This window comes from Aspergillus aculeatinus (assembly GCF_003184765.1).
Source record: "Aspergillus aculeatinus CBS 121060 unplaced genomic scaffold BO66scaffold_43, whole genome shotgun sequence".
Taxonomy (NCBI): domain Eukaryota; kingdom Fungi; phylum Ascomycota; class Eurotiomycetes; order Eurotiales; family Aspergillaceae; genus Aspergillus; species Aspergillus aculeatinus.
This window is the reverse complement of record NW_020291512.1, coordinates 1-264,449: the sequence shown is the minus strand read 5'-3', so window position 1 is coordinate 264,449 and position 264,449 is coordinate 1. Positions and strand designations below refer to the sequence as shown.

General features: G+C 46.6%; 90 protein-coding genes and 4 non-coding genes across 94 annotated transcripts; 42 read left to right on the top strand and 52 right to left on the bottom strand.

Annotated features, from left to right (window-relative positions):
* Nucleotides 1-2,061: 2,061 nt before the first annotated feature.
* On the bottom strand, nucleotides 2,062-3,313 carry BO66DRAFT_404000 (uncharacterized protein; the record flags this gene model as incomplete). Its single annotated transcript, XM_025648906.1, has 7 exons — nucleotides 2,062-2,189; nucleotides 2,275-2,321; nucleotides 2,363-2,439; nucleotides 2,499-2,746; nucleotides 2,986-3,040; nucleotides 3,088-3,163; nucleotides 3,249-3,313. 7 exons carry the CDS (start codon nucleotides 3,311-3,313, stop codon nucleotides 2,062-2,064), a joined length of 696 nt encoding a protein of 231 aa, XP_025501150.1.
* Nucleotides 3,314-4,587: 1,274 nt separating this feature from the next.
* Nucleotides 4,588-6,051, top strand: BO66DRAFT_441286 (putative trichothecene biosynthesis acetyltransferase; the record flags this gene model as incomplete). Its single annotated transcript, XM_025651334.1, has 1 exon — nucleotides 4,588-6,051. The coding sequence occupies one exon, from the start codon at nucleotides 4,588-4,590 to the stop codon at nucleotides 6,049-6,051; it is 1,464 nt and encodes a 487-aa protein (XP_025501149.1).
* Nucleotides 6,052-6,567: 516 nt separating this feature from the next.
* On the bottom strand, nucleotides 6,568-8,142 carry BO66DRAFT_329499 (acyl-CoA dehydrogenase family protein; the record flags this gene model as incomplete). The annotated part of the gene is made up of 5 exons (XM_025644025.1): nucleotides 6,568-7,061; nucleotides 7,127-7,216; nucleotides 7,270-7,497; nucleotides 7,591-7,906; nucleotides 7,963-8,142. 5 exons carry the CDS (start codon nucleotides 8,140-8,142, stop codon nucleotides 6,568-6,570), a joined length of 1,308 nt encoding a protein of 435 aa, XP_025501148.1.
* Nucleotides 8,143-8,532: 390 nt separating this feature from the next.
* On the top strand, nucleotides 8,533-9,515 carry BO66DRAFT_403997 (enoyl-CoA hydratase/isomerase family protein; the record flags this gene model as incomplete). Its single annotated transcript, XM_025648905.1, has 2 exons — nucleotides 8,533-8,549; nucleotides 8,609-9,515. The coding sequence occupies 2 exons, from the start codon at nucleotides 8,533-8,535 to the stop codon at nucleotides 9,513-9,515; spliced, it is 924 nt and encodes a 307-aa protein (XP_025501147.1).
* Nucleotides 9,516-10,480: 965 nt separating this feature from the next.
* On the top strand, nucleotides 10,481-12,273 carry BO66DRAFT_379651 (cytochrome P450; the record flags this gene model as incomplete). Its single annotated transcript, XM_025645866.1, has 4 exons — nucleotides 10,481-11,018; nucleotides 11,075-11,143; nucleotides 11,197-11,799; nucleotides 11,861-12,273. The coding sequence occupies exons 1-4, from the start codon at nucleotides 10,520-10,522 to the stop codon at nucleotides 12,271-12,273; spliced, it is 1,584 nt and encodes a 527-aa protein (XP_025501146.1). The 5' UTR covers nucleotides 10,481-10,519.
* A 1,053-nt stretch (nucleotides 12,274-13,326) lies between these two features.
* On the top strand, nucleotides 13,327-14,166 carry BO66DRAFT_473563 (uncharacterized protein; the record flags this gene model as incomplete). The annotated part of the gene is made up of 3 exons (XM_025653059.1): nucleotides 13,327-13,779; nucleotides 13,835-13,932; nucleotides 13,985-14,166. Exons 1-3 carry the CDS (start codon nucleotides 13,697-13,699, stop codon nucleotides 14,164-14,166), a joined length of 363 nt encoding a protein of 120 aa, XP_025501145.1. The 5' UTR covers nucleotides 13,327-13,696.
* Nucleotides 14,167-15,630: 1,464 nt separating this feature from the next.
* BO66DRAFT_413694 (phosphatidylserine decarboxylase) lies at nucleotides 15,631-16,830 on the top strand (the record flags this gene model as incomplete). Its single annotated transcript, XM_025649431.1, has 1 exon — nucleotides 15,631-16,830. One exon carries the CDS (start codon nucleotides 15,631-15,633, stop codon nucleotides 16,828-16,830), a length of 1,200 nt encoding a protein of 399 aa, XP_025501144.1.
* A 670-nt stretch (nucleotides 16,831-17,500) lies between these two features.
* Nucleotides 17,501-18,409, bottom strand: BO66DRAFT_403993 (uncharacterized protein; the record flags this gene model as incomplete). The annotated part of the gene is made up of 1 exon (XM_025648904.1): nucleotides 17,501-18,409. The coding sequence occupies one exon, from the start codon at nucleotides 18,407-18,409 to the stop codon at nucleotides 17,501-17,503; it is 909 nt and encodes a 302-aa protein (XP_025501143.1).
* A 166-nt stretch (nucleotides 18,410-18,575) lies between these two features.
* BO66DRAFT_355167 (cysteine proteinase) lies at nucleotides 18,576-21,620 on the bottom strand. Its single transcript, XM_025644843.1, has 2 exons — nucleotides 20,012-21,620; nucleotides 18,576-19,940 (listed from the first exon to the last, which is right to left on the bottom strand). Exons 1-2 carry the CDS (start codon nucleotides 21,548-21,550, stop codon nucleotides 18,933-18,935), a joined length of 2,547 nt encoding a protein of 848 aa, XP_025501142.1. The 5' UTR covers nucleotides 21,551-21,620; the 3' UTR covers nucleotides 18,576-18,932.
* A 1,431-nt stretch (nucleotides 21,621-23,051) lies between these two features.
* BO66DRAFT_158673 (uncharacterized protein) lies at nucleotides 23,052-24,516 on the bottom strand. Its single transcript, XM_025642204.1, has one exon. It carries the CDS (start codon nucleotides 24,474-24,476, stop codon nucleotides 23,121-23,123), a length of 1,356 nt encoding a protein of 451 aa, XP_025501141.1. The 5' UTR covers nucleotides 24,477-24,516; the 3' UTR covers nucleotides 23,052-23,120.
* An 847-nt stretch (nucleotides 24,517-25,363) lies between these two features.
* On the bottom strand, nucleotides 25,364-25,966 carry BO66DRAFT_458188 (uncharacterized protein; the record flags this gene model as incomplete). Its single annotated transcript, XM_025652201.1, has 1 exon — nucleotides 25,364-25,966. The coding sequence occupies one exon, from the start codon at nucleotides 25,964-25,966 to the stop codon at nucleotides 25,364-25,366; it is 603 nt and encodes a 200-aa protein (XP_025501140.1).
* Nucleotides 25,967-26,529: 563 nt separating this feature from the next.
* Nucleotides 26,530-27,686, bottom strand: BO66DRAFT_355158 (SDR family oxidoreductase). Its single transcript, XM_025644842.1, has 2 exons — nucleotides 27,411-27,686; nucleotides 26,530-27,327 (listed from the first exon to the last, which is right to left on the bottom strand). Exons 1-2 carry the CDS (start codon nucleotides 27,648-27,650, stop codon nucleotides 26,536-26,538), a joined length of 1,032 nt encoding a protein of 343 aa, XP_025501139.1. The 5' UTR covers nucleotides 27,651-27,686; the 3' UTR covers nucleotides 26,530-26,535.
* A 2,078-nt stretch (nucleotides 27,687-29,764) lies between these two features.
* Nucleotides 29,765-31,064, bottom strand: BO66DRAFT_379636 (uncharacterized protein; the record flags this gene model as incomplete). Its single annotated transcript, XM_025645865.1, has 2 exons — nucleotides 30,700-31,064; nucleotides 29,765-30,628 (listed from the first exon to the last, which is right to left on the bottom strand). Exons 1-2 carry the CDS (start codon nucleotides 31,057-31,059, stop codon nucleotides 29,765-29,767), a joined length of 1,224 nt encoding a protein of 407 aa, XP_025501138.1. The 5' UTR covers nucleotides 31,060-31,064.
* Nucleotides 31,065-31,417: 353 nt separating this feature from the next.
* BO66DRAFT_393926 (glycosyltransferase family 32 protein) lies at nucleotides 31,418-32,817 on the bottom strand. The gene has a single exon (XM_025647866.1). The coding sequence runs from the start codon at nucleotides 32,678-32,680 to the stop codon at nucleotides 31,556-31,558; it is 1,125 nt and encodes a 374-aa protein (XP_025501137.1). The 5' UTR covers nucleotides 32,681-32,817; the 3' UTR covers nucleotides 31,418-31,555.
* A 1,220-nt stretch (nucleotides 32,818-34,037) lies between these two features.
* On the top strand, nucleotides 34,038-36,471 carry BO66DRAFT_473555 (ankyrin repeat domain-containing protein). The gene is made up of 2 exons (XM_025653058.1): nucleotides 34,038-34,194; nucleotides 34,253-36,471. Exons 1-2 carry the CDS (start codon nucleotides 34,053-34,055, stop codon nucleotides 36,274-36,276), a joined length of 2,166 nt encoding a protein of 721 aa, XP_025501136.1. The 5' UTR covers nucleotides 34,038-34,052; the 3' UTR covers nucleotides 36,277-36,471.
* On the bottom strand, nucleotides 36,432-39,495 carry exg2 (putative exo-beta-1,3-glucanase). The gene is made up of 3 exons (XM_025644841.1): nucleotides 38,277-39,495; nucleotides 37,211-38,223; nucleotides 36,432-37,140 (listed from the first exon to the last, which is right to left on the bottom strand). Exons 1-3 carry the CDS (start codon nucleotides 39,141-39,143, stop codon nucleotides 36,729-36,731), a joined length of 2,292 nt encoding a protein of 763 aa, XP_025501135.1. The 5' UTR covers nucleotides 39,144-39,495; the 3' UTR covers nucleotides 36,432-36,728.
* Nucleotides 39,496-40,337: 842 nt separating this feature from the next.
* BO66DRAFT_393922 (peroxiredoxin) lies at nucleotides 40,338-41,546 on the bottom strand. The gene is made up of 3 exons (XM_025647865.1): nucleotides 41,198-41,546; nucleotides 40,960-41,141; nucleotides 40,338-40,885 (listed from the first exon to the last, which is right to left on the bottom strand). The coding sequence occupies exons 1-3, from the start codon at nucleotides 41,379-41,381 to the stop codon at nucleotides 40,448-40,450; spliced, it is 804 nt and encodes a 267-aa protein (XP_025501134.1). The 5' UTR covers nucleotides 41,382-41,546; the 3' UTR covers nucleotides 40,338-40,447.
* A 606-nt stretch (nucleotides 41,547-42,152) lies between these two features.
* Nucleotides 42,153-43,825, top strand: BO66DRAFT_355140 (uncharacterized protein). Its single transcript, XM_025644840.1, has 3 exons — nucleotides 42,153-42,597; nucleotides 42,659-42,770; nucleotides 42,850-43,825. Exons 1-3 carry the CDS (start codon nucleotides 42,306-42,308, stop codon nucleotides 43,406-43,408), a joined length of 963 nt encoding a protein of 320 aa, XP_025501133.1. The 5' UTR covers nucleotides 42,153-42,305; the 3' UTR covers nucleotides 43,409-43,825.
* A 1,723-nt stretch (nucleotides 43,826-45,548) lies between these two features.
* Nucleotides 45,549-46,856, bottom strand: BO66DRAFT_413686 (putative acetylornithine deacetylase; the record flags this gene model as incomplete). Its single annotated transcript, XM_025649430.1, has 1 exon — nucleotides 45,549-46,856. The coding sequence occupies one exon, from the start codon at nucleotides 46,854-46,856 to the stop codon at nucleotides 45,549-45,551; it is 1,308 nt and encodes a 435-aa protein (XP_025501132.1).
* A 213-nt stretch (nucleotides 46,857-47,069) lies between these two features.
* BO66DRAFT_458158 (pantothenate transporter) lies at nucleotides 47,070-49,107 on the bottom strand (the record flags this gene model as incomplete). Its single annotated transcript, XM_025652200.1, has 8 exons — nucleotides 47,070-47,458; nucleotides 47,510-47,734; nucleotides 47,788-48,016; nucleotides 48,068-48,135; nucleotides 48,193-48,455; nucleotides 48,504-48,584; nucleotides 48,637-48,738; nucleotides 48,799-49,107. The coding sequence occupies 8 exons, from the start codon at nucleotides 49,105-49,107 to the stop codon at nucleotides 47,143-47,145; spliced, it is 1,593 nt and encodes a 530-aa protein (XP_025501131.1). The 3' UTR covers nucleotides 47,070-47,142.
* Nucleotides 49,108-79,067: 29,960 nt separating this feature from the next.
* Nucleotides 79,068-81,096, bottom strand: BO66DRAFT_403981 (cytochrome P450; the record flags this gene model as incomplete). Its single annotated transcript, XM_025648903.1, has 9 exons — nucleotides 79,068-79,190; nucleotides 79,270-79,309; nucleotides 79,367-79,523; nucleotides 79,598-79,674; nucleotides 79,726-79,947; nucleotides 80,011-80,156; nucleotides 80,230-80,453; nucleotides 80,516-80,645; nucleotides 80,710-81,096. The coding sequence occupies 9 exons, from the start codon at nucleotides 81,094-81,096 to the stop codon at nucleotides 79,068-79,070; spliced, it is 1,506 nt and encodes a 501-aa protein (XP_025501130.1).
* Nucleotides 81,097-81,476: 380 nt separating this feature from the next.
* On the bottom strand, nucleotides 81,477-82,868 carry fgaMT (4-dimethylallyltryptophan methyltransferase easF; the record flags this gene model as incomplete). The annotated part of the gene is made up of 3 exons (XM_025652199.1): nucleotides 81,477-81,669; nucleotides 81,741-82,471; nucleotides 82,603-82,868. The coding sequence occupies 3 exons, from the start codon at nucleotides 82,866-82,868 to the stop codon at nucleotides 81,635-81,637; spliced, it is 1,032 nt and encodes a 343-aa protein (XP_025501129.1). The 3' UTR covers nucleotides 81,477-81,634.
* Nucleotides 82,869-83,457: 589 nt separating this feature from the next.
* BO66DRAFT_329409 (S-adenosyl-L-methionine-dependent methyltransferase) lies at nucleotides 83,458-84,850 on the bottom strand (the record flags this gene model as incomplete). The annotated part of the gene is made up of 3 exons (XM_025644020.1): nucleotides 83,458-83,943; nucleotides 84,011-84,535; nucleotides 84,614-84,850. The coding sequence occupies 3 exons, from the start codon at nucleotides 84,848-84,850 to the stop codon at nucleotides 83,458-83,460; spliced, it is 1,248 nt and encodes a 415-aa protein (XP_025501128.1).
* Nucleotides 84,851-85,316: 466 nt separating this feature from the next.
* BO66DRAFT_329430 (cytochrome P450) lies at nucleotides 85,317-87,207 on the top strand (the record flags this gene model as incomplete). Its single annotated transcript, XM_025644021.1, has 5 exons — nucleotides 85,317-85,533; nucleotides 85,668-86,521; nucleotides 86,595-86,705; nucleotides 86,776-86,942; nucleotides 87,033-87,207. 5 exons carry the CDS (start codon nucleotides 85,317-85,319, stop codon nucleotides 87,205-87,207), a joined length of 1,524 nt encoding a protein of 507 aa, XP_025501127.1.
* An 8,685-nt stretch (nucleotides 87,208-95,892) lies between these two features.
* On the bottom strand, nucleotides 95,893-108,761 carry BO66DRAFT_473551 (ankyrin repeat and protein kinase domain-containing protein; the record flags this gene model as incomplete). The annotated part of the gene is made up of 3 exons (XM_025653057.1): nucleotides 107,608-108,761; nucleotides 105,635-107,552; nucleotides 95,893-95,901 (listed from the first exon to the last, which is right to left on the bottom strand). Exons 1-3 carry the CDS (start codon nucleotides 108,705-108,707, stop codon nucleotides 95,893-95,895), a joined length of 3,027 nt encoding a protein of 1,008 aa, XP_025501126.1. The 5' UTR covers nucleotides 108,708-108,761.
* Nucleotides 108,762-108,965: 204 nt separating this feature from the next.
* Nucleotides 108,966-111,353, top strand: BO66DRAFT_393919 (uncharacterized protein). Its single transcript, XM_025647864.1, has one exon. The coding sequence runs from the start codon at nucleotides 109,056-109,058 to the stop codon at nucleotides 111,255-111,257; it is 2,202 nt and encodes a 733-aa protein (XP_025501125.1). The 5' UTR covers nucleotides 108,966-109,055; the 3' UTR covers nucleotides 111,258-111,353.
* Nucleotides 111,297-111,592, bottom strand: BO66DRAFT_441260 (uncharacterized protein; the record flags this gene model as incomplete). The annotated part of the gene is made up of 2 exons (XM_025651333.1): nucleotides 111,297-111,476; nucleotides 111,533-111,592. 2 exons carry the CDS (start codon nucleotides 111,590-111,592, stop codon nucleotides 111,297-111,299), a joined length of 240 nt encoding a protein of 79 aa, XP_025501124.1.
* A 404-nt stretch (nucleotides 111,593-111,996) lies between these two features.
* On the top strand, nucleotides 111,997-113,454 carry BO66DRAFT_458154 (uncharacterized protein; the record flags this gene model as incomplete). Its single annotated transcript, XM_025652198.1, has 4 exons — nucleotides 111,997-112,033; nucleotides 112,096-112,356; nucleotides 112,412-112,647; nucleotides 112,833-113,454. The coding sequence occupies 4 exons, from the start codon at nucleotides 111,997-111,999 to the stop codon at nucleotides 113,103-113,105; spliced, it is 807 nt and encodes a 268-aa protein (XP_025501123.1). The 3' UTR covers nucleotides 113,106-113,454.
* A 1,993-nt stretch (nucleotides 113,455-115,447) lies between these two features.
* BO66DRAFT_413680 (major royal jelly protein) lies at nucleotides 115,448-116,539 on the top strand (the record flags this gene model as incomplete). The annotated part of the gene is made up of 1 exon (XM_025649429.1): nucleotides 115,448-116,539. The coding sequence occupies one exon, from the start codon at nucleotides 115,448-115,450 to the stop codon at nucleotides 116,537-116,539; it is 1,092 nt and encodes a 363-aa protein (XP_025501122.1).
* A 477-nt stretch (nucleotides 116,540-117,016) lies between these two features.
* BO66DRAFT_422265 (BTB/POZ domain-containing protein) lies at nucleotides 117,017-118,448 on the top strand. Its single transcript, XM_025650039.1, has 3 exons — nucleotides 117,017-117,234; nucleotides 117,285-117,750; nucleotides 117,815-118,448. Exons 1-3 carry the CDS (start codon nucleotides 117,049-117,051, stop codon nucleotides 118,216-118,218), a joined length of 1,056 nt encoding a protein of 351 aa, XP_025501121.1. The 5' UTR covers nucleotides 117,017-117,048; the 3' UTR covers nucleotides 118,219-118,448.
* Nucleotides 118,449-118,676: 228 nt separating this feature from the next.
* Nucleotides 118,677-121,437, bottom strand: BO66DRAFT_422264 (C2H2-type zinc finger protein). Its single transcript, XM_025650038.1, has 6 exons — nucleotides 121,284-121,437; nucleotides 120,946-121,218; nucleotides 120,637-120,876; nucleotides 119,559-120,474; nucleotides 119,063-119,478; nucleotides 118,677-118,993 (listed from the first exon to the last, which is right to left on the bottom strand). The coding sequence occupies exons 1-6, from the start codon at nucleotides 121,408-121,410 to the stop codon at nucleotides 118,725-118,727; spliced, it is 2,241 nt and encodes a 746-aa protein (XP_025501120.1). The 5' UTR covers nucleotides 121,411-121,437; the 3' UTR covers nucleotides 118,677-118,724.
* Nucleotides 121,438-121,672: 235 nt separating this feature from the next.
* BO66DRAFT_158392 (YjgF-like protein) lies at nucleotides 121,673-122,241 on the bottom strand. The gene is made up of 2 exons (XM_025642203.1): nucleotides 121,777-122,241; nucleotides 121,673-121,727 (listed from the first exon to the last, which is right to left on the bottom strand). Exon 1 carries the CDS (start codon nucleotides 122,214-122,216, stop codon nucleotides 121,806-121,808), a length of 411 nt encoding a protein of 136 aa, XP_025501119.1. The 5' UTR covers nucleotides 122,217-122,241; the 3' UTR covers nucleotides 121,673-121,727; nucleotides 121,777-121,805.
* Nucleotides 122,242-122,983: 742 nt separating this feature from the next.
* BO66DRAFT_441255 (alkene reductase) lies at nucleotides 122,984-124,090 on the top strand (the record flags this gene model as incomplete). Its single annotated transcript, XM_025651332.1, has 1 exon — nucleotides 122,984-124,090. The coding sequence occupies one exon, from the start codon at nucleotides 122,984-122,986 to the stop codon at nucleotides 124,088-124,090; it is 1,107 nt and encodes a 368-aa protein (XP_025501118.1).
* A 501-nt stretch (nucleotides 124,091-124,591) lies between these two features.
* BO66DRAFT_403970 (60S ribosomal export protein NMD3) lies at nucleotides 124,592-126,170 on the top strand (the record flags this gene model as incomplete). Its single annotated transcript, XM_025648902.1, has 2 exons — nucleotides 124,592-124,650; nucleotides 124,712-126,170. 2 exons carry the CDS (start codon nucleotides 124,592-124,594, stop codon nucleotides 126,168-126,170), a joined length of 1,518 nt encoding a protein of 505 aa, XP_025501117.1.
* A 652-nt stretch (nucleotides 126,171-126,822) lies between these two features.
* On the bottom strand, nucleotides 126,823-128,456 carry BO66DRAFT_329486 (fungal specific transcription factor domain-containing protein; the record flags this gene model as incomplete). Its single annotated transcript, XM_025644024.1, has 4 exons — nucleotides 126,823-127,327; nucleotides 127,409-127,644; nucleotides 127,769-128,140; nucleotides 128,211-128,456. The coding sequence occupies 4 exons, from the start codon at nucleotides 128,454-128,456 to the stop codon at nucleotides 126,823-126,825; spliced, it is 1,359 nt and encodes a 452-aa protein (XP_025501116.1).
* A 2,587-nt stretch (nucleotides 128,457-131,043) lies between these two features.
* On the top strand, nucleotides 131,044-132,494 carry BO66DRAFT_458130 (uncharacterized protein; the record flags this gene model as incomplete). Its single annotated transcript, XM_025652197.1, has 5 exons — nucleotides 131,044-131,220; nucleotides 131,278-131,388; nucleotides 131,453-131,671; nucleotides 131,724-132,257; nucleotides 132,348-132,494. 5 exons carry the CDS (start codon nucleotides 131,044-131,046, stop codon nucleotides 132,492-132,494), a joined length of 1,188 nt encoding a protein of 395 aa, XP_025501115.1.
* Nucleotides 132,495-133,078: 584 nt separating this feature from the next.
* BO66DRAFT_281369 (uncharacterized protein) lies at nucleotides 133,079-133,381 on the bottom strand (the record flags this gene model as incomplete). Its single annotated transcript, XM_025643066.1, has 1 exon — nucleotides 133,079-133,381. A coding segment is annotated over one exon (303 nt), but the record flags the coding sequence as incomplete, so codon positions are not given.
* Nucleotides 133,382-134,093: 712 nt separating this feature from the next.
* BO66DRAFT_422263 (uncharacterized protein) lies at nucleotides 134,094-135,611 on the bottom strand (the record flags this gene model as incomplete). Its single annotated transcript, XM_025650037.1, has 5 exons — nucleotides 134,094-134,568; nucleotides 134,652-134,719; nucleotides 134,819-134,936; nucleotides 135,006-135,381; nucleotides 135,441-135,611. The coding sequence occupies 5 exons, from the start codon at nucleotides 135,609-135,611 to the stop codon at nucleotides 134,282-134,284; spliced, it is 1,020 nt and encodes a 339-aa protein (XP_025501113.1). The 3' UTR covers nucleotides 134,094-134,281.
* Nucleotides 135,612-136,586: 975 nt separating this feature from the next.
* Nucleotides 136,587-137,841, bottom strand: BO66DRAFT_379601 (NAD(P)-dependent alcohol dehydrogenase; the record flags this gene model as incomplete). Its single annotated transcript, XM_025645864.1, has 2 exons — nucleotides 136,587-137,542; nucleotides 137,625-137,841. The coding sequence occupies 2 exons, from the start codon at nucleotides 137,839-137,841 to the stop codon at nucleotides 136,587-136,589; spliced, it is 1,173 nt and encodes a 390-aa protein (XP_025501112.1).
* A 958-nt stretch (nucleotides 137,842-138,799) lies between these two features.
* BO66DRAFT_379599 (F-box domain-containing protein) lies at nucleotides 138,800-140,254 on the bottom strand (the record flags this gene model as incomplete). Its single annotated transcript, XM_025645863.1, has 3 exons — nucleotides 138,800-139,486; nucleotides 139,555-139,947; nucleotides 140,000-140,254. 3 exons carry the CDS (start codon nucleotides 140,252-140,254, stop codon nucleotides 138,800-138,802), a joined length of 1,335 nt encoding a protein of 444 aa, XP_025501111.1.
* A 654-nt stretch (nucleotides 140,255-140,908) lies between these two features.
* Nucleotides 140,909-145,341, bottom strand: gliP (nonribosomal peptide synthetase gliP; the record flags this gene model as incomplete). The annotated part of the gene is made up of 4 exons (XM_025643115.1): nucleotides 140,909-142,963; nucleotides 143,020-143,112; nucleotides 143,181-143,455; nucleotides 143,520-145,341. Coding segments are annotated over 4 exons (4,245 nt in total), but the record flags the coding sequence as incomplete, so codon positions are not given.
* Nucleotides 145,342-147,763: 2,422 nt separating this feature from the next.
* BO66DRAFT_458109 (NAD(P)-binding protein) lies at nucleotides 147,764-149,150 on the top strand (the record flags this gene model as incomplete). Its single annotated transcript, XM_025652196.1, has 5 exons — nucleotides 147,764-148,024; nucleotides 148,154-148,334; nucleotides 148,396-148,604; nucleotides 148,661-148,760; nucleotides 148,837-149,150. Coding segments are annotated over 5 exons (1,065 nt in total), but the record flags the coding sequence as incomplete, so codon positions are not given.
* Nucleotides 149,151-149,873: 723 nt separating this feature from the next.
* On the bottom strand, nucleotides 149,874-153,013 carry BO66DRAFT_413669 (putative dimethylallyl tryptophan synthase; the record flags this gene model as incomplete). The annotated part of the gene is made up of 3 exons (XM_025649428.1): nucleotides 149,874-149,973; nucleotides 150,044-151,158; nucleotides 152,951-153,013. 3 exons carry the CDS (start codon nucleotides 153,011-153,013, stop codon nucleotides 149,874-149,876), a joined length of 1,278 nt encoding a protein of 425 aa, XP_025501108.1.
* Nucleotides 153,014-153,498: 485 nt separating this feature from the next.
* BO66DRAFT_379597 (DUF4267 domain-containing protein) lies at nucleotides 153,499-154,495 on the bottom strand. The gene is made up of 2 exons (XM_025645862.1): nucleotides 154,135-154,495; nucleotides 153,499-154,083 (listed from the first exon to the last, which is right to left on the bottom strand). The coding sequence occupies exon 2, from the start codon at nucleotides 154,063-154,065 to the stop codon at nucleotides 153,658-153,660; it is 408 nt and encodes a 135-aa protein (XP_025501107.1). The 5' UTR covers nucleotides 154,066-154,083; nucleotides 154,135-154,495; the 3' UTR covers nucleotides 153,499-153,657.
* Nucleotides 154,496-154,611: 116 nt separating this feature from the next.
* On the bottom strand, nucleotides 154,612-159,226 carry BO66DRAFT_379593 (putative ATP-binding cassette transporter; the record flags this gene model as incomplete). Its single annotated transcript, XM_025645861.1, has 3 exons — nucleotides 154,612-156,108; nucleotides 156,174-156,990; nucleotides 157,051-159,226. 3 exons carry the CDS (start codon nucleotides 159,224-159,226, stop codon nucleotides 154,731-154,733), a joined length of 4,371 nt encoding a protein of 1,456 aa, XP_025501106.1. The 3' UTR covers nucleotides 154,612-154,730.
* An 835-nt stretch (nucleotides 159,227-160,061) lies between these two features.
* BO66DRAFT_158286 (NPP1 family protein) lies at nucleotides 160,062-161,460 on the top strand. The gene is made up of 2 exons (XM_025642202.1): nucleotides 160,062-160,450; nucleotides 160,516-161,460. Exons 1-2 carry the CDS (start codon nucleotides 160,230-160,232, stop codon nucleotides 161,012-161,014), a joined length of 720 nt encoding a protein of 239 aa, XP_025501105.1. The 5' UTR covers nucleotides 160,062-160,229; the 3' UTR covers nucleotides 161,015-161,460.
* On the top strand, nucleotides 161,134-162,944 carry BO66DRAFT_158258 (NAD-dependent epimerase/dehydratase family protein). Its single transcript, XM_025642201.1, has 5 exons — nucleotides 161,134-161,530; nucleotides 161,600-161,790; nucleotides 161,856-161,968; nucleotides 162,047-162,651; nucleotides 162,773-162,944. The coding sequence occupies exons 1-5, from the start codon at nucleotides 161,490-161,492 to the stop codon at nucleotides 162,933-162,935; spliced, it is 1,113 nt and encodes a 370-aa protein (XP_025501104.1). The 5' UTR covers nucleotides 161,134-161,489; the 3' UTR covers nucleotides 162,936-162,944.
* A 2,789-nt stretch (nucleotides 162,945-165,733) lies between these two features.
* Nucleotides 165,734-166,965, top strand: BO66DRAFT_441241 (uncharacterized protein; the record flags this gene model as incomplete). Its single annotated transcript, XM_025651331.1, has 2 exons — nucleotides 165,734-165,918; nucleotides 166,782-166,965. The coding sequence occupies 2 exons, from the start codon at nucleotides 165,734-165,736 to the stop codon at nucleotides 166,963-166,965; spliced, it is 369 nt and encodes a 122-aa protein (XP_025501103.1).
* Nucleotides 166,966-167,889: 924 nt separating this feature from the next.
* BO66DRAFT_413664 (uncharacterized protein) lies at nucleotides 167,890-168,787 on the bottom strand (the record flags this gene model as incomplete). Its single annotated transcript, XM_025649427.1, has 3 exons — nucleotides 167,890-168,166; nucleotides 168,225-168,268; nucleotides 168,326-168,787. 3 exons carry the CDS (start codon nucleotides 168,785-168,787, stop codon nucleotides 167,890-167,892), a joined length of 783 nt encoding a protein of 260 aa, XP_025501102.1.
* A 500-nt stretch (nucleotides 168,788-169,287) lies between these two features.
* BO66DRAFT_413663 (phytanoyl-CoA dioxygenase family protein) lies at nucleotides 169,288-170,375 on the top strand (the record flags this gene model as incomplete). Its single annotated transcript, XM_025649426.1, has 4 exons — nucleotides 169,288-169,607; nucleotides 169,662-169,848; nucleotides 169,943-170,012; nucleotides 170,059-170,375. The coding sequence occupies 4 exons, from the start codon at nucleotides 169,288-169,290 to the stop codon at nucleotides 170,373-170,375; spliced, it is 894 nt and encodes a 297-aa protein (XP_025501101.1).
* Nucleotides 170,376-171,952: 1,577 nt separating this feature from the next.
* Nucleotides 171,953-173,849, bottom strand: BO66DRAFT_329373 (MFS general substrate transporter; the record flags this gene model as incomplete). The annotated part of the gene is made up of 5 exons (XM_025644017.1): nucleotides 171,953-172,736; nucleotides 172,796-172,936; nucleotides 172,988-173,335; nucleotides 173,463-173,566; nucleotides 173,664-173,849. The coding sequence occupies 5 exons, from the start codon at nucleotides 173,847-173,849 to the stop codon at nucleotides 171,953-171,955; spliced, it is 1,563 nt and encodes a 520-aa protein (XP_025501100.1).
* Nucleotides 173,850-173,912: 63 nt separating this feature from the next.
* On the top strand, nucleotides 173,913-175,665 carry BO66DRAFT_403953 (uncharacterized protein; the record flags this gene model as incomplete). The annotated part of the gene is made up of 4 exons (XM_025648901.1): nucleotides 173,913-174,345; nucleotides 174,415-174,571; nucleotides 174,714-174,894; nucleotides 175,000-175,665. The coding sequence occupies 4 exons, from the start codon at nucleotides 173,913-173,915 to the stop codon at nucleotides 175,663-175,665; spliced, it is 1,437 nt and encodes a 478-aa protein (XP_025501099.1).
* Nucleotides 175,666-176,300: 635 nt separating this feature from the next.
* BO66DRAFT_441236 (uncharacterized protein) lies at nucleotides 176,301-177,075 on the top strand (the record flags this gene model as incomplete). The annotated part of the gene is made up of 4 exons (XM_025651330.1): nucleotides 176,301-176,581; nucleotides 176,668-176,733; nucleotides 176,809-176,892; nucleotides 176,958-177,075. 4 exons carry the CDS (start codon nucleotides 176,301-176,303, stop codon nucleotides 177,073-177,075), a joined length of 549 nt encoding a protein of 182 aa, XP_025501098.1.
* A 1,016-nt stretch (nucleotides 177,076-178,091) lies between these two features.
* On the top strand, nucleotides 178,092-179,045 carry BO66DRAFT_158210 (uncharacterized protein). Its single transcript, XM_025642199.1, has one exon. It carries the CDS (start codon nucleotides 178,212-178,214, stop codon nucleotides 178,857-178,859), a length of 648 nt encoding a protein of 215 aa, XP_025501097.1. The 5' UTR covers nucleotides 178,092-178,211; the 3' UTR covers nucleotides 178,860-179,045.
* On the bottom strand, nucleotides 179,046-180,090 carry BO66DRAFT_158214 (uncharacterized protein). The gene has a single exon (XM_025642200.1). It carries the CDS (start codon nucleotides 179,796-179,798, stop codon nucleotides 179,232-179,234), a length of 567 nt encoding a protein of 188 aa, XP_025501096.1. The 5' UTR covers nucleotides 179,799-180,090; the 3' UTR covers nucleotides 179,046-179,231.
* Nucleotides 180,091-180,107: 17 nt separating this feature from the next.
* BO66DRAFT_329571 (uncharacterized protein) lies at nucleotides 180,108-181,435 on the bottom strand (the record flags this gene model as incomplete). The annotated part of the gene is made up of 6 exons (XM_025644030.1): nucleotides 180,108-180,599; nucleotides 180,663-180,894; nucleotides 180,947-181,007; nucleotides 181,069-181,096; nucleotides 181,155-181,191; nucleotides 181,254-181,435. 6 exons carry the CDS (start codon nucleotides 181,433-181,435, stop codon nucleotides 180,108-180,110), a joined length of 1,032 nt encoding a protein of 343 aa, XP_025501095.1.
* A 450-nt stretch (nucleotides 181,436-181,885) lies between these two features.
* BO66DRAFT_t242 lies at nucleotides 181,886-181,958 on the bottom strand. The gene has a single exon. It is a non-coding gene; the product is annotated as a tRNA-Thr (tRNA).
* A 1,083-nt stretch (nucleotides 181,959-183,041) lies between these two features.
* BO66DRAFT_379578 (uncharacterized protein) lies at nucleotides 183,042-184,269 on the top strand. Its single transcript, XM_025645860.1, has 2 exons — nucleotides 183,042-183,525; nucleotides 183,592-184,269. Exons 1-2 carry the CDS (start codon nucleotides 183,401-183,403, stop codon nucleotides 183,932-183,934), a joined length of 468 nt encoding a protein of 155 aa, XP_025501094.1. The 5' UTR covers nucleotides 183,042-183,400; the 3' UTR covers nucleotides 183,935-184,269.
* A 279-nt stretch (nucleotides 184,270-184,548) lies between these two features.
* Nucleotides 184,549-185,733, bottom strand: BO66DRAFT_458083 (PQQ repeat-containing enzyme; the record flags this gene model as incomplete). The annotated part of the gene is made up of 1 exon (XM_025652195.1): nucleotides 184,549-185,733. The coding sequence occupies one exon, from the start codon at nucleotides 185,731-185,733 to the stop codon at nucleotides 184,549-184,551; it is 1,185 nt and encodes a 394-aa protein (XP_025501093.1).
* Nucleotides 185,734-186,130: 397 nt separating this feature from the next.
* Nucleotides 186,131-187,865, top strand: BO66DRAFT_329362 (MFS general substrate transporter; the record flags this gene model as incomplete). Its single annotated transcript, XM_025644016.1, has 4 exons — nucleotides 186,131-186,787; nucleotides 186,834-187,353; nucleotides 187,465-187,629; nucleotides 187,693-187,865. The coding sequence occupies 4 exons, from the start codon at nucleotides 186,131-186,133 to the stop codon at nucleotides 187,863-187,865; spliced, it is 1,515 nt and encodes a 504-aa protein (XP_025501092.1).
* Nucleotides 187,866-188,590: 725 nt separating this feature from the next.
* Nucleotides 188,591-190,363, top strand: BO66DRAFT_329522 (uncharacterized protein; the record flags this gene model as incomplete). Its single annotated transcript, XM_025644027.1, has 4 exons — nucleotides 188,591-188,871; nucleotides 188,932-189,395; nucleotides 189,439-189,651; nucleotides 189,705-190,363. Coding segments are annotated over 4 exons (1,617 nt in total), but the record flags the coding sequence as incomplete, so codon positions are not given.
* Nucleotides 190,364-190,835: 472 nt separating this feature from the next.
* On the top strand, nucleotides 190,836-191,600 carry BO66DRAFT_403947 (uncharacterized protein; the record flags this gene model as incomplete). Its single annotated transcript, XM_025648900.1, has 1 exon — nucleotides 190,836-191,600. The coding sequence occupies one exon, from the start codon at nucleotides 190,836-190,838 to the stop codon at nucleotides 191,598-191,600; it is 765 nt and encodes a 254-aa protein (XP_025501090.1).
* A 553-nt stretch (nucleotides 191,601-192,153) lies between these two features.
* BO66DRAFT_t243 lies at nucleotides 192,154-192,225 on the top strand. Its single transcript has one exon. It is a non-coding gene; the product is annotated as a tRNA-Ala (tRNA).
* A 617-nt stretch (nucleotides 192,226-192,842) lies between these two features.
* On the bottom strand, nucleotides 192,843-193,917 carry BO66DRAFT_473535 (BTB/POZ domain-containing protein; the record flags this gene model as incomplete). The annotated part of the gene is made up of 4 exons (XM_025653056.1): nucleotides 193,676-193,917; nucleotides 193,515-193,620; nucleotides 192,925-193,443; nucleotides 192,843-192,853 (listed from the first exon to the last, which is right to left on the bottom strand). Exons 1-4 carry the CDS (start codon nucleotides 193,862-193,864, stop codon nucleotides 192,843-192,845), a joined length of 825 nt encoding a protein of 274 aa, XP_025501089.1. The 5' UTR covers nucleotides 193,865-193,917.
* A 766-nt stretch (nucleotides 193,918-194,683) lies between these two features.
* BO66DRAFT_158171 (uncharacterized protein) lies at nucleotides 194,684-195,502 on the bottom strand. The gene has a single exon (XM_025642198.1). It carries the CDS (start codon nucleotides 195,450-195,452, stop codon nucleotides 194,850-194,852), a length of 603 nt encoding a protein of 200 aa, XP_025501088.1. The 5' UTR covers nucleotides 195,453-195,502; the 3' UTR covers nucleotides 194,684-194,849.
* Nucleotides 195,503-196,325: 823 nt separating this feature from the next.
* Nucleotides 196,326-197,822, bottom strand: BO66DRAFT_283387 (uncharacterized protein; the record flags this gene model as incomplete). Its single annotated transcript, XM_025643092.1, has 3 exons — nucleotides 196,326-196,919; nucleotides 197,146-197,174; nucleotides 197,234-197,822. Coding segments are annotated over 3 exons (1,212 nt in total), but the record flags the coding sequence as incomplete, so codon positions are not given.
* A 1,004-nt stretch (nucleotides 197,823-198,826) lies between these two features.
* BO66DRAFT_458057 (uncharacterized protein) lies at nucleotides 198,827-199,346 on the bottom strand (the record flags this gene model as incomplete). Its single annotated transcript, XM_025652194.1, has 1 exon — nucleotides 198,827-199,346. A coding segment is annotated over one exon (492 nt), but the record flags the coding sequence as incomplete, so codon positions are not given.
* Nucleotides 199,347-201,340: 1,994 nt separating this feature from the next.
* On the top strand, nucleotides 201,341-202,738 carry BO66DRAFT_413656 (uncharacterized protein; the record flags this gene model as incomplete). Its single annotated transcript, XM_025649425.1, has 4 exons — nucleotides 201,341-201,359; nucleotides 201,403-202,304; nucleotides 202,338-202,403; nucleotides 202,481-202,738. 4 exons carry the CDS (start codon nucleotides 201,341-201,343, stop codon nucleotides 202,736-202,738), a joined length of 1,245 nt encoding a protein of 414 aa, XP_025501085.1.
* A 1,082-nt stretch (nucleotides 202,739-203,820) lies between these two features.
* Nucleotides 203,821-204,466, bottom strand: BO66DRAFT_458043 (uncharacterized protein; the record flags this gene model as incomplete). Its single annotated transcript, XM_025652193.1, has 3 exons — nucleotides 204,195-204,466; nucleotides 204,018-204,124; nucleotides 203,821-203,924 (listed from the first exon to the last, which is right to left on the bottom strand). Exons 1-3 carry the CDS (start codon nucleotides 204,302-204,304, stop codon nucleotides 203,821-203,823), a joined length of 321 nt encoding a protein of 106 aa, XP_025501084.1. The 5' UTR covers nucleotides 204,305-204,466.
* A 3,312-nt stretch (nucleotides 204,467-207,778) lies between these two features.
* On the top strand, nucleotides 207,779-208,590 carry BO66DRAFT_441224 (uncharacterized protein; the record flags this gene model as incomplete). The annotated part of the gene is made up of 2 exons (XM_025651329.1): nucleotides 207,779-207,976; nucleotides 208,090-208,590. The coding sequence occupies 2 exons, from the start codon at nucleotides 207,779-207,781 to the stop codon at nucleotides 208,588-208,590; spliced, it is 699 nt and encodes a 232-aa protein (XP_025501083.1).
* A 931-nt stretch (nucleotides 208,591-209,521) lies between these two features.
* Nucleotides 209,522-210,250, bottom strand: BO66DRAFT_329380 (uncharacterized protein; the record flags this gene model as incomplete). Its single annotated transcript, XM_025644018.1, has 2 exons — nucleotides 209,522-209,847; nucleotides 209,881-210,250. Coding segments are annotated over 2 exons (696 nt in total), but the record flags the coding sequence as incomplete, so codon positions are not given.
* A 2,295-nt stretch (nucleotides 210,251-212,545) lies between these two features.
* On the top strand, nucleotides 212,546-214,291 carry BO66DRAFT_441222 (histidine phosphatase family protein; the record flags this gene model as incomplete). The annotated part of the gene is made up of 3 exons (XM_025651328.1): nucleotides 212,546-212,672; nucleotides 212,736-212,889; nucleotides 212,944-214,291. 3 exons carry the CDS (start codon nucleotides 212,546-212,548, stop codon nucleotides 214,289-214,291), a joined length of 1,629 nt encoding a protein of 542 aa, XP_025501081.1.
* A 1,663-nt stretch (nucleotides 214,292-215,954) lies between these two features.
* On the top strand, nucleotides 215,955-216,926 carry BO66DRAFT_458040 (uncharacterized protein; the record flags this gene model as incomplete). The annotated part of the gene is made up of 2 exons (XM_025652192.1): nucleotides 215,955-216,553; nucleotides 216,602-216,926. The coding sequence occupies 2 exons, from the start codon at nucleotides 215,955-215,957 to the stop codon at nucleotides 216,924-216,926; spliced, it is 924 nt and encodes a 307-aa protein (XP_025501080.1).
* A 545-nt stretch (nucleotides 216,927-217,471) lies between these two features.
* Nucleotides 217,472-219,766, bottom strand: BO66DRAFT_473533 (sodium:calcium antiporter; the record flags this gene model as incomplete). The annotated part of the gene is made up of 3 exons (XM_025653055.1): nucleotides 217,472-218,404; nucleotides 218,460-218,626; nucleotides 219,532-219,766. 3 exons carry the CDS (start codon nucleotides 219,764-219,766, stop codon nucleotides 217,472-217,474), a joined length of 1,335 nt encoding a protein of 444 aa, XP_025501079.1.
* A 143-nt stretch (nucleotides 219,767-219,909) lies between these two features.
* On the top strand, nucleotides 219,910-221,752 carry BO66DRAFT_458035 (tannase and feruloyl esterase; the record flags this gene model as incomplete). Its single annotated transcript, XM_025652191.1, has 3 exons — nucleotides 219,910-220,226; nucleotides 220,275-221,282; nucleotides 221,368-221,752. The coding sequence occupies 3 exons, from the start codon at nucleotides 219,910-219,912 to the stop codon at nucleotides 221,684-221,686; spliced, it is 1,644 nt and encodes a 547-aa protein (XP_025501078.1). The 3' UTR covers nucleotides 221,687-221,752.
* A 596-nt stretch (nucleotides 221,753-222,348) lies between these two features.
* On the top strand, nucleotides 222,349-224,061 carry BO66DRAFT_441218 (tannase and feruloyl esterase; the record flags this gene model as incomplete). The annotated part of the gene is made up of 1 exon (XM_025651327.1): nucleotides 222,349-224,061. The coding sequence occupies one exon, from the start codon at nucleotides 222,349-222,351 to the stop codon at nucleotides 224,059-224,061; it is 1,713 nt and encodes a 570-aa protein (XP_025501077.1).
* A 616-nt stretch (nucleotides 224,062-224,677) lies between these two features.
* Nucleotides 224,678-225,831, top strand: BO66DRAFT_329399 (NAD(P)-binding protein; the record flags this gene model as incomplete). Its single annotated transcript, XM_025644019.1, has 5 exons — nucleotides 224,678-224,722; nucleotides 224,788-225,050; nucleotides 225,147-225,301; nucleotides 225,391-225,527; nucleotides 225,613-225,831. 5 exons carry the CDS (start codon nucleotides 224,678-224,680, stop codon nucleotides 225,829-225,831), a joined length of 819 nt encoding a protein of 272 aa, XP_025501076.1.
* Nucleotides 225,832-226,343: 512 nt separating this feature from the next.
* BO66DRAFT_403933 (putative aldehyde reductase 2) lies at nucleotides 226,344-227,531 on the bottom strand (the record flags this gene model as incomplete). Its single annotated transcript, XM_025648899.1, has 3 exons — nucleotides 226,344-226,657; nucleotides 226,738-227,226; nucleotides 227,282-227,531. 3 exons carry the CDS (start codon nucleotides 227,529-227,531, stop codon nucleotides 226,344-226,346), a joined length of 1,053 nt encoding a protein of 350 aa, XP_025501075.1.
* Nucleotides 227,532-228,439: 908 nt separating this feature from the next.
* On the bottom strand, nucleotides 228,440-229,969 carry BO66DRAFT_422252 (Zn(II)2Cys6 transcription factor domain-containing protein; the record flags this gene model as incomplete). The annotated part of the gene is made up of 4 exons (XM_025650036.1): nucleotides 228,440-228,483; nucleotides 228,541-229,069; nucleotides 229,121-229,839; nucleotides 229,897-229,969. 4 exons carry the CDS (start codon nucleotides 229,967-229,969, stop codon nucleotides 228,440-228,442), a joined length of 1,365 nt encoding a protein of 454 aa, XP_025501074.1.
* Nucleotides 229,970-230,789: 820 nt separating this feature from the next.
* BO66DRAFT_441214 (VOC family protein) lies at nucleotides 230,790-231,364 on the top strand (the record flags this gene model as incomplete). The annotated part of the gene is made up of 3 exons (XM_025651326.1): nucleotides 230,790-231,009; nucleotides 231,095-231,131; nucleotides 231,223-231,364. The coding sequence occupies 3 exons, from the start codon at nucleotides 230,790-230,792 to the stop codon at nucleotides 231,362-231,364; spliced, it is 399 nt and encodes a 132-aa protein (XP_025501073.1).
* A 146-nt stretch (nucleotides 231,365-231,510) lies between these two features.
* BO66DRAFT_441213 (NAD(P)-binding protein) lies at nucleotides 231,511-232,882 on the bottom strand (the record flags this gene model as incomplete). The annotated part of the gene is made up of 6 exons (XM_025651325.1): nucleotides 231,511-231,870; nucleotides 231,943-232,154; nucleotides 232,223-232,282; nucleotides 232,344-232,455; nucleotides 232,525-232,788; nucleotides 232,847-232,882. 6 exons carry the CDS (start codon nucleotides 232,880-232,882, stop codon nucleotides 231,511-231,513), a joined length of 1,044 nt encoding a protein of 347 aa, XP_025501072.1.
* Nucleotides 232,883-233,545: 663 nt separating this feature from the next.
* BO66DRAFT_379565 (uncharacterized protein) lies at nucleotides 233,546-235,013 on the top strand (the record flags this gene model as incomplete). Its single annotated transcript, XM_025645858.1, has 3 exons — nucleotides 233,546-233,720; nucleotides 233,839-234,059; nucleotides 234,153-235,013. 3 exons carry the CDS (start codon nucleotides 233,546-233,548, stop codon nucleotides 235,011-235,013), a joined length of 1,257 nt encoding a protein of 418 aa, XP_025501071.1.
* A 2,129-nt stretch (nucleotides 235,014-237,142) lies between these two features.
* BO66DRAFT_158131 (uncharacterized protein) lies at nucleotides 237,143-238,031 on the bottom strand. Its single transcript, XM_025642196.1, has one exon. The coding sequence runs from the start codon at nucleotides 237,939-237,941 to the stop codon at nucleotides 237,312-237,314; it is 630 nt and encodes a 209-aa protein (XP_025501070.1). The 5' UTR covers nucleotides 237,942-238,031; the 3' UTR covers nucleotides 237,143-237,311.
* BO66DRAFT_158136 (uncharacterized protein) lies at nucleotides 237,922-239,052 on the bottom strand. Its single transcript, XM_025642197.1, has one exon. It carries the CDS (start codon nucleotides 238,557-238,559, stop codon nucleotides 237,942-237,944), a length of 618 nt encoding a protein of 205 aa, XP_025501069.1. The 5' UTR covers nucleotides 238,560-239,052; the 3' UTR covers nucleotides 237,922-237,941.
* Nucleotides 239,053-241,190: 2,138 nt separating this feature from the next.
* Nucleotides 241,191-241,263, top strand: BO66DRAFT_t244. Its single transcript has one exon. It is a non-coding gene; the product is annotated as a tRNA-Lys (tRNA).
* Nucleotides 241,264-243,308: 2,045 nt separating this feature from the next.
* On the top strand, nucleotides 243,309-243,381 carry BO66DRAFT_t245. Its single transcript has one exon. It is a non-coding gene; the product is annotated as a tRNA-Thr (tRNA).
* Nucleotides 243,382-243,517: 136 nt separating this feature from the next.
* BO66DRAFT_158062 (putative zinc metallopeptidase) lies at nucleotides 243,518-245,373 on the top strand. Its single transcript, XM_025642195.1, has 2 exons — nucleotides 243,518-243,929; nucleotides 244,034-245,373. Exons 1-2 carry the CDS (start codon nucleotides 243,917-243,919, stop codon nucleotides 245,296-245,298), a joined length of 1,278 nt encoding a protein of 425 aa, XP_025501068.1. The 5' UTR covers nucleotides 243,518-243,916; the 3' UTR covers nucleotides 245,299-245,373.
* A 75-nt stretch (nucleotides 245,374-245,448) lies between these two features.
* BO66DRAFT_329584 (NAD(P)-dependent alcohol dehydrogenase) lies at nucleotides 245,449-246,459 on the bottom strand (the record flags this gene model as incomplete). The annotated part of the gene is made up of 1 exon (XM_025644031.1): nucleotides 245,449-246,459. The coding sequence occupies one exon, from the start codon at nucleotides 246,457-246,459 to the stop codon at nucleotides 245,449-245,451; it is 1,011 nt and encodes a 336-aa protein (XP_025501067.1).
* Nucleotides 246,460-247,574: 1,115 nt separating this feature from the next.
* Nucleotides 247,575-250,800, top strand: BO66DRAFT_458012 (lipase/esterase family protein; the record flags this gene model as incomplete). Its single annotated transcript, XM_025652190.1, has 4 exons — nucleotides 247,575-247,831; nucleotides 247,947-248,428; nucleotides 248,513-248,689; nucleotides 248,739-250,800. Exons 1-4 carry the CDS (start codon nucleotides 247,763-247,765, stop codon nucleotides 250,798-250,800), a joined length of 2,790 nt encoding a protein of 929 aa, XP_025501066.1. The 5' UTR covers nucleotides 247,575-247,762.
* Nucleotides 250,801-251,128: 328 nt separating this feature from the next.
* BO66DRAFT_379550 (Mrp/NBP35 family ATP-binding protein) lies at nucleotides 251,129-252,360 on the bottom strand (the record flags this gene model as incomplete). Its single annotated transcript, XM_025645857.1, has 4 exons — nucleotides 252,275-252,360; nucleotides 252,074-252,209; nucleotides 251,880-251,999; nucleotides 251,129-251,796 (listed from the first exon to the last, which is right to left on the bottom strand). The coding sequence occupies exons 1-4, from the start codon at nucleotides 252,329-252,331 to the stop codon at nucleotides 251,129-251,131; spliced, it is 981 nt and encodes a 326-aa protein (XP_025501065.1). The 5' UTR covers nucleotides 252,332-252,360.
* A 194-nt stretch (nucleotides 252,361-252,554) lies between these two features.
* BO66DRAFT_422245 (AATF family protein) lies at nucleotides 252,555-254,672 on the top strand. Its single transcript, XM_025650035.1, has 3 exons — nucleotides 252,555-252,670; nucleotides 252,763-252,865; nucleotides 252,963-254,672. The coding sequence occupies exons 1-3, from the start codon at nucleotides 252,613-252,615 to the stop codon at nucleotides 254,599-254,601; spliced, it is 1,800 nt and encodes a 599-aa protein (XP_025501064.1). The 5' UTR covers nucleotides 252,555-252,612; the 3' UTR covers nucleotides 254,602-254,672.
* A 462-nt stretch (nucleotides 254,673-255,134) lies between these two features.
* Nucleotides 255,135-255,557, bottom strand: BO66DRAFT_305861 (uncharacterized protein; the record flags this gene model as incomplete). The annotated part of the gene is made up of 1 exon (XM_025643241.1): nucleotides 255,135-255,557. A coding segment is annotated over one exon (423 nt), but the record flags the coding sequence as incomplete, so codon positions are not given.
* Nucleotides 255,558-256,466: 909 nt separating this feature from the next.
* Nucleotides 256,467-258,258, bottom strand: BO66DRAFT_458000 (uncharacterized protein). Its single transcript, XM_025652189.1, has 6 exons — nucleotides 258,202-258,258; nucleotides 257,875-258,136; nucleotides 257,387-257,821; nucleotides 257,222-257,328; nucleotides 257,056-257,155; nucleotides 256,467-256,994 (listed from the first exon to the last, which is right to left on the bottom strand). Exons 1-6 carry the CDS (start codon nucleotides 258,232-258,234, stop codon nucleotides 256,852-256,854), a joined length of 1,080 nt encoding a protein of 359 aa, XP_025501062.1. The 5' UTR covers nucleotides 258,235-258,258; the 3' UTR covers nucleotides 256,467-256,851.
* A 1,419-nt stretch (nucleotides 258,259-259,677) lies between these two features.
* On the bottom strand, nucleotides 259,678-263,607 carry nrps9 (putative nonribosomal peptide synthase; the record flags this gene model as incomplete). Its single annotated transcript, XM_025653054.1, has 1 exon — nucleotides 259,678-263,607. One exon carries the CDS (start codon nucleotides 263,605-263,607, stop codon nucleotides 259,678-259,680), a length of 3,930 nt encoding a protein of 1,309 aa, XP_025501061.1.
* Between the last annotated feature and the right edge of the window lie 842 nt (nucleotides 263,608-264,449).

Below are 264,449 nucleotides of genomic sequence, written 5' to 3'. Positions count from 1 at the left end.
TGTCACGTTGGAGATAACGTTACCACCTTAGGCAGTAGTAAGCACTTAGGTATCATGCATTCAGTTAGCCTGATTTCCGTGCACTGCTCGTTTCGGGCAGCGATCGACTCGCGTTTTCTGTTTGGTGCAGTGCCACTTCGCATTGAACCGGGAACTGGAAGAACTGCGATCCTTCTGGATCCCACCACCTCACTCCGTCCGGAGTGGATAGTTCTTACTACAGGCTGGATTACGTACGATCTGGATGATCTGAGGTAATCATTAAAGGTGGGTGTCAGAAAGCCACTGCGAAGGTCCGATCGGAGATAACTGATATCGACAGCGGCAGTCTCTCCAATACGACCGACACTATACCAGATCGAAGCAAGCGGTATGCTATAGTCAAGTATTAGTATCGTACCTGTAGATAAAACAACCACTGCACTCCGTATATGAATACGAATCCAGGCCTTCCACCACCGAAATTGCAATTACTGTTTTCAGAAGCCTAGACAAGCCGATCCACCCGGCCGCACGGCCGTTCTCGGCGCGGCAGCGCGCCGCCCACCGCAGGCCATGGCATATGCACCCTTCCAGTTGACATGCAAATTCGTCGAACTAGCATATCAAACAAACAAGTGGTAAGAAACTGCGTTGATCACTTTAGAACACCCATTTACTAACCAATCAGCGTTAAAGGAAGGACGGGTAATGTCACGATCCAGGGAAAACCATCTTAAACCACCAGAGGTGACGGTTCGTATCGGTTTCACCCCCCACCAAGCCCTTCCCGCCCGTTTCTCCGCTCAGGATTCAGTATATTAAGATGTTTAAAGCTGGCGCGGAACCACTGCGACGAGGCGCCACTCGCGGTGGAACTGTAGGATTGCTTTCTGATTCTCGCACTCCAACTACTCGGAATTGCTGTTAAACTAATCATCTAACTCGTTGAGATATTCGATTCAACGAGGTTGGTGGTGTGCTGAGACCGGTTCTGCCGTTTTTACCAGTCTGCCTACATTCCCTTCTATACGGACGTTTCTAATGCACTTCCTATTTGAGTAAGCAGCGCAGCTCGAGGTACCTAGTAGCCCTAACGCCGATCGTATGGGAAGGACTGCCACTGCCGGTGTCCAGATCGATTCTCGCGGTCGGTAATCTCTGTGTAGCAGTTCCATACCTTTAATCGAGGGTTGGAGACCGTGTTCCAGCCCGTGTGAAGCGTCGACCTCTCAGGTGAGCCAGATTGTGGAAGGATTTATTGGGGGCTATTATGGACGCTGATCCTGGTTCACGCATGCAGCGAGCCCAATCGTGTACGGTGATTGACCCCGTGGGACTCGGAGTTATCTTGCCATATAGTACAGTAGTGAGCGAGAGTTTCAAACAGATGCCCGCTTGCTCTGATAGGTCGGTCGGAGTCTCGCTTACGAAGAAGATGATCCCTGTGTAGCGTGTGAATATTAAACGAAGTAGCGAACCATCAGGGTCAACTGCTGTATGTAGGTTCCTTTGGTTAAGTGCATATACGAGGTGTTAGTAAGTGCCTTAGCAGAATCCTGGGACGGGGCTGTGCGAAGGACAAAGGATCTGAAGAAGACACATGCGTGCATGTGTTCAGTTGATAGATATAGCATGATATGCTGCCAAATTACTCCGTATCCACTCAGGAGGTGCAGTCAACCGAGTCTAGGTGGAAGTATTTTGTAGACACATGATGTCCAACAATGGCAGGCTAGCAGCATCCCGCAAGACTACCAGTAGTAGGATGGATCTACTGCGGATCACCTCTCTGGAGTCGTGGGGTTGCAAGCGAGGGGAGGGTGCATTTGGCACGGAGACCTTGCACTTGAGGAAGGTTTGACCCGCCCGAGACTAGACGGGCCACGCGCTTCCCGAACGCCACCCACTATCAAAACGGCTGCTGTTTTGATCTATAATTTGTGCTAGATATATTATATTCTACCGCGGCATCTTTCAGATGGATCGTAATTTATAGATTTGATTTCAGTTCTTGAATCATTGAGAGGAGTGCTTCATAAGGCCTTATTTGCTTGCTGGGAGAGGCTGCTGTGTAAGGTCTTACTCGGTTGTGTGCTTGGAGAGGTACCGTGTGAAGCCTTGCTTATCTGTGTGCTTGGAGAGGGGCTGCGGGGAGGCCTTACTTGCTTGTTTGCTTGGGTGCTTGCTTGTATGGTGCTGCATAAGGCCTTGTTTGGTTGTGTACTTGTAGACGTGCTGCAGGAGGCCTTACTTTTTTCGCTTGTTTGCTCGCTTACTCGCGTGCTTACTTACAGGGGTGCTGCGTGAGGCTATGCTTGTTTGTATGCTTGTATACATGTCTAGAGGTGTGCGTTCTGTACTTATGTACTTGTATACTTACTTGCAGAGATGCTTTTTTAGGTCTCGCTTAGTTGGTATATACATGTGTACGGGTACCATATTAGGGCTTGTGTGATTCTACAAGTACACAGAGAGAATAACCCGCAATATAATCTGATTTGGGTGTTATCGCTTACTGAAGAGATATAATATCGTATCCATTGTTCATGGAATGCTGATGTTTTCATAAAAAATGTTGTATGGGAGTTCTGGTGGTCAACACGGCCATTCCGGAAGTGCATGGCTCCCCCAGAAGTTGAGAGCAACGCTCGAGATTCCCACTTGTGGGGGTATCCCCAGTTCAGTTCTAATTGGAAGGGTTGGGCGTAGTCTAAAGTGAAAGGCGGTCTTTTGCGAACTGGAACTTCGGCAACCCCTCCCAGATCTACATGTAGTTAGTATACCCCACTGCGACTCTCATCATTGGCTTCATGGCAGCTCGACCTCGGCCCGGCCACGTAGGAGGCTATAATGCCAGCAGAATCTTTTATCCGGGGAGGGCCACGCAACTGGGGATTCCAAATCGCTGACAACCTCTATTGATATTGAGGCCATGGTTGGCCGGAAATCTCTCACCTGCCACTCATTGGCTGTCCTTGGCCCACAATTGCCCGCTGTCGTTACTTGACTGAGCTGCAATGGTGTGCCACTGAGACACCTCTTTATCGGCCAATGGCCACTATATTATGTCGAGACAGCGGCAGTCATCGCTACTCACGTACCTACACAGTGCCTAGTGGTGTCCAACTGAGCCACTTTGCTACCGCTCCCATTCGCCAATCGAGGTGGAACATGACTCGTTCTGCTGCCTACTAGGTAAATACCTCAATATCCTATAGGTAGAGACTACCCCGCACGGAGCACGGAGTATAGAGTACAGTACCTACCCTGTAGTGTAGTTGGTATTCTCACCATGGATTGTCCCTGGTTCACACAACTCGCATGGCAACATATTGGCTTCTGTCACGTCATCTAAGCTCGCAATACAGCCACTAGGTGGACGATCGATCATAAGCAATATTAATTAGGCCCCCTATTGCCTCGCGGGGAAAGCGTGAAGCTATTTGATGAGCCGAGAGGCCGCTGATGGGAGGAATGCAGCCATCTCAAACACAACTAATAACATCATCACAATCCCGTGGCCTGGCGCTTTTATGTCATTGGAGATCCAACATTTGCTGGGATATCGCGCAACCTCTGATCCGGCCTCTTTTTAAGCCAGATTCGATTATGCTTTCTCTCTCGGAGTGTCTGAAGCGGGATTCGCGGCAGAGGAATTAACAAAGAGCTACAACATACCTTCCATCCGGCCAGCTCAGCCATAGAGGACCTCGTTCGCTGGCGCTTTGCACCCAGAGACTGGCATTGGCGCGGAAAAACCCGTCCAAGTGTCAAGGCGCCAGGATTGTCGGCCGCGAACACCTCTTGACTGCCTGTGTGTATCTGCCGAAGGAATCTTTCGGCTTCCCGGTATCTCCCTTGCCACATAGGCGTCGAGGCTACATTGCTATAGTTTACTAGCGCCTAGGTTTATCAACTCCGCCCCCTAATGTTTCCCCTGATAACCGAGCATCAGGCATAGTCCACCAATAGTAATTAGTATGTGATGATCAATTCCACTCATCTTCTTCTAATGTACTAGGGCTCTGCAGTACAACATCTCAGCCTCCTCAGACCGTTCCTGGAGCCTCACTATCATGGCCAGCTTATTGGCACTGGCCAAAATACTAGGATGGTCATCTCCTAGATTCTTTACGAATCCCGACAATGCTGCTTGATACAATCCTTAATCCTACCTATTTTTGCTGTCAAAATACCTTCCCTTTGACACTTCCATTCACTTTACCCATCTGAATGCATTTCATAATTATAGCCTGTTTGGGGATTTGACGGATCTATTGTTTGAGATATTCGGCTTGGAGGTGGGAGTCCGATCTTCGGCGTTTCGAAGTGGGGCACCGAACCCTATGCCGATATTGATACCCGCAATTGTAGAGCCCCGAGTATTGTTACGGCCGATGAGTATAATAGTAACTAGCATTGAAGGGTCTTTGCTGCGACGCTACCTATCAACTCCCTTGAGGATGACCCCTTTGCTGATACAAGTTATGCGCCTTAGAAGCGACAACACAAGGGCCCTCAATCTATCGACCCAACTTACAGCCAAGACTCTCAGTATCTTTCCTTCCACCTGAAATATCTGGACGAGCACCATTGGTGAAAAGAATGGCCCGACGATGGGAGAAACACCTCCCCAGTGGAGCGGAAGCATACTGGTGCCAGCCATCCGACGCCAATGCCAGAGGTGCCAAGAACTTCCTTCTCTCTGGCTGTGATCAGGTTATGCCCAAGGTGCACGCGCGAATGTCGATGCATTATCCGCTCCCCAAGTCCACCGGGCAATCCCGCAGAGACATTGTCCAGCTCCTCAAAACCGGACTTGAGAAACTCGCCTCTCAGGTCCCATGCCTAACTGCAACAATAGCCTTCGACGCCGCATCAAAGCGTGGCACCATGAAAACGATCGGCGATCACGATGGAGTTCTTCTTGTCGTCACGGGCGCGGACGCTGTTCGCACCGATCTTCCATCATATGCAGAACTTGAACGCAAACGCTTTGCGCCCTGGAAGCTTCCCAAAGGCAAAGCGTTTCCCGAAGCGTTGATCAATCCGATCGCAGCAGGGAAAAGTCATGATGGCGGCTTACCGGCCTGTATATTCCAGCTCAGCTTCATCGAGGATGGCTTGATCCTCACGGCTGCCTTTCACCACTATCTCGTCGATGGACCGAGTGTTGACCTACTCTTCCGAGCCTGGGCCGCACACTGCCAGGGGAAAGACGAGATCCCGCTCTACACTGACCGCTCCATCCTGTCGAGTCCCAAGACGCCCGATGCGTGTGAGGTTCAGCGGCTCGAACAAGCCATGACTGCGCGTGGCTGCATGGTCAATTCCACCAAGCCAGATCCGGCTAATCCCTGGTCCAATCTCATGGCCCAACCCACCAAGTCCGCTGTGATCAGCTTTTCTCGCGAGGCAACGGCGGCCCTGAAAGCCGAGATCGCAGCCCAGAAGCCATCCACGCCCGTCTCTACAGCTGACTGTGTGCACGCGATCTGCTGGACTGGACTGACCCGCGCGAAGGCCGCTCTTGCCGAGGGCGAGCATGAAATGGACTTCTGGACCGTCTTCCCCGTCACATTCCGTACCCGTTCCTTCCCCGAGTTTCCAAGGAACTTCATCGGCAATACCACCTTCATGAGCGGAGCTGTCCTGCCGGTTGGAAGACTTCAGGCATTGGAAGGACCAATCGAGGCTGCGGTAGCGCTGCGGAAAATCATCGATAGCGTGGACGCGACATTCCTCGAGGATGGTCTTGCTTGGGTTGACAGTATAGATGATTTCTCCAGCCGATCATGGCTGTCCAGCCCACCCCAGAAGATTGATTCAGGTTTCACAAGCTGGGCTTGCCTGCAGTACCAGAATTGGGATTTCGGATTTGGAAGTCCAGCTGCGTTACGTCCGCCAGCGTCCCCGATACCGTATGTCTTTCCGTTGGCTGGGAAGACTGATGCGCACGGCAGGGAGGTGATTGAGGTCGTGATTGCTGCCACGGAGGAGACGCATAGGTTGCTGATGCAAGATGTGGAGCTTCAGCGATATACAACGGATTATCACCTCGAGCCTTAAGTTGGGCAACTACTGAGTTATGCTACTATGTCATTAGGGCATAGTAGCGGGTAGGATTATTTGTCTTACAATATTAGCTTACTGTTATCAAACTTGACCTCTATCCATTACCTAGACTTGTATCCTCAGTATGTGCATGGTATGTGGTACAGATTGCGCCACACGGTTGTTACGCCAAGCGTTCATCAATCACGTCCACCAGAGAAAATAAAGCTCATTGACGGGCAAAAGACTGGAATAAGCAAGACCGGTAATCTGAAAGGCTAGAGCGAATCTAGAGTTTTAAGTGGCTTGCTTATCCATCTGGGAATTAGGAGGCTCGATTCAACTACTAGCTAAACTTTTTCAACCAAGGAGCAGTTTTCCACCGAGAGCCCTGCTTTCACATTAAAGTCCCCCTTCATACGGTATCTTCTTCTATACATCACGCAAAACCTTCTAACACTCAACATGTCTATTTAGTGATATATGCGACATTCAAAGTACTTACAATCTACACTTCGACCAAGTAAACCTTCAAGCAAGACGCAGCTTTTCCAAATCCTTCCTCTCTTGCAAGACTGACATCTCACTCAAAATCTCCTCACTGCCACCGCCAATAATGAGCACGCGAAGATCTCGACTGATTCTTTCTACCCGCGCTCCCGGACCGGCTCGTGTATATCCCAGTGCCCCGAGGATCTGCTGACTTTCCCGCACAGCCAACTCTGTTGCCCGAGCAGCACTGACTTTGGCAAGGGCGCACAGGCCGCCGATATTCGAGCCCAGCTCGTCAATGTTCGTTGCTCTCTTGAACGCGCTCTCTCTGACCTGTACCAGCGACTCGACCAGGGCGTATGCGCTCATGATTTGCATGCCAACATTGGCAAACTTGAGCCGGATGGCTTGACGATCGATGAGCGGCTTTCCGAAAGTGTGGCGTGTGAGCGCGTGTTGATAAGAATCTTCGAGACAGATGCGAGCAAGGCGCAGGCAGTTGCCCGCTATCCAGAGACGTTCATGGTTGAGGCCTGAACAGGTTAGCCCTACTCGGATCAGACGCACTTGATGTGCCAGAGGCCAGTGGTACACTTACTGGACATGATCAACTTGAACCCTTCATTCAAGTTGCCGATGAGATTCTCGGCGGGAACCTCTACGTTATCAAATTTCAGTGTGGCGCATCCTGGGCATATCCATCAGCAGCGTGTTACATTGACTCTAGGGCGCAAGGCATACCGCTTGAAGCGACACCAGAATTGTGTATCTCAGTCCGCGAAACCCCCTTGGAATTCAATGGAATGACCAGTAATGAGATTCCGGCTTTTCCAGAGCCGCCGGTCCGGACGATCGCTGTACAGTAGTCCGCAAACAGGCCATTCGTAACCCACTGTTTTATCCCATTGACGATGAACACATTGTCTTGTTTTTGCGCTGTGGTAGAGATGCTAGCAACGTCCGATCCGGCTATCACATGTGAATCATGTTATTCGGTGAATTTATGCATCTTCAACGCTGGGAAGAACTAAAGAGAAGAAACTGAGAATTCTCGCAACTCACCGTGCGGCTCCGTAATGCCCAGACAAAACCTGATCTCTCCCCGAATGACAGGAGGCAGCCACCTGGACTTCTGCTCTTCGGTCCCAAAATTGATCACCGGAGGGCAGCCAATCGCATTTCCACACCCAAGCGCCCATAAGACCCCAAGCGAGCCGCAACGGGCCATTTCGTCGATGGCTATCAGGTCATGGAAGCTATCCCACTCAGTCGCCGAAACCCTGCCTGGGAGGTTGATGTTGTCTCCAACATATTTCTCAATTGCGGCCGGATTTAACAGAATGGCCGTATAGCCTAGGTCTGAGTGGCGTTTGAGAACCTGGGATACTATCAGCAAGGTAACATATCGGCACATGCACCAAGCCGGAGTCTCACTGTTTTCGGAACTGCACGACTGGCCTCCCACTCGGAACAAAACGGCTCGATTTCAGTGTCAACATACTGGCGGATTTCATCCCGCAACCGCCTGTGCGAATCAGTATAATGCGGATTTCCTGAGCGGGAGTACCACAATGGCTCCGCGAAAGGGGTGCTGGATCCGAAGAATTCTGCCATTGAGGAACATAGGATTCGAAAGCTGACGAGTGACAATCTAGCTCAGCAAGATGTGGTAGCTTTCAAGAAAAAGGCCCCTCGTGGTCTCTTTGTCCAAGCTATGTAGCTATGCTATAAGATACAATTTAAATTGTTGTCGACAGCTGAAAGCAGCAGGATTCAGCAAAGCGAGGGCTATCGCCGAGGCAGCAAATGCCAAACGCCGGCGCAGCTAGGGCGAATCGCCGACGCCGCCAGTGCGGATCACCGATGCAGCTACCCAGACTTCAGCAAAATCATATCTTGAAACCTTGTATACTGGAATAGTAACACTGGTCTTCGGTATAAATGTGACGGTTGCTGGGTGCACATTGCATTTGTATCCCTGATGCATCTGCAAACCTTGCAATGATGCAATATCTCAAACTGTAAGTCTTCACGCAATCCTTCTGCTCGACAAGAGCCTCATTACGACGATACCATCTAGGCCTTTTTGGAACTTCTTCAGCACTCGCGATGACGAGCTCGCCACGAAGCTTTGGGCAAGCACTGGCAGCGATGAGCAGGTCACGAAGGTCTGGGCAACAATGCAGAACCATGAAGGATACCAGGTCTCCCGTAACGGCGGCACAGTGCGGCTGTGCTTGGACCGACCTCATCATGGCAACTCTTTAACATTCCCCATGATCAAGGAAATAACCTCGCTATTCAAGCATCTCTCAAGCGACGACTCTGTGCACCGAATCATTATTACGGGTCGTGGCCGCTACTTTTGCACGGGCATGCACCTGAAGGAAGACCTCTTTGTCTCAGTTGCGGAGCGGTGCAATGCGCTCCAAGAACTCTTTTCCACTCTCGATAGTTGTCCCAAAACCACGATGGCGGTCATCAACGGGCCCGCCTATGGTGGAGGTGTTGGCCTGGCTACCGTCTGCGATGTACGCATAGCCGTGTCCACTGCCTTCTTTTGCTTGAGCGAAGTCAAGCTTGGCTTGTGTCCCGCAACCATATCGAAGTTCCTGGTACGGGAGTGGGGAAGCAGTCTCGCGAGAATGGCGATGCTTACTGGCCGGAGAGTGAAATCGCAGGTGCTGTACGATGCAGGAATCATACATGCTCTTGCGATTGATCTTGATGATCTGGAGAAGGTGGTAGAGGGGTTCTTGAATGACCTGAAGCTTGCGGCTCCTCGAGCTGCTGCACTATGTAAATGGTTGGTTGAGGAGGCCGTGAGTGGCCATGATGCCGCCATAGACCAAATGGCCGGCGAGGTATTTGAAGCCATGTTAGCGCAGGGATCGGAGGCATCGCACGGTATTGCTCAATTCAACATGGGGATCAAGGATATAGTCTGGGAGGACGTTGTTAGAGATGATAAATTAACGGCGTCATGAGGCAATGCATTGTCCACTATAGCTATCAGTATAGATCTTGTTCATTTTCACCACTGGAAAATAGAGCGAAAAGGCAGAAAGGGCAAAGAAATGGAAACGATACCCAGAGAAGCCACTCACCTGGACGGGGATCGGGTATTGTGGAGGCTAGAATGTACCATCTATTGCACTTAATGAGACAAGTTGATAAACGCCCGCACTGAATGGCTGGTTGGGTCGGTCGATGCGACTACGAGCGAATGTTAGTGAGGGTCTGCAGGGCAGTGCATCTTGTCTTTCTGTGTATCTAGCGCATCTCAACACCGTTGGTGGCACCTAATGGTAATCTATACGGGTTGTCGTTTGAAATCAACCTTTTCAGCGATATGTAGGGCATCTCTGTCCTTCACATCCATATACTCATATACCTTGAGATGAGACTACACATAATGAATCACCGCTGTCTGTAAGCCCAAGAGAAAAATGCATCTAAAGCCCTTTGTCATCACCTCCGGAGCATACGCTTGAAAAGGGCCTCGGAGCCAGCATGGTCTCGCAGCCAGCTTCGGCGGGCTCGAATAAATTCACAGTGTTAGTTAAGCACAGGAATAATTCACCTTCATCTTTCTGAGTATGATGGCCGCCAATGTTTTGGCGTGTGTCAGTCAACGGTGGGCATCGGATTCGGTACAGAACTGAAACACCGAACGCTAAACACCGAAATTCCAAGCCGAAGAGTGAATGGCACTCCATTTTGTGAGTGAATCAGATGGTATCTATGAATATGTTATGATAACTCAGCCACCCGTGTAAGATATAACCAAAGAGGAAAAGCCGATGGTAATCAATGCCCGGATCGTTCCACCTTCGGATTACGAACTCACCCGCGAATCTCCCAGGTGTCCGGCTCGGTTGAATGAGCACGAATCGCCCGTTATATAAGATAATCCATGTGGTTAAAGTTTAGAACAAAGGCAGCCCAAAACCGATTTTAACCCCTGGTGTTGTGAATAACAGCAGCCATCATGTTCCGAGAGAACATCGGACTAATCTTCCTAACAGCTTTGCCTGCTGTGTTCCTGTCCTACTTCCTGAGTGTCGCTCTCCCGTCGCTGAGACTCCGATGGAAAACCTCTCAGTTTCCCGTGATAAACAAGAAAAAAGGCGAATGGTCCGATGCCAATGCCGTGAAACGATGCGCCCACAATGCCCAAGCAATTCTTCAAGAGGGATATGAGAAGGTAGGCTCTCAGCTCGTTCAAGGATTGCCAGACCAGATTATTGACCAACAACACCAGTACAATGATCCATTCCAGCTTATCGGCTCCTTTGGAAGGAGGATTGTTCTTCCTCCGGAAATGGGTGAGCATGTCAAAACGGATCCTCGCTTCACTGCCAGTGAGGTGGTAAGGCAAACCATGGCCGGCTCCCTGCCTGGTTTTGAAGGCTTGCTGCCAGTCATGGAAGCCGGCGCGCCCAATGTGTTCATTCAGATGATTCGCTCGAAATTGACCTCAAACCTTGGTATATTGCTATTGAGAGACCACCGGTGGGCATACGACACTGACGTTCTCCTGCAGGCAAGTTCACTCAGAACCTGGCAGAAGAGACCCAAGAGGCTTTCGATGAGAGGTGGGGAACAAGCACTGGTAAGTCACCACATGGCGCAATGCATAGGATGCCTGACTGATAAGGGGGCTAGAATGGCATGAGGTCGACCTGTTGGCCAGTCTCCGCGACATCGTCACACAGGTGTCAACGCGCATCTTCCTGGGAACCGAACTCTGCAAGAACAAAGAATGGCTGGATAATACCCAAGCATACACGGATAATGTCTTCAAAGCCGTGCGATCGATCCGCCGCTTTCCCGCATGGTCTCGCCCCTATGTCCAATGGTTCTTGTCGGACTGCGCCAAAATCCGCCGACAGGTTAAGCGCGCCGAGGAAATCATCGAACCTGTCATCGCCAAGCGGATCGAAGAGATTGCCCTAGCCCAGAAGGGTCTCGCCGAGATGCCTAACGATGCTATCTCATGGATGCACGAAGTCGCCACGGGCAAGGGCAAGGAATACCACGGAGCGCACATTCAACTGTCCCTTAGCATGGCATCGGTACACACAACATCGGATCTCTTTTCCAATATCCTCCTCCAGCTCTGTCGGCATCCGGAGTGGATTGAACCGCTGCTCCAGGAAGCACAATCAGTCCGTACAGACGGTGCGTGGGAGAAGACGTCGCTCTATCGGATGAAGCTCGCCGACAGCGTCATGAAGGAGACACAGCGCATTAAACCCCTGGGTGTCCGTACGTCTTCCCTCTCTCCCCTTCCGAGCGGCCTAGTAGCCGGGGATTAACAGACGTTTAGTTCTATCCCACCGCCATGTCAGTGACGACGTGGTCCTCCCGGATGGCACACTCATTCCGAAAGGCGCCATCGTCGCCACCAACATGTCGCGCATGTGGGACCCGGAATACTACCCGAACCCCGAAGAATGGCAGCCCGACCGATATCTGAAGCTGCGCGAGGAGCCCGGGAAGGAGCACTCGTCGCAGTTCGTCACGACCACGATGGAAAGTCTCGGGTTCGGCATCGGGAGTCACGCCTGCCCCGGAAGGTTTTTCGCCTCAAGCAAAATTAAACTTCTGCTCAACCACGTGCTCCACAACTATGAATTTGAACGGGTGGATACGGAGAAGGACGCGACCCCCTGGTTCGTAGAGTATGTCACGAATCCGAAGGCGAAGCTGCGGGTGCGAAGGAAAAAGGTTGCTGCATAACGTGGGAAGTTATCCAATGGAGATGCCCTGGCGCGGCGCAATGAGCAACGCACCACATTAAACAGAAGACAGAATCAAAATGACACGCATCCTATTCAGCATACCGTGTAGCGAGAACTCGGAAATATGGACCATGGTTTCTCACCGAGGTACTTACTTACACCTTACGCCACCTTTTCTATGAGCTCGAATTTTAGATCTTCAATTGTATGATCACTTTTTAACATAATTATTGCTTCACATAATGAGAGCTTCTGTGTGGTTCAATCATCAAACATTCTGTTGATCCCTGGCCAGCAAACGCTGCTATATTTCGAAACTAGGTGAAATACGAAAAGTCGCCTTTGTTTAGCAGCGTATTGCCCTGTCCACGACATTGGTCCCGCGGATGATCTGTGAAGACAGCTAATGCCAACAGGACTACAGAATAAGATACCTCTTATTGTAAGTCACCCTGTAACTCTCAACTCGTCTTGCTTGTCGTCAATTCCGCAAGCTGGGTCAGGTGGATCGCTTTTTCCCTTGGCAAGCATAGCATGATGATAATTTCTAGCGTGGAGAATTTAGGCTGCCAAGTCCGCCGTTCACTAGTGCTGACGGTGTCGCTTGTGCGATTTGCCTTCATCCCAGCTTTCTCACATCACTGATATCAATTTGGACAATCTTCTCCACTCATGGGTTCATCAGCGAGAATCAAACTGCTGACAAGACTATTATAAGAGGTAGGTGTGATGATTGAGTCGCTACATACTTGAATCTCTGATTGATTCTATCAATACAATGTACAATAACACAGAGATAAATAATTTTCTAGCCGTGGCATACTTCGATTCAAACGATCAATGTGGATAGTCAACTCACCATTACTTAAAGGTCAAAAAAGACCATGAAGAGCATGGAAACAAAAAATGAAAAGAATAAAGTAGGACAAATCAAAAAAGTCACGCGCCTGAAGAAAACGACAAGTGGGGAGATCCGATAGATGAGACCCTTTTTCAAAGTCGTCTTCATCCCCTCGGAAATTCACGAATGAGGCATGGAAGCGAGAGAGACGGGCAATGCGGTGGGGACAAATAGCCGGTACTAAATCCCCCGCTAGACCCTAAACAGCAACTGAGCTGGACCCCGAAATGACAGTCCCGCCGCTATTGTTCGTATCCGGGGCTCTAGTCTCATTATTATCTCCATTCTATGCTTCAAGCTCGTATGTCGAGTCGTCTAATGATGCGCCATGTCGTGAGCGATTGGATATGTTTTGGTCACAATCAGTCATACGAGACTCAAGTCTTCTCGTCTGTCGCCGTCTGACAACTTGACCGGGCAGAAAAATCTATAAAGCGCACTGGGGTTGCTCGTCTCTGCTCGTCTTTCACATCGCACTCTCGATCTCTTCTCAGTCAAGATCATACCTACTTCCCTCACAATGCAGCTCCTGTCCCTCGCCACCATGGCCGTCCTTGCCGGCGTCGCCGCTGCCAAGAGAAACGTGTACATGTGCCCTGGACCGTACGTTGACTGCACCCCATCCACGTTGAACATAACACTGATACCTCTCGCACAGCAACTGGACGGGCCCCTGCACTCTATTCGGCTTCGACAATGGCGAGTGCATGGACATCAGCTTCTGGGATACCCTAGGCTCGATCGGTCCAGATGAGGGTGAGTGATAAGCGTGCCCCGGTCAGCGATGATATAAGCTAATGTTGTTCAGGCCTGGTCTGCTCCATGTTCGTCGAGCCGGGCAACTGCTACATGACGACGGGCAACTTCAATTCGGGCGGTTTCGTGAGCCCCGGCATTGCTGACTTGACGACCTGGCAGATGGGCAGCGGCGAGAAGTGGCCGGGATACTGGTTCAGCAACGCCAAGACCGTCCAGTGCTTGTACCAGTAGCCAGCTGGAGATATCTTCTCATTGTCTTTTACTTAGCGTGCACAAAATTGAAATGCATTACCATTGCTGTTTTGGGAAAATGGATCTCTGCTCGGATGGGGCGGTGGGCCCTCCGGCTTGGCGGGTGTTTGTCTATCTTATCTTCGTATTCAGAATCCACGCGGTCATCGAGCCGGTTCTATTCCACAACTTATGAACAGCCTTGTCTCATTCTAGTCTGGCTCTAGTCGATTGGCAAGCATTTGCACTCTTGCTGTGAGAGCACTCATCTTGTTTAGTGCGTGGCCTTGATGCCGGAGGGAGTGCTTTCGAAGTCCGGACTGGATACAAACAATATATCTTTACATTGATCTCAGCTCACGGGTTCAACGCTTAGATGCCCAAGGCTCTGTGGTTACAAAACGAGGCTAGAACCTCAAAGATAACACCCTAAGACATTCTCCATCAAATCCACAAGTTCTGGAGATAGCTTAGGAAGAGGGCAAACAGAGCTACTAGGTAGTACCGTTAATACCCATGCATCTGGGTCCGGTTGATGTTCCTGCGATCGCCGCAACCACCATTGACATCAAGCTCCATGTTTAGCAGCCTTGACGTCACGTTTAGCAGTGCTTACTTCCCTCGATATACACCCATGCAGTATGATAAATCTGTCTAAAGACATCAGCCATGTTGAAGCTGTTACCAGGAAGAGTCGAGAGTTGCACATACTGCTGTACGACTTGTTCACTAGATCCAAGGTGGCGGCGGGCGCAGAGCAGGCAGCCAGTTGGCGAAACTGGCCCCCTTCCAGTTTCTGGACCCAGAAGGCTCGACTGGCAGGTTTTCCACGCAGCATTCCATGGAAGCAGCTGGCTATAGACGCTGGAGCTGTTGGCTGTTAGGTAAGTCTAAGCCCACACGGGCGTCTCAAACTGTAGATCGTGCAGGATGGGTCGCAAGCCGTGTGACCGCGGCATTTAGCTGCAGATCTAGATCAGCCCACTCCGATGCACGGTGACATAAAGCAACCCGCAAATCCACCGTTCCACGAACTATAACCACCATACCTGGTTTCATGCTGCAGGATTGCAAGTGCGGGGTTCGTGGGCTGAAAGACCAAAAAGCAATGATGGACTGAAACCGGTCTGTGTGACAGGGGTCTATAGATTAACCTGCCCCCAACCAGAGACTTAGTACGCACAGGGTATCCAATATCCACGACCCAATAGACATCACACTAGGGTCGGACCGGCCGGCCCTCTGAGTTTTCCAGCTGTCGATCGGTCTTCCAATGGCTGCAGCATTCCCTAGCTCACAGCGTATGTGCGCGTCATGGTGACAGCAGAGGCATCTGCAGCTGCAGCACCTCCTCCCGGTCGCCTACTACTTAAGCCCAAGGGATTCCCTGAGCTGAGGTCGGACATCATCTTCAGAGATTGCCCTACACAGAGCACCCCCAAGAAGACTACATTCTCTAACAAAATGGATTTCTTGAAGTCTACAGCCACCCTTCCCAAAGTGACCCTGCCCGATCTGGGGCAGTTGACCTCCGGGACCGTCAAAGACTTCCGAACCCTAATCCAGAATGATCCGACCCTGCTCAAGAATGCCACCGCCATGTTCACCCAGGCTGGCTCCGATCCCCTGAACGTGATGCAGAACCTAGCCGGGTTCCTGGCGAACCTAGACAAGATCACGCGGACTGCGCCCACCTACGACGCCTCCGCGGCCAAGAACTCCCTCGGAGGCAGCATGGGAATCCTGACCAACCTGCTGGAGCCCTACCTCAAGACCGCCGCGGGGCAGGAATTCTTCCGGGACGCGCGAGTGGACAAGGTCCTGCAGTCCCTGCTCAAAGAGTGGACGGTCTACCTAAAGTCCCCGGAGTCCGCCAGCGTCCTCACCGACGACGACGGGGGGTGGTTCAGCCGCGCCGCCCTGTCCGACGAGGAACGGGAGGCCTTCTTCCGGGACTACAAGTGCGAGCAGGAAGCCCTGCACTACGGCTTCAAGTCCTGGGACCAGTTCTTCACGCGCGAGTTCCGGGCGGGCGCGCGGCCCGTCGCGGCGCCCGACGACGACAATATCATCACGGCCGCCTGCGAGTCGGTGCAGGTCATCTTCCAGCCGGACGTGCAGCTCTCCGACACCTTCAACATCAAGGATCACAAGTACTCGCTCAGCACGATGTTCGGCGACCAGGAGCTCGCGGGGAAGTTCGGCGGCGGCCGGCTCTACCAGGGCGCCCTGAACCCGACCAACTACCACCGCTGGCACGCGCCCGTCTCCGGCACCATCAGTACCATGCGGGTCATCGCGGGCACGTTCCTCAACTCGGGGACGAACGCCGCCTTCGACGCCAGCCCCGTCACGGCAGTGATCGAGGATGAGGTTCTGGGGGCGCTGCACGAGGCCACCCGGTGCGTCATCGTGATCGACAACGCCAAGCTGGGCCCCGTCGCGTGCGTCTTCGCCGGCATGCGCGAGCGCGGCTCCTGCGAGCCGACGGTGCGGGCCGGCGACGAGGTGAGCAAGGGGGATCAGATTGGGATGTTCCATTTCGGCGGCAGCACGCATTGTCTGGTCTTCAACAGGAACATCAACCTTTCGGTTCTATCGGAGGGGGCGGCTCAGTCCGGTCAGCCGGTTGCGGTGAACTCGCAGCTGTTTACTGTGTCCTAGGATGTCTGCGCGAGCTTCGTGTGCGACAGAGTCGTGTATGCCAGAGGAACTGTCAGTGTGGAGAATGCATTACCATAAGGGCTCTTTGCCATCGGTTTGTTCGGGGTTCATGTCGTGGCCCAAGAAACTATTCTCTCGGTTCAATGTGTTTCTGGCGCGAGGGTCTTTGCTGTATCAGAGTATGTATGGAAATATGACTTCAGTCGATGGCCGATTGGGCTATCGCAAGTCTTCAGGTGGTATTTTCAAAAATAAGCTGAGATTATTAACCGCTCTCTGGGGCTCGAGTCACTCATTGAACGGGAATTGGGTTCTGGGACGTCGCCGCCAACCCAGTAGACTCCATGGTCGAACAACCTATGCCAGGTGGAAACTAGAGCTGCCTGTTCGAGCCGTGGATTGAGTCCAAGCTAGTAAGATAATCAGCTGCGCTAGATACTATTGCTAAGGTTGATGTCGCTGTTCAGCGGCCCAGCCGTCAATGTGGTCCAGGAGAATCGTGTTATGAGAGGAGACGAAACAAGGAACTAGACCAGGACCAGTACGAAGAAGGGCTTTCCCGACGGATTGACAGGTTGTATTGAAGAAGACTGGAGGGCATAGTATGATGGGGAAACTGCTTTTATTGACTGCATAGACTATGTGAGGTCAGGACGGATTCCTAGATCGGTCAAACCGATGAAGGCTCTTCTTTTTTGGCTGGAATGTCGTCGGTGTCTTTCTTGACTGGATCGTTGTCGGTGTCGTACCCACTGCCTAGGAAATCATTGTCGTTGGGGAACGCACAACAAACCAAGGGTGGTTTGAGGGCCGGAAAGCGCTGCTTGAGCTCGTTGAATGTCCACCAGGCCGGGATGGCTTGGATTGTGAAACGATCCGAAAAGTGAACGATGCCGACGACGCTGAGATGCGGCTCCTCGATGACCCACGCTCCCGACTCCGAGAGGAAGCCGTCCGACTTGAAGGCATAGTGATAGCACAGATCCGCCGTGCCCTGACACTGCGCACAGGGTTTCACAATGTCCAACGGCTCATCGCTGGGGGGAAGCTCCCGGTCCGGGATCATCAGCTGCCAGCGCGGCACGGGCTTATCCTTGTCCATGACGGTGGGGAGCAGCACCCAACTCGCGTCCGGACCGGGCACGCAGGTCTCCGCGAGCTCCTGGTTCACCAGCTCCACGAGGGCCCAGTTTCCGATTCGGGAGAAGTATCGCTTCTGGGGCTGCAGGGTCTCGGGATCCGGAGGGATGCGCCCCCAGAGGGCGTGGGGCTCGCGGGCGTCGTAGATCTCGGTCGACTTGATCTCGGCGTCGTAGGGGGTGGTGTGCCAGAAGGGCTGCGTACCGACGCCACAGAAATGGTCTTCCAGGAAGGGGCTGAGCACCGTCAATCCGAACCATTTGCCCTCCAGCTGGAGGATGCCGCCGATAATGCCCGCCCGTGGCTCGTGGTCCTCACAGCGGGAGGTGATGTATCGGAGCCCGCTGATGTTGCCGGTCCTCTCCACGTCGATCTCCCTTGCCTGACTCTGGGCTGGCTTTAGGCCTGGAGAGGATGGTTCTCGTTTCATGTCGGACATCGTGTGAGGGATAGTCTGTCTGTTGCTTCTTATCGATACTGAGGACGAGTGCCGTGGGAAATATAGTGATGGTGACAAAGAACTGCTCTTATATGTAGAAGATAGGCATAATTTATCTGTTTCTGCTACGGCTAGATTGAGAATATCTCCGGGACAATGACAAGAGGCACTGTTAACAAGAAAGAATAATAGTGGCTGCACTGAAAAATCCCGTCATTCATTCACAAAGGAAGCGAAAAGCTCGAAAGTATTGAAAGAAGACATGTCGCCGCAGCTAACTACTGCGGAGAATTAAGCGTGCTCAAGCTGTGTTTGTACGGCTTGATCGACCCGCTCTAGTTTCAAAGGGGACTGCTGTGAATGAGACCTACACGTGAATGTCATATAGTCTCAGACCTGGATGACCTCCACAAAGCCAGTGTTATGCAAATGAGGTGATTGTGGTCTTTCCACCAGGCAGCGGGCAAACTCAAGCGAAAGCGCGAAGTATACGATTTAGTCCTATCTAGAACTTGCGAAAATGCTACCTCACAAGCTCGATGCTAACTTGAGGATCACGGGCATAGACCCGCAAGCCAAGCACGCAGATTGCATTCCATGGCGATGGTGAATTGCCATTTGTATCAACTGACTGCTCATGGGAAGTTGCTTCTTCCTTATCTTGGTCTTGCTTGTCATCGTCTTGTTTGTCGTCCTTCTTGTCAAGATCCTTGTTGTCATGGTGTTTCTTGTCATCATGCTGGTTGTCTTCATCCCGTTTGCCATCATGCTTCTTCTCACGGTCCCTATTGTCTTCGTCCTGCTTGTCGTCATCCTGCTTGTCAAGGTGCTTTGTATCTTCTTGCACATTGTCTTCGTGATGCTTTTCGACGTCTTTGCCCTTCTCCTCATGAACCCTTCTTGATGAACCAGGTGCTTGGAGCACTGCAGGTGGAGGCTCTGCAGCGTGACCTTCTCTCTGGAGATTTTCCTCATTGCTGTGGTGAGGCAGGCCGGTTTCTGTTCTCTCCTCATCTGCCTTCTTTGCAGACCGATCGTGTGCGAGCTCATCGTTCGCGAATTCAGCAGGTCCAGACTTATCCTTGCCGGCTTCATCTTTGCCGATCTCATCCTGGACAGCGTCACCCTTGCCAGCCTCACTCTTGCTAGCTTCTTCCTTTGCAGTCTCACCGGTCGCGTTTGAGGCTTTGATGCTCTGAGCTTCAATCTGCTTTTCAGATTGAACTTTAGCATTCGCCAGGTCATAATTCATGGCAACTTGTTTCAGCTTCTGGGGATTCTTCTCCACCCACTCCTTCACCACATCCTCCACGTTCTTCTGGTCAGAGTCCCTGGTTGCGAGAAGCTTGATAAGAATCTCGTACCTGCCGGGCTCAAGCTTAACCTCCGCACTGATCGAGCGATTGCCCCGGCACTGAACCGGCCGGACAAGCAACAGGTGCTCTCCGGGTTTCGCATTCTCCTCCTGGAGGAGGAAGTGCAACGCAAAGTCGTACTGCCCTTCAAGGCCTCTCATATAGCGCTTATCAGCCTGCGAACAAGTTAACCTTTGCTTACATAGCCATTATGATACCGATGCGAGAAAACGGAGATTCAGCATACCTCAGAGAGAACGAAAACAACAGGACCAGCTGCCCTGATCTCGACCACGAACTTGGTTCGAAGATACCCTTCAATCCAAGGGACGCTGACGCTCGTCCACCGCTGGACCACTGTCCACGTCTCGTCAAAGATGCGCGTCCGGTGCAAAAACACGAACGTCGAGAGCAGATCCTCATAGGCCATCCAGAACATGCCGTCGTCTCCGAATCGATGCTGCAGTTTCTGAAGCCAGTAGGGGGTCCACTCGCGCGAGCCATCGCTCCAGGGGCCATTCCACTCCCCGACGCCGCCGGTATTCCTCTCTCCCCAGGGGTTCCTGACCAGCACCAGCCGCACCTTCTTCCCATCCTCGTCCTCCTCCTCCGTCGCCCGGAGAATGGAGTACGCATGGCCCAGCGCCAGCCCCCCGCGCGTCCAGTCTCTGCCCGACCCCAGCGCCGACGCAGCGAACACAAAATCGCGCTCCGCATTCACCAACTCCCTCCACAGGGTATTCTTGCTGAGCACCTTATTCGTCGCGATCGTCGTCGTCACGCCGCCCGTCATATCCTCGACCGCCTCGCCGGACCAACCGCCGGAGAGCGCCTCGTAGTCGCCATGCACCTTGGCATACGCCTTCTCCAGCAAGGGCAGCCAGGTCTCATTGGCGTCGGAGCACTTGGCGAAATACAGGGCCTCGGAGCCCGTCTGGTGGCGCTTGCGGTACTGCCGGGCCAGCCGGCCGGTGCTGTCGTAGCGATCGCCGTAGAAGTCAAAGTCCTCGTGCGACAGGTACAGGTTATCGTCGACCACGGTCGACACCCACTCGCCGTCGCGGTAGAAGACGAAGCCGTAGACGCCGCACTCCTCGTCGCGCGCCAGGCAGATCCGCTCCATCAGGTCCGGCCGGTTGCAGATCGTCGCCACCGCCGCCAGCCACCAGCAGTCGCCGTTGGCGCCCTGCTTGATGTCCGTGTTGGAGTACCCGTCGATCGTGAACCGGGGGTCCTCGAAGATCCAGTCGACGCGGTGGACGGAGCCGGGCACGCCCTCTTCCTCGTCCGTGTTGTCATCGGAGGAAGAGGAGGAGCTGCTGGAGCACCAGTCGTCATCCGCCTTCGTACCCCACCCCCTTACCCGCTGTCTCCCCACTCTGCCCCTCCCTCGTGCAGCACCCATATCCACACCCCTCCCCTCCCCGCCAAATTTCTCCCCCCGCACCAACCCGCGCAGACAGTTCCACAGCGCCAACTCGCGATCATTCTCAATGTCGAAGTCCGGGTCCGTGAACTTCTCGTTCACGCGGTGGCACTCCCGCACGATGCGCTGCACCTCCGCCCGGCACTGGCGGGCCGCCGCCTCGTAGCTCTCCGCTGCATTGCGCGCGGACGATTGGCCCGGGCTTTCCCGCTGCGACGGGAGGAGATCCGCGTAGAGGCTCTGGGGAAAGATGGTGGTGACTTTGCCTGGGGTTTTGGCGATGAAGGTGTTCCAGAATGCGGTGATGGTTGCTTGGGGGGTGGAGGGGGTGGAGGGGTCTGGCGCTTGCGAGGCGGCCATTGTGCTGGTTACTTTGGTTAGTAGAGATGGAACCTGGGTGTGGGTGTGTAGGGTTTCGAGCAAGGGTCAGAAGAATGTGTTTTATTTCAGGAGATTGTCTGAGGAATGTGGGAAGGTGTTAGGTCTTATAGTGTAGAAGATTCATAATAGCGGATGTGCTGGTACAGGGATGTTTGCGGGTGAGACAAGGCTGAGGCGTGAGTAAGGATGGTGTGTTGTTGTCGGCTGTATTACTTCTGTCAGCCCCGCGCTTAATCTGACGACTGGCTTTGTTTGTTGGGGTTTCTCTGAGAGGTCTCGGTATCTGGATCCTTATTCATCGATCTGGCACTCGTAAGAGAAAGAATGACCAGAATTACACTGAAGCATAACAGGAGTGCATGCATCTCTGCTGGTGATATGTATATGTGAAAAGCCAAGAAAATGAGTTAACAGTAGCGGCCTCGTATTCTGAAGCTGCAGAGGTGCGGCTGACAAGGCCGGATAATATGTGAATGGAGAGGAAATTTCTGGGCGTGTCTGCATGTGCGTGCAACCCAACTGTCATCCCAACACTTTGCAAAACCTTGCAGAGCTACATCTGAACCAATTATTACCAGATTGTGAAGTATAGCAGAAACATCCCGGTAACTGTAAGGTGAGGCTGAATCCCTTGGGTATAACTTTGAGCCATCGTTCTATTTACAAGAAAGCCCAAGTCTTGTGATTGAACATTGCAACATTGCTCCGGGGTAATAGCTTGTTAGATCAGCATTCACTCAAGAGGGTGAGATGTCAGGCCCTGCATTGAAGAAGGTGGGGAAAGACACCTGGCAGGCTAGCCAGGCGGGAATTTCCGCTACACCAGCCCACGGGCGGGCGGTAAAAACCGGCTCTTCCCATCACTTAGCCTGAGGCTTTAATACTTCCTCAGTTGTTCTTTTTAGGTGCCTCATCCGCGCTGCGCGCCTACAATATGGCCACAGTATCAATACCTCAGCAGTCGAGAGATACGGGAGATGGGTCTGACTGGGCTTCATTCAGGCGCGAGACTTGATACTTTGAAGACGATCTATCGATTGAGTCTGTAGTTGGAAGCGCGAAACGGTTGCCCTGTCACTCCTGCGGAGCAGCGGCTGTAAAGGAATCTGTTAGTAAACGAGATCGATCGCCAGGATCACGGGACTCGGATGTCAGGTGTGCTAGTCAAGGAACAAATGAGACTCAGATCAATCTCGAGAGCACCACACATTCGCCGGTCTGATCTGCAGTAGAGATGGCTCTAAGGGCGAAGGCTGCGGGGCAGGGTTCTTTAACACTTCTTGCAGGGCCACGAAGCGAGGAGGTCTCTCCTATGCATACCAAAAGTCGAACCATGACTCCAACAAGTCCATTCATGCTCGTGATAGATACATTAAGACATTACAAGGTTATTCCTGAAACATGGGTATAATAGAAGCAAACGAATGACGGGGTCCATTATCAGGGTACGCGGAGGTCACGTGGTTGGTTTGGGGTTCACCCTCGGTGGTGCTCAACTCGCTTATCCACATTACAACACACCCTCACAGAGGTTAAATTGATGTGCACACTAGCGGGCCTGACCAATCTCTTCATCCTGCGCATTTGAATGCGCAGAAGATGCCGGAGGCTGATGTGCGACCGGGGTCGAGTGCGACGTTTCCGCCATCTCCGGGCCAGCAGTAGCAGCGGGAGCAGCGGCAGCCGGGGCGGCAGCCAACGCGCCACTGGCCTCCGCCGTCGACCCCTGTCTCGACTGCGGCGCCAGACTGGACGCAGGACTGGGCTCGAGGAGACGCGGACCGGGGGTCCTCTCGGGCTGCTTGCTGGTCTTGACGCGCGCCGGGGCCGGGCCCAGCATGGGCGGGTACTTGAAGCGGAAGCCCCAGACGAAGAAGAGCTTGAGCTTCGTCCCGAAGCTCATCGCCTTCCAGCGCTTCTTCAGGACCTCGCCGTCGGCCTGCGAGCGCGCCCGGTAGCCCTTGCGGAACCAGCACAGCAGGAACAACGTCACGGGGAGGATGGTCAGCGACCAGAAGACGGGGATGCCGCGCCGGGTCTGCCAGCCGGTCATCAGGCGGCGGAAGCGCACCCAGGCCTCGATGAAGCCCAGGATCAGGAACAGACCGATCCAGCCGAGGGTCAGAATCAGCGTCAGCGCCAGCGGCGAGATCCCGAAGTAGTCGGGGTCGAGGAACCAGTTGTAGTTCTCGTCGTCCCAGTTGTTGTAGTACCCGTTGTAGTAGCCGTTGCCGTACGAGCTGGAGGAGCTGGTGCTGGTGGGGTAGCAGCCGTCGCCGGTGTAGAGCTCGCTCGGTTGGTTGTACTGACTCAGGGAGCTCAGGGAGTTGCTGGGGACCTGGGTCGGGTCGACGTACACGATGTCGATGGTGTAGGTGGTGGGCTGGAAGGGCTGGCTGTTGTCGACGGACAGGGAGGTGGAGACCGCGGTCAAGGGGAGTAGGCTCTGCACGCGGACCGGCGGGTAGATCTCGGCCGCGGTCGTCGTGGTCCAGTGCGAGGAGCAGCCTGTGGGCGCCGTAAAGGTCAGGTTGACCACGAACATCGTGCTGTCGGCGGCGTCCTCAGTGTCGTAGAGGTAGTCGTAGTAATCAGCCCCCACGCCGGTGGGGTACAGCTCTTGGATGACAGTGATATCGGAGTTGGAGTTGATGACTTCATTGTAAGCGCCATACTCGCGATAGGTGGCGACTGAGGTGATGGTGGACTTGGCTGGTGGCAGGGAGGTGACCGTGGGGGTGATTTGTTCGATCTCGGTGGTGGTATACGTCTCGTAGTAGTCGGACTCGGTATAGACGTTCTCTTGGTAGTAGGCAGTAACGATCCAGGGAGCTGCCGCAACGAATGACGACAGCTGGATCCAAAGGAGTGACAGAAACAACAAAAACGAATGTGAGGACGCCATCGTGGATGGTCGCCGGGGTAGATTGGCTAGAGAAGCATGCAGAAATTGGAGGATGGGTGTGGCGCTCACTGGCCTTATTATACGAAGGGTCGAACAACACACTAGGCTCAACTCTGTAGAGTCACGCCGTACAGAGAGTCTAGTAGGGGAAATTGGCTTTAGCTCCTCCGCCAATTCTACTCGCTATTATTGGCCGGGTTTCATACGCAGGGACGATGTGAAGGGTCTATCTTTTTTAGTCAGGGCGCTAAGACCCTCTTTACAACCTTTGTTTTCAGGGTCAAGCGATTCAAATCACTTCTGCATCAGATCTTGACCATGTGTCTCAGCAGGGTTCACATGTTCGTCTTGCAAACTCACACTCACGTCCTTTATCCTCTGGCAGAGGATATAGTGCCGGAACATAGAGATCTCTCATAGTTTTTTCCCCTGACATCTCTCTTGTCATCTTTCCTGAGAAAAAGCACTCGTTGCTGGTGGGAAATTGCCGGGGGCGAGAACCGACAGGGGAACGAGGTTAGCGGCCTCGCTTTCAGGGTTCGAGTTATAGGGCTATCCGCAATGCAGCCTAGTTTCTTCGACTAGCCTCGTAAAGTTGGACGGTTTGTTCCGGATTTTCTCAATTGAGCCTCTTGGCCACCGGCCTAGTGCCATTTAGTCCTGTCCGCAGCCCTGATTGGGAGAGAAAGCGGCCGAGAAATATATAGTCACAAAGAAAAGTAATTCTTTTTCAATAAAGGAAGAATCAAGTTATTAAGAGACACAACGATAGAAAGAAGAGTCTAAAATCACCAACTGCCAACCGCCCAATCCCACATATCAAACCTTTCCTCCCGTACTAAGCGTGCCCCGTCTGTCGTTCAATCACGGCACGAAAAAGTGACCCCTTAGTATCTCCACGATCCGCTACCACCGGGGCAACCAGGCGTGCCATAGACGCCCCCGACCGTCCACATAATGAAGTCGGCCATCCACCAGAATGGGATGGCTGCAATGAAAACGGCGAGCAAAGCTTGAAGAAGGAAAGAATGCTCGAAGGCTTTAGATGCAGCTCGGCAAATCAAGAGTAGTAGCCACGCCAACATCTCGAAGACCGCAAGCGCCCAATGGTGCGCGTACCATTGGTCCACGCCGAGCCATCCTAGGTACGCCGACAGCAGTATCGCCGTGCGTTCTTGCTGATAGCACTGGTTGTCCATGGGCCGCTCGGCAAACCCGCCCCAGCGCGCGTGCAGATGCTCATGGCCTTGGCCACACTCCTCCCGGAGCCAGGCCTCTCTCTCGCCATAGACCTGCCGCATGATAGAGTAAGTCATGAGGCTACCGAACCCAATCATCACAGATAAAGCACAAATATACGCTACTATAGCTTGCCGCCGGGTAGTCGCTTCCCCTAAAGTCAAGAAAGGCGAGCTCCGCTGACGCTGCCGGATTTCAGGAGCCTGAGCCTCAAGGTCATGGCAAAGACCCTTTTCGAGTTCGTGGTCCATTTTGTATGATGAACACGATAGCATTGGTCACAGATTGCGAGAGCCCGAAAATGTGTTGATGAGCAAGCGGCGAGGCAGGTTGAGCTGTGTTGAAGGTGTTGGCAGTAAGGAAATGGGACTGGTTGTGGGTGGGGGACTTGCTGAATTTATATGGCCGATGCTGTTCCCTCTGTGTGTGGCTCCCCTTACATTCGTTTTTGGCCTTGATCAAGAGATGTTTTGACGACTCTCAAGACAGAGACATATGCTTATGAAAAGCTTCTGCTGTTCTTTGTTCCGCTGTAATCAATCTCATGCCCATGCCTTTGTTTCGACTGCCCTTCTTGGTTCATCGTTCTTTGAACAATCCTTTTGTCGACTGAGCTATTGTCCGCCCACTGTAGCCTACTCCGCGCGCGAAAGAATTTACCGTTGCAACGATTGATTCTGACTCTGCATCAGAGCACAATAGACTGGTCGTCTACTGTTTTTCAAAGTAGTAACAAACCAATGCAGCCAAGGAACAATTATAATCACGTTATCATCATTGTATCATTCTATAGGCATAAGATCCACAGTCGCGGGCGCCATCACTGCCCTAACGTCTTCTCGAGTCTCAACAAAGACTCCGCCGTATCCTTGATACTCGCCTCCAAGGAATAGAACTCGATCCCCAGCCGCGTGCGCACTTTCTCATGCGACACCCCATACACCTGGGGCACCTCCCGCGCCGCCTTGCATTCCGGCACCTTCGCCGTATCAATCCCAGGGACCTTGGTCCTCAGAATCTCACACACCTGCGCGTAATCAAAATTGCCGGCCACCACAAAGAACCGCTCATTAGCCGCCCCGTCGACCTCAAACGCGCGCAGGTGCGCCTCCGCCACGTCCCGCACATCGACCCAGGCCGGGAACCCGGTCGGGGGGATCTCGCTCAGACTCCCGTTTATGAACCGGTACACGTCCGCGGCGCTCTCATTCAACCGATCCATGCTCGCGACGTGGTGCTCGACCGGCCCGTAGATCATCGGGGGACAGATCGTCGACAGGCTAAAATTGGGCTTCTCGCGCTTCACGAACTCCCACGCGGCTTTCTCGGCCAGCGCCTTCGAGGCGCAGTAGGCCGTGGGTCCGTCGGCGGTCTTGGCCTGCTCGTACGTCTCCGGGTTCCAGTCGGCTTCGGTGTAGGTGTGTTCGGGCCAGTAGCCCTTGCGGAGGTTGACGATGGCGGCGAAGGAGGAGGTGAGCACGATGCGCTGCACCTGGGGCGCATGGCGGTGGGCGGCGGAGAGGAGCTGCAGGGTGCCCTGGATGGCGGGTTGGAGGAGGTCGCGTTCTTGGTCTTGCACGCTGAACGCGAAGGGGGAGGCCGTATGGATTATCTTCCATCGCTCAGGGGTTAGCTCATGGACCTTGCTGGGTGTCTGGGTGTATGCAATTGTCTCAGTGCTTTGGAGGAACTCACGCCTTGAACACCCTTGACGGCTTCATCGAACGCCCCTGGTTGGGCGATATCCTTGACAATCGTGAAGGATAGTTTGTCCCCGTACTCCGTAAAGATCTCACGCACTCTCTCGGCGGTCTGCTCCGAGCGGACGGTACCACGCACGCGGTAGCCTCGTTGGAGGAAGACCCAGAGGACGTGCGTTGCGACGAAGCCAGAGGCTCCGGTGATGAGGATGGTTTGGTTTTCGATCTTCGACATGATGTTGGCTTTGGATGGTCTTGTCTGCAGAGAAACTGCCCCTCAGACACTGTTCCAGCTGGAACCAGACTACCTTAAGTACCCTTGAGGACCTTGATGCTCAGGGCGCCTGGCCTTCTCCGGTCCCGCCATACTGCGGCAACATATAGGTGTGGACTGATGTCAACGTAGGTGTCCTGATCTCATTCTCACCTCATGAAGACGCTTGTCCCATTTCGAGACGCGAAACGGGGTGATTGTGGGACCTTCCTCACTCACTGCACCTGTTATGGCAACTTGGGACAATAATGTTTGGTGCTATAGTATCCACCACGGGAACTCGGCACCATCTTCCCCCATCGTGAGGTAGGATCATTAGGAAAAGAGAGTGACGACAAGCCCCACGAACTTTGACAAGCTTCACCTATTCAGGGTGAAGCTTAACGTGCCGGGTAAGACGGATGTGCTTGACATTAACATTTGTCGCGGGCACGTCCCCGTGTATGGAATGCGATGAAGGGTGATAGGGTGGTCCATAGAGAGCCGCGCACCGCGGCCCGGGTTCTCGGGCTTGGCTGCAATCGAAGGACTCCGGAGCATGAGGTTCCGGGTTGTCTTGAAACACCCGCGCGGATCGGGGTGTGGCGGTTGTAGGGTCTCAATGTATTGCTTTGCTAGCTGTCCGCTAGGCGCACAATGAAAGATAATGTATGCCGCCTCCAAGTGGCTCAATCTCTCCCGTTTACTGCCTATTTAGGCAATTTTGGCACTCATTTTAACGGTATCCGCTCCGGCTGTACGAAAAAAGGCCCCATCATGTTCAATCTTAGGTTATAAAATCGTGTAAAGGGGCCCGGCAAGAGGATGCCTGTTCTGACGGAGGTATCCCACACCCAAGCTGATTAAAGCTTCGCTGTTCGCGCGCCTCGTCTCAAGGTTCCGGGCCATCTTATCTCCTTCCGAATTCCGAGGCTTATCTTGCCCGACCGTCTCGTGCAAATGCCCAAGCCAGATCGAGCAGATCGATCCGATACGGGTTGCACCGAGCGACCCGCTCAGTGGTATAGGAGCAATGCTAAGGTATCCTTGCGACCTCGACGTGGTTTGCGTACATGGCAAGTCTCATCGAAGAGTATCAGACCTTTCAAGATCAATTGCCCCATCAGTTGGGGAAGGATCGGATGCGCGGCCAAGCCGGATCCTTATCAATCTTATCGCTCCCAACTCTGGCCAGCCAACGCGGGAAACTCGGCTTAATGATTGTAAGGCATAGCAGAGCAAACATGGCTGCGATAACTAAACAAGTATGAAGAGTACCCGTAGGTTTCCTTTGCTGTGCTTAGAAAGAGGGAAGTACTTGGAGTTTTTTTTAAGTAGCGTCGCTGTGGTAGCAAACTATCTGGCCAACGAGGGAACGACCATAATATTAATGTACTGCGTACCCGAGATCGCATACAATACATGCCGCCAAAACCAAGCATCATAGTGCCCCTCCGTCGCCTCCAGCCTTTCTCCTCTACCCCAAGTCCATTGACCCGACTGGTACACCCTCCCTAACCAAATATAGACATAACAGAACCTCCCCTCATCGACTCCCGCATCCGCACCCCTGCCCACTATTTACGAACCCCACATTCACCGCCGTCTCCAACGTGGTATTCGCCGAGAGCAGCTCATTCAAGAACGTCCCCGTCTCTACGGCATCTATAAGATTCGGCAGATATTTGCTATCAAACTACTTCAGATACAGCAAGCCAACTGAGAGAGATTCAGCCTTGCATTGCTAGCGAGTTCCATTGCTCATTCTCCCAGTGTGAAGTTCCTTCTGAGAGACCACAAGCTTACCAGGTAGCAGCATTTGCCCTGGATGATATATTCACTGTTCCAAATCCTTTAATTTTCCAAGCACACCCCCCTCACTTTCTCATCCATAATCGACATATTGAGTAAGTGTTTGTCAGATGCGTGACCCAACGCTGAATCCTCTACCCTGCCAAACCCGATCCCGCCGGTCGCTGTCCGACTGATCAGCAACATCCTCGCGAAGACCCCCCCCCACCATCCGGTAATATGACAGTCTCTCCGCCATCTCGTTTAACAACCACAACAATCCACCCATCAAAAACCTCAATCTCTCACCCCACCTTCCTCACCGGCTTGACCTCCTGACCCCACCCCCCAAACAAGACTTCATCCCGCACCCAGCTCCCAAGCAAGCATACACTCCCCGGACCCAGCAACAACGACCCTCCCAGCGCGACAGGAATCATCCACTGCCAGCGAAACCCCCACCCCTTCGCCGCCCACGCACTCCGCAGTTCCAGCATCACCACAACCATCACCGTCGAGTACCCGGCTACTTGGTCCCAGAGCAAGAACCCACGCACTCCGTCGCCGGGTGATTTGGCTTGTGGGCCGATGGCCAGTGGTGGGATGAAGATAGCGGTCGGGTGCAGTTCCCTGCGGTAGGTAGGTTGGAACAGAGTCGGGAAGAGAACGGTGGCGATAGAGACAGCTACGGTAGAGATGTGCATTAGTGTGCTGAAGAGGAGGGCGGGGATGGTGGCTGCTCGGATGGCGTGGATGTGTGCTCCGTTCTCTTTGGAGGTTGCTGGGGTCGTTTGGGTGGTGTCTGCAGGGGCGACGAGCTTAAGGAGAGGTCGTAGGGTGTACAGTGATGCTAGCGTCAGCAGGGGATAGATGTTCCACGCGATGATGGCGAGTTGGTGGTAGTTGCTGCTGTTGCTGATTGTTCTGGCCACGGGAAGGGTCATGAGGGCGGCGGGGACAAGATAGCTGAGAACGATGGCGGGAAAGAGGAGGTGTTCCACCAGCGGTGCGAAGGAAGAGATGGTGGAGGTATGCTGGAGGGTGTTGAGATTGATCTGCTTGGGGAGGCGGACGGTGGGAGAGGTAGCGATGTAGCTTAAGGCCCATAGGAAGCCGGTCGAGCCTATGGTGCAGCCTTGGAAGAGTAGTAGCCAGAGGGTCGGCCTCCACTCACAGACCATAGATGTCAGCTTTTGTGAAGGTTACCATCATCAACAGACTTAAGAGCGGGGTGATGCACATACTTCAGAAGACTCGGCTTCTGCCCCCGGAGACCATTTACGTAGGCGATGACAATGCACGGCAACAGCTGTCCGAGGAAGTAGAGACTCACTGCCGAGGCAGCAGGGTGAGAACCATCGACAGCCTCGTACCAGAAAGCAATCAGCACCGAAAGAGTGCAATCAAGTGGGTAGCGAAGGCCAGTGAAGGTTCGGCGCAGAGTAGCCTCGGTTCCGGGAAAGATGTAGGGCTTAGAGCCATCCAGCGCCCGTAACAGAAGCGCAGTGGAGCCGTCGAGCGCGGAACGGCCCCAGGTCCCTAGCATGCCCACCAGGCCCACCACATACAGAACCGACTCGGCTTGGACTTTTACGGACATTTTGTTTCGAAGTAGAAAACTTCAATGGCGATGATAATAAGATGGGAGGAGAGATTACGGGTCTTATATAACCGACTCTTCTTTGTTGACAGCGGATGGAGATACGAGCTGATGTGAGAGTGAGCTGTGCATCATGACGTCACTTTCATCATTCACCCCGCCAGCTGATTTCAGCTGCACACGAGCTGCCTTTTGTCGGTCGAGTGAGTTGGCCTATAACAGGAGTGCTAATGATTCTTCATGGGGTCCGACGGCTGTGGAATAAAATGTTGATATCTTTTCTGAAGCTTTGGCCAAGGTCAAATTCTACGATTCTACAGGCGGATCATCGATACATAACCTTGAGGCCAGCGGGTAGCAATCCACGCATCATAACATTGAGTAGATGGAAGACATCCTCTGAGCGATGTTTCTAGGATTCTTCCCATGTTGGCATTTCATATATCATAAATTTACATATACATAGACCTAATCTCATTATACACATTTAGAGATCCTACCCCTGCTGCTGCTCCTGCTGCTTCTTCCTCTCCTTAGCCTCCGCATCCGCCTGCTTCCACGACCCGGCATAATGATGGCTCACCAACGCAGGACTCTGATCGGTGGGGAACCCATTCTGCGCCGCCGCGAACGCATTCCCCGGCATAATCAACAAATCCCCGACCAGTTTCGGAGATTTGATACCGTGGAAATCCCGATCATCCACCACCCTTCCGAGCAGCCCCTTCAACCCATCCAACAGCGCAATGGTCATGATCTTCGGGCCCGTGACATTCACCACATCGACGGGCAACATCTCCAGCGTCAACTGGTCCACGCCCACCCCGTTCAGGGCGGCGATCTCCTTCAACTTGGCGACGACCGCGTCCACCACCGCCGCCAGATTGCGGGACCCCGGCCGCGCCGCGAACACCCAGTTGCAGAACTGCGACGCCACCTCGGTGCCTGCGCCGCGCCACCCGAAGTCGAACTCCAGCCCCACGATCATGTCGATGTTGGAGGTTTGGTACTCCGGGGGCACCCAGGCGGCGACCTCCGTGTCGCAGGTGACGTCGAGATCGCTCCAGATGCCGCCTTCCGCCAGCACGATCAGGTAGCGGAGGAGGTCGGCGCGGAGGATGGGGATGGGGAGCTTTTCGTACACTTCGACGATGTCCGGGCGGGTGGCGCCGTAGCGGGCGCGGACGAAGGTGAGGGCGGAACCGTCCGTCAGGAGCTCGTGGCGGAAGGCGGGGTTCTTGAGGAGCCAGCTGTTGATCCAGCCGATTTGGTCGCCACTCAGCTCGGGGGTCTTGGAGGAGTGCCAGACTTTGTCGGTTATGCCGGCGATGGCGGTGTTGACGGTGTCGGGGTGAGAGCTGGGAAGGGTGGTGGGGGGAGTGGTAGGAAGAGTGGTCGGTTCTGTTTGGCTGTTGGTGCTCTGGTCGTTGTTGTGGTCGTTCTTACTGTTGTTGGCGCTGCTTTGTGGTGACGTAGCATGCTCAGATAACCCTAACGAAGCATCCGGTTTGCTATGACTGAATGGTTGGGGTAATACATCCCAATTCCGAGACACAAGGAAAATCAAGAAAAGGACAGGGACTGTAAGAAGAACCAAACGCAGATATCGAGAAAAAGTCATGTTGACCAGCAAGAGATGAGTGATAGCGGGAGATAAAAGTGAGTAGGCATTTGGAAGAGAAGAGTAAAGTGGGCGACAGACGGAGCAACGTGGGTATGATGTGATATTTGAGAGAGCGAGAGAGACATGGAAACCAGTCAGTCAGGGTCTGGGCTGGATGCCTACGGGCTTACTTAGCACGTGGGCGCTGCTTTAATTAGCCCAGGCGCCAAGCCGTGACAGCTTTAGCCAATATGAGTTTAACCTTACTAGAACTTGTCTCACAGATCAAAGACACTCCCACTCGCTTACATGGTACCCTGGCAAGACAAGACATGGCACTAAAGTTGCACTAACTCTGAGCGCCAATAATACAAGCCTCTAGTTCAGGGCCACTTTAGCTCCAACTTGATTGACCCAATTTGCAGAAATTACTCCCATCCGCGGCGCTGTGATAAGCAAACAACACCATCGCCCTGGTAGGCGCCCGCGCTAAATCACGTGCTTTTATTGCTGTGGTTGTTCCGCTGGAGAACGAAACCCTTGCCCAACACAAGGCTATGGAGACAACGAACATGTGTCTAGGCAAGGATTCTTATCTTTATCATGAGGTGATGTTGACGTTGACGTTGCCAAGGTACAAGAGCGAGGCTCCGGAGCGTAGAGAGGGGGTCGATTTATGCTTTATGCTGTACCAGCCTCGATCGGAATCAGAATCGTGCTCAGACTGACGAGATCGCTGCCATACTCGAGCTTTTTGGGTTGAGGGTGTCAAGCATAATGTACATATCCTTAACATACGTACAAACGGGAAGGTGACTGTAGACATATGTACCCAACGCCTGTATAGCTGTCACAACCACACAGGCTCTCGCCTAGTAAGCAACCTTTCATCGAGCAAAACAAATCAAGTGGAATACTGGTCGTAGAATCCACGTTGGCCAAAGGGAGGCAAGAACACCTTGCTTACCGACCCCATGGCTGAACAAAACCCGCGACAACAAGCTGTGGATCGGGCTAGATCTGTCTGATCGCTGCGGCAAGTGCCGAATCGCGCAGATAGAAGATTGGGAATCAAGACATTTCAAAAGTAGTATAACAGGTTTTACAGGATGTTGTATAATACCATGCCCCATTTTGTGCAGACGATGATAGATGTAGATGGTTGATAATGAGCCTGGAGTAAGAGAATACCTACCTAGTTCAGAATAGAAAGCAGTGGTTCTGGCTGGCTGCGGGGAGGAGAGCAAAGCGGGAGCTCACTGCCTGAGGCAGCAAACAGTGGATCTCCTCATCAAATTTCAGCGGCTTGGCAGGACGGAGTGCCTGATTAGATTTCAAAGCCCGTGTGTTCATGTTCAACCACCAAACCCACCCACCACCCACACATAAAATGGCTATCCCAACCCTCCCAGCCGAACTCATCCGCCACGTCATATTCCAATCCACCCCGCCCAACCAATGGGGCAAGTACTGGCCCTCCACGCGGGCCGTGGACGAGGTCAAGGACTTTCTGGCGCTGAGGCTCGTGTGCAGTAGGTTATCCCCACTCGGTGTAGACCACACCAACGAGCTGAATACTCATGACGGCAGAGGAATTCAACAACATCATCCTGGATTATTTCCTGGATCCGCGGGTTCTGACCGAGAGCTTTGACTCGGCGTGTCTGCAGCGGAGTGACCCGCCCACGCCGCCGGCGATCCGCTTCTGCCGCAAACTGCTGAGCCGGCATTTGGAGCGGAGTCGGGCGGGGCGTCGGGTGAACGAGGTGTCGAGGAGGTTTGCGCAGCGTGTCAATGGGGTTGTGGATGCGGCGGTCGATGCATTACGGGAGGGGGAGGGGGATGGCGATGAGGTTCAGAGGCTGCGCAAGACGTACACGGAGGGCATGGCGGCCGCGGTGGTCGCGTTCGGGGGTCTTACGAAGGCGATGTTTCAGGGGATAGCTGGGACGAAGCCGGAGAGGGAGAGTGTGGAGAAAGACCAGAATGATGATGATGATGGTGATGATGATGATGAGGACGAGGGAGAAGAGGAGGATGATACGGAGTGGGCGTGGAGCGATCCATTGACCATGGCGCTGACGGCGGCGGGGATCCTGTGTCGAGTCGACGACATGAAGGCTCTGATCGCCAAGGGTGCGAGGCCTGAATTTGAAGAAGATGCAGGATGGATTGGGTTGACCCTCCACGGCGCGGCGATCGGCGGCAACCTCGATGCCCTTGGCCTTCTTTGCGAGCACGTTCGGCGCGAGAGTGTAGGCGAGGACGAAACCATGGACGACTGCTTGCACACCGGGAACACGGCGCTGCATTTCGCCGCACAGTACGGTCACTGTGGTGCCGTGCAGTGGTGCTTGAAGGAGGGATTCAAGCCGGACGACAGGAACACGAACGATCAGACGCCGCTCTTCCTTGCTGCGAGTAGCGGGCATGCCGATGTCGTTAAAATACTGCTAGACCTGGACTTTGAGCGGGAGAAGAAGAAGTGGAGGTTGTCAGAGAAAGATAAAGAAAAGGCTATTGCTGCTGCTGCTGCTGATGATGATGATGGCGACGACGATTGGTTCGCGATGCAGCGCGCTATAGTTGACGTCGAAGCGGACGATTACCGCGGACGAACCCCAGTGCTGATGGCCGTACAACGAGGGCACCTGGACGTCGTCGAGGAGCTGATGTGGAAAGGGGATTTGCTGATCAACCGACGGAACCCTGAGGAATACAGGATGACCTACCTAGCGACGGCAGCCTCGAGGGGCCACGAAGCGATCGTCCTCCGCCTCCTTTCGTACCCGGATATCAAGACAGACGTCATAGACAGCAGCGGCCATGGGATTCTAAAACATGCCGCTGTCGGCGGGAACGAGAATATCGTACGGAAGGTCCTGTCATGGCCCAAGGTTGACGTCAACCGGCGCGGCGAGGACGACTCGACCCCGATCATGTGGGCTGCGATACACGGCCACGAGTCCATCGTCCGGCTGCTGATTGAGAATGGCGCAGCCGTGGATCTGGTGACGCACCAGCTGCATCTCCGGCTCTTGAGGTACTTCGGCATTTTAGGCGACCCGGACACCGGCGCAGTCGACAACCGACTGCTGGGAGCAATGACTGGGCAGGTCGCCGTGCTGGTCGGCGCGTCGGCGCTCGACGCCGCGGCACACAACGGCCACGAAGGCACGTTTCGATTGTTGGCGGCTCAGCCGGGCGTCGAGCTGGATCGGCCGGACTTGGATGGCCGGACACCGTTCGCCAATGCGGCTCTCACAGGGAATGTGGGCATTGTGAAGTTTCTGTTGGAGCAGGGTGATGTGCTCAACCCTGAAGCGGCTGATAGATTCGGCCATACGCCCTTGATGCTTGCGGCGCGGGCTGGCGATGAGGATGTCGTCCGGGTTCTCCTCCGGGACCCTCGCGTGGATAGCAGCCGGAGGGATAAAGAGGGGCATTCTGCTCTGGTCCTTGCGGCGATACAGGGCTCTGCGGATCATCAAAGTGTGGCGAAGCTACTTTTAGGAAAAGTTCGATCGAGACAGGAGGTTGAAGAGGCCCTGGCAGCGACGCAGGACGCATGCATGCGTGCGCTTCTGAGTTCATACCTGCAGACGAAGTCTTGAGAGGGTCAACCAACGAGAGAGTTTAGATTAAGCGTCAGGCTTTCTTGCATTAGGAGTCCCGAGCGAGCTGATAACAGTCGTATAGAGTTCTATGTGACATGTGCTAACCGATTCATTTTCAGTCACGCTGTTCACGTCCACAGATAATCCTTCTGACGGTGGCCCTGAGGTCTTAACCATGTTGCCCCGGACCGCCCACCTCGGTGGTTCTCAGGTGGTTCTGCAGATAAACTCGCGTAGTCATTATTGTACACCTGACGGCCGTGCATTACGTTTGATAATGTGGTCAAAGAAGGAGGTGACTTATCGTCTCCCTAGGCCATGGTCAAAAGCAATCCCTATATGTACATAACACTTGTCGCTATAACATCACGTCCACCACAGATCTATGCATACCCTATCACAGCCACACCATTTCAGAAACCCTCTCCCATCCAGAAGAGCACAGCCCCTCAATAATATTCAGGCAAATTCCCGAAGCTGGGGATCGTATCGCCGCACTTGAACTTCGGACTGTACGCTTTCGCAGGCATGTAGCCGTTCTTCCAGGCGGTGCGGTAACTCCACTGCGCCGCCGACTCGGTAGCCCACGTCCAGTAGAACCAGCCCATGGCCGTCTCGAAGGCGGACATCTGCGCCTCCGCGTACGTCTGCAGGAAGGTCTTGTACCCATCGGAATAGCCCACCGGGGAAGTGTTGGCCAGGGTGCAGGAGCAGGTGCCCTCCGAGGCGGTGGGGCAGTACATCGTGTCGCCGGTGGAGGCGAGGGTGCCCTCCCACCGGTTGCCGTTGCCGACGTTGTTGACGTACTGCGCGCAGTCGGTGTCGGCCTGGGACCATTCGCCGCAGATGGTCGGGCCCCATCTGATTATCCGTCGCAATATTAGTTCTATTTCCATATCTCCAGGAGGGATAAAGGGTGAGGGGAACGTACCCGGTACTCGTAACATTAATCGCCTGGATCATACTATACCAGCTCTCGCAGATCAACTCCACGCGACGGGTATGGTTCAGCACGATCTCCCCCGTATTGAAGACGGTGTACTGATGCGTATCGAGCATCATATTGTCGGGCCGTGTCTTGAGCATGCTGTCCCACTTGGCCAGATTCAAGAACCCGTCGTGGACCGTCACCCACGCCTTGATCCCGTTCTTCTGGACGAGCTCCGTCGCCTGCGTGGTCCAGTTCAGCACATCCGCCACGGGCAGTGACAGCATGAGCGGCTCGTTGACCAGCCCGTAGATGGTGACGACGTTCTTGTACCGGTCCTGGGCGAAGAACTGCGACAGCTGGTCGTGCATGTCGAGCGAGCGCTGGCGGTTGAGGGCGCCGTCCGTCCCGTTCAACCACCCGATCTTGCCCTGATGGCCGCTGTGGTTCCACCCGTTCTGGCTGCCGGGGATCCCATGCGGGTCGAGATTCACGCGCAGTCCGTACTTGCGACAGTACTCGATCGCGCGCAGCAGGTACCGCCAGGCGATCTTGGGGACGTAGGGGTCGCCGTCGTAGGTGCGCACCGCCCAGTAGGAGAACTGCATGCGGACGTGGTCGAGCCCCGCGTCGCGGATGTCGATGAAGTCCTGCTCGGTGATGAAGGTGGCGTAGTGTTTTTCGATCGTGGTGTTGGCGTCACTGCCCAGGCGCTCGCAGAGGGTCCACTCGTCGATGATGCCTTCGCTCGAGGAGTAGGATTGGAAGAGCGAGGGAACGATGAAGGGCTCGATGGAGAGCCAGCCTCCGAGATTGACTCCGCGGATGGGCTGCGAGCCGTAGGGGAATGACTCGTTCAAGGGTGGGACGTTCTCGTTTGCTTGGGCGGAATCATCCCAGGTCGAATTCAATCCCATGATCGACAATCCTCCCACGGTCGCATTCGTGAACGTGACGTTGAAGCCCGTTGTATCGTACCAGGTGAACGGATCAAGGTATGTTCCTCGAGCGTAGGCCTACCACACACAAGTCAGCACCCGAGCCCAGGTCCTCCTTACAAGAAACCTACCGGAATGCTATCACGACTGATCCCGTCGAGGTTAGAATTCGCGGGCTTATCATCGTCCGAACTTGACGAACTCCCGCCATTGTCCGCCCTCCGCGCCATGATAATCCCCACGGGGATAGCAACCGCCGCCAGCACGAGCAGCACCACGAAGAAGATGAACGTGCCTCTCCACTTCTTCCAGAACGGAAGATTGGCCACACTGCCCCGGCCCGTGGACCTGGACCCACGACTCCTCTCATCCCAGTCCCCTTCCTTCCTGAGCATACCGTCTGTCGCCTCCGCCGCCTCGCCGTCTGCTCCATTCCCACCAGAGCCACCCCCGCGGTGCCGCACCTCCGCCATCCCCTGCTCCAACTGTGCTCCGGACGCAACCCTGCTCTGCGCCCCGGCCCTAGGCGTATCCACCGCGATGGGCGCCAGCATAATCGGCTGCTCAGCGATAACAGGACGCTTGCGCAGCCTCTGCCCGTGCCCGTGCTCCGATGCTTCGTCGCGCCCGTCGCGCGACCCTTCACCCAGATGACTCAAACAATCCTCATCCCCGACCGTGGAACCCAACAGCTTCGCCAACGCATCCCCACTGAGCAACTCCTGCGCCGCGCTGTCCCGGTCCGAGTTCCCATGTCTCCCAAACGCAGCGGCCAGCCGCTCCCGCCGTCGCTGGCGCCGAGTCTCCCGGTCCGGGCGCTGGCCGCCCGACGGGGAGGAGTTGCGTTTCCAGAACGCCAGCGACGAGGACGGGGCTCGCTCCCTTGGCTGGGACGGAATGCGCTGAGCACCCACATCCCCACCCGTCGCATCATCGTGCTCATCGCCACCATGATGGGCTATTGCCGCCGCGCGCTCGGACTCCGTGAAGGTCATCATCCCCGACAGGCCGCGGGAGCCGGCCTCGGCCTCGAATTGGTCTGCGGCGGGGACGTGCGGACGCAGCGGGATCCAGTTAGGGTTGGTCCCGTGCCCGGGGAATTGGTGCGGTTCATATGCGTAGGTTGACCCCGACAGGTGGTGGTCTGCATTGTCGGGGTGGTCGTAATCGTGATGGTCGTGGTCGAGGGAATAGGAATGGTCGTCAAATTCATGGGGACTGTAATCGTAACGTTGTGGGGAGTGGCGCGGTGCCTCCGAGTGGACATCGGAGGGAAGGCTGGGACTTAGGCTGGAGACGTAGCTGTCTTCTCCCCGGTAGCCCAGGCGCGGGGGCGGGGATAGGGTGTAGTAGCTCGGGGTGGTGGAGTCGGGAGCCTCCGGCAGCTCGCGGCTGGGGCTGCTGGACCGGCGGGACAGGCGATCCCGGCTGCCCGAGTGGAGAGACATCCGCACTGAGCACGGACTTTTTGTGGTATTGTCGGTCTGTTTCGGGGAATGGACACCTTTGTGGAAAAGCCAAGGGAATGCTGGGGGTGACTGTCGGGTGTGGCGGCGGATCTGGATGGAATGTGGGCTGACCGGTGGGAATGTCCCGACAATTAGGGGGGAGGGGGAGTGGAGTGATAGGTCCGGATCGCCCGGCTGATTGTAGGGGGATTATATTGAACCTGGAAGTGGAATGGGGATTTGTGGAAGAAGGAGTGCCCTGTCAGCCCCAACGTATAGGATATTGTGGATGGATAGTTGCGAGGTACCACGGGTCACAGCTGACACTGTCTCAGTATCGTCGGTGACACAAACAACAACAAAATTCCAACGAGATACAAGGACTACTAGGTAGTACTCAAGGCATGTCAATTGAAGGTAAGCTCCAGCCAGGGACAGGATTGGACGGGATCGCCAGGAACCGCACGGTGATTGTGAGGAAAGAAAGTTGGGGGCGTCCGGCCATCAACACAACAACCAGAAAAACAACACATCGACCAAAACAAACCGGCGCAAGACAAGCCCCGTGATTGGTCCAGCAGCCATCCTTGTGTTTATGCTGCTAGATCGGGTTAGCGCGGAGATAGCGGAATTGACCTTTCTGCATCAGGTTAGTCTGTGCTCACACCTGTGGCTGATCATCTTCCTGAATCACGGGACCCAGTCATCATCGTGGCTTGAGTTCTATGAATTACATCATGTCCGAAACTTGCGCGTGTATAAATCTGGTCTAGATTACAGTGATGTTACATTAACCTCTGAAACCTATGTCTTTATCCCGTTTCAGCCGAGTCCAGCCCCAGTGGGTTTAGCGCTCAGGCCTTGGTGTAGCGCAGGTACGGCTTCAGCTCCCGCACGTTGCCGAACTTCTTCTTGGCGTCCTCCGTCGACACCGAGGGGGGCACAATCACATCGTCGCCCACGTTCCAGTCAATCGGGGTCGCGATACCCTTCTTGTCCGCCGTCTGCAGCGAGTCGATCACGCGCAGCACCTCCGCCGAGTTGCGGCCCGTCGACGCTGGGTACGACATGATCAGCCGGATGGTCTTGGCCGGGTCGATGATGAAGACCGACCGGATCGTGAACGGGATCCCCTTCTCGGCGATGTTGTCCAGGTCGCGCTGGTCGATCATGTCGTACAGGAAGGCCACCTTACGGTCAGCGTCGGCGATCACGGGGAACTGCACCTGGGTGTTGGCCACCTCGTTGATGTCGTCGATCCACTGGTCGTGGGAGCTGAGGTCGTTGGCGCTCTAGAGAGTGAGGTGGATGGTTAGCGTGGTCATTTTAATGGTCATAGTGAGAAAAGACGGGGGTGGTAACGCACCAGGCCAATCATCTTGACATCTCTCTTCTCAAAGTCGTCCTTCATCTTGGCGAAGGCGCCCAGCTCGGTGGTACACACGGGGGTGAAGTCGGCCGGGTGCGAGAACAGGATGGCCCAGCTATTGCCGATGAACTCGTGGAAGTCGAGCTCGCCATGGGTGGTCTGCGCCTTGAAATTGGGGGCTGCGGTGGGTCAGAGTAAGTCAATTGAAACAGCTCATGGCGAGATGGTTATTTACCCTTCGATCCGAGGCGAAGACGGGGTTGCTCCTGGGGAATGGTGGTGAGGAAGCGGCGGGGGAGGGGTTGCACGCGGGGCTGCATGCGAGGGAGCTGGCTAGACAGCGACAGACGAGGGAGAGGGGTGGCCCGGGGAAGAGCCGTGAGAGCACGGAAGCTAGTGCGGGAGATGATGGACGCCATTGTGATGTGGATTGAAGCAATTGGCAATCGTGAGAAGAAGGTGAAGAAGTTTGACTGAGCTCCAGCGATCCTGTTTTCGTCACTCGCCCATTGCATCAGCGCCGGCGGGGATATGCACTAGCCCGTTTTGGATACTCTTGCCTGAGGCATCACGAGACTCGCTGCCTCGGGCACCAACTTGCGTACGTCGCAGCCTTTTCTTGAGTTAATGCAGTCATGAATAGGGTGCTCCCTCTCATCGTACGGATGTCGCCTAAATGATCATAATGGCAGTCACCCAAGTTGATCATCCATCCGATACGCAGTGCCAGTCTTGGCATGAACTTGGTCGTACAGTGCGGATACCCAGAAGCCCAGACTCCTACATTTTTCCCCTGGAGCAATAATGCTATCGTGGATCATCTATGAAATACCTTTCATCGCGGATACTGCCACTTATAATCAGGGCTACTCCACACGTTATTGGTCAATTTTTTGACCTGTCGCCATGTGTTCGTGGACGGAGCGGGGTATTTGATGTGCCAAGAATACCATCGTAATCGATAAGCGCCCTTCTCTCAGGGCTATGCCGCGGCTGAGTGACAGGTTCGAGTATATTTAGTCTGGAAGCTATTTCTGGCCAATAGATGGCTCAATTCGGGGCGATTGCACAATCTGGATCTCATGAATGGTAAGCACTAAGTTGGCCTGCATCCACCAGGGCGTCTATCTGGAATGTCCATCACAATCGCTTTGGCACCATATATAATCACAGCGCTATCACCATGGGATCTGACATCAACCTCCATGATGCCTTCTTCCTCCGATCCTTGCCACATTCTGTCATCTTGCTTGCTTTGTCCTGCACTGTCAGTCGAGCACCGAAACAAACACATTAGAAAGGTTCAGTGACCACCAAGGCGACACACGAGGTGAAAACAGAACATGGAGAGCGCTACAGGCGATGACGGAACCACGGTCGCGACAAGAACATCGACACCCGTCTCCATTCCCGGATACTCGGGGGCATACAATAGGGGGCCTTACACAGACACATTCTCCCCTCCGATAACATGCCGTCAATCAGCGACCATGTATACGGCCGACGACGGCGCAGGAGCAGCAGCGGGAACAATTTATTACGGACACTGGTGGTCAGGGGACATGGCCTGCTATCCCACAGGCACCATTCCAGCCACCTCGTACACACATTTTCAGTTTTGGTACTCATATTACTGTCAGTATGCTCATTATACTTAGAGTTGTGTTGCCTAACCACTGACCGCCATATTGAATAGACAGCCCTGGCTACTACTGTCCGAGTAGTTGGCACACGGCAGCGACCTTAGCCGATGGCTGGGCAGGCGAGATACTCACCGGGAGTCGTAATGGCGTCCTGTGTTGCCCCAGGTAAGCAGAAGCCTGCTCAATGGTTCATCAAATCGTGCGACCTAGTCATTCTAATCTTTCCTCGTCTCCCCCGTCTCAGCGGTCTCACCCTCTACAATAATTGGACGCATGCGTGCGCGACATCCGTCTCTCCAGGAGACGTCATCACCCTGGTGACCAACTTTGTCGCACTTGAAACCACAATATCCTCCTCATCGGTTCTGTTTCAAGATGGAATCCCGCTCATCCGCGACGAAATCATCACAGCCAACAACAACCCGTCGACCACTATCACCCCGGCCCCAACGCTGTCTCCCACGACCCCTCAAGCGACAGGCGGCACGGCCACGCAAGTTCCGACGCAGGCCACAGCACAAGCAACAAAGAATACTTCGGCTGGTCTCTCGACAGTTGCCAAAGTGGGGATCGGAGTGGGCGTAACGCTCGGGGTGGTCATTCTCGCCGTGGCGGGATTATTCTGTTTCATCTGCTCTCGACGGCGCAGAAGACAACCTCTGCGGCACGGTCCATCCTCAAATCAGCCAGCGTTTGTCCAGGAGCTTCCCTCAAAATCATATCAGAGACCTGTCGAGCTGTCTGCGCGTCCGTATGTGAGCGAGCTCGAAACCCGAGCTCATGCGAGTGAGTTGCCAGGGTAGTCTCTGAGTCTGATTCATCTGAGCCAGAATCCTGTGCAGTTTGACGCATCTTTCCAAATAGACCTCCGAGCAAGATGCACATGATACCATTTATGTTGCCTTACATAATATATGACTATTTTGATTGACCTCACGCAAGATAACACCAGACCATAACTCCAAATTTGTAAATGGTAACGGGGTCCTTGAATGGCGCCATGCTCGCACAACTACAATTCAGGTGAGTGTGCCTTCCTAACTTTGCACGATATCGGTGAACTAGGTCTGGCTAGGATAGCATCGGAATTGGTGTGCTCGGGCTATGATATAGCGTTGACAGCAATACCCCGGGCGCTTAACCCAGCCTTAGGCATCTGCGGGAGACAACGTCCGAGCGCACTTCGGATCCGTCTTCCCACAGCACTCTAGAAATTAGCGGTCAACATTTTCCTTTGGTCTATCTTTGGAAGTTTGTGTACTATTTATGGTTTGCCATGTGATTATGTGACCAAAGCTGAGGATATGGATCAGTGCTAAGGTCGCCGTTATACCTCTTGACCTCTCTCGCATCAACACACAATAAACATGTTTTAGACAGCCACGAAGCTCTAGGCGGGGAGACAAATCAAATAACCACTAAGAAGATCTCCTCACTTTCCGGCAGCGAACCCACACTCTGCATACTAGGTTGTGCCTATCTAACTAAGCTCCAGTATATATACTTGGGGCACAAGCCATCGCCAAGCTAGCCTCACCAATTACTTGGATATCTGTTTTGTTGACGCCTTGGGCACCGAGACTGGCAGCCGCTTATCATCACCGGGGGAAGCTTATCAACATTGGGACTCCCCGCCACTATTCCATGAAATTCCTCTCTGGTCTTATTGTACTAGCGAGATGAGAACGATTTGTGCCATCATGTCCCGGTGTTGTCCATCTGTCTCTACATTGAATGCGGTAACCCATAAGTTCATCCGTGAATCGGTAGCTTGGCCTTCTCAACCCCAGTGACCCATCAGCCTAGCCCTAACTCGGTAAAATTATCTGATCTTTCGTACGATTCTTGCCGGACGTTCGTCGCGACAGGATAATATTGGTCACATGCCGAGCTCACTGTAGCAAATAGATCTGAATTACGCAAACCATAAGTTCATAGTCCCAACATGCCAGGAAGGAGAATAACTATCTACCAAGAGCAATCAAACACGAACAGACAAGCAAATTATCACCGGGACGACAACATTGTGTCTGTTCGACAGCTGACACGTACTTTCCACAAGGATGATGGCATGAAACACCGAGAGTAGGAAAGTGAGGCGAGCTGGGCCAGCATAAGTGCAGGATCGTTAGGCTCATAGATAGACAATGCAGTATGCCTCTTCCGTGCTCGGGAACAGCTCCTTTGCAGTACATGATTTTTATATTCGTCAACATAAAGATGCTGATACGTATTCCACAGTATGCAGACAGCCACATACCGTCGGCCCCCAACTCAACTATACCCCGCACCGACACCTACGGCCTCAACACAGGCACCCCTTTCTCCGTCTATCCAGACCACGATGCCGCGACTGTGAAGAGTCTGAAAATCTGGGAGGGCCGCGCGAGCGGCGACTCAGCGGGATTATGGGTTGTCAAGGGTTTGCGGGTCACCTGGTTCAACGACGAGCGCAAACCGCGCTACGACCACCCACAGGACGGGGACCAGCTCAAGATCCTGACATTCGCGACCGACGAAATGATGATGGAATGTAGTATCCGGGCAGCGTGGCGCGTGGCTGAGATTGAGATCGTCACTAGCCGGGGCCAGCACTTGGTGGCGGGCGGGGAGGGAGGCACGCCTTACAGGAACGTGGCGAGAGGGTCGCTGGTGGGCTTTACGGGGAGTGCGGGGTGGGAGGTTGATAGTATTTCTGTCTTGTATCGATAAGGATGGGGTTCTAGGGCTGTTCCGGGTGAACCTATTGTTGAATGCTTGGAACCAGTGATGAAGCTGCTTACGCAGGCAGGGCTACTAGGGATATAGGCGCTTTCGAGTGGACTTACTGTACTTCTGTCTGGACCCCGATAATTGTGCCGCATGATTCATGAGTGATACAATCTCGATTGAACACCCAAAAGTATAGCAGGAAATGCTCACAGCACATTCTTCGCCACAAAATCACAACGAAGCAGCAATCAACCTCTTATACCCCTCGACCGCATCCTCCAACTCCCGCACGGTGATCGCCTCCTTCTCCCCATGCGTGACCTCGAACCTGCCCGGCCCATACAAATACCGCTTCACCTTCCGTGTGGCCCCGTGGTCATGAATCTCCAACGAGAACGCATCCGTCCCATAATTCACCGCAATGACCTCGAACCCCTCGACACCCGTCTCGAAAAACTGCGGTGGTGCCCCGACCGTCCCATTTCCACTCCCACCGCCAAAGTCCAGAAACACGTTTCCATCCCCACCCGTCAACTCATCCACAGCAGTCTGAATAATCCGCCTGGTCTCCTCCGGGCTCCCCGCCGCCAACCGCACCGAGACCGTGGCCTCAGCATGCGCCGGTACAACATTGGCCGCCTCGCCTCCGCTGATAGTCCCGATATTCAAGGTGGAGTTACCCAGCACTTCACCCCACAGTAACCCCCCTTCCTCCGGGGCAATATACTGCAGGGAGTTTATGTGTTCGAGGACAGGCAAGATGGAGAGGATGGCACTCTGCCCGAGCCAGGGATAACTCGAGTGCGCGGGCTTCCCCCGCGCGACGACCTTGAACCCCAGCGTGCCCTTGTGGCCTTTCACGAGATCTCCATTCGTGGGCTCGCCGAAGATGACGGTGTGGAAGCTCGACGGCGTGGGGTTGAGCTCCGAGGCGGAGAAGTGCTTCATCCCCACGCCCGACTTCTCCTCGCCGACATCCAGTAAAATGCCTACGGATGCCGTCGGGTCTGTGGCGAGAGTGTCGAGGACGGCGAAGACTAGGGCTGCGACGCTGGCCTTTGCGTCTACGGTGCCGCGGCCGGCGATGAGGAGGTCCTTTCGGTCGAATTTCCCGGTATGCGGGCTCGGGGCTGGGGGGTGAAGGGAGTAAGGGATGAAGGGGGGCACGGTGTCGATGTGGCTTGTTAACAGGATCTCGGGGAAGCGGTTGTCCCCTGCGTAGGCGTAGATGTTGAAGCGCTCCTTGGTGGCATCCGTCTTTGGGGTTACGACCTGCTTCTCGACGGTGAGGTTGTGGGAGGAAAGGAAGTCGATGATGAAGTCGCCGACTTCTTGCTCGTTTTCAGAGATGGATTCGATGGTCACGATATCGCGGTGAAAGGCGAGGAGAGGCGAGGAGGTGATTATTTGGTCGAGTGCGGACTCGGTGCTGGGACTGACTATTGCATTGTGGGAGAGGGGGTCGGCGAGTGGTTGCTGTATTGAAGCGAGAGCCAGCCTCGCTAGGGCCGCGATGTTGATAATCTCGATTGTCTTCATTGGGGCGTTGATCTTCAATAATGTCACCCCGGGAGGATATCTAATCTTGAGGTGGTAGGGTGTATATCAATTCTCAGGCTTCGGTGAGTCCGTGAGGGGAAACCGATGAATGTAGATTAGGGCATTTCTCCCCGCAATGGCGTGCCTTATCAACATCCGCCACCATGCTTAGTTGGTTCGAGATAGAACCACACCTGTTGCATTCCTTATCTACACAGAACCTCAACCATTTCCACATCATAGGCCGATCCGTTAATCTCGCTAGAGAGATGCCAAGCCATTCCCCTCACCGGAAGTCAATATCCTCCAGCACCGCCTGATTCTCCTTCGCCGCCGCCCGCCGAACCCTCTTCAACCTCCTCGTATCGACATCCACCTTCCACGTACGCCCCCAGGTAATCAGATTCATAATGATCGCCATCCCCACGAATCCCATGGCAATACCGAACGAGGTGGTATAGCGTGGCGCATACCGAGAATTGAACAACTGCGATCCCACTGCGCCTCCGATCTGCCCGTAACTGTTGGCGAAGGCAATCGCAAACGCCGAGCCGGTGGCCCCCTGCGTCGTCTGGACTCGCCATGGCCACATCATCACGTACCTGCAGCTACCATCAGCGACTGGCAAAGAATTTCGGAAGGAGCGTGCTTACCAAGCGGTGGAAAATCCGCCCGCGATGATCGTAGCGGCATAGACACCCCCGCTGTTCGGAAATGCATAGAGCACGCCATAGCACGCCTCGATGACTATCATGAAGGCGAGCGGGATGGCCGGTTGCGGGATCCTTCCGGTGTCGGCGAAGACCCCGAACGCTAGGGTCAGGATCACCGCGAACACGGCAGAGGGGATGTTGAGGAGGAGGGATTCGCCCATCGAGCTTGAAAATTGGTCAGCACTTGGGTTCGAAATCTAACTCTGGGGTTTACTCACGTAAAGCCGAGATTAGCAATCACAGTGGGCTGATAGAATGTGAGACCGGTGGTTCCGACGGTGAAGAATGCCCAACAGAGCAGGAATAGCCAGATTCTCTCGTTTCGCAGCGTGTTAATCAGCTCGCGCAGGTTGAAGTTGGATTCTTGCGCTCGAGGAGAGTTGCGGGGGAGACGAGCTTGGATGAAGGCTTGTTCCGTTTCGGAGAGCCAGGATGATGTAGAGGGAACTGATGGAGTCAGTCGGCGGTGTCAGGGTTGATATGAATGAGAATGCATACAATCTGGCAGGAAGACATATGTGAGAACACCCAGAACGATTGTGATGATCCCTTCTGTCAGAATCAACCTAGCCGCAAGGTTAGCTTCGAGGACATCGATCCAGGCATGGATCTGCAGGACGCACCATTTCCACCCCGACAACCCCCCGGTCGTCACACCGTTGAACGCAAAGGCAAGCACACCACTGATGACCGTGCTGAAATTCCCAAGCAGCGTAACCAGCACAATCCGGGGAGCTATCTCATCAGGTCGATACCAGTAACACAACTGGACCAGCATCCCCGGCCAAAGACCGGCTTCGAATAGACCCAAGAAGAAGCGGACAGCATACAGGCCCTGCCGATTCCTGACTGCTGCGTGGCAACAGAGAACGGTTCCCCATGAGACCTGGTTATATTAGACGTAAGACATATCTGGTGAGCCAATGACGTTTACCTGAATCCGAGCTTGCCAGACGGAGGGCCTGACCCCCTTGATCAGTAGATTGGACGGCGCTTCGGCAATAATGTAGGGAATCTTGACACACATCAGTCTGCATCGCAGCTATCTACGACAAAGGTGAACTCACATAATACATTGCTGTCACCAGATTATACTGATCCTTCGTCATTCCTAGCTCAGTCAAGATGTTGTGAGGGGTTCCTTTGTCCATGGTGAGTGCGTAAGAGACCTAAAACAGCTCTCGTCAGAGAACTATCCTCATAATCGCCCTTAGCATGGAAGGTCTCACGTTTGTGAAGTCGACACTTTTCAGCATATAGATAACAGCCAGAAGCGGGATCAAATGCCAATCCACGCGTCGCAGAAGCTTCTTCTCCTCGTCCGCACTCAGTGCGGCGCGTTCGCGCATTAACTCGGCATCGTAGCCTGGGATAGCCTCCCCGTTGTCAGGAATAGTGGTATCTGCATTGCGGTTGACCTGGTGCACATAGTCTCTCCCAGGGATGGGTTTCTCGTTGATGAAGACTTCTTTAGCGTCTTCACTGCCAGCGGTTCGTGCCGGTTGGACGTGTCCATCGTCAGAAGCATCCGACAACATGGTCGCTGTGTGATGTTTCGAGTTCCTGGGGGTTTGAAATGACTGCTGCTATCACTTGGGCACACGTAGCTCTCTCGATGTATTCACTTATATTTTGTGGCATTCCGATGCGGGGATTGAGGAATGTTACTATTTGCGGCTTTGATGGCGCAAGAGCGACCCCGCCGACTTCGGGCATGGTAGTGTACAGAGCATACCCCTCCTCGGCTACTTGATTGAATTGCCGAGATAACTTTGCATTAGTTTGAAGACTTTCACTTCGAGCTGCATGCACAAGTATAACGGTAGCGAATGGTGTGATTGCGATTTGTGATAACATCAGGAAGTCTCCGGGTGTTCTGGGCCCGCGTTGAAAAGTGCGATAATGACGGGATGCTGAGACAATGCAGCAGGGGGGGATGATTACCATATCTGAGAAAGGCTTTGGGGTGAGAGATAACAACAGGCACTGCTCTAGCTAATTTCTTGTGAGTATATGATGTATTCGCTATGGTGCCCAAAACATTTCTGGGTAACAGCTGAAATAGCAGACTCTCGTCGATATCTTTACTGTGACAATTACCCAATGCTGATCTGACCAACGGGCGCATTCACATACGAAGTGTATACTTCGGGGATCTTTGTCCACAAGAAATAAATGAAGGCTGTAAACGGTTTTGGAAGACACACTCCGAAGGCCAGCTATGTGCTTGCTTTCATAAGATAACTCTGTGCCAATTAGAAATGGCAAGGGGCGTGAGGTATACTGAATGCTAAGGCCCGAACACTTATTACTTTATAGTGCGATGAAAGGAAATCGTATCAAGCACGATGGCTTCGTCGTAAAAAAGACGTGAGAAGGAACTCTTGTTGGAAGGATAGCGGCCGTGGCCGGGGGGATAATCGATATTGTGGGGGAAGAATATGCAGTGTCGCAGCGCACGTCCTGCAAGCATAATCACTCATATAGCAGCGGAATTCGAGATAGCTTCTGGCCATGACAGGATCCTAGGCTAATAAGGATGAGAAGAGCATGAACGATCGACCCACATCACAGGTGCAAATGTGTTGTTGGTGCTTGAGGCATCATTAACGTCCTGTCCGAAAAGTGACGCAGGCATGACTTGGGGGAGAGTCTGGCGCCTATACTAATGCCAGAGACAGGCGCCCGTGTATTTCCCTCGCACATTTGCATTTATTCTGTCCAAAGGAACTATTGGCTAATTCACTTCAAGCGTACAAGAACCGCAAACAAAGGATGATACGCGCTGAAGGAGTGGCGGGGAGAGCCGCTGTCACTACAACTTTACTAGAACTAGTTGCCCTAACTCCAACAGTTCTCTCCACCACCGTCTCGGCCTCGAGACACAAAACAGTCATGAGAGAAAGTCGTCCCCGAGAACCATGAGAGCACTATAGGAAGAAAAGACTTTGAACCTCGGAGTGGTTTTATGAAACTTAGTTTTAAATATTTTTAATTAGGCTTTTTGCTGTTTATTTATAAAATCCTTCAGTTATATTTTAGAAAATTTGTAAAAACCAGCTTATTTCTTTTTGTAATAGAATATAGGTGTCTTATTTTTTCATAACTTATTTGAAATATAATCTAAATAAACTATCAAAATATATGTTTTCTGGTTTTTATTTTAATTATTAGTCTCCGCGGTTAATTTTTATTTAATAATAAATATCTAATAAATGATATAATCCCAGATATTAAAATTTATTTATTGACAGATTAATATATATATTAGTTTTTTTAGATTTTGCGGAGTTAAAATCAGAGTTTTTTAATTTTTATATAGCCATTTTTTGCGGTACTAATTTTTAGCTTATCTTAAAAATTTATAATCTGTTTAAATAATTATAATTATTCGCGGAATTTATGAATAAAAATTTATATTTCTTTTCTACTATATAAAATTCTTTTTCCGCGGTTAATATATAGTTTTCTGCAATTAGATTAAAAAGTTACTTCTGGTTCAGCTTTATATATTATTATTATTATATTTGGTTATTATTTAATAAGTTATTCTGTAGAATATAAATAATCGAGTTATGAAAATTAATATAATCAAATAATATAATAAATCAATAACTCTTGCAAGACTAAAAATACTAATATATTATTTTAAAATATTATTACCAATCTTTTTAATTCGCGAGATATCTGCTTTTAAATACGAAGTCGCGGTCTGCTTGCTTAATTATTATATAACCAATATCTGAGGCCCGATATATATAGATTTCCTTTCGCGGATACCGCGAAGGTGGAAGGGCTGGCTTAGCCCTTACACCGAGGATGAGAATATCCATATCTTCCAGGCTCACCGAACCGATACTCTTTTTACCGACGCACAGGTCCTGGTCTTATTAGCTATTGTAATGCCGATTAGGCTGGTCCTCGCGTCCTTAATTTTCTGCTCGTAATCCAATCCCTTTTTAAACCAGTTGAAAAGAAATAGATTTATAAATCTGTTTAACAGTATAATAAATAAAAAGTATGCTTTTCTTAAAGATATAACTATGTACGTGCTTAATATAAAGATCTTTGGTTCTATAAGAATTGGTTTAATTGCGTACAAGTTATTATAATATAATATAGGATTGTATCTGAAAATATCTATAATCTTAATAAGACTAGCTTTACTATAGGTCTAGTAGGTATTGTCCGAGTAGTCACTAGATCTAAATTTTTATTAGAAAAAAGCCTTCTTATACAGCCAAGGAATCGGAATAGATTACTTCTATTGAGTGTATTAATGCTTCTGGATGGGCTCTTCCCGTTGAGGAGCATGTGGCTGGTTGGGGCGGAGCTTATAGTGGTTAGGCCTCGCCACAGGTCGGGTTTGGGTCCAACATCAGGATCTGTATCTATAGAACGGGTCTAAATCCTAGATTTAAAACCTGAATCTACTAATTTATAAATTAAATATATTAATTTATAGATTATGTACTAAAAATTTATTTCAATATAAAGTTTTTTTTAAAATATACTAAAATATATAAAATTATTAAATAATTTAATTTAATTTTTATTTTTTTATTTTATATTAGTATTAAGATCTTATAATAATAGTTCTTATTTTTAAATTATTATATTTATATAAAATCAATCTAAAATCTAATTTATACTAGTATAGACTACTATTTTTATCTATAAAAATAATTAATAAAAATATTAAAATTAAGATATTAATATTATTAGTAGAATTTTTTTATAAAAAATTATAAATATATATTTTATAAAATAAATAATTTTAGAAAATTATTAAATTAGATAATAATCTTATTTTTATATTGTTTAATTTATATTATTGAATAAAATATATTTATACTATATTCTATATATTTTATTTAATTAATAAAATTTTTTAAATATTATAATATGAAGCTAAAATATTTATTTTCTTAATATTTATTATTGTTTAATTTATTTTTTTAAGTTTATGTAAACAGATTAAAAGAATTTTTAATAGATAAACTATAGGTTTTATAAATTTTTAACAAATAATCTATTCAATTTATAAATTATTTATAGATTATTTATTTATTTTATAATTTAATCAGTTTTAACTTTTTCTTATTTTTAAATAAATTAATTTTCTTATAATACGATTAATATAAATTATTAACTTAAAGATTAAAATATAAAAAATATATTCTATTTTTTTTAATCTAAAAGATTTTTTTTATTATAAATTTATAATTATATTTTTAATAACTTTTTATATAAAATATTCTAGTTTATTGATATGTATTTATTATTGAATTATAATAATTATTTAGATATTCTTCATAGTAGTGTGAGAGCCATACGGAAAGCATCCAGACGGAGTAGTAGATTAAGACTAGTTTGATCTATTTAATCTTTTTATTTTATTTATACTATATTTAGATAATATAATACCACAGGAAATATAACTATTTTTCTTCTTTTTTTTTACTTAAGATTTTATTTAAATAACATTATATTAATAAAATTTAGTTGGTTTAATCGGTTATTTTATAATCTTAAATATTACTTTTTCTACTTTTATTTTTTAAAGCTTTTAGTAACTAAAATATATAAAAATATATATTTTTATTATTATTAAAAAGTTTTTTCTTATTTATGAAAATCAACAGTAATAACAGTTAATCTTAAAAAATATTTATTTAAAAAAATATAAATTTAAAATTATAAATTCTAACTAAATTTCTATTACTGTAGCTATAGGCTGTATAGTAATTAAAAAATAAAAAAAATTTAATTTAAATTCTAATATATAATTAGATTATTATTAAAATTAAAAAAATTTTATTATTATAGTCTATAGATTATATAAAACTAATAAATAAAAATTAGATTCTAAAATAAACTAAATCTTAAATTAACTAGTATAAAAATTAAAATATTAAAAATAATTATAATAGCTTAAAACGCGTCGAAGACTAAGCTATTTAAAAAAAAATATAAAAATTAATTTTATTTATAAATAAGATTGATAAGATTTTTAAAAAAATATTATATTCGAAGACTTTTATAATCTTTATAAAAAAAACTTTATATATATTTTTAAATTAGTATTAAAAATCTATAATAAATTTAAAAAAAAGATTAGTAATCTATTAACTAAAATAAATAAATTAAAAAAAAAGTCTGGCTTAGTTAGAAATTAATTAAAAAGTCTTATTTTATAATATTAATTTATTAAAAGCAGAAAAAGATATTTTAAAAAATAAAATAATTTAAATTAAAATATAGTAAAATACTATATTATTTCTAATAATTAGTATAAACTAAAAAATCTTAATCTTTAGAAAAACTATAGAATTTTTTAATTTTCCGATGTTTAACAACGAAAAGAATATTATTTTTAAAAATTAAAAACTTATAATTAAATAGAAATTTAAAACTAATATTAATTATTATAAAAATCTGGTTATATAAAAAATATATATTATTAGCTGCTGTAAGAGTAATATTTATAAATATTTATTTTTTAAATTATAAATTAAAATTAAATATTTTTTTAAAAATATAATAAATATTTTATTTTATTTAGTTATAATATATATTAATCTAAATTAAAAATAGAATATCTAATTAAAATATATATATTTTAAAAGAATCTTAAAATAAAAATTTTATAATTCTTATATCTAGTTTTATTATTTAGCCGGTAAAATAGATATTTTAGTAGATTTTTAAAAATTTAATTTTTATTAAAAGCTATCTCTAAAATTTAAAAAACTAATTTTTATTAAATTTTATAAGCCTGATATTAATTTTAAATAATATATTATTATATATCCCAAAGTTTTTAAAAATATAAATAAAAATATAAAGTATTACTACTAAATCTTATCCGTAGATTATAAAAATAATCTAAGTAATAGAATTATTTTAATAATTAATAAAAATAAAACTAAAACTTTATTTAAATCTTATATAAATAAGAAAACCTGTGCTATATTATTAACTAAAAAAATACTTTTATTATAAAAAATCTAAATATCTAAGTTATAACTATTTAAAAAAGATACTTTTTATTAAAATAATAAAAAAAATTAAATCTAAAAATATATTAATAAAAAACTTAGTTTAGAAGAAGTTTTTATTTTAGATATAATAAATATAAACTAATAGTATATTAATTTAAGAATATTATTAGAATTTTTTAAATATAGTTTTATAATTAAAATCTTAATTTTAAAAAATATAATAGTTATTTCTATTTAAATTTTAATAGGTAGTAAAATAAATATTTATATTTATATTAATATTAAGTTTATAATTAAAATAGGAATATTTCTTAAAATTAAATTATTTAGACTATAGAATATTTAAAATATAATCAGATTTAATAAAAAAATCTTTATTTTTTTTAATATATATAATCTATTTTAATTTTATAATAAAAAAAGGATTTTTTAAACAGATTCTTTTTCTAGTATTAGACTTAAAATCTTATAATATAATTTTAAGAAAATTATAGTTAATAAAATAGAAAGTCTTATTAAATTATTATATAAACTAATTTATATAATCTAAAAAACTTCTACTTAAAAATAAAATCTAAATTAGATTTTTATAAGTAGTTTCTTTTAGGATTATCAGACACTAAAAAATAAACCAGATATATTAAAAGAATATTAAATAAAGAAATAAATTAATTATTAAATTTAAAAAATAAATAATAAATAACTTTCTTCTGCTAAATTATTAAGATACTTTTATTCAAAATAATTAATAATTATATAATATTGTTTTTTCTAACTATAAAATACTAGAACAGCTGGTAAACAGTAATCTATTTTTAAATAAAAAAATAATTAAAAAATATTATAATAGAAATTTAAGTTCTTTATCTTATATATAAATTATATAAAAATTGAATAAAAGCAGAATCTATAATATAAACTAAGTCTAGATATTATATAAAATAAATAAGATATTATACTTTAATAAAAAAAATATAAAAATAAGTTTATAAATAATTAGACTAAAAATTAAATAAAATTAAAAACAGCTGATTTAAAGATTATATTAATTAAAACAGCCGGCTTCTAATAATATTTAAAAAAGTTAAAATTAGAAGTTTTTATTATATTTCTATAAAAAATTAAAAAAATAATTAATAAAAAAACAAAAACATTTTTTATTAAATAAAAATAATAAAAGATTATTAAGATTCTTTTTTTTAATATTGTAACTTAGCTAAAGTATTTTTTAAATAAGTTTTAAATATTCTATTATTATTTTATATTTATAATTATAAAATCTAGCTTAATAATAAGCCTCTATTAGAATTCTTTCTATTATATAAAATAACAGCGGAAAACTAAAAACTATAAAATATTATATTATTAAAAATCTAAATAAAGATTTTATTATTTTAAGATTAGTTTTTTTTATATTATTTATTTTAATAGCTTAAAAATGCGAAGAAGATCTTTATATATATATAAATTATTAAAAACTTAATATATTAAAAAAAATCTATATTTATTACTACTAATTAATAAAATTATTAACTAATTAAAATAAATTAAAACATTTACTAAACTAAATATTAAATAGGGCTTTTATTATATTTATATAAATTCTAATTTAAAGAACCTAATTATTTTTTGAATAAAATATAATATATTTAAGTATAAAATCCTTTTTTTAAATTAATAAATAGACCAGCAGTATTTTAAAGACTAATAAATAAAATCTTATATAAATATTTAAATAAATTTATAATTATATATATTAATAATATTTTTATTTATAGTAATAATTCTTTTAAATATTAAATTTATATTAAACTAGTTTTTAAAAAACTATATAAAGCCGGTTTATAAGCTGCTATTTATAAATATAAGTTTTATATTATAAAAATCAAATTTTTAGATTTTATTATTTCTATTAATAGGATATAAATAGACCCGGAGAAAGTAATAGTTATTAAAAAATAAAAAGTTTTAAAAATAATTTATAAAATATAATTATTTTTAAAATTCTATAATATTTATTAATATTTTATTAAAAACTATAGTAGATTAGTCTAATTATTAATATTATTTATATATAAAAATACTCTTTTTATATAAAATAAAAAATATTAAATAATTTTTAAATTTCTAAAAAATATTCTTATTTTAATATTAATATTAATCTATTATAATTCTAGTTTTTCTATCAGACTAAAGACTAATACTATAAATAGAACTATTATAAAAATTCTTATTTAGTATATTAATAATTAATAATCTCTAGTTTTATTTTTTTTAACAATTATAATATCTACTAAAAAAATTATAATATTTAGAATAAAAAAATATTTATTATTATAAAATCTATAAAAATTTAAAAAGCAGAACTGAAAGGCCTTTAATAAAAAAAATCTTTTAAAATATTTATAAATTATTAAGTATTAGAATATTTTATAACTTTAAAAAAACTAAATATATAATAAATAAAATAGACCGAATTTTTATGTAAATATTATTTTAAGATCTAATATAGATTTAGAAAAACTAATATTTTAGCTGATATATTTATTTAATAAAAAAAGATTTTTAAACCAACTAACTAAAAGTATAATCAGATTATACTATAATTTAAATAGATAAATTTAAAAATATTATAAATATTATAATTATTTATTTTAGCTCTACTAAATAAAGAACTATTATTAACTAATTAAATTTTTTATATTAACTATAAGTTGATTAAACTTAGCTAAAGAAAAAGTATTATTAATCTAAATAATTTTTACTTTTTTTAAAATAGATTATTATTATATAAAAAATATCTAATAATATCTACTGAAAAAAACCTGTATATAAAACTATTAAATAAAATATTCCGCCAGCTATTTATTATATATTTAGAATAAATAAAAATTCTAAAGTTAATTAAATAATATTATTATTAGAATATCTAAAATAAAAATACTTACTAGTATCTAAATAATTATATAATTTATAAATATAAGAATTACTAAAAAAAACTATTATAAAAACTATTTTAACTTTTTTTTATTATTAATAAATTATAATAGTATATATTTATAAATTTTTATATATTACTAAAAAATATATAAAAATAAAATACTATATATATAATAATAAATTAATTTTTTAAATAAATAGTATTAATTTTATATACTAAGAGTATAACTGTATAAAATATAGTCCAGTTATTTATTAAATTTATTTATATTTAAATAAGATTTTTAGATACTATTATTTTTAATAAAGAATCTTAGTTTATTTTAAAATTTTAATAAAAGTTCTACTATATTCTTTAAATTAAGTTAAAACTTTCTATAGTATACTATTTTTAAATTAATAAATAGATTAAAAATATAAACTAGTACCTAGTTTAAAAACTAATTTTATTTATTAATAACGTTTATAATAATTAGTCGGAACTATTATTAATAATAGACTTTATTATAGTATATTTATTATATATATTTCTTAGAATATTTCTATTCTAAATAGAATATAAATATTAGCTTTAACTATTTTTTAATTAGAAATCTTTAATAAATACTAGATAAAAAAATATAAATATTATTTATATTTATAATATTATAATCTGTTTTAAAAATATTTAAAAATTTAATAAAACTAATATTACTAATTTTTAGAAATAATAAACCATATAGACTAACTACTATTAAAAAAAACTTTAATCTAAGTTGAAAGTAAAATTTATATTAATTACTTTAACTAGAATTAGAAACAGCCGTCTAAAAAGCTAGTTAATAAATAATATAATTTATATAAAATTTTAAAATAAAAAATATATATTCTAAGTATAATTATTTATTAATATTAGAATATATCTAGTATTTTATTTTAAAAAATTCTAATCTATATTAAAAAGCAAACTATTGCTAGAATAAATCTAAGATTAAACAAAGCTAATAAATATAAACAGAAATATAAAATATAAAATAAAAAAAATTCTTAATTCTTATATATATTAAAAATATCTAATATATTATATTAAATAAAAAAACTTAAATAAAGCAAATCTATTATAGTATCTAATAAAAAATCTAAAAAATATTTTTATATTTTTAAAAAAATTTTATAATTCTTATTTAGAAAGTCCCGGCTCTTTAAAATATTTAAAAGCCTAGCTGAAAATAGCTATAAAAAATTTTTTTAATTTTAATTATTCTAATAATAATTTTATTTTAGATCTTATAGAATACCTATAGTTTATAATTATATTATAAAAATAATAATAAAAAAGATTATAAAAATATTTTTTATTTAAGAGTAGTTAAGGCTAATTTAGAAGATAATATAAAAATTATATAAAAAATATTTAAATAGAATAGTAGATTAAGACTAGTTTAATTCATTTAATCTTTTTACTTTATTTATACTATATTTAGATAATATAATACCGCAGAAAATATAGTTATTTTTCTTTTTTTTTCTTTTTCTTATACTTAAGATTTTGTTTAAGTAGCACCATATTAATAAAATTCAGTTGGTTTGATCGGCCATCTCAGTAGTCTAGTTTTTTTTAATAAAGTTATATCTAATCTTTTAATTAGACTATAGAATGTTATTTATAAAATAAAGTTTATAGTTAATTCTAATTTTATTTAACTAATTTTATTATTAAATTTGATATTTTCTTAATTATATTTACTTTAATTATAATAATTAATATATAATTTATTTTAATATAACTACTAGTAACTATATTATTTAGTAGCTATAAATTAATTTTAATAAAAAATGTTAAATATAATAAAATATAAAATATTTTTTTAAAATCTAGAATTATTCTATCTAAGTTATAAAAGCTTTAAATAATATTCTGAAAATAATATATAAATATTATAAAAAAATATTAGATTATTCTAGTTTCAAAAATAAAATTTTAATAATGTTATATACCATATGAAAATACAGTTTTTTGAGATTTTGCCTTCAAAAATTAATAACTCAGTTAATTCTTAATATTTTTGAATAATTTTTAAACTTTTAGAAATCTAACTCTTTCGGGTTTTTTTTTAATACTATTTTGTAGAATTTTAAGTTCTGTTTTGGGTATATGATTTAAAAAAACATACTTTTTTTGCAAGAATTATATATTAGTCTATCTGTTCGTTCTTTTTCTTCCAAAAAATGCTGTATCATAAAAAAGAAATCCTATTATATAAAAAAAATATAGTCCGGCTCTTACGGCTCTTTTCTAAATTCTTTTAAATTATTTAATTATTTTAGGGTTTTTTTTATAAAATAAATAGATCTATATATCTTCCGCAGTTTTCTATATATACTATAAGTATAGTTAGTTCTCGGACTATCTATTTTCCGGCTTTTATTCAAAATCTTTATACAGTTCTTATAGTCTTTACAGTTTTTATAATTCTTACGGTTCTTACAGTTTCTATAGTTTCTATAAATTTTATATCTAAATTTATATTCTCTAATCTACGCTGTAAAACTTTATACAGAACTATTTTTTTAATAATTAAATTTTCAACCTGTTAAATTCTTATATTATATATATAAAAAACTATATTCTTTTATTAAGTTTACTACTACAGTTCCGGACTATTTATATAGCTGTATTATGGTGGATTTTGTACTTGTTGATATTCTGCGGTATATATCTGTCTAAGAGATAATTCTCGGCTGTTTTGATTTTCCGAACTTTCTTTTTTCTTAACTATCTTACTATAATTAATTAATCTTATCTTTATTATATTAAACTATAATATCTAGTAGTATACTCTATTTTTTATAATAATCCAGAGTTTTTCTATCTCTATAGATATATTATTATTATATTTTTATATTATTCTTTTCATTTTTAATCGCTGAATAATCATATTAATTATTCTCACTATTTCTGCGTCTGACAGTTTTCTTCTAGTTATATTTTTTATTATTTTACTATTTATACCTGCGTTCTATTTTATATAAATTATCTGTATTACTATAATTTATATTTTTAATTTCTACATTAATTAATATTTTAATTATTTTTATTAATTTATACTACTTATTTCAGCTTGCTTATTTCAGCTTGCTTATTATATACCTTTTTATTATATATTATAAATAGTATATTTAATAGCTCGGAATTATTACGAATATTTATTTGATAGTTTATTTATATATTTATTTATTTATTAACTTAATTGGTATATAAATATCTTCCAAATTAGTATATTAAATTATTAAATGTTTTAATAATAATATTTATATTTTTTAAAAATATCTTAATAGTAGTATTTTATTTTAAATAAACTATATTTCATTTATTATATCTATTTTTACTTTTGTAAAAAACTGTATTTATTCTTTTTTTTAGAACTTTAACAAGTCGGTTGTATATAAAGATATTTATATTTTTTTGATTTTAAATTGTATATTATCTGGATTTAAGACTCTTATTTTTAGAAACTTTCTAACAGCTTCGTCGAATTATTTTATTTATTAAAATATATATATCTTTTAATCTTTATAAATATTTTTATATTGATATTAGTATCTTAAAATATTATATGTATACCGAATTTTTAATCTATAAATCCTATATTTTTAACTTAAATAAAAGCCCCGATACCGAGTTCTATTATTCTTTTTGGAAATATATTATTTAAAGAATTAATTAAACTCATAAATATCAGCTTTAAAATATCAGAATATTAAAAAGTTAATATATTTATATTGTATAATATTAATATATCTAAAATATCTTAGATACTAAAATGTATTATTTCTAGTATATTTCTAGTTATTAAATATTTAGATAAATTATTTATCTTTTACTTTCCACTTTCTTTTAGATTTTTAAATCTTATATTTACTACCTTACTGTCTAGTATTTTTTTAATTTTAATTATTTCTGCTTTTCTAAATTAATATTTGGCCAGCGGTCGATCCTACACCTTAAAAATATTAACTATTCCAAGATAATTTGATATAATTAATAAATTAAATATGTATATACTAGTAATCTATTTTTTAATTATTCTAATCTTTTATTTTTTAATATTAATATATCTACTTCTTTGAATATTAACTCTAATATTAAGTTTCCTATACCTTATTGTCTATTATTTTTATATTATAAATATTATTTAATCAAAAAAATAATTACTATTTTATCTGCCGGTCTGTCTGGTACCAGTGGTGTCGGTTTATCTTAAAATAGCAGTCAACCAAATCTAAATTTTTCTTTGCTTAAGCTATTAATATAGATATAAAATATATTAATATAATTATTCGATTATATAAATTATTTTAAAGAATGTTTTACTAATAATAATAATTTTCTACTACTGCTGCTTCTGCGTAACCTGTGTTAAAATAATCAAAATAATAACCCTAATTTTAATAATTTTAATAATAATAATCCGAATATATATACTATTTATATTAAAGATCTTAAATCTAAAAAAGTCGGCTTCTTCTATTTTAATATAAAAAATAATAAATCTATTAAATAAATCAGTTATAATATATCTTATAAAAATATTAATATTTTTATGAATTATATTTATAATACTGCTAAAGGTATAATAAAAAACTTATTAAAAATAATTTATAAATATATTTATATAGTATTAATTTAATATAGTTTACAACTGGTAAATTAAAACTTAAAAAATTAATAATTACTAAGATAAATCATAAAAATAGTTAGATTAAAGATTTTTTAAATTAATTCTATTTTACTTTATTAGCTGTTTTACTAAAGCTTAATTATATATATTATAGTTTTAATAACATAAATATTAAGCCGATTAATTAATTTATTTAAGATATTATAGACTATATCTGTATTATTTATATAAATAACTTTTTTAATTAAATATTTTAATTCTAAAACTATATTAATATCTGTTTTTATATTATTTTGGCTAAATTAATAAAGACAATATCTATCGGCTAATTCTTAAAAGATTTTAATAATTAATAATAAGAACAGAAAAGTTCTATCTGAATAACTAATGAATATAATTATAATTATAATACTTATAATAATATATTCTAGAACTAATCCTATAATAATTAAGAATCCTATAATTAAAAATAAGAATAGTTCGATTATTTGAATATTTATAATTATTATAATAGATATAATAATTATAATTTCTGTAATACTAATAATTTTTAAAAATGTTTCGGTCGCCTATTTTAAAACCGGTAGTAGTTAAAATAATAACTAAATAACTTATAATGATTAAACAACTAATAATAATCTTATCAATAATAATATTTATATATTCCGGATAGTTAGATATAATACAGCTTACAGTCATTAAATTAAGATATAAATAATGATTAGTTTTAGAATTAACATATTAGTTATTAGAACTAAAACTAGCAGTATAAAAATTATGAAAATTAAAATACTAATTAGAATTAATAAATACTTGATCTAATAGTAATAACCATACTAATAATTATATTGGTTGAAATAGTAATAATTATAATATATATATTATTATAACTAGATTTATTTCATTTAAGAGTATTAATAATCCTATTTCTAAATAATATACTAGTTCTAATATATATAGTCTTTTTAATACAAAATCTTCCGTGTTAAAAAGCGGGCTGGCGTCTGATTCTTAGTCTAGCTGAATAATAGAAATAATAGTACTAGTTAAAAAAATCTTTATAATAATCTTTCTAAATTTTTTACTAGTTATAAGATTAGATTATTTTTAGATTTATAAATAAAATATAGCTTAAAAAGCTATAAATAAAATTAAAAATAAATAAAAAATTAAAAAATTTTATATATTATATATAAAATAATTAGAAAAAATAATAAAATTATTAAAATTAAAAAAATAAAATAAGTTAGATAAATAAAATAAGTATATTAAATTTATATTATAATAATATATTTTTTTAAAACTAAGTTTTATTAAAATATAGATTATAATTTATTAGAATAATAGTAATAAAAGTTTTTAATTATTTAATAAATATTCTTAAAATATTAAACTAATTTTATATTTAAATCTAAATATTTAATTTATTTTATAATATATATTAGTTAAAAGAAGTTATACTTTTTATAATTTTATATAAAATTAAGAATATTTTTAATTCTTAATTTTTTTAAATTTTAAATTTTATATATAATAATAAAAGTTAATATTAGTTTAAAACTAGTTTTTTATTAATGAAAATAAATAAACTAATATTAAGTATATAATATATTTTTATATTAAAAAGTAAATAAGTTAATAAATATATAAATCAATAATTTTTTTAATTTTATATAATTTTAAAATATTCTAATTAAGTTTTTTCTTAAATCTTAGTATTGTAATATTATAAATATCTAATTATATTTTTAAATTTTTTTAAACTCTTTTACTAGTTTATATTATAAGTTTATTTATTTTATATAATAGATTTAAATAATAAATATTTTTATTTTAGTAAATTTAATAAGAATTTATATTTTTATAATAAACTAATCTATATTTTTAATAAGTAGATTATTTAAAATAATAATAAATATAAAATTTATATAAAAATAAAATCTATAATTTATAAAAAATAATATAATTTTAATAATATTAAAATAGATTATATTTAATATAAATTTAGTTGGAAAAAATTATTAATTTTAATTATTTTATAAATAGTTTATATAAATTTAAAAATATTATTTAAATATTATATTAATTTCTAGTCTAATTATTAGTTTCTAAATAATATATTATAAAAAGTTTACTAGTAATATTAAATTATTAAATCAGATATTTCTAAAATTTTAAAAATAAATTAAAATTTTTTATTTAAAAAAATAAATTAGAATAAATTATTTAATTTTTATATATATTAAATATATATTATTATAATAGTAGTAGTATTAGTAGTTAAATCATAAAGAATTTATTAGAGTTTCGGTTCTTTCAGATAAGGTTCAATTAACTTTTACTTTTCCATATAAATTGTGTGTGAAAGTTAGGTAAAAGTAAAGTCAAAGTAAAGAATTATAAAATCAGAAGAATTGAAGATTTAATAAATAAGAAAATAAACAGAATAGTAAATTTAATATATAATTTTAATTAAGAGAACTAAACTACTTTGATAAAATAATAAGAAATATTAGGCTATTTGAATAAAATTCTTTATTTACTAATTTTCTAAATAAAAAACTAAAAATATTCAATAAATAGAAAAAATATAGAAATAGAATAAATAAAGTAGGCTAAAATGATAGTTTTTATTTAGATAATTAACTTAAGAAAATTAGAACTTAGAATTTTAATATTTAGATAATTTTCCAGTCTGATATACCCCCGCAGTTTTAAAGAAATAATAGTTTTTATTAAAATAAGAGTGAACAAACTAATGAATAAATAAAATAAATAAAATACTAAAATAAATAATAAATAATTAATTAAATTCTTATTATATTAAGATATTAAATAAAACTTTAATATTTCTAACTATTAAATTATTTAATTAAACTATCTATTTTTATTTTATTAGTTAAAATCTAGTAAATATTAATAGTTTTATTTAGAGCTTTCTATTTAAGCTAGTATTTAGTTATATTAATATATTTTAAACTAGTTTAAAAAAAGAAGATAGAAATAATTAATATTTAAATTATTTAAATATTATTATATAATATTAATTAATATTAAAAAATAATATTTAGGATTAAATCCTATTTATATAAAAAATTATTTTTATTAAAAAGGTTATTTAATTAAGACAGTTAGAACTAATAATTCTATTTTAATTATTTAAAAAAACTATATAATATTATTTTTTATTTAGTTAATTAATTAATTTATTAAATAAGTAAATAATATATTTTATTAAGCTAGTTTAATCCGAACTATTACTAAAACTAGTATTACTAACTATGTAAAAAATTATTTATTTAGAACTAAAATTATATTTAATAGCCAGATTCTTTATTTTTTTTAAATAAAAGATTAGATAATCTACTACTCTAAAATATTTAGAGTTTAGATTAATTAGATATTTTATAAATAACTAATATAATTTAGCTATATTAAATCTAGTTTAGACTATAAAATACAAAATTAATTCTATTTTTTATTAAAATTTATAAATTTAATTAGCTGAGGCTTTAAAAAGTAGATTTTTAATTAAAATTTGATTTAAAAGTAGAGACTTAGAACTTTAAAGATATTCTGAATTAAACTAATTAATAATTTTATTAATATAGTTTAATTATCTAATCCAAAGCTTTTTTTAGTAATTATATAATATCTAAATATTTAAAAATTATATATATTTAGTAAGATTTTTTATCTTAAATAATATTATTAATTCTTACTTAAATTTATTAAATTTCTTATGATTTGATTAGTAGAACATACAGATCATATTATTTATAAAAATTAATAAAATTAAAAGTTTATTAATATAAATATATTAATTTTTTTTAATAAGACTAAGCCCTAGGACGTTAAGTTTTATTTTAAATATTTTTTATTATAAAAGTAGAAACTGTCTTTATCTATATAAAGACTTTTATAAAAAATTAACTATTTATTTATTTTTTAATTTAAATAATAAATCTATATAGATTTTTTCTTTAATAAAGCTATTAAAAAAGACGGTAACTATATTTGACTAATATATTTCTAGATTAAATATAATAATTAAAATTAAAATAATTTTTATAAATCTTACTATAAATATACTAGTATGAATTTTTAATTAATTAGATACTTATAGATTATTTTATATATAAATATATATTTTAAAACTATTTAAATAATTTTTTATACAATTGATAAATTTATATCTATTTTAATAGAAGGATTTTATTCTTAATATTATATATTAAATATATAACCTAGGTATCTAAAATATTTAATTAATTAAATTTTATTTTTAAAATTTGAATAAACTAAAATAAATAAAAATAATTTATTAATTCTTTTTAGTTAATAGAAGATAATAAAAGTTAATTTTTATTAATATATAGAATTTCTTTTTTATTAATATAATTAATTATTATTTAGATTATTTATAAGACTAGTTTCTTTGAGAAATATTTATTTAATTAAATAATTTAAAATAATACTATCTTAAATCTTTAATTAGTTTAATATTAAGAAAATTAATTTTTTTAATAGTTTTTTAATTAATAGAAATATTATTAATTAAGATTTTTAGCGGTAAGACAGATAGTAAATAATCTAAAATAAATAATAGATTACTAAAAACTAGATTTTTTAAAAATTTTATAAGATTATATAATAAAGATTACTCTTTTTCTAATTATTTTTTTATATTATGTAATTTATTATATAATTTATCTAGATTATCTAGTCTTAGCTTAATAAATCTTTTAATATCTAAATTATCTAATAAAAATAGTGTCGAATTAATTAGTTTAATATCTAATTATTTAATTTAAATAGAATTAATTATTTAAAGAAGTTGCTGATTAGTTAATAAACTTTCTGATTTAATAATTTATTAATAATTAGATTTCTTATTAAAAATAATATTATATACTAATATTATATATTTTAGAATTAGAATCTAAATTGACTAGATATCTAAAATTTTATATTTAATTAAAAAACTAATTAAAACTCTAAGTCCTAGCTTATTTTTCTTAGAAAGATTATTAATTCTAGTATAAATATATAATCTATATTTTTTTAAATAAAAAAAATCCGATTTTTTAAATAACTAAGAAAACTGGTATAAAAGGTTTTTTTCTATAATTTTATATAATATTTTTTAATTAAGCTGTTTATTTAAAATCCTATTTAAAATATAAATAGCTGTTTCTATTATTTTAGATAAAATAAATAAAAAAAAGTTTAAATTAATTAATAAATATCTTATTTTAAAAATAATTAGAGCTCCAACTCTTCCTGTAAATAGATTTTATTTAATTTAATAAATAAAAAAAATTAATATTAATTTTTCTAATTAGTCTAATTGAGAAATTTACTAAAATTCTAGTCTTAGTTTAAATAGAATTACTTAAATATTATTCTCTAATAATTAATTATATAAATAATCATATTAATAATTAATTATAAAATACTTTTTTTAAAAGTTAAGACTTATTTTAAATAAAATTTTAAATAGGAATAATAAAGATAATTAATATATCTCGTTTTATTTATTCTAAGTATTAAATAAATCAAATTTTAATAAATAGTTTTAAAAAATTTAGTATTTTAATTAATTCTTTATTTTAAAATCTATTACTTTAATTAGCTGACTCGGTAAATAGGATATTTACGAATTAGATCTAGTTTAAAATTAATAATTTAAATTTTTTAAACTTTTTAATAAAAATATTTTAGAGCTTTTTTTCTAAATATTCTAATTTATTGTACTATTTTTTATAGTTTTAGAAGTTATATAGGATCTTTCGAAAAATTTAATTAGCTGTTTGATTATTGAATTAAATATTATTGAAAATTTAAATAATTATTTCTATTAAATAAAATATAATTTATAGATTAGCTTAATTTAGTAGACTAGTATTTTATTTACTATTTTAAAAAGTTAATTTCTTTTATTTAAAAATAGTTTATTTTTTTAGTTTTTTACTCTGATATAATATTATGGTAGGATCTAAAAATAAAAATAATATTTTTTAATTTAAAAATTATATTATTTTTCATTAGATAAATAAAGCTAAATATAACTGTTTTATAGTTTTAAATAATGTTAAAAATATTTCTAATATATATTTAATTATTGTTTTAGTATATTATATTTAATAAATAATTCAAATAAATTATACATATAATTAATAGAATTAGTATTAAATATCTATTATTTTAATAAATTTTTTAAAAAACTATTTAATTTAAAATTATATTAATATATTAATAAAGTAACTTTAAGTAAAGACTGCTTAATTTAGTAATTCTTAGAGATTTTTAGAATAATTAGAATTATTGAATATATTTAATAAATCTTTTAATAAATATATTTAAGTTATAGACTTCTATAGGTTTATAAAATTTGGTTTAGTACAGCTAGATTAAATAATTATATAAATTTTTAAAAATTCTTATTAATATATTTATAATCTTAAAAGTTATAGTTTCTATTATTTTTTTTAATTTATATAAATATATTAAACTGTATGATTTTTTTTAGATTTTTATTTATTAATTTTTTTAAAAAGTTTATTTATTTTAATTATTCTAATTCTAAAAAATAATATAGCTTATTCAAACTAGTTTATTAATAAATTATTTATTTAGAGAATTTAGCCGAATCTAGTTATATATTTTTTATATTAGTTTAAGAAATTTAGAAATTTTTTTCTGATTATTCTTATTTTTAATAAATTTAGATTATTATATTAAAGGAAAAACATGTATTATTTTATAAATTAATTTAAAAAAGTTAAAAAATATTCTAATTAGTTTTTTATTTTATTAATTTAAAGCTTTACTATTTTAGAATATATTAATTTCTATTATCTAATATAGGTTTTAATAGAATTTTTTATTAAAGTTTTTTAATAATAATATTAATTAATAAGATCTTGTTTTTTTAATTAATTAGTAGGTATTAACTAGTTTTATAGAATTTAAAAAATTCAATAGAGCTTTTTTAAATTAAATATAATATATTAGTTTTATCTGCTTAATATAGAATTAATTAATAAGCTTAAAAAAACTAGTTTTAATATAGTTTTAATAAACTTTTTAAAATTTTAATAATAATTCTACTTTATTTTCCGATAAAGAAAGTAGCTTGATTTATTAAAATCAATTATTAAATTTACTGGATATTTAATTTATTTAATATTAATTATACTAGGCTAAATTAAGTAGATAGGCTTAGTTAGTAGTTTTAGATTTTTTAATTTTTATACTTTTTTATTAATTATAAATAATCAAATTTAATTAATTTATAGAATCTAGTTCTTTAATTAATTTAACTATAATATTTTATTAGATTACTAAATAATCTAATTATCTATATTAACTAGATCTAATTATAATTAGTTTAATAGTTTCATTATTTATTTAATAAAGAGATATTGAATAAATTAAAATAAAAAGTCTTTCAGACTTATAACTATTAGAATTTTAGTTTTTTTAGATAAGATTTAATTAACTTTTATTTTTCTATATAAACTATATATAGAAGTAAGATAAAAATAAAATTAAAATACAAAATTATAAAATTAAAAGAATTAAAGATTTAATAAATAAAAAAATAAATAGAATAATGAATTTAATATATGATTCTGATTAATAAAACTAAACTACTTTAATAAAATAATAAGAAATATTAGGCTATTTAAGCAAAATTCTTTGTTTCTTAATTTTTTAAATAGAAAACTAGAAATATTTAATAAATAGAAGAGAAAATGCACAAATAGAATAAATAAAGCAGGCTAGAACAATAGTTCTTATTCAAATAACTGAATTAAGAAGACTAGGGCTTAGGGTTTTAATACCCAGGTGACCTTCCAGTCTGACATTATTTAATTTTAAGAAGTTTAAAAACAACTGCTCCAATCTCTACTAATTTATTTTTTAGATTATTAAAAATTAAAAATAAATATTAATTAAAATATTACTATTCCTATCTAGAAATTATATATATTTTTTAAAGAAAATATTATATATTTAAGTTTAATTTTATATTAAAAATAGAAAATATAATCTAAATAATTTTATTAATATTTTATAATTATTTAAATATTCCTTTAGTAATTCTAATTATATTAAAACTATATATAGTAAACTATACCAGCTAAAATAAGAATCTTATAATTTTATAATATCTTTTACTAAATTGAAATACTTAGTTTAAAAAATATATATATATTTAGATATTTTTTTTATATATTTAAAAATCATATTAGTAAAGATTTTAAAAATATATGTTTAATTAATATTTCTTTTTAAAAAGACTACTATAATCTAGTTTATTTTTTTAAAACTTTTAATAACTATTATTTATAGTATAATACTGAAGTTTATAACTATTTTTAAGCACTTTTTATTAATTTAATATTTTATAATCTAAGAGATCTATTAAGAATCTAAAATAAATACTATTTATAAAAATTTATTATTTTTAAATATAATTTTATAAATCTATTTATTATATATTATTAGTTTTTTTATTAGAGAATTAACTGCTGTAAATACTATGAATACTTTTATTATAAATTAAATTATTATTTTATTAAAACTTATTTTAAATTTAATATTAGAAAACTATAAGTTGTATTTATTTATTTTTTATTATAAAATTTTTATCTTCATTTTTTATATTTATTATTATTTAATTTTTATATCTATTTATTTTTAAAATATTATTTATCTTTCTACCATTTTATAAAAGCAGTTTTTAATAAATAATTTTATTTTTATATTTTTTAAGTTTTATAGTTCTATTATCTAATATAATCTAAATATTTTTATATATTTAATTTAAATAAATAATTAAAAAAAGTAAGTTTATTTTAAGCCGCTGACAGGCTGATCTTTTAGTATAATTATATATTATTTTAAAAACTATATTTAAAGAAATTTGTATTAAAAAAAATTTTAAAAAATTAATTTAATAGTTATTTCTACTATTATAAATCTTAAGAATATAAAAATTCTAATCTATATTATAAATAATATTAAATAATTTATTTTTAGAATAATAAATTAAAGTTGGATTAAAGCCTATTAATTATTATTATATTTTTTAAAACTTTATAAAATAATTATAAAATTTAATAATTAATAAAAAAAATTGGATTATATTATCTATTATATTTATGTAATTCTAAAAATCTATAATTATATTAAAAAAATATATTTTTTTAATTATTTATTTTATTTATTATTTAATTATTTTTAGCTTTTTATAGCTAAGAATTTATAATTTTCATTTTAATTAGTTTGTATATATAGTCTAATTTATTAGTTTATATTATTAGAATTATTATAATATTTCATCAAGATTCTAAAAAATTAGAATATTATATAATATATTAATAAAAATTTATTTTAAGAATATTATATTGTTAAAAATTTTAATAAAAAAAATATTCATTTAATTTATTAGCTATATGAATTATTTATATATATTATAATTATTTGATATTTATAATAATAATAAATAAGATTAATAAAATATTAAAGTCTATTAATAAATTGAAAAAACTAATTTTATTTAAATATTTTAAAAATTGTAAACATATTTTTTTTTCTAAAAAAACTAAAAAACTATTATTATACTAAAAATATAATTATATTATTATTTTAAAAAATAAAAAAGCCTGTTGTTTAGTTTTTATATAGAATATTATAGAATAAATTATAAATCTTAAGAAAAATAGTTTTTAATAAATCTAAAAAAAGATTTTATTTATTTTAGCTTATTACTAATTATTCTTTTAGTATTATTTATAAAAAAGCTTAGAAAAAACCTAAGATTTTATATTAACCATTCTATTTTAAATATTATTTTTATAAAAAATAAAGATCTGCTTCTGTTTATAAAACAAATTTTAAATAATCTAAAAAAATCAAATATTTTATAAAAATTAATATTATTAATATATTTAATAATATTAAAATTAAAAAAACTAAAAATATCTTATTATATTTTAAATTTAATTAAAATTATATAAAATATTTATAATATTACTTAGATTAATTAAAGTCTCTATTATATTTTAATAATATATTGATAAAAATTTTAAAAATTATTTTAATATATTTTATCTTATTTATTTAGATAATATTCTAATTTATAGTTATATTTATAGAGAATATTTTAAATATATTTATTTTATTTTATAAAAATTAAAAAAATAAGACTTTATAATAAATTATTTAAATATAGATTTAATATATTGAGAACTAAGTTTCTAAATCTAATTATAAGCTATAATAGACTTTATATAAATTTTAACAAAATTAAAACTATAGCTGAATAGTCTATTCTAATTTATATAACTAATATATAAACTTTTCTAAATTTTAGTAATTTTTATTATTAATTTATTTATAATTTTTTAAAACTAATTATTCTATTTATATATTTAATAAAAAAAAGTTCTAGTTATATAGATTATAAATTATTAAAAAGTATTCAATAAGCTTAAAAGTATTTTTATTAAAATATTAGTTTTATAACTATTTAATTAAACTTATAATATTATTTTAGAAACTAATATTTTTAATTATATATTAAAAAAAGTCTTACTTTAGTATAATAATAATAACATATTATATTTTATTATATATTGTTTCAAGAAATATATCTTTATTAAATATAATTGTAAAATTTATAATAAAAGACTACTTATTATTATTTAGTATTTTAAAAAATAATGTTTTAAGCTAGAAGAAATATTATTTTTAATTTAAATTATTATTAACTGTTATAATGTAAAATACTTTATATTTTTTAAGTTTTGTAATTATTAATATATTTAATAATCTAAATTTCTGTTATATTTTAATTTTAAGATTATTTATAGATTCAAAAAATATAGAATTAAATTTAATAATTTAATTAAAAGATTAGATATTTTTTTAAAAAAAAGATAAATATCTATTATACTAAAACTAAATAACTTTAAAATAAAAAAATATTAATTCTAGCTGTTTACTAATACTATTTTTAATTTTACTAAAACATAAAAATAATAAAAAAAATAATCCTAAAAAAAGATATAAAAAATATATTAAAAATAAAATTAATATTTATTATATATATTTAAAAATATATAATATTTAAGAATAAATAAAAGTTATAATTTTTATTTAAAATATAAGAATCTTTCTATACTATATATAAAAAAGATAAATAGATTAAAAAGATATTAAAAGTTTTAGCTATTAATAAAAACTATTATTTAAATTAGAGTGGCTAACGGCCAGGTCAGGTTAGGTTAATTAGAATTTTTATATCTGACCGTAGGTTAATAGTCAGATATAAGAAATATATATTCCTAACTGTGTTAACCTGCGGTTAACCGGCGGGTCTAATTTCTCAGCAAGTATACTAATTTAGATAGGCGGTAAAAGAAGATACAATCTTTTTATCTGATTTCTGTCTAATTTTTATTGAATTTAATTAATTTCTATCTGATTTTTAAATTAAGCTAGTCTTTTTAGAACTAGTATAGATATAATAGTTGACCGCGGTTAACTGTTCTACCCAATAGTTAATCTGATTTTATATCTTAATCTGACTGCCAGGTTATGGCCAGGTTAAGGTTAAGGTATAACGGTCAGGTTAAGCCACTCTAATTTAAATATATTATTAATATTATATAAAAAAAAGCTTTTTATTCTATAAAAATTAATTATAAATATCTGATAATAATTAGATTAAAACTAATTGAATTAGATTAATTTATAATAAATCTATTTTTAGATATTTTAAAAAAATTTATATATATAAGTTTTTAGTCTAAGAATACTACTAGCTTAATATTTATTAATGTATAAAATAATAAATAAAAAACTATTATATTTATTAAAAAATAGTTCTATTTAAAAAAATAGAATAGAAAATCTGAAAATTTTTATTAATATTGAAATAAATATAATAAAATATATTTATAAACTTTATTACATATTTATTTAAAAATAAAATTATAATATTATTTTAATAATTATTAATTATTTAATAAAAATAAAACATTTAATTTTTTATAATTTAACTATTAATACTATTATTATTATAATAATATATATTTATTATATATAGAAATTATATAATTTATTCTAATTTATTTTTTTAAATAAAAAATTCTAATTTAATTTAAAGTTTTAGAAATATTTAATCTAATAATTTAATATTATTAATAGGTTTTTATAATATATTATTTAGAAACTAACAGCTAAACTAAAAAAATTGATATAATATTTAAATAATATTTTTATATTTATATAAATTATTTATATAATAACTAAAGCTAATAGCTTTTTTTAGCTAAACTTATACTAAATATAACTTATTTTAATACTATTAAAACTATTCTATTTTTTATAAATTATAAATTTTATTTTTATATAGATTTTAAACTTATTATTATTTTAAATAATCTAACTGTTAAATATATAAATTAGTTTATTATAAAATTATAAATTATTATTAAATTTACTAAAATAAAAATATGTATTATTTAAATGAATTATATAAAATAGATAAATTAATAATATAAGCTAGTAAGATAATTTAAAAAAAACTAAAAAATATAATTAAATATTTATAATCTTAAGATATTAAAATCTAATAAAAAGCTTAACTAGAATATTCTAAAATTATATAAAATTAAAAAAGTTATTAGTTAATATATTTATTAATTAGTTTTATTTTTTAGTATAAAAATAAACTTTATATTTAGTATTAATTTATTTATTTTTATTAGTAAAAAACTAGTTTTAGACTAATATCAATTCTTATTATTATATATAAAAATTAATAGTCTAAAAAAATAAAAAATTAAAAATATTTTTAATTTTATATACAATTATAGAAAATATAGTTATTTTTAACTAATATATATTATAAAATAAATTAGAAATTTAGATCTAAGTATTAAATTTATTTAAAATTTAAAAAATATTTATTAAATAATTAAAAACTCTTATTATTATTATGTTAATAAGTTATAATCTATATTTTAATAAAGCTTAGCTTTAAAAAAATATATTATTATAATATAAATTTAATATATTTATTTTATTTATTTAATTTAATTTATTTTTTTAATTCTAATAATCTTATTATTTTTTTTATTATTTTATATATAATATATAGAACTTTTTAATTTTTTATTTATTTCTAATTCTATTATAGCTTTTTAAACTATATTTTATTTATAAATCTAAAAATAATCTAATTTAGTAGCTAGTAAAAAATTTAAAAAAATTATCATAAAGATTCTTCTAACTAGTACTATTATTTCTATTATCCAGCTAGACTAAGAACTAGACACCAGCCCACTTCTTGATACTAAATAATTTAAATATATTAATATTAAATTTAACATTTTTTTATCATAATCTCGCGGGCAGTAATAATTTTAAATAATAATTTCATTAATATAAAAATTATAAAAAACAGGTTTTTATTGATATTTAAATATATATAATATTAAAAACGCCGGTAAATTTAGTTTTTCTATTTCTAATAATAATCTATTTTTAGAATTATTTTTAAGATTATCTATATTCTTATTCTTATTAATATAAAAGATGATATTTATTTTATTTTTTTCTTTTTTTTAGTATAAAAGTAATTAAATCTAAATTAAAATTATTAAAAATATTCTTATATTTCATACTAATTATAAAATAATTAATATATATTTAAAGTTTAGTTATTTTAATTATATTAGAATAAAAATAGCTTTAATAATAATAGCAGATATTTTAAAATTTATTAAATAAATATTTAAAACTAATATTATTAGTTATAACTAAAATAAAATCTTTAGTTATTAAATAAAAAATCAAAAACTAATCTTAAATCGAACTTTTCATAAGTAAAAATATAAATATATTTATAATATTAAGAATAATATTAATATAAATTAAGATATTTCAATAAACTATATATTTTTAATATTTAAATAGTTTTTTAATTTTTTGAATATTTCTGCTGCAGAAAAAAACTTTTAGTAGATAAAAATATTATAAGAAATTCTATTTTACTCTACTAGAGATTTAAAGATTATTAATAATATATTAATAATTAGATTCTAAGTATAATAAAAATAGAATATTTTTTTAAAAAGAGTTTGGTATTTTTTATACTAGTTAATATTATTATTTAATTATATATTCTTTTTAAACTTTTTAAGCTTTAATATTACATTTAAATAGTTATAATAGTATAAATATAATTTTCTGTTTAATAAATATAATAATAATATTTTCGGAATTTTTAGTATAGATTCTATAAACTTTTAAAAATCTTTTTTTTGGAATATTTACTTCTATATTAATCGGTTAATTAAAGAATTTAAATAATTAAAAGAATTACTATAAATCTTATAAATCTTATAAGCAGTAGGCCTACTATTCTTCGATAAATAGAATATAAAAAAAGTTATTTTAACCCTAACTATATTTTTTAACTGTTACTATTATCCTGATCTGGCTGTTAGCCTCTCTAAAATAGCTAAAGATTCTTTTTCAGTTATAATTAATAATGATGGTAACAAATATTTATTTAATAGTTTTAAAGATATCTATTATTAATACTAAACCTCTTCTTATTGTAATATAATTTAACTAATTTTATTTTAAATATATACTAATTATTTTATAACTAGTAAGAGATCTAAGAATATATTTAACAAATTTAATTTAGAATTTGTAATATTTATACTAAGTAAATAGGAAAAGAATAAGAAAATTCGTATCTTTTCTTTTAATAAGAAAAAGAACATAAATAATAGAGTGGATTTTGTAGAGTGGATTTCGGTTAAAAAACAGATTAAAAACTAAGCTTTTAAAACTTGTATTTAGTCTTAAAAAAATAAGATTTAAATATTTTCTTTTTAAAATTAATTATAGATATTATATTAGTTTATATATTCTAGATATATTATATTCTAATATAATTATTCTATATCTAATATATAACTAATTAGTTTTAGTATAATCTTATATAATAATTTTTAACTATTAAGTAATTTATTATAATATAAGTATATTATATAATAGATATATTTTAATTATAAATATTATAATTTGATTATAGTTTTTATTTAGAAAATTAAGATAAAGAATTTATATATCTTATTAAATATTTTAATTATTAACTATATTTTTTAACTATTATTATTAACCTGACCCGGCCGTTAGCCACTCTAGGACTTTGACTAAAAAATAGATTAAAAACTAAGCTTCTAAAATTTATATTTAGGCTTAAAAAAATAAGACTAAAATATTGTTTTTCTAAAATTAAATATTTGTATTATACTAGTTTATATATTATAGATATATATCATAATCTAATATAAGTATTCTATATTTAATATATAATTAATTAGTTTTAGTATAATTTTATATAATAATTTTTAATCATTAAATAATTTATTATAATATAAATATATTATATAACAAATATACTTTAATTAAGAATAATATAATTAGATTATAATTTTAGATTAAAAGATTAAAATAAAAATTTTATATACTTTATAAAATGTTTTAACTATTAACTAAATCTTTTTAACTGTTAGTATTAACCTGACCTGGCCGGTAGCCACTTTAATAAATAATCTTAAGAATAATTTTAAAAATAGATTATTATTAGAATTCAAAAAACTAGATTCATTGGAATTTTTAAATATTATATATATTAAGATAAAAATAACAGCCCGGTTTTTATAGTTTTTATATTAATATAATTATTATTCTAAATAGTATAAAAATTGTATAGAACTATTAATCTATCGAATTAATATTAGATAGTATTTTTTTATCCTAGATTTCATAAAGATATTTTATAAAATGTAATATATTTTAGAAGAATTAAATAAAATAGATAGAATAGATTAGTTAAATCTGAAAAATATTATTATATCATAATTAAAAACTTATTCTATCTTATATACAATTTTTATAACAGTAATATATATATTATTAATAAATTAATAATTAATAATCTGTTTATTATATTAAATCTTTTTATCAGTAGATATAAATAATTAGAATAATAGTTATGTTTTAATCTAATTTTAACTATATAGTTAAAAAGCTTTTATATCTTAATCTGGCTATATAATTATGGTCAGATTAAGATTAGGATATAAAAGTCAGATTAAGCCACTCTATAAGATGTAATTAATTGTTTTCTATACAAATTGGGTGTAAAAAACAACAAAAAATAAAATTAAAATAAAAGGATTATACATATGAGAATAATCAAACATTCAGAAATAAGAAAGTAGATAGGATGATCAATTTAATATGTAGATGTATATTAGATTAATAAAACTGGTTAAAAACTAATCCTGAATAATAATAGAAATCATCAGACTACTTAAACCACATTTCTTATCTACTGATACTTTCAATAAAAAACTAGAAATATTTAAAAAAGAAATACAGAATTAAGAATGCAGGAACGGAATGAGTAGAGCGGGCTGGAACAATAGCTCTTATTCAGATGTGCCACAATCAGCAATCTGGCAAGTATCTGTGAAACCACCCAGCTTTTCAGATCTAGAAGGTAAAGTCGGGAGCATTTTGCATAATCGCAAAGATTCAGTCATGGCCTTATCTTGTCAAGGCTGTGACTCTCACGCCAGATTCATCAGGACGGAGTCTACCAACAGTCATCTTTTCCCAGGCTGCGTTAAAGAACGAAGTAGATGTGAATCTTTCGGGTCGTCATCAAAGATGACTCTAGGAAATATCATTCCAGCTCCCGGCCGGACCACATCTAAGATATTTCTGTCTATTTCCGGTTCCCATTGCTAGCCCACAGCCCTCATTCAACCTTGTAGTGACACCAAACTACACATTCTTATGCCTCGCAGTCAGAAGAACAGGCATATCATGCACCACGAAAGTCAGAATATTATCCGTAACACACGGGCGCAAAGGGTTCGCTAAATCGATATGGAAATGGCGAAAAAGCTAGTGATGGTATTAGAACACTACGTATACCCATAAATCCCTCGCTCCACCTTTTGCTCGAATGGGTTTCTTCACTCACCTCGAAGAGCACCTTTTGGATCTCACAGAGTGCAATGTGCCTGGTTGGAACGTTAGCAGTGTTTTCGAACAGTCAGCTACACAAAAGATAAACGCACTTTCCCAGGCATGTGGTCAACCCGGCACTGAAGCAAAGGTTCGCCTTGTCGTATAGGTTCACGGTTTCCGCGTCTACCAGCCACCGTTCAGGGCGGAAGAGGTCGACATCGTCTCCGAAGACGGACTTGTTTCTTCCGAGTGCCCACATACTGAAGCCTAGGGACGGAACCGCTTAGTAGCTGATCGTGCCTACGCGCGAAGCATCGAGGGAACCAAGATTGCGAACTCACCCACTTCGGTACCTCCAGGTAGAGCCTGTCCACATATAGTCGCTCCATGTGGAGGAACAACACGAGGAAAGGGCGTGCTGGAAGAACGTGTCAGTCAGAGCATGCTCAGGGTGCTGTGTCAAACATACCCAATTGGTGGATGGATGCGAAAGACTTCCTTGACGATGGCCCCGAGAAACGGAAGTGCTTTAGTCTCACGGTAAGAGATGACTGAACCTGGGACAGCGGCATTGGCCAGTTTCTCAGTGCTTTCAATTTCCTCTATCAGTTTTCGATAGACCCGCGGGGTGCCAACAATATAGACAACTGCGACGCGGAGAATTGTGGCGACAGACTCCGGGCCGGCAATCCTAGGAAACGGTCATACCTTTTTCATGTTGATCAATGAAGGGGTGAAAATTTGGAAGTCATACACTGGAGTGAACGCCTCCACTTCCAACTCGCGCTGTGGAATCCCCTGGCCCTCCTCGTCGCGGTACTGAAGGAATCGATGGAGCAGATCCTTGACCCCAGAAGGATTTCCGTCCCGGACTCTTCGCCGCACTTCGTTAATTGCCATCTTTAAGCAGCAGTGAATGATTAGTGCTGTTGAGAACAGGGCTGCTTAATGTATTGTAGAGACTTATACGTACTCCTCTGATCATGCCAGGTCCCCAATCATCAGTGGGCTTGGTACCGAGAAGCCAGTTAGCCCAAGGGTGATTAATGAGTCTTTGGAGCTCCGGAAAAGTCGTCATGATTCGTGTAACATTGAAAAGCTCCGTAAGAGACTCAATAATTGAATTGACATCTTTCCCTTGCTCAACAAATCCGACACGGTTGCTGAAGGCAAGATCCATAATTGCGTCAAAGGCGACTACAATCCCCAAGAGTCCATGTTAACAACGAGGTAAAGGTCAACACGGGTTGCCTACTTACAAAAGTGAATGTAATCCGAGAGATCGCACACTTTTCCGCTCGAGGCGAAGCGAGTATCCAACGCGGAAATAAACTCTTGAATGGATTTGTCCAGGAATGGTTCAAGCTCATGCATTGCATCTGGATTATACTGAGATACACAGTTCTTAGTTAGACACGATGTGTGAACGGCAGGCCAGCATGAGGAAACAAACCGCCTGTGCAATTCTTCTTCGTTGGGTGTTATGTTGGTGCATCGTCCGTGCAGTCCCAACACTCTGGAAACCAATCTGAGGATCCAAGGTGATAAACCAGTCGGATCGGTTCCATTTGTGGACTTCATGAATAAAGGCCGGATCATTTACCACGACGTATTTCGGTGCTGCACGATATATGGGGCCATATCTTTCGTGCGCCTGGATATCCCTCCAGTGAAGCTCCCGGCTGTACACTTGGCGTAGAAGCCAAAGTCTCGAGACCGAGGCCCAAAACGGTCCAGGGACCCCTCGCAAAGGATCATTCTGCCGGTAATGGATCAGGAGCAGAAAGGCCGCAAGGACTGGACCAGCCACTACTGAGAAAGAGAAGAATAATGTCAACATTGTCAGTTGAATGACCAGAAGGTGTCGCGGTATTGGGCTCTACAAGCGTCTCCTTTTTGTACATGTAGGGTTTTGGAAGGCCACATAGGGGTGGGAGGGGGGCAATATACCTCTCAGCCAGATCGAGATTCTCCCTGTTTTGCAGCCATGCAAGGGGATCAGATGATTGACGCATGAAAATGTTCTCTGCAGTTAAGGACATACCTCCCTAGCTACCCCTCCCCAAATCTCGCTTGGCAGAGGCCTGAGTTGTACAGTTGAGAAGCAAGGTCCTGTGGCCGGCAAGCTCAGTCAATGCCTGTGAACCACGCCAATTCCATTAACCACAATTGCGAGAGTGACTCCGCTCAAGGGATCAATGTGTGCTAATAAGATGTATTCTGCCTTCTGTGAGGCAAATTCTAGAACTAATCAATTTTCAATTTCATCGGCAATAACTAATCTCTGGCGGCAGGACGGAGACAGTCCCAATGCAGTAAGTGCCTGTTGCATACATACTACTCAGAAAAAGAAGATTGAGCCACGAAGGCGGTCAAGTTTAGGCCTTGTGTGCAAGCTTGAGCTGGTAGAAGGCTTTTACAACCAACGCATCAACAAAGGTCAGTTCATGCCAGAATTCGGTGGAGTGGGCGAGGAGGTCTTACCTAGATCACAGGTTGAATCAGCCCAAACTTGAGCTGGAAGGACACCGGCCTTGTCGAAGAGATCCTTGCGCTCGCCGGAATTATACTTGTGACTATATGCGAAGCGGATCTTCTCGCCTTTCTTAACGATGATGTGATCTAATGGGGCGCCTAACTGGATATCACGATCCCGAGGCGTGTACGAGGCTTCGTGCCGCCCCATCACCGGGTTATATTCACTGAGATAGTACCAATCATCCGATTGAAAGACCTCCGTGACATGGCCTTTGGCGTCACTGCTGGCGTCCTGAATAATAGTACTCGCATACTGTAGACCAGCCAGGGCAAAGGGGACCACGCCGTCCGAAGTGTACGCTCGCAAAACCTTGGTGGGAAGCTTGCAGGAGTCGATACTGACCAGGACCGAGCTCTGATCGTCAGGCGTACAGGTGGCTTCCACCATACTGCGGAGGAAGTTGGCCGCGTTCTCGCGCGAGAAGTTACCGATAGTTGAGCCGAGAAAGAGCGCGCAGTGTGGACGACCGGTTTTCTTAGCGTCTTCCTTAATCCAGGCCAGTCCATCCTCAAATGTGCCGTGGAGTGCGGCACACTGGACGTGCTGCCATCGCTCAATCGGCAGCGTGCGCAAGGTCGACTCCAACTCCGCCCGGCTCAGATCGAGGCCATAGTAGGTCACGTTCTTCTTCTTTTCTTCTAGGGCGTCCAAGAGAATATTGATTTTGTCCAAACTTCTGAGAAAAAGAAAAAGGAGATAGGCATACCTCAGGTTAACAGTGATCCTTCCCTCATGTGGGGCAAACCGCAGCAAAACAAGGAAGGAAAAGGTGACAGAGAGATATAAAGAACAAGAGAGCTTTCTTACCCGCTGCCCAAATCAACAATGGCGCTATTGTCCGCAATTGAGTCGGCCATCTTATGGGCCTGTTCTCGAAGGATATGAAGTTCCTCATGACGGGGGTAATATTCGGGAGCATGGGAGTGACGATCCCAATGTTGCAATCCTTCAGTGCCGTAGAGGATGAGGATCGGGAGGGTGCGTGGATCTTTCTGGATTCCATCCATCACCGCCTCATAGATGGAGTCTTCAACCTTGACGGCACGAATGTCAATGATGGTAGGTTGATACATGATGAAGGTGGCACACAGTCAATCAATGATTCAAGAAGGAAGACCTTTTTGGGGGGGACTTTGGTTATCCTAGGCAGGAGAATCGTCGCCATCGTGAGGGATATAAAGGCCATCCCAGCCTTCGCAGACCGCATCAGTAAGGGTCTCATTGCCCTGAGATGCAAGCATCACCGCCCTTACCGCCCTTAGCCACCCTTGGCCACCCTTGCCATTCTCTGAGACATAGCTTGCTTTATCATTCTCCGATCAGCATGCATTTATAGGAGGCGGTGTGCGTGCTGGAAGGCGCTGAGAGTCAGGTCTGAAATACTTGTTGATAAGAACCCGATTTGAGGCTTTTGAGGCAATTGTTCTGGTGACGCCTCATATGCCCGAGGATGTCATGACCAATTTCGTCTTTATGGGTCTGCGCCGGCTCTTCCCTAAAATCCTTGTAGATTCTTCCCCTTGTGACGTGTCTGGCAGCAGACAGACGCAAGGGTCTAGGAAAATTCGCTACTCCAACTAGGAATCCACCAATGTAACGCAATTTTAACGCAGTTTGTCCGTCTGGCCGGCTAGGTCCTCCTTCGACTCGAGTCCAGCCGTCTTAATTCCTCCAAACTAAAATGCTCAAAGCACTACCAACTGGACAATGGGAGCTCTCGAACTGCAGCTCCGGCGCCACCGCCGCCACCAGAGACCGAAACTCCTCCAATGACCGCTCCCTCCCTGCGAGGAGGGCATACATGGCGATGTCCAGCGTCCGAATATACTTGTCCATCAGCCAGGACCGGGTGCCTTTCTCGGGGAGCACCATATCCATGATAATCAACCGCGATCCCCGGGGTAGGCCCGCCACCGCGGCGGACAAGACACGCTTACAGTCTTCGTCGGACCAGTCGTGGAGGATGAAGCGGTACAAGTAAGCATCGGCGGTGACGGTTTGGGGCTTGAAAAAGTCGTGCGCCATGAACCTTACATTCGCGGTCGGGGAGGCGTCGCTGATGGCTGTGGCGAGGTCCTGAACGGTGCACTGCAGATGGGGGTACTGAGCCGTGAGGGCGAAGCAGGTATGCCCGATCGAGCCGCCAACCTATCCATGATATCGGTTATGATTGACCTTTACAGAGATTGCCTTCAGAGCCGGGGTAGGCACATACATCGACAAGGGAATTGATACATTTCCAGTCGAATCCATTAACCACGTGGTGGACCGACTCCATCGGGGAGGCGCAGCTGGCCGCCATGAGTTCATGAAACTGATGGTCCAGCGTCGGGGACTGCGCGTGAACGTCCCACAATGTCTTGAGGCGACCCTTGTCCTCGACATCTCGATATGCGAGACCGACCGCGCAGGCGGCAGGATCGTCGCCCTTGGGATTCAGTTGGAGGGACTCGTACATGTTCGGGGCGACCCGGGAATACATCTCCAGCGTCCAGCTTGCCCCCCCGGCTGCTTGCTGGTCTCGGACAAAGATCGAGGACATAGAATTATGTCTCACGTCACCATTGGCACCAACAGCGAGAAATCCACATGTCGACGCCAGGGCAATCATCCGTGACAGTAACTGCACGGATACGTTCGCCTCGGACGCCAACTCGCGACAAGATTTGGATGTCCCCAACGGGATCATGGAGGGAATTCTGAGCTTGATCAGGGTCCCAATGGTGCCGACTTCCAGGCCCTACGTATCCGGCGGGCCTTAGCATGCATAGCACATGAACTGATTTAGTCATTCATGCGCAGAGGGGGGCTGGCTTACTGTGGTTGCATAGGTTTGTAGATGCCCTAACGGTCCGCGGGCCAGGCGGAGAATCTTCTCCGCCGCCTCAATCACCTCAGCTTTTGCATGGTATCCCTGCGCACTGGACAGAGGTAATTCAAGCGGAGCATCCTCGTCTTCGAATGTATACCTGTCAAGGTTGACCCTCGCCAGCTCCTGCACGAGCACCTCGATGTTGGCCTCAAGAGTTTTCGCCAGAGCTGGTAAGGAGGACATGATGGCCGGAAGTTGGGATTGTATTGATTGCTAACCGGGATCTAAGCTTGTGGCTGCCGTAGGGGCCGAATGATTTAAACCATTTGATTTAGGCTGCGCGCAGACTACGAACCGGTGATCGAGCGAGACGCACTTCACTGAGATGAACACTCCAGTCACCTCTCATTTAAGGACGAAGCGCAAGGAGTGTGGTGGGGCATGCCAGGGTGGGGCAGACACGCAGCGAAGCATGCATTCATTCATTCCATCGGCTCCACATTTCTACACCGTACTGTACAGTATCCCTCACCGGTCTTCACCGTTCCTCACAGGACTCGACCCTTACTTGTAGCTCGCCATGAAGGCAATCCTTGGCAATCCTGATATCACCCAGTCGAAAATCCTTCCAAACAGCAAGACATTATTCCTCTTTCCCTCGTTCATCGTTTCGGTCATCAGCCGTACTACTCAACCCAGGATCCCCAGGATGGCGCTTCTCGTTGACGGAGACCTTCTGTTGATCTTTGTAGGTATCCTGAGCTTGTATCTGGCTGGACTCACGGTGTACCGACTTGTCTTCCATCCGTTGGCCAGATTCCCCGGACCGAAGCTCGCTGCCCTGACCAGTTGGTACGAGTGCTACTATGATCTGGTCCAAGGGGGGAAGTTTCTCTGGGAGATCGAGCGAATGCATGCGGTCTATGGTCTGTCATTCAAATCCCCAAACCATCTCCCCCCCCCCATCCCCCAACCTCAGCCTCCATACGAAACCTCAATTAATCGATCAATTAATGAATCAAGGATGAGGGGGAGAGATTAACTTCAGTTGATCCCTCAGGTCCCATTGTCCGGATAACTCCGCGCGAGCTACACATCGATGACCCCTACTACTATGACGAGATTTATGCCCCGTCCTGGAAGCGTCGGGACAAGGACGAAGAGTATGTGAAGCTCGACGCGGCCCCAGGGTCGGTCTTCTCCACGACACAGCATGAACTGCACCACCGGCGCGCAGCAGCCCTGCTCCCCTTCCTCTCCAAGAGATCCATCCGCGGAATCGAGCCGCTGATCCGGGAGAAAATCGATCGGCTTTGCGCGTATCTGGAAAGCTGCATCGAGCGCAAGAAGATCGTGAACGTCCCCAGTGCGGCCATGGGCTTGACCGTTGAGATCATCTCGTGTTACGCATACGGCGATAGTTACGCCTGTCTCGACGATGATGTCCTGGGAACCGAATGGAAGAACACCATCACTGCTGCCAACGAGGAAGCAGCCTTCCTACGACATTTTCCCTGGGTGCATGACCTGGTCCAGCTCTTCCCCGCCGGCCTGATCACCTTCCTCCGACCCAGCCTGGGACTTTTGATGCGCTGGCAGAGCCGTATCGACCAGCAGACCAAGTTGGTCTGTCAGCAATACCAGGCGGGGATCCTGCCCCCCCGGACCATCTTCGCCGCCATTCTGGAGAGTGACCTCCCCGCGCAGGAGAAAGAGGCCTGGCGACTCAACAGCGAAGCCCAAAACCTTCTCCACGCCGGCAGTGAGACCTCAGCCAAGACGCTGGAACTGTGTCTGTTTCACCTCCTCAATGACAAGGCCAAGTTGCGAAGGCTGCGCGAGGAATTGAAGACCGTGATGCCGGAGCCGACCACCCCCGTCTCGTGGCAAGCACTGGAATCTCTTCCCTACATGGTACGTCCATCATTCCCGGTCTTACCCAGTGCTTTTTGTCCTCATCAACTGATCGAACGGTGTTGTCTGCAAGTCGGCCTGTGTGCAAGAGGGGATTCGCCTTCAGCTTGGCATCACCACTCGAAGCCCAAGAATCGCCCCCCACGAAGACCTCCAGTACCAAGACTGGACAATCCCAGCGGGCGTAAGTCCATAAACCCCCCTTGGTCCAATTTCGCGGAGCCCCTGGAACTGAACCTCCTATCTTTTCCCAGACCCCGGTCAGCATGATCAGCTGGTTCGTGCACACCAACCCCCAGCTGTTTCCTGATGGCCTCGCTTTCCAACCGGACCGCTGGCTCAAAGCGAGCGCAGCCGGCTTCCGGTTGGACAAATACATGACCTCCTTTATGCGAGGCGGGCGGCAATGCTCTGGAATTAAGTATGCTGGCCTATTCCTACTAGTCCCTGTCTCTGGGCTGCGGGGCGAAATATTGGAAACCTTGCTGACCCTGCGATCCCTCTTTGCTAGCCTTGCCTACTGCCAGGTGAACCTCAGCCTGGCGACCTTGATCCGGCGATTCGACTTGGAACTGTTCGAAACCACAGCACGAGATGTGAGCCCAGATTGGGACTGCTTCGTGGCGTATCCCCCAAGGGATAGTCTGGGGACGAGGATTCGGGTGATGGGGATGGTGAGGGAGTAACATAAGTGATCGAAGTAATACCGTGGGGGTGGGGCGGGGCGGGCAGGCATGTCTAGCTCCCAGGCAATGAATCTTGTCTCCTTGATTCCTGATTAGACCATCGCCGATCTTCTCTGGTGGAATGAGGGAAGATTATGAATTGAGAGTAAACTCCACGACTGAATCCGCCGCGCTCCAGGTACCGCGCTTGTCGTCATCTTACAACTCGCTGTTGGGGATGAGGAATTCTCGAAGTATCCAGAGTACTAAAATAATCAGTACTCTTTCAAGCATGGGACTCTATGCCTGCCATATAAGCACTGAGAAACCTTTTATTTGAAATAATACAAGTTACCTAGACTTTTCTTTTTGAATAACAGTTAAGATTAGTGCATGATGTAATTAACAATTACAGCTCCTAATTCTATCTCTCCACCCAGTTGTATTTATAACATACTTCACTTACCAGTAAAACTTTTTACTGAATTATAACAATTACTAGTTACTGTGAATTTTACATTCTTAATAAACTTAAGAAAAAAGGCCGAAAAGCCCAATTGTTTGATATAACACAACTCTTTAATTAAATTCTTAACTGTTATAGATATTTTATTGTCACAATGCAGACCTAGAGAACCTGGTTTACCTCTTCTACCCGTTCTCTCTTCTATACCCCGACAACCTAACTGCCCAGCTTGACCGCCCCGCAGGTGATCTACAACCTTCTTAACTTCTACGGAAGACCATTGCGGCCACTCGGCAAATGGAATTTTCCTATTAAGTATCCTCACCGCAGCGGTTACCGCCTATTATAACTTCTAACTAATTCTTAGCTTTTTTAATATTAAGATACTATCTGTTTTTTATTCTCCCCCCCACCGGTACTTTTAAATCACGTGATAAACTCAGCTTCTTTTTATATTAGAATATTGAGAATTTTTTAGAGGCCAAAGATATTGTTATTAGGATTCTTTATTAAAAAATATCTATTATTATTCTTTTTTATTAGTGTCGAAGGAACGGCTACAGAGGCTGGAAAGTTGAGGCTATTTAAATTAATATTAATTAGTTGTTAGAAGGAATTAAATATAGCTATATAATATTTTAAACTTTTTAACTATTATATAACCCGGCAATACTAGACTACCAACGCTGATATATTTTTTTGAAAAGTTTTATAATACTATTATTTTTTTTAAATAAGTAATTTATAAAGTTTTTTAGTATTATAAACTTAATAAATATATAGAATAAAAGCCTTTAAATTAAAGTTTATACAGCTAATTAATATTTTTATAAACTATTTTAATTTTAATATTTTATATAAATATTTCTAATTTTTTATTAATATATTAAACTTAATACTTTCTATAGGTTTTATAAATAAGTTAGTAAGATTCTCTAAAAACTTAATATATTTTAATTATATATTACTATATTAAATAGCTTTATAAATCTAGTAGAATATAATATTAATATACTTAATTTTTTAGTAAAACTAGTTATTCTAGATTAATATAATTATATTTTTATTATTAATATAAATAATTATTGAAGATATATTTTAAAAACTAATATCTTTAAGTATATAAATAATCCAGTAGGCTTTTTTATTTATAATATAAAAAACTATATATTTAATTTTATATATTAATATAATAATACAGATCTATAAATATAATAACTAAAAGATTAGACTATTTATTTATATAAATATATATTTAATAATTAAATAATATATATTAAAATAGTTAGTATAATTAGTATTAATATAGTTAATTATAATTTTAAGCTTATTAGTTAAACTATTTTTTTAATATATTATATATAAGATTTTATAATTCTTAGTTTAGTATAAATAACAGAATAAAAATAAAAAACTATTTAAATATTATTTTATTAGATTATTCATATAATAAAATAGCTTTTTAACTATAAATATAATATTAGAATAAGTCTGTATTGTTAAATATATAATATTTTTAATATTAATTTAATAGTTCTTAATCTTCTTTTTAGATATCTATTTCTAATTTTTAATAAATTTAATATTTTTATTTAAAAATATCTTATATATCTTTTTACTCACCGGGTCTGCAGTTTTGATAATATATTAAAAAAAGATTTTTTATATTAAATAAATAATATTAATAAAATATTCGACTTTAACTCTAAGATATTATAAAATATTATTAAAATCTATAATAATAAAATATTTTAATAAATCTTAATATATAATATTAATAAGATCTTTAATAAAAGCAGCAATTTAAATATTATTAATATAAAGAATTATAATTTTTTTATATTTTTTTATAAATAAATATTTATTAGTTTAAAATACTATTATTTTAATATTTATAGCAGTAGTAAGAAACTTATAATATTAGTTTTTTATAAATTATTTCAAACTATATATATATATAAAAATAAAAAGTAGATCTTATTAATACTATTATCAATGCCGGTTAATTAAATTATATAAATCTTTTTATTATTATAAAATTTATTATATAAAAATATTTATTTAATATTATTTTATTTATAGATATATTCAAATATTATTATAATAATAAAAAATATTCTTACTATTATTATTTTTATTATTAGAATATATATAAGATTCTAATTAATATTATATTACTATAGAAAGCTATAAATAATATAATAAGTCTTAAATTTATATATTTTATTATTAGTATTAAGTTTAACTTTAAATATCTAATATTCTAAAATTACTTTATATTTTATAAGTAGTTTAATAAAATATTATATACTATATTTAATAAGCAGTTTTATTTCTATTTTTATAGTTTTTTATTATTTATTAGCTTTAAAAAATAATATAGCTTAATTAAATATTACTAATTTAACAACTTTTTTATAATTTTTAATCTAAAATATAGTAAAAATATATACTAATTATAATAAATATAGAATCTAAGATTTCTATTATTCTAAAAAGTTCTTTATAAATAAATTAATTAGATTTTTAAAACTATTAGTATATATTAGTAGTAGTAATATTAGTAATAAAATATCTATAACTAATTATAATATTATCAGCTGATATATATACTATTAAATTAGTTTATTTATATTAGATTTATTATCTATATTAATTTTATATAGATTATAAATTAGTAGAATAACTGGCGCTGGTATATAAAAATAATTATAATTATTATTTAGTAAGCTGTAGATTTCCGGATCTAAGCTTTTATTAAATTTAATATTTCTAATAATAATAATTTTATTCTTTTAATATTTAAAATATAGTACAGTTTACTAAGACTGGTATAGCCAAGTAAATGAATTATAATCATATAAAATAAGATTTTTAAAATATATTTTTTATTTTTTACTTCTAGTATAATTATTATAATTCTATAATATCTAAGAATATAAAAATTTAATATATTTAGTCTTACTTCTTAATATATCTTCTAAATAATAATAATCTTATTTTTAATTAGTAAAAGATTTTTTAGAAATATTATATCTTTTATAACTTTACTTTAAAATTTTTAATTAAGATCTTAATCTTTTAAAACTATATATATATATAAGAATAATTAAAGATATATATTCTATAAAAATATTTTATATTATAAATATATAATATTATAAACTTTTATTATATTTTTTTATTTTACATCTAAGCTAGTAAGTCTTTAGTCTAAAACTTAGATATATTATTAGAATAAATTAACTATATTTTAAATAATATTCTATTTATAATTTTAATAAATAATTTTAAATATTATACTATATTTATATACTACTTCAGCAGATGTATATTAATCTAGTTGTTATATTAATTAATAAAAAATATCTAATAATAGGTTTTATTAAACTTTATTATAAATAGATTAATATATTTATTTCTGATATTAAAAAATATACTACCGGTGTTGTATTATAGATATTAAATATTAGATTTTTTATTTAGCTATTATTTATATAAAATAATAAATAAAGTAGATATATTTTAATATAATAAGATCTTTTGTATTTATACTATTTATTATTTTTAATATATAAATATAGTTCTAGACTAATAAATATATCAGATACTAATACTAAATATAAAAATTAATATAGTTTTTATTTATAGTTAGAATATATTTTTTATAAATATTTTTAAAAATATATAAATAGTAAATTGATAAAGACAGACTATTACTGCTATTTAATACATTAATTATTATAAACAAACTATTACTACTACTTAATCTAATAATTATTTTATTATTTAATTAATAGATAAGATTAATAAAAAATAAGTTTTTTATAAAATCTATAGTAAAAAATATATTATTTATATTTTTAGATATAATATATACAGCATCAGCCTGCTTATATAAGCAGAAAAGAAACTAATTATTAATAATATTATTAAAAATAAGAATCTCTCTATTTTAAACTTTATAAATAATTATTTTATTTAGCAGTAAGTTAATAATTATTCTATATTTTTAAAAATATATAATATCCAGTAAATTAATTTTTAATATTAGAATATATAATATATTAGTAAGTATTACTATATAAAAATATTCTTCTAAATATTATATTTTTAATTTAATATTATTTTTTAATATTAAATATATAAATTCTTTAATTACTATATAAATACTATACTTAAAAGATTTTATAGTTAATAAAATAAAGTTATCTTTATTCTTAATAAGATATTTAGTAGAACCGGAGTTAATAATTTATTTATTTTTAATATAATATTATAAGATATAAAAATTATATAAAATTATATTTATATTATTTTTATATTTTTTATTTATTATTCTTATACAAAAGACTGCAGCTGCTGTAATATTAAGATTTTTAATAATAATACTAATATTTTAATTTTTTTAATATTTTTAGTTAATTTAAATAATCTTTTTTAGAATAAAATTTCTAGTAGTTAGACTTTTTATAACTAATTTTACCGCAGTAATTATACTTCTAATTCTTATAAATTTTTTATAATATTTTTTCTTTAGAATTATTTTTATTTAATTAGTTTAACTTACTCTGTTAGTTCTTTAACTTAAAGCTATTTAACTTCTAGTTTTTAAATATTTTAGTAAGATTAATACTATTTAAGTTAAACTAAATATACATCTTTTTTTATATAAGAATCTAAGTAATCTAATTCTATATTATTGTTTTTTTAATATAATAAGAATTAAGATAGAAAATTAAAAAAATAAACTATTAGTCTTTTAAATTATAAAATAAAAATTCAATCTATATATTATTATTTAGCTTATTATCTGCAGTAAGACTATATTAGAACTTATTTAATATTTTAAATATTTTTATAATATATTTATTAATATTTTAATAGTTATTATACCGGAGAGATATAGTAGTCTAAAGATTTTTAAAAAACTAAATATTTAAAATAATATTATAATATTTTTTAAGTTTATTCTAAATACTATTAGCTAATTCTAAATTAATTATTTTATAATATATTTTAGATAATAATATAGTATATATAATATTATAGGCTTTTTTATTATTCTAATATTATTCTAATTATTTAATTCAATATTTTTTAAATTTTTTAATATATATTTATTCAGCGACTTGGACAGCTGTATTTTTATTAAAATTATTAAAAGATTTTATAAAAGATTTTACAACTTTTATAATACTTAAAATAAAATATTATAATTTTTAATTCTATAAATATATTTTAACTATCTTAGACTAATACTAATAGTTTCTAGTACTCTAAAAAGCTGGCAGCTTATTTATATTAACTATTTAATATCTTATTATATTTCTATATATTCTATATTATTTAATTTTTATATTTAATTTATTAATCTTAATAGTAGCTGGTGCTTGATAAAAACTAGATATAAAAAATACTTTAATAATAGATTTACTTAGTTTATATATATTTTAATAAAAACTTTAATAATAATTAGTAGTATTATAGACTGGTAGAGCAATGTATTTTAGTAATATTTTTTTTATTAAAAAATATGTATTAGTATAAAAATAATTAATTTAATATTTTAGTTCGAGCCGGGCTTATAATTTATTAAAAAAACAGTTATAAAGATTAGAAAGTTAAGACTATTTAAATTAATATTAATTAATTATTAGAAGAAATTAGATATATTTATATAGTATTTTAAACTCTTCGGCCGTCATATAACCCGGTGATGCCAGGCCACCACCAACGCCGACAATTAGAATTATTAGAGATTATATATATATTTAATTCTTCTACTTGTGATTTTGCCGGCAGATTTCTTATTTGCCGAGTGGCCGCAATAGTCTTCCGTAAACTTCCCGCCCGCTCCTGATTCTGTTTGTAGCTCTTAAGCTATATCTTGTCTACTTAGTTGAAAACTACAGCTAATATTACAGTGCTCTCAAAACCTAATATAATATAATCCAAAATACTTTTATTAAAACATAAAAGTCTGCATACAGTATAACAGCAGGGGTTTTTTTAATAAGAAAACATAAATCAAATTCTGTACTTCTTAGTATGATAGTTGGGAGTAAGAGATATATTTTCACTTAGACTATAAGACTATGTACATAGACTAGAGTGGCTAACAACCAGGTCAGGGTAGATTAAGTAGAATTTTTATATCTGACTGCAGATTAATTGTGAATAGTTGCTATATGCGAAGAGTGAATATATGGAGAAGTTGTTTATTTAATAAAGGCCTGGAGTGACCGGCAGCTAAATAATCAGCTACGGTGAACTATAGATACCAACACTAGAGTGGCTAAGAGCCAGGTCAGGTTAATAATAATAGTTAAAAAATATAGTTAATAATTAAAGCATTTTATAAGACATATAAATTCTTTATTTTAGTTTTTTAATTAAAAACTATAATCTAGTTATATTATTTTTAATTAAAGTATACTTATTATTTAATATATTTTTATTATAATAAATTACTTAGTAGTTAAAAATTATTATATAAAATTATACTAAAATTAATTAGTTATATATTAAATATAATCTTATTATATTATATTATAATATATTTATAATGTATAAACTAATATAATATATATATTTAATTTTAAAATAATAAGATTTTAATCTTATTTTATTCAAGCCTAAATATAAGTTTTAAAAGCTCAGTTTTTGATCTGTTTTTTAACTAAAATCCACTCTAACCAACACCGGTATTGATAATATAGAAAGACACGGAGGCCTTAATATACCGAACTATAGAAATAGTAGTTATAGTGGCTTTTATTAAAAAAATATAATATCTCTGATACTATATATATATAAACAAGAATATATAACAATAATATATATAGAAGATAGAATGGGAGTAAACATAGAAAATTGATAAAAAAATTATAGTTTAGAACCGGTAGTCTTAATAAGAGAAAAGATGAAACAAAAGAATATAAACAGTTGTTTTATACTATCTTTGAAAGTACAAATAAGATCTGGTGATATAAGATTATATTTATATATTTATTATTTACATTCCAGACGGTATCCGAGACAATATATAAAATATTTAATGTTGACCGGGAAACAGTTGTCTATGACGAGGAGTCGATATGATCATAAATTCTTGCTTGATTCCTCTATCTATACTATGTATAATATATAAAAGGTCGCCCGAGGCAGAAGATAGGCGGAGCTGAAAGCAGTTGGAGGCGGCAGTATGGTATAATACTAATATTGTTTCCGGTTTATAAACAAGATATATATACATAAAATAAGATAAATAGAGAAAAAAGAGAAATTTAAGATAATAATCTATAGATAAGATATCTAAGCCAGTAATATTTACATAAGATATATAAGATTTTTAGATATAAGAAAACTAGATATACGTATAGAAAAGGATTAAGTAATAAACAACAGAGATAATGAGAATATTTAAAAAAAGATAATAAATATAGACAAGAGAGTAGATACTCAGAAAGTTTACAAGTTAATGGAAAGAATTAATTCAATGAAGAGAAATATAAATAAGAAAGTATTAATTCTATTTAAGCAACAGTAATAATATATAAAAAGTAGCTAGTCTTTAAGCAGTTCATTACTAAAATTAGTTGTCACGGCCGGCAGGTCGGGAATTGTAGAGAACAGCGGAATAACAACTGCTCAGCATAATCTTCTTTAGAAAATAGTTATATATATTTAGTATAACTAGTAATTAGTAGTAATATAACTATTGTTTTTTAATCATAACAACTATTATAATAATAGTATATTTTTTATAGACTAGAAGTCTATTTTTAAAGCTAACTAACAAATCTTAATATATTAAATTCATTAATATATATAATATTCAGATTATTAATATACTTTATATTATTATTTATAATTTATATTATATTATTTTTTTCACTTGAATATTAATTTCTATTTTATATTATATTTAATTCTGTTTTTAATTTATCTACTGTTTCAACTGTATAGAGATATTTTTATTATATCTTTTTTTTCTTATACTAATTTTATTCAATTTTATAAAACTATTTTTTTTCGGATGGTATTTTCAACTACTACTAAATAGTTATTATTAATCTAAATATATTAAAATTCGATTAATATTCTTTAGATTAAATAAATTTACTATATAAAAATATTTTATTCAGTTTATTTATTCAGTTTATTATTTTTATGTCTATTTTTTTTCTTTAAAAAAAATCTTAATAATTATTAAGAAGTGGGCTGGCATCTGGTCCTTAGTCTAACTGGATAATAGAAATAGTAGTACTAGCTAGAAGAATTTTTATAATAGTTTTTCTAAATTTTATATTAGCTATTAGATTGAATTATTTTTAGATTTATAAATAATATATAGTTTAAAGAGCTATAATAAGATTAAAAATAAATAAAAAATTAAAAAATTCTATATATTATATATAGAATAGTTAAAAGGAATAATAAGATTATTAAAATTAAAAAACAAGATTGGATAAATAAAATAAATATATTAGATTTATACTATAATAATATATTTTTTTTCAAAACTAAATTTTATTAAAATATAGAGTATAGCTTATTAACATAATAATAATATAAATTTTTAATTATTTAATAAATATTTTTTAAATATTAAGTAAATTTAGTACTTAGATTTAAATATTTAATTTATTCTATAATATATATAAGTTAAAAACAGCCACATTTTTTATAATTTTATATAAAATTAAAAATATGTTTAATTTTTTATTTTTTTAAACTATTAATTTTTATATATAATAATAGAATTTAATATTAGGTTAAAACTAGTTATTTATTAAAAAAAATAAATAAACTGATATTAAATATAAAATATATTTTTATATTAAAAGATAAAACTATACAATAAATATATAAACTAATAATTTTTTTAATTTTATATAATTTTAGAATATTTTAATTAAGCTTTTTATTAAATTTTAATATTTTAATATTATAAATATTTAATTATATTTTTTAATTTCTTTTAAATTATTTTATTAGTTTATATTATTAGTTTATTTATTTTATATAATAAGTTTAAATAGTAGATATTTTTATTTTAATAAATTTAATAATAATTTATATTTTTATAATAAATTAATTTATATTTTTAGCAGCTAGACTATTTAAAATAATAATAAATTTAAAATTTATATAAAATTAAAATCTATAATTTATAAAAAATAAAATAATCTCAATAATATTAAAATAAATTATATTTAATATAAACTTAATTAAAAAAGACTATTATTTTTATTTATTTTATAAATAATTTATATATATATGAGAATATTATTAAATTATTGTATTAACTTTTTTAATCTAAATGTTAATTTTTAAGTAGTATATTATAAAAAATTTATTAATAATATTAAATTATTAAATTAAATATTTTTAAAATTTAAAAATAAACTAAGATTTTTTAATTTAAAAAAATAGATTAAAGTAAATTATATACTTTTAATATATATTAAATATATATTATCGTAACAGCAGCAGTATTAGTAGTTAAATTATAAAAAATTAAATATTTTATTTTTATTAAATAATTAATAATTATTAGAATAATATTATAGTCTTAGCTTATAAATAAATATATAATAAAATTTATAAACATATTTTAGTATATTTATTCAAATATTAATAAAAATTTTAAACTTTTTTATTTTTTTTAAATAAAATTTTTTTTAATAAATATAATAGTTTTTTACTTATTATTTTATATATTAATAGATATTAGACTAGTAATATTTTTAGATTAGAAGCTTATATATATAAGCTTTTTTATAATATTTTAAAATAGATTTATTATAAACTAGTCTAATTAGATTAATTTTAATCTATTTATTATCAAATATATATAGTTTATTTTTATAAAATAAAAAGCTTTTTTTTATATAGTATTACTAATATATCTAGATAACAGTTTTTATTACTAGCTAGGATTTTTAATATTTTTTTAATTTATTTATTTTTTTTATATATAATATAAAGAGATTTTTATATTTTCAATAAAAGTTATAAGTTTTATTTATTTTTAAATATTATATCTTTCTAAATGTATAGAATAAGTATTAACTTTATTTTTAGTATATTTTATATATTTTTTTTAAAATTATTTTTTAAAATTATTTTTATTTTCTAATAGAATCGGGGGTGGTATTAGTAAACAGTTAGAATTAATATTTTTTTATTTTAAAACTATCTTATATACCATACGAAAATATCAATTTTTTGAATTTTGGCTTTAAAAATTAATAACTCAGTCAATTCTTAATATTTTCAAAAAAATTTTAAAGATTTGAAAATCTAACTCTTTGTTGTATTCTTTAAGTCCATTTTTAGAAAATTTAGATCCGGTTTGGAAAAGTTATACCGAAAAAATATATTTTTTTCTATTAATTTTAATACCCGTCTATTTGTTTATTTTTTTTATTCGGAAAAAAGATATATCAGAATTGAACTATACTTTTATATAAGAAAAGTACAGCCCGGCCATTACAGCCTTTTTCTGAATTATTTTAAATTTTCTTTTTATTTTATAAACTTTTTTTATGGAATAAACAGATCTATATCTCTTCTGCAGTTCTTTATATATATTATAAGTACAGCGGGTTTATAAAGTATTATTTTTCTATTTTTTATTTAAAATTTTTATATAGTTTATATAGTTTATATAGTTTTTATAGTTTCTATAATCTTAATAGTTTCTATATTTTACTTATATTAATATCTTTTATTCTATACTATAGAGCTTCTTGTAGGTTTTTATTTTTTAAATAGTTAAATTCTTATACTGTTAAAATCTTATATTATATATATAAAAAATATGCTTATTTAATATATTTACTATTATTGTTTTAGACTATTTAAATAATTATAAGATCTATAAATCTTATTTTAATTATTAAATATAGTTTTTTTATTTATTATATTTTATTTTTTTTATTACTAATTTCTTAGATTTTTTTGCTGTAATAATTATTATAAAATAAATATAGTTTCGGTTATATCTAGTCTTATAGTCTACTGCTGTAGCAGATTATTAAAAATAATAAGTAAGATCTAGTTAAAATAGATAATAAGTTTTATAATATTTATAGCTAGTTTTATAGTCTGCTGCTGTAATAAACTACTAAAAATAATAAATAAGATCTAATTAGAATAAATAATAAGCTTTATAATATTTATAATCAGTTTTATAGTCTGCTGCTGTAATAGACCACCAAAAATAATAAGTAAGACCTAGTTAAAATAGATAATAAATTCTATAATATTTATAATTAGTTTTATAAACTAGTAGTATGACCGACTATTAAAATAAATAAGTAAAATATAAATAGAATAAATAATAAGTCTTATAATATTTTTAGCTAGTTTTATAATCCGGCAGTATAATATTCTAATAATATATATATAAACAGAGATCTTTTTTAGACTTTTAAATTATTAAAATAAATAATATAAAAAAAACTAAACTTAAAATAATAAAATCTTTACTTAGATTTTTAATAATATAATATCTTATAACTTCTAGTTCTTTAGCTGTTATTTTATATAATAAAAAAAATCCTAATAAAAGCTTATTATTAAGCTAGATTTTATAATTATAAATATAAAATAATAATAAAATATCCGAGACTCGCTTAGAAAATACTTTAGCTAAATTATAATATTAAAAAAAAATTTTAATAATTTTCTATTATTTTTATTTAATAAAAGTTGATTTTATTTTTTTATTAATTATTTTTTTAAATTTTTATAGAAATATAATAAAAATTTTTAATATTAACTTTCTTAGATATTATTAGAAGCCGGCTGTTTTAATTAATATTATTTTTAAATTAACTATTTTTAATCTTATCTGGTTTTTAGTCTATTTATTTATAAACTTATTTTTATATTTTTTTATTAAAATATAGTATCTTATTTATTTTATATAGTATTTAGACTTGGTTTATACTATAAATTTTATTTTTATCTAATTTTTATATAGTTTATATATAAGACGAAGAATTCAAATTTTTATTATAATATTTTTTAATTATTTTTTTATCTAAAAGTAGATTACTGTTCGCCAGCTATTCTAGTATTTTATAATTAGAAAAAATAGTATTATATAATTATTAATTATTTTAACTAAAAATATTTAAATAATTTAATAAAAAAGAATTATTTATTATTTATTCTTTAGATTTAATAATTAATCTATTTTTTTATTTAATATTCTTCTAGTATATTTAATTTATTTTTTAATATCTAATAATTCTAAAAGAAACTATTTATAGAAATCTGATTTAAATCTTATTTTTAAATAAAAGTTCTTTCAATTATATAAATTAATTTATATAATAATCTGATAAGACTTCTTATTTTATTAACTATAATTTTTCTAAGATTATATCATAAAATCTTAGATCTAATATTAGAAAAAAAATCTATTTAAAAAGTTTTTTTTCTATTATAAAATTAAAATAGATTATATATATTGAAAGAATAAAAAATCTTTTATTAAATTTAATTATATTTTAAATATTTTATAATTTAAATAATTTCATTTTAAAAAATATTTCTATTTTAACTATAAACTTAGTATTAATATAGATATAAGTATTTACTTTAATATTTATTAGAATTTAGAGAGAAATAGTTATTATATTTTTTAAAATTAGAATTTCAATTATAAAACTATTTTTAAAAAATTCTAATGATATTTTTAGATTAATATACTACTAGTTTATACTTATTATATTTAAAATAAAAACTTTTTTTAAACCAAGTTTTTTACTAATATATCTTTAGATTTAATTTTTTTTATTATTTTAATAAAAAGTATCTTTTTTAAGTAGTTATAATTTAAATATTTAGATTTTTTATAATAGAAGTATTTTTTTCAGCTATTAATATAGCACGGGTTTTTTTAATTATATAGAATCTAAATAAGATTTTAATTTTATTTTTATTAGTTATTAAAGTAGTTTTACTACTTAAATTATTTTTATAATCTATAAATAAAATTCGGCGGTAGTATTTTATATTTTTATTTATATTTTTAGAAACTCTAATATATATAATATCATACTATTTAAAATTAATATTAAACCTATAAAATTTAATAAAAATTAGTTTTTTAAATTTTAAAAATAGCTTATAATAAAAATTAAATTTTTAAAAATTTATTAAGATGTCTGCTTTACTGGTTAGATAATAAAACTGAATATAAAACTTATAGAATTTCTATTTTAAAATTATTTTAAAATATATATATTTTAATTAAATATTCTACTTTCAGTTCGGATTAATATAAATTATAGTTAAATAAAACAGAATATTTATTATATTTTTTAAAAAAATTTAATTTTAATTTATAATTTAAAAAATAAATATTTATAAAAATTATTTTTATAGCAGCTAGTAATATATATTTTTTATATAATTAGATTTTTATAATCATTAATATTAGTTTTAAGTTTCTGCTTAACTGCGAGCTTTTGATCTTTAAAAATAATATTTTTTTATTATTAAATATTAGAAAATTAAAAAGTTTTATAATTTTTTTAAAAATCAAGATTTTTTAATTTATATTAGTTATTAGAATTAATATAACATCTTACTTTATTTTAATTTAAGTTATTTTATTTTTTAAAATATCTTTTTTTATTTTTAATAGATTAATATTATAAAATAGAACTTTTTAATTAATTTTTACTTAAATCAGACTTTTTTTTAGTTTATTTACTTTAGTTAATACATTACTAATCTTCTTTTTAAATTTATTATAGATTTTTAATATTAATTTAAAAATATATATAGAGTTTTTTTTATAAAGATTATAAAATTGTTCGGATATAATATTCTTTTTAAAAATCTTATTAATCTTATTTATAAATAAAATTAATTTTTATATTTTTTTTAAATAGTTTGGTTTTTAATATATCTTATATAATTATAATCTATCTTAATATTTTAGTTCTAATATTAGTTAATTTAAGATTTAGCTTATTTTAAAGCCTAATTTTTATTTATTAATTTTATATAATTTATAAATTATAATAATAAAATTCTTTTAATTTTAGTAATAATCTACTTATATATTAGAATTTAAATTAAATTTTTTTTATTTTTTAATTATTATACAGCCTACAGCTGTAGTAATAAAAATTTAGTTAAAATTTATATTTTTAAATTTATATTTTTTTAGATAAATATTTTTTAAAATTAACTATTATTATTATTAATTTATATAAATAAAAAAAGACTTTTTATAGTAATAAAAATATATATTTCTATATATTCTAGTTGCTAAAAGCTTTAGAAAATAAAAATAAAAAAATAATATTTAAAATTATATAATAACTAATTAAACTAACTAAATTTTATTAATATAGTATTATTTAAATAAAATATTAAGTGTAAAAAAAAAGAAAAATAGCTATATTTCCTATAGTATTATATTATCTAAGTATAGTATAAATAAAATAAAAAAATTAAATAAATTAAACTAGTCTTAATCTACTACTCTGTCTAAATGTCTTCCGCATGGCTCTCACAGATTTTTTATTTAGAAAAAATAAAAATCTAGTTATTAAATATAGTTCTAGTTCTAAATAAACAGTTTTTTATATAATTAATAATACTAGCTTTAATAATAATTTATGATATACTAGCTTAATAGAATATATTATTTATTCATTTAATAAACTAATTAATTAGTTGAATAAGAAATAATCTTATATAATTCTTTTAATAATTAAAGTAAAATTATTAGTTCTAATTATTTTAGCTAAATAATCTCTTTAATAAAAATAATTCTTTATATAAATAGAATTTAATTTTAAATACTATCTTTTAATATTATATTATAATACTTAAATAATTCAGATATTAACTAGTCCTATTTTTTTAGACTAGTTTAAAATATATTAATATAGCTAATTACTAGTTTAGACAGAAAGTCTTAAATAAAACTATTAATATTTATTAGATTTTAATTAATAAAATAAAAGTAGATAGTCTAACTAAGTAATTTAATAGTTAGAAATACTAAAACTTTATATAATAATTTAATATAATAAGAATTTAATGATTTCTCTATTTTTTATTCTAATATTCTATTTATTTTATTTATTTGTTAGTTTATTTACTTTAATTTTAATAAAAACTATTATTTCTTTAAAACTATAGGGGTATATTACATTAAAAGTTTATCTAAGTATTCAAATTCTAAATTCTAGTTTTTTTAATTTAATTATCTAAATAATTATCTAAATAAAAGTCATTATTTTAGACTACTTTATTTATTTTATTTCTGTATTCTTACCTCTATTTATTAAATATTTATAGTTTTTCATTTAGAAAATTAGTAAATAAAGAATTTGGCTTAAATAGTCTAATATCTTCTATTATTTTATTAAATATAGTTTAGTTTTATTTACTTAGAATTATATATTAAATTTACTATTCTGTTTATTTTCTTATTTATTAAATCTTTGATTTTTTTTAATTTTATGATTTTTTACTTTGACTTTACTTTCACCTCACTTTTATACACAATTTGTATGGAAAAGTGAAAGTTAATTGAACCTTATCTGAAAGAACCAAAACTCCAATAATTTATAATTCTAAAACTATTCTATAAATAATAAATATATAAAACTAGAAATAGAAAGATTTTATAAAAGTATTATTATTTTAATTATAAATATATTTTTATATAAATATAATTTATTATTTTTTTATATACTATTATAAATATCTACAGTATTTTTTAAATCTAACTATTTTATAAGTAAAAAATTATATTTAAAATTTAGAAACATAAAAAATATTCTTTTCATCAATAAAACTTAATTAAATAAAATAAATTAAAATATAAAAAAGCTCTAAAAAAGTTTTTATTAAAATCTATCAAAATTCAATATTTCAGTATTTAATCTTTAATTAGATAGTTTGTAATGAATATAATTATTAATAAAGATTAAATAAATAAAATAAAATAAATTTAACTAAGAATTTAGTTTATAAAATATAATTTAACTTTTATAGATAAAAAGAATAGATTAATATATTATTAAAAATAAAATTAAAAAAATAAAAAATAAATTAAAAACTATATAATTATTTTTAATAATCTTACTCAAAATAAGTATATAATTTTAATAATATAATACATTATAATTAAAATATATAATTTAAATAAAGCTATAATTATATATTTTTTATATTTTATATTATAATAGTAACTAACTTTTAAAAAGCTAAATTCTAGTAAAACTACTAGAACTTTTTTATTATTTTATAAAAATATAAATGATAAGAATACTATTTTTTTAAGTTATTTTTATTTTATTTAAAAGACTTTTTTTATATTTTTTAATAATAGTTTAGATAGCTAGATTAATAACTATTTAATCTGAGTATATTTTACTTATATTAAAACTAAAAAAATATAATAAATATATTTTAATATTAAAAATAATTAAAATAATTAACTATCTGATTTTTAGTTATACTATAGTTAAATATAAAGATTTTCTTAATCTAACTATAATCTGGTGGTCAGATATAAAAATTCTAATTAATCTAATCTAACCTGGCCGTTAGCTACTCTAAATATTAGAAAAATTAAAAATATCTATATTATAATAATAATTTATTTATTTTATATTAGATATATATTATATATAAATAAATCTATATATAATAAGATATCTTTTATATTAGATTATTTTAAATATAAATATAATATTTTAAAAATATACATCTAAAATTATATAATTTATATAATCTATTAATTATATAATATTTATTTAATTTAATAATCTATAAATATCTATTAAAAACCTATATATTAAATATTTAAATTTATATTTAAATTATAGATTAAGTCTATTGATCTAAAACCTGCTAAGAACCGGATTAGGTTTGGATCCGACCTGTGAACCCGCGGGCTTTGGCGAGGCCTAATAGTGGTGCAGCTAGAGAGTAGCCGCATGTAAAACGCCGTGCGGAAGAAGCAGGACGTGGTGAACAAGAAGAGAAGCAGGCACAAAAGCAATAGAGCAAGTCTAACAGAAGACAGAACAGAAACTGCTACTGTATTAAATAATCTAATTTAATTTTCTGTCTAGCGTTATCTGTATTAAGACGGTTGCTTTTAAACTAGAATGATAAATGACTTGGTTAGTCGCCTGTACAAAGAAAGAGCGTCTGTGACATTTCTACTTCTGCTTTCCATTTTTCTATACTTTTAAACTTTTTATTATGGGAGTTTAGATTTCTACTATTGCTTTGAGTTTTATATATTAATTGGATAGTATGAATCTAACTATTAATCTGTGGTACAGTATTTTGTTATTTATTCAGCCCTGCTTAAGAGTATCCTCTTGATCTTCAATATTATTCAATGTAAGAAGCAATCAGGTGGTCGACTGCTGGAAAGAGTGGCGGCTACTGCAATGAGAAGAAGTAAGTTACTTCTTGATTTGAGCTGCTGTTCCATCCCTACGTATTCCATGCTAAACAGCCTGATAGGGTCTATGCACCTGCCATTAGATGAGGATAATGCCTAGTCTCGTCTGCCAAAAAGGTGATCGATATGGGGAATATCATTCATTGGGGGGCACAGAAGCCGCGTAATATCATGGGAACCCAAGCGACGTTATTTGGACAATTGCATATCAGTCGCAGTTATTTCTCACTGAGTGCCATCTTGTAATTTACACTGCGGTCTAGAAGATATTTTCCAATAATCTAGTGATACAGATTATGGTAGGCTAGTGGAAGCCCTCCAGCAGTTCTCAGTATGTGAATAACACGATCCCATCGTTGAATGAGATCTTCATACCCATTCCTGTTGTAATCCTTGGATATTTCCATTCTGTTCCTGTCCGTGCGCCGTCCTTTCAAAGCATAGTCCATTGGAGTTAAGTGCAAAGGCTCTTTCATCCAATTATAATTCTGAACCATTATAGCGTTTACTGGCGCACCATGCGCAATAGCTGCCTGCACACAGATCGGCATGCAATGAAAGACAAAACGGTGTAGTAAAGTATCTCCATTGAAATCACCGTCTTCTATCATCCACCGCAGTCTCCCTTTGTCGGTGTGGTTGAATAGATGACCTGCTAGGATCTGAGCCAAGGCAGCGTCGTTGTCCTGTCGAAAGGGACTGTCTATCCGGGCAAGCTTAGCGAAGATGCTTTGACCGGAGACCGGATGCCTTTGGTCAATATCCTTGCATTTGGAGAGCAAGAGCTCAGTAGTATGAATGAACCCCGTGCTCGCGTAGTGGAATACTGCGGAAAGACCGTCATAACTTCGATGATCCGGATCAGCTCCGTGATGTAGCAGAGCAGAAACGCATGCATACACCTGATCTTGCATCTTTCCGTCCACGAAGGGGACAAAGCTTATCGCTGTACGCCCCTGTTCATTCTGCTTGTGAATATCGGCTCCCGCTGCCAGAAGAGCCTCCACTACGTCCGGTAATCCAGCAGAAACAGCCATCATGAGAGGCGTCATGGATGGACACGAGAAGTCGAATCCCTGCGCGTTGTGCTGGTTCGGAGTAGAGAGTAAATCAATGTCTCCGCCCAGTGCCTTTATAGCTTTCACGGTGCGGCCTAGCTTGGATCTCATGTGCCCTGCGTTCCCTAAAAAGGGCCGAGAAGAGAACGGGAGTCCTCGTCTGGTGTACCATGTCTGGGAGTGACTAAGCCTGTGGAATACATTAAGCCCTTCTTCATCCACTGCATTAATATCGACTCTTCTCTTGACAGAGAGCAATAACTCGAAAATATAAGGGTCATGCTGCATAGCAGCGTAGTCCAGAGGGGATAGGCCTTGAGTTTTAACTTTCGAAAAGGAATATTGCTCGAGATTGGAACCTCCAAATTGATTCAAGCACCGAACTCGTTCATCATGGATATACGGATCGCATCCATCTCGAATCAGAGCATCTGCGGCCCCATCTTGAACAAGAACTTTGATTGCATTGCAGCTGGAGGTAACTACTGCCCAATGTAAAGCAGTTCCCGCCGGAAGGTGAAACGGATAGTAAAATAGCGGGACTGGTTTTGAGGCAACGGAGTTGATATCGCCGCCAGCATCAATTAATCGCTTCACGGCAACCGCTTGATACTGCTCTCCAAGAGCAAATGTCCAATGAATGCAGCTAATGTGGTAAGGTGTGCACCGTGGAGAGGCGCTGGCTCCAAGATTCAGAAGTTCCTCGATGATGTCCCAGGATCCTCGCGCGCAGGCCAGATAGAGTGGTGTCTCCAATCGACTCGTCATTTGCTCGATATCTTGTCGGGGGTGAAGCCTGAAATATTCACGGAGATCATACATTGTCCGATAGGTAGCCAGAAAATGAAGAGCGGAGAATCCCTCGTCCACGTGTGGGCTATAGAGCTCATTGAACCCGCCCTTGTCATGGAAGTACCGCACACACCGATCAAGTGCCTTCGGATCGCGCTTTCCAAGGGCGGCTCTCGCTGAGATGACGCCCTTAGAAACTGCGTTTTTCAGCCATCGGGTAAGAATATGACTCTGTCGCTGCCCAGGATCTCTCTTATAATACTGGTATAAATCCGGGAGGGCAGCTTGGGCCGCGGCGTGTCCTGCAGAGGCAGCGGAAACCGCTAAGCTGAGCCTATCGGAATCCTGAATATCCAGTAGATTTGGAACGGTAAGTGCCAAACAGAGAGGGAAAAGAATTGGCAATGGCACTGATCTCTTGTTCTCCTGGAACCTGTCATAAATGTCCTTGGCGAATTCAACGGAGAGAGGGTGTGGCTCCCAGTCATGAATTTGACCGAGGTTACGATCCATGAATGTACGATCAACAAATAGTCCGTGTGGGTCATCCGGGTCTATTCCACCCGAAGGCTCTTCTCTGCAAGCTTCCTGTCACTACCTGTATGGACGCATTTGATATTGCCTCGACTTACACTTTTCTGGCTCCCTTGTGCCGGTTGAACGAAAATCCTTCGCATAGCAAACGAGGTCGTAGCTTCGGATCTACCTCCAGAAGCTGAGACAAAAACCCCACTGCCGTTGATACCTGGCTAATTTTCGGGATTTCACTGTTTCTGCTGGCATCTTTCACCACCAACGTGGCATGCGACTTCTCAATTGTTGCCCGAGGGGGGATCCTACCGGATAGGAAAAGAATGCTCCATGCTAGCAAGCCAAATGAATAGCTATCAGTAGGCACTAGCTCCTTGATCGTCAAAACACGGCCTTCCTCCACCTCTGGCGCCTGCCAGCCTGGAGTCCCCCCCAGGCAAATCCCGCTCTTTGCAAACTCGACCTCATCAGTAGAGAGTGCAAAGTCAGCAAGCTTCGCGACGGGCCCGTGGCCAGATGGGAAGATCAAGATATTCGCCGGCTTTATGTCCCCATGAACGAGCCCGATCTCATGTAAAGCGTCTAGACCTGCAGCCACATCGCAGCAAATCCGGTAGGCCTCTTCTAGTGTCGGCGGCTGTTCGGTAAGGAACGTATTCAAGTCCCATTCTGCAAGTTCCATTACCAGGAGGGGAGGCCAATGAAATGAGTCCCCTTTCGACCATGCAAGTAGCTTGACGATGTTCGGGTGGACACTCAACGATGACGTGGTCAGTGACATAATTTCCAGATAGAAATCATGCAAATGCTTCCATGTGCCCTTAGTGGCAAGACTTATTTGGGTATTGAAGCCTATATCGAATTTGGGTTGTTTTACAGCGACGGGGATTTGCATGACTGCTCTGGGAGTGGAAGTCTGCATGTACTGCCGCGACACGACAAACTGAGTACCCTGTCCAATATAGGCATAATCAGTCAGAAGGACAGGGCCCGGGACCCCGGATTTATAGATCGCGTCAACGAGGACCTCCACCGCCGTCCATCCGCTACGGGAGGCGTCACGAAGGGACGACAAGCGATCCCTGGTTACTGAAAAAGTATCCCGGCTGAACCCATCTGGCATCCGGGATGATCGCCTACTGCTATGACCAGCCGAGGAGATGTATGAACGGGGGTGTTGCCAGCCGGGGTTGTTGCTCATCTTGTTCACTGCCGTCGGGGGTTGTTTGGTCTTCTGTCCGATCGTCCGGGTCTTTAATCATCTCCGTTGGCGGCAGCTTCTGAGGTGATAAGAGCCATGGTTTATGATCGATTGTGCAAATGACCTTGTTTGCAACAGCCGAAGCTAGCCCCCATTCGGGCAGAATTGGGCACAAAAACCAAGGACTTGAGTCAGCCTCGTCTTCCAGCCCCGCCGGTAGCGCTCGGATTCCACCTAACATTCCACCCAACAGACAAATGGAATTGTCAGAGAAATTTCCCTGCATCTGGAAAGAACATAAAGTTGAAGCAGATTACAACGCACCGAGGAAACCATCGAAGCAGCGAAATGCCTGCAGACTCCGCTGGCTGGAAGGACGACCTCAACCGGCGCCTGAAGGATTCAGCACAGCGCCAAGGATACGCGGCGGTCAAAGCGCTGATAATCTATTGGGAAGATAGCGACCCCGGATTTGAAGAGGAGGGTAGAGCACTGGCACAGCTGTTCCAGTCTTCATTTGAGTATGACGTCGACATATTTCCCATTCCAAGCTCGCACTCGTATCTTCGATTACACAACTTCATTACGCAATCATTGCTGGCAGTGACCTCCGATGCCGAGAGCAGAAAAGGAGCGCCATTGCTCATTATCCACTATGGAGGCCACGGGGATCGCAATGATGATCGACATGGCGGCGAGGAACGACAGTCAGTCTGGGCTGCGCATGCGCACGGGGGTCCGAGCCTGGAATGGTTTCGCATCCAGGACGATATTAAGGCGACCGATACTGACACCCTCCTGCTTCTTGACTGCTGTTTTGCGGCCCAGGCTGCACGCAGTCGCGACACCCGACAGCGTCCCGGGGGACTAGAGATTCTCGCCGCCGCGGCGATGGGGATGGAGACCCTCGGGCCGGGCCGAAGATCGTTCACCGTCGCCCTGATGAAGGGAATGCAAGGTCTGCTCGATGCCACCGGCGCCGTGGCAATCACCGACTTACACGCCCGATTGGCCCACCGGGATGCAAATCTCTTCGCCACGCCGTTTTATGTCAACCTCCGATCTGGGGCCCGAACGATCAGACTCGGCCGACTTGCCCCCGTCCATGGACAGGAGGATATTGACATGGTGGAGGGATCTGTTTTACAGCTACTCATCCAAACAAAGGAGCAACTAGATGTATCGTCCGTCGGTCAAATTGCCGAATGGCTAGAGACGGATATGCCTCGAACGATAGCGAGACTGGAGGTTCTGGACACCTCCACCAGAATTGATCGATTTGTGGAAGGCATTCGACAGGAGAAGCACGCATTTCCCCAAGAACTAACCGATGTCGGCCGACGAGACATCATGGAGGCATGGAATAAGGTCGCTACGCTAGTCAAACTCCATCACACCCAGAGCTCCAACGCTCACCATCGTCGGGAAAATGGGCATGGCATGGGTGATGATCTCGGCAGCACGAGTGCATTCCTTCGGCAGCTCAACGTTCAAAACAGTGCCTTTGTAGATACTGTGGAGCGTACCATCTTGGAGGCCTCAGCGGATCCCGACTCCAATGTCTTGGAAACGGCTATAGAAGATCCTGGCGTGCAGACATTGGGCATCGTGGATCATCTACGTCTCCGTCAAATTGTTCTTCGGGAGACGCCACTCAGTGAGCAGGAAGCTCGAGGGTCGTTGACCTACAACCAAGTTGTCCTCGTGGAGACGAAGCAGTACAGTCAATACGTGGATCCGGCTCAGATTCCCGACCTTACCTCCAGGGTCCGTCGTTTGGCCGAACTGTTAAAGGCCCCAAAGGGAAGACAGTTCCTTTCCCTGAAATGCTGTGCATGGGAACATCAGTCGTGGGATCATCGTTACGTACTTCATTTTGAAGTCCCGGAGGTGTATGCCGATGGATCGAGCAGTGACCATCATACACTGCAGTCAATTATAAAGCAAGTTAAAGGGGCCAGACGACCCTCGCTAGACCAGAGATTGAGGATTGCTTTATTAATTGCCCAGGCTGTGCGAAGCTGGCACCAAGTTGGATGGGTGCACCAAGGAATCAGCGCGATGAATGTGATTTTCTGGAGCTTCAAGGGATCCGATGAGATTGACTACGCCAACCCATTTCTTCACGGCTTCGACTTTGCTCGACCAGATTCAGATCCCTCGATTGGCCGTTCGACAGACGACATCGCGTTTAACGTCTACCGTCATCCCACTCGGCAGGGAGCTGCTCGTAAAGGCCACCGGAAGGTGCATGATCTTTACTCGCTGGGTGTCGTTCTACTTGAAATCGGCCTCTGGCAGTCCGCCCATGATCTTGTTGCCTCGAGGAGGCCCGAAGCCCCGGCCCCCTACGTGTTACAGAAGAAACTGCAGGAGGCTTGTTTAACACGACTTGCGCACTACGCGGGGACTACCTACCAGCAGGCCGTTGCGGCATGCCTCGCTTCGGACTTTGGGGTTGACCTTGATGATGCCCAAGGAACCAAATTGAACGACTCTTTCCGAAGACTGGTAATTGATAGAATAGCCGAGGGCATTACCATTCGTTAGATGATACAGTGGTTTTGGCCGACTCTCGTCCCTTCCTCACTATGCAAATTCGAGATTCGCCTCGATAAAGACCTTTCCATTGTCCACCCTTGTCCCATCTTGTAGGCTGAGAGTATAGATTCCACCAGCTCCGACGCTGGCAATTAGGTAAGGTCCTCGCAATGCACGGCCGCCAGGCTCGCTGAGGTAGACATCGTCACCAACACAGAATTTGGTTTTCTATGGCTTTCGGTGATATATCAGCACTGGGAAGCAGGCTAAGTACATGCACTTACGTTGGCATAAGCCCCGATCCTTGGGCGACGGTCCCAGTCTCCTAATTTCTCACGATCCATGGCAGCTTTGCTTTGTTGGATCAGTATCACAGGCGAATCGCATTTGATGAAGATGAAGACTATAGTAAGGCCAAGGAGATAACATGCTTACCAGTCCTTCTCAACTCGCAAGGAGAAACGGGTGGGGATGACATCAACTACTCTCCTGGCCGGGTGAACCATAAATAAATATCACGTTTTGGGGGCCAAGATGAAGAGCCCCGCTTACCCTCGATTAATACGTGGTTATAGCTGATTGGACACCAACAGGTTGTCCACCGAATATGTTATGCAACTCGGAAACAACGGCGCTACATGGTCATGCCATTTCCAATTTGTTTTCCCTCTTCGTCAAAGTACCGGTCTTAAATTGGCCGCACTACTCCAGAGACCTATCCAGCGCCCACAGCGATAAATCCATCAGAATGAATTCAGCCGACGGCGAACCTCGTGTGTCTTACTGTATGCTGACTCGTGGTTCGTAAATGTTCGTTCACAAAGAGTGCTCTAATACCTGTCCCTAGTGGAGACTTTCCGGCCTGGATATCCCAGATATTCAGCGTTATTGAGCACACACGCATCATTTCAGAAGTTCCGTCGATTCACAGAAGTGCGGATGCGACTTCTGTTGCTAAAACAAGACGAAATATCTGTTCTCGAGCAAGCGCTGAGCCGTGCCGATGCCGATGAACCCCATGGGCTATTTTTAGGTTGCGCTCGTCGTGACCAGAATTCTACTCGCAAAAAAATTCTGGACGAGCTGAGAACGCATCTCGCCGAATATGGTAGGATCTTTCAACCCGCAGTATAGTGGGCAGCTCGAAGCTTATATTATTTTAGATACCATGTTGCAGCAGACCCAATGGGTCCAGTCCCTGTCTGACTCCAGTGCAAGGGATATTCAAAGTCTGCAGAATTGGGTGCAAGGAACCGGCTGTATCGCGCGAGAAGAAAGGAAGTACCTGGATCATGACCAAGACCTGGCGAGTTTGGTGACGCCCCCTGATATTGCCGTCGAGCGTACATTGCCTTTGTTGGAAGACTTTCTATGCTTTCTTCAACGGACAAGTCGAAGAGTGTGTATTGCCCTAGCCCGTGTTTTCATTCTACTCATTATGGAAGATATATTTCCTCCTCCTGTGGTCAATCAAGGCCAGAAAGGAAGAAGAGAGATAGGATGGAAGAAGAACCGTTCATCAACGCCGCATATTAATTTTAAAGGCAATGCTTATACTACTGTCGACTGATATGATCATTCCAGCTCTCATTCTCTCCGGCGACAAGAAAGAATCACTACATTACAGAGGACGAAAATATTTTCATTGTCGGTCCTTGGATACGCCGCGTCAGCCAAGCTATTGCAACATGGATGGCCACACTCGCTCTTCTGACTCCGATTATTATTCTCTTTGTTACAACAAGTCCAGTCGCGCGGCTAGTCACTATCATTGTCGCCGCTGGGGTATCCCTAACAACCATGTCCCTGTTCACCGGAGCAAAAACCATGGAAATATTCATTGCCGGGGCGGGGTAAGCAAGTCCAAGCACAAGGAGACCGTACAAGGAGCTAATGCATATACCATTGCACAGCTATGCAGCGGTTCTCGTTGTGTTTACATCGGCTAGCAACACGTTGTTTTCCACACAGGAGTGTTCTTGTCCCTAAGCTTTTATTGCATGAGATGGTAAAACGAGGCAAAACCGGCCGGACAGAGTGGTAGACCAGCGGCCGACTTGATGTCGAGCTATTTGAAGTTATTATGATCATGGCCCCTCTAGTCCTAGAGGTACTCAATCTTCCGCGGAGATGACGAGAATATGATATGGCACGCCACCTGTGCAGATGAATTCATTTGAACAGCCTCTCATGAGCTCTCTTACATTGTAACAAAAAGAGCCTTCCAGCTTGACTAGGAGGGAATGGGTTCCACACCGCTAGGAGGCCCTGTGCTATGTAGGGGCAAGGGATAGACAGCGTTGAGATGCTCCAAGAGGAACATGACCGTTCCTGTCCTCGGGCAGAAGACCTGGCCGGAAGCTAGGAAACATGGCATGCATGTGAATCACGCTATCATTCCCACTGGGCCTTTGTCATTCACCACATGTTCAAACCGGTTGCATTTGAAAAGAGCATACATCTCAGAAATGAACAGCTAGAGTCCTACCCACGACCCATGAAATCAGAAGGGATAATTGGCTTTCAGCGCTGCCCTGAGACACCTACAACACGAGTAGACGTCGCGGATTGCTGCGTGTGGTGATCTCCTGACTACCCGCAGGAGCGAAGATCGGGAATTCCGGAAGATAACCAAAATTGCGGAAGTTGAAACAGTTCAGATGTATTTCGCAAGTACTGGAGTGGAGACAAAGTGGGGTGCCTAAAATTCATGATTTGTCAAAGCCAGTCAGCAGCACGCAGCAGCACGGAGCTTCACGGATCTTCACGGAACTTCAGCCCTCTAAAACGCAGTCGCACTAAGCGCGAGGGCAGCCGTGCTGAGCACCTTTAGAGGCACCGACCCGACTACTGGCCGCAGAGAAGCCACACGCCGGGAGGTTAGTAGTTGGGTGGGTGACCACCAGCGAATCCCTTCTGTTGTATGTTTTTGTCTTTTTGGTCGCCTCTTTCAAATCATATGTTGACATGGACTTGCGAGGTCCAAGGCGCGATTTACTGCATGTAAGTAGAATTGAATTCATTCATTTATTTTATTACTTCTTGCTGCTTGGTCGTAGTTGTTGAGTGGAAGATTTGTGCTACTGCCCCTGCATCAGTGCAGTTACCCCAGTTATAATCACTGCGTCAACACTACGAGCCGCGAGCCAAAAGGTCGCTTGCTGTAGTAGAATCTCCTGGTTGAGAAGTTTAACAATACTTCAGCAACTGAAAATGAGACTAGTTGTTAGATCTTTCGACATTATACAAGTCATTCGCTCATGGTTTCACAAGTCAGTCCAGTTATTCCTTGCACATACTTGAATCCTTGTGGCTGTGACTGCTGAGGATTTAGGATCTGACGCTCGCTACCAACACTCCTACAGACTCGACGCATCGAATCGGCCTATGAACATCAGACCTCGGCTGGAACAATGCAGTCTGACTATAATCAATTTATTACGATTTAGGCCTTGGATCCTGCTGGTCATGGCTGCAGCATGATATGTTACGCCAAGAACTACGACTGATTGTGAGGGAGCAGGGAGCACGCGTCATGCTACGCCGTGTGTAAGCTAGACTAGTGGCTACCAACTCCTGATGTATAGATTGTGGCGTCTCGTCCATTTTCGCAGCACGGTCTCAGTCCGTAAGCAGATTGTACGAGGAAGATCATTCCAGATCTGGCCAAGGCGGCGTAACGACATTCCCTGTGATTCCACCCGTAACAACATTAGACAAGCTTAATGGGCCGGCAGAGGTTCGGCTGCGGCCAGACCCATGGTCAAGGTCGTCCGACTCGTCATCAGCGATTCTGCACCAACTTTCGCCAAGAACTAAGCTTATTGTCCGCGCCGAAGTCTGACGGCAAGTCTGATGACCCCAAAGTTGGTTAAACTTCTTATCAATCTCAAGCTTCTCCCCAAGTGGAACCCTACTCTGCACGGCACATGCGGAGACTAAACTTCTTGCAGATAAGTGCCTCCATCCGCGCCGTCTTGGCAATTTTCGGAGCGGGGCGGGATCCCTCGGAGCCAACGGGATCTGAACTATGTATTCCGTAGTACCTACCTGCTTGCGATCATGCTTCAGCTGTTTCCTGGCCATCCTTCTTCACCACCAGATAGCTTGGTCAGCCATGCTCCGCAGGAACTGCTCTATATATTCAGCCAAATATCCCACCAAAATCTGACAGACAGACACGCAGAACTTCTCTGATCATGTTTCCCTCTCTTTTCCTCGCCCTCGTGGGCATCTCTGCTCCCTTGGCTGCTGCAAAGACCAACACTCCAGGCTTGGAGCTGGTTTACTCGCTTGAGCGCGCCACCCAGGGCATCAGTATCTCCGCCGATGGCCGCAAATTCCTGACACAGCGTTACTCCACGACCGCCGCGCCCCAGATCGTCGAGCTTCTCGCCAACAACAGCACCACTCTCTATCCGGACGCGGCGTGGAACGCATACAATTCCAGTGACCCGATCTCCGACCCGACGAAAAGCTTTGTCAGTGTCGATGGAGCGCGCATCGGTCCGGATGGCCGCTACTGGGTCGTCGATGGCGGCTCGTCGGGCGTCAATGGCTCCACCAAGCTGGTCGGTGTCAACCTGACCACCAACGCAGTCGACAAGCTGTACTACTTGGACAATGTCAAGGCGGAGGAGAGCGGTGTTGACGACGTCCGCTTCAACGCCGCTGGCGATGTCACCTACCTCAGTGACACCGCGGGCGCGCTCATCATCCTGAACATGACGACCGGCGACGGCGTGCGCGTGCTCTCCGACCACTCTTCCGCCCAGGCCTGGTTCCCCATGATGTACAACCACACCCTGGTGCCTGGCTACGGCGCCGCCGGCAGCACCCTCGCCGTCGGCCTCGACCAGATCGAAGTCTCCCCCGACGGCGTCTGGCTGTACTACCAGCCCTGCAACGGCGGGCTGTACAAGATCGAGACCGCCTATCTCGACGCCGCTCTCACCAACACCACCCTCGCCGCCTCGCTTGGGGACTACGTTCAGGCTGTTGCTCTGACCCCCAGCACGGGCGGCACCACCATCGACGGCAACGGCAACATCTATTTCAGCGATACTAACCTGTTGGCCATCTGGAAGGTGACTCCCGAGGGCGTGGCCTCGATCCTCTTCCAGGATGACCGCCTGATCTGGACCGACCTTATGTGGGTTACCCCGGACAAGAAGCTGTGGCTGCCGGCTTCTCAGATGCGTCCTGGTGGTGATGGCCTGATGGCTGCCGGCCCTAACTACATCTTTACCTACCCTATCGAGGCTGGTCCCTCCCCGATTGACCACGCCTAGTGAATGACCGTACCGGACCTGTATCATAGTATTGGCATATCCCCGGCGTGTATTATGGCATTGTGATCGTGTATATCTAAGAAGAGTTATCTCGGCACGAGAGAGCGACAGAACATAGAACTTTCAGATAAGAATCCACTCAGAGCTTGTTCATGATACCACCTTTGTGCTGTGAGCTCGAATCGGTAACGCAGTGTGTACAGGACTTACCTCTTAGGTGGTTGTAACAATTCACCGTAAAGCAAGATCACGTGACTGTGGCGGCTACCGAGGAGGGTCACGGGTCACGGGTCACGGGTCACGGGTCACGGGTCTTCCCGACAGATCCTGATTAGGTCTAGCTTTCCATACGGTGCGGGAGGGCTTTCCCCAATCTGGAATTAAGTTGATTGTCAGTCCGTAACCAAACGAGCATCATCCACCTGGATTCACACTTGGATTCACACGCGCAACCTGCTAACTGCGCACTTCCCCGTACTGCATCTGAATTGATCCTTACACTAATCTGAATGAGCATGATGAGTGCTACCGACCTGTCAACCCACATTATTGACTCTGACGGCGATGTGGTGATCGTCTTACAGGATCCCAACCGTGCGTTTGCGCCCTGGAATGAGGCCGGATCCCCGGAGATGGCTCGTCCACCTTCGTCATTAGGCACCGATGAGGATGATGAGCATGAGGGGAATCCCAACGTGCAGCCTGTCGACACCACCGGTGACTACAACAAACGCCGACAAAAGAGGTTCACCGTATCTTAGTATCCGGAAAACATCTAGCTCTCGCGTCATCCTACTTCAAGAAGATGCTCCGCGGGACGTGGAAAGAGACCACCTCTCACCTCCCCGCAGGCCGCATGGAGATAGCCGCAGAAGGTTGGGATTTGGAAGCACTCTTGATCGTCCTCAAGGCATTGCACTGCCAAAACTCACAGATCCCGAGGAGACTGAGCCTAGAGATGATCGCCAAGATCGCGGTCGTGGCGGACTACTACCAATGCAAGGAAGCGCTAGAATTCTTCTCGCAGACTTGGCTCGAGTCGTTGGCCCAAGAGCCACCAAACACTTACTGCAGGGACCTCTTTCTGTGGATCTGGATCTCGTGGTTCTTCGGTCGCCAGAGTCAGTTCCGACAAACCACCTCGGCGGCGGCGTCGCGGAGCACCTCGCCTGTCGCCAGCCTCGGCTTACCAATTCCTGGTGCAATCATTGGTAGGGGACAAAATTCCGGGCGATCTTGGGTGATATTCAGCTGATTGAAATTGGTTAAATCCAGGTCTCATCAATGAAAGGCGAACCACGGCCATCGCCGCCATTCTGCAGGGACTACACAGCACGCTGGATCGGCTCCTCGACGCCCGCTATTGTAGCTTCGAGTGCAATGCCATACTGTATGGAGCTCCCAGTAAAAGGATGCATTCGAGCGGTCTGCTATACCCCAGGCCCGTGGCGCCTTTTCTGGGTATAAGTCATCAAGAGCTTGTGCAGCAGGTGTTGTCCTTCGAACCCCCAAAGTGGTGGGCCGGGTCCTCGAGGTACGACGATCGTCCACACAGATGCTCCCAGTCTTCCTTCAAGCATATCCTGGGCAATTTCAACTTTTTTATCTCCGGACTGGATCTTTCTAAGATGGGAAGATTGTGCACCCATGATGAGACGGACACCCTAGTGGGCTCATAGCGCCGCAATGAATCCAAGCCAAAAAGGCCAAGTCGACAGTTCAACCAGAGGGAAGGTTATTCAAGAATCGTCATAGTCTCAAACAGACTCCCCAAGGTGATTGATCGCAAATTATAGTTTTGTAGCTCGTGCAGCCTGGTTCTGGTAAGCCAGTGAGTGGCCCTTGACCGAGGGTGGGGGGGAAAGCCTGCAACCTACGGAGGCAATCTACACTCCACTGGCCTTTTTTGACTCTATCGTTGAACACGATGCCTCAGAGAAAAAACGTCCAATCGAGCATCTCATGTCATCAGTAATACATAGGGAAATGAGCTTTTCTTCTATGTTGACTTATTGTCCAATATTTTAGATAGTTTGAATCGTAAAACATAACGGGCTTGCGATCCGATGCCTATTTAAAGTAGAATATGTAATGAATAATTCGTACACAAAGCAGCAGACCTTGTTTTTCGCCTATGGTTATATAATCTGTCAAGGCTCGAGGAATGATGCCAAATAAAGGTTTATCATCGTGCAGCCGCAGACGACCCTGTCTGAGAGCGAACAGAGTCTCGGTCGCATGTATCGGCATAGATATCCAGCCCATCGCCAATGATCTTCAGGAGAAGCCACTGCCCATTGCCTCGAATCAACCGCGCCCAGAGCTTCGCGACAGCAAAACCCAGGTAGACACAGTCCGAGGGGATCGCCGGCCTGGCCCACAGGTCCTCGTCTCCGGAGGTTCGTCCCTCTTCAACGATGTCGGTGATCCAGCTTACCAACCGTGTCTCGTGCTCTGTGCGTTTGGCATGTCAGTACTAGGGTTTTGATGATCTCCCATGGCACAATGCGGAAGAATACATACCGTCCAGCGGCCGCCTCGTCTGACAGTCCGCGATACAGAACAGCCACTTGCTGAGGAAGATGGCGAACTCCAGCCCGCAAAGCGAGTGTTGGATGCTCCAGACGAAGGCATGGCTCTGCGCTACGAAGTTCACGCCCAGCTTGACGGGGATGCTGAGGGCGTGGGTGGCATGCAGGATAGCGGGAAGGAGATGTGGCCCGGCGGGAAGCCGTGGCATGTGTAGCAGCCGGCTGGCTATCTCGTTCGCGTCTTGCGATCGAAGGATTCTGTAGGACCCGATATCGAGGCCGAGGCGAACATATGCCACCCCGAGGAACGCGGTCGAGGTGAAGGTCACGGGGCCGTTGGGGTTGCGGGGATCCAAGCTCGATTCCGGGGCGCGCTGCCATAGAGAGGTCCACGCGTGAAGGGCGTGTCTAAGAGCATGAGCACGCTTTCAATTAGGGCCAATGAAAATTGGAAGGAAGACTCGGTCCTCATAAACTACTCCACTTACCGCATGATCTCCTTCTGCCCATTGATCAAGGATTTGTTCGCGTCGTTGTATGGCCCGAGAGCACGGTATGCGAGGAGGATCTGCTGGATGAGCGCATGCAGCAGGATATAGTTCGCTTGGGGCGATGGCACCGGATGCGCGTTGGGGAAGCCCGGCGCCGGCGGGTTCTTCATGATGTGACAGAGGGCATCTTGAAACATCATCTGCTCCCGAAACCCGGGCCTGGTTCGGATACGATTCCATTTCTCCGAGCTTGGAGCAATCCACTCCAGACAGCTGCATGGCAGACGAACGCGAATCTCATCGGTCAGGATCACGGAGGGGGTGCCGAAGGCCAGAGACTGCAGGTTCAGGAGGGCAAAAGAGAACAGCTTGATCCTGCGGTCTGTTTCTTCTTGGACCCAGGACCGCCAATCTGTGGCACTAGCATCGGGCCCCTGATCGGCCTGTTCGAGCTGACATTCCCGGATGCATCGTGCCAGGAAGCTTTGGAGGTTGAACGCCTCTCGTGCTAGATCCTCCTTTCCTTGCCAGGTTGCGAAAGCAATCAGTAGAAAGGCGCAGCGTGCGTCGCGCATGGTTTCGCGGTATTGCGCGCTTTTGTGGTCTGGGGCAGATCCCTGATGTAATGGAGTCGTACTGTTCCCAGACGGCGCAGCTTTCCCACCATTTGTCCTCTGCTTTTCACGCGTTCGTTGCTGCAATATATCCGTAGCCGCCTGAAACAGTAGCACCGCTTTGCGATTCTCATGCCGGAACTCAGCACCCAGGGCGCACATAGCTAAGAGACATTCCGGCTCACATTCATCGATCCTGAAGGTTGGGATGTGCACCATGGGGTAATGGGGATAGAATCCATCGAAAAAGCCATTCGCGAACCGTGACAGCGAGTGGCAAGACGGCAAGTCGTTGGCCGCTTGGATGGAATGGGCCCGTGTCAGCGCTCGAAGTAGGCGTTCGCGATGCTGATTTGTTACAGTCAGGATTGGCAACGTCAGGACGCCAAATTCCGCTATTGTTGATGTTTAGCTGCGTCTTTAGACTCGGGTAGACGTTGAAGGTGTCTTAGGCGTCTTACCGACTGCTTCTCGCTCGGTTGGTAACTTGCTCAGAGCCTGATCAGGACCAACGGAAAATGCGCCGGATGCTGGTGCAGTAGATGGATTTGTGGTGAGATTGAAGCTGGAATCACCCGCAAAGATCTGTGTTATGCTGGGCTCAGTTGGGAGATACCATTCGTTGTTCAGCCCCATGTTGTTACTAAACATCTCCAGATCTTGCAGAACCAGCAGATCCTGGGAGCTGAAGAGCGGATTTCCTGCATGAAGTCAATCCCGCTCCGGCGGTTTATCGAGATTCAGCATTGATAGATGCTACTACACCATACCTTCGAGTTGCACATTGGGATATTGGCTAGTCTGGCTTGGAAGCACTTGGGCGATGTCATGAAGATCTGCTAGCTCCGGCAAAGAAGGCTGGAAATTGGAATGGGAATACTCTACTTGAGACTGGACATTGCTGGTATTGTGAACCTCTGCAGGTGACGGGTCCTCCGTCGCTGGAGTAATCGGGGCGTGGCCAATACATTGGTGGCGCTTCAGCAGATCTCGCCGACTGAACGATGCACCACAGTCACATTCGTAGGGTTTCTCATGTGTATCTAAGAGTTGCCATTATCTCAGCCTCATAGACTCACATTCGGTTTCGTGGGAGTTCTGCACTAACGAATTCGAAGATGTCTTTGGAGATGCTCGTAGCGCCGGAAGGATCGCTCGCAGTAGGAACATATCCGCGGCTTTCGTTTGCCTGCTGATGATGACTCCGGGGTTGGCCTTACTGAAGACAACTCCATATGTGAATTTTTGAGGGTTGGGGGATAATGGCGAGAGTGTGTGCAGGATGAAGAGAGTTGGAGTTTAGGATGGAGGCATTGGAGGTGTGGAGGCGGTAGCAGTCACGTGGCCATGGATGACGTCAATGGCATGCCCTAACTGGGGACTTGTACACCTATACTAAACTCCTGCTTCTCTACACTTTCATTGTTCATATGCATCGTACCTCCATGTTATGCTAAGAATAGAACCAGAAAGAATGTCTAACTGATATATATATATGTTACACCCTAGAATTCGCACATAGAACAAGCGGGAGGGTTGAAACCGGAGGAACCTTCTGGTCATTAGCACACACTCAGATCAAAGATACTTAATACCCTTACATCAAGACGCTGATGAAATGGAGGAAACGTTAAGCTTGATTGTTGAATGCCTCAACCTCGACCTCAATCAACATCTCCGGAAAAGCAAGGCGGGGAACCGAAATAGCAGTCCAGACTGGTCGGTGTCCAGCAATGCGCTTCTTGAGCTTCTCGACTAGATAGTCATAAGAAGCTCCCATTTCGACGTGGTAAGTCCGGACAAGATAGACGTCTTCCCATCCTTTCAACCCAGTGGCTTGAAGTACCTTATCGACGTTCTCAAATGCAAGGTCAATCTGCTTCCGAGTATCGCTAGCATCGAGGTCTCCCGAGTTGGTCCAACCACCCTGCCCAGCGCATTTCACAATGTTCCCGGGGAGAAGAACAGCTTGGGAGTAGTGGCAGAGATCGCTGTGCTTCTGGCCAGCACCATCTTCGTTGACATAGGTGAGGGACGCCATATTTCAATATTGTGGGCAATGAGTGATGAAAGCTGTCTGCAAAGTCTTTGGCTGATCCTGGTGGTCCGGCTTCGAGAATTTATAATCATTGCTGCTGGAGAGTTGCGGTACTAGGCGGCGACTTGCCTGCGTGGAGATGACGTGGGAGCTTCCGGGGGCGTCTCGGCAACATGGAAGCGCTCTTGTTGGAGATCCGTGCAAAGTAAGAAACGAGAACTTGGCATGTTTTAATGACTTCGAATCTCAATTCACTACGTGACTCTAGTCGCCAAATATCCTGCACGGCTCTTCTCGATTTCATTGCTGTGGTCGGGTTGCACATGTGTCGGTAGATGATCTAGACCTTTTCCGCCTTCCCTGGCCAAAAAAGGCTACAGTCCACTGCGAGATCTTTTCGTGATTTGAAAAGCGATGATACATACGATTGGCACTCACATGGTGACATACAAGCCTCCTGCATTGCCAGTTTCATGAGTAGTGGATTTGTCATTTTCGGTTTGTCCTGCTCGTTGGAGGTGTTTGGAGGTGGTTTGGAGGTGGTTTGGAGGTGGTACCCACAATCCCCCCGCAGCCCTACTCGCGGCCAGATTCAGCCGTGGCAAAGGAAACCAATGTCCAAGACCTCCAAAATTATATAAATCATAAATCCCAGCTTGGGGAATCATTCCATAGCATGAAAAACAACTACTGTTCAGATATTCAATTCCTAATCAATTGAAGGGAAATACCACAAGCATTCAAGACACCGCCACTGAAGTCGATCCGCCATGACGCCCTCCAAGCTCTTCGAGCCTCTGCAGATCGGAAACCTCCATCTCGAGCATCGAGTCATCATGGCTCCGCTTACTCGACTCCGCGCCGACGCAGAACACGTCCCTTTACCCATAGCCAAAACGTACTATGAGCAACGAGCATCTGTGCCAGGGACGCTGCTCATCGCCGAAGCCACCCAGATCTCAGCATCCGAAGGCGGGATCCCGCATGGGCCTGGAATTTGGAGCGAGCCCCAGATTCAGCGCTGGAAAGAGATCACCGACGCCGTACATGAGAAGGGCAGCTTCATTTATTGTCAATTGATTGCGCTGGGCAGGGCGGCTGATCCCGCTGTGCTTCGTGCCGGTGGCGAATATGAGCTACACGCCCCCAGTGCGATTCCCATGGACCCAGAAATGCCTGTTCCCAAGGAGTTGAAGGAGGAGGAGATTCAGAGCATCATCGATGACTTTGCGACAGCGGCGAAGAATGCAATTCGAGCGGGGTTTGACGGCGTCGAAATTCACGGAGCCAACGGCTATCTGGTCGATCAGTTTCTTCAGGATGTGTCGAATCAGCGAGTCGATCGATGGGGTGGCAGTGTTGCCAACCGCGCACGTTTCGCGCTGGAAGTTGCTAAAGCTGTGGTGGATGCTATCGGGGCTGACCGCGTTGGATTCCGGCTCAGTCCGTGGAATACTTGGCAAAGTATGAAGATGGCTGATCCGACCCCTCAATTTGCCTATTGTGTGGAGCAGCTCAGGCAGTTGAACCTGGCTTACCTGCACCTCATCGAGTCGCGCGTTATCAACAATGTGGACTGTGAACAAGGAGAGAGTAACAAATTCTTTCTCGACATCTGGGGCAAAACCTCCCCTGTCCTTGTCGCGGGCGGATATACCCCGAAAAATGTGGAAGCTGCTCTTCAGGGTGATTACAGGGACTACAACGTCGCGATTGTCTTCGGACGCCATTTCCTTGCGAATCCTGATTTGCCCTTTCGCATTCGCCATGGACTTGCTCTCAACCCGTATCATCGAGATAGCTTCTATACCCCTATACAAGAGAAGGGTTACATCGACTATCCCTTCAGCACGGAATTTGCCAAAGGCAACGCTTGATCTTTTCCTCGGAAGACTCTAGACACGCCTCGATCGAGGACTTAGAGAAAAGAATAGATATGGTATTGTTCCCTACGGGGAGTATCCCGGACCACTGTCCTCTAGTTTAGCAACAAAAGAATGCTAATATGTGTTTAATATATGTTTAATTGCGGTGCGGATCCTTATGGCACGGGAAGACTTCATAGTGTTGTACCATTCTTGTATTGGGAGAATAGATGAGAGTTCAATTGAAATTCCAATCTCGCAATAAGGCCACCTCATACGTTTTCTTCAGTTGTGAGTGTAGCTGCTCAAAATGTGACAGAAAGACTGCGATCAAGCATCTACCGTCTCCTTCCTATCTATGATTCACCGCCTTGATTGATAAGCAGCAATGCGAGCAGTCACGTGGCTCCGGATAACGATAAGAGGAAAGGATGTATTTCTAATCTTATCGAGCAACCCCGCGGCTTCATCTTCACATCAACAATCATCGCCACCCAGACAGATCTCGTTAAAATGCAGCAGGAGATTCCCATAGCAATAACGCTGGACAACAGCGAAGAGTCTACTCCCACGTGAGTACCTAAGGTCCAATTTGCCTTCCTCATAGTCCTTCCGCTAAGCTCTATTCCCCAGGACACTATGCTACGAGTGCGGTGCGCCTTTAAAGGGAACGACACTCTGCACTGACTGCATCAAAACCTCGGTCGACATCTCGGCGGGCATCCAGCGCGACGCGGTTGTACACTACTGTCGGGACTGCGAGCGATGGCTCTCACCCCCGGCAACCTGGACGGTCGCCGCCCCGGAGTCGCGCGAGCTATTGGCTCTGTGCCTGCGCAAGCTGAAACGCCTCAACAAAGTGCGGGTGATGGACGCCTCATTCATCTGGACGGAGCCGCACTCGCGGCGCATCAAGCTCAAGCTCACGGTGCAGGACTCGCTGGACAACGACGCCCTCGTCCAACAGAGCTTCGAGGTGACGTACGCCGTGCTGTACCTGCAGTGCCCGGACTGCAAGAAGTCGTACACGCACAACCACTGGCGGGCCAGCGTGCAGGTGCGCCAGGCGGTCATGCACAAGCGGACCTTCCTCTACCTCGAGCAGCTGATCCTCAAGCACAAGGCGCACAACGAGACGATTAACATCAAGGAGGCGCGCAACGGCGTCGACTTCTTCTTCGCGCAGCGCAACCACGCCGAGGCCTTCGTCGACTTTCTGCATTCCGTCGTGCCCATCGAGGTCACCAAGTCCCAGACGCTGATCTCGGAGAACATCCACACGTCCAAGAAGTCGTACAAGTTCAGCTACTCGGTCAAGCTCGTGCCGGTATGCAAGGATGACCTCGTCGCATTACCGATCAAGCTCGCGCGACAGATCGGCAACATCGCCCCCTTGGTGCTGTGCCAGCGCGTCGGCACCTCCATCACCTTCCTTGACCCCAACACCCTCCAGACTGCCGACCTGCAGCCCAAGATCTACTGGCGCGCGCCGTTCACGCCGCTCGCGGAGGCGCCCAACCTCGTCGAGTTCATTGTCCTCGACATCGATCTCACCGGTCAAGGCGAGGGCAAGTGGCAACTCGCCGAGGTGACGGTCGCGCGCGCCTCGGACTTTGGCGGGGATCGGCAGTACTTCACGCGATCGCATCTTGGGAGCATCCTGCACCCAGGCGACTCGGTGCTGGGTTACATGATCACAGGGGCCAACTTCAATAGTCCCGAGTTCGAGGCTCTCGAGGAGTCGAAGACCTACGCCTCTCGGATTCCCGACGTGGTGCTGGTAAAGAAGCACTACCCACGGCAGCACAAGAAGAACAAACGCAATTGGAAGCTTAAGCGGATGGCGGTCGGGGAGAGTGAGCTGCTGCCCACCGACCACGAGCAAAGCCGCGTGGAGAACGATCTCGAGATGTTCCTGCGGGATGTGGAGGAGGATGAGGAGCTACGGGCGACCCTCGCGCTGTACAAGAACAAGCCTAAGGATGATGAAGTCAGCGTGGCGGGGACCGAGTGGACCGATGGCGAGGTGCCAAAAGTCAACATGGAGGAGCTGTTAGATGATATGGATGCGTTGGAGATTCATGAATCCTAGGGTACATTGTATTCGGGAAGTTCAAATGATCAAGATGCTACATCCTGGCTGATCGTTTTGGATATTTTCTCGATATGTCAATCTTCATAGACAGAAGAAAGAAGGTATCGGATGATTGAAGTCCCAGGAACAACTGAGCCAAACAATACGTAACCATGCCTTGATTGACCTACTTCTGTGTCAGGGGGGATCATGTCATGCTGTCACATGCTTGGCCCGAGGCCTCGCCGCCCGCCACGCCACGTTGATACATAGTCCCGTCCGTAGAGAGCCTTGGCTAGCGAAATTGATCATTCAACCACATTCCTCACTTTTTGATGGACTTTTTAGGTCTGAACCTCGTCTATACCTCTTGTTTGGCACCCCACATGTCCTGCGACTCCTTTTGTTCAACATTCCATGTGCAAGGTCCAGGTGAATGGGGTGTAATTAGCAATGAATGCATCCAGAGATACTGGTTCCATAGTGATACTTCTTGAAACACGAGTCAATTGAGGTCGGGGGCCGTGCCCTTACACCTGATAATTGGAGGTAAGTTCTCTCCATGGTTCGTTCCCCTGGTAAGGTTCTAGGGAACACAGGCGATCTGCCAAACAAGCTATACGTACAGCATATATAATCTCGGTAAAACGGGTATTAATAGCTATGCAAGTCACTGAGCAGAAGTCACGGGCATGAAATCAGCGAACTCGGCCGGGAGTTCGAAATCCAAGGGAATTGTGATCAACGGGTCCATAAAGGCAGAGTAACTCTCCCTCTCGTTGGGGGTCCATGTTTCAGACAGATCGGACGGAAGGGAATTGGTCGTTGTGTCGGCCCAAACGAGTGTCCCAGGATGAGGAGCGGTGGAGACAGAGTCGCCCGCATGAAAGGTGTGGTTGTGAGGCTGCAAAGCTCGCACCTGGGTAAGCGTAGAGGTGTCCCCGAGTTCACCCGCATTGCCCCCGCGGCTCTCCATGTCAGAGAAAAGCGACTGCGAGAGGGCAATGAATTCCTCAAAGAGACGTTGTATGACCGTGACGTGATGACTACTCGAGATACTGGGCAAAAGAACCGTCGCCACAGTCTTGAGAAGGTTTATATCTCCCAGATTTGACGTCGTCACGGCGTTGCAGAACAGGACGAAACACGCGGTCAAGGGGTAAAAGGTCAATGTCCTGTTTGGATAGAGCGAGATTGGTCAGCGCTGCGGGCAATGTGGCACAGAACGATAAGAGAGGGGGGTCCAAATGACTGACCAATGGAGGAAGCCGATGGCACGGTCTTTCTCGTTGATTAGACATATAGACAATAGTGACGATAGCTCTTGACGAGCAGATTGGAGGAGCAAGTCTCCCGACCCAAAGGCCCGCCCTTGAATTTGGTCAGAGAGATAGAGAATCGTGGTTCGGATGGAGTGGTGCGCGAAGCGAATGGCAGCAATCTCGTTCTCAGCATCAAGGCCCATCCAGCATTGCGCCGAAGACGCAGATATCTTGTGTTGCAGTCAGCTTCAGATCGCATGCCTATGCGTCGGGAATTTAAAACTTGTTGAGGTAACACCGTACCTGCTCAATCTGTTGCTCAATCTCATCCACTCTCTGTAATAACGATTCGACGGAACAGCGCGGAGCAAGTTGCACTGAATGTAAGGCGCTCGACAGGATGTTCTTGAGTAATAATAATGTGTCATCCTGTACTCGGGCCATGGCAATATAGATTGCGAGAAGATCGGCGGTTGTGTCGTGAACATAATCGTCAAGCATCCCGGGCTCGATCTCGAAGAAGGTTCGCGAAGGTTCGAACTTCCACGCGTAATTCTTATCCAGCATATAACACCAAAGAGCGCAGAAGACTTCCTCCTCTGTCCTAGGTTTCCGCTCCGAGTCAGGACTCGCCTTATCGAATCCTAGGTCAGTGGCTATCCGACAAGCAGTCCGAGTCAGTTCATAGCAAAAGTGGGTGTTGCCAGAGCCTTGATGGAGGAAAACCTATTGCATCTCCGTTAGGAATCGACAAAAGCACGATATATCACAGACGTTAGGTAAGAGATATACCCACCCCGCAAAGAAGGGCCTGGAGAAGTGAGAAGGAAGGAGTAATCGTGAGTCGAATGCGCTCTAACGCTGCCTGTGCGGCACGTTTATATTCGACAGCCCGAAGTCGCAGATGGTCGGTGAGCTCGTCATCGTGCTCCCCAATCATGAGAACGGTCATTAGGAATTTGTGAGCGGCGGCGTTGACGCAGACACTGAAGATGTCTTTCTCGTCATTCGAGACATCGTTGGACAACAGCCTTAAACACATACCCTTTAGGGTGGTCTTGGAAACGTGTTTGAAATAATCTGACACGTATGTTCCAAACTTGGTACTGCCGATGTCTTGTTCAACCAAGCAAGACCGTATTAGCCCCAGCGCGCATAGCCGTTTCCTTTCAACCTGGCATTAAGGGCGTTTCTTACCTTGTAGCATCCAAGTCAGAAACTCAAGAGGCACGCCTCGTTCGTCCTGGAGGGGTGGTCTTAGCCCTTGAGGGGCGTGAGTTGCACGAACCAAAGCTGAGCGTAACACTTCCTGCGCTTTGCAGACCAAGCCGTGCTCGAAGTTGCCCATGTGGCTCGGAATCTCAAAGCGAGTCTCGATGGATCGATTTAATGGCACCCACGCAGCCAAGTCACAACCAGCTGGTATTGGCTGATCACTACCTATCGGCTTTGCCTCTAACCTGGGTACAGGTGTGTTGCTTGTTTCAATTCTCCCAGTTGAGGCCTTTGGCTGTTGCTGTAAGCCAGACCGTTCAATGGACATGTCAGTCTCAGTCAACGCGACCTGCTCAAGTCGACTAGGGGCGAGTGCCTGAACGGTGGTTGTTGCTGAAGTCGTCGTCTGAACTTTAGGATTTAGGATTCTTTTCGGCAAACGTCGCCGGATCCGCTGTCTTTGACAAGAAAGACCTTGATCAAGGCAGTTGCTACATGGTAATCCTCGATTGCACCGGACCTGGACAGGAGATCAATGTGAATGTCGGCGCTCTAGACTGCTAAAAAAAAGGTTTGGCATTTTGAACACAATATCAGGGATGGTAATTTACCTTCCGCGCATGACAAGAATCGCACTGCGTAGTTGTCAGCCTAATTACCTTGGCGGGGAAGACTGGCGGGTGGAATTACATACAGCTGGAAAGGGGTAGATCTGTTGACGATTGTAGTCTGTGGCCTGCATGATCTGTCATTGTCCTAGAGCATCAGATTTCCATGCTCCTGTGATGGCTATCTTATACAATGATCTCAGATTGTGAATACCGAAGCGAGAGATGTAAGGCGCAGCAAAAGCCCTGCAGGCGATTTTGATTGCTATTTTGACTGTGGCGAAGACTTGACTTATGCTTGGCGATTAGTAATATTTCACCTGGCATTGCTATGCACCCTCAAGAAAATGGACAAAAATACAGTTTTACCACCAAACCTTAAGGCTTGAAGCCCCACAAAATTGCACGGTAGCGGAACAGTACGCACGCCAATTGGTCTCGTTTCGTCCGCCATAAGGCAATCGCACCTTGCCCTGAAAGAAGATTGTTACAAAGTCCCCCTCCTCGACTGGTGAAAGGCCTGGAAAATGTAGCAATAAAACCGGGGTAGAGGGGACGTTGACAGACAATTGGTCTAGTCCTGCTCGGGAAAGTGTACAGTGCCTTGTAGTTCATTGAACGTCAAGCGCCCCCAAGACCACTTTCAACCACGAACTACTAGGTAAAAATAAAGAGCACAGGGCCATCTTCCAAGGCTTGAAAATGAGAATATCCAACGTCACTTTGCTCGCAGTGACGCCAGAAGCCAGGTCAACTATCCGCGCTGGCTCGCATGGCACAGTAAGTACAGCATGAAATAAAAGTGAGTGTTGTATCTAGCCACCCTCGTCGGGGCCCGCGGGGCCGAGCTGAGCCTCACTTATCAGAATTGATACATATACAGTTGCAGGGCAAGGTCTAGCCTGTTGTGAGGCGCGATTGTGTTTATGGAAGTGATCAGACATCTTGGGTGCCATAGTTCAAAATAGGCCTTGGCATTCAGATTAGGCACGCTGGTGATGCACTCCGAACTCCCTTCGTTTCGTTCCTTCCTGCGTAGATCAAATGATGAGTCGGCCACTTGGAAATATTATTCCAGGGACCGTGACGTCCCGTTGAGTAGTAAGTATGAGTGTCTCACAGCAGCTCAGCCAGGTCATACTCGCTCATCAAATCTGAACTCCAGTAATCAACTATTGAAGCCACCAACATCGAAATTATAGCCCTCTCACTGAAGCCTTCTTTTTCCAGAAATATACAGGATCGCGACCGAAGAGAATACATCCATTGTCTGCCCAGTGGGCAGGAAGCGGAGGCTTTTCTGTTGAGGTGATTGGTTAGGAAAGCCCCATACTTATCCCGAACCAATGGGAGTTCCCGGTTAGCCTAGCCCACCGTAGCGCGCGCCCCGCTCTTATACCGAACCCCCCCCGGCTTGGAAACCCCTGGGGCTGACTCGGGATTGTATGTAAATCTTGTCCCATCCTGTAACTCTCAGCCAGACAAAGGTTCATCTGACTGAAAACAAATACATGAAACGTGAGAACCCAAATGGCCAGAAATCTTCATCTTGAGACTACGCCAGTAGCCCCGAACAAAAATAGCCGCAGTATTGCGCTCCAAAACATGACAGAGGCCAAGAAAATGCGCCCGCAAAGCCTGCAGTCATATTCAATGACAAAATATTTCTGGCACTGTCGAATAAATTTCCGAGGATCCTTGGTCAGGGACTTGAGAATTCGACGATAATCGGCCACGATCTCATCTTATTGAATGTTCTGACCTTCCATGTCTTTTATGATGAGTTACTTTGTTCCTACCTCGCGTATGGACTTGCAAATCGAACTAGACAAACGTGAGTCGACATATTCAAGCAACGATTGCGTGACGGGGCACGTGATCCTCAATCTAGACTCCCCAGTCGACATATCGCAGATCACCGTTACCCTGCTGGGACGGTCTATTTCCAGAATGGAACGCTTAAGCCACACAGAATGCCACCAGGTATGTTTTTTAAACTACCTGTGGCGCCCGGTAATATGCAGGCTGACCTTATCCAAGCTTATTCAGGAGACACTGCAGATATTCCCCCCATGCGGGCAACTGGATCAGAATACCTCGAGATTCCGGACCTTAGGCCCTAAGCAGTACACATTTCCATTTTCCCTCGCGGTACGTATCCAACCCTTTAGATGACCAGTGTAGTACCGTTAGTGACCAAACTTTCCACTGCCAGTTTCCTACGGTATCAGGATGCTACAAAGCACACTCGACCAAGTGCCTGGAGAAACAGTCCCAAACAGAGCCTGCGCCACCCGTCCGGGGCCAGGAGATGCCCCATTTGCTCCGACGGCTTCCTCCCTCCACGGGCGATCGTTCCGGCCCGGCCGAGATTGCATACGCCGTCGAAGCCAATGTCAACATTGGCGGATTCCTGAAGCAGTCCATCAAGCAGGTTGCGTGACATGCACACCTTCAAACATGCCCCTCTTGCTGACTTAACAAAGCAGTCCCGCAGAATATTCTTCCGCCCCACATCCAGCCTCCCGCCACCCCGGCAGTCTCTCTCGCGGCACCGCGCCGTCATCATCCGGTGCCATCAGAGCACCAACGAAGCCACCGCACACGAGGTCACAGCGGCGATAGCCACAACGTACCACGTCAGCATCGAACTCATGTGCGGCGCCTATCTCCACCTCGGCCAGCGACTTCCCATCAGAGTGCAAGTCACCAAGGTCAATTCTGCCGATCACGACCTCATCCTAAACGATTTCCAAGCGATGATCGTCGAGGAAACAGAGGTGCGGGCCGCGAGCCAGGTACGAGTCCAGCGTCTCTCGCGTATCCTCCGCACCGTTAGCAATCTGCGCATGTTTGTCTGTCTTGCCGAAACGTCCGTCGGGACGACGGTGAATATACCGGATGATTACTGGGGTGGGCAGCTCCTCCCGACAGCGATCACGCCGACGTTCGAGACGTGTAATGTGCGGCGCAGTTACAAGCTTGAGGTGCGGCTGGGGTTCAACAGCCGGCCGTCCAAGGTATGTGACCACGAAAACTCTTCCCTTGCAGAAGGGTACCCCGCACGAAAGCATCGGAGTCCGTTCTCTGACTGCTTCATTTTAACGCAGGTCCAGACGAGGATCCTCGAAGTTCATTTCCCGGTTCATATCGTGGCGACAGAGCCTGCGCCCATTTCAAGCTCGATTCTCCGGTTCTCCGAGAAGCAGCAGGACAACGCGGAGGATACTATCCAATGGCAGGGTATGACCCAATGATCTAGATAAGAGATTAATATAATTTCCGACTGGAACACGCATTGCTGAAAAGAAGCGGCCTTCCAAGTATAACATAACTTCCCGTGACAAACCTATCTGGATAGTAGAATGGTTGGCTATAAGTTGGGGTCGCTCAAGGTAGCTCAAGTAGTGTATTGGATGTCTCATTGAGTAGGCTGTTGGTAGCAACTTGGTTTTGCTTGTGATTAAACAAATGGTTACGTCACCAAGTACCAGTACTTCAAGGTAGTTAGACGCCGTGCTTTTGTATCTGGAAGCATTCTTACGGCTATGGACCACCGACTCCCCGACAATCGAAGGCATTTGGACATTGCAACCTGCGGGTTTCTATGAATTTAACATACTCCACCCCCCTTTTGAGTCTCCCTGTCCGCAATCAAACCCTAACACAGAATAGCCATCACCACAATGCCCACTAATCCCACCGCAAACTTTGTGGTAAAGGTGACAGCACCCGCCCCTCCCGTTGCCGACGCCGTCGCAGCAGTCCCTGACTTTGTGGACGAGGATTTCTTGTCCTCAGTGGTCTTGGAGGTCGATACCGCTTTTGTTGGCGTGGGGAAGGAAGTGGCAGTGGCCGTGGAATTGACATCGCCAGTGCACCAGACATCCGCCCAGGCGACTCCGCCCTTGTACAGACAGTCGGTCAGGTCTTGCACGGATTGCCCCACGGCGAGAGCGTAGAGTGCACAGTCGTCATCGTAGGGCCGCACCCCGGCGGGCAGCGCGCACGAGTCGAAGACGGTCGAGTAATTGGCTTGGTTGGGCACACCGCAGGCGGCGTCGTGGACCGGGAGTTCGTATTGATAGGAGGTTCCGCAGGCTGTGGAGGTGGCGGCTGCGCCGGTTGCTGTGGCGGTGACCATGGTTGGCGTGATATGTGGTTTGAAGGGAAGAGGAATAGATATCAGGATGCAAAATATTGGGGGACCGAGGGTACGAGATAAATCTCAATAGAACCACTTTGTGGATGAGCCTTAGCCCTGAGTGTATATATTGGGTCTGTCTTCTTTGCCAAGATGTCTTCAGGGTTATATGACGGGCGCGTCAGCCGGGCTTTCGGCCGCCTATTTTTAGCCGGGGTAAGCCCTCTGAAGATACGACATTCCTAGACCCGCTGTAAAAGAGAGTGTGAGCTGCACAGCCCTGTCACTGATATAGGGGGCTACTACCATGTAGCACCCCGCTAACATGCGATGACGGGGCCCTCGGATTCCGGTTATGAGTGGACCGAAGACTTGCCACGTGAATGTAACGGGGAAATCGGATCAGCTCAATTCTTATCTGCTAGGCATGAATTATTGACCTTGATGACTAGCAATTATCTATCTCCCTTGATCCTAACCTCTTCCCCTGCTTGTTATCCATATGCATCAATTTCCACTCCTTCAAATTGTCTATAACTTTCGATTTACCATATCGCCTCAATGTTTTCCCATAGCATTGACTTGAAATTTCCTTGCTGATGTATTCTTGTCTTGTTTTTCCCGTCACCGGTCTCTTACACATTGTAATGGATATTGAAGAAAGAACATACGCAAGGAATCCAAGTATCTCTCACCATGGTTTGGAAGGCAGAAGAAGCGATGCAAGGAGAGGTAGTCCACATGCTTGTAACTCTATACGCCTAAGATCTAACACCAGCACTGATAATCAAGCCACGGATGGATAACGGAACGGTAAATCCATCCCAATGCCAATGGTCGTATCACAAAACCTAGAAAGACAGGGCATCTTTCCATCTCCAAGTTCCACCCATCGTGTGCTCAGCGAGAGGACTGCTGCTCCGCTGGTGCGGTCGGCGAGCGAAGTACCTCTGTATCTTCCTCGGCAGGACGGCGGGACAAGATAAAGGATCGCGAGGTCAGGAGTCGGTTGTGGGTATGGCGCTGTCTGCGGCTGTGTCCCTGAGAACTGTAGGGATAGCTTTGAAGCCGTTGTTTCTTGGACCCGAGATGATGAACGAAGACCGGTCGCATTGGCGGGATGCAGCCGCAGACGATGATCACGAATAGCTCGGACGCGGACCAGATACTGGAGTCGAGAGAGGACCCTACTCCAATGCAGGGCGCCAGTCAGCCCTTCTCTCGCCGTGCAATTTATAGTAAAGTCAGACGAGGGATCCAAAGTTCATACAGGTCAGATCCTCACGGGAGCGTAATCTGACGACGTAGGTGATCTTGACTATGCCACACGCCGCGGCTCTGTTGATGAAAAAACCCAACCAGTCAGTGGAAAGAGAAAAGAATATGAGAAAAAAATCTTGACAATCATTTCATGCTTTCTCTGCCAGTGGAACTCACAGTGGCCCAAGTCCCAACAGCGCACACGCGGCCACTCGCTGCTTCACGGACAGGCTTGTGTGCCAGATAACAGGAACGGGTATGGCGGCGAGGACTAAATCGATAAAGATATTCCACACTACACTTGCATAAATCAGCGTGATACGATCCTTCAGCCCGACTCGATACATCGTCCATTTGGACGAACCTGAGAAGAACAGCGAGAAACCGGTTTGCACGCTGGTGTCCCAGCATTTGTGCGGAACCCATGGTTCCCACATAGCACGTGGTGGAGTGCACTGCACGAAACCGAAAATATAATCAATTCCACAGACGGTACATGTTAGGCATATGATGAACCAGAGTAGCCACCTCGTTTGGCGGTTGTTTGGGTCGAGGATGCGCCGGATCTGCAGCGCGACCGACGTCTTGCTGGTCGCAAACCCCAGAACCCCGAATGTTTGAGCAATCCACTCATACTTGACCACATGGAGTTGTTGCGCCGTGGTCAAGTAGTACATATGGCGGGCAGCTCCGATGGAAGCCAAGTACTGGGCAAAGGCGACCATGATGATGAAAAAAATCTAGGGATATAGTGAGCGATGGCAATGATGGTAAAAGTGAATCTGCGTAGCCTACCCACCACTGTGAATGCCATGAGGTGATCATCAGCGCCAAAGCTCTTGACCAAGCGTCGACCATAAAGTCGAAGCGCGAGGGCTGCAACTGCCACGGCAGCTTCAGTCCAAAGAACCGCCATGATAGCCGGACCTCGATCTCGATCACCGCTAGCGGGCGGTTCGGTGGTGGCCATGCCAGTGCACTACTACTGAAAGACCATGAAGATTGAGAGATAATGAGAGTGAGATTCAGCAGGAGAGGGTGAGTACAGTCATATAATGGACAGAGCCGAGTCCATGTAGCATAGCGAACCTTGGGCTCAATGTTTGCCTCGGGGACTGATCGCTTGATCGTGGCCGCCGGCCCGTGGTTAGGGCTGCGACAGACGCATGTCAGATTTTAGCTTCGGCTTCTTGATAGACATCCACCCTCAAGCAAGCCCCAAAACAAGGAATGTACAGAACCCCTGATGATTCATCTGGAAGCCTGTTTGCAGATTAAACAGTATTTTGTCAGTCTTATTTATGGTTTCTTGGTGGCAGACGGAAAACATCTTCAGCGGTCGTCAAATAGAAACTTTGCAATACATGGAAGATATATTTACGTACATGTCACAACTGCGGATTTCGAAATCCCGATGAGTTCAGTTTCAGGAAGATTCTTCTCCTGAATGCACCGTACCCAATCAATTAAGCAAGGGATGCCAGTATTCCAAATCATGGTAGTTCGACAAATTGGCTAGGCAAGGGCTTTGGCCAGTTGTCGGTCGACTTACCCCTCACGGATCGTCGTCTCCTGCATTCTTGGTGGCTGTGACTTCTTGGCAAACAGGACGACGTTCAATGCCTCGAGTGACCCAAGGAAAAACTGTTCGGGGCACATTGACATCAGCAAAGTACCAGAGAACTAGTTGACCTGCCAGCCACGACGGGCTTACACAAATTTTGGTCTTTGCAGTATTTGGCATGCACGAGCCGTTCCGCGAAGGTTAGATCCACAAAGGCTCAAGTAGCAATTTATGTTTGAACTAGATTCCATTACCATTGATCGACGTATGATTACAGGAAAACGGCATCAAGGCGACTGCATGGTAAGTGATCCAAGCTGATCCGAATATACACGCCCTCTTGGGGCCTCTGAGCATCAATTCTGCTATAAATTGTCCTATCTACCACAGAAGAATCGGCTTGATTGTCCTTCCACTCTTCATATTGCGGACCGCCTCATCAAAATTCTCCGCTGGATAAAATCCAACAATCTTGTGCATGGGTAACAGACCCGACTTCACCCACTCGATCATCTTCGGTACGAACTCCCGGTGCACCACATCTCCCTCCACGACACCCATGAACACCTTTCCTGCCACCATAAACTCATGAATGGGGAGATTGAGCGTCGCCGTCTCAGGCGTCGCCCCCAGCTGCACGATCTTGCCCTTGTTAGCCGTCATGCGCACCGCCTCGGCCACAAGCTCCGGCACCCCGGTAGTCTCCAGGGTGACATCGACTCCCGTGCCACCGGTGAGCGCACGAACCGCCTGTGTGACGAGGCTGAGATCCGCATCGGGGTCGATCCGAACCACATGCGTTGCTCCCAGCTCGAGGGCCAGCTTGAGGCGGGCCCCGTTGCGTGCGATCCCGATGATCGTCTGACACCCCGCGATGCGCGCGCCCATCACGGCGCTCAAGCCCACCCCTCCCAGCCCAAGCACCGCTATCGTATCCTCTCGCCGTGCGCCCGCCGCATTGAGAACCGCTCCTGTTCCGGTCTGGATCCCGCAACCCAATGGGGCCAGCAGCTGCAGCTCTTCCTTCTTCTCGACCATGCCCGCCACATTGATCACCGCGGACTCCTGCACGATCGTCCAGCTGGCGAAACTCGATTGTCCGAAGAATCGGCCGAAGATTTCTGGTTCGCTGGTGTGTGGTGTTGCTGCTTCTTCCTCCCAGAACACGCGGTCCGTGGACGTTGACTCGAAGTTTATGGGGTCGAAATTCTGGCAATGGGCCGGGTGGCCGCGGCGACAGCAGCGGCACGTCTGGCAGGAGGAGAAGGACATGAGGACTGGGTCGCCGACGCGCGCGGTGGAGACCCCGGGTCCTACCTGTCGAACGTATCCCGCTCCTATCAGGGAAGACAGTCTGTCAGGATCGTGGTTTAAATATGCCTTGAAGAGCGGCAACGGTAGGGGAATGACGGCGAATACCTTCGTGACCCATCACCCGCGGATAATGCACGCCATGGCCACTTTCCAACCCGGCGAAATGCAGGTCAGTCTGACAGATGCCCGAGGCAATGATCTCGATCAGTAGCTCGTGGTCGCGGATGGGTCGCAGAGCAACGTTGCGGAGCTTCCAGCCTCCATCGTTGTACGGACCATAAGACACCAGCGCTCGCCCGGTGGTGCGTTGGATGTCAGCCATGGTAGATATTTGTTATACAGCTTACGCAGGTTCTCACATGGTCTTAACAAGTATATGCTCGTCTCAGCCCATTGCCGAGTGAACATCCCGAGAACCATAGCGCAGATCATATAGTCTCAGGGGGTGGTCGGCATGCCGACATCGAGACCGCGGCGTTTGAATACATCCGGATTTCCGAACGCTGAGGTGGGAACAGGCCAAAGAATGATTAGTAATGTGGATTCCTGTCGCGGGTTTATTGGGACACGGATATAGAGAATTTCTCTCGGGTTAATCAGTTGCGCCCGAGACCCACTCCGCCGAGCCCTGGCGGAAAGTCCGGCATTTGAAAGATCCTTCAAATGTGAGTCTTGATTAGCTTTGTGATGAGTATGATATAGTCGTGTGTCAACCATCATAGCCATCCCCCGTCTTCTCTATAGGAAGCATCTGGCCGTCGGTATGCGCTGCTACTGCATGCTACGGCCGGCATGCCGCGAGGTTTTGCCCATTACACGCGCACTGTGATAACTTCTGACAAGTCATCTTTGCAGTCACCTTCTCAATCAGTTCCAGATAGCTCACAAGACACAGACATACACGTGACAGGCGAAGCGGAGGGCAAAGGTACGGGTCGATGAGCCTGAGGCATCATATCTCGGGGCTAAGTTTTTCAAAGCACGTGCTGGCTCTCTTCTCGGCGCCCCAGGCACCAAGGCCCTTTATCAATGGGTTCTCGAATGTTGACTATACACTTTTTTAAGACGCAGAACGTCCGGCTTACAGCAGGTCACCTTAGACGTACTGGAAAGCGGTATCCCCGGCTTGTTGCTTTCGTTCCTTTTTCTCTTCCTTTATGTGTTCTTTTTGTGGGATGGGAAGAATGCCATTTGGGCTTCCCCAATGCAAAGAGCAGCGAGAACCTTCTTTCTACGCTTCATATACATCGTCCAGACGTTCTACCACCCCGGCGGGGCCTCTAATCCTCCACCTCCAACGGCTGCCCAATCTTCCCCAGCAACCCCACCAACGCCTGCTGATCTTCTTCCACGCAATCCACTCCATCACCTTCATAGGATGGCTCCTCGTCATCGCTATCATAGATCGTGGTATGCATATACGGCGTCGGCCCGAACCCGTCGCAGAAGACCATGTAGCTGTCGTCATGCATCCCAACCGTAATCCCCGTCTCGCGCTCCAGAGGCGTCATGTTATCCTCCCACCACAGTTCCGAGCGCCCGTAGCGGAAATGGCGCAGGTGCGGGAGCCCCGCCTGAAAGGCCCGGAAGTAGTGGTGCCAGCGCTTGTCGTACGTCGCGAAGTGTTTCTCGCGCAGCCCGGGTTTGTGGGTGTATCGGCCAGAGTCCAGCAAGGCCCGGTCTTTGTTGTAGACGGAGACCTCGAAGAGGATGGGGGTGTTTTCGAGGTAGAGCTCGGTTAGGGTCTTGCCGTGCGAGAGGATCCATTGGAGCTGGGAGTCGTGGACAAAGGCGTACTTGCCCAGGGCCAGGGTCTTCAGGCGCGGGAGGTGGACCCCGCGTAGATCCAGCTTGGGGTAGAAGCCGAAGTAGTTGCTGGAGTAGATGGTGAGGTGTTCGAGGGTCGCGGCCGCCGGGGTCAGCCAGAAGGAGGGAAGTTCGGGGAAGAATTTGTGCGGTTCGTCTTGCTAGAACTTGGTCAGGAGACTGGGAGATGCGAAAAGCCAAGGAGGATGAAGAATGAAGAGCGTCCCACCTCAAGATCGTTTTCGCCGTTGCCTTCGTCGTGTTCATTCGCGATATTCAGCCGCAATGCGCGTAGACTGCCCAAGATCTGGGTGAGATTCAGGACCACCGTGAGGTCCGTCGGGTTGATGTTCTGGAAGTTGCACAGGGACAGCTCTTTGACAGGCTCGTCGAGGGACGTCACCGCCGAGATAAACTCAGTCATTACACAGGAGCGGAACTCGGCACTCTGAAAGGAGTCATCCCAGGTATCTTCGACATAACAGCCCGGATGAAAGCGAAGCACGATGCTTCGTAGACAGGGGAGTTCCTTCAAGCGCGGGACGAGCTTCATAAATCTGCGCAACTGGAGGATCTCCTTATCGCGGTTGCTTTGATTGACATAGCGTGCTTGTGTGAAATACTGTGTCGATGAGTACAGGGCTCAGTGTGCATGAGAGAGGAGGGGAATTTACGCCGGCCCAAGCGCTGACATCCAGATATAACCTATGCACCAGTCGTGCCCGAGTCCTGTCTTCGAGGATATCCTGAAATCTTTCTCGACTCTCTTTCCGGGGGTACACAGTCACCACCTTCAGCAGCTCCCTTTGACTGATTGCACTGAGGCGGCGATTGGTGAGGGCAAGTTCGCAAAGCGAGGATAGATCCATGAAATAAAGCACGCGGTGGATAATCTCCAGCGGGAGACACGCGAGGTTGGTGCTGGTCATTGTGAGCTTGTTGATGTTTGTGTGTATGTGATGCCCTGTGGGGTGTGGAGGCTCTGCATATATTTATGGTTGTTGGTGGCCCTAGGCAGCAAGTCCCGCCGCTGCCTGGTTGTGGTCTTGGCATCCGCCCGATCGTTGAATTCCCTGATCCACACTAGCTTCTTCAAAAGTTTCCACTCGGACTTTGTGTCTTGCAAATGAGTCAACCTGCCTTTGCATCATTCACAAACCTGGAGATCAAACCTTGGCATCGCCGGCCCAGATTGTAGACCAACTCAACTGGCCCGATCGAGCTCAGCATCAGACAACCAATTATCACATCACCATCTCAGGATATTCGAGGTCCAAGTCAAGAATTCTGGTTCGTCCATGACAGAGCAAACAACTACTTTAATTAAATCAATTATTCGAAAAACCCGAAATACGAAGTACATCCTTCAGTCATACATAATAAGGTCAGAAATCGACCAGAACAGCTCCGATCAAACTTTTGCGCGCCAAATCCCGCATCGAGTGAGGTTCCACTCCCGCGCGCAGACAAGCGTCATCTAGGGCTTGTCGTAGCACGTGTCGCAACCGCGTCTGCGTTAGATCGAGATCAAGCATGTTGTCCAGAGCGACGCATAGCACCCGGACCAGGGCATCCATCAAAGGAGGAGTCAGAAGATCCGTGTCATATCCGAGCCGCAGCGACACCCCCTGCTCATCGGCCGTGAAACGCCACTCGAACAGGAGAGCAAAGATCGCGCCATCGGGCGAGACTGGGTGAGGCACCAATCCATCGATGTCCGGGAGCTGCTGGCCATCCTCAACACTGCGCTCCTCTCGAAACGTGACGGCGCAGTCAAAAACGGCTGAGTGAGTGGAGGGAAATGGGAGTCCCAACAGCGCTAGCAACGCATGCCACGGGACTGCATGCGCTACGGCGGACTGCGCTGTCGTTCCCACAGCCCGCAGTAGATTTTCAACTGTCTGCGTTGATTCTGAGGAATCTGCCACCCTGAAGCGAAGAGGCAGCGGCTCCAGGTGGAGTCCGGTCGTGTCTGCGCCTGCGTCATTGGAACGGTTGATGTATGGGCATCCGAGTACGACGTCTCGGGTATTGGCCAGTGTCTGCAAAGTGATCGCTACAACAGCTAGGGCAAAATGTCGCAGCGATACATGGCAATCCGCACAGGTCTCCCGGAGACGTTTTGCTGAGGATGCGGGGATTATGGATTGCACGGAGGCTCCACGGTAAGAACGGGCTCGCTGCGCCGCTAGAGAACGTGGAACCTCAAGGCCCGTTAGATGGGCACACCAGAAGGCTTCTAACTCTTTCGGCAGTGGCACCGGGAAGGACCAGGGTTCCTCGTCGAAGTATTCACGCTTCACAGCAGGTACTCGTTTACCGTGATACAAGTTCCCAATCTCCTGCAGGAGATGTGTCAGGGTGTCATTGTCACAGAGTAGATGAGAGAAATTGAGAAGCAATGTATCTTTGGTCATGGCAGCTCGGACCAAGCCTTGTCCAAGTTGGAACGGCTCACTGATCCATTCCCCTACATCGATGGTCGTCTCATATGCCACCTCGATGCGCTGGTCCGAGATGGTGCGCATGTTCCCGTTACGAGTCCTCTTGATGCGAGTCCGCAAGATGCGGTGTCGATTTAGTGTCTCCTCCACGCTCGAGGCGAGCCTGTGGAGATCAACACGTGGCGAAAGGCTGGCATAGAATGGAACATTAAACGCGCTTTGACATTTAGAGGTGGTGTAGTAGTGCACCCACAATGTTTCCGGAGGAGACAACTCGGTGATTCCTAGGCGCCTGGTGCTCTTCCCTTGGGCCCCCTCTGGGCTGAGTGAAGCCTTGGGCAGGGCATCGATCAAGGCCGCAAGATCCCGCAGGACAGACCGCAACACGACATCCCGCACCGTCACCCGAATCTGAAAGGTGTCGTTCAGCTCGCGTGCCAGTTTGAGCATTGAGATTGAGTCTCCGCCGAGTTTAAAAAAATCATCTTCTCCGTTTAAATTAGCGGAGGGCTCGAGGCTTAAAATGCGTTTCCAGGCTTCAGCTATAGCTCTTGCCGTTCCATTGAGTGGGTGGATTCGCATGTCCGGTTTCGACCCGGAGTCTCTCCTGGGGTTGACCTTCTTCAGTGCTTGTAGATCCATCTTCCCATTTTTCGTCATCGGCATTTTATCCAGTATCTGTATCTGAGAGGGCTGATAATGAGGCGGTAGGGCGGTGCGCAAGGCTTCACGAATACCAGCCTCATCCACCCTCTCCGGGCACACAACGAGCACGATGGTACCATCTTCACGCAGAACCGCCACGGCTTTGCGGACTGTGGGCACCAGGCGGTAGACTGCATGCGCGATATCGTCGAGGTTCACTCGATATCCGCGGACCTTCACCTGGCGGTCTTTGCGGCTGCAGTACCAAAGATTGCCCTCGTGGTCAAAGTGGCCCAAATCTCCGGTGCGATACATTCTTTCGTGTCCATCAACAAAAGGGTCTTGCTGGAATTCGTTCTGTTTTGGCGATGTCGTATTGATGTATCCATCACTCACCTGCACACCCGCAATGTTGATGTGTCCGACCGTATTTGGTGGAACAAGATCCCCGTCATCGTTCAATACATACAGCCGGGAGGACGGGACTGGACTAGCCAAGCATATTGGCAAATCGGGGGCTAGTCGGCCTAGGGTATTCATAACCGTAGCCTAGCAGATGACATGCTCAGTAAAGATAGCAGTGGCAGAAGAAGGAAGGTGTCTACCTCGGTGGAGCCGTAAGCATTGTACAGCTGCCGCTCTGGGGACCACCAGCGGGCGACAATGGGCTCTGTGGCCGGTTCGCCAGCAAAATAGACCTACCAACCATGTGGTGTCAGCAATGCCATATAGAGAACCAGGAGAGGAGAACAGATTTTCCACTCACAAATTTGATGTTAGGAAAGTGCCAGGGAACCATTTCGGCGGCAACGGATGGGGTAAGAATGGTGGCGTCCACCTGGCCCAGGTGTGACAACATATCATCGTCCTTTGCTCGTAGCACCAAAGTGGCTCCATAACACAAAGTACCAAAGACCTCGAATACGCAACCTCCAAAGCCAGGAGAGAGAAATTGGGCGATCCGACGTCCCGGTCGGCTGAAGATTCGATATTCCTCGCGGGATTGAAGGGCTACTAATCCCCGATGAAGACACTTTACACCTGTTTGAAGGGAGAACATTAGACAAAAAGCGAGCGTTTGGGGAAATTCCTCGAGGAAACACACCTTTGGGAACCCCAGTCGACCCAGAGGTAAAACAGACGTATGCCACATCACTTGGTTTTTGTGTCGGCCACGATCTCATAATGCGGATTTTGGCGGTCTGTAGAATATCCTCAGTTGCAACAGCTGTCACGCCTTGGAATCGCCCTCGTCTTCGTTGCTCTGATGATGGAAATAACACTAGAGGGGCACGGCTTTGCTTTACCAGTGATACCTGGTAGTCGATAGGAAATGAAGCATCAATTGGGCAATAGGCCGTGTTAGCCAGCACCGCAGCCCAAACTCCAATAATCCAGTTGATGGATCGATCAGCGATCACAGCAACGACATCTCCCGGGCGCGCATGCGAGAGGACGGCAAAAGCCACGCGCTGAGCCGAGTCCAGTAGTTGGCGATAAGTTATGGAAATTGTGTCCTTTGTTACAGCGATGAGGTCGGGATGCTGACTCACTGTCTTCCGGAAAATGCTGCCGAGGGTCGGCCCAGTGTTGGTCACTCGTGATTTTGGTCGATCGGTATTACCCAGCTGCAGGAGAGTGTGATGCATGGGCGGCGGGAGGCTGTGGTGAAGGCAATGCCCTACAGTAAGACGGTCATCGGTGCTGGTAAGAAGGTGGACGATGTTTTGAAAGATGGCCGCCACGTCCTGTATTATTGGAGCTGTGAACCGATCACTACGATACACAAGGCGCATCTCGCCTGCTCTTTGCACCTCCATGACAAGGGGAAGGCTGGTAGATTCTCTCATGCGTGGTTCACGCAATGGGGGCAGGATCACTGATGGCCTGCGCATGTCGGTGTCCTGCACCACGAGCATGGTGGTAATTGGCGGGGTGCCCACGGGGCTCTCACAAAGCTGAAATCGCGCGTAGTCACGAATGTCCTTATGAACGCGCTGGACGAAGTCAGACACGGCCATTTGTCTTTTGATTGCGCAATTGTAGGGTAGCTGATTGATTAAAGGGCCGATCACAGACGGGGCCCAGGTGAAAGGCAAGTCCCGGCCCGAGAGCACCATCCCAAACATCACCTGGCTGGAATTAGAATACAGTGAAACCAGCAAGGCCCAAGCGGCGTGTACAATCGAGGCCGAGGTTACGTCCAATCGTTTTGCGCTCTGGTTCAGTTGCACTCGGTCCACAGGTTCCGGGTGCACATACTCGATATTCACCGGGCCACGGCTCTCCTGGGACACTGTATCAGGAATATTGAATTCGCCTTTGGACTCTAACAGCTCGTTTTGACGATCTTCCCAGAACCTCGATGCCTCATTCTTTATCCGTTCTCGGAGCTGGTGCAGATCTTTTCCTGTTTGCGCAAAAGGAATAGAGGGTTTGATTTCGTGTCCTTGAAGTGCCAGGTCCAGCTTCTTCAACAATAGGAGACTTGAGAACCCATCCAACAGAGCACGATGAGTGGTCCACACTACCATGCTTTCACCGCGTGGCAGCTCGATCCCTTCGTGGTGTAGTACCAAAACGGACATACCTAGAGCAGTTCGTCTGATGATGCCATCCTGAAGATTCTTGACTTGCTGTGAGGTGCGAACTGCCTGTTCCTCCCAGTGAAATTGGCTCTCCGTTACCACCTGTTGAATAATATCGGATTCACCTTCTGTGAAGACCGTCCGGAAAATTGGCTCTGCGCGCGTCACAGTCACCCATGCTTTCTTGATGCGACTGATATCCTGGGTGCGATAGTAGGAAATGTGTTGTGCATAATTCACTCGGGGGTCAACCTTTGTCTCCAACACCATCTTGTGCTGTAGAGGGCTAAGGGTTGAATGTGTCACGAGACCTGTCTGCTCGCTGGAGGGCCTGCTGTTGGGCGCGGACGATGATGCTTTACATCGGGCAATCACCTCCTTGAGTGACGGCGCCTCCAAAATATCAGCTACTGAGACTGCATAACCAGCCTGCCCGCAGAAGGAGGATAGGTTGACTGCAGCGAGCGAACTGACTCCCATTGACACACACGATGCACTCAAGTCAATCTCAGTCGAAGGAACCTTCATCTCATCCTGGAACCAGTCCAAGACAGTTTGCTTTGGCGTCTGGTTCAATTGGGAGAATGAAATCTTTGATCTCTGGGCTTCTTGGGGCTTTGGAATTCTCTTGTCCATAATGGATGAGAGTTGATGCGGATCCACTTTGCCATTGGAACTCAAGGGCAGCTTGGGCAGCCGAATGAAGTGGTCGGGAACGGCGTAGGGCAGGGCCGCTGACTTCCAGTTGGTCAGGACCTCTCCAGCATCCACCTGCGGGCTGACGATGGCTGTACAGAGCATTCCATTAACCTTCAGTGAATAAGCCGCTTGCACCGAGGGGCACGATCTGATGATCCCCTGGTCGATGTCTTGATCTAAGTTGACTAAGAACCCCCGGTTTTTGATCAGGCGATCTTCACGCCCATGGAACTGCAGAATACGAGTGCCATCCATGTTCTCTACCCACTCTGCTATGTCCCCTGTGCGGTATGTTGTATGGCCACCGAGATGAATGAACTTTTCGCTGGTTTGAATCTCGTCGTCGAGGTAGCCGGCCGAGAGACAGGGTCCTGCAATCCCGATCTCCCCTGGCGTCTTGAGCTCAGTAATGAGGCTATCATCTGTTGGGTTTAAGAGCATAATCGTGGATCCTGGAGTCGGATGTCCGAGTCGCGTGGGCGAGAACCGTCCCGTTTGCGGGTCACGCTGTAATCTCTGAGTCAAGACGGCGCAGGTGGCCTCTGTCGGCCCATAGGCAATCCAGATCGGTACTTGTATGCTATCCCATAGGTCAAGCAGATGTTCTGAGGCAGTCTCACCCCCCAAGACAATGCGCCTTAATCTCGAATACTTCGCGGGGATAGGGGGCCCGAGCGCCGCCAGGATCGAAGGGGTAGCAATGATGATGCTGCTTTCTCCTGCGCGCTCTGCCAGAGAATCCGAGTCGGCCAGGACTAACGTACCCCCATTGCACAGTGTGTTGAACATGGTCCCCATGCACGCTGTGAGATTCACCGTCAGCATGATAAGCCGAGATGATCGAAATTGGTCGATGGAAAATCGCAAGATACGTACCATCAAAGCCAACGGATAAGACCAGCAAGACCCGATCAGCCGGCGTAACATCGTAGTTAAACCCTGGAGAAGTCACAAAGCGCGCTACTGAGCTGCTTCTGACCCGGACACCTTTGGGTTTATTCGTTGTCCCAGAAGTGAATATGATAGCGAGAACATCGTCGATGCGGTTGGCTACCTGGTCTTTATAATCAGGAGAGACCGAAGCCATCGGTAGGCGAATTGCTCTTGCCTGACCGGCGGAGAACTCAGTTCCCGTATATAGCACGATCTTGGCTTGGCTTTTGATTATCACATACTCTATGCGGTGACGGGGACATCGTTCTCGGTCGATAGGAACATACACAGCGCCCGCTTTCATAATGCCAAGGACCCCTACCACCATCTGTATGCAGGTGGTAGTAACGATAGGCACTATGTGACCTGGCCTCACTCCGTTAGCCTTCAAGGACGCTGCCAGGTCGGTGGATTCTTTGTCCAGTTGTCGGTATGTCCTCGAGCCCTTGCGCCCATCGTATACCGCGATATGGTCGGGCCAGCAAATCACTGGCCCAGCGAAAAGACCTAAAACAGTGTCGTGCTCGGCAAGCACCATGGCAACAGAGTTTTATGAGTCTCTTTGCTTTGATTCTTGAATCTTCAATCATGCATTTATATATTATTTCGTGATTTGCCCAGACGATGCAGAGATCGGCAGAGGAGCGTAGGCCAAGATGCAGTGTCGATTCCTGGCATGGTCAAAAGACGTCAAGAACAGGCATTCGAGAACGAGCCCACCCACCGGGGTCCAGCGCCATAGTCAGGTCACCGATCCATCGCTATCGCCGGCGCTTGAGTCATGTGTCATGTCCTCTGTCATGGCATTGTAATGGAGGATTACGTTATTTGTCTTCTGCACGGCATAGTCTTTCGGCTTGTTCGGCCCTCCTTATCCAAAGATTCTAGACCGACACACAGCGAGATGGAAGGACTCGGGATTACGACAGATTGACACCGAACCAGATCTCTGCTGCCCATATAAGCTTTCTGGGTCCAGATCCGGTGAGCTTGTCATCGGGAATCTGCTTTCCCACTTGCCGAGCCATAATCATCAACAATAAAATGCCCCCAGGTTATCATTGACCCGGAGCCGCGGTTTAATGATCACTGGAATGTTGATACAGAAGAATACACGTTGACTTTCCCTGAGATGAACCTCGCTCTCCCTGCTGGATCTACAGTCGTCGTGACGGGAGCCAACGGCTACCTTGCGTCACACACCAGTAATGAGCTGCTCAAATTAGGGTACCGCGTGCGCGGCACCGTTCGCAGCCCTAAACCTTGGCTAAATGCCTTTTACGAGAGAGATTTCGGGCCAAGCAGCTTTCACACAGTTCTCGTGCCGGACTTTCGTGATCCCGAGGCCATCGAAGCTATACTGACCGGCGCGGATGGGGTCGTACACCTGGTAACCAATCTCCTTCTCTCCCTGCGGACACGGTCCACACTTTCCATGCCATCGTTCATCTTTCACTTGTACTGCTTCTCCTTTCCCAATTTATAGCCATATGTCTCTAATGTATGTGACTTCGTGTAGGTCTCCGACTTCACACTAGGAACTGACATCAATGAGGTGGTTCCTTGGTCTCGACAAGCAACCTTGAGCGTCTTACAGGCAGCGTCACAAGTATCTTCCGTGCGCAGGGTGGTGCTCATCTCCTCATCAATGGCGTTGTATACTCCAAACCCTGGACAGCAAGGCATGGTGGTCGACCAAGGTAAGCATAAAATTGAATCAAATGGCTGTTGGGCATTAACCTGAATTCCCACCCGAATCAGATACCTGGAATGTGTCCGCTGTTCTCAAAGCCTTATCGCCCTCTTGGAACCTCAAGACGCAACTACATGACTCGGCGCCCCCAGGGCTGCAGAAACGGCAGGTCGAGGTATACAGCGCCTGTAAGATGATCTGTGAGTGGGAGGCGTGGGAATGGGTACGCTGCCACCGACCTGCCTTTCAGTTCAACACTGTAGTCGCAGCGTTTGCGGTTTGTTCTTGTCCCTCCAATTCCTGGCGTCTGTTTCACTCGCTAAAGCCAAACAGGTCGGCAAGATCCTGATGGACGAGATCCCCGCCTCGACCATGAACTGGGTACGCGGCCTGCTTCACGGTGACCGTACCCCAATGACTCTTGTTCCACCCAGTGAGCCTCTCAACCTTTCAATTCATGCCCTCTTCTTGTCGGAATGAATATTTTACCACCAACTGACTCGTCCCAGAGTGGTTTGTCGACGTCGAAGATATTGCCCGGCTGTTTGTGATTGCTTTGCTCGAGCCGACAGTAGCCTCGGAACGCTTGTTCGCCTTTGGTGAGTCGGCCAACTGGACAGATGTCCTCACCATTCTGGAGCAGCTACAGCCCGAGAACCCTTTGATTCCACGCCCGATGCCCGGGGAGTTGCACGATTGCGCGGACATTCAGCCCCGCGGGCGGGCGATGCAGTTGCTTCGCGAGTTTTACGGCCAACCAGGCATGACGCCTATTGCAAGGAGTATTGCCCGCGGAATTGGCTGTGAGCCCTTGAAGAACTGAGAAAGGACATGTCGAAGACAGGAGAATTCTGTTGGTCTTTTTGCTTTTTCCATACCTTTCCCTTTTCTTTTCTCTTCTTTTCTTTTCTTTTCTTTTCTTTTCTTTTCTTTTTCTTTTTCTTTTCTTTCTTTTTTTTGCGGGGCAACAAATATAACAAAGAAAGTGGAAGACCCAGGAGGTGGGGTGCAGGTTAAGTCCCGCATAATCTAATGTTAGGGTTCTGGGCAGACTGAGCAAGGGATAGGAGTTACTTCTGTAGGTAACGTTGTGCGGTAAAGAATCAAAAGCAGTGTTCACTACGAGTACCAATTTCATTCCATTCAAATCTTCTTCCCGGAGAGGCATATACCAAGGCAAAGACCGTATAACGGATAGCACACCCAGACAGAAAGTGAAGAAGTGAAGTAGGAGAATGAGAAGAGAAGCAGGAAAGGAATGTGAGCAAACCTGAATCCCGGGCTCTGGCATTTCCCGCCGCAATCACAGGTTTGGCCACACATGAAGTATGCATGGCGAATAATTGTCATCACGCGCCTGGAATTTTAATTTTGTAAATGTCGTCTAAGACATAATGCTGCCGCCAGCAGAGCGGCTTGGGCCCTGAACTATGGAACATGGATTCACTGCCATTATACTCTTTCCCAAGCACAGATCATATTTTATCGATTATAAATATTTTCCACGACAAACGACTATTTCCTCTCTGCGTAGATACATTTTATTTCAATGATAATACACAGTAAGATACGGGCCCCTGCTCCTAGCGTACGAAAAAGACAACCACGCTTGGTGATGCGTGGTCTCGTCCAGGTTCTCCCCAGCACTAGAATCCCAGTCAGTTTCAACTGCACTCCTGAGCCTGTTAGCCCGCTTGAAGGTAAGGATAAACTCACAAGCAGTTCTGCAAGTTCGCAGCATAGACAGCGGCTTGATCTGACATGTCATGGCGTTCAAAGAAATCCGTCAGCACAGCCGCGACCTTGGTATCCGGAATCCCGGAAGTGGGGAAGTAGAATTTAGGGATCGGGGCGCGACGGCCTGGGTGGATCTCGTAATTGAGCATCAAAGGCAAGTACGTGGGAGGATCACCGGGCTGCGAGGGCCGGGTGGGATAGGCGCGAGGGCCCTCCACAATGTCTAGAGCGCGCCAGAGCTCCTCTAGCATTGACAGGCCCTCAGTGATATCTGGATCCTCCTTCGCCAGCCGGCCACCCATTGTCCAGTGCTCGATGACACGGTCGAAGCGGACGTCGAATTCGGCGAGGTAGAACTTCAGCCGTGTGCGATGCGGGTCGACCAGGTTGCAGGACACGAGGAAGATGTCCGCCTTTTGTTCCGGCTGTTGTAGGTATTCCTGGAGGGCGTCGCACCCCTGCGCGAAGAGTTGCTCGGAGTCGATGGTGCGGATGGCATCCAGGCATAGCTGCGTCGCGGACTGAGCTGTGACTTGGCCCTTGAGTGTTGGGTAGAAGTACTCCTTGATGGAGACTCCGGCTGGGTCCAGGTCGAGGGCAAGGATTGTCTGTGTCTTGAAGGGTAGTTTTGCGATTTCGGTGGGAGGTAGGCGTGCAATGTCGCTGTCGCTGAGTGTCAGACGCTCGAGGAGGGCATGGTGTAAGTCCAAGTTGATCGTGGAACCTGTGGCCTTTAGGTCGTGCAGAGCGCAGGGTAGCAGGGCGCGGTTGAATGGATCTTGACCTGTAGTGGCCCTGTGGCTGGTCGGCTCGAATGCAATGCGCGTGGTTGAACGGGTCTTGGTGAAATTCTGGCTCAGTTCAAAGGGACCAGTGCTACCTAGGATGCATTGAAAGAGCTCGCGGCCTGGGCTAGGGAAGGGACCCAAAGAAGGAACGATTAGGTGGGCGAAGAGGCAGAGATACTCATACTGTCGATGCACACTGTAATTGCCATCGAACAGTAGCTTCCCCAACATGGGGCCGTGGTGGTGCCAGTACTGATATTCATCTAGACTCGAGAAGCGCAGCGATCTACTGAGATGGAGATAGGGCTCAGATCCAGCCCCGCCTTCCTCACCTTCTTTTGTTGTCGATGGGCCCGTCATGATAGCGGTGTATTGTCAAGGTCTTGGGAAATCTGCAATCACAACATGAACTTACTCCCAACGACAAATATCCAGGTAGCCCATGACAGAGCGTCACAATTATCAATGCGCTGCCCGCCAGCTCGGCGCGGTCAAGACAGCGAGAGACATGTCCTGTCACTGCCGGTCAAACTCGTTAACATGGGACAGGTTGGTTCTAGCCTCAACCCTGTGAGCGGACGTACCATATCCGAGCCCGGTGCCAGACTTCATCCTTGCCACCGCTTCCACAGGACAGTCGCATGGAAGTGGTTAAAGTTTCTAGCCCAGAAGCAGCCCAGAAGCGTCTCTGTTTGCGGCCTTAGATGCATGCATCCATTGCGCGAGTCATGCATGAGGTCATAAGCTGAACGGATCGTGATCTTGGAATGACGTCCAGTCATCTGGTGTGCATCAAAACTGCGACAGGCATTGATTGCTATGGTGTCTTCTCATGTTGTGCAGTAGCCTGTGCAGGTTGATGCATAAGTATACTTGACTACATCAGTTTTATTGCATTCGGCGCAACAGTTCCGGTAGCATAGGCGGCGACTCCTTTCTACGATCAAGGCACTTGGGAAAGTGGATGAATTGTGCAAGTTAGGCTGGGCAGTCAAATGTCGGGGATTCTGCAGCAAGAATGACATGGCATTCCATAGCCCGCGGTCTAGCCGGATTGGGAACAGGATTTCAACTTTGACTAATGCAGAGCTTCCCTTGTTGTCTCACCTTTCTTCGGGATTTGATCTCCGGAAGACCCCATCTGCCGTTATTGGTGAAAGTGTCAAGAGAATTCCATGCTCCACATTCCCCTCCTCCCCGACAAGGTTTGACACCCTGTGTTCCAATGCCTCCCTGCTGTCTCATTCTCTGGCACCTCGTTGAGGTAATTCATCGTCAGCGATGAACCTTGGATGATAATTGACAAATTCGAAGACATCATTCTTGAAGACAGCGCGACGGAATTGGACATTCGGGATGGCTTGTTCAATTCCAGGTCGGTCCCTGTGGCCATCCTACTATGGACTGATCATTCCTTTCCCATGTCTTAATCACAGACTGAAGCGCAAGCTTGTCTCTGCATTGACCTAGCTATGACGGCTACAGGAAGGTTGACTCGACTGTATGCATCCGCGTGCAATGTCTGTGGTGTAGCATCCACACCTAGCTGTGCCCGGTCTTTTACTCATCAGGTCTTTCGTCATGTTTGCTGTCCAGTGAAAAGAGCGAAATCATGCGACCGAAGCCACAAGTATTTCCGAGCACTTCCCTTTTGATTGCATGTGAAGCGTTAGCATCCTCGCATCCATACGTAATTCTGCCAAGTGGCTCAAATAAGGCGTCTAGCAGCGCTGGAAGCTGTGTGGTGAGAATAGTCAGGTTTCTGTACAGGGCCGCCAGCTGCTGCAAGGCGCGTAGACTAAAGACCCATGGCTGCGAATCGAATATGGAGAATATGAGGTCGCGTGTTGGGTGGTAAACAAGCATGCCTTCGATAACAAAAACCGTGGCCTGATCAAATCCTCAGACCCCTAAGCTAATGTTCACCATCAGGAATTGCGGAGTCCCTGCCTGTCCAGATCTACCAGCATCTGTATTCTTCGGCTCCATTCTCATAGTCCTACGTAGGCTTGTTTCACCCACACGATGGGGTGTGACTGGCGCCGCGTGGAGCCACCGCTACGTCCCTTCTGACCTCTTGTTGATACTATAAGTATACTATGTAGTGTCCAGTCAGACAGCATGGCGAGTCGTGTATCACGTTTGTGAGGCCAAATGGCATTTTACCAAGTCACCTTCAGGTCGCGGGGAATGTAGCACGGAAGTGATAGTGCGTTGGGAGAATTGGCCGCGCTATAGACCCTTTTCATTCACGCGTCAGAACAGTATTTACAAATTATCATACTCCCCGTTCCCTGCCTAACATCCACCTATGTTCCATCGCAAGTCTGCTCATAATCTCTCAACATGCTCCATCCCCCCCAGTGCTCCCTTCAGCTTGCATACCAACTCATCGACTATACCGGGTTTATTTATTCGACTCGCGTTTGTCTCAACTATGACCAGACGAACCTCTCTGCCTCACCAACCATCGCCCCAACGGTGCTATCTAGCTGAAGGTCCCATCATACCTGACTAGGCGTTCCTATGGTCACAAGCTTATTAAGTGTTCCCAAGTTCATTCGAGCCTCGGGCGTCGAATCCGAATAGCTTGCACAGTTACTCGCAGGGTTTATATTAATATCTTTATGTTGAAAAGGATCCATGAACGCAGACTTTCTGCCAAGAACTATATATCTCCGGCTTGTCCAGATTGAAATAGTCCCATTCTCTTCATCACTTCTGCCGTCAGTGCAGCAGTCGCCAATGCGCCTTTGCCACACGAGGCCATCAAAGTGCTTTTCACCTGAGCCTCAACCAGCTCCGTCAACAAGAAACCCGGTAGCAAGCCCACGCTCCCAGCCCCAAGAACGTACCCCAATGACCCCAAGCTCTCTGTCTCCGGTCCGCACCTCCACAACACCACACCACGACGCCGTCCGCCAGCCCTACACAGGCCATCACCGCCGCCAACGTCGTGACGGCCGTCTCTTGGCCCTGGGATTTTAACCCGATGAGCAACAGGCCATAGCTGATCTCCCGGATGCCTTTCAGATACATGAGCGGGGAGACGGCGGAGCCCCGGTGCGGTGGAGTCTGACCGCCGCCGTGTTCCAACGGCAACCCGAAACGCGGATACTCTGCCGCAGGGCGAAAGATGGCGTTCAGACCCAGAGCCATGCTGAGAGTTCCGAGGGTGTAGGCGGGGACATGGCTGGTGACGGTGGCTGCCATGGGCGCAATTGTGAATCTCTGCGATCATCAGTTTCTGCGCATTGAGCCAGAGTTCCAGTGAGAATATACCTGATTATGTGAGAGGGAACAGACAGGTTGGGGAGGAGAGAGTCCTTGCTTGCTACGAATATGAGAGAAGGGCGGTTGGTGAATTTAAACCTGCTGTGGAGGAGAAACGCTAGAGCAACCTTTCTATGCACGTTTTCAGGCGGTTCATCACAGTGACTCTCATCATCGGAGATAATCGACCGATGCGTTGCTCCGGGTGGGGAATTCAGCGAGATCGGAATATTAGTGGCAGGCTCGTCTAACCTCTAGCCACGAGTACAGCGTGGGACTGTAAGCACTAAGCCCAAGGCGCATGAAGCCTGCTTATCATGCTACGCAGCTGGGCCCCCACAGAGCCGGGCGTTTCCATACCTTATTTGTTGTCATTATCCCCACAAAAATGTGCCGAAATTGCGGTGGATCTCATTTTCTGGGGTCTGTCTGAAGCAGAAGGGCCCGGAGGAGTCATGTTTAGTGGTAGCACTACCATTTCTAACACCGTCTTGAGATTGAAAATAGGACTAACACGTGTGCGGTTTAATCTCTGAATATTGAACCTCAACTATCTGGCTTGAAGTATGGTATATGACGACTCCATTTTTGCGTCTGCCTCAGCTCTACAACTGGTACAGCCGCCTAAACGCAGTATCCGTGCTGAGCAGTGCCTCGGGCGTATCGAACTCGACCAGCTGGCCCTCGTGCATCACTGCGATGCGATCGAAATCCCGGATCGTCTCGAGCCGGTGCGCGACCGCGAGCACCGTGCAGCCCGCAAAGTCCTCCCGGATCACCTGCTGCATCCGCGCATCCGCCACGACATCCACATTACTCGACACCTCGTCCAGCACCACCACCTTGCTCTTCCGCAGCAGTGCCCGCGCGAGACAGAGCAGCTGTCGCTCGCCGTGCGAGAACGCGTTCGCGTCCAGGGCGACTCCGACTCCCCCCTTCGTCTGCACCGCCGCCCACAGCCCCACACGGCGAAGCGCCCGCTCCACCTCCGCATGGCTATGTCGGCCCCCCGGATCCAGATTGGCCCGAATGGTGCCGTGTGTGAAGAACGTGTCCTGCGGGATAGCATTGAGCGCGTCGCGGATCATCTGCCGTGGGATGCGCGCAATGTCGACGTCGTCGATCAAGATGCGGCCACGGGGGTCGAGCTCCAGCAGTCGGAACAGGGCCGCCAGAAGAGAGCTCTTGCCGCTCCCGCTGCGGCCGCAGATGCCAATGCTTTGTCCTGGTTGCACTGACAGGGATAAATCTCGAAGCACTGGAGTGCTGGCTGCGTCTCTGGCCGTGTACGATGCGCAGACGTTTTGGAACTCGATGGCTCCCCTGGACGGCCACGAGGACCAGTCTACCTGCTCGGCCAGCCCCGCAGTCTCGTCAGGTTGATCCTCGGACGGCGTGTGGCTCACAAAGTCCCGAATGCGGGCGATCGCGCCGATGGAGGTCTCCAGGTCCGCCCAGTTGCGGAGGATCTGCGACAGCGACTGGCTGAAGGTGATAACGTTCAGGATGGCAAGCCCGACGTAGCCGGTGCCCAGCGTCGCGCGTAGCTTGACTACTAGCACCATGAGAACCGCACTGAGCACCGCAACGGATAGGTCCAGCGCGAGTTCCAGCCATCGCTGGATGCAGAACAGCAGGTAGAAGGGTCGCTGGGACGCGTCGAGAAGGGTGAGGCTCTGTTCTTTGAAGGCGGACGCCCACCCGAACGCACGGATGGTCACCAAACCGGACAGGGTCTCGAGGAATTGCGAGAAGAGCGGGGATTTGGCCTCCAGGTCCAGCAGCCGCATCTGCCGGGAGGTGCGGAGGTAGAATTTCTGCAGCATCCACAGGAACAGGCACAGGGGCGGAATCACGGCGGCGAAGTACCGGGTCGAGATGCAGATCATGACCGCAGAAATAAGCCCCCCTGCGAGAGCAAACACGAAGTCTAGGACGGCGTATGGTAAGTCATGATCGACCAGCGTCATGTCCTGACTGAACCTGTTTATAAACCGTGGTTAGTAGTGTGACGCAACGACGTGAATCGATTACCCAGAACGGCTTACCGATTCACTGTGGTGCCAGTATCGACCGAAGTAAAAAATGAGAGAGGCGCATGCATGACCGAGTTTAAGAGACGCTCGTGCAGTCTCTCAGCACTGCGGGGCGCAAAGAACATAAGTAGGTGGTACGAGCCACCAACGAGGCTCACAGCCGTTATGATCGATGACATGCTATAAAGACCCAGGTAGAAAGGGTTGACGGCGCTGCCCTGGCTCGCGACTGCGCCCATCCAGACGTTGACCAACCATTCGCTCATCTTGGGAAGTATGCCTTCCAATATGAAGGAACTCATCCAAAGAGCCGTAGATGCCCAGTGCACGGTGCCAAAATACCACAGGTAAAGAGTCCAGTCTCCACTCTGCCTGGTCCTCTCCTGGCTGGCGGTGTCAGCCCGCTGTCTTTGTTCCGAGCCGGTATGTGCATCGTTGACGGGCGTATGTGTTTGCGAACTAGAATCCTTAGTTGTTCGATCCTTATACTGGGCTCGCAATGTACTCATGTAACCGTCACTCGCCTCGAGATCCTCTAGTGTACCCTGTTCCGCAATAGACCCATCACCTCGCATGGCGACGACATGATCCGCATAAGAGATACTGTGTACAGAGTGCGTAGCCATGATTACCGTTGTCCCCAGCCGACGAAAGAGGCCCTGGTTGGCAAACAGGCTCCTCATAATATGGTCTTGGGTGTCTAGGTCAACTCCTGACAGAACATCATCGAGGATGACAATCCTCTTGCGTGCATACACTGCACGAGCCAGGGCCAGCCTTTGCTTCTGTCCACCGGAGAGGGAGATACCAGATGAACCAACCTTAGTAGCTGACGTTGTGGGTTAGAGTGTCTTTTGGTAACACGGGCACTCGAATATGGATAACTCACCGTGGCCATGCGGAAGATGAGCAACATCTTGGTCCAGTCCACATGCGCTGACAACCTGGTGATACCATGTCTCGGTGAATGGGGAGGCGCCCACAACATTATCGCGGAACGACATATTGCAGATCCAGGGTGTCTGATCGACGAAAGCCGCCTCTCGGTGTCTTGCGTGTAATAATCCCTTTGTTGAAGGCGTTTCGCCGAGAATACCCTTCACGAGCGTGCTCTTCCCGCAGCCCACCGGTCCGATTATGAAGTAGAATTGGTTTTCGTGAAAAGTCAGATTGATATTGTGAATCGAGAAAGATGCTGATTGATTCCATGAAAAGCTCACATCGCGGGCAGTGATTACCTCCGCAGCACTGTGGTGTCCGGGGCTGCTCATACCTGCGAGTTCTATGTTCTCCGAGGTTGCCTGGGATTCCTGGACAGAGGCTCGAGGATCTTCCGTGAAGATGCGAGAATCCCGTCTGCTCTCCGATTGCAGATATTCTTGGATACGGGTGAGCGAGGCCAATGCAGTATTCATGGCAGGGAGAGCTCGAATGAAAACATTCACGGGTGAGGCAGCCAGCGAGATCAGCGACAGTGTCGAATAGGTTGAGTCCACATTCAATCCCTGTCCCTCTTTGGCTCCTAACGCGTAGATGGCTAACGTAACTGGTGGGGCGAGGAACCTGAGACTATTTGCAAGGAATACACGTAATACGAGCAACCGTCGAAATAGCTTCGCCTCGTGAAGCTCATGAACACGAAGCTGTTGTATGTTTCGCGAGAGCCAGTCGGTGAAACCCAGCATTTTAACTGCCTTCATAGACCCTAGCATGGTTGCCGTAACATCGACTCGCGTCTGAATGCTTTTCATCCAGACTTTCTGTGCGTTGCTCATGTATTTAGCCATGGACAGAATAGCGGCAGTGCAGAAAATTGCCAAGCCAGCCGGGACTATCGCTGCCATCTTGATCTCCTGCGCTAAGAGATAGACTACAATAGCCAGTTCTAGGGGTACCGCCCAGAGATCATGAATCAGCTGCAGCCCGTTGCAAATGGATTGAACGTCACTGGACATGAGTGTCACTGCAACTGATTCATCGAGAGCCGTGATGTCCAGATCCAGCGTTTTGGCATAGATGATACTGATCAAACTCCCACGAGCACTGGTCACGAAGCGAAAGGTCATGTGGTAAAACACGCCATTCGACAGAGCGACCCCGAGGAGCACGAGGAAAAAAGCGCCCGTTAGACCCCATCCTATACTTTCAGGTTGGCTCTCATCGTTCGCAAAGCTGACGGTGCGGGTTAACAAGAGGGGCTGGGTATATTTGAACCCAATCTGAACCAAACGGGGAAGAACACAATAAAGAAATGGTCTCAGGTTCGCATGTAGCACTGTCCAGAGCAGGGCTCGCGGCTTGTTCTGTGCCGCCACATTCCACGCATTTTTAATGCGCTGTTGAAGGAATTGTGAGGACATGTTCTTATCGATGGGATACAAGTCTTCGTTCTGAAGGTCACTGTGAAAACCCGATATCATGAGTTGGCTCAGCCAGAAGAAGAAGGATCGGCTGTAAATGCCACTCGTTTCCTCTGGCGACAAGCCTCGGTACGGCGGCAGGAGAATCTGTCGCTTTTCCACTGCCTCTGCCAGTAGAACCATTACCTTCACGGCGATCATGCTAGAGAATACTCCAGAAAGGGAACTGGCGGCTGAAGCGCGGAACAAGCTTCGCACGCGGGCAGCGTCAAACACCAAAGTCAGAAGGATGTAGCCATTGATGATGGCCGATGGGCGGACGGAGCGAGCATGTTCCAGCCGCGAAAGTAGACAAAGGCCTAGACTGGCAACAAATGTTATGGCGGACTCGGGAAGAGTGGCGGGCGTGCGGAGTGATGGGCTCAGGATGTGGAAGATCAACAGCGCGAGGTGAGTGGCAGCCAATGTGGCTAAGAAGATGAACTTGCTTTCGCGCAGAAAGCCTCCGGGAAGGACTTTCGGCTGCTGACCATGAAGGCATGCGATGCGATACGGTAGGATTAGTAACAAAAGTGCCGATGGTAGCAGCGACAAGACAGTGTCTTCGAAGATGGGTGTAAAGTCGGAGCCTACAGAAGTCACCGGGCTGCGCTTAGGCAATACTGAACTGTTCCAACGCCCTGGTTGCTCGAAATATGTTGACATGATCAAAACCTCGTGGGGACCGCCCAATGCCCATCGGTGGAGTCACTTGGGGGTCCAAACTTTATGTACGGAATTCTTTGCACGGAGAAAATGAAATCGACGTGATTACTTGTGATGAACATTGCAGCCTACGCCTTCTTGTAGTCTGTTAGTATTCGATGTATTTGGTGGCTGCTTACTGACTCTGCTTATCGGCCCAATCGGACACTGTCAACATGCATATTGCGAGGTCAATGTGCCTGAGTATCCCTGTCCCATCCTCCAATAAACCGCCGTGACCATGTCGTCATTATCTGCCAGGCAGCAGCAGCCCAGCAAGTCTGTGGTTTGCTGCACACGATAAATCGGGAAAAATCGGCTGTTGGGTGTTCGTTTATGCTCCCAACGGTCACCCTTACGGGGTCTATTACCGTGTTCCACTCTGTAATGTTCAGTGCCTAGCTCCTCCCGTTCAGCCAGAGGACCCCTAATATTTAGGGCCAAGACATAGATGTCTCTGCCGATGTCGATCACAGGAATGTTCCGACGAAACCCCGAGTACCGAAGGAACGCTTGGCAGGTGGAGCTGCGAAACCGATCCAATGCAATCCACCCAATTCCCCCGAATGCCCAACTTTATATAAACCGTTTCGCCGTGCCAGAGGAACGTCGAACCTTAACAAATTGACCAACTGGAACCTTTCCACTCATCTTCATCCGACCCTGTCTGGGACCCTGCAGGCTGTGTCTTCTTGGCAATCGTTTGATCCATGATCCGGCCAAAGGTCACTCTATGGTGAGTGTTTCGACCTCGCGTTTTGGGCCAAGTACCAAGTACATGACCTTGGCTGTGTCAATGAGGCGAGGTAAAGTACATGACCTCCTGAATTGAGGGGTGCATGCTTTTTGAAGCTGTGTCCTGTGAAAAGCTATATAATGGAGCTCGAAGCCGGCTGCACCTCAGCTATCACTCGCACCACCCAGCAAACACTCACATTCCTCAACCCCCTGTTACTCAAGCACAATGCTTCCCAAAACCATCATCAACCTTCTCACCACCATCGCTGCGGTGCAGGCCTCACCGCTTCTTAAGCGGGCCGTTGTTCCCCATGACAGCATCACCCCTTTCGCTGAGACGGTTCCCAATGATGCCGTCGGTAACACCTTCAAGAAATTTGAGCCCTATCTTCACATCGCCCACGGCTGCCAATCCTACCCAGCTGTCGCCGCCAACGGCGATACCAGGTCAGGCCACCCTCTCCCTCCCGTCTCGACCCGTCATCGTCCCACTAACAGTCAAACAAAAACAGCGGAGGCCTCCAGGACACCGGAAGCGCGACGGGCGGCTGCCGCGACCAGTCGCGGGGCCAGACCTACGTGCGTGGGGGCTGGTACAATGGCCGCTACGGGATCATGTACGCCTGGTACATGCCCAAGGACATGCCGACCAGCGGGGTCTCGACGGGGGCGCACCGCCACGACTGGGAGAACGTGGTCATCTGGGTGAACAACCCCAGCAACGCCAGCCCGACGCTCCTCGGGGGCGCCGCCTCGGGCCACGGCAAGTATAAGAAGACGACCAGCCCGCCGCGCCAGGGCGACCGGCCCAAGGTCGAGTACTTCACCAGCTTCCCGACCAACCACGAGCTGCAGTTCACGGAGACGCTGGGCCGGGATCTGGCGCTCGTGGCGTGGGATTCGCTGCCGCAGGCCGCCAAAGATGGGTTGGAAGGCGCGGACTTTGGCAAGGCGACGGTGCCGTTTAAGGATGCCACGTTCATGAACAATCTCGCTAAGGCGGCGCTTTAGATTGCTTTCGGGGAGAGACTAGCCCCCTCGTTGACCCTCGATGAGGTCCCTAGATCAGCAATATGAGGTGTACTGAAGAATTTAGTCTCACCCCTCTTGAGCTCAAAGAACGGTTGTTGTGACTGTGAATCTTTTACTGTGTTCTGGGTTGACAGAATATATTTTGTGGGACCCCGTGTTCGGCATCGTTGATTTTCCATACCATCTAAACGAATATAGCACTATTGTACCAACCGCTCGGCAATCTCGGCTCGCATTGAATATTGTTAGCACTTGTCCAGCTCGCCGTGTGCTCGGGTTTCATCTTGCTTAACCGTAGCCGACGTAATGGTCGGTGCCGAGCAGCCGAAGCGTCGATCCAGCCCCGGATTTGTAAGCAAAGCAGACTAACTACCTTACCTTGTCTCTCATTTGCTTCATTCTTCACTCTTTCACGTCGGATTGTCTCATCATTCTTTGGTCAATTGAACAAAAGATGACCCGGTCAATTCTGATCACAGGGGTTTCGGGTTACATGTAAGCCAGTCCATGGGCCTGTACTGCACACGACGATGACCAAAATGCTGACTCGCCTTTTACCTGTAGAGGCGGTGCCATTGTGGCCGAAGTCCTCGAAGCCCAGCAGAACAACGACTTGTCGGGCTGGCACATTGCAGGGCTCGTGCGTTCAGAGGCCCAGGCAGCCAAGATCCGCTCGCTGTCTCCAGTCGAACCGATCGTCGTTTCGGATTTTGATGAGCTGGACAAGCTTGAGAAAATTGCCCAAGGATTCGATGGTAAGAAAAGATGGATACTGCTTTCATTGTTTGGCTTCTTCGATGCTGATCCTCGAGGGTGACAGTCATCATTCATGCCGGAGCAGGTTGGCACACGGCCTCGGCGAGGGCATTCCTGAGGGGACTCGCCATCGGAAAACGCAATCGGGCAGGGCATCGCCATCCCCACTACATTCAGGTACTCTCGAGAACTTCTTTCTCCGCCTCTGTACAAGGAGATGGGCAGACCATCCGACTAACATCCCCCCTCGCCTAGATCTCTGGAACCTCTAACTTAAGCGACCGGCCCCACTCGGCGAATTTCATCGAAGATCACATCTTCTCCGACGCGGAGGATGATATCTTCGCCTACGAAAAGGCGCGAGAGGCGCGGGAGGTGTACTACCAGCGCACCACGGATATTGCCGTGGTGGAACTGGGCGAAGAGCTGGGGATTCCCACGCACATCGTGATGGCCCCGACCATCTTCGGGCTGTCTAAGGGCTGGTTCAACCGATTCTCCGTGCAGCTGCCCGCCATCATTGCCGATGCGGTGACGACGGGCCAGGTGAAGGTTTTGGGCGATGGCCAGACCGTCTGGACCCACGTGCACATCGACGATCTGGCCCGCTTCTTTGTGGTTCTGCTTCAACACATCGCCGACGAGGACCGTAGCAAGGAGATCCCCTCTGGCCGACGAGGCATCTATTTTTGCGAGTCCGGCCAACACACCCACCGCGAGTTCTCGCAGCGCTTGGCCGATGCGGGGGTGGAGCTGGGGATATTCCAATCGGCGGAGCTTGCCAGTGTCTCGGTGCAGGAGGCTGCCGATGCATGGGCCGGGGGGAATGCAGCTCGGGTCGAGCTGTCATTTGGTGCAAAGTGAGTTTCTCATTGCAGACTCCTTGTGATACCCAGAACCTTTGACTTGTTCTTTCTTCGTTTTCATGGCTTTCTTTTTCTTGGTTCCAGATGCTCCCTCGCTAACTGAGATCCTATGCAGTGCTCGTTGCAAAGCCGTCCTTGCCAGACAGCTTGGCTGGATTCCCAAGCATGAGAAGAAATGGGCGGAAACCTTCCATATCGAACTCCAGGAGTATGTCGAGCGACCTCCCGACCCTAAGACCCTACCTTTGGTGATGCAGAAGAAGAAGACCTCCACCTGATCGATGGCGTTTGGTCGTTCACCACATGCTATTTAGTAATATGCCCCAGCCGATACTGGGTTTCTTTGAATACCTCTTTTCCCAGCAATCATAAAGCTTCGCGTAAACCGCATCCTCCTTCCTTCACGTAGTCTGTAAATCCGCTACTCCAGCCTTGCACTGCTACGCATGGGCCTCTTGATCCGTGGCAAGGTAAATAGGAACCCAGGTTCTCATGATCCCCGGTAGGATTGGCCTATGCACGAATTACACGTTATCGGGGAAAGATACCGGCACGGAGCGGTACCGGGCAGATAGAAGCTCGCGGCTTTCGTTCCGAAATGCCGTCCACCGCGCGGAACCTGCGCGCATTCGATGGGGTTTTGGGGTAAATGTAGATGTGGAGACGCCAGCGAGCGGAATATGATTTCCGCCAGCCATCAATGATCAGCGTATGACGACGCCTCGCCAATTCTTTTAGGAATGCAATATGGAAGATTCCTTAGAGGCCTAGTGGGCCATTACTGATAGACCTTCTGTGTCAATTCTGTTCTAGAAACCCATTTCTCAACTGGCCCGTAAATGATTCGCGTAGCATGGTCAATATTCTCATTTCATCGTTTGAAGCAAAGCTGCCCACCAATTTCTCAGTCCCCTGTATTTCTCTTCTCCAATTTTAATAGCGTCCCCGCAGACATCCGATGACGTCTTAGTCCAACCGCCGATCCTGTTCCTGCGCTGCAATGATTGTATTGTATGCCAGCGTACTGAATAGGATCTCTCGCATGGTAGTGCGTGGATTGTCTGCCAATCGTAAGATGTCGCTATGCCATGTAAATCTATTGCGTAGCAAGAATCCGAAACAGCTGTTCGAGAGTCCCTCCCTCGCCTCTATAGCCAGCTTGTGGGTGTTCAGAATCAACTTTCCATATGTCGTGTTTTCTGAAACGTGATCGAGAGGTATAAATGGAAGTTTTAGTTTGCAGGAATCTTCTGTTCGACGACAGGAATACGGCGACCTGCTCAGGCCGCTGCTGGGGTTTAATTCGCGTTGCCCAGGGCTTTGATAGAGTTGTTTGCTCTTTTGAATTCGGCACTAAATCTCCAAACAATTTTGAGATGCGCATGGTACGGAACTCGAAGTAGTGGAGAAACATTGATTCCTAGCGGAGAGGCGACAAGAATTAAGGGAGCTCCCCACCGCGGGAAGCCTGCCCGTTGCAATCTCATCGATGTTGCAGAAAATTTGAGGTCGGCCAGCAACATCTGGCTCATCGCTTCGAGTGTGCCAAGATCCTCTTTAGGTGAGTGGAGCTCACGTGCGAGGAATTCGGCTACCGATTTATATACAAATTCGACGCTTGGCTCCGAGTCGACGGCCGCGTTTGATACCACTGAGGATAGGCCCGCAGTCGTGTTAGAGATTTCCATGACGTGCGATTCTATTTGGAAGTGGCGAAGCTTCTGGAGTTTCTGGATTTTTTCAGTGTAACGGTTATTCCAATCAAGTTGGAAGCTTTTCGTTCATACCGAAGCTAGAAAGGGAGGGGCAATAAGTCAGCACCAGGCCGTTACGGGATCTCAGCAACCAACAGCTCCCTTCGCCGACCACTTAGCCCATGATGGTTTTCAGCCGCTCTTCGTACGCTTTAAGCTTCGCTATCAGGTTTCTAATGCGACTTTCATCCCACACAGTCCCGTGATACCTCGTCTTTACCGTCCACCAGCAGGATAATAGGAAATAATGCAATGGGCCAAAGATCGCTCTGGCAGCTTCTCCTCCAAACTCAGTCATCTTGCTCAAATCGCCCCTATTTAGCCATTTCCTGCCCCGGAAATGCATGTGTGCATGGGGTAACACGAAACTCGTACTGCCCGAATACTGGTCTATCCTGATGGTGGTTACCTTTCAGCCATCTTGTCGCACAATTTATCTCAAGCTTTCCTTGCCAGATGAGAGTGAATCTGTATTACACGGGTAGTATTATGCTATTAGACTTGTGATGTCAATTCTCACCTTGACCCTGCATGAGTGCTTCAATTGCTTCTGCATTCCGATCGGCAAATATGTACAAGGTCTGACCACGGGAGATACGAGAAGTCCAAGGAAACAAAGACTCTCTTTCACTTGCAGCTCAAGCCGATTTTCAAAGTCAGTACCTAAAGTATCATGAACCGTGGATCTGTTGGCTAATACCACTACTGCGAGGTGCGCTCATCTGACAGGATGAAGGACTTTCAAGATCTTCCGCAATCACCAATTACGGACCCCCATTGGCTCATGTGGAGCAAGGTATGCTTTTTCTGCGAATATAGATGTTCCTCAGACTTGGATGACGGCATACCACGCTGTAATACCCACAAGTCTGCCAGGACTACGGTACATCAATCGGGTCATGGTTATTATTTTCAACAAAGCTTCTTTGTCCCTCGTTTTCAATTATCTATTGTTGTGATTCTCTGATCAAAGACTCTTGTTACACAATAGCTTTATATGACTCTTGCTGCTTTATGCGGCTAGCTGTATTTCTTCATTGTTCCTTAAATGAATAAGATAACTGGATGAGAGACAAAAGCTGTTGATATATGATCACCGACTGGAGCTCGATGGTTCCTTGTCAACCCTACTCTAATCATAAGGCTCTGCCTTGGGCTTTGTTCCTGCAACCTCTAGATACCTTCCAGCCCCTGGGACATTTTCGCAGTATAAGTAGCACGGTCGACCCCTCAACAGGGTCCAGATATCCTGCCTCAACCACACCTCCTGACAGAAGGACTTCACTCAGCCAGATTCTTGTACTGACATACCGATAGCCACCATGCCTGACCAGAACGAGACGAAAACCTTTGAGGAAAAGCTTCAGGAGCTCCAGGAGCTCCGGGAAACGCTATCCAGGATCCGCGAATTAAACTCTGACCAAACCCAAGATCAAAAGCAGATACAGGATCCCGCTTTACTCGAAATGATTGATAAGTGTCAAAACAACATCGAAGAACTTGAAGAGTGGGTGAAACTGTGGACAAGGATGTTGCAATTCCGCGTTCCAGAATTAGAAGAAAGCACAGAGACGGGTAAGATCTAGTCCAAGGTGCTTTAAATACTGCAAAGACGGCCTATAAGTGGAGACCAGTACCAGTGGGAGTCGAGATATGACAATCTTTGCTGGACTTGCGACCTGGAGCCCAGGCATCCTAACGTCGGCCCTGGGCCTTGGTGCCTGAAATTGAAATCCCACCGCCTGGCCGGCTGTCTCAGCTAGTTCTCTTAAATAGTCTTATATAGAAGAAAATTCTTCTTTATATTTTCAGAGGTGGTCACCAGATTCTAAGATTTTGCTCTCGGTAATATATTCTTTCATTCTTTCTTATCAATATCATACTTGGCCAATTCCATGCGGACTTTTCTTGTTTTTGACTGCTATATTAACTTAGTGAATTAACAGCTGTTTGATTTTTATTATGTTGCCTTCGATCCTTCAACTTTTTAAGAATATCGGCTTCGCCTTCTGCCATCATGATATCCCTCCGCCTTCAGAAGAATCATGGAAGTAGATTGATTTCAAGATAGCTAGATAAAGAAATCAATTACCTATTTATAGTATTATGATTCCTTCGAGGCCTCGACTGACAATCTTAGTGATATGTCCTACTACGATTCTCAGCCTATCCAAGAATCGAACAATCAAACAAACTATCGATACAAGTATTATCAAATTAGCATATCTACTCGGAACTGACACTTCGCCCAGTAGAACGCCTACAGCGCTATTGATAAACTTTTTTCTAATTTTTTTATACTGCCAGGGATGAGGTGGTAGCAGCGGATTAGCCTTACGACGAGCACAAGATCTTCCTCATAATCGACAGGCTCAACAAGCTCGACCCAGCCAACCATCCCAGAATGATTCGGGCGTTAAAGGACTGGGTACAGGCCAGGCCGCACAATGTGAAGATCTGTATCTCCAGCCGCGGCGCGAAGGCGTTTCAAGAGGCTTTCGAGTCATATCCTGGGTACAATATCGATGGAGTTAACTTGGTTGATATGCTGTGATATGCTATGGTATGCCCATGTAGAGCTCTTACTCCAGGATGCCTTTCCGCGTATGACCAAGTTAGTGTCCCCAGATGAACTATATAAGCTAGAGTACAGCATGGCAAAGATGGCCGATGGCTCAATGCTATACCTCCTCGAGCTCGTGCGAGGCCTGATCAGGGAGGAAAGTCGTTCCTGTGGAAGTATCAAGGAGATCGTAGACGCTCTTACCAAACGTGGGCTCCGGTACCAAGAGAGCTATGACTCGGATATGCTTTGCCCGCCGCGCGATGAGGATTAATAGCATCTTTCTGAGGATAGATGCTGGACGAAGGTTGGTTTTTCGCAATTAATTTGAACTTTTAGGTTTAACTTCAAATTTGGCGAACACCTCTCGTTAAAATATCTAGTCTTGTTTCTTACAATATGCCTATGCCTAGTCATCGATACTTATGGTTTTTGTCCGTTTCTCTTTTTTGGCTTTTTTCTTTTCAACATTTCTATGGTCATATCAAAGTACGTACCCAGAGAGCAACTCACCATGTTTCAGCCTCCGCAGTCATAATGCGAGCATCCCTTTATATGGTTTTCAAGCCATATTACATTCCTCGGATTTTTCGAAATGCCGTGGTTGTCTGCTTTTTTGTCCTTTCAATGATTTAAATAATGATTATAGTCTCCCCGTACAACTAGAGCCCACAATTCCCTTTACAGACTACTCCGACAGCAACCCCTTCCACCCTGATCTGCAGCAGCAGTCTCACTTGCCTCCTTCTTCTCCACATACTCGTACTCATTGTCATTTAGGTATCCTTCTTAGAGGCGGTGCTATATGGTAATACAGACTAGATAGCGATCGCGGAAGGTCAAGAACGCCATTAATCAAAGTAAGCACAGTTGTACCCGCACATATACCTCGACAACGGCTGGTCGACTGACAGCTCAGATCAGATCCACGGGGATGTATTTGGACCAGTCGCCCTTTACCTTCATAAAGTCCAAGGGCTCCATGTGCTCGACGGACCCGCCGTACGGTCGGCTCACGGCATAACCCAGGAACCGCTGCACCGACGCAGGGTACCTCTCGACCACCTCCCACGGCACCGCGAGGTATTGGTTCTCCTCCTGGCGGCGGTATCCTGCGGTCGCGGTCGCGCTCAAGAGCACGGTGTCTTGGTCGGTGGCGTTGGCCGCGCGACCGAAGTATGTAGAGCCCAGCCTGACAGAGGGATCGTCAGTTCTGTAAAAGTACGCAGCATAGTGGGTATCCGACTCACCAGAGCAAAGCGTCGCCTTTGCGCAACTCGACGAGATATTCATCCTCGGGGTGGGGGTCCCGCGAGTCCGTTCAGTGATTGGACCCGATGACCACGCGCACCGCACCGTTATCGCGGGTGAGGTCGTGCGCAGCGTACATGATCCCCGACTGGGCTTCGCGCTTGGCTGGGTGGGAAATGTGGTGGCATTCGTCTTGACGACGAAGGCCCCAGGGGAGGCTGTTCGGCTGGGCAGACAAGATAGAGGTCTGCGAGACCTGGGGCTCTGAGATTGACACGCTCCGTTCCTGCTCATAGTATATGATACACGCGTCGGTGAGGATTCGGTTGCTGAGATCGAGGTACAGGGGATTCATCAGGAGCTGGGTCGCGAAGGCCACACTCTTGGCTACCAGTGCAAAGGTCTGTCCATCAGGGACAGTGCCGACTTCCTCCAAGACGGCGTCGATGGTCTCGCGCGTGGTGGCACCCTCCACAATCACCACGCCGTCGGCCTTGAGGTATTGATGGATGATGTGCGGGTCTGCAGCGGCGGCCAAGAAATGCTTAACGGCGGCGGGCATGGCGGTGGAAGACCTGGGCAAGTGCTAAAGTGGACGCGTTTCGTGTAGATGGTTACTTGGTAGGCGGGATAAAATAAGTAAACAAGGTGGACGAGATCAAGGATTGAGTATCTCCAGCCCCTGCTGATCCTGATTATAAGTGGATGGTTGTCTTATAGGCGTAGGGTCGCCCGAGAGTCGGGATTCGCCACGAACGGCCACATTGAGTGTTGATAGCCGGCAATCATTATTGCGCTAACTCTCGTGCTGAGAGGTGGTAATTTCGTGGGAAACGCATTGGTCTAGGCCACGCGAAGTTGATGACCTTGGAGATGTGCGATATCCTATCGATACCTCAAACGTACCGCGATTGCCGAGGCTATGATGACCATTTTCGGCCTCGCCCCAAGGATCACGGAATAACCGCAATACGACAAGAATAAATAGTCCAAGAGAGGACAAGGCTCAAGACATCGAGCTACAGCACCAGCCCCTACCTTCTGTATATCCCAACACACAGTATGCCCAACCCCCCTCACCAGGCTGGAAACCCCGAAGTGGTGGAGCTGGATGCCACAGCCCCCATTGAAGCCATTGTCAACATTATCCGGCGAGACGGCGGCATCATCATCAAGAACTTCCTGAGTCCGGAAACCATCGACCAGATCCATGCCGAGGCGCAGCCCTACTGGTCGAAGCTTGGGACCTATGTTGGGAAACTCTTCGATGCCGCGGATCCCCCCCTCAGCGGTTTTGCAGGGAAGTCCCCGACCTTTGCCCACCAAGCGATCAACCACCCCACATTCCGCGAGACTGCCAAAGCGCTACTGAAGGAAGAATCGTGAGGGTTTTGGTCTTCTCTATCTTGGACTTCTTGGACTCACCGTTGTCATAGAAATGTGTATCGCGATGGGAAAAGGTACCACACGGTCTCCTACCCCGTCTTGGCCGTGTCGGAGGCCTTCAACCGCGGCTCTCCCTCAACCGCCCAGCAGCTCCATCGGGACGACATGGCCCAGCACTTCGAGCATCTGGAAGGGAGCGGAGAGAGCTCCCTCCTCGGTCTGCTGGTTGCGGGGGTGGTAAGCAGAATTCCCTCCTTTCCGGACGAAGCATTTCCCAGCGAAGAAACCAAACCGAACGCGCAGCTCATACAGGCCAATTTCATCTTTCTAGGACACGAACTTCGATAACGGCGCCACTCAGGTCATTGTCGGCTCCCACAAGTGGCCCGAAGCATCCATCTGTGGCCCCGCGGATCGATCTCTGCTCGACCTGCGAGATGAAGAAAGGCGACGCGGTATTCATCATCGGGAGCATCTGGCACGGGGCGGGTGAGAACCGGACAAACCCGCCCGAGCGCCGCATCATCTACTCCTGCCATATGACCCGCGGCTCCCTGCGCGCAGATGAAAATCAATACCTCGGGGTGGACTTGGATGTGGTCAAGACCTACCAGCCGGAGGTCCAGGCCTTACTGGGATACTCGGTTAGCCACCCCAGCTGTGGTCACGTCGGCATGAAGGATCCGATCACGCTGTTGGGAAGCAGGGAAGATCAGTTCGGCTATGGTGACTTCCACGGCCAGGTGGCTGGTGCAGCCTCCTAAGACAAGATCTTCGTGTGCAGTTGTTGGAACTGGTACGCTGAAAGGGAGGTTGTTGCTTAGATTTTGTTCGGTGGAGCTTGACTTCATAACGGTATTAAAAATAGTCGTGCAAAGTAGTATTAGGCTTGCCGAGTCTGATGCTCTCCCTGTTTCTTCTCGAGGTGAATATTTCCAATTTTTCTGCAAATCTGTAATCAATACTCACTGTAATACCGCATGTATAGCTATTAGCGTATGTCAGAAACTCATTGAACGGGAACTCCTAGATTATGAGATGATGATGCATTTGCATCTTTTACCTGTCATCATTGAAATAGCTCTATAATTCTTCATACGTCCGTGGTATTCTTCTAAGTTCTATCACTAACTTGACATTCATTGCATGTATACATACATTCTTGATGTCACGGTATCTGGCAAAATTGTCTGTAAACTAGCCGTCGACCTACAATGGACTAAGCCCAACATTAAACTTTAAAGCCGCCTGGCGACAGATTGCATCGTCTTGGGAAACAGGCTTGTCCAGAACCGTCATTGAGGTTGCTTCCTTCCCAAATGAACAAGTTAAGTAGATGGAACTATCATCACCCGAATACTCGATTTTCCTTGTAGCATAGCAAACTCACCTCATCCTCATTGTTTTTATTGCCGGAGGAACAAATGGCAGAATTACCCAAAGCGTTATCCAGAATGCCACCATAGATCTCGTCAACCTGGAAGCCTGGAATCGAAAAATCCCTCCTCTGAGAAAAAGACGTGTTGAGTGAGTCGACATGTCTAGGCCTAGGCCTATTAGCGGCATTGAATACGCATATGGCAGGACATAACTATACCGGTGATCAAACGAACAGGTTTGGGAGGGGCCTATGCAAAATGCGGGAGAATGCCTGGATTCTCTGGAGTAATTCTACTCATACTCCAAGTCATTCCTGGTTGTTGTATGGTTTGGGGTATCATGGGTGATGAAAGCTATCTAAGGTGAGCGGCAATGACGGCCTGTTTGGGTTAAGCCTGCCGATAGCCCTGACTGGGCCTTCCTTGCCGCATGAACTATCTCTTACTAGGTCCGTTATTCAAACTGTGTATAATTATGGAATGAAAGGGCAAGCAAACACTTTTTCCGGTCAAAAGGCTTATGGCTAGGATAACAATATCATAGAATGTTCTACCCAGCCGTCACGGAAAGGTTGTAAGATCCGTCTCTATTGCATTTACGATTTGAGGCGCCCGGCTACCCATAGCATTCGTAGCTGCCATGAAGGCACAGCGTCTGGACATGGGTTAAGATCTGACCTGTGTGCAACTCACATATATTAGGCCTTGAACCAAGGGTTATAGGACGATATTTCAGTTCAAGCATGTACAGTATCTGACTAGGGTTAGTGGGCGAGTTGTTATTGAGCTATCCCAGTGCTACTGCCCGATTTGTATAGCATCGAGGTGAACCTTCCTATTTTTTAATGGTTGATGCCAATTTAAATCGTAAGTGTCTAATGCCTTTTGACCAGTGAATCTTTCCACTCCTGTGGGGTTTCCAATTAATTCATAAGGTATTTCTCTAGTGCCCGAACTGTTCTTCAAATGTCGGGTATGGGGACAGTAGTGGGCGTCTGCTCTGAGTCCCAATCCTCACGGTCAACATGGCGTAGTCTCACGAATGCCAGATCCAAGACCAAAGCCGAGATCAAGAGAGCGGCACCAAACCAGAGGGCAGCCCTGTAGCCCGCGACTTCAGAATCTTGGTGCTTCGCGACCTGCACCTCAATGATACCCGCAAACCCGAGTCCCAGGCTGTTGCCGTGGAGATTCAACGTGCCGATCAAGCTACCCGCAACCCCCTGCTCGTGTTTCTGGACGCTATTGCTAGCAATGATCTGAGCGGCGACGTAAACAAAATCGGGGCGGAAACTGCCGAGCACGGTTGAGGGCAAAACCTGGGCCCAGTACAGCTGCTGCTCCGGCATGGTCGCTAGAAGCATTGTAGACGCCAAGGGGGCGAGGCACCCTACAGCGAGAATATACTGCGCCTCCAGGTGTGGGATCAGCCAGGCCGCACCCGTCACCGCAATTGACGCGCCGAGGCCGTAGGGAATCCACCCTACTGCGACATGAAGAACCCTCCAACCGCGGATCAGCTGTTCCCATGCCACCATGTACCAAAGTGAGATTCCAACGGACATGTAAATGAACAAAACGACCAGGATCAACGCCTTGAAACTGGGGGCCTGGAAGACGGCCACCGGCATGATTGGCTCCGCGGCATACCAGGTCTCCCAGACGAAGAAGAAGACGATCATGACCACCGAGGACACCAAACTCACGATAGTGCTCGGTGATTCCCACCCAGTGGATGGAGCTTGACTGGATTACGATGATCATCAGTTATAGACGACGGCAGAATTGTGGAGGGGCCACCATACTTCCACGTAACATTGAACAGAATAAGCCCGCCCAGGCCAAGCACGGCGCCCACGTAGTCCACTTTGCCATCTTTTGCCAATCGCTCTTCGCGCGGGGCGGCAAAGAAAAGACCCCCAAACGCTGCAACGCCCAGACACGCACTAAAGCTGTTTCAGTTCTGGATGTGTTTCTTCCGACCATCGCAAACTTACATGATTACGAAAATCCATTTCCAATCGGTAGACTCCAGGATTGCTCCAGTGATCAGTGCCCCGATCAAAGCGCCTATGGGCGGTGACGCTGCAAAGAGGGCCAGGGTGTAGTTCCGGGCTCTGCCCGGTGGGATCATGATGGTAAGCACCGCCACGGCGTTGGGCATGAGAATGCCCCCTCCGATCCCGGTCAGCGCACGCATGGCGACGAACGAAGCATACGTGGTGCAGAATGCGTTGCAAATCGAGAAGATGACGAAAATCGCTCCTCCCAGCAAAAGAAGTCTTTGGTGGCCATAGATCGCTCCCAACCGACCGCTAATCAGAACAAATGCACTTTGAGTAAGTCTGTTACGAAAATTGTCAACTGAGGTTCTCCGGTCTAGCAGCCCCGCTCTCGGCCGTCAGTGTCCTAGAGCATGCGACAAGTTTCAAGTTCAATGCAATTCAATCCTTCCACTTCTGGGGCACCTACCCAAATGCGGCAGGCATCCAGTTCGCTTGTGAAGCTCCGACTTTCCGCCCGAGTCGAGCACTGAATTCATAGCCTCCAGCTACGGTGGAGAACATTGAGGTAAACTGGGAGAGGAAGGCGTCGCTGTTAGACAGTTTTCGGGATATACGAAGAAGAAAGCTCGCAAGAATGGAATTATTTGGGTGCGTGAAGGGTGCAGACCTGGATCAAATTGCACAGTAGAATGAGGCAAGTGACGAGTCCCTGCCTAGCCTTTCCCAGAGGGGCTGAACAGCCTGTGTCTAGAGGCTCCCTCTGTCGAGTTTCCGAGGTCACAACCCGGCTCACAATTGAGAGGACATCATCCCCGTACCCTTCACGGGCCGCCAAGGCTTCAGGGTTCCGCATGTTTCTATAAGGGAGAAGGCGACGGCGAAAGAGTCTGGAAATAGAACAGAATAAAATGGCATTATGTTGACCGACTTTACAGCCCGTGGCAATCGGAAAGGGCAGATGGTGTCGAAGATGAAGAGAAACCGACCCGCTGACCACGAAGTGGATGTCATTCCGCGGGCCTCACGACCGAGTGCCACATCAGGATTGGAAAGCATGGAAATTGGTGAGAACTCGGAATCGTCTTTTGAGTTGATAGACGACTCTCTGTTTCTGGACCTCGATTCGCGCTGGGATGAAGATCTGGACTGGATTGTATCTGCTGAACCTGAGGCGCAACGTAATGCCCTCACGCCTCCCACCGTGGCTGAAGTAGCAAGAGACTGCTTTGTAGATACTGCGCACTCAGTGGAGATGTCGACTCTCGACCCTTCCATCCTATTCATGAATGAGTCGACAGCCCTGCCACCCATTCCTCAGGATCCTTTTGACCAGTATCTATTTACCTACTGTGAGTCTCAGTCCCCCCTTCGTGACTCCATCTGCCGAAAGATTTGGTGACCTTTTTCTTCCTTTCTAGATATGGAGACCCTTGCTTTGCGACTGTACCCGGTCAAAAAAGACCAAAATCCCTATCGAACAATATATGGGGCTCTTGCAACGGAGTCAGAACCTCTATTGAAGTCGATCATGCTAGCGTCTGCACTCCATCTCACTAAGCAAGGACGATTACCCAGGTTTGCCATCAAGCCCTACCGCGTGGCAATGCAAGAGTCATTCCGCGAGGCCTTGAAAAGCCAAGATGAGGCATAGAGCCTGGGAGTAACTGTCCTTCTCTCCGTTGTCTTTGATGTATACCGTCTTCTTCCCGTCATGCAGAAAACGCATTAACTCTCCTCAGATCATCGGTACCGGATTGGCGACATGGAGCTCGAAGCTTATAGGCTGTCGTCGACTGTTGGAAATCGCTTTCTCGGCTTCAACAAGTACCAAGACCCTCACCGGCCTGCATTGTGTCCTTCTTCAATACAACTGGGCAGTTACGATGGGCAAGACCCTGGTTAGAGGCTTGGTACCGGAGGAAACTCTCAACGAGCTTAAATGCATCGATGAATGTGAGAGTCTCGCCCTACTAATCTAGTTTTATGCTTAATACTGCAGATAGACTGACGGCACGCCTTTCGTTCTGGCAATAGTACCATCTCGAGGCAGCTCCACCGAAGGGCTAGAGATGGCCTCCCATCAGCGTCAATGGTGGGACAACTTACCCGACTACCAGATGCATCTCTTCCTGCGCGAGGCGACCGATTATTCCCTCGCTGTGGCTCGGATCAGCGCTACCGGATCAAAGGACGAGATGTTGCGGTTGATGCCCCGGGTCGCGGATTTGGTCAACAGGATCCAGGGATGGCACCCGAATATATCCACGGTTCCTGAAGAATTCGTCAGCTCAATTCAGCACTTCAATTGCATCTGGAAGGTGGGCATGCTGTGCTTTGTGTACAGCGAGATATATGCCCTCGGGCCCAATGACGACCTGATCAAGGACTTGGTGCAGGCTTCCATGGAGCCGCTGGATAAATTGTCTTGGCTCCAGGCTTGTTTGTTCCCTGTGTTCATGATTGCCCTGCATGCTCGGACCGAGCAAGCACACTCCAGGTTTGAGGCGAAGTTGAATGAAATGCACACCGTTTTAGAATTTCAGGGACCGCTTTCCGTGATATCCATTCTGAGAGCCATATGGCAACAGACGAGTGCCACTCACGAGGGTAGAGTGCAATGGAGGGAGGTTATCAGGGAACTAGGAGCGGAGATCAACGTTTTACTTTGATGGGCTGATTATCTCTCATGTTTCCGTGAGTCTTGCCATGGAGAAGATTGTAGCCACTTTATGCCCTAAGCTCAAAAGCCTAATTGCGGGCCTCCACTGCCTTACTTTTCAGCATTCCTCGCCCATAACACGCTTTTATGGGTAACATTAACTCGATACAAAAACGCTGATCAATCTAAAAGGAGTCCAGAGGCCGACCATAGAGCTCACTCCCTATACACATAATGACCGCCCGAGTAGGAACAGATGAATGAAGATTGTCACTTCACAGGTCACGTTATCAACATAAGATCTCCAGTAAGTTGAGCAAATAATCACGTACATGCGCCCGGACCAGCCAAGTCAAGACATCTCCATGTTTATTGGCCTGCGATAGAACTTTTATAGATTGCTTATCAGTGGCAAAGGCTTCATAGTTCAACCTTTCCTTTCTTGTCTCTAATATGCTATCAAGATATCTTATCATCTCTGATAGGGAGCAGGATGCCAATACCGAATGTCGGCCTCCTTTCAGTTCGGTGTAGTGAGCCAGGGAACTAAATAGCACTTTCCTCTTTAAAGGCAGACAGATAAGGTGATGATCCTTTCAAACTTCAAGCAAATCTGCCAACAGAACTCACCAAGCCCCCGTCGCTATGTCTCTAGAACCTGAAACACAGTCTCCCCATATATTTGGTCTCTGGAGCGCGATCGGTCTAGGGTGGCTGACCCTCAATGTCTTTGGAACTCTGTCATTCATCATCGTCGTAGGGTTACCGGCCGGCGGTGTCCCGGTCATTCTTTACGGATTGTATATACAATCCCACCTAGCCAGCCGGAGAGAGTTTGGCGCCGTGTCGTTTTTCGCATCTGACCGCCATGTGGACAGCATCGGCTCCAATATCGCGGTGATCTGCATGGTGATGACCTTTGCCCAGTGTGCATCAAGGTTCTCTATAATGCCGCCGCCATCGTGTTTTGTCTGATTTTGATTATCAACAATGCCACCTCGGCGTTGGGCAGCGCGGTAACCATGAGCCGACAGGGCTCTGCGTTCGCCCGAGACGGTGGCCTTTTTTGGAATGCTCAGTAGGTTCTTCGGGATTTTTGAGGTTAGAAAGGTCACTTGACATTCGACCCCTAACAAAAGATACTCTGGGCTAGGCTCGCCAAGCGTTGCTTAAATTCCAATCTGCCATTTTGGTCGATTACCCTGCCGTCCCTGATTTGCGCTCTGGTGGGATTGATGTGCGTATCATTTGAAGACGCCCCTCTGTCGTGCAGTGAGATACCCGATCTGACACAAAGTCCAGTTATCTCCTCTCCAGCTCCGCCTACAACGCTTTCGTCGGCTCTCAAGTTACCTGTATGATAATCAAATTCGGTATGGCATCAGCTCTGAAACCCCTAGCGACCTATGAAGGGCGCTAATTGGCAAGTTATTGCAGGCTCTCCGGCCCTTATTCTTCTCATCACCAGAGGCCAACTGTTGCCCGAATGTGATCGATGGAATTTTGGGGCCTGGTCCACCCCGATCTATCTCATTTCGGCGCTATACTCAATCCTGGTTGTCGTTGTTTCCGTCGTAAGTCTCATACCTGTGACTATCCCAGAGAACCACTTCCTTGTACAGTAGCCCCGATTTATTGACAATGGGTGTAGCTCCCTCAGTCCCATCCAGTGACCACTTCCAATATGAACTACACGGCTCTGGTGATGGGCTGCTTGGCATTGGCGATGACACTTGCGTGGATGTTTGAAGGGCGCAGATTATTTTCACCTCCGACAAATGACGATGTGTTAACTGGAATAGTCCCAACATTGAGCGGGATAGAGCCGGACCCTGAGGCAGGTGAAGAAAAGGCATCTTCGTTGACTAAACGACCGGAGTTGGGAAAGGGAGTATTCATTACGCCCATCACACTATAGTACATGCTGCTCTGAAATGAGCTACGAGTACCTTGACAGTCTGCCAGGATTATGATGATAGTGAGCCATGTATGTAGCTCATCCGCCGTAGGTCAAATTCGGTCCCACACAATTGACCTGTTGTCCTTCAAAATTTTAGACCCAACTCCTCTACAACCTCTTCTTCTCCCCCTCCTACTCGTTAGAAGACCTCCGAAAGAACCAGTAGACTAACAAGGCTAGAGTAATATATAAAATTATACATATATATTCCTTTGTAAAGTTATATAGCTCGCCTATGCCAACTTATACAAGTACAGTACTTTGGGGAGCAACCGGCGGCACTAAGTCGGGTCTAGAGCGGAAAGGGAAAATGGCTAGTAACGTACTGAGTACCTAGTGACTTACTACCTAGTTAGTAGTAATCCTACATTAGTACTCCGTACTAGGAGTCAATCTAGTCTAGGCTCCAAGCGAGGGTCTTCCAGGCATCCTTTGTGTGGACCCTTAGCGTCCCGCCACCACCACCCGATCCCACCAAAATAAAAGGCCACATCGCGCCCCTTTTACCTTTTACAAGAAGAGAAAAGAAAAACACTCCAAAATATCTCCAGTCGCTTCCACTTCGACACCCTGAATCTCTACACCTCCAATCGCAAATGGCCACTTTTCCAATCATCTCCAAGGCCATCGCGGTGTTATTCCTGACCTCGTGGACTTTAACCGCTTTATTCTTCACGGCCCTGGACGCGCTCAACTCCGACCAAAGCCTGATTGGCCTGATCGTCCCCACCAGCCTGCTCACCTTTCTGGTCTGCCGTCTGTTCATCGCATCGCAGCCGCCTAATGGTGCCGGAGCTGGATCCCCCACGGTCGCGCAAACCATCACCAGCGCGCACCGCCACTCGCCGCGCAACGCGCTCATCCTGCTCCTGTTCACCCTCTCCTGGCTCTACGAGCTGCTCTTCAAGTGCGTCGGCATGTTCATCGTGACGCTGGTTGGCGGCTTCTTTTTCACGGCTATCCACAACGATACCCTCGTCGCAAAGAACGGGACCGACGTCAGCGAACTGGAGTCCACGGCGATGGCGAGGATGGCCGATTTCCAGGACAAGACCGGGGTCGACCCCACGCAGATCGTCAAGGCGATCCCCCCGCGCGCGCTGCTCTACTGGGTTCTTCTGGTGTGGGTCAATCTGGCGACCTTGGGGCTCTATATCTTGCGGCTGGCTTGGAAGTCGTTGAGGATGGTGCTTGGGGGTCCGACTGCCGCTCCTGCGGTGGCTGATGAGAAGAAGGTAGAATGAGGGAGGCATTTCGGTCGGAAATGGTTCAATGGCTTTCTGTTTTGTTGGAAATCATCCCAAGATGCGGTAATAGTTGGTGTACATGTTACTGTTTCACGGGGCCGGGGACCAGGTAGGAGAAGTACTAGCCTTCACTTTGATCTCTACCCGCCGATAACTTACCATTAAGTGACCGTGAACACCCACTGTATGAACCATCATAAACCTCACACCCCACAAACTGAAAGACGGTCGCCTCCTCAATCGTCCTCACCCGGTCCGTCAGCAGAAAACTCGTCGTCAGCCAATCGATCCCGTAGTACCAATCTCTATCCCACAAGACAAACATACTCGGCAGACCCCGCGGGACCAGCATCACATCAGCCCTTTCACTCAACCCGAGCCGATACCACTCCTCGCACGTCTCACACGCACTCCGCATGGTATGGTCGAGGCATTCGCCCTCCAGGTAATCCGCCATTCGACAAGGTATTCCCCCTCGTTCGAGCGGATCCGGGTCTTGCCCTGGCAGAGAGACAGCTGGAATTGAGCGCCGTAGTTGTATGACCAGCCGCGGAAGGCCAGCTCGCCTCTGGGGTTGTGCGTGTCCCCGGAGATGCGGGAGCCGCCGTTGATGGCATAAAGAACGAAGCCGGTATCGGGCTGGTAGAGATGTATTCCGTCGGCAGAGATATAGACTTGCTCGGGATCACTGAGGTGCGGAGTCAAGGGTGGGTCCGTTGCGTTGTGGTTCTCGGTGATGGTGGTGGCGGTGGTGGTGTTGAAAGTATGATATGAGTGACTTGGTCGTCTTCCGGGTCGAGCTGGACGTGAAGCGCCTCGCGGTCCGATGCATTTTTTAATGGTAGAAGATTCGGGTCTCGTCGGTCGAGAGGTGAAATATGCTACCCTTCCAGATGAACCGATTATTCTCGTGGTGAACGGCGAGGTAGTTTCCATTCACCATGAATCGGACAGGCTTCCGGCACGCTCATTTTCCAGGAGAGGCTGTTCATATGACCCCGATGCTACAGTGAGACGTGCTGCACTTTCTGAAGGATGTACGCAGTTGAGAGTTTGGGTCCGGGGTTTCAGGGTCCATTTGTACGCCATGTGGGTCCCGGGCACCCACTGCGTCTCCCAGCCTCGATTCGAACAGACTAACCAGAGTCCACCTAATTAATGGGATATGCGCTCAATTCAAGATACGCTAGGATTCAAGCGAGGACTTGAGGGCCTTGTCTCAGCCAAGCCACCACACCGGCATTATCACCCTTCCAGCACGGACACGCCTTCGAGCAATTCCAAGTATTTACTTCGGATCTGCTCGCAAACACCCCAGATCCTCCGTCGGTTAGCCAACCCAAAGACATAGTCGTCATTCTCAGCCGCGTATCGACTTCTACAATCAATGTTGAGCAACAGCTCTGAAGCCTGAGATTCCACCTCCTGAGATTGGAAAACGTCACAGTCCGCGAGTTCCCACAGCCACGGCACCTCGCATTCTAACTTCCGCCTCCAGACTCTGGCAGGCAAGGGGGTCGCATGCATCACTGCAGAAGCAGCCTTCAGAGAAAGGATCGAACCAACTGGCAGGGCTCTGAAGATCTCATGGCGAAGCTCAATTGGCAGTCGACTGAAGACTTCATGTTGCCGAGGGCCTGCCTTCGCCGCCGTCTTATCACTCATTCCGCGATACTTTGTGATCCGGCCGAGGTGAGCATACAATTCGGGTATCTTGACCGGATTCACCACCAGGACCTCCACAAACCTTAGCCGATAGTCTCTGACGCACGATCCTACACAGGGTTAGCTGTAACTTACCTCTTCGCCCTTGTTAGCTTCCCAGTATTGTTCTTCTGGCGGACTTGGCGCTCCGTAGTCCACATTCAGCCTGACGTGGCCCCAATCATGCAGAGCTTTGAATGCATTGAAGAGAACTTGGCGTTGGAGCTGCCGGGACACTTTCCAAACGCATCGCAGAAGGATATCCTCGTAGCAGATGGAATGGAAAGGGAAGACATGCGGTGCCTCCTCGTCGTTATAATCCTGGTATCTATTGATGGGTATTTAGCGCGGGTCAGGGTAAGTCAACGCGGTAACCCTACGCAACTAGGTTAATCTCCTCTTGAGGCTCCAGATCGGGGCGCTCCATGACAAGGTTGGGGTCTGAGGAGAGCATGAATTAGCTGGAGCCAGCTTGGTCGCCAGTGGGCGAAGGGGGGGCTACCATTTCCGATGGCAACATCTATACACCCCTAATCTGGAAGGTTAGCCGGTACTGGACTGAGTCTCGAATGGGTATTGTAGCCTTACCATGTCAGAGTAACAACCGAGACCAGTTAGATATGATCTAGCATCGGTAAGAAATCATGTCGTTTTGGTGGTGGTGAGGGGATGGCAATCACAGCGCACCTATCGGTTGCGGGTGAGTCCGCATTGATTCCCAGGGCACGGACTTCATCGAGCCATTTCAAGCTGGAGTTTTTGAGGATCTCGTAGCGGTAGTGATTTTGCTTGGTTCCTTTCGGGTCGATATCCACCCGGCTGGAAAAAGGAGCCCCGCAAATCGCACAGTAGATATCCCACTCTCCCATTCTTGCTGCTTGAGCGCGGTATGATTTTTTTTTTTTTTTGGTTTCGCTGACGAGGGGCCTCACATGTAAAAAGGGACAAAAGCGACATAAAACGGGAAGAAAAGGCTGATAGATTTATACATAATTCTTACTTGACTCTATGTGTCCTCAGCATTCCAGGCAGAAACGGCTGGCTGCCTGGAACGAATCGGTATTCAGGGTTGTTTGACACGTTTGCAAGTGACATGCGATAGGTGGGATCCGACGCGGCAGGGCTGGCTCGATGACCTTTAGGAGCACATACAACACGAACTGCAGCAAATGCACATCTTGCACGCCTTTGTCTGATGCCATTTGGGCCCAAGTATCAGTCAAGAAGAAATCATGAAGAAAAGGATACGGGTTTGAGGTGAGGTGCCTTCTGATTGATTCACAGGAACGGAGAAGAAGACAACAAAAACGAAACAGGTGTGCTCCCACGCGGATTCGAACCGCGGACCTCATGATTACTAGTCATGCGCTCTACCAACTGAGCCATAGGAGCCTCTTTGTTAAAGTAACCTTTACGCTACATAATATATTTGTCAAATACTCTAGCAATCTCACTTGACCTTTATTAACACCACTCGCTGGCTTAACAGTGCATCGGCAGTATGACATGACTTCCTTGGATTACATTATGTGTCTCGTAGCTCTACTACTAGCAGGACTATTTAAATGAAGGCTTGGAAATACCGTCCCTTTTCTATGCTTGTGGTTTCGAAGGGGCGGTGGGGTAATCTATATATTTTTCTAGGTTACGATCAAGTTTGCGCCTTGCGCACCGGGCCGACACACCCAGCCAATTCTCACTGAGCTCGATTATAAGGTAATCCGAACCATCCACAAGTGCCCACTACACAGGAGGTACTGATGAATCCTGTATCTATAATATAGTTGTAGGGGACTGTATTCACTGACAAACCTTTGGCAAAGGGGTCAACCCATCGAATCTCCACCAGCAAGTAAATGCTGATACCAGGGGACCAAATACGAGTCTGAGATAATTGATGAAGGGCCTTCGAGACATGGCTGGTTACTACAGCAATATTGCACTTTAAGCGCCTGGGATTGTGTTCATCTTACAGGGTAGGGGCTCTCGTCGTGGCTTCACCGAATGCTGGCTTGTCTTGTATGATCAATGCCAAGGTTTCTGCTATTCATTCTACAGTATGTACCTCATATACCAATTCTAAAGCATGTTAGCACCTTCCCAAGTCTCCAATGGACTGATTCCCAAGTAGGAGGAATGAGTGGCAGATCCGTTCAACAACTGAACAAGAATCGACATGCGGATGTAACCCTGAACATGACGGGTCATAGGTGAAAAAGGTGCTGCCTGGCAGTAACTTACTACACTGTCATAATATTGAGCAACAGACAACCTATCTCGACGGATAGTCATTGCCGAAGGATCGAGTTACCATCGTGGCTTTTGATTGATGCCTGGCAATCTAGACCCACTGGGGAAGGGTCTCCGGAGAATTGTGGAGATGGTGGAGTCGGGTCCATCTTATCTTCTTGGCGAGTGAGTTGGCTCCGCTCGTCAGGCAACCATCTTTCATCTGCTAGAAAACTCGATTCTTACCACTTTCGGAAACGACGTAAACTCCTTCGTCCTAGGTGATCTCTATACAGTAGCTTAGTGCTGATGCAGGAACCAACATGGGTAGATCATTGGCGAGATCCGAGCTACAAGATGGAGATCTTTTGGGGGCTTAGACGTTAGACATGAGACTTGACCAACCAACGCCAATCCTGTGCAGTACATCTTTTGCCAGAGGCCATGATGCTTTAGTATACTATATAACATAACTCAGGTGTTGGTGTATCTTGCATCTTATATAAAGCCCTGCTCCCCCATCAAAATCTAACCCCCATCAACTCAAGCCTCAACAGAAGAACAAGTACCCAGCACACCTCTCAAACAATCTCAACGCAGACACAATGCCTTGCAACGTCATCAACAACCCGAGCTTTGAGACCGGTGCTCTCGACGGATGGTACGCCTCCGCCGGTAACGTCGCCAACATTGTGCAGGGCACTATCGCACACGCCGGAAACTACTACCTGTAACAACCCCTCTCTCCCACCCCTGAAGACCGTTCTATTCAATTCTAACACTTCATAACCCTCAGCGATGTCACCGGCACAGCCAAGGTGCCCCAAGTCTCCGTCGCACAGGACTTGTACTGGCTCGATGACGAGAACGAGCACGACCTAACCCTTTGGGTCCGCGTGGCCGACCCCATCCCCAGCACGGGTCACTGCGAAGTGAGCGCATATCTCGGCGAGGACCCCGAGGCGGGTGCGATCGCCTCCGACTTGATCTGGCACGCCGACGAGTGGATCCAACTGGCTGGATCCATCCAGCCCTCGGCGCGGGATTTGACCCTGCACTTCGTCGGCTCCTGCATTGACGCTGGGAAGGAGGTCCCCGCGCATATCCTGTTTGATGATGTGGTCCTGAGTGACTGTTAGATGTGGCTGTGGCTTGACAAGTAGAGTCGCACAGAATGTTGAACATGGTCGGATTCTTCCGCGTTGAGAATATACTGTATATAGGCCTGCTTGTCGATCATTCACCAATCATATCTAGGTACACACCCTACTGGTTCTTCTGAACTTGAACGTGCATTATGGTTACTGGGCAGGAGTGTACAGAAATGGTGGAAGAGAGGAAGCCCCAATAGTCCCACTGCGGATAAGGACCGTGAGGTGCTCAACCCTAATCATCCCATCTATTGGCGCCCAATGTGCATGTCGTTCGAGTGTTGAGTACGTGGTGACACAAAAAGGCTTCTCCTCTTTCTTCTCCACAGCGGTTCTTCATAGGCTTCCTTAAAGATACATTATCTGTTCTAAGTGCCAGAGCGACCGTCTGCCTTCTGATGCCCTGTAAGCGTAGCCAATGGCGAAACAAACGCCGCTTGTAATCAGGATAAAGGCATGACTATCATTCATTTATCAATGAGATGTCTGGATTTGGTACGAGTTGATGTTATAGTTCCTTTTTCTTTTTTCTTTCTTGGCTATCATTATATCGCCTAGTCAAACAGATGGCAATGGTATCAAACAAGGCTCCGGTTCGTTGTTTATAGTTCCCCTTTCCAGTCGCCGCTACCTAAGCTTCCCTCAAGCTTCGCCCTCAACCACGGAATCTCCTCCAATCCGTACCGATACGCCCGAAACAAGGCATTAGACTCCCCCGAAAACAACCGCGCCGTCACCTCATCGGGATACGGCGCGAAGTGGGGGTTAACATACTCCCAGCAGATCTCGCTCTCGCGCGTGACCTCAAATACCCGCCCAAAGGCACTCTCGCACAGCAGTGTGTTCCCGTTCCCCAACCGCTGGGCACTGCCCATGAACGGCGTGAAGAAGGCGATGGGCTGCGAGCGATCGCGGTACTCCCAGACGATCCGCTTCGTGGCACGGTCGACCTCGATGGCGCGGGAGTAGGTGATCGACTCGCCGGTGCGAAAGGCCCCGTTGTCGAAGATGAGGATGTTGCCGTTGTCCAGCTCGGTGGCGTTGTGCTGCTGCGCCAGGGTCTCGGAGCCCAGGTGCCAGACGATGGCGCCGGTGGCCTTGTCGATGATGATCACCGCGGACACGGAGCGCAGCGAGGCCAGGATGTGCCGCCCATCGCGCAGGGGCAGGACGGAGTTGATGAGCGGATAGTGCTCGCGGGTGTAGTGCGGTTGCAGGGGGAACTCCGCCGCGCGGGGCAGCAGGTGCTCCGAGACCTTCCATTGCCACACGAGCTGGCCCGTCGCGTCGACTTCGTTGATTGTGTCCGCGTACGTCCGGCCGTCGATCTCGCTGCCGGCAACGCCGCCGAGCACCTGTGCCGCTTGCGTGGCGGACAGCAGTTCCAGGCTCGTGTAGAGCAGACGCCCGTCGCCGTAGTGATATTGGTCGTGGTGGGCGAGGGGGTCGATGAATTGGCGCACGATGGTGCCCTCGGGGTCGAGCTCGCTCATGATGCCCCCGCCGTACTTGTTGAAGAAGGGGAAGGGGAATGGGCCGCCGTCGTGTGTGGTCTGGTTTGGGGAGGGGCGAAGCGTGTTAACGGCCAGGTTGCCGTTGGCGAGGATTCGCGCGTGTCGGCCGATTCGACCAGGGAGCTTCCAGGTGTGTACTTCTTTGCCATCGATGTCGATGAGGTGCGCTCGATCGCTGGTGAGAGGGCAGAAGAGTGTGTAACCTCCGAAGGATAGTTGCTTGTCGACCCCAATGAGACCAACGCCTCGTCTCTTCAGGGTATTTTGCTCCATTGCAGGGTAAAAAAGGATGAGGCTGTGAAAGTGTCTTAATAAAAGCAGTGATTCACAGCAGACAAAGCTAAAAAAAAAAGATTCGACTTCTTAAATGAAAGTGGCAGGGGTTGACTCTGTTGTCTGCCTATGCAAACGAGATGCCGCGGGCCGGCGGCTTGCCGGCGGCATCCCGCCGGCATCGGATCCCTCCGCACTTCTGCTACAGTGATACTTATTCTGATATCAGAACATGGCTTTATCACCTCATCTACCAACCTATCCCGTGCAGGTATCGAATCAGTGCTGGACAACCAGTAAAGGATAAAAATGGAGGGATCTCGTCCGAAGCAGGTGGTGAAGCCCTGCTATCTCCCACCTGATATACAAAGCCAATATGACTGCCTCAACCAAGTCAATGTCGGTAGTGCCTGAGCCAAAGGACACCTACTTCCATGAGCCAGACGGACACATCGATGACCTTATCAACATCCCGGGGTATGACCCGAATCTCCAACCCACAGCTGGTGAAACCCGCAAGGCCAAGATGAAGGTCGACTTGTACATTCTACCTTTCATCGTGGTCTGCTTCTGCTTCTTGCAGTTCGACCGCACGAACATCGGCAATGCTTTGACAGATACGCTGCGCGTTGATATTCATGTGAGCAATTCGGCGATCAATATGGCCCAGACCCTGTTCACCGTGGGATTCATCATTACCGAGTTGCCTTTCAACGTTATCAGTCGATACATAGGCCCCGAAAGATTCTTACCTATCACCATGTTCGTCTGGGGCGTCGCCACATGGTCCCAGATCTTCATCAAGAATGCGTCGGGGCTGATCGCCGCCCGATTCTTCATCGGAGCCCTCGAAGGCGGGTATATCCCCGGGTTCGCCCTCTACATCTCACAGTACTATACCCACCAGGAGCTTGCGCTACGATACGCGATATTCTGGGCCTCAAATAGCTTTGCTGGCATTCTAGGCGGTCCTATTTCAGTCGGACTTCTCTCCCTAGGCGGTCGATCCGGGCTTCAGGGATGGCAGTGGCTTTTCTTGATCGGTGAGTTCTTCGTTCGAGATCGACTTCCCACACAATTCAACTGACAAACAATCAGAGGGCCTCCTTACCTGCTTTCTCGGTATTGTGGCGTATCTGTACCTCCCACACAGCCCCATTCGCCCCAAGACCTTCTTCCGCCGATCATATAACATCTTCACCCCCCGCGAGGCCTCTATCCTGATAACCCGGGTTCTCAACGGCGACCGCACCACGGCACAACGAGCACAAGGGCATCACCAGCGGCAGTCTATCACACTCTCTGACGTGTGCAGCACCTTCACCGACTGGCGCCTCTACGGACACCTGGCCGCCGCATTCTTGTCGATGTTGATGATCTCTCCAATGAACACCTACGCCCCCTCTATCATCAAGAGTCTCGGCTTTACCAGTCTGCAAGCCAACGGCCTCAACTCTGTCGGCAGCGCTGGCGCATTACTCTTGTCCGTTATATTGGCGCTTAGCAGCGACCGGTCGCAGGAGCGTGGGGTCCACATTGCCGTCGGATACCTCTGGGGTGCGGCGGGGCTGTTGTGGTTGGCGTTGGCGCCGGATTCGAGTGGGAAATGGTTGCTCTATGGTATGTGTTTCCCACTCGGTGCTCCTGTTTCTTGTGAATATACTTTCTTCTTTTCCCCCTCCTGCTTTTGTGTTTCTTTCACCTATAATAGGCACTGATAGCAAGCACCAGGGGGAGTCGTGTGGACCCAAATGGGGATGGGCTGCGCCCAAGCGATCAGTGCCGCCTGGCTGACGACGAAGATGCCGGAGCGGAAGCGGCCAGTGGCGCTGGCGGCGTATGTCATGAGTATTCAGCTGGCAAATCTGCCAGGCAATCAGTTGTTTCGAACGCAAGGTATGTTGCAGTTATTTATTTGTGGCGCTCTTATGGTTCATCAAGGCTAACAAAGCCAAACAGATGCACCGCGGTATACCCGTGGGCTTATCATTGCCGCCTCTTGCGCCATCGGAGCCGCCGTCATCATTTTGGTTTGGAAAGTGCTCTACCGCGTGTTCGATTGGGAAGATAATCTGGCTGAAAGAGAGCAGGCAGGGTCTTACGATGCCAGTCGAAAGGAGGATCAGCCATGAGAAAAGTGATACAGAGCGGACAACTGGGGATGTAGTTATCCGGCGATCAATTGTTGGAATACTAGATAATTAGTCATGGCTTCGCATTTGATTTAAATTATCGATTTGCATTACTTTGCAAGGTTAGCTGGTCAGACTCACTTGCGGCTCTTTGTGCTGGTCAACCCCTCGAAGCCATAGTGAAGTGCACAAGATATGCTACAACTGCCAAGGTACAGTTGCAAGGTAACTTCGCGTACCTTATCAATGCCGCTAAACCACATTGGACCTGCTATCACCCCATTCCACGCTAAAGTTCGCCATTGGCCCACTCCCCGATAAGATAAGCACTCCATCAGCTTTTCGAGTGTAAGTTACCTGATGCCCCCGACGACCGCAGTGTCTTCAAACTCGGTCGAACCATGCCTCCTGTACGGTCAGCTAGGGCCTCAAAGGCGTGTACTTCGTGCCGCAAGAACAAAACACGATGCTATCCATCGCAAGGTCCCGGCAGCGGCTGTCTTCGCTGCGCGACGCTAGCGCAGCCTTGCTCGCTGGATCCCGAGCCGACGAGCCCTAATTGCAGGTCGAGCCCGTCAACTCATTGCCGGTCGGAACATACTCAGAACACAAGCACCGTCGCTTCTGAGGTTAATCAGCGGAGTGCGGTTGATGAGAGGTTCTAGTTCTTCTTGCCCATGCTGCTTATTCAATCTTGAGCATAGTCAAGAGCTAACAGCCGTAAGCACAGAATCGCCAGACTGGAAAGAACAGTAGAGAGTTTGGTTGACCGTCTGGATGCCAAGATCGATGCCCTAGCTAGCCGGTTCAACGAAGAAACCCCTCCGAGGAGGGCAGAACAAAGTATCATTGAGCGTGAACCAGCTCCTGTGCTCCTCATCAGGGAGGCTGCCTTAGACGCTGGCGTACGCTCACCGGAGCAGAACGACGCTCATCCTGAAGTGTATGCCGACCTGATATCTTCAGGGCTGGTTTCATTGTCTATCGCCCACTCATTGGTCGAACTGTGAGTGTGCATCCCCAATCATACCTAAACTGGCACCGCTAGCTAACACTAAGCTACCAGATTCCATACCCACTACGGCAGATGGGTGAAGTTTCCAGAGGATCTCTCAACACCGGCCCTTCTCTCACGGATCAGACGATCGTCGCTTCTTACGTGCAGTGTATTGCTAATTGCAGTCAGACACACCACGCCAGACCTTGCGGACAGACTCGCGCCTCAGTTGTTCCGAGAAGCAAAACGCCTTGTCACCTCCTCCTTACTCGTGGTGCCCCAGACGACGCCATTCTTCCAAGCGGTTCTGATTTTGAGCCTGTGGTCGACGACCATCGGCCAAGTGCCGCTGAGTGTTGACAGCTGGCTTTTGACCGGCTATGCTTTGCAGCAGGCATTGATCAGCCCGGACTTTGTGGAAGTCATGCGACCCGACGCAGCTCTTCCGACCGTACAAAAACATGTCGATGCATGGTGCCTTTGGAACCACCTATGCCTGGCTCACTTACAGCATGTCCCTCCCCTCGTCGCTCGTACACGCCTACCTTACTAACCTGTCTCTCAGATACTGCGTAGGCACCCGCCGCCAGGCTCAACTGACCGACGTCGACATCGAACGCTGCGCACGATTGATGCAAACGGACAGCACCACCAACTACGAAGCGCGAATGATCGCTGAGGTCAAGCTGTACTGGATCATCTACCGCAAGTGTTGCGGATCGCAACCGGATCTCGAAGCCGTGAAACGCGCTCTAGCGAATTGGCAGCAAGAGTTCCTCGTACTGTTTGGTATCTGCCTTCACCTCCTTTCCCCACTCTGCGGTTTCTAACCATGCTTTCAGCGCAACCTCGCTCCCAGTTCCTGCGCATGGGCTTCCACTTCGCGCACCTCCTCGCCCACAGCAACCGCCTGAAATCCTCATCTCAAGAGTCATCCGACAACATGGCCACCACCACCACCACCACCAGCGCATCCCTCGTCGCCGGAATGCTGTCCCACGCGAAAAACATCATCGACCTCGCGATCGACACCACGGACGACCGAACCCGCCACCTGACGGATCAGATCTACCACCTCGTCACGTTCGCGGCGCTCACTCTCTGTCGCCTCGTGCACACCTACGAGGCGAACCTGCGCGCCACGGGTCACGATCTGGACGCGTTGGATGGTCTGGTGGTGCAGCTCGTCGACTGGCTGCGGTCGATTGGGCTTCCAACAAACCACACGGCATATATGCTAGGTGATATTGTGTTTACGCGGTTCGCCAAACTGCGACCGCATTCGCGAGTGCTGGCGTCGATCACCGCCAGGAGAGGGGGAGGAGAGGAGAAGGTGGACGCCGACTTGGCGCAACCGCTTCTCGACGACAGGTTGTTCTCGGATGATGTTCCGGCGCTGTCGTATCCCGGGTTCATCGGGCTGGAGCTTTTCGACATGGGGCTGGGCGGGGCAGAGGTGTCGTGGCCGCAGTGGGAGGGGGAGTTGTATTCGTCGACGTAGGTGACTCCTTCGTCGTGTGTATGGGCGTTCTGCTGAGTGGGGGAGGCTTCTTGAGGTGAAATGTAAGGAGAATTCCCTCCCGCTCCAGCCCTATCTCCGTGTATCTTGGAGAAAGGAAGCGGAGAATCGCGTCTGCTAGAGTTCGAGGTTGAGAATTTTGACGCAATCTCATTTTCGCTTTGTTTGCTTTACTGGTGGATGACTGCTGGATCATGAATAAGAGGTACTTCTCCCTAAGTTAGGGCTAATCCTGTCGCCGATACTCTTTCTGTTCCACAAGTTCCGAGGCGATTCTCTGTAGGATGAAGGTCTTCACCTGAGCACTGGCGACATCAATACCATGTACCAAGTATATAAGCGCAGGACATAAATCCACCTCACCCCATCCAACCCAAACCTAACCAACCCCACACAACCTACCAACTGACAAGTGACCTTTACCTCGACCAACCACTGACAAACACTAGCAACGATGGCTCCCACATGGCACACCGACCTCCGCAAGCACGCGTACGCCAAGTACGAAGAGCTGAAGAAGCACCAAGTGCTGCTGGAGGAAGTGCGCGGCGACGCCGGCACCTGCGATCTGTGCCAGACGGGGCGCAGCGAGCACCAAGGGGCGCTGTGTGAATGCTGGGCGTGCCGGCACACGTACCACCACACGTGCATCGACGTGCTGCGGGTGCGGGCGGCGAACCGGGGCGAGCCGCTGGCGTACGGGTGCCCGCACTGCGGCCGCCCGTGGGCGACGCTCGCCATGCTGGAGCAGCAGGCCGAGGAGGCCGCGCGGCGCCCGGGCCCCGGCGGCTCCCCGCGGCGCGGCCTCCCCTTCACCGACGGCATGTATACCTTTAAATTTCGAGCGGCCACGCGCCAGTACCTCTGCAAGTGGAAGGACCGCGTCACGGGCGGCATCTGCGGGCAGGGTCCCTTCGATACCTTTGAGGACTTCTACCGGCACCATTCCTCGACCCACGTGGAGATCCTGGACTACCAGTGTGATCTCTGCGAGCCGGGGCGGGCCTTCGTCTCGGCCAAGTTGCTGGTCCAGCACAAGAAGATCGTTCACTTTGGGGATCCGCGACGGGGCGACAAGACCGAGCCCGAGCCGTCCTCCGCGGTGGCTGAAGGCGAGGCCGCTGGTGGCTCCGTTGCGTCACTGGCGGAGCAGGTAGAGCTCATGGACCTCGACGTGGTCGATAGCATCGAGGACGAGGCCATGCAGGTGGACAAATAGGTGAGTCGAGCTCCTGGCTGTGTAGATACTGTCCTGTAGTATGTCTGCCGACATATCATGGATTGCATTGTCGGCGGCTGCGCATGTCTGTGGACCACGATATTAGTACGTCTATCGATACTTTCTTATTCGTTGTAACAGTCTGACGGAAACAGACAGGAAAACAAACAAACAAGCAAAAAAAAGGCAGCTTGGAAAAATAGGCAGGAAAAGACAGAGTACAAAGTCATCAAAAAAATGGATATTTAGCACCAAATAAAATCTCGCTAACTGAGTCAATTCACCTCTCGAGTCCCGAAAAGTACACCGCACTATGATTATACATATTTCAAAAATTTTGCCGACTTCAGTCACTTGAGCAGAGATCAATTGCAAGAACAATGAGAAAACACTATCACAAGATCAACTCGCACACCATTCTGTCTAATGTGGCTCAGTTCTGCCCCCGGCCTCTTCAAATGAATTCCATCATCTTCCTTGGTTTTATCCGTTCTTGGTTTTAGCCGCGCTCAGAAGACCAACTTAGCAACCTTCCTGGCCTCCAACATCCATTGGGGCTGTGGTTTAGTGGTATAATATTCCCTTAGCATGGGAGAGGTCCGGGGTTCGATTCCCCGCAGCTCCATCCTTTTTTGTCTTTTTGGTTGCTATCCCCGTTAGCTGGAGAGGATCTGTGGTCAGATGCTGAGGCGGGTGGTGGGTCTGCGCGCTCTGCAGTGATCCACTAATTCTAGAGAAGGGCGATCAGATCTGCCGCAGAGATTCTTACGCCCAGATAACTTACCAGTTGCTGAGGGATGCGCCAGTAGCTTCATCCGTAAAATAACACTACGGAAAACGCTTTATGAATCTGTGAAGAGAAACCTCCACTTCACTGATGTACAAATCCGTCTTTAACCACATCGGAAATTATAATCTTCAAGATTGCACGCAACAGAAATGCTGACTCATTTGTTTGTGTTCGGCTGCCCACTAACTTATAATCCAGATATCCTTTGCAGAAAATACACCAGCACTTTATGAATGTCCGAAACCCCTTTACCATTCGAATACAGCCTTGTAGGCTCGCCAGCTGTTATCAAGCAACATGTCCACAATTATAGAATAGCAACCTTATTTTGTAGACTGTCAATCTACCCGAGGATACTGGGACCATCGATCATTGATTTAATGCGACACTACAATTACACGTGATGTTGAAACCGCCAGGATCGTAGTTTTTGATTGTAACAGCCCGACACTTCAGGCAAGTGCTGGTGATTTCGACATTAAAACCAGATTGGTAATGCGTCACGACAAAATGATACCCATTTGCTTAACTCACGCTCGCTTCGCAATTGCTGTGCGAGGCGTGTTCGTAGCTCAAGCGACTTCTTGATTTGTATCTGCCATTCCTTTGTCCGTCTCTCCGACTCTTTTAGTTTTTCGTTCGGGAGTCGCAGGACTCGGAAGGACGCATCGTGCGTGAAGAGATTCATGCGACTGTCAGTCCGTAGGAAATCGTCGAGATGGTCGGCGACGGTCGCTGCAAGCTTGTCGCGCAGTACGCCATCATCGCCAATCTTGAAAGCCATCGTCACCGCGCCAGCGAAGCCCTCCGGGGACCACGGCAGTTGCAGCGTCTCGTCAACCTTCTTGTGAACGAGTTCTTTGAGTCTTGGCACGCTGTAGTAATCCGCGATCTCGGCCATATGGATGTGTGCAACAAGGTTCTTCGAGAGATCGGCGGTGACGGTAGCGGTGGTAATAGCAGCGGAGGAGGAGGAGGAAGAGGAGGAGGAGGAGGAGGAGGAGGAGGAATGAGAGGGAGGCGGAACGAGGTTCTGGTCCGAAGGAGACTTGTCTGCCACACAAACATTTGCAATTAGCCTGATTCTCAGCAAGGAAGTCACAGTTAACCTTGTGAGAACATACCGGCGTCGCTTGGAAGGTCATAGTCTCCGGTGTAGAGAAACTGTACCATATGGCGGATCGAGGATAATGGGAACTCGTCCATTCGATAAACGCCGGAACAACCCTCCTTGTTAGAGTTAGCTTTCATTGTAGATCGGTCTAATTGGGCGATTAAATCGGACCTTGAAGCCTCCAGCGCAGGCAGCTGCGAATGCCTTTATCTGAGAACAGACAATCACTTTATGGACAGGGATTTCGACACCGTCACACTCCAGGGCGAAGTCGGTGTACTCTCCCATCTTAGCTTTCTTGTAGACGAGGTCGTTGACTGTGTCCATGTGGTCAATAGACTCTTTACGTTTGAGGGCCATCTTGACGGATCTCCAGTTGTAGTTGATCAGATCAGGAGAAAGTAAGGGGAGCGTCGGAAACCAGGGAGTGAAAGGTGAAAGAAGGTGATGATTTGTAAAGAGATAACAGAGGAATTTATATGGGAAACCTGTCAGGAGACAGGAGCTTGATCGCTGTCATTCACTTGAGTTCTGGTCACGCCAGAGTGGTCCTACCTCAGGCACCCATCTCTCGTGTTCTCTGACAGTCGGCTTTCCACTTCTTCATCTCCTGCTACCTACTATCTTGTCGACCTCCTGTTTATCTTCCAGGCACTTCACAGCTCTCTTCCCGGCCTTATGTTCTCATGTTTTTCCTAGTTGTCATCTCTTTCACATCCTGATCACCTGTCCACAACTACTCCGCCATCCAACGTACAAGTCATTGTCAACTGGGTCATTGTGGTGATCAATCTGAAGAGAACGCTTTCGAAATGTTCGCCAAGTCCCATTTAACAAGGACCATGATGCACATTAAGGCGATTCAAGAATCTGATGTTGTCAGCTTTCCATTAGATGAACCGGACAAAAGACGAAAGAGCGAAAGTCTGTGCCAACGCAGACCATTCACCGAGTCGGAATGCTCAGTGCCCTCCAAGGTTCGAGAAAGCTACAATATTGAGGAATACACCATAGAAGCCAAGAGCGGAGTCTTGACCTACGTCTAGCAATCGCGATGACGGTGAGAGAATGCTCAATGCTTGTCGCCTCGAAGTAGCTGAAGGGGTAAGCGAGCGTAGCAGTTCTCTCGCCCCTAAGCCTCGCCCTCCGCCCCTTCCCCGCTCTTTCCGTTCTTCTCCCCTCAGCAACATGACCATCATTATAAAAGTTGACCCCAGGCCAATACGGCCCTTTGCGAGTTGTTGCTGCCGATAGACCATAAGACACACTGCGTTCTTGCATTCCTCGGAGCCGGATTCCGCTCTGGCTATGCGCACTTATGTTGCCAGCATTGGGTCACTGCTAATCAAGATAATGACTCTGGCGCCGTGGACGTACAGGTACAGAACTCGCCGGTGAACACGGCAGCCAGATTCGAGGGAAGATGGTGACCCACCCCGTCTGCTGGGGTACCGCCCCGCACCTGGCAGGGAGTGCCCGATATCCCCTCCCTTGAACTATTCATACTTGCAGCATAGTTGGTGTATAGGACGGGCAGGTTGAAGAAACACGACGGGAGGGAGGAGGTCGAGTATCCGGATCCCGGAATGACTGTGGTGAGAGGGGTGTAAGCTGCATGATAGCGGTTGTTTGTTGACTGGCACTGCAGGGAGCTCCTGACCAGAGCAGTTTGGTTGATCTTATAAGTGCTATATATCAGGTCCGAGACGTTGCCGCTGAGCGGGATGGAGATGTCCGTGTTGCTTGCCCCGGATCCGGGAATCTCAAGCGTGTAGCACACGGGGTCGTCAGAGTCCAGGTCCAGCACCACTCCGCCCCACATTGAAGCGCACTCCTCGACTCGGTGACCATTCTGAACGATGTACACATTGGCGCTGGCGAGTAGAAGACCGAGCAGGACCTGCTGGATAGGCAGGATGAGCTCGTCGGCGAGATTACTGCAGGCCATGTTGGGGTCGGCGAAGCGGCCCCCGGCAAAGACTCTGGGTAGCCGGGTAGTGTAGTAGGGTCCGAACCGATCATTGGAGGTGTCAAGTGCATAGCCTGGGAAGGAGGAGAGATTGCCGGTAGCGAAGACTGCATGGGCGAGCTGGAAGAGGCTGTTATTGTATTCCTGGACCCCGGCGAAGAAACGAGTTTTCAACACATTGCCAGGATCGGACAGAAAGACACTGCTGTTTGTAGGGTCGGTGGGAGTATCAACAGCGGATATAGTGCTGAAGATCCCGCCGAGCAGTGTTGCGAAGGAGTTGGCGAAGTTGTCGATAGGACCGAGCCCGCTTCTGACGACAGTAAGTCCCGCAGCTACGGCACCTATGGCCCTGTCCAAACCGGCCTCGTCATTATGCAGTGTCAGATACCGAGTTATGCTGTTGACCAGATTGTCAATTTCCAAAGCGGATATGAGATTTTCTCCAAACACCTCTGAAGCCATGTCCCGCAGGCACCGCTGGAAAATCGCGAAAGAGCGCTGAGCAAAGAAATATGGCACATGGTCAGTACCCAAGGGGCAGGTTTCAGGTATGGAGCAGGAGCTGTTGTCGCTAAGATTCGCACAATTCGTGACATTGACCCCATCGAAAGCGTTAAAGTGGGCATCGAGGCTCGGGAGTGTGCTTGTCAGAGCACGGCGAGTTGACGAAGAATGACGAGTCGTCTCGAATTCCAAGGCCAGCCCAGCTTGACTAAGATACCAGGAGTCCGTGGCTGATGCATTCAACAGCAACTGCTGACAACCAACCGTTGCATTTGCGCTGTTCCAAGGGATGTATCGCAGAGCTGAGGTCTCATAAGTACAACCGGTTGTCGTGTGCCCCGGTACCAGTGGCAAGACCTGATAGTTCAGGTTGTAGAATCCATCCCTACAATATGAATCAGGGCATTTACCTCCTGAGGCATGGTAAAGGATGTCGCCACCGGAAATAGGAGCTAACACCATGGTAACATCACTCCCGCCATGCACATCCGGGCCCTGAGCGAAATTCAGGCCGGCAGTCAAGTTGCTGGCCACCACCCGAACACCATCACCAGTGGTGATGAAGAGCGCCAGTTCGCTGGGGTTATAACCTCCGACCGTCTCGTTGAGAACAACCGCCCACTGGGTCGTGTTGGAAAATGTCTCGTACCCTGCAGGTTTGCTCCAGAAGGTGGTAGTAGGCTCCCCGATGTCCTCAAAAGGGCACGGTATATCGAAGGCCGGGGTCTGGTACCAGATGGCGCCGGCTGCCTCATTCCCATTCTGAGGTCTCATTTCCGATGGGCCCCGAAACGCCCTGAAAGCGGTCGCAAACGAGTGGATGAGCGGCTGCAGGCCTGTATGAGGCCAGATCGTCATGTTGGCGTAGTTGTTCAGCGCAGCATCGCCATTCTGTTCCGGCCACAGATTTCCAAGATAGTGTCCCTCGGGACCATCGTTCTATTTGGGTCAGCTCTGCATTATCTTTTATCATCCAAATCCGGAACAGATGACTCTTACCCAAGTAATGTATTCAACGAACTGCAACGTGTCACTCTGGATGTTCAAGATGTCGCTCAGGCGTTGCATGAGGTTCTCTCCACCTTGGCGATAGATATTTGTTCCATACTGCTCAGTCTTGTCAGCCTCGAATTTTTATTGGTAGCATTGTGAAAGCTGCTCATACTGAATTCTTATACTGCATCAGACTCAATGCTGTTGACAGTCGTCATCAGTGAAAAGCTCGGACCAGAAAGGTACACAGGAAGACAAACGTATCATGTAAGATGCACCCTGTCTAGCGGCCGCGTCAATGACCACTTGATCCCGGGCAATTCCTCCGAGCCCACCAGTCTGGTTCGAAGCCTGTTGCCCCAGACTTGGCCAGGCAGATTCCCAACTGAAGAGGCCATCGGTGAGATTGCCCCACGCATCCCACCAGCCCGCTTGACTGTCCCAGTAGCCCTCCGTGTCGTCGAGGTCCGGGATCCAATACACCTCGAACCCCAGGTCGGACAACGAGGCCTTGAAATGATTCCACGTCTCCCACGTGCCCCCACCTGAGGTAAACGTACTGATCACATACTTGCCGTCAACCTGGTAGTACGCCTCGAGTGCCATCGCCTCTTGACACAGGGAAACGTAGTCGGCAGCGCCTGCGCCGCCGCACGATGCCCCTCCCGAGGCGTACACATCCATACTGATAAAGATCCCGAATTGGAGCTCCTGCATCTCGATGTAGCGTCCCATCTCTTGGATTAGGTCCTTGGCGAACGCATCGGTCGGACATTGAACATTCAAGGCGAAGCCATCGAGACCCATCGCGATCGCATCGTCGACATCTTGCTGGATATGGTCCTTTGTGGTGGTGCCGACCTGATTAGGTGAATTAGGGCTTACTCACTGCTGGCTGCGGAGAATGATATACTTGCCATGTAATGCGCAAATACTGCACGATTCGCGGCCTGAACGAATGGCACCAATGCCAGCATCAGAGCTAGAAGCATTTTGGAAAAGGCCTTGGCGCTTTTGTGTCGAGGAAAACTTGCTCTCTTTGTTCTATTGTTAATGTATGGTGAGTCGGAAACGGCAAAAGGAAAGACGGCACTTGGTCCGGTTACGAGGCACTAGAAAGTAGAAGGATGGAAAGCGAGTGAAAATAAAACAGAGCTCAAATTAAAAATGAGTAGAGCAGGGATTGACGCGTTTGTCCGGTTCCAAATGCGATGAGGCCTATCCTGAATATATGCATTCTGAGGTTATATGGCAGCGTCCGTGGTTGTAAAGGTTTCTGTCATCGTGCGGAAGGCGCCAATCAAGAAGGATGCTGGGCGAGATAAATCCTTTGTTTACAGTCCCGAGGAACAAGCACATGTCGGAACGGAAACAGTTTGTGAGTTTCAGCGTGGGGCAAAGCGCAGGAATGCTGACGGTTGGTGTGCGATCCTACCGCCATCATTCCTCAATGGACGCGCTGCACGTGAAACATGCCTGCATATTGAACCCCTGGCGTCTAATTAACTTTGATCTCGCAGATGTCTCGATCCACAGCAGGATCGCGTCAAGCACAAAGGTCTAACTCAAACAAAAGTCCATTCATCCAAATCAGACGAATTCGGCCTTTCCCTCGCATCCTCCTTTCCCTTGGCCTATCTCAAAATATAATGACAATCGGTAATCGCGATAAGAGAAAAGCTTAGGGCACTAATAAAAAATCAATTCTGATAAGTCAGCCGCTTTATGACACCCTAATAGTTGCAACCTATCGTACTGCACTCATACGAAAGCCCCTATCTAAGACCCTTGTCTGATGCTTTGTGTAATATTACTTTCCTCGAAGGCACAAGTTCTTTGAACCACAGAACAAAGAAACTTCAATATTCGGAACGCAGGACTTTAAATACGGCTAATACGAAGCTGTCGACTCACACCAGGCCTTTCTTCTATCTGACACCTTAAGTCCCCAGGTAAACCACCTTCACCTTTAAAATGGCAAGCTTCCCGTTGCCATACAACTTCTCCACCCCGTGCGACAACATAGAAGTCTACCCCCTCCAGCGCAACGACCAAAGGGTCTTGATCGTAATCCTCAAGTGCTGGAAAAACACCACCGACGACTGGCTCCCCGCGATGGAAATGCTCCGGAGGCAATGGTGGCATCAGCGACAGGCGCACCCGCATCTTCACCGGAAAAGAATGGGTGGGGTCCTCATCTCCTCGCAAAACAGCTTTCGGATGTTCACCGAGTCCCCGGAGCTGGACTACGAGCCTCAGCAGTTTGTGTACCAAGGTCGGTGGGTATATCCCATGACGTCTGATGGCGAAGTATGGGCGGAGTTCGAGGAGGATGTTCAGGCTTTCTTCCGCGTTTTCGATGAGGATCCCTGAGGTCTTCGTACTCTATTCCATCCGGGGGGAAGGGCAGTAGGTAAGTTAGGGCCGAGGATTTTAACGGTGGCGATGTTGAAATTAAAGCGATGCTCCATCCGAGGAAATTAGAGGAGATAACAGTTTTATCAGCAAGTCTCTCTCGACAGCACTAGAGAGTATACACAAGTATACGCAAGACTGTCTACCCAACAACAAGCAAAATTAAGTATATCGATCGAATCCTTGACATTGACAACAAACGTCGGGTTTTCTCCGGATCTTGGTTCAGCTCATCGTGCTCATTGTCAGCCGTCACCCGTGGTATTTCAGAAAGAGAGGTTGAGACTCTCATCTTCGCCTCTGCTAGTCTAGCCCTAATTCATACTTACCCCGCCACTGACTCTAGTACTTATTCACATGTGTTCAGCTTGTCTGTATCTCCTAAGAGTATACCGAGCTCAGATCACTCTCACAGATGAGGAGATAGCAACACCTCGCTTTTGTTTGAGGGAGCAGATGTAAGGGATTGGGTAAGTTCGGCAGATCCCTCTGGTTTTTTCGGGGGGGGGAAGTGTGGCGTCGAGCGAGATTCGACGTAACAGTTATTACCCTGGGATATAACTAGCGGAATATACATCCGTTGTCTAGCTATTCTTTGAACTCTAGGAAAGAGGAAAGACAATTGATTCTACCAGAACCCAGAAAATGAAAGACAGTAGAGAGAATAAGAACACAGGCTTATGATAGCTTGTCGTACTCGCATATGGTCCAGGAGCACTTTACCAAATTCTTTGTGCAAAAACACTACTTGCTAGCGAGGGTTTCTGTTAAGGATGTTGCTTCGCATGTACAAAATTGTATCTTGATCAACTCTTGCAAACTATCTAGCACATACGACCACAGGGTGTGGAAAACAGGGCTTCCCGTCCGCTCAGCCGTACTTAAGCCACACGCCGGGAGGTTAGTAGTTGGGTGGGTGACCACCAGCGAATCCCTTCTGTTGTATGTTTTTGGTCTTTTCATTTGATTCATTTAATTAACTCTTTTGGAAAAATAATAAACACTTCCGGCTGTTCTCTCTCTGCCTTTATCTCTTCATGGCTCACCTCTTCACTATGCCTAACACGCAACCAGCCCCTCCCACCTGATGTCTCACTACCGCACGATTTCCTCCGGCTCCTGTTCCAAGCCTTCTGCTAAGCTTTGGCACGGACTCCCATCTGGGCTACCCTGCGTTGGCCCAGGGAGGCATGCAACACCGGGTGGGTCAGAACTTCAGATGTCATGTGTAAGTTAGAGGCTTTGCCGCAGCTAGTAACTAGATTCAAACAAAGTTGGAGCCCCCGCCGGCTCAAAGATCCGACATGAATCCAGCTACACCGTTGTGCTTTTTTTTTTTTTTTCAAATATTAAAAGTTATTAGATTTGGCTTAAATAAGACTTGATGTATCTCTTAATGTAATAATGTCCTTATTTCATTCTTTCTTGTCAGGCCTGCCTCTAACTTTCAGAAATTTGATTATACAACATAAGCATTAACACTATTCCGGAATTCTTACGACAGTAGAAATCCTGACCCAATAAGAGCCGACGCAGGTGATAATTCCTGGCCCGGTCAGAGCTAGCTAGCTCTAAAATCCAGCGCTTGCAACGAGGAACCAGGTACTTAGTACTACATGTGACTTCAGACCCAATCACACGATATCCTGACCCAATCGGCGCTAATGCCCCGCGTTAATAGGGCTTCATAGCACCGTGGATTCCGGTCATTCCACTGCTGAACGTCGTCTCAGAGCTACGTGTTCCATCGCGAGTAGAACGCCCTGTCTGCATGCAGACAGTGATCCCCACGAGCTGACGCAAAGAGAGCGTTACAAGGTGACTCTATACAACGTACTAACCTACCTGAACTGGCCATAGTCGCTGACGAGCTCTCACCTCCAAATTTCTCCAGATAAATTTGGAGTCGAATTGCAAGGTATAGAAGCCTCAAGCTGAAGACCACCAACAACATGGCCGGCATGGTTTCAGGTACAATCTCGGACTGGCAGCCTTGTCAAACATCTTTATCCAGACCACCTTCCCCACGAAGCATATGCCCAGTTCGTCCATGATGTGCTGGTTAAACACCCTAGAGAGGTGGCGAAAATCGTGGGACCTATAGTGGGGCCAGTTGCACGCGAAGTTGACGAGGCTTTGACCATTCTCGCCCTTGGTCCTGGTACCTGGCCGTTCGTGGTAGCTATGAAAGCTCTATCCCTCTCTGCGCGCGGTTGCCGGGGCTTATATCGATACCTCATTCGGTCTTCCGAGTCCATGGGGTACACACCAGACAAAGACCTTGATGCTATTGCTAGCCGCATGACCGTGGAAATAATGACAAGAATCACATCGACAACCATAGCTGTCGGTACTTCAAACGCTTCTCTCCCAGAGACACTGGTGGCCGGTGCTAGCCTCCCAGGTCGGAGCTTAGGAATAGACAGCAGCAGCAGCAGCAGCAGCAGCAACAACATCGCAGTGAGCCGCATTGAGAACTCCCAAGCCACCCACGGCATTTGCAATTCAATTGTCAACCATGTTAGAATCCATGGACCCCAAATAGTCCAATCCACACAAGTGGCTCAGGTGATCAAAGAACTGAACTATGTTTCCACCGACCTCGGCAACGGTAATTGTCTAACGGCATCGGGTAGCAGCGGGCCAGATGGCTACGGCAGACATGTATACGATCTCGTTCAATCTAAGCTCGGAGACATTGCGCCTGCTGACCGGCGTTATCATCGAATTTTCGTCTTCCACCGGAGCACAATCTGGCACCCCGCATTCGACCGGCTGGCGAGCGAGAGCCCCCTTCCAACCGAGTATTGCATGAAGAGAAAGAACCTCGATGTGCTTTGCCAGGACATGCAAAAATACCGACGACGATTGACGGCAGAGTTGAACTATGGCAAAGACATTGTTTTCCACGTGCTGGTCCCATCTTGATACAAACTATGCATCCGTGAGCCGTTGCATTTCCCAGCTGACCTGTATCCACTTCGAATCGAGGACGAACTCTATCATGGCAAAATGGTCGTCCAGATGAACCTCCCCGCTGCACCCCCGGGGCTTCTTCCTCGATCCTGGACACTGGGATACAATAGCTGCAGGTGCCGCACTTGTCACAACAATGCCCAGCAGTGGGGTGGGGTGCCATCGGTGCTTGTCTCGCTCTGGGCGTGGGCGTGGGCGCTCTAACAGGGCTTGGGGCATTGGTTGCAGTTCCGATCTGGTTTGCGACTGCGCCGAAAGCCATCGAAAAAACGCATTCTGTGATATGTCCCGCTGTCTACGATGCGCTCCGTGAAGAGGCGCCGAGAATTCTCGGCTCTACTCAGCGCTTGTACAGGGAGGCAGTGAGCCGTTAGTGAGAGCACGCAAAGCATGGAGGGTCGTAGCAAGATGCTCTATGACCAAAACCTAGAGAAGAAAGAATGGACAAGTGCTAGAGCGGGAGTGCCTAAGGTATTCAGATCACCCATGTCGCCCACAACTACAATACTGGACAGGGCAATGCCTCTAGATCTCAGGCAGACCGCTAAGCAGGGGAGGGTGTTATCGTTGCCTGATCTCTGAAGCATAGAATTCACGGACGTTGATAGATCGTGCTTGATCACTTGATCGGCTCTCTTATGACCAATCAGGTCTACATGGTCCTAGTTCTGAATTCTTTAAAGACAGCAGCCGAACGGCCAATCCACTTCTGCTGGTCAAAATTTGTCGAAACCGGGCTTCGATCTCCTGTACCTGCGGTAGAAGTTGGAGTATGCGTTGAGCGTAATCCTCTCCCTCCCATTTATCTAATGCGTGTCCGAACGGCGTGATTATTAGTGTACACAGGTATAAACGCCCGACGGCAGTGAGCGCATACGCTGTCGATTCTGCAGAGCAAAACCCTACGACAGCAGACTCTTGCACTATTTTCCGACGAGGCTAGAAGTGGCATCTCCAGAATAAGAGCTATGCAAACTTGATTCACTACCTATCCTGGCCTCAAAAGACTGTGTGGGTCCACATGCCGCGAAATGACAGACGAGACAAAATCAACGAGAAACAATCAAACGCAGATAAGGCCAGATGGTCATCACAAATGCGCGGTAGCTGGGGCCCACAGGTACATTCCACAACCCCAGTCCGGTCTCTCTCTCTCTCCGACCCGAGTTACAGGCATACATGCGACCTGCCAAGCCCCGTCACCCACCGCGCTCCTCGTACGGGCCAGCATCCCACTCAGGGGAGTCTCAAGAAGAACTGCTGATTCTGTTCTCCATTATTAGTCCAGAGAACGACTGGAGTCTCGTTGTCAGTCCCGGCCCGGAAGACATCCATCACAAGGTCCGGATAGACAACACTGTAAAGGCTAGAATTCCCAATCCAGACACGGTTAGCACGTGAACCTTTCATGGGGGAATCAAGGCAAGAGGTATGCTCTCGAGCAGAAGGGTGTCAGTTACTTGTAGGCTCCACTTCCACCGCGCACCGGAACCACCTTCCAGCGCACCCTCTGGTCAACGGGCGGGAGGAGATTGCCAGTGACGGGGGCGTCAGTTTCACCTATCGATCGAATGTATTAGAAAGATTCCCATCGGAGCCCGAGGTGGGTGGGGCGGGGGGCAGAAGGTAGGGGAAAAGGGACTTCTTTCATACTGTTAGCAGTCATGTACGTGCCGGTACCCAGATTCAGAATCAGGTACTCGTCGTTGCCCGCATCGGCAAAAACAAACTCCTGGTTCGGATTGCCAGGCTGCGACTCGCTACAACGAGAGGTCAGTTCGGTCCCGGACAAAACAGAGTTGAACGGCGGGAGCCAGAGAAAGACCATACTAAATCTGCAGCGTGGTCCCGTCATTCTTGCTGCCCTGGTATAGGTCGAGTTTCTTGTCGGTGTGGCGGGGCGTGATGGTATACTTGTTTGATCCGATGAAGTCACTCATGATGGCGGATGCGTTCGCAAAGCGTATCAATTGGGGTTGGCTGGCTTGTTTGTAAGTATAAAAACTTGATGAGGAGGATGATGATGGTTAGAGAGGTGAAGAGCCCTGAATTTATAGATCAGGCTTGGAAGCCAAACGCTCAACCATGCCGCGCAGATCGACTCCGTTATTGTTTTGGAAAGTGGCCTGTAGTCAGGCTAGCGTCAGCACAGAACAATGTCAGCCCTATCAAGAAAGGATTCTCTATGCTGGATCTCGTGTTCAGCAGTGGATCTCAAGGTTGCACGACGCGCGAACTGCATATTCCATAAGAGTTCATGGTGTAACGTTACAAGGAACAAGCAATATTTTCTGCAACCTGGTTACAAGCAGTATGCGGACTTCTATAACCCAAATTTCTGCTGTATCTGAATAAACTAATTACGTAAAAATTCGAAATCTGACCGAGCTTGCGTCTAGACGATATATAGATCATGGGTGGCAAGGTTTATTTGCATACGAGAGCAGTGCAATGGCATGGATATGATACACAAATGATCATGAAGAAGCCAGCTTACCTTATGTTTACTGGCTTCAAACTATTGTAATGCAATGGGATGAAGATGACGCTGTTCAATACAATACTAGGACACCCCCTCACATGTTACCTCCAGTATGTGAAACGCTTCGGGGAGAGTACATGCTCAGACAAGGCAAAGAGCCACAGAAAGATGCGAAACTCCACGAGGAAGAGGAGCTCATCATTCAAACCTCACAGTGCACACGGCATGGAAAGAGCTCTCAAGTTGGGAATGAATTGCTCGTATCGCACGCAGAAACACGAGATTGGCCCAGTCAGCAACTAGGTACAAACTATGTCAGTCTCCATAGCAAGATTCAGGGCTGTTCACCAAGCAAAGGATATTAAGAAGGTTAGAAGGGAGATAACACAGCGCGAACGGGGTTCTGCTTTCCGGCTCATCGGGTCACCGAGCCACTATGTGCGTGTCTCGGCAGGTTATCATGTTATATAATTTTCGCAGTAACATTGCTTTCACCTTCTTATCGGCTCACTTGAATCACGTAAGTAACAATCATCTGTGGAGAGCCGAGTTACTTCCATAAGTCAATGTTGTCGGCGTATGGTGATGCTCACCATCAGTAGAAATCGCTCCGCCCATCTGGCCACCAAGGACTTCAGCCGATCATAAATCTAGCATCAGCACTCAAGTTCAACTCTAGATAACTACCTCTGCAGCTCTTAATACATATGTGTCAGGATGTTGATAGTGGTTTTCAGCGCAATAGGCCATCCCAGCTATGAATACCTGACGCGGGTCAAAATACTGTTATTCAGGATTTCAACCTCGGTCCTATATGATATGAATCCATCCTCATACTGTTTAATAGATGTTTGCACACCTCATTATTAGCTATCTCGGGGGTATTCAGGACAGACCTAGCAGTCAACTTGACCGAGGGATCTGGAGGATGCACTATGGTTCGTCTTCCTCCATGTGATACGTATAAGCCCAGAATTGCTCGCTCATCTAGCCAGGAGGAGTCATATGCAAAGCAAGCTTGGGGTGCTACTGGCTAGTCTAGGTAGTGCTCGAGGTTGGTCGGCTGTTGCCATTATCAATCTTGAATCAGGCGGCTGGATGCCTTGAAGACTCGAAAGTCAATGCTTCATGCTTACTGGAATTGAAGGGTATTGATGGAAGCCTGGAGCGTGAAGATGGTTGATTCCAGGCTCGCTTGGAGGAACTACTAACTCCTAGTACATACCTAGTACAGTATCTTACCCTACGCCCCGCTAGTACCTTCACACCTACGTTAGGTAACTCAGGTCTAAGGTACTGCGGTAGGCATAGGTAGGTACCGTACAGGTTCCTTACTACTAGATATCTACTGTACTGTACACGCGGCCGAAGCGGTGAGGTGCCCAACCAATCAGAGGCCTGGGACTCCGTCAGGTAAGTTGTAGGTACCTTATAACAAGAGCCTGGAGTAGCCCCCAGTCATCGTGCACTGCAGGAAGGCTTTCTTTGTCTGTCGTTTGCCTTCACAAATTCCATCTTGCTCACTTTCCCTTGTGAAGGAAGTGGGGAAAATATCTTGCCTCTCTTCCGATTGAAGCCAGGGGAAAGGGAAAAGTTTGGATCGGCTCACCTGTGGCTACACATGTACATGCACCCTACCTACCTCGCCTCTGCCACCAACCGTCTCCCATCTTTCCAATCCATCCCGATCATTCCCACCTCTCCCCATGTGTCTTTGTCTGCTTGTGACCAGTGAGGATAATGGGAACAGGCAGCGCCTGTCCAGGATTGCCTGCGGGGTGGCATCAAAAATCTCAAGCTTGCCCGGCATCTGATACTGGTTGACCAACCACCAGGAATCTGCTCTGATTGAGCCAGGTAAAGCATCTTAGTGCCTTACGGTCGGAGGAGCTACGTGGAGCTCTGGCACTCATCTCTTGCCGACACGCAATCGGACCTTGTGTCAGCCCGCCAGTGTTGCCCATATCAGTTGGGCGGCGAAATCCCCGTTTGTCTTTGGCGGGACACGGCACTTTCACCTAGCCTGATCATCGGTCGACCTCCGCGCCAGCTGCCATTGAAACTGATGAGCGGTCTAGACTCCCACCTGGCCACCGGTCCGTGTCGCGGAGGAGGACTGACTGGCCCCAGGCTGGTTCCGAGGTGGAAACAACCGAACACCGAGTTGCAAGCGTTGGCCATGACTCCCGGCAGATGAATCCGGAAGGAACAGCACAGTACTGGTACATCCCGGAGAATCGCCCTAAGAGACATGTCAGAATTCGACGAGCGCGCATAGACTTCATATTCCACGAAATGATTAGCCAGTCATCGAGCTCGACCTCCAGCCAGCTCCTAGATGGAAGAAGGTACAGTACAAAAGAAGGCCCACACTACGACATACAAAGAGGCCAGAGAGTCCTAGAACGAGAACAAGGGCGGGAAAAACAAAGGTACATCGACCCATCCCCTTTGGCCATTTCGTTTACTCTTCCCATCGAGCGGATGGCCGACGGGGATCTTGCGATTGCCGTCCAAACAGACCGCAATCGAAGTCCTTGAGACTTTCTTCCATCACCTTTCGCTACCCGAGAGCGCGAGAAGCATGCGTGCAGTCTCGTTGGGACCAGGTCAACAGCTCCCGGATCACAGTCCTGGAATGTCTGAGACCGTCGCCATGGTGTGCCCGGTGAAACCACGGAGCTCTTCCTACAGGTCATAGCAATAGCGGACACAATATGAAAAAAGGTTGTCTGGTATTTCCCACGTCAGATGCTGGCCCGTTGGGCGACGAGATTTGAAGGGATAAAAAGGACCTCCATCGCTGGTTCAACATCGCTGGTTTAAGATCGCGTGTCTCTCTCCACCTCAATCATTCTAATCGTCTCCACCATTTCAATCCGCTTCTTCGTCTAACTCGCTTCGATCATTTCTTCTCTGTGAGTTCCGCAACATGTCGCAAGTAAACCCAAGCCCGAATTCTCTGTTGAGTATGGAAACTCTATTGCGCATGTTCATGGGGCACTTCTGCTACCTCAAAAAATACTCGAATCTCCGCGATACTCGTTTCGTGGTGGTAGGGGATCTCGCTGAGTTACCCTACGAGCTCTACCATGCACATCGATATCAGGACCACAATGTCGAAACTAGTGTAAGAAGAAAGGTCTTGTTGAGATCGAACCCTCCCACCCCCCTCTTCATTTTCGTTCACTCTTGCCCCTGCCCCTGCTAGATACGTTGACTAACCTCCTTATTCCATTACAGGGCACAATTGTTCTGTTGATTGAGTATGAAGAACGTATCGAGTCAATTAAGAATGCTCTGAAAGAAAGATGGCCGGATTTCTTCCATTTGATTGACAGTCAATTATATTACGACTCTCTCTTGAGAGGATTCATCATGGCCCCCGTACACTTGATTCCCCTGGACCGACTGGGCCTTGGCCAGAACTTCGACAGGGAGTGTGGGCTGACGAAAATTGCCGAGGTTGGCAATGATGCCCCGCGAATTCCGTGGAAGGCCATCACGGAGCAACTACGTACGGCAGTCGGCAGGTACGGGGTGACCTGGAGCGCGGAGCGCATCATGGCGGCGCTTCAGGCGTCGAAGCCTCTTCCTGAACCCCAGGGAAGCCAAAGGCAGGAGTCAGGACTAGATGAGATCCGTAGGTTGGATAATCCGGAGGATTCGAGTTTTGTGGCAGGGTTTTGTTTTGTGGCAGGACTTTGCTTGTGCCTCCCGTGGATCGCGGGGCTGTGGCCGTGAGCTACAAAGACCCGTGGGTCCCTTTGTGGTCACTTTTGTTCTCGAACAGTCTTGGAGTCTTTGGCGTTTTATCTTTGTTCTTTCTCTTACTGAGATTGGGGTATCATATCTTAGTTGGAAAACCATTCATTGAGGTTGTAGTTAGTTTTAATTTATATCCATGGACTCCACCAGGAGGTGATGTCTAGACTGGAGAGTGGATGGAAAGAAAATCCTGAAGCAACTACCTAGTATTTCCTAGTAGTGCCTAGTGGTGCTGGTAGTGATAACTTAAGCTAAGCTAAAGTACCTAGGGGTTGCCTTTGCGAGGTGGTATTCTTGGGTGTCTTCAATCATACTCCCATGTACGTTGGCGCCTGCGCCAGCTGATGGCATTCTTGTACGCCTGGGGAGTCCGCCACTCGTCCACGTCCCTTCTCCGGGCAGTATCGATCTTCTCCTCCAGGTGCGGGAAGCGATCGATCAAAATCTGCCAAGCCAGGATACTCTTCATCGGGAAGGGACTGGTGTCTTCCGGAAAGACGCCGGGATATTTAAGGTACCAAGGGAGCCAGGACAGGTCAGCGAAGCCAGTACACGCCTGGAAGGCGACTCGGAAGGGATGAACCGCCACCCCCCTCTCTGAGGTCTTGTCTCCCGAGGTATCATGCGGGCGGCTGAGCATCATTAAGTAGGAAAACCATGGCTGGTGGAAATCTTCGAGGCGAAGCCATCGAGGATCCAGACCCCTCAGGGTGAGCTCAGGTGCTTCGGTAAAGGCTTTGTTCACGCGAGCACGGGCCCAGGGAGGCGGGGGCTCGCTGCGGGGCCCCCCAGCACCAGCAGCAGTACTGTCCTCTTCTTTCTCCGGGATCAACGAGGAGAAAATGTTGGAGAGCTCCTCCACCCACTTGCAGCTGTCGGACAATGGGATGTAGTCCAGATGCTGGGGCCCGTACAGGTAATAGTCGCGGTAGGCGAGGCGGATCAGGGCCTCCACCATCCGCGCCGGCTGGAACAACTTGACCTCGTAGGTGGCCTGCTCGCACGAGGCGAGACGCGTATCGGTCGAGACCAGATAGGCCTCATCATCTTCGGCCAGCGGACCACAGGCCGGAAGCTTCACGTTCGGGAACCAGTCCTCGTGGATGAACAGGTTCAGATCCACATGGAGCTCTTCCCCCGGAGCTGCCGGCTGGAGGTGGAAGACATGAGCGGGCACCCACCACGCCCGATGGAAGTTCGCCCGCAGATTGTAGATGTAGTTACACGGGGCGGCTTCGTAGTTGCCCTCATGGTCCTTCCATAGACATATATTCTCAATCCGGCGGCAGCTATCGTCGAAGTTAGCCTTGCGCAAGACCTGGACCGCCTGCATCTGCAGGGACCGCGGGATGACTATGTCGAGGGAGTTGATAGGATTCTGGCAGCCAAAGTGACGCCACATACCGTCATTGATCACATGACAGGGTATCTTGTTCTGTTCCAGGAGCTCTGCGATCTGTTCAATCATGGCCAGGTTTGCTGGTTGGCCGGTGTATTCGAATGGTTTGGCCTTGGAGGTCGTCGGCGGCAGGGGCCGTCGGCAAACGGGACCAGAAAATCGCTCGCCCTCAAAGGTATATTCACCCGTGAAATACACTGTCGGGTCGAGAATTGACCTCGGACTGAACTCAGACATTGTTTCAAAGCGATCGATGATGAGGATGATTGAATCGTGTGGGGTTGTTGGTGATGATGGCTGAACAAGCCCGGACAGGGCCCCCTGTATTTATGTTACTCGCTCCAGCCCCTCCAAGCTCGGTAAAGGCGAGTAGGGGGAGCTATAAGTCCATCTATTTCCTGGAGAGTGCCCTTTGCCTTGCTTTCATACCCGCTTTGTGCCTGGCTCGAGTCGATGGGCGGTGCTAAGGCCCCTGCACAAAGGCACACACGTTCACATGAATTGTATCCATTCTTCTCTCCACAGTCCGCGATGTTTCTTTGCCACTGGCTGAGGTTTTTAGCCTATTGACCGGGTCCAAGTCCCTTGTTCTTTGTCGGAAATGTTCCAGCAGAGCCTGGATATTGATCGAACAAGGTAGGTCGGGCTGAAACGACCGAGCTTTGGTTCTTTGCTCTAGACGGAAGTTATCCGGTCATCATTACATAGCGCTTGCCTGTCTTTATTCGTCTGATGGAGTTTCTCTGCCAAATCAACTAGTCACGAAGTGGTATAGAAAAGGTCTAGAATATGTGGATACCTTAGGAGTCAGGCAGCGGGAATTCGCCTGGCCGCTTTGTAACCTTTTCTCAGGTGTTCATCGAGACAAGCCCAAGCAAACTATCCCTCCGGACCATGAAGAAGTGCCCGCCAAAGCTGGAAAGGCTGAGGCTCGGCCTTGCGTAGGTGCTAGATATCTTTAGAATGGTTCCCTGAAGATACCCAACGGGGCCCCCTCGGAGTATACAAGCGAGATCCGACCGATGATAATATCGGGAACCAGGATCCCCAGCGGAGAACATTGCATGGCTCCCACTGCCCACTTTTCAAATGGCTGGATTGAGAGATGCTGCTTCAACACCTGTACTTCCTGATCTTCGACAGTCTCTCGACTCGCACACAGCAACCAGAAATCCCGTGTTTGGACATTACGGCAATCTGCATCAGAAGGGGCGAAGGCACCTTATGCCAATTTCAAATAGGGCAAATCGAGACTAGCGCATCGAAAGACACGGTAGAGTCAGGTATTATACACCATACTTGCTCCTAAACATAGCCCGATTAACGAAAAGAGCTCACTGGCAGTGTAAAGCCTCCTGAATGACGATGGTTGTGAGTCGAAATTAGACCATGGTGAGATGATACTGAGGATTTACATCTAATCTACATGACGAGTTGGAACTAAGCTTCCTGGGCTATAACACTTAGACGTCTACATCACTTGTCTGGAGGTTCTTCCGCAGGGTGACTTTGCATGGGAAGCCCTAAGCGGGATGGCCGGCGCCCTTCCGAGCCATGTTGGCCCGCTCCCCAAAAGCGGTCCCAATGCCGCCGTTGGACGGATGCAAGCGATCATGTTCGGCATATGCATCGTGGAAGTCAAATCGGCCCACGATCATGGCGAGGGGAGTCTTCATGCCCAGTAGCGAGATGTTCTGGCCGATGCAGTGGGAAAAGGGAAGAGGAAAAGAAGAGCGACTGGCGGCGGGCGGCGGATTAAACGCACGTCAAGCATTCACATAGGCTTGATTTCGCTGCACACGACGGAGTAAAAACAAAGAAAAAAGAGAAACGCCGGGGCAGGAGAAGAACGATGATATGCTTGAAGAGACATCACATCTACGAGATGGGAGTTGTTGTGTGCGGATCGCCTGAAGGAACTCAGATAAGGCACTGCGGTCACGGAAGACTCGGAAGACACCACAAGGAAAAAAAACAAGGTAATTTCCCCAGTCCAGGGCTTGGCATTCTCAGGGCTATCTATCGATAGCACGGTCTTTCTCCGGCGAGTTTCATTGGTCAAACTCGAGGTCGTGACATTTGCACCGGCTGCTTCGCGCAGGCTGTCTCGCGCTAATCAGTCAGATAATCTCGGCTAATGATTAGGTTTCGTTGGATGCAATGGCTTGCGAGGTGGAACGAGACCTTGGACTTCGTGCTGACTCGGGCTCTACTAGTATAGCTTCGCTTACAGAAACAGGGTCTATTTGATGCACGAAACCGCCGAAATGCCCTCTCTGTTCAATGTCGCTTTTATCCCACGTGGTGAGCGGGAGGATGTTGATTGCAGGGTAGGTAATTCCTGTCTTCATTCCGGTTCTCCAGTGCAGTCACCCTTCGAAAACCATGATTCCACCACAACAGCCGACATGTAGGCGGTCTAATCGGATTCGTACAATTTACGACATATACGATCAATCAATGTATAAAAGACTCGACGGACAAGCCTAAATGGAATGTGGTGTACAAGGAGCTTGAGGATTCACGACGGCCATGCATACACTCAAGTCATTCGTTCTCTCTGTGGCAATCACCACCGCGGTTGAAGCCAGTGCGATTCACCAGAGAGCGACTCCCACTCAGCCTAATTGGTTCCAAACCTCGCCTAATCTCTATGCTGGTTGGTACCATTGATCTTCATCCCATTCAAAACAACCAGAGCCACTGACATGGTACTAACCAGGCACTGTCGCCACTGGTGCTGCGCCTTTCCTCGCCGAAAGCAACCCTGCACCTTTCGGGAATGCTGCCTATGTTCCCAACGCTCCGCTGGAGACCTCGGAGCCCATTCAGGGTGCGAAGGGGAGGAACATCTTTCACCTCATGGGTGACCTGAGGTAGGATTGATTCCACCAGCATACATGTGGATGATAACTGACTCTCCCCAACAGTCCTTACTTTTCGCCGCCCGAGGGCTTCGGGGTGAACGAACATCCGTTGCCAAAGGGTGCGTACATCACCCAAATGCACATGCTCCAACGTCACGGGGCGCGATATCCATCTTCATCGGAGGGCCTGGATACTTGGGGCGCTGCGATCGCCAATGCAACCGCCAAGGGCCACATGTTCTCCGGCAAGCTTGAGTTCCTGAACCAGTGGTCATACAACCTAGGCAAGGAGATCCTTGTCCCGCAGGGCCGTCAGGAATTGTTCGACGCTGGTGTTCTGAACTTCTACAACTACGGCCATCTGTACGACAATAGCAACCGCACCTCAAAGCTCGTGGTGCGCACGACCCTGCAGGCGCGAATGCTCGAGAGCTGCGAGAATTTCCTAGCGGGCTTCTTCGGGCTGAATTGGCGGGACCACGCCAACATCCTGGCCACCATCGACCCAGCGACCACGGGGCAGTCCGCCTGCACCAAGGCGTCAGAGACCATGATGGAATCCATCCAAGTCCCCGTGGGCACCTGGATGGCCACCTATCTCCAGGAGCGCACCGCCGAGCTGCGACGTCTGACGGGAAGCTACAACTGGACGGTCACCGACACATACCACGCGCAGGCGCTCTGCCCCTACGAGACGATCAGCCTCGGCTACAGTGATTTCTGCCAGCTGTTCACATACGAGGACTGGGAGAACTGGGCCTATCTCATGGACCTCGAGTTCGCGGGGCTCTCCGGCTTCCACAGCCCCACCGGTCGCGCGCAGGGCATCGCTTTCGTGGAAGAGTTCCTGGCGCGCGTGGAGGGCCATCTTCTCGAGGTTCCCGCGAATACCACCGGGGCGAACTTGACGCTCGACACGAACCCCGTCACCTTCCCGCTCGACCAGAAGCTGTACCTGGAATTCACCCACGACGCCAACATCGTCTCCGTGTTGACAGCCTTCGGGCTCACGCAATTTGCCGATCCCCTGCCCCTCACCGGCCCCACCAAGGACCAGCAGTTCCACTCCAGCCGCATCGTGCCCTTCGCGGGCCGTCTGAATATCGAGATCATCAGCGCGCCGCACAGGGTCTCGACCACGCGGTCATCGTCCAAGGCTGCCAGCAAGAACGGCGACTACGTGACCGGTAGCGGCCCGACCCAGTATGTGCACTTCATTCAGAACCAGCGCACCATCCCGCTCCACGCTAGCTTCGACGAGTGCGAGTACCGCGAGGACGGGTGGTGTGAGTTGTCGACCTTCTTGGAGATTCAGCGGCAAAGTCTGGCGGAGGCGCAATATCAGTATGCCTGCTTTGGGAACTGGACGATGAAGGGGTGGGGCGCTGTCACAGACGGTGTTCCTGCGTAAGTAGGTAGGTGGTTGGGGTATGTACGGGCACGATTCAATAGAATCCCTGCAGCAGCACATGTGGTAGCCTCACTGCATATTCCCATCGATGCTGGATTTGTTGCTACTGTTTACCATCACAATGGACAAGATAGATACAGCATACCAGTTTCAGAGTCCTTCCGTCCACATCCGGCAAGGAACGTTGACCCCAGGGGAGAACAGCAGCTGAATTTGGCCGGTCCATCCGTGCTATCCTGCATGCGCTAGAGCTATCGCCGCATCGATGTAGGTTTCTAGTAGCACGATGGAACGCATAGTCCAGTTGATCATCATAACCTAGACTACTAGATATCATTTTTTTCTTGCAATGATTGACACCAATATGGTCATAAAACCTGGATTACCAATTGACGAGGGTTAGGGTTGACTAGTGGAGTTACCCCCTTGGTTGTAAACCCACCCACTACCTGCCAAGGTCACGCCCGACTGATAGTAGTGTTATCCACTCAATTCAACAATTGTGATCCTATCTTATGATATTGTAGCGTAAATGTATACGTTAGTAGGTTATGCTCAAGCCAGCAAGGGTTCTTGTGGCTGCAGGTGGCGGAGATGGCCGGGCGGGGTGCAGGGGAGGAGAAGTCGCAGTGGGGGCGACGTGGGGCCCGCGGGGCTGCAGAAGCATTGTGGTGCTTGTCACTACTAAGGAAAGCAATGTGAGGATGAAAGGCACAAGGAAAAGAGAAGGAAGATTCCAAGTTAATGAATTGGGATAGGGAATGTCTAGAGTGCACTCAGCCAAGGGGCTTCGGAACCAACCCGGATTTCCGGCCTCGGCAATGCGGCGGGGCTTGCCGCTTGCTTGCCTTTTCCGGCAAATTTCCCTTCTTGGCCCGTGGTGGGCTCAATGTACAGGCGTACAGTGAAGCCCTGTATACGGTATCACCATCGCGATTGAAGGTATGTATGTGGAAACTATACTGGTTAAATTTCAGGAAACCCCTCGATGCATCTTGTACCATGCGCTTACTTAGCCTATCAGTCATTCGGCGCCTCGACAATTAGTTCTCGGGTATCAGTCCGTCAATTGTCTGATCCAGAACCAATAACGAGAATTGCTAACCTCGGGCTCGATCACCTGAGTAACTGTCAATAATGGCTATATATCTCAGGAAATCATCTCCATCAACGGAAACTGCTGGCCCTAATTACAGAGAGGTGATGCAACTCCGACGGGGAATCCGGGGTTTGAAACTGTATTTCTTCTTACGGCTGCGATAACCAAGGGTCGGACAACTGTATTCCCGGGGATGGACTCGCGTTGCGCATGATGATTCGGCTCTGGCTTGGAGTCCACCCTACTACCTCGACCGGTACCACTGATGCACTCTCCCTCCCTATCAGCTGATATCCCTCGATGGCGAAATTCACCACGGTTCCCGGTTGAGGCATGGGCTTCTTCTTGCCTTACAAGAAGATGCCGTTCACTGTTCGCTCATTAGTTGGTACATACAGCGCAGCTGGAGTGGGCAGAGGAAGCCCGCGGTGAGACAAGAGAAGATACAGAGAACCGCAAAGCAATGTGCATAGACATCGTCATCAATCGAGAAAAAGCCAAAGAGTCGTTTCCTGCAGTTTCCCACGATGCAGACCGCGGCGCACCGCCACCTCGCGCGGCCTCATGACGAACTTGTATGACATCCCCGCCGGGCTGGTGACCGGCATAGAGGACAGCGCCCTTGCGGCGCAGATCATCGTGGCCGTGATCCTGGCCATCGCTTTCTACAACTCGGTGGAGCTCGTCGTCCTGCTCTTCCTCACCTTCAAGAAGTACCGCGGCCTCTACTTCTGGTCCCTGCTGGTCTCCACCGTGCTGGGCGTCATGCCCAGCGTCGTGGGCCCCGTGCTGCACTTCTACTCGCTCGGCCCCCTCCTGCTCGCCCTGCTCATCTCGAACCTCGGCTTCTACGCCATGGTGCCCGTGCAGTCGCTGGTCCTGTACTCCCGCCTACACCTGCTCCTCCGCAACGAGCGGCGTCTGCGCCAGATCCTCTACCTGATCCTGCTCACCACCGCCATCCTGCTGCCCCCGACGACCGTCACCACTTACGGCTCCGCCTTCGTGGGCACTGCCCCCTGGAACGCCGCGTACCAGGTCATCGAGCGCGCCCAGGTGACCGGGTTCTGCCTCCTGGAGCTGTTGCTCTCCGCCTTGTATATCCGGGAGGCGGTCCAAGTGCTGTGGGCCGGCGATCCCGCGCTGCTGCGTCGACGGCGAGAGTCCGGGGAATCCGACGGCGGAGGAGGAGGAGGAGGATCTGGTGGCAGCGGCGCCGGGAATGTGATCTACCAGCTCGTGGCTATCAACTTTGTTATCATCGCGCTCGATGTCGGCCTGCTCGTTCTGGAGTATGTCGGGCTCTACTATCTGCAGGTCGCATTGAAGTCTCTGGTGTACAGTATCAAGCTGAAGATGGAGTTTGCGGTTCTGGGACGGCTTATCACCCTAACGGGCCGACATTCCCATCGCGAGGAGCCGGTCGCGAGACTCGAAGAGCCGGCGAGAGTGCCGGACTTTGTGGGGGCGGAGTATGCGGCCGTGGACTTTACGCACCCTGTCCGGACATCGAAACCATCCATGTCCTCGGGGTGAGGGACGGGAAATCCGCCCGAAATGTAGATCTAGGGGAATTGATCGGCGTGATGCTCATCGCATGAATCCGTGTTTAGTAATTGGTAATTTTAGTACCATGCGTCTTTATTAGTGGTTACCTGGGCAGCAGCTGCCATATACGGCCCACAAAGGCCCGGTATTTGGGAGACACTAAACTGTCCCCGCGTGGAATCTTGATCTTGTAAACCTGCCATCAGTCAAATAGGTAATGTCCAGGGTCTTCACTCGCCTTTGTCATCGTCAGGCTTAATCCGAAGAGGAGGAGGCGGCTTAGAGCCCTATACTTGGCCATCTGACTAAAGAAGAGATTGACTGACTATACGTAGATTATCAGTAAGCTAGCTTCCGTAATCAAATCCATGAAGCCGATCACCGAAGATTTATCAGAAGACCATCAGTGTAGGAAATAGTAAACAATAAACAGGTCTTGCATTATAAATTGGATATAGCAGGGGAACGAACCAAGTTCCCACTGGCTGTCCCAGCCACAACCCTCTTCTATTGCACATTCGATGCTAAGGTGCTCATCGTCGGTAAACAGTGAATTCCAAGCACAAAAACATAAGGTAAGCCCCCAAGAGCACAACCGCCGCACTTCTCCCCAGCCCCAAAAACACGACAGCACAAAACACCAAGGAAGAGACCCAGACCGCCAGAAGCTCAAAGCTGACAAAACCACCACTCGCTTTCTGTCCCTGGTTGTCCGCCACTGCAACGACACCGACACAGAGCGTCAGCAGGAAGATATTGCTTCCGGCTGTTGTCGCGGCCAGGATGCCGCCGTGACCTCGGACACCACTGAGGATGGCAATCAGTTTCTCTGGGAGAGTCGTGGCAAAGGAGACAACCGTCAGGCCGAAGACGGTTCCGGAGAGATGGAGGGAGTCTGTGACGGTCGCGGCGCTGTGGGAGATGATGTATCCGGACAGCGACAGTGCGAGGAAGCCGAGGATGAGCTGGAATAGGTGGTACGGGAGGCTTTTGGTTCTTCTGCCGTCGCTGTCTTTGCGTGTAGATGATGGAGGATTACGCTCGTTCGCGATGAGAGGAGACGTCTCACAGAGTTCAGGGGCATGGGCGGCAGATTCGTCGACTTCGCAATGACTGGAAACGCCCGACTCACTGCTATCGTCGCTGTCTGATAACTCGGTGGGCGACGCTACACCCCTGTAGATAGCGTAGATGATCGAGCCGAGGTAGAGGCCAAACATGGCGATCAAGACCCCGCCGACCATCGGGTTCAGTTGGTTGAAGAACGCCAGCATTACGAATAGTGTCGTGACCACAGGCAACAGGGCAGAATACAACTTTGCGCTGCGGTCGAAATCCACTCCCTGTGGGTGACACAGTAGCCCTAAAGGGAAGGCCCCGAAAACGTTGGAGATGGTCGAGGCCATGACATTCCCAAGGACCAGGGGCCTTTGATGTTGCAGGATAGCGGCAACCACTACGGCGAGCTAAGGAGGAGATTAGCTATGATACAACTAGATAGGTTCGCGCTGAAACTCAGACCTCCTCCCATTCAGCGCCCGCCGTCACAAGTGCAATGACCGTTTGGGAGACGCCTAGGCGCCGCCCGACAATGACGGTGTGGTCGATGAACTTGTCTGCGCCGTAGTCGAGGACAAACACGCTTGCAATCAGGGTGGCAACATTGAAACACAATGTATGCCAGTCCACTGTTGATAATTGTGCCACGGTGGAAATACCAGGGGCAATCAGAAGATGGAGAAGGCTGATACACGGTCATGTACTGTGCATCAATTGAAGCTTGAGCCTAGCGTCGACCGCCTTTACTTGATGGCAGCCACCCTTTGTCATGCCATCACGTGGCCTGCTCCAAGAGTATCCCTTATGTAATTCTACAAAGTAGATCCTGAAACTTAAATTTATACCCTCTTCACTTTATCAATTGAACCTGAGTCAAGGAAAGTAGTTAGCTAAATTGAAGGAAATCTCGGACACTACGAGTACCTGTTGGTTATAGGATAATCTACTCCCAAGTCATCTCTTGTGATAGATATGAACACGGCTATAGAAAATGGAGTCAGCTGTTTCGGTTTAAGTCCCTCACTGAGGCTGGATTCACTATTCCATCGTCAACTAAGAGTGTCCACCAAAACTCTACCTATTTCCTTGCGAATCGGAACCACAATTCTTTCCTGACAATGTTATATTATTTGGTATTCGTGCTGGCATGAGATTCACATTACAGCAAGATAATCTATAAGATACTGTTTAAGTTTCACGTTAACATGCCCAGGCTGCTTCCCCAGAGACAGCACGAGATCCTGATCATACGAGTGATTCTCCGGTATCGGAGGATTGGTCGGCTTAGCCGGGATCGGACTAGACTCCGAGCGAAGCGGGACAAACAAGCCTCGATGCCAAGCTTTCAACCTTGTTTGAGTCTTTTCTCCACCATCGTCTGTTCGCAACCACCAATCACTCAGAACTTCCTAGTTCCACATTCTTCTCTCCCCCACTTTCATCGCAAGACGGGCCACATAAGACGGTACCTAAAGTAACCCATTGCGCAAGCTGAGCCACCTTCGTCATTCTCAATAAGGCTGTGTCCGTGTACTGAGTATGAAGCTCCCCGCAAAAGCGATCCCTCCGTCTGGACCGCTTTTAGCGTCGTGATCAGGATCTGCAGCAAAGTTCCTGATGATCGTTTCCTGTTCCGTTCTGCGATCATCACCAGTTCCGTAGACTTTGTTCAGGCGTTGCGGAGGATGCAGCTTCGAGTTTAGTCTCCGCTGCTGCCGCGTCACCAGTTTCTTCATCTCTACACCGCAGAGTATGCGCCATTCTAACATGATGGTCACCAACAATGATCAATATGGCATACAGCCTATATATATCATCATACCGAACGGCCAGCTTGCTGATGTTGCAATCATCATTCTAATCATCAGCCATCGGTTCTCCTCTGGTCGGGTTGTCCGTTACATTCTCCAACATGTGGTTTGCGAACGTGGCTGTTTTGACGGCCTTGGTCGGCTCGGCGGCGACGGCGGCCACCCCCCTGACTTCAGCCAACTGCAGGGCGGCTACCTTTCAAAAGTACATTGATGCCGATGGTACACGCGCCAAGGTGCAATGGGCAACCTACATTCCTGCCAATGGAACGTTCAATCCGATGAACTATACATCTTCCTCTGAGTATCCCACCAACCTACCTGAGGGATGTGGCGTGCAGATCAACGTTCCTTCTGAGGGCAACTCCAGCTACCTCGTCGGCCTGATCTTGCCGTATGACTGGAATGGTCGTCTGCTGTATGTATTACCGCATTGTCTTGATAATCCCTACTGACTTGCTCACAGCTCGGCTGCTGCGGGTGGCGGCATCAACTGGGTTGACATGGGCACTGGCACTCACTACGGCTTTGCGACGCTCTCTAGTAACTTGGGCCATGTCGGGATCGACACCGAAGGTACCTGGGCGATTGGCCGACCTGAGGCGGTGGTCGACTGGGGCTACCGAGCCTGGCACGGGGCGACCGTCTTGGGAAAACTATTGATTCAGAATTGGTATGGCTCGGCCACAAAGTACAGCTACTTCTATGGGTGCTCGACCGGTGGCCGACAGAGCATGAAGAACATGCAGGAGTACCCGGACGACTACGACGGAATTCTCGCGGGAGCCCCGGCCTGGTGGACGACGCACCAGCAGCTGTACAACCTGAAGCAGACCACTTACCAAGCCCCGGCCAACTCCTCGCACAAGATTCCGGAGCCGATGTTCGATATCATCGCCGCCGAGGTGTTGAGGCAGTGTGACCCCCAGGATGGCCTGGTCGACAACATCATCTCCGACCCGGCAGGCTGTAACTTCAACCCCAACATCTTAATGTGCAATGCGACCAGCACGGCGGACAAGTGCCTGACGGCGGAGCAGCTCTCCACCTTGTACAAGATCCACAACGACTGGGTCGACGTCAACCAGACCTACGTGTACGGCCACATGTGGCTGGGCAGTGAGTCCTCGTGGCTGACCGGCAACATCGGGCTGGGCGAAGACAGCACGATCGACCAGCAGTACTGGTATCCGCGCGACCTGATGGGCCTCTCCGACTTTGTGTGGCAGGATCTGGATTACAGCACCGTGCAGCTGGCCGACCAGCTGAACCCGGGCAACGCGACGGCTGACCGCTACGACATCAGCGCCTTCCACAACCGCGGCGGCAAATTCTTGCACTACCACGGTCTGTCGGACTCGTACGTCTCCCCCGATGCCAGTATCTACTACTACGACCAGGCCTCCAGCGCGCTCAAGCCCCAGGGCGTTGAGATGGATGATTTCTACCGCCTGTTCTTGATCCCTGGCATGGAGTAAGTTTCTCTATCGTCTTCCTTTCTGCCTAGTCCTTCCCAAATCAGGTCTCATGAGAATAGCTGGCTGACTCTCGATGAACAGGCACTGCTACTCCACCCCGGATATCATGAACGCCCCCTGGTACATTGCCGGCGCGGACCAAGCCGCCATGATCAACACGGGCACGTACAGTGTCCCCGGGTACCGGGACGCCAAGCACGACATCATTCTCGCGATGATGGCCTGGGTGGAGAACGGCACCGCCCCGGACAGTATCATTGCCACCAAGTGGAAGAACGACACGACGGCGACGGAGGTTCTGCGCCAGCGGCCCGTGTGCCACTACCCCTACCAGGCCCAGTACAACGGGACGGGTAACCCGGATGAGCCCACTAGCTGGAGCTGTAAGCTCTTGTACTAGGACTGTTGCAGGAGAGGGGGATTGGAAAGAAGGTTTTGACCGATGTGAATTTGAAGTCAAAGGGCAGGATTTGATGACTTGGGAGAAACGTGTTGACTGGGGTATTTGTTCTTGTGAAAAATAATCATGAAGACACCAATGCTGAAAGTTTCGAGCCGGTAGCCCTGGAGTCAGAGTCGTCGAAGGGGGTATTCCACCTTTATATCCCTTTTCTTTCCGCCCACCGTATCTTGTCAGTCTGATTTCGTCAGTTTCAAGTTCACTCATTACAGAGGTCACACTGGGCTTTGTCACGGTATGCACAGTACCTAACCAAGTTCCTGTTCAAGGCCCTCTTTGCGAGCTGTGGGGAGGATGGGCGGAGTCTGCCGCTTCCTATTGGTGGTTTGTGCCCGGTATCTCGGCTTTAGTGGGTTGGAATCTCGGGGTCTTCCATCTTCATCCCCGGGCATGCTGAATTGCGGACCAGCGGCGTAAGACATATACGTAGCATGATCCACTGTAGGTTCCCGTTCTGCACTGTAGATCATCTTTATGATAGGAGACTATACCTGCAGAATTCAACCATGGCTCTCATCTTAATCATTTAAAAGGGGCAAACTTTCCCTGGTTTCATAGGGCACTTCACAGAGCACCGGCGGTTGCATCAGGAGCATTGAGCCATGATCCGCTTCGTACTTGCTACTACGCTTTCAGCTGTGGTCGCTGTGCAAGCGATCTCTCTAGAGGATGTGTGCACCCCATCCTACGTACAATCCAAGTTGCCGTCCGACTCCGTGTATCCCGGGATCACCCTCGATCGTTCTTTCATCGAGGCCAATCCGGTTTACAACTCGACGACGAGCGGCTCCGCGATCTTTCCAACGGAGACCATTGACTACTGCAACGTGACCCTCGCCTACTCGCACGATGGCCGCGACGACACCGTCAAGCTTCGCTTCTGGCTCCCCCGCCCCGATCGATTTGAGCAGAGATATCTGTCCACGGGGGGTGCCGACTACTACATCAATCAGGGAGTCCAACAGCTTCCCGGAGGGGTCATCTATGGAGCGGTCTCAGGTTCCACCGATGGAGGCTTTGGGAGCTTCGATACCGGGGTTGACGAAGTTCTCCTTGTGGCGAACGGCACGCTGAACCACCAGAATGTCTACATGTTCGGGTACCAGGCCCACCACGAACTCAGCACGATCGGCAAGAGCTTGACCCGGCGCTTCTTCAACATGACCGACACCGACAAGCTCTACGCCTACTATCAGAGCTGTTCCGAGGGTGGCCGGGAAGGATGGAGCCAGGTGCAGCGGTTCGGGGATGAATGGGACGGCGCGGTCATCGGGGCGCCTGCGATCCGCTACTCCTTCCAGATGGTCTACCACCTCTGGGCCAACGTGGTCGAGAAGACCCTCAACTACTTCCCGTCGCAGTGTGAGATCGAGGCGATTGTCAACCAGACCATCCAGGCGTGCGATGGCTATGATGGCCGGCAGGACGGGGTGGTGTCGCGCTCCGACCTGTGCAAGCTGCACTTCGATCTCAACTCCACCATCGGAGAGCGCTACTACTGCGCGGCCGATGGCGACGTCCCGGTTCAGAACTCGACCATCTCCGCCAAGGCGGTCGAGGTCGTCCGCACGATCCTCGGCGGCATGAAGGATCTGCAGGGCAACCAGGTCTACCTCTCGTACCAGCCGGGGGCGCTCTTCTACGACGCGCAGTCCACCTACAACGCCACGACCGGGGCGTGGGGGCTGGACATCAATTCGTTCGGGGGCGAGTACGTGGCCCGCTTCTTGGATTTCGTGGACGCGGACAACCTCTCGTCCCTCGACAACGTCACCTACGACACCCTCCGGGACTGGATCCAGCAGGGCTGGCAGCGGTACGAGGATTCCATCCACACCGCCTGGCCGGACCTCACCCCGTTCCACCGCGCAGGCGGCAAGATCCTGCACTACCACGGCGAGCAGGACGGCAGCATCCCCACCGCCTCCTCCGTGCACTACTACGAGTCCGTCCGCCGCGTCATGTACCCCGGGCTGGCCTACAACGCGAGCACCGCGGCCCTGGCCGATTGGTACCGCCTCTTCCTCGTGCCCGGGGCCTCCCACTGCATGAACAACGACCTGCAGCCCAACGGGCCCTTCCCGCAGACCTCCCTCGCCACCCTCATTCGGTGGGTGGAAGACGGCCTCGTCCCCGTCACCCTGAACGGGACCGTGCTCGGCGGGAGCTTCGCGGGCCAGGAGCAGCAGATCTGCGCGTGGCCCCTGCGGCCCATGTGGTACAGCAACGGCACGGAGATGCAGTGCGAGTATGACCAGACTTCGCTGGATACGTGGGCCTGGGACTTTGATGCTTTTAACATGCCGGTCTACTAGGCTGTCAGTGTTTACTTTTTGTCGGGACATCACTAGGGAGATGGACTCTGTGCATATGGACAAGGGACATGGGCTGAAGACATTTGAACTCTGCTAGCCCATTGAATTGCAGATGTCTAGCCTCTACCGTGGGGTGGGGAATTCTTTTTCTTTGTACTGTTTTCTCATTTCTTGACTTCTTCCGGTGAGAGGTTGCGGGTGGAACTACATACCAAAGCTCCAGACGAGCCCTGGATGCCCATCACTACAGCGAATAACAAAAGGTTAGTCTAACCGAAATGTATATTCTTCGAAGCACTAGTCAATTCAGAGTATGGATAGATATCCCTTGCTCGAACAGAAATGTACCAACCAACAGCTACTTCCGAAGCCTAGGGCTCTGAGCCCGGTACCCCGGGTTGCAGATTGACCAGCTCGGAACGCCGACCACACCTCACCACCCTTGGTTCTATGCGTGTGCTTTGTAATGCTTGCCCATCACCGATGCGACGAGTCTCAGTTCAAAGATGTATGTACAGCAGTCGCTAAATCAGGATATAAGTCTCTCCTGAAGTATCAGGTACTGGACAGAACACAACCAAGCAGAACTGAACACAACATTAATCCCACGAACAAGATGCCAACCAGCTACCTGATCACCGGACCGGCACGAGGCCTTGGAGTAAGCATGTCACCTAAATGTCCCTCTTCACCCTACCAAATCGTCAATCCTAATATGACTTCAAGTACGCCCTCGCCAAAGCCCTAGCCGCCAAGCCCGAAAACATCGTTCTGGCCCTGGTGAGGAACAAGACGGCAGCCGAGCACCGTCTTGCCGCGGACAACATCACTAACGTCCACGTCCTCGTCGCCGACGTCACTGATGACAACGCCCTGAAAGGTGCCGCCGCAGAGGCAAGCGATATCCTCGGTTCCCAGGGGCTGGACGTGCTCATCCACAACGCCGCGTATGTTAGCGAGCAGACGGCCTTGACTTCTATCAATGATCAGTAGGGTGTTCTTCTTTTCTTTCTTTTTTCATTCTTTGGATCTGTGTTTAGCCTGTACATCCCCAGCACTCCATGCCTAACAACCCGAAACCCCAGCGAGACCGAACCAACCACCCTTATAGAGGACACCCAGCAAAGCATCGAGGTCAACGTCTTCGGAACCCTAAAAGCGACCCTAGCCTTCCTGGACCTCGTGCGGCGCAGCCAGATCAAAAAGGTCGTTGCGATATCCAGTGGGATGGGCGATATTGGTATGCCCCTCCCCCCCCCCCAAAAACACACACGGCACAGTAAAAAGCGGCTGCTGTGGTCAAGATACACACTGATGGGTGTACCCCAGACATGATCAATGAAATTCGGCTCTCCAACGCCGCGCCGTACGCCATCAGCAAGGGCGCTCTCAATGTCCTGATCGCCAAGCTCAATGCCGCGTACGCGGGGGAAGGCATCCTCTTCATGGCGATTTGTCCGGGGCGGGTGGATACCCTCGAGGGGGGTGTGCGGGAGTGTATGTTTTTTCTTTGTACTTGCTTGATCATCCTCGGCTTGGTTGTTCGTTGAGTTAGGTGCTGATGGTCATTCGAGTACAGTACCGGAGCCGATTCTCTCGCGCGTGAAAGGCATCGAAGCCAAGTTTGAGGCGTATGTGGGGGTGAAGGTTGTTCCGATGCGGCCGGAGGTTGCTGCAAGAAGTGTGCTGGCTGCGGTTGATCGGCAGACCCTGGCTGGTGGGTTCGGGGGATCTTTCTGGAGTCATAATGGGACTAAGAGGTGGTCTTAGCAGTGGGGAACTGGTTGGGATCTGCTGAGCTCGCGTTTGTGGGTCCATTGGGCATATGTAAGCTTCTTTAACTGCCAGATATCGGTGAGAAGCATTTGAGGGCGGTTGAGGAATGCGAGTTCGATTACACATACGGAAGCTTATATTGGCCTCGGGATTATAGCTCAGGCCACTTCGCGTTGATGCATCCATGATGACTCTATAAGCTACCTGCCGTGTAAGAGCTGTCTTAGGTACCCAGAGCGTCCGTCCCCTTCCAATAAAAAGTACACCTGAATGAAGAGCCGACGAGTCCACGCTTGCCTGCTCTTACTGGATAATCCGAGCTTCGTAAGACGTTGAGCAGTCATGTAGCTCAGGGGGCTAAACCCTTTCTGTTGCGGCCAAATCACCCAAACTTGCTTATGAACGTGCATCAATCAGGATACAAAAGGGACTTTGGCTGCTTCCTGCTACCCACGGCCCAGGAACGTTATTACAAGGTCCTGTCTCGCAATCTTTGTGCATCCAAGCTAAGGAAAGACCGAGTCCACAAAATCCCGAATGATCTGACCCTCCCCGGTAAACCCCGGCCGTCCCATGGTCCGCAAAATCTCCTCCGCGCGCGCAATGGGCCCTGGCGCAGCAGACACGTCTCTCCCCGGCCGACCCTGATCCGGTCCCTGCACCAGCTCCGGACGATCGGGAAACAACTCGCGAACTTTGCGCCGGATATCGGTCCAGGTGCGGTTGACGGAGTAGGAGAAGACGCGCTCGTTCTCGATCGACACGGACGCAACGGCCGCGACCAGGAGACGCGCCGTGTCCTGGACGTCTGTGATGAAGGCTTGCATGACATACAAAGTCAGTCGGTGAGTGAACCATGAGCTTTCCTCGGGGGGCAAGAGGAGCACGCAATAATAGTACCAAGGTCAAGACCGACTTCCGCCCATTCTCCGCGGAGGGCCCGGATCAACTGCCCGGTCGACGAGGTCGGGCCGGTGTGAAGGTTGTTCACATCCAGCACGCGCCCGAACTGGCCATCCGGTACGATGCAGTTGGCCACGAAGGGTGGGTTGTTCTGCTGGACCCAGTTCCAGAAGCTCGGCTCGGCTCGGGTCCGGCCGGCACTGTAGACGGCGAGCTTGCGCTCGAAGGAGGCGTCCACCGGTCCGCTGCGGACTTGCTGGATGGCTTGGTGGTTGAAGGTGTCGACGCGGATCTCGTGGGGCTGGGGCTCGTTGTAGACGGTCGACTGGACCGCTTTGGAGCTGGAGCTCAGAACATAGCGCTGGACCCCGGCGCGAGCGGCGGCTTCGAGGGTGTTGACCACCCCTCGGATCAGAGGGTCGACTACCTTGGTGGGATCGGCATCGAAGATGACCGGCATGGACGGGTAGATGACGCCTGAGGCTCCTGCATGAACCATTAGGTGGGAATCACGGTTTAGGTTATCGGGCCAGTCAATTACCATTAAAGGCCGCCTCGAAGGCCCCCTCGTCTTCGAAATCGGCCACTTGAACGAGCTCGAACTTGTCCGGCCACTGCGCGTCGAATAGTGCATGCATCCAGATTCGATGTCGGTCCACATCGCGTACGGTCCCGCGGACCTGATAGCCAGCGTCGAGGAGCTTCTCGCAGGTTTCCACGGCGATGTATCCATTGGCTCCCACTACCACGACCGTGGAGTCGGCGGGAATGGCTCGATCGGCAATATGCATGGTTGTCCTGCAAGTGGGATGTGCAGTTGCCACAGAAGCGTGCTATCCGTCCCAGGCCCCATATGGGGTTGGGGTTGCAAAATAGTGCTTATATATCTCTCCCTTAGAAATTCTATGAATGGAATCGCATACCGCACACCTGTAATCAATTCTAAATGCGCTCAAGAATTACAAATCGTGTTCACAATATGCCAACTCTCAACCACTTGGGCATGAAGTATCGGGGCTTCATGCGTGCACCTGGAACCCCGAGTTACGGACCTGCACCGAGTTTGGTCGGGAATGCACAACTCGGAAGTCCGGACTGATTGCGTAGTCTCCCGGGGGTTCTGCAGTAGTGAGATATTTATCTTGAGATAGTATACTCCTACTAAGTATATTACTGTTACAGCATGATTCGCGTGAGTGCTTTGATATCTGCTGCCACAACATAATAAACTGCGTGCAGCACTGCGCCTGGACAGACTTTATGTTGTCTCATGATTCTCTTGTCGCGCTCATATACTGCTCACAGCGCGTAGCAAGGCAGTGTTTGACGTAACCGTCGCATCTTCCAAGGAATATATGACAAGATTGAATATTTTGGAGACTCTTTGTGGTAACGTGTGTTATAGTTTCCAGGTCCCAGACGGGCCTCCCAAGGAAGCTCCTAATCGCCTCTCATATATTTCAGGCATGTGGAGGTGACCATGCCTGGGTTGCGAAGGATGCTGACTGTTCCTTGCTTTTAGCTTATAGATACGAGTGCGTGTTGCTGGAGGGATCATCGTAGAGAAACCTTGGATTTGGGCGTCCATGAAAGCAAACGTTAGCGTGCCAATTGATGCTACCTAGGTATTGTTCCTTTTCAACAAATGAAAGACGCTGTGCAACTAGGTGTGAACCAAGCCTGGCACTGGCATAATGCATCAATGAACCGCAAACGTGGGCAATGGACAGTCTGTCGCGTTTACTATATCACCATAGTCAGCGGGGATCCTACCCACACTCCACTGAAAGGGTAACTCACCGATCGACATCATAATCATTCCAAACTCATCCGCCTCCTCCAGCCACTTCTCCGCCCTTTCCGCCATCTTAATCCCCGGTCGGATCTGATCGAATTCACCCTGGATGTAGCCATGCCCATCCCATCTGGCCAGCCACCGAATATACAAGGAATTCCACTCCGGCTCCGACTTCGCCTGCCAAAGGATCTTCGCCGCAGGCGCAGGCATGAAGCCTACCTGGCGGCAATCTAGCGGCGGGGCGTCGTGGAAGACGGATAGTGCCCAGCGGAGGAGGTAGAGCGACAACACCGCGCGTCGCTTGGAGGTGACGTGGACCCAGGCGGTCCAGGTGGGACGCATTGCCTCTCTTTCCTCCTGGAGGAAAAGGCCCGTGTTGGCGGCGTGGTTGGCCAGGTCTTGGATCTTGTGGAGGAGGGTCGGTGGGGGCAGCGTTGGGCGGGAGCTCTCGCCGGGGAAGAGGAGGATGATCAGGTAGATTACTACTGCTTGGAGGATTGCGAGGAGGGAAGCTTCGTCGAGGTCGTCGAGCTTCGGTTATCAGCCGACGTTTGTTCCAGAGTCCGGATTGTGTGTACACACCTTGTTCAAGAGGCTGTTTACTTCGTTCAGGATCAGGCGGTGGACTAGGTTCTCGGCTCCATGACATTGCCCGTGCCACATTTTGACGAGAGTGAAGCAGTTGGCGAGGGATTGAGGTAGAGTCCTATCGTCGGCGATAGAGCTGTGGTGAATGAATGGGGGCGTCTGGAAATCCCCTGCCAGCATCCTGGGCCAGGATCGAAGAACACGGAAGATGAACTCCATGCTGTGGTTCGCCAGCGCCGCTGCGGGGGACAGTGCATTTGGTTCTGGTGAGACCAGCGAGCTTGGGTTCTCACAGATCATACCATGAGGGTATATTTGGGCATTGTCATTACGAACCAGAGCTGCGGAGATGCGACGCGGGGACAGGGAAGAATTTACGTCAAAAGGAAAGGACAGGTCCCAAGGCGCAGAGTCGGCAAGCAGGGCTTCAAATAGGCTTGACGAATCAGCAGCCTGCGGCTCCGGTGGACTCGATGGGTTTACTTGTGGCGCCAAAGTCGTCTCCTCCCTGTCTGGCGATGGAGAGTCGGATGAGTCCAGGAACGGGTTTGGATACTGGCAGGGTATCTGTCGCATAGAACATCGCGAGCAGCTAGGGCGCTTAAGATTACACCGCGTCTTGTCCGCGACACATTGGCTACATGCCTTGCGCCGCACAGTCTGCGGTTGGGGTTGGTTGCACTTCATCCGGAGATGACGGATAAGCGAGGAGCCTGTTGATACTGCATGAGAGAGCGCTCCGGAGATAGAGAGAGCTCAAAGGGCCTCACGATGGGTGAATGTAGTGGCACAAAAGGGGCATTCAGCCCGCTCGGCTCTCTTATCCACAGCTGTAGGTTCCATGTTTGTGACTTTGTGACTGTGAAGATGTGAGATGGATGATTTCGACGACGATGCATACGTGCGGAGCTCCAAGGCTCGAAGGGCTCAAGGTGGTGGTGGATACTGAACCCGGAACTCCGAGCTCGTCGGCTAACATTATCATGCCTTTAGAGGAATAGAACAGCCTTGGCAACCCTGCATTGATGCCGTGGACAATCCATGTGATCACGTGATCACATCTGTGCCGGACAATCAAAGAGAATATCGTCGTAGGGCTGCCTGGTGATAGAACCCTACATTCAGAGAAGGGACTAAAAAAACATATTTTAATTTACCTTCTTCAAGAATAAACAAGCATGAAAAGAAACAAACAAAGATCAGCGCTACTAAGTACTTTATTAAGCCTTACTCACTGCACCGCTACTGCATCGCTACTGATTGGTTATTAACAAATATTAATATACGACACAATGTTCCTAAAGCTCTCCCAAGTTGAAACCACTTCTGTTTATAAGGCCGAGACTTATGTCTTAAGTACATGTTTCTGGGGCAATCGGCACCTTGTTAGTTTGCATAGGCCCAAAACTCAGTCGAGCACCCTCCGTCTGTCTATTGGCACATCATAGATTGCCTCTCTTCCCTTTCAAGGTGGGCTTCTGACAACCTTGAACAAGAAGGCCTAATCCGGAACTCCGAGCTATTCCCCAGGCTTCAATACGCGCCTGCCTACCGTAGTTCGAGGGGAGCCCGCAGCCAGATAAAACCGGGTTCCATCCCCAAGCCCCTCCGAACATCTAACCCCATTCTAACCTTACTTTATTCTTCTCTAACTCAACACAACATGACCATAAACCACATCTTCCTCTGGGCAACCGCCAGAAACCTCCCCGCACTGCGCATCTTCTACAGCAAAGTCCTCGCCCCGGTGGGGTACAAAGAGCTTATCTGCGCGTACAACAGCACGCTGATCGGGTTTGGGAGCGACTACCCTTATTTCTGGATCAAGGCGTTGCCGGAGGGGAAGAGCACGATGCCTGTTCACGTTGCGTTTGATGCGTCGAGTTAGTTCTCCCAAACACTCTTTTGCTTAGATGCTTCCAGACTGCGCTCTATGGCGCCATTGCTGATGTGTGTGTATACGTATAGATTGGGCGGCTGTTGAGGAGTTTCATCGCCTTGCATTGTGGGTTATCAGGGTTTCCTTTCTACTGTTTTCCTCGTCTTGAATCGGGAATGGGGAAGCGTATCTTGCTAATGCCATTGCGTCATTACAGAGAAAACGGAGCAAAGGATAACGGTGGTCCTGGGATCAGGGAGGAGATGAGCCGGTATCCCTACTACGCGGCGTTTGCGGTTGACATGGAAGGGAACAATGTGGAAGCTGTTTGTGCACCGAGGGAGGCCAGGAAGGAGTAATTTGGAACAGGCCGCACCGATTGATATGTAGACTACGTGGTGATAGGATGCAGGCTTAGAGCTTACCACTAAGTTCCATGAGTGTTCAAGCCAGGCGCATCGTATCGCATATCCCAGTCTAGGGTCTATGTCCATCTGACAATTTTCTACTCGCATCCAGCCTCCACTGACCTCTCCAACCGCTTCAACTCAACCCACTGCGCGACAAGGGCCTTGATAGTCTCTTGGAACCCCACAAACCGCCACCCAAACACCTTCTCCGTCTCCCTCGTATCAACCCTCCACCGAATCGCCCCCAACCTCCCTTCCATCGGAAACAAACCACCCTCAAGCTCCTTCCCATAGTACTTCCGCACAACCTCCCTAGCACCCTCCTCCCAGTCCACACCCTCGACAGCATCAGCATCCGAAACAAGAATAAACTCCCGATTCCCAGGAATCCTCCGCCGATCCACAGCATCGATATGTGCCCTCGCGACATCACTCACATGCACCGGCACACCCACCTAAGGAAACGAACTACTCAGATCATCTGTCAGAACGGGCGCAAGCACGAACCTTCTCGTCCCCTGTAGCACATCATCGCTCTTCACGTTTCTGTTCGTGGGCGATGGGGTAAGACGGTCATCGGGACCGATGACCACGCCGGGGAGGAGGTTCACGTAGTCAAAGCTAGGACGATGGGTTTCAACAAAGTCACGGCTGGCCTTTCGGGCAAGCGCTTTGGAGATCCAGTAGGCTTCCATGGAAGAGGCTGGGGTGATGTTTAGGGTGGGGTTTAGGTCGGTTGCTATAGATGATTAGATTGTATGTACGGTAGGGTAGGGGTGGTGATGGGGGCAAGCGAAGGCACAGTACCGGTATAGAGTCTCTCGGAGTCTGGGTTGAAGTTCCACTCGAAGGGGATGAGGGTCACGCCTGTTGTCTACCTTAGCTGTTTTCGTTGTCGCCTCGCGCCGGGTCGATGGATAGTGCATACAAGAAGAAGTGACAACAACCCTCTTCACACTCTCCACCCTTCCCGCAGCCTCAAGGAACACTGTTACCATCGAAACAGCAGGGAGGATGATATCCTCTTCATAATCCTCTGTCTACTCGACCGCCCTCCTCGCATCAGCCCCAGCCAACGTCAGATGATGGATCCGAAAACCGAAACTCACCTGAAGAGCCAACGGCGACGCCAGATGAACAATCACCGTCGTCCCCGATCCCCTCAGAACATTGTAGACGGCATCTTCGGCTAGAAAATCCGGGACAACGGCAAACTTCAGTTGTCCTGATCGAGTGGATTCAGTGATAGAAGCGCTTTTGGATTGGAGGTCAGAGATGTCGCTGTCTCTTCGGATCAGGGCAAGTAGTCTGTAGCCGCGAAAGAGAGCTGTGAGAAGGGTTTTGAAGCCGATGTAGCCGGTCGCGCCGGTTATCTGGGAAGTGAACAATTCGTGTGAGATTGTGTGGAGGTGGAGGCGAGGGTGGGGTTACCAGGAGCTTTTCGCGGGAGGTGCTGTGGGGGTCCATGGTTGATAAAGGAGGAAGAGATAATGAAAAACAATGGATGGGCGAATGGAAGGGCAGCGTCTGTATACAAGTACTTATAATAGAGTAGATTCAACCTCGAAATATGGGCTCGCGGAGCCCGGAGTTCCAGGTTTGGGTTTGAATCTAGGCTAGTGCCACCAAGTGTGCCTGTATCTGGCTAGGTCAATCAGTTATAAGTCTTCTTAGGCTCAATAAGCTAAATCCTTGATTGGTAAAAATGGGATCATTATAAACTAATTTAGAAATCACCATTCTGTTCTCCCTAAGTGAACTGCTTGAACTACAGGACGCGATATTAGCATCCGGCTACGCGCCTTTAAATTAGTTTTGATTTTACCCAACAATTCTAACTTATCCATAAAGACTACCAGGCGATCTGGTAATGGGAAGACTCTAGTTCGAAACTCCAAGTCCAGATCTTTGAATCTGTGATAAAGCTAACTCCCTGTTACTCCTGACACAACTCGAAGCCCGGAACTCCGTATATGCCCAGCCTCATCCCACCTTGCCTCCACGTCTGCCTGGGTTGAGTCTATAACAGCCTAACCACGCCACTCGTTTGGCGTTTGAGTCAGACCATTTTCATCCCTCTTTCCATCGCCATCGCCCCTTTGTATCAGAATCCCGCGACTAAGTCAGACAATGTACTCCATCCTCCTCCTCGGCGCAACAGGGTATACCGGCACCCTCTGCGCCAAATTCATTGCCCAGCACTACCCTACGAACATCCGCTGGTGCATCGGCGGCCGCTCAGAACAAAGACTCAAGGCGTTGGCGAGGGGATTGAGAGAGTTGTATCCGGATAGGCTGCAGCCCGGTACGTGCAGCCCCTGTTCTCCAACGGCGTTGGTGACTGTTACACCAACCCTCTGGCCTGTGTTGAGATTGACCTAGTCAGTTGAGCTGACAGGGTGGATGACTTTCAACACAACTAGAAATTGAACTCGTTGAACTCACCAAAGAGAGCATCGAATCGGTTACCCGGAAGGCAAAGGTCGTGGTCAATGGCGTCGGACCGTTCCATAGGTTTTCCACGCCGATTGTGCAGGCTTGTGCGCGGGCAGGCACACATTATCTCGATTTCTCGACCGAGACGTTATGGATTGCGGAGTTGATTGAGAGGTACGAGGATGTTGCGAGGGAGAGCGGGGCTATTGTGAGTTTTCAAGCCCTATGTCAATGAATTCCAGGCTGGGTCGAGGTCGAGATTGTCCCACGGTGTGCGCTGATACGGTAGTGATGAGAGCAGATAATACCAGGGATCTCACCGGCCGCACCGGCCGATCTCCTTGCGTGGCTGATCACAAAAACGACGAGGGAGACGCACTCCTGGGGACCGGGCGAGATTGTATCGTCTGGGAAGCTTAGCATCAAAGCAATGACCCCGGGCTCCCTGGCCACCGTTCTCGACAGTCTCACGACCTGGGGTGCATCCTGGTACCTGTCCGGAAACTCGGGCTCCTGGGTGCTCACTTCCCGGAAGCAACCGCCGCGGCTGGTCCCTAAATCACCACTTCTGTCTCGAGCGCTTGGCTACTGTCTTCATCCCGTTCTGGGGCCTCTGACAACATCCTTCGCGGGCCCCGGGAATGCCTCGGTTGTACACCGCAGCGCAGCCCAGAACCCTGGGCTTTATGGTGATGATTTCCAGTACAAGGAGTACCTTCCTGCTACGGGGATGTGGAATGCGATCTTCATACATTGTGCTACAAAAGTCACCATACTATTGCTCTGGATACCGTTTGTGAGGGGCTTAGTACGGAAGCTCCTGACTATGAACGCGGGTGATTTGCCTGATCAAGAGGTGTTGAGGGGGGCTGAGCGTGCGGAGTACCGGGCTGTAGGTGGGGCTGGGGGTCGAATAGGGACTGAAAAAAGAGTTATTGAAGCTTCGTTGCTGCGGGAAGGGGCATTGTATGAGTTCACAGCGTTGCTAACCTGTGTTGGGGCGAGGGTCTTGTTAGAGAGGGGGAGCAAGGAGAGCGGAGGAGAGCGGGCTGGGAAGGGCGGATTCTTTACGCCGAGTTTCCTAGGCATGGAGTATGTGGATGGGCTAAGAGATGCTGGCGTTGAGATTGAAGTGAGGTCTGCGGATGGCAACGCTTACTAGCCTAATTGGCTGGATAGCCAAGGATATACATTCTGAGGGACAATGGGTGTGTTGCTTGTACTCGGTGCGGGCCAATTTGAAAGTTCGATCGTAGTTGAATGAACTCACTCGTTTCATAGATGTACCTCAGTCTCACTCATGAACGACATTATGACTATGAGCCATCTTCTCGTCAGTAGTCTTATTCCTTGGTTGCCAGATGAGCAGCCAAGCATCGACGACGGCAACTGGTGTGAGACCATCTCTGGTCGATAAAGCCCTGATAGTCATGCGTGGCTTTCTAGCGGCAAGCTATTGCATTTGTGCTCGGGAAGACTTATGGAGTCTTATCATACTGACACCAATCCCTTTGATTCCTGAGGGAGAGAATGGTATTCGAAAAGGAGGATATAGAGAGGAAGGTGTGGTATCCAGAAAATGAACCTGGAAGCATTCTTGTAGGTGAATGCAGCCATCATGTCAACGAGTCCCAACGGAACCAACTATCCTCTACATTCCAGAGATCTACGGACAAGAACCCATCCATCACTCATCACCCCTTCACTACCGCACATCTGGCAATAGCCCTCAATCCATGAGTCTAGCACCTCACCCCCTCCCATTACCCACTCTACACCCTCACCAGCCACACCCACTATCTCAATCGTAATCGCAACCCCTCAATCTCTACATCCTAAGTGCACAGACCCCTTCATCCCATCAGACTATCTATATAGAAACTCAAATAGTGAGGCAAACCCACCCCCACAATGCCTGTGCAGACTTTCCTACCTAACCACCCCGTCGCCCCCAGTATAGCACTAAATAGCAACGGACTCCAAACCATCTAGCCTCACCCCTTAGCTTACTTAGCGATTCACCCAATCCCAGCCCCAGAATTACCACCACGCACTTTCAGCTAGGGATGGAGACGGTATAGAGGCATGACAGCTCAGTCGGAGTGGATCCCGGAAACTGGGTCCACGGTCCGGAAAAGATCCACTCTGTTGGGCACGTACCACCCAAAGTGCCAAGTCGCCCTCGGAGGCTGGTTCTAGACTTGGATGTCGCTTGTGTTGCTATGTCGAAGACCAAAAATTGTATGGGTAGTGTTGGCGGGTCGGTGGAGACTCGACGCGCTCTGGAGTCTGGACAGTCCAATGTCGAAGTTCGGGGGGCGGGCCGTCGAGTTTGGTCTATGTTTAGAAACATTGAAGTGCAATTGAGTTGGAGAAGACTGACCCACGCCTTGCGCACGTATTGAATAGTATCAATTTACATCCTGGCCATAGTGCTGTTGTTGTCTTGTCTTGTCTTGTCTTGTCTGAACATGCAATTGCTTACCGACATCCGCCATGCATCAACCACACACAAACCAAAACAAGGTTCCTCAACCTTGACAGCGTGCATGAGCCATTAAATTAGGTTAGACGGTTGCAGCGGAGCGGTATGATTCTCCCTGGGCGTGCAGCGTTGCATATCTCGCCCTTTACACTTTTCAGCAATCTGCAAAGCTCCGGCGTCTCGACCCTCCCTCCGGGATCACAGATTCGGATATCCCAGGTCCACCCACGCCCGCGGCTTGCGGGATTTGCTACCCGGCGAGGCGAGAGAAAAATCTCCGGGGAGTGGCATCGGTGAGGCCTGGCGTCTTCCTACTTTGGAACACTCCGTGGTTCTCGGACAGGGAATGTTGTTGGGTTCGGAGAATTGATGCCCTTTGTTTGCTTGCTCTGCTGGAGAGAGATACGGCGGACAAGGGGGGGAGGGAGGATGTCGCGGGTTCTGGGCCAAGCGAGCGGAGTACGAGTTGCTTTTGGGGGGTCGTCCCGAGCGGAACAAGTGGTAATTGTCGATTTGGCAGAACTACCTATCCTTAGAACCATTTAATCGGATTCTCTTTTCTGAAGAGGCTCCATATCACTTACGTATACGTATACATAGAAGACGGTCCTTGTCTCGAGCCACTAAATGTACAGGGGTGTAAGGAGCCTCTACTATACGCTAAGCCCAATCTAGAAGACTGTTCGTCTGCGGGCATCAAACATAATCTCAATTGGCGAATCATTTACGAGTCCTGATTCATACTGCATACATAGCTGGACACGTGGAACCACCAATCACGACATAGGAAATTCAATTCATGAACTAGAATCCGTGATTGGGAAGATCAAAGGAGGGGACGGTTTCCTTAAGGGAGATCCGAAGTTAAAATGGAAAGAAAAAAAAAAAAGTCAAAGGAAAGGCGCGGCCTGCAGGTCAGCTGCAGCCATCGTGCTCTAGACTAAGCACACAAATCCGGCATCCGAGACGGATGAGTCACTGCTTGCATGCAACATACAGTAAGTTACAGTACATCTTGGCTGCAGCAAGAAAACAAAAGTTGGAAAGCCCCCGTCCTGGAGCGGGCTTCTTCCGCTTTCCCCCCGGTGTAGACAGCATGAAGAAGGGTCGCACAACAGATTTCTCTCTATTTGTCCCTCTTCTCATTTTCCTTTGTTCTCTCCTCTGCTTTGTGGCCTTTTTTCGGCGAGTTTGTCTTTTTTTTTGTGGTTCTTGGTTTCGAGAAGTCGGGATGAACCGAAGAATACCAAACATAAGACATAGGAAGGTATTGTTGCGATGATCGCAGAAAAGGAAGATGCGAAAAACAAAGTAATCGAGATCCTCTGCGAATCTGCAGGCGTATGCAGTGCACTGCAAGAACGCGCAAGTGCAGCAGTAGCTGAGCGATTTCTCCATTGCCAAATCCAATGCGATCGGGCAGATATGGGAAGGCTGGGGGCCGCGGCGGGTCTGATGAAACCCTTTTGCCGGTGGACAAGATTCGATTTGGGGGACAGCGTGGTAACAGCATCTTGGCTGCATCAAAGCTAGCAGACAGGTATCCAGTGTCGTGCGCGAGATAAGACCGTAATGACTAATTCCAAACCAGTGCGTTGTGCTCATTCAACGGTGGTAGTCGGTCGGCCGGTAGATGCGGGACGATTCCTTGACGCGCTCATACCGCTCGGCCGCATCAGCCTCGTACAGTGACCCTCGGCTGGGCGAGCTGCGAGGGGATGTGTAGATGATGGTCCGGTGACGCTTCAGGGTCCGTGGCTCACGCTCGATGATGGCCTGCGAAGGATGAAGGTAGTCCTGAGTGGTGGTGCGTCGAGGGGGCACGGGATAGGTGGCATCGTAGCTGATGACCGGGGGCGCAGAGGCACGAACGCCGACGGTCGACTTCTTCTCCACGCGCAGGCCGTCCTCAATTGCCAGCAGCAGCTGACGGGCGGCGGCATACTTGAGAGGCACCTTGATCAGTGTGGATCGGTTGCGTTCTAGGTCGACCACCGAGTAGATCTTGCCGTTCTTGCTGCGCAGGTATTCAGCCACGTCGCGGGCATACTGGTGGCCGCGCTTGCATAGAGACCGGTCTTCCTCGCGAGTCTGAAGGGGGTTGGCACAACGGGAGCAGTGACCGGCGTGGCTCTCAAAGCTGTTGAGGACATATGTCTCGTCGTCCTCCAGCTCCCGCACGAGCACGACGGGCTCGGCGGCTTGCTCGACCTGGTGAGGCATGCTTGCGGTGCGACGGAGACGGGGCTTGGATCGCAGGGGAACAGACTCCCTTATGGAGGTGTAGATAGGGGGCCAGAGGAATCGAGTAGACTTGAAAGGCGACAGTGTGACGGATGGGTCAGGTCGAGCTCTGGGTGAGCACGTGTTGCGTGAATAGGTGGGTAGCAGTAATGCGATTGAATGAATAGATCGCAAACAAAGTGGTCCTGCGAGTGGCTATATGGTTGGTAATAGGTCTGAGTTGAAGGGCTGGATGCAGATGTATGAACTTGAAAATGAGAAGTAGAGGGGGGGAGCAGAGGAGGTTATATAGTTGGACATGACGAGTGGAAGGCATCCATGGAAGAGGGTAAAATGAGCTGCAGGAGGGATTCATGACGGATCTGGTCACAAGTGGAGACGCTAAGGAGGAATCAGTCATAATCTAAAATTAAAAATAATAAAAATAATAATGATGGGAAAGGAGGGTGTGGCAGCTGATGGGAGAAGTTTCCTAGAGAAAGTGCTGCCTGGTGACCGTAAGGCTGTCTCTTCTGTGTGTCTACTCAGTATCCGTACTGTGGCTGGTGCAGTGGAGTGGAGTGGATGATGGTAGTGGTGGTGGTGGTGAAGGCAGTGCATTTTCCAGGTTCAAATCTCCACTTCCCGGTTGGAAACGCAGTGTTCACAACAAGATCGCCTTTTGGATGGAATTACTGCAAGCTGATTGGTGAGAGGGACAGTAACAGTCGGTCAAGTTGGGATCATTCCCCTTCCCTGGTTGTTCTCATCTGACTGTCTGACTGCACCGGGTGGACACACTAGGAGAGGAATAGGGTTAGTTCCTCCCTAATGCCACGGACTACGCGTCTCCACCGTCCACTTTGCTTATCGACAGGGTCTTATCATTCCCCTCTAGAAAACAGTCTATACCTCTTCTAGGTGTCGGGGAAGAACTGAGTTCGATGGAGAGAGTCATCATCATCATCATCTATTGTCGGAGTCACTGAAGGATGGCTGGTGCTGTGGCTTGTACCCTCGTGTTTCCTGCGCCGCAATCCTCTAACTGCCACCTCGTCATCTTTCTTCTTCCCTCAACAACCTTTCCAACACGAAGCCTTTTGTTGCTCAGAATCTCTCTGTTTTTCTGATGACGCCATAATTCCACCAGAAAGAACTACAACGGACTGTGGCTTGACCCTCCATGGTTTGCGAGGTCCCCTGTCTGTCTATGCCCGGCGAGCAGCTCTCCCCGCTTCATGGCTCAACCACACCCGTCCCCGCGCTCATTTGCTACGCAGCCGCTGTCAACATCGCGGAGCGGTATTCAAAACAATAGAATCCATCCGTTCCAAACTGTCGGGCCTGTCTACCATCACCGCATACCCTATCGATCTCTCGTGCTGAGTTCTAGCATTCTAAGAATATCTACCATAAACGTTCGCAAGTACAGCACTGGGTGAAGATTGAAGATGGGGGATCCGGACTGCCAACCCTCCGCTATACGAGCGACCTGTCGATCGTCCGCACTTCCATGTGCTAAGGGGGGTCAACCGTCTCAGCCCCATCCTCCTCCCCCCTCCCCCCCCCCTCCAACCTTTCTGTTCCCCTTACACTAGTCCCGATCATGTCTTTCTTCTTCGCACAGGGTCCAGAAACTCCTTCCTGAACTCAGCCTCCGTCAAAGCGACAACGACGACTGGTCATGATTTCTCTTCTCCCCCTTTTTTCCTTACCCGTCCAATCCCATCCATATGGCTCTACATGCCATTGAGCTTGGGTGTGATCCCTGCTACCACGAGTTTTGGATCGCGAGATTTATGCAACCTGCACTTTTTACCTATCTGCGAGATGTTTCCTGCCTTCGATGTGGATAGTGGGCTACGAGGAGTAGTGGCAGGGAACCTGGTTTCAAGTACCGCGCGGCATGACCCTTGAGTGTGTCTCGTATCCTATCGCGGTGGCCTTGGGTGTTATTTGGAACTGGCTCGCCACCTGGACTGCTTTTCTTGTCTGAGACTCAAAGTCGTCATCAACTTGCGCAGCCCTCACTCGCACCTTCGCACATCCGCGATAATACAGGAGTGACCCGTCTACAAGCATTACTAATCCTGTTCACAAGTAACCTGTCGACCCAGGTTGCTTTGTCGGATGCTGCCTTGGGGGTTCCTTTGCAAGAAGCCGCCGCACGCGAACGATCCGATGATCGCATGGGCGCGTGCCCATGCTGAACTGACTGCCCCGAGGCAGACTAATAGATGGCAGGTCGGGCTGTGCGGTGATTCCTGTAGTCGCCATGGGGAGATGGCGATCTCGTCTTTTCTTTTTCCCCTTTGCGACCCCGGGTGATCCCTGAACCAGAAGCGCACACCCGACCATCGGTTCACCTACCAATCCCCGACGTGGGAATATATATCAGCAGTTGGAAACACCAGCACAAACAACACTCATACTGCTCACTCAGCTGCCTGGTCGCGACTTGCGACAGAGTCTGCCTTACGCCAGGGATCCAGGCTCCAGAATTTCTCTCACCTCACAACCGAAACGTCATTGTCAATCGTGTTCCCTGCGAGCTGAAGAGTTGACAGGAGGCGGCAGGTCAAGCTTGTTGCAAACATGATTTGAACGCAGGCGTAGCCTTCAACAACAACAGCCCGGCTAGCTCAATCGGCAGAGCGTGAGACTCTTAATCTCAAGGTTGCGGGTTCAACCCCCGCGTTGGGCTTTCTCTTTTGCTTTTTTGCCCTTCGCACATTGCCATTATACTGCGGTTTGCGCGTAGATTTTTCTTTTTATCTTGTGTGGTTCGCGGACGGCGCGGAAGCTCCACCCGGGATCCACTTCTTGCAATCAAGCGAATGGCCGCTCCCAGGTGTAGTCAGGGTACTAACTATGTAGTAGACGAAAAGGCCAATCACTAAATACAGCCTGTGGTATGCCCACCTCATATGTTCAGTACCATTTGGTGTAATGAAGCAATTCATACTACTTTACTCCTGTACATGGCGGCCCAGGATTGCGCCTTTTCTCCCCCGCCACTGTACCTGCTTTAGCTCCGCTGCACGCGGGTCCTAGCCACCTGATCCCATGCCTTACTCATAGTGGTGACGGCTGTCGCATGTAACCTGTCGGTCCGGTCTTACGGGCTGTTTATACTCAGTTGGACATGCCACCTACCCTCATCCAGCGGGTTGAGAATGTCATGCGTAGACAGATAGACAGATAGATTATTTGGTCTCCGATCAAGAGATCAAGATCCAGCGGTCCAGGCCGTCGAAACCCTCTAACATGCACCCAGTAACCACGAAGGACCAGCATACAATGCCGGAACTCGACACCCGCCCCAGCAAGATCAGAATATCCCAATTCAGTACAAAGCAACCCATCTCGAATTCCATATCCTTGAATACAAAGGAAACAACCCATCGCATAAGTTATCCCTGGTGTGAAAAGCGAGTTGTAACACATCCCCTCTCATTCCCAAGGCTCAACGCCAGAACACCATGCACCTAGTCCTCTCGAAAATCCCTTTGACTATACCTCCATCTGGGGCAGAGGCTTCGTCACCCAGCAAAGACACGGGACGAAAACCATGGAGGATAATTTAGTTTCTGTTCTGCACATGAACGGTCGATTGTCAGTATATATATCACCATGAGTTCTAATCTGTACAACGACGAATGACGTACTACTCCTTGGCCTTGCACTTGTGGTTCACACACACGCCGCATCTGCCGCGGCAGCGGTCGTTGTTGACGCAGTTCCGGTTACAGTAGGTGATTCCGGGATCCAGGGCCTGGTCAGCGAGGTCGTCGACGGGGTTCATGACGGCTGCGTGAACGAGGGCAGCGAGGAGGGGGAAGAGAGCGAGGATGCGGAGGTTCATTTCTGCTGTGAGCTGTAGATTGAGGTTGGGTTTGTGTGGTAGAAGAGCTTGTTTAGAGGTAGAGAATCGTGAGTTGGCAGAAGGATGAACGGATCTCGGTTCGTGGACGAGGTGAGGGTGAGGTCTGGAAGGTGGGGATTCCAGCCATAAAAATATGGTATCTCAAATTACTTTCTGCACCTTGAGGAGATATATTCACTTGTTGGCGAGTTAGTTGAGCAACATCATGTGCTGTGTGGACAGTTACTATCGGTACTAATTGCGCTAGCTATTGACTCTGGAGAAGATATCGCTATAGAGACTATCGATTCACTCTGGTGTGTCACGCTGTGAAAGGTTAAGGGGTCTTGTCTGAAGCGGTGAATTGATGTACTGTACTTCCGGCCTGAAAGAGGTATTGTAGACTGTGGGTCGCACGACAGACATATATTTAATGAGTTTAGACTTATGACAACTCCCTCTGAATCTCCGATGCTATCTTACCAAGCTGTTGCAAGAATACCAACCTGCAAATGTTCAACTTGAACGGTCAGCAATCTAGAACAGACAAATACGCGGAGCATAATATTTATGGATAACCGAAGAGGACAACAGTTAGCGTTTCATTGCCCCTAAAGGCCCGCCCCTTGTTGCATCCTCAAGGCTCGGAGTGATTGTAATGAATGGTTCCATTCTCTGTCCACCCAGAACATTTCAGCATATTCCGTTCCGGGCCGGGGACAGATGCTTGATTGCAACACAAGCATGGACTTGATGCGGCTGAGAATCAACTCCAGTCTTGTTGCAACACTTGTGCGGGGTAGACGGACGACAGCAGCTGCGGTGCAACCCGGTTATGTGGTCAAAAGGTCATGTATGCAATCAACACTCATCTTGACCAATCAGCTCGCATGGCTTAGATGGTAAAGCGCAGCACTAGTAATGCTGAGATCCTCGGTTCGAGTCCGAGTGTGAGCAGCTGAAGTTCTTTTTTTTTTTCTTTTCTTTTCTTTTCCCCTAGCCTCCTGTCTCGGACTGTTATTTGGTTTGCTGTCTTCGCTTCCTTACCTCCACTCCAACAACCTTAGTTTTGTTTATGAAATCCAAACGAGCCAACACTTCTCCTTCCCCCTGCTCTTATTTGCCTGTACTTTGTCCCCCCTCAGCCAAGAAGCAGATAGCCGAGCACTGAAGTCAATCGACCCCAAACTGCCGAGTTGCTGGAAATGGCAGGGTTTCGCGGCCAGCTCCGCCGTCCGCCGATCCACCGGAGCTTATCGGCCATGACGACGAGTTGGGAGTAAGCAACCTGGCTTATCGAACATTTCCCCGCTTGCTTCTACTCGGCAATCGTCCTGAACGCTGGTTCGCATGCACTGCCGATCCTCGACAATCCGAATCTCACCTGGAATGTTCATGTTGTCATGTTCAACTCGCTGTCTCAGCTGCACCCTAGCCAATCCTTCTATATAAGTAGCATTGGTCACCTCCCCACCCCCCGCAACAGCCAACAATGCAGATTCTAGGTGAGCCCCCACCACATACTACCATACCCACTGCACCGTTTCCCCGCTTTTCATCCAGTGCACTCCCCCATTGTCATCACCCCTAACACCTATCCTCGCAACAGCATCAGCACCATCCACCATGAAGGACATCATCGCGAAATATCGCCCGGACCTCAAGCCCTTCGAGGAGATCTACCGCCACCTCCACCAGAACCCCGAACTCTCGGGCCAGGAGCAGGAAACCGCCGCGACGGCCGCGGAGCACCTCCGGAGCCTGGGGTTTGAGGTGCACACGAACCTCGGCGGGCACGGGGTGGCGGGGGTGCTGCGCAACGGGGCGGGCCCCACGGTGCTGGTGCGGGCCGACATGGACGCGCTCCCCGTGGAGGAGAAGACGGGGCTGCCGTACGCCAGCACGAAGACGACGACGGACGCGGAGGGGGTGACGCGGCCCGTGATGCACGCGTGCGGGCACGACACGCACGTAGCCAGCCTGATGGCCAGCGCGGCGCTCCTGCACGCCGCCCGCGCCCACTGGGCGGGCACGCTGGTGTGCATCTTCCAGCCGGCCGAGGAGCAGCTGGACGGGGCGCGCGCCATGCTCGCTGACGGGCTGTACGACCGGATCCCCGCCCCGGAGGTCGTGCTGGCCCAGCACGTCATGCGCATGCGCACCGGCACCGTCAGCGTCCGCGCCGGCCGCTTCCTCACCGCCGCCGACGCCTTCGACGTCCGCATCCACGGCCGCGGCGGCCACGGCTCCGCGCCCCATACCTGCATCGACCCCATCGTCGCCGGCGCCGCCGTCGTCACCAAGCTGCAGAGCATCGTCAGCCGCGAGGTCACCCCCGGCGAGATGGCCGTCGTCACCTGCGGCAGCATCCAGGCCGGCCACGCCCACAACATCATCCCGGATTACTGTGACCTCAAGTTGAATGTCCGCACGTATGATGCGGGCATCCGGAAGCGCGTGGTCGAGTCGATCCGCCGGATCGTCGAGGCCGAGTGCGAGGCCGCCGGCTGCGTCGAGAAACCCCTGGTGAAGCTCACGTATTCCACCCCGGCGACGATCAATGATGGGCAGCTGGTCGAGACGCTGAAGGGTGCCTTTGGGGATTATTTCCAGGACGGACTCGTCGAGTCGGAGCCCGCGGCCGCGAGTGAGGATTTCTCGCTGCTGGCCACGGCCGTGGGCGCGCCGTATGTGATGTGGACGTTTGGCGGCGTGGATGCCGACACCTGGGACGATGCCGTCAGGAGGGATGTCGTCCGCGAGCTGCCGAGTAACCACTCGCCGTTTTTCGCTCCGGTTATTGAGCCTACGCTGCAGACGGCGGTGGATGCTATGGCCGTGGCGGCGATGACCTTCTTGCAACAGAAAAAATGATCGGCTTTTTTGGGGTTGTTTGCGAGGGGCGTGACTGCTCGAGTCGAACCCCTCGTGGTATCATAATCAACGTAACTGTACATAGAGAACACGAAAGCGTTGCATGGCGAATCTGTACCTCTCAAGCATCCATCCATCCCATCTCGTTTCCTAGTCTCGACTCGATACATGCACCACCACCTTCCCGCGCGCCCGCTCCGAGCGCAACTTCTCGAAAGCCTTGGGCGCCTCCTCAAACTCGTAGACACTATCCAGCACAACCTTCACCTTCCCATCCCGGATCAGCTCCCCCACCTTGACCAGATCCTGCTTCCTGGGCTTCCAGAAGATCGGCAGGTACCTCCGCTTCCCGCCGCCCAAGAAGCTGGGCCGCAGCAGCCGCGTCGCGAAGGTCGGGAACCGGGTCGCGCCGACCTGCGCGAACACCTTGCCCGGCTTGAGGAAGGCATGACACTCGTTGTACATCTCGGCGGGGAGGCCGATGTGATCGACGACGTGGTCGAACACGGGGCCCTTGGCTTTGAGCACGGCCACCACATCCTCCGCGGTGTAGTCCAGCACCTCGTCCGCGCCCAGCTCCCGGCAGAACGGCACGTTCTTGGTCGAGCACGTCGTCGTCACGGTGCACCCCAGCGCCTTGGCGATCTGGATGGCGTAGATCCCGCACCCGCCGGACCCGGCGTTGATGAAGACGTTCGCCCCGGTGTCCGGGGCGATGAACGGCGCGATCGACTGCCACGCCGTCATGCCCGCCACGCCGACGGTCGCGGCGTGGTCGACCTCGACCCCCGCGGGGATCGGGTGGAGGTTCTCTTCTCGGGCGATGAGGTATTCGGCCAGCGAGCCGAATTGGGTGGGCAGGTCGAGGGTGCCGTAGACGATTTGGCCGGGCCTGAATGATGATGTTTTGTTGTTGTTGTCGGCGGTGGCGACGACTTCGCCGGCGAAGTCGAGGCCCGGGCTGGCGGGTTTGCGGATCAGGGCCGTTGTGATGATCGGCATCGCGGGCACTTTGTAGTCGGCTGGGTTCAGGGCGGCGGTCAGCACGCGGATGAGGACTTGCGACGGCTTGAGAGGCGCGGGAGGCGCGCGGGCGCAGGGCTCCAGGGTGAGGTTGGCTTCGAGGGTCGGGTTGGTGTGGCTGTAGAGCCAGGCTCTCATTGTGGTTGGGTAGGGGGTCGTTGCTGTTGCTGTCGTCATCTTGGGTGGGTGTTTCGTGTACAGGTTTGGAAATGGGTGTCTGCTGATGGTGTGGATTAAGGTGGAGGTTGACTGAAAGTGGCAGAGAGAGTGGTTGGAAGAATGTTTTTGGTGGTGGTGGATTTTCTGGTCGGAGTCGCGATAAGATAGCATGCTGAGAGGAGATTCCGCTAATGGAGACGTCATGGCGGCTGTTCTAGACTGGGATGTTTGTATTGGCATGGATCTCTCTGTAAATACATTTTCCCGCACAATTGAAGCTATTTCATGCTTGTAATATGAAGCTGACATCTGGTCACAGACACTGGCACTGCTTAAAAAAAGCAAAAGAGAACATGGTCAGGTGATTTTACCGATTGAGCCAAATCGGCTGGCGGTGAGGATGATTTGAGTCCAGCTGTTTGCTAATCATTGTCTGTCCAACAACCTCCTGCTGTCAGACCCTCCAAGTATGACAACACAGAACCCAGCCTCAAGCCACCCAGCAGTCGAGACCCAGCTGGAGCCCAGCTGAAGCTATAGCGGTCACCGGCTAAGCCTCAAGCTATTCGTCCGACGCAGCAATGGGGTCCTTATCAGAAGCTTGGCTGCAAAAGTGGGCCAATGGAGAAGCTACTGGAGCGCACTCGTGTCGGCGTCATACAGATCATCTCTCCTCTTTCCCTCTGCACCTCTCCGATGAACAGACCACCCTCGGTCGCAAATTGCCTCCAGCGACTTTGGATACTACACATTCATGATGCCGGACTGTTTGCGACCGACTCTTGCCTGAACGAGCGTTTCAACGACTGCCATCGAGTGCCCGCCCGAGCCAACGCAGCTTCCGCAAAGGGACTAGTGGGACGGTGGCCGGTGATGACATCATTGAGTCCGACCTCGGCTGGGCCTGAGGAATCCATCAATCAAAGGGGATCAGTGATGATTATGAATGATGATGATGCACTGCGTTGTTGTTCCTCGCAGCACAGCCATTCATTTACTCCCAAAAGGGTCCAGCCCTTGTCTCTCCTCCCAGACATTGGTCGACTGATCCATTAAGATTATATCGATCGGTTCCTGGCCCACTCCGTGTTCGTCTCCCTGTGTTTCCGCTGCTTCCTATCCCTCCCTCCCTTTAGTTTATTTGCGCTGCCACCCCCTCTCCTCCTGAAGTCTTCTTCCATTCGACCCTGCCCTTTTCATACCTCGCCCACTTCCTCTCAGTTTTCAAGGCTTCATGACCTTCTGTGAGGCTTGTTCCTTCCTCATCTAGCGCATCAGAACCATGCCCCTGAATACCTTCGCATTGAGTCTGGCCCTCACTCCGACCGTCCTCCAGACCCTGATCTCTCATGTGGGTCATTCATCCTTCCCATCCGCTACCAACAATGGCTCCATCGCGTTTCACCTTTCGTTGATTCCTTCCTTCCCCGAACTGACCAACTGACACCCGTTTCACCTGCCATCAGTACCTCCACCGCAAATCTCTCCACCACAAACCAAACGTCCACATCTCCTACGATGAAAGCATCCGCATTTTACGCGAATTCCTCATCTACGCCTCCAAGCATAGTCTAGAAGACCTCCAAACCTTCACCTGCCAGCGGGTGCCCGCGCCGCATTGGGTGAAGCTCGAAACCGTGACCGTGCCGGAGGACTGTCTACTCGGCGCAGCTGATGCGATCAACAAGCAGCTCGGCCCGAAGGGCGTCGCCCGCGTCGGCGGCAAAGAGTGGTGGCAGTGGCGCGGCCCCGCGGAGGACTTGAAGGCGGAATGGATCGAGATGAAGGAGGACTACAACGAGCGGAAGCGCACAGATCGCGACCACCCCAGCCAGAAGCGCATCATGCTGTACATCCATGGCGGGGCGTACTTTTTCGGCAGCTTGGATACACATCGGTATCAGATGCAGCGCCATGCGCGGAAGTTGAAGGGGAGGGTCTTTGCACGGTAAGCCTTTTATGTCCTCCTTGAATCGGAGTATCTCTTACTGACCGTGTTCAAGTGAGTCTTCGACCTGATGATAGGTCCCAGTGTCCACCCCCGAATTAAGCTGATTCCCTGTCTAGCTAAATATCGCCTGGCGCCGCAATTTCCCTTTCCTTGTGGAATGCAGGATTCACTGGCGGCCTACCTGTTCTTGTTAAAAGAGCATAAGCCCGAGGAAATCCTATTCGCCGGTGACTCTGCCGGAGGAGGTCTGGTTCTCTCGTAAGTTTGAGGTCCGGTCGATCCTGCAAGCTGCAGCTAACGGCCGAAGTATGCTGGTTCTCCTACGCGACCAAGGGCTTCCTCTGCCGGCGGGGGCTATCTTGATTTCACCCTGGGTGGACTTGACCCATTCATTCCCTAGCATCGTCAAAGACAACCCCGGAGACTATATTCCTCCGTACGGCTTCATGCACAAGCCGTCTCCGGCGTGGCCGCCCCCTAACGCAGATGAGCTTGCTTCTTTAAAGAAAGCACTCCAGGTGAACCCGGCTAAGTCCAGCCATGCTGTCCCCGAGCAAAGTAATCGGGACGAAGAGACGGCGGAAAGGGGTTACTCGATGCACAAGAGCAGCTCTTCCGAAGCCGACCGCACGAACTCGGATCGCCAGTCCACCGAGATTCATAACGAGAAGATCAGTATCCCGATTGACGGAGAAACGGTCGAGATCAAGGACCAGATTCACATGTATGCGACAAACGACTTTCTGACCCACCCACTCGTATCCCCTATCTTCCAGCCTTCTCTCGGAGGACTGCCTCCACTGCTGATTCAGAGTGGAGGCGGCGAGATGCTGAGGGATGAGCAATTCTACGTGGCCCACAAGGCGGCCAACCCGGCCGCATACCCGCCTGGCGATGCTTTTCTCGACGAGCATGACCCCAACCGGGAAACCCTTCACAAGTATCAGGGAACCTACGTTCAACTCCAGGTCTGGGACGACCTATGTCATGTGGCGCCGACTCTCAGCTTCACTCATCCGGCAAAATACATGTATCGGGCGATTGCGCAATTTGGCGCCTGGGCTCTTGCTTGTGCGCAAGACACAGAGGTCGAGATTGTTGACGATCACGGTGTATCCAGCGACACTGATAGCAGCGAGGACCCAACCAAGAGAGAATCGGAGAATTCTCACACCCCTGTCGACTGCATTGGCAAGGCCGGGGACCCCTTACCCGCATTCAAGGACCGCATGATCCGGCAGCGAGTGGATAAGAAGGGCAACGTATACCCCTTGGATCCCCCATCGGCGTGCTCCGTGCTCCAAATCCCCCCATCCAAAGTGGGAGTATTCAACCCCGTGCTCGTGCGCAAGTGGCTGTCTGCGAAGAAGGAATGGGATACCAGGTTCGCCAAGGAGAAGCTCCGTGTTCAACGACAGCGCATGAAGGAGCTGGCGTATGGACTTCAGAATTTCCAAGGCGAGCTGCCACCGCCGAGCTCCCTGGCTGCCCGGCGCACCGTCCCGCGCGTGTTGCCATCCAGGACTGGCGGCAAGAGCTACCCAATGACTATGTGGAGTAAGATGGCCAGCAAGCATGACGAGCGCACCGTCGTCAAAGAACAGTTGAAGGGTGACCGGTCCACACGGACGAGCGTCGATGCCGGCCAAGCGGGAGCGTCGATGAAGGCAGAGGCCGCGCAACAGACGGACGAGAACGCGTCCGCCACCCAGCGCGCCGCCGCCGTGACTGGCGCCTCCGTGCAGGACTTCTCCAACAAAGCCCAGTCGAATGGCCTGAGCAATGGGGGTGGTTCGTCGGGAACAAAGGTCCCATCCGAGGAAGATGATGATACGCGCGATCAATCAGCGAACTCACACACCAAAGCCCCTTCGCTTGAGAGCTTCACCCCCATGCTCGTCCTGCCGGGGTATGAGGGAAAGAACTTCGAAGAAGAGAACGCCAGCACCCGCGCGCTCTTCCATGAAGCGGGCGCTATTCCGACCACAGGCGACTCTCACTGGGCTTCACGACTGCGACACCGGGCCTCGTCCAATGCCGGGTCGGGCACCATCCGCAGTGGGCTCACGACCGAGCCGCCGGAGGATACGAGCACAATCGGCGACGAGAAGTCTCTGGCCGTGACCACGACGAACGGACTCGATGCAGCGAGTACCCGTGCTGTGCTCAATGCCAAGGGAGTGCTGGGCATGGCTAGCGATAACGAATCTGCGTATCGCTCGTTCGAGGCTCTGCCAAGTGAGCTTGGGGATGGTGAGGTCGGTACCCCGGGCCTGGGTCCTGATGGTCACGAGGCAGAGTCGACGCCGCGGCCTGGCTTGCCTGACCGAGATTATTTCAAGACGGCGGAGGAGTACGTTGCGCACTGAGGGTTGATGTCATTGTATTGTACAGGTGATGTCTCCCCTTCACAAGACGTATATAGGCATGACCAGTGTTCATTTTCTTTGGTTCCTTGGGAGGTCTGTTGGTTGTTATACCCAGCTTTACATAGTCGCACTTTAGTTTTGGTTTTTTTTTTCAAGACGCAGCAAATTCCATCCATATTCAGCATTACTACCAATCAACTCAAACGATTCGAAAAATCATACTCAATTGCCAGGGTATATGTACACACTTCAACCAAAAGAGACCATATAATACACAACCCCGTTTTTCCTCCTTTCCCCTTACCTTTCCCAAAGAACAGTAAAATCCTCACCACTGCACCCCCACCTTCCGCGCCACCTCCTCCGCGATCCCCAAGAACGCCGCCCGTCGCCCACTGTCGGGGTTCCCCTCCTCCGCGACGACGGTCGGCACCCCGCGATCGGCATCCTTGCACACGGTCCCGTCGAGGGGCACGTCGCCGAGGAACTCGACGCCGAGCCGGCGGCACTCAGCCCGCACCCCCCAGTCGTCCTCGCGGCCGCGCAGGTGGTCGTGGCCGTGGCCGAAGATCTCGGTGCTGGTGCCGCAGCTCGGGCAGCGGAAGAAGGCCATGTTGCGCACCATGCCCAGCACGGGCACGTCCATGCGCTGGAACATGCCGATGCCGCGGACGGCGTCGCGCAGCGCGATGTCCTGCGGCGTCGTCACGACCACCGCCCCGTCCAGCACGACCTCCTGGTTGATGGTCAGCTGCACGTCGCCCGTGCCCGGCGGCAGGTCCAGGAAGAGCACGTCCAGCGGGCCCCACGCGACGCTGTGCAGCAGCTGGTGCATCGCCTTCGTGACCATCAGGCCCCGCCAGGAGATCGGGGTGCTGTCCATGGGGACGGGGTCCGCTGTCGACGAAGGGGCTTGCTGCTGCTGTGTTTGCGGGAGGAGGTAGCCCATCGACATGGATTTGAGGCCGTAGTTCGTCAGCGGGAGGAGGCAGTTGTCTATTTTTGCATGGCGGTTGCGGTTAGTAGGGTTGGCTGGAGGCGGTTCGGCCGAGAGAAAGGGGAACGGGAACAGAACGCACTCTCATCCAGCCTGGGCTCCCCGCTCAAATTCAACAGCGTCGGGATCGAAGGCCCGAAGATATCCGTATCCAGGATTCCCGTGCGGATGCCGCGCCGCGCGAACGCCAGCGCGAGGTTCACTTTTTGTTCCATCTCACATCAGTTGCTTGTGTCTCGTCGTCTGTGTTGTTGGGGCGTATGGAGGAAGAGGTACCGGCGATCGTAGACTTCCCTACACCTCCCTTCGCGGACGAAACGGCAATCACCTTCTTCACGTCCCGGATCTTGCGCTTCTCGGGCAGCCCGCGGCGGCTGCGGAGGGAGGGCGGAGTGCCCGAGCGTGGGAGGCCCTACCATTTTCCACCACGAAGTTAGATGAGAACCTTCTTGTAAGAAGAATTGGACAGGAAAATACCAAAGGGTTATCATGCTGCAGCACCCGAACGGTCGAGAAAAACCTCTTCCCCAACATGATGACAGTAGAAGCGATGCGAAATGAGGTGGTCGGCGGTGAGAATCCAACATTCTTGACGCAAGACGGAAGATCAAGGATACTGCCCGATTTTCGGTCCTTCACCGCCGGTCAAACCTGCCTTCCACGGTTACTTTCCGGCTTGGGGGGGTTAGTTCTCCCGTGACCGCATCCTGAAATTTTGCGGGCAGAACTTCCAGAAAAAAAAAAGTTGGCGCGGAAACAGAAGCAACTACGAACCTTTTTGGCCGTTGTTTTGCTGTACCCTGTCCCTGTTCGTTATGGCTCCCAAGTCGCTGGCGCAACAGCTCGCTGAGCTGGAGGATCCTACTCCTAGAGGTTTGTTTTTTTTTTCTTGTCTTGTTTGTGCTCGGGTGGTGGTTGAAAAAAAGCTGACTGACCGACTTGCTTGTCTTTGCGCCCAATTGCAGATTTTGACCCCGAGGATCTCGATCGCGATGTTCAATCGAGTGATGAGGAGGGAGGAAAGGCTGTGGATGCTGATGCGGGACGAGAGCATTATCAGGCTGTTGGGTAGGTTTTTCCCCCCGGAACTTTTACCGTGGATTATCTTGGATAGTCGTCTATTGTGGTGGCTGGGTTGAATGAGGGCGGCGCTGACTTATCTCAGCAAGGGAAAGCTTCGCAAACAGGATCCGGTCGCCTTGGGGAAGCAGTACGCCGGCTCGAAAGTTAGCAGACAGGCGCTCGAAGCCGAGAGCGATGACGACCCGTTCGCGGCCCGGTCCAGCGATGAGGAAGACGAGGAGGATGACGATGAGGAGCTAGGCAGCGACGAGGACGAGGACGATGAGGATATCTCCGACGACAAAGAAGAAGAAAGCGAGGAGGAGACTGCCCGACCGGCCAAGAGTGCCGGGAAGAAGGCCAAGAAGGAGGTCAGCTTCGACGACATGGATACCGATGGGTCGGATGAGATGGACGGTTTTGAGGACGAGGATGACGATGACGAAGAGGAGGATGATTTCCCATCCGATGAGGACGACGAGGACGAGGACGAGGATGACGATTCCGACGCCTCTGACGACGAACCCCGCCGCACCGGCAAAACCGACGACCGCGAGGAACTGCGCAAACTGATGGCCTCGGACCAAAAGACCATCGCCGCGACCATCTCGCAGGCCGCCAAAGCCGACGCCGCCAAGGGCAAAGCCGTGAAGCAGCAGCGCGCCACCTTCGACGCCCTCCTCAACACCCGCATCAAGCTCCAGAAGGGCCTTACCGCCATCAACCAGCTCTCCCTCGCGGCCGCCCAGCAACACTCATCCACCACCGACGAGAAGAGTACTCCCGACGCCGACGCCAACGCCGACGCCGACGCAACCCCCGAGCCTCTGGACGGCGAAGCCATCAAATCCGCCGAATCCGCCGCCCTGGCGCTGTGGTCCACCCTCGAGGATCTCCGCCTCGCGCTGGCGGACGCGCACCACAAGCAGCAGCAGGAGGGTGATGACAGCAAGAAGCGCAAGCGCCCGGCGCCCGTCACGCCGGCCACCTCGTCCGCCTCGCTGTGGAAGCGCATGACGGCCCTCGAGGCCGAGTCGCTGGCGCACCGGCGCGCGGTGCTCGACAAGTGGTCCCAGAAGGTCCGCGGGGCGACCGCCGCGACCACCGCCAACGCGCGCGGCAAGCTGCTGTCTGCCTCGACCGCCTCGCAGACGATCTCCACCGTGCTGGACGCGCAGGTCGCCACCGAGACGGCCGCCGGGCTCCGTGCCGTGAAGCGCGCCCGCACTGCTACTGCTACGACGACCAAAGAAACCAAGTCGACGACCACGACCAAAGCGGCGGCGGAACAGCAGCCCGACGAGCCCGCGGAGCCCCTCTACGACGACACCGTCTTCTACCAGACCCTGCTGCGCGAGCTGGTCGAGCAGCGCATGTCCTCCTCGGACGCCATCACCAACGGCCTCGATACCCTGCACCTCCAGCTGCCCTCGCGGCTGTCGGCCGTGCACCCGGTCACCGGGATGCGCAAGGACAAGGTCAAACGCGACGTGGACACCCGCGCCTCCAAGGGCCGCAAGATGAAGTTCGAGATCCACGAGAAGCTGCAGAACTTCATGGCGCCGGAGGACCGCGGCGCGTGGACCCGCCACGCCCGGGAGGAGTTCTTCGCTTCGTTGCTGGGCAACACGGCCAGCGGTATGCTACGGGAGGAGGATGACGAGGAGGATGTGGATGCAGCTGCTGGTGAGGATAGTGATGTCGATCGTGAGGAGGGTGGGTTGAGACTCTTTCGGAACTAGTCTTTCGTTGCTGGTGCCATAGCATAGATACTCGATTTTTTCCCCCCATGTAGAGGTTTCATTTAAAAAAAGGATGTACTGTATATATCATATCGCATTGGATTGAAAATCAACAAAAGCCTCCCGTTTCGTCATCAATCCGGCCTAACATTATCATTATCATTGTCATCATCATCACCGGCATCATCATCATCATCATCATCATCACAATCCATACTCAGTTTCAACATCCTCATCATTTTTCTTGCTCCTCTTGTTCTTCCTCATCCATTCATCGTGCACATCTCGTCCCACGCAGTCGTAAATTAATCAATCATAAATCTGCGTTCGAGGCTCAGCTCCCCTGGCACGGCAAACCGAGTCGAGAAGTGCCTTCCATCCCCGCTCACCCATCATCAGCGGATCCACGATCACGAATCTGTGGAAATGCACGTCCAAGTCGTCCTGGGGTCGCTGTCCTGCTTGTCCTGAGGTCCACAAATCCAGTCCCATCATCTCCGACCGGATGACCCGCCACTACTCGTACTCGAATGCGAGGACCGCGAGCCGGCCTTCGAGCTTGCCGGCGTATACCTCGGAGGAGCATAGTGACCCTCCTGCTGGTGGGCACCGGGCCGCTCCCAGGCGAACTCCGTCCGCCTCGGCAACCCCAGCATCCGCTCCTGCACCGCTGCCTCCAGCTGCAGTTTGCGATCGACTTCCTCCTGCGGGGAAAGGAAATGCGGATACCCGTCCCAGTCGACGATGACGGAGCCGCTGACGTCGTTGTAGCCCGGGAGGAGGGAGGCTGCCACTCCCTTCGGGGACGTGTACTTTGGGGACGTGGTTCTGCTGGTATCGATCATCTCGGTGGCTCGGGGTCGATTTAACAGAAATTGCTGTTCCAGGGCTTTCACGTCGAGAGAAAGCAGTAGATCATGCGGGGGATCGATGTTCTGCCAGCAGAGTGTGGGCTGGGTCTTGGGGTGGAATGAGATTGAGAATGTTCCCTGAGTGTTCTTAGGGGCGGTGGTGTTCGGTCCTATACCGGTTTCGCTGCCGTTGGGTAGCGGTGGAGTGGTGGGACTAGAATGGGCTGCAGGCCTGGTCTTCTTGCCGGTGAAAAGTGCACGGATCGAGTCGCTGCCTGCCTGTGAAGGCTTGCTGTCCTGGTGATCAGGCAGCGATGGGGTTATGAAGGGTCGTCGTTTTTGTTTGCTGAAGAACGGCATCGGGCCGTCAAAAGAATAAGGAAGTCCGGCTTGGTCTCACGAGCGTGACGAGGAAAGTAAGTTTACCTCGGTCGCTGAATCAAGGAAACACGGTGAGCAGCTGTTATGCTGAACAAGTGAGATGTCTTATCTTGAACAAGACTTTGCTTTGTTTCCACTGCGGGCTGCTGCTCGGCAATGTCAATGCAGATAAATGTTGTCAAGACGGACGCGATCCGAAATGCTGTGGAAGGCGTGAGAGACCTGGCAGGGTAATGTTTCAGGTATAAAGGTGCACTCATTTATGGTACCACGTGGATGAGACGTCATTGCTCTGGCCAGCCGGTTTGTGAGCCTGAGATGGATGATGGAAAGCAGGGTCCAATTCTCTGCTCGCTCCAACCCTATCAGTCGATCAACGCCGTCGATCGATCCTTTGCATCTTGCAGATCATTACAACTCATTACAGACTCCAGAAGCCTGCAAGGATGTAAGCGCAGTCTGTTCTATTATTATAAGGTGATTTCATCGGGGGTTGCTGTCAAGGGACCGTTCACCGCTAGAACAGGACCCTGAAATCAAACGGAATGCCGTCTTGCATAAGAGCCAATTCTCTTGTCTTGATCAACCCACAGGAGATCAAAACCAAGGATTCGCAAGATGGGCCCGAATTCTCCTCACGGGGGCGATGATATGAGCTATCGGTAGGAGAATTTCGGCCAATGTCGCGGATACTGGTCCTGACGGAGCATTTGCTCCCCAATCAGCGAGATGTCATGGCAAAACCTCCTGTAGGCACCGCGGCTCAATAAGCTTTCGGGCTGGCTCTCGTAATCGGCAGCTAACCTGACTTTGCATAAGCTCGGAGCGAATGGGAGTAGGAAGAACCCTCTGATCGGGTTGAAACGATCCCAAGTCTGCCATGTTGAACTCCATATAACGAGATTCCCCATCCCCGTGACGTGACCGCCTTTTTCCCGAGCAGGGGAAGCACGCTCTGCCCTCAGACTTCTTTCGGTGAAACAAATGGTGTATCATGCCCGCAAACCGAAGTCTGGTGTCAGCAGTCAGAATCATCATCGGCCCATTGCTCCCGTAAAGCCTGAATCGTCCGTGTGACATCCCAGCCAGTCCTGGTCTCCAATTCACGTAAAAGAGCCTCGGAAGCTTCTTGATCCTCTCTACGCCGAATGACCCAACCCCCTGTAAAGGTAAGTCATTGGTCCCATTAACGGTTTTCTAAACAGTTTGCTGGAGTACTCACATGCTACAAGACTATGACGCGCGGTGAAAAGCGTATTTTCAGCTTTGGGGTTGGACTTGGCCAAGCCAAGGACCATGAAGAGGTGGCGTCTGACTATTTTCTGCCCTTGCCTCGTGAGCACGGAACCATGAAGGCAGATCTTGGGTCTTGTCGAGAATCAACCAACCTCGATATGTCTGGATAGTTGGAAATTTTGGGAAACGAGCGTGGGACTAGGGCAAGTGGTGACTGCCAGAACGATCTTTGCGATATGGTAGTACTGTGCCCCAACAACTATAAAGTGTCGACTGCGTCAGCTGATATGGCATGCATACGGTCCTTTGACCCTCACCGTGGACTGGCAGCAACATCCATATCTCAGGAAATCGCTGCTTTACATCCGTCCCCCGTGGTACAGAGCGTATCGCCTCGAAAGAAGTAGGCTTCGAATCGTTCCAGGCTTCCACTTCTTGTGCCAGTCTCTGCAGCCCGCTTAGATCCAGAGAGGACTCATGACCACAGGGACTGAACGCGCAACTTAGGACTTTAGCCAGCAGAAAGACCATCCGACTTGCCCATGCAAAGTCGTCATCCCTCACAAAGACATTGGACCTGTGGAAGCTCTCGAGATTCGTCCGCAGCGGCTTCTGCGAAATTAGCGCGATGTATATATCTTCACGTAGACAAAGCCAGGCCGCTGCCTCACCCAACCCTCCCGATGAGCCGAATGAGGATATTGTGTTCAGTATGCGCGCTGTACCGGTCAGATGGAATTGATTGTCGTCAGCTGGAAACTGTCAGCCACCCGAGAGCAAGACGTCACTGGTCTGTTTCGCATACGCTCCATCTCTTCATGCTGTCGCAGAACCGCAACAGTGGCAAGAACGACATCTGTTATGTCTGCTCTCGAGCCAGACAGGGCCGGAATCAGAAGTTGTAGGCAGTGGTTATGGTACTGCAGAGCCTCGGACGCATCCACTCTGCGCTGTCTGTCAATGTGTCGTGAGGAGAAGGCGAAGATTGCAGAGCGCAAAGCCGGCTCCTGGACAGCCTTTACCGGCACATTGGTCTCAAACTGCCGGTCGGGATCGGTGATATCAGCCTGTGCATGAGCCGCGGAGCATCAGCAATCTGCTAGAAAAGGCCTGCATAGTTCGCAGCACTCACCCATAACGCCATGTTCTCGATAAAGTTACGCATCAAGGTCGCTTCCCTGGCGCTGAAGCACGGATGATGCGTCTTTGACTGCTGGCTGCGTGGCGGACTGTCGGTGCTCAGGTCTCCTGGGTGACCGATAATGGTGCGCGCAGGACCCCGCGCTCTCGCGCCCACCGGACCGCTATCGTGACTGCTCTGTCCGGCGCTTACACCGACTGATCGGTGGCCACTGTGCGTCGGCCAAGCGGGATGGCTTGAGCTCGGATCGTCTATGAACGGACTAGATGATGGATGACCCGGCGACCCCCCGAACCGACAATTCTTGTCCAAGAGCTGTGGTGATGGAACCACCTCGTAGAGTTGCTGGATGGCCTCAGTCTCATCCCGGAATTCGACTATCAATGATCGTGAGAACAAGATCTTCTTTGCCCAGGAGGAGAAACCTTTACCAGGACCCACCACGCACGGCCACAGATCCTGCCCGGGAAAAGCAGTTGCCGTCTCCGTGGGAAGAAGTAGACCTCTTCGAAAGCGGACGTTGCAGCCTCGGTTGCAGCCGATGCCGGCGCGTTGACAGTGTGCACAGGAGGGTAGATTGGTGTCGCCTGGAGGATTGTTAAGCATCAGAGCTGCGAGATTCCCTGTGCGTGCATGGACTCACACTTCAGGTGCCGGGCTGCAATGGGAATGTCGTAGCGCTCAGTATAGTCAACAATCTTCGAAGGGGAAACCAGTAGCCTAGGAGATGAACATACCCCTGCATCGTTGGCTGTTTGGCCGATGCGAATGGTTAGCTGATCGACTGACCAAATGAAGTTTGCGCCTTGGGTTAGGAGTTAGGGGTTAGGAATTCGAGGATGAGGAATTACCAGCCGGTGATTAGACGAGTTCTTCGTCTGGTGGTGGGGGACATTGGGTCTGTGAATGGGTTGGAGGAGAGTGCACTGAGCTGGATTGAAGTGGAAGACGGAAGGAGTTGCCTTGTGAGGAGGAGCTGGAGGAGTAATATTAGTCAATAGTCAATAGTCAATAGTCAATAGTCCATAGTCAATACAGCCAGTCAATACAGCCAGTCAATACAGCCAGTCAATACAGCCAGTCAATACAGCCAGTCAATACAGCCAGTCAATACAGCCAGTCAATACAACTAGTCAATACAACTAGTCCCATGTAGGAGTAGTGCCTTTCCCCGCATCTATATCTAATATCTTGTAATTTATCATCTATATTTTATATTCCATACTTTATATTTTCATCGTCCCGAGTGAGGGGGTTGAAGGATGCAAGTAACGCAACTGGAATGAAGTTCATCAAAATTGCCAAGCAAGGAAGGGCCTACTCCCAATGGGTCTAGCCAGTATGTATATTGGTTCCGGTGGACAGACGAGAGGATTCACCATCGTGAATGCAGAAAACCTGTTGGCCTCAACTAAACAAACAATGGCCGAAGGGGCCATACACCAATCCGACACCTAATCCCGAACCTCACAAGGCCGAGAGCAGCGCCCCCGGCCGATGCACCAGCAACCCCACGACCTCGGCGAACCGTTGCACGAGGCGCTGCGCCTCGGCCTGACTGCCCACCGCACTGGACAGCACCAGCACCGCGTACAGCGAATCCGGCTGCGGATACGTGTAGAGGTAGATCGTGCGCTCGGGCGGATTGTCCACGCTGTGGGCCTTCAGCCGCCAGACGGCGTCGTTGCTGACCGTGGTGACGGGGCTGGCGTTGATATTCTCGTGCAGCACGATCGAGTCGATCGCGGTGTCGCGCGGCCACGCCGTGCAGTGGGCCACGAGGTCGCCCCACTCGAGCGTCTGGTGCTCCAGCGAGGCGACGTGCTGGTCCTGGACGGCGCGCAGGAGCTCGCGCACCGTCCAGGCCGGCTGGGCGCGCACGCGCACGGGCACCGGGTTCAGGCACGGGCCCACGATGCGCTCGGGGGCCGCCACGTCCACGAACCGGCAGTTGACCATCTGGCAGAAGGTGACGTCCGGCTGGCGCGTGCGCTCGCGGAGGACCTGCGACCACGCCGCTTTCACGACCGTGGCCCACGTGGTCCCAGCGGGCGGCGGCAGCGCCGTGGGGATGTCCTGCGTGGCCACGATGCACGTTTCTCCCGGCGGGTGCGGGGCCGCGGTGGACGGGGTGAGCGGGAGTTCGGTCGGGGTCGAGTCGGCGAGGAGGGTCCGCCAGAATTGCAGGGCGGACGGCGTGCGCAGCGTGGCGCATTTGCGCACAAAGTCGGCGTAGCTGGTCGGGATGGTCAGCGGGCTGCGGTTTTGCCCGCCGTAGAGCTCGGCGAGGTCGCCCAGGAGCGTGTCCAGGCACAGCCCGTCGAATTGCGCGTGGCTGATGCGGATGATCAGGGTGTGTTGCTGCAGGCAGGCATCGGGCAGAAGAATGAACTTGAGGAAGGGCCCGCTGAGCGGCGTCGGGGTGCTGCGGTCCTCGGCGCACACGGCGTGCGCCCAGAGGTCGGCATCTTGGCCGGCGCTGGCCGGGCTCACGGCACGCCAGGGGGCCTCGACCGCTCGCATGACGACCTGAACATGCTCGGTGTGGACGGGGAGGAAGATCGTGCGCAGGATGGAGTGGCTCTGCACCAGTCCTTCGCACGCCCGGCGCAGTCGGACGGGGTCCAGCGGGCCAGTCATCCGGATCTGGAGGTAGTCGAGGATCTGATACTGCACGAGAAAGAGCTGCGTCTCGCGGACCGGAGCAATGTCTTCGATCATGTCGGCGGTGAGGTGGGTGGGCAGATTGTGGAGAAAGTCGTGGCGCAGTGAGCTGAAGGGGTCATCCTCCGCGGTTGCTGGGGTCTGGTCGACAGGCTCTGGGTGGCTGGGCGTCGCGCATTCGACGAGGGAGCTTAGACTGGGCTGCTGGAGACAGTCGATCACCGTGAGGCCGAGTCCCTCGCCACGCGCCAGGGTGACGAGCTGCCGCGCGGATAGCGAGTCACCACCCAAGCTGAGGAATGACTCGTCCATCCCAACTTCCTCCGGCGCAAGGGACAGGGTCTTGACCACAACCGACTGCAAGAGTGCTTCCCGCTCGGTACTCGGAGGGCGATACGGTGTGGAGACTGTCATGTACGCCAGGATCTCCTTTCGAGAGAGCTGGGAGATGACCTCGACCAAGAGTCGGCGGTGCATCTTCCCGGACGCAGTGCGCGGCAGACGGGCCACCGGGATGAAGGAGTTTGGGATCATGTAAGACGGCAGCAGCTCGCTCATCTGGTCCAAAGCCCGTCGTGCGTGAGCCAGGAACGCTGCATCGGGGGGCAGGAGCCGGCACTGGCCAGCAGCATCTCCGCCATCAGACCGCGCAGACGCAACGGGGATGACGGCCACAAGCATGCCATACTGCGAATCCGCATCGCGGGGGCGCACGAGCTCCGCCACGACATGGGCGGCCTCTGGGAATTGGGCGCGCAGGTGGTACTCGATCTCGGCCAGTTCGATCCTTTGGCCCCGAACCTTGACCTTGCCGCCCTTGCGGCCGCGGAACTGGTAAGACCCGTCCACCGGGCTGCGCGAGAAGAGATCCCCCGTCTTCAGGAACCGCGTGGTCGAGGCACATCCGACTTGTTCTGTCCAGGCCGGGGACGTGATGAAGGTGGCGTGCATCTGCTCGGGGTTGTGGAGATAGCCCCGGGCTAGACACGGCCCATGAAGCACCAGCTCCCCCTCGGCGCCCAGCGGCATCAACCGATTGTGGTCCTGGGGGTCGACAATCCACCCGATCGCCGCGCCAGGGGATCCCACTGTGGACAGGTCCCGGGGCTCGAAGATCCGCTTCGTCATGATCGGGCTCCCGCACTCGGACTGCGCATACATGGAGTGAAGGGCGACCTGATGCGCCCACTTCCCAACCTCTAGCCGGCCGATCGCTTCACCCACCAGGAACATGGTCTGAATGCTGGGCACCTTAGTGGGCTCGACTACCCGCGCCACGGACGGAGTGATCATCGCCCAGGTGACGCCGAGACGGTGAATGGCCCCTTCGATGTCATTCTGTAGCTCGTCTTCGGACGGAATGCACAGACAGGCGCCGTAGGTCAAGGCCACCAGGTGTTCCCACATGCAAGCACTGAAGGTGTACGATGTCGACTGCAGTACGCGGGACGAGCCGTCAAGCCCTGAGACGGACTCCCCGCTGGTAAAGCCGGCATGGTCGGTGACGACGCCCTTGGGGGTGCCTGTCGACCCGGAGGTGAAGCCCACATGGAGCATGTGATGGCTCTCAACCCTAATCCGTTCCCACAACCGCGGCACCACTTGGTCCTTGACGCGGGGTTCGGCACTCATCTCCTGGATAATCATCACTTTGGGTCCGAGAAGTTGGGCCTTGGCGTACTGCTGCTGGGAGGCCAGGATCAGATGCGGACATGCGAGGTCGCAGAGCGTGACGAGCCGGTGAGTCGGTTGCGAGGGATCCATCAACGAGAAAGCCCCTCCTGCCTTGAGGACGGCAAGGATTGCGACGGGGGTCCACTTGGACTTTTCCGACAGAATAAAGACGAGTCCTTCTGACGTGAGCCCGGCATGGGAGAGTTGATGGGCAAGGTAAGACGCGCTCTGATCAAGCTCGCCGTGTGAGAAGTCTCCGTCCCACGCGCAAATCGCGGGTGCCAGTGGCCGTTCGGTAGCATGACGTTCGATCCGATGATGAACGCAGTCGCGGCTTGTTTCAGTGACGCTCTGCTTGTTCCAATGGAGATTCTTCTGGAGATCTTCGGGGTTGCTGGTTTGAATGTCCGCCCAGGATATGTCGAGGTTGGACGTGACTTGTGCCAGAGTGTGCGAGAGTGCGTGCAGGACTGACTCAAACATCTCGGGAGAGAGGACCGTCGAGTCGAAATGCACCTGGGCCGTCACACCTGCGCAATCCAGGCCGCATATCAGGACCAGTGGATACCGGGAACTCAATGACTCGGAGACTCTGGCACTGCCCGGCTCGTCGAGGCCAGCCGTCGGTCGCATCACCAAGACGTTGCGGAAGTCACAGAGACGGGTGGCCTCGGCGCTGCTGGTGCGCAGATTGTCCAGCCCCATCTGCTCAAAATGACGACTGATCTGCCAGTACTGGTTGACCATCGCACAGCCAGCACGTACGGTGTCGACCGAGTCCAGATCCAGGTGGCAGGGAACAATGGCATTCGCCCCCTTGCCCTGACCCTGTGTGTCATCGAGCACCCCAAACAGGACATCCGGCGATGTTGTATACAGAGACAGCACAAAAGCCCAACTCAGACATAGGCGGGTGGGTAGCTCATCCTGAGGGATATCATGGGGGATCCTCTTCGTGACTTGACCATCGAGCGAAGGACTGTAGGAGTCCGACGGCAACGGCGGAAACCTCACGCCTTCGAACTCCATGAACTTGCCTCCTAAACTTGGATTGGCCATTCTGCTGGGGTGGTCCAGACTGCGGGAGAATCACTTGGGGATGTATAGCAGGCCTGCAGCAATACGATATTGATCCAATGGCGAGTACTTATAGATGCGTGACAGTATCCCGTGCTGGGTCGACGTCCCGGATCAAATCCTCCCAAGCCGACTGTCACATGGCGCCCTCCAGCCCTGAGAGACCGCCTCGCATTCTTTTCGAGATCGAAGAAAGTATCCTGCAGTGATCCCGCTTTACCAAACCGGCAAGGGTTCGGTTGAGCCGATCTCCAAGATCTCCAAGTCCGTGCAGATTAGTTCGAGTGGCAGTTGCCTCTTGGCAGAGGAGTCCAGCCAGGTCGATGCTAGGATCGAAAGGAGACCTCAGATTTCCGAAAGAGCACGCCTCAGAAATAGGTCAGTGCATGAGAGAAAGAGCACCGGTGGTAGACCGTGATCGCTTTGAGGCAATGGTCCAAGCAAAGTTGACTGCCGAACTAACTGATTCGTGCATGCACAGACTGATGTGTCTCAAAGATCCTGCTGATCGACAAGGAATGCAGGAAATATAACTCAGCCTGCAACGCCAGCCATCTCCCCCGATTGAATAGCGGTGTAGTGCGTGCCCTGCATGTAAGTAATCCGCATTATGCGGTGGCATTGCCCTAGAAAGACAAAGTCGTCCGATTATGCCCTAGTCGTGAAAGCTGTCGTGGTCTCTCCACGGAAATACTATCCGTGTCCGCTCGTTGCCTGTGGTATAGGTATTATCATATATAAAGCTCCATCACACACCGGATCCAAACCTCCACAACTCTTACGCACGACAAGGGAGAACTTGGAAACCGATCTCTGGTTCTTCA

What these genes read in the sequence shown, in the direction of transcription:
- BO66DRAFT_422245 (XM_025650035.1), top strand. Translation starts at nt 252,613, where the DNA reads ATGGCTCCCAAGTCGCTGGCGCAACAGCTCGCTGAGCTGGAGGATCCT. An exon ending in GGAGGATCCTACTCCTAGAG is followed by an intron (nt 252,671 to 252,762) that starts GTTTGTTTTTTT and finishes GCCCAATTGCAG; the next exon opens with ATTTTGACCCCGAGGATCTC. An exon ending in GAGCATTATCAGGCTGTTGG is followed by an intron (nt 252,866 to 252,962) that starts GTAGGTTTTTCC and finishes GACTTATCTCAG; the next exon opens with CAAGGGAAAGCTTCGCAAAC.
- BO66DRAFT_158210 (XM_025642199.1), top strand. Translation starts at nt 178,212, where the DNA reads ATGGCCACTTTTCCAATCATCTCCAAGGCCATCGCGGTGTTATTCCTG.
- BO66DRAFT_473555 (XM_025653058.1), top strand. Translation starts at nt 34,053, where the DNA reads ATGGCTATCCCAACCCTCCCAGCCGAACTCATCCGCCACGTCATATTC. An exon ending in GGCGCTGAGGCTCGTGTGCA is followed by an intron (nt 34,195 to 34,252) that starts GTAGGTTATCCC and finishes TCATGACGGCAG; the next exon opens with AGGAATTCAACAACATCATC.
- BO66DRAFT_393919 (XM_025647864.1), top strand. Translation starts at nt 109,056, where the DNA reads ATGCCTGCAGACTCCGCTGGCTGGAAGGACGACCTCAACCGGCGCCTG.
- BO66DRAFT_355158 (XM_025644842.1), bottom strand. Translation starts at nt 27,650, where the DNA reads ATGTCGAAGATCGAAAACCAAACCATCCTCATCACCGGAGCCTCTGGC. An exon ending in CCGTCAAGGGTGTTCAAGGC is followed by an intron (nt 27,328 to 27,410) that starts GTGAGTTCCTCC and finishes GAGCGATGGAAG; the next exon opens with ATAATCCATACGGCCTCCCC.
- BO66DRAFT_158131 (XM_025642196.1), bottom strand. Translation starts at nt 237,941, where the DNA reads ATGAGCACAACGCACTGGTTTGGAATTAGTCATTACGGTCTTATCTCG.
- exg2 (XM_025644841.1), bottom strand. Translation starts at nt 39,143, where the DNA reads ATGATGACCTTCACGGAGTCCGAGCGCGCGGCGGCAATAGCCCATCAT. An exon ending in TCAGTCGTGATAGCATTCCG is followed by an intron (nt 38,224 to 38,276) that starts GTAGGTTTCTTG and finishes TGTGTGTGGTAG; the next exon opens with GCCTACGCTCGAGGAACATA. An exon ending in ATTAATGTTACGAGTACCGG is followed by an intron (nt 37,141 to 37,210) that starts GTACGTTCCCCT and finishes ACGGATAATCAG; the next exon opens with ATGGGGCCCGACCATCTGCG.
- BO66DRAFT_158214 (XM_025642200.1), bottom strand. Translation starts at nt 179,798, where the DNA reads ATGGAAACTACCTCGCCGTTCACCACGAGAATAATCGGTTCATCTGGA.
- BO66DRAFT_422264 (XM_025650038.1), bottom strand. Translation starts at nt 121,410, where the DNA reads ATGGAGTTGTCTTCAGTAAGGCCAACCCCGGAGTCATCATCAGCAGGC. An exon ending in AACCGAGCGAGAAGCAGTCG is followed by an intron (nt 120,475 to 120,636) that starts GTAAGACGCCTA and finishes ATTCCATCCAAG; the next exon opens with CGGCCAACGACTTGCCGTCT. An exon ending in GGGCAGAAGGAGATCATGCG is followed by an intron (nt 119,479 to 119,558) that starts GTAAGTGGAGTA and finishes TCATGCTCTTAG; the next exon opens with ACACGCCCTTCACGCGTGGA.
- BO66DRAFT_422265 (XM_025650039.1), top strand. Translation starts at nt 117,049, where the DNA reads ATGAGCATGATGAGTGCTACCGACCTGTCAACCCACATTATTGACTCT. An exon ending in AGCATGAGGGGAATCCCAAC is followed by an intron (nt 117,235 to 117,284) that starts GTGCAGCCTGTC and finishes CCGACAAAAGAG; the next exon opens with GTTCACCGTATCTTAGTATC. An exon ending in AATTCCTGGTGCAATCATTG is followed by an intron (nt 117,751 to 117,814) that starts GTAGGGGACAAA and finishes GGTTAAATCCAG; the next exon opens with GTCTCATCAATGAAAGGCGA.
- BO66DRAFT_379578 (XM_025645860.1), top strand. Translation starts at nt 183,401, where the DNA reads ATGCCTTGCAACGTCATCAACAACCCGAGCTTTGAGACCGGTGCTCTC. An exon ending in CACGCCGGAAACTACTACCT is followed by an intron (nt 183,526 to 183,591) that starts GTAACAACCCCT and finishes CATAACCCTCAG; the next exon opens with CGATGTCACCGGCACAGCCA.
- BO66DRAFT_158258 (XM_025642201.1), top strand. Translation starts at nt 161,490, where the DNA reads ATGACCCGGTCAATTCTGATCACAGGGGTTTCGGGTTACAT. An exon ending in ACAGGGGTTTCGGGTTACAT is followed by an intron (nt 161,531 to 161,599) that starts GTAAGCCAGTCC and finishes TTTTACCTGTAG; the next exon opens with AGGCGGTGCCATTGTGGCCG. An exon ending in AATTGCCCAAGGATTCGATG is followed by an intron (nt 161,791 to 161,855) that starts GTAAGAAAAGAT and finishes CGAGGGTGACAG; the next exon opens with TCATCATTCATGCCGGAGCA.
- BO66DRAFT_158673 (XM_025642204.1), bottom strand. Translation starts at nt 24,476, where the DNA reads ATGGCGTCCTCACATTCGTTTTTGTTGTTTCTGTCACTCCTTTGGATC.
- BO66DRAFT_393926 (XM_025647866.1), bottom strand. Translation starts at nt 32,680, where the DNA reads ATGACTTTTTCTCGATATCTGCGTTTGGTTCTTCTTACAGTCCCTGTC.
- BO66DRAFT_393922 (XM_025647865.1), bottom strand. Translation starts at nt 41,381, where the DNA reads ATGGCGTCCATCATCTCCCGCACTAGCTTCCGTGCTCTCACGGCTCTT. An exon ending in TCTTCGCCTCGGATCGAAGG is followed by an intron (nt 41,142 to 41,197) that starts GTAAATAACCAT and finishes GACCCACCGCAG; the next exon opens with CCCCCAATTTCAAGGCGCAG. An exon ending in ATGTCAAGATGATTGGCCTG is followed by an intron (nt 40,886 to 40,959) that starts GTGCGTTACCAC and finishes CTCACTCTCTAG; the next exon opens with AGCGCCAACGACCTCAGCTC.
- BO66DRAFT_458000 (XM_025652189.1), bottom strand. Translation starts at nt 258,234, where the DNA reads ATGCGTAACTTTATCGAGAACATGGCGTTATGG. An exon ending in GATGTTGCTGCCAGTCCACG is followed by an intron (nt 257,329 to 257,386) that starts GTGAGGGTCAAA and finishes GACACTTTATAG; the next exon opens with TTGTTGGGGCACAGTACTAC. An exon ending in AACTATCCAGACATATCGAG is followed by an intron (nt 257,156 to 257,221) that starts GTTGGTTGATTC and finishes AGGCAAGGGCAG; the next exon opens with AAAATAGTCAGACGCCACCT.
- BO66DRAFT_355140 (XM_025644840.1), top strand. Translation starts at nt 42,306, where the DNA reads ATGGAGAGCGCTACAGGCGATGACGGAACCACGGTCGCGACAAGAACA. An exon ending in GTTTTGGTACTCATATTACT is followed by an intron (nt 42,598 to 42,658) that starts GTCAGTATGCTC and finishes CATATTGAATAG; the next exon opens with ACAGCCCTGGCTACTACTGT. An exon ending in GGCGTCCTGTGTTGCCCCAG is followed by an intron (nt 42,771 to 42,849) that starts GTAAGCAGAAGC and finishes CCCCCGTCTCAG; the next exon opens with CGGTCTCACCCTCTACAATA.
- BO66DRAFT_158286 (XM_025642202.1), top strand. Translation starts at nt 160,230, where the DNA reads ATGCTTCCCAAAACCATCATCAACCTTCTCACCACCATCGCTGCGGTG. An exon ending in GCCGCCAACGGCGATACCAG is followed by an intron (nt 160,451 to 160,515) that starts GTCAGGCCACCC and finishes AAACAAAAACAG; the next exon opens with CGGAGGCCTCCAGGACACCG.
- BO66DRAFT_158392 (XM_025642203.1), bottom strand. Translation starts at nt 122,216, where the DNA reads ATGGCGTCCCTCACCTATGTCAACGAAGATGGTGCTGGCCAGAAGCAC.
- BO66DRAFT_158171 (XM_025642198.1), bottom strand. Translation starts at nt 195,452, where the DNA reads ATGGCCTGCAGTAATCTCGCCGACGAGCTCATCCTGCCTATCCAGCAG.
- BO66DRAFT_158136 (XM_025642197.1), bottom strand. Translation starts at nt 238,559, where the DNA reads ATGCCTCACCAGGTCGAGCAAGCCGCCGAGCCCGTCGTGCTCGTGCGG.
- BO66DRAFT_355167 (XM_025644843.1), bottom strand. Translation starts at nt 21,550, where the DNA reads ATGGCCGCCTCGCAAGCGCCAGACCCCTCCACCCCCTCCACCCCCCAA. An exon ending in TTGTTTTCGTTCTCTCTGAG is followed by an intron (nt 19,941 to 20,011) that starts GTATGCTGAATC and finishes ACTTGTTCGCAG; the next exon opens with GCTGATAAGCGCTATATGAG.
- BO66DRAFT_379597 (XM_025645862.1), bottom strand. Translation starts at nt 154,065, where the DNA reads ATGGCAGCCACCGTCACCAGCCATGTCCCCGCCTACACCCTCGGAACT.